Here is a 288,358-nt window from a genome sequence, read left to right as displayed (position 1 = left end):
GGTTGCTTTGGGGAATCGGGAAGTGGTATTGAGAAGTGGTATTGGGAAGTGGGAAGGTGCAAGTGGTATTAAGTTGTTTGCAGAAATTTCTTGAAAAGTAGAGTCTTTATTTCTTTTCTGAATGTTTTGAAGTCTGGGGTCATAATTAGTAGATTGGAGATTTGGTTGTCGAGTTTGATTTGGTTATCGAGGTTGTCAAGTAATGATGCAATTAGTAACTTCTTGGGTGCCTTGAACAAGGTGTTGAAATGTATGCAGAATAACTGCATTAAAATATTTGGAGTGTGAAAAATCCTTTCTCTAAAGCAGGGGTGCCCAATACATCGATCGCGATTGACCGGTAGATCGGGAAGGCAACGTGAGTCGATCGCGGAGCCCATCCCGTGATAGACTCGTATTGCCGTCCTGATCTACCAGCCGATCAGCCTTCCTCTCCCGGACGTCAACGAGGATGACGCCGGGCATCCAGTTTAGTCTGTTTTTTGTCATTTTGGTGGGGGGGGGGGCGGTGGCGGCGGGAGCAGCCTGAAAAAGAAATCATCCTGGCTGGGGTCGGTGTCATGCTCCGGAGCTTCTACAGCCTTCCTATCTGGCCCTCTCCCTTCTACTTGCATCCGGCCACACCCCCTGCTCCGCGGCTCTCTTCGGCAATTCAGCAGCAGCGATAGGCACAGGCTTCTGACGTCAGGGCCTACCCTCTGCAAGTCCTGCTTGTTTCAACTTCCTTTTTCTACAAAAGCGAGACTCGCAGAGGGAAGGCCTCGATGTTGGCAGCCTGTCTTGATCACCGTTGCTGACGAGTTGCTGAAGAGGATCGCAGGGCAGAGTGTGTGGCTGGATGCAGGTGGAAGGGAGAGGGCCAGATGCAGGACTCGTGGATGAGGGAGGAGAACGAGAGAGAGAAAGAGAGAGGGGAGGGAAACAAAAGGAAATATTTCATACCAGGCTGAGCCGGAGTGGAGGGAGGGTGGAAAAATCCTGGCTATAAGAAAAGGGCGGAAAGCTGAAAATGGAGATAGTGACACAAAGAAGAGAAAGGGTAAGCAGGACCTACTGAATAAGGATAGAGATACAGAGGGGACATGAAGAGGAGGTGAAATAGAGACATAGAAGTAATGCTGAAAAAGGGGGGGATGGGAGATAAAGACATTGAAAGGGCAAATGGTGAACATGGGGTAAAGACAAGGACATAGACAAATGAAGATTCTGAAAAAGTGGTGAAAAAGGGATATAGGTGAGATGGACACAAAGAAGGGTGATGCTGGAAAATAGGTGGAATGGTAATTCTGACAGACACAGAAGGAAAATGTTGGATCAAGGAGAGATGGGGCTCAGGCTGGATGGAATGGGGAGAAATGCCTGGTTGGCCCAGAACTTCCTCTCCTACGTCAGAATTGACGTCGGGGAGCAGAATGCTGTTCAGCACAATGCTTTTGCAGGAAGAGCTTTAGGCGGCGGTGGCTTGGGGGCTGTTCCCTGATGGCGGCAAACCAAGTGGCTTGGGGGGAGGGGAGGGAGAAGGAAAGAAAGGGGGCAGACAGGGAGACAGAAAGAAGGGGGAACAGGGAGACAGAAAGAAAGGGAGGCAAAGAAACAGAAAGAAAAGGTTGGGGGAGAGAATGAGGTCTGGAGGAGAGGAAACATACAGGAGGCTGAAAGAAGGGAAGAAAGATTGGATGCACAGTCAGAAGAAGAAAGTGCAACCAGAGACTCATGAAATCACCAAACAACAAAGGTAGGAAAAATGATTTTATTTTCAATTTAGTGATCAAAATGTGTCTGTTTTGAGAACTTATATCTGCTGTCTATATTTTGCACTATGGCTCCCTTTTACTAAACCACAATAGCGTTTTTAGCGCAGGGAGCCTATGAGCATTGAGAGCAGCGCGGGGCATTCAGCGCAACTCCCTGTGATAAAAACTGCTAGTGTGGTTCAGTAAAAAGGGAGGGAGTATATTTGTCTGTTTTTGTATGTTTGTTACTGAGGTGACATTGTATAGAGTCATCTGTGTGACCTCTTTGAAAAACCCCGGAATATGAATGATAATTAATATTTTCTCTGCCTTTCAGTATGCTTTGTGGGTTTTTAAAAAAAAATTTCATTATTGGTAGATCATTTTGACTTGGTCATTTTAAAAGTAGCTCGCAAGCCCAAAAAGTGTGGGCACCCCTGCTCTAAAGGATAAGAAGATAAGAACATATCTGTCCAGTGTGTTGCAGCAGCAGCCAAAAAAGCAAATAGAATGCTAGGAATTATTAGGAAAGAGATGGTATATAAGACCAAGAATATTACAAAGTCCATGGTGCAACTTCACCTTGAATATTGCATTCAACTCTGGTCACTCTATCTCAAAAAAGATTTAGTGGAATTAGAAAAGATTCAAAGAAAAGTGACCAAAATGATACAGGGATGGAACTCCTCTCCTATGAGGAAAGGCTAAAGAGTAGAGAATGGCCCTGGGGCAGGGACAGGGAGGGGAACAAAGCATGCAAGAATGAAGATACTCATAGAGCTCATGGGGACGGGGACAATCTTTGTCCCCTTGTCATTCTCTAGCAGGTTGTTCCAACTAGATTGAACAGCATCTATACACGGCTAGTATCAACATGAGAAAACTTAACATATCTTAGATAACTGGCAAATGAATTCAGTGATTAAAAGAAACTGCAGAAGCTGCTTTTGGATATAAATGAAGCACTGCTAAATGAAATCATTTGTGTCTTGCCTGCCTTTGATGTGGCAACAAGAGTCTTCTCCTACTACCTGCAACATCCTTCCATCATGTGCCCAGTTGCTAAAGCGTTGTCAAGTTTTATTTAAAATTTAATGTACACAAATTGTCTTTATTTCAAAGTGTATTACAAATCTAAAATTGGGAAAACGGTACTATACATAGACACAATTATGGACAAACTTGTGACTAACAAGACTGGTACAAAAGGAAAAGGGGAAGAACTGCAAATGTTATAGTAAAGCAAGAACAAGTAAGGATACGCACAACAGGGCAGGTTTGAAGGGAATAATAAAAAGATCAAGGGGCCTCTGCAAAGGGGCTTGATCATTGGAACTGGAAGTGGTATGAGCGAAGGAAAGCATCTTACTGTTACTGTAACAAATTCATCCATCATTGCTGGCATCAAGGAGCATTTCAATACTTAATAGACACATTCTGTTACACAAAGCATACGAGTGCTGACAAGTGGGTTAAGTCCTCCAAACCGTGAGCTGTTTCAGAAGAAATCAAATACTTTTTCTTCAGCTCCACCTCCTTCCTCAATGGGTTATCCTGCCTTCTCTTCAGTTTTTCCTTCTGCAAGTAAGCTGGAAGGTGTCTTTCTGATCTGCTCTGAGAAGTTTCCAGATGGATTCACATGGCGATATTGTCAGTGACATTGGCTGTAGTAAACAGCCACCATTTTCTTTGAGAGCTCATTCCATGAGAAGTGTAGCTTCTTCATGGGCACAGGCCTGGGCGAATCTGCCTGAGATGATTTGCAGAGCAGCTACATAGTCCACACTTCATACCTTTACAAAATTTTATACAGTGGACGAAGCAACAAAACAGGATGCCGCTTTTGGGTCCTCAGTGTTAAGGACAGGCTCATTTGGCCTGCCTTAGATTCCAGGGACGGCTTTGATATGTCCCACTTGTCAGGACTCGAATACTTTGTGCAACAAAAGGGAAGATTAGGTACTTACCTCGATAATCTTCTTTCTGTTAACACAGCATATGAGTCCTGACTCCCTGCCCTATTAGTATAAACATACCCCTCCATATTCACAGGTTCAGAACTCATGACTTCAGTTATTCACGGTTTTCATCTGCCTTCACCTCCCAGATCTCTCCACTTACTTACTTTTTAAAACCTAGTGGTCTAGCAGTGAAGCAGGGCAGAAGTGATCTTGCTACACTCCTGCCTTGTGCAGAACTGGGAACAAAAATGACTGCATGAGTTCCCATGGTCTCACGGGAACTCACAGCAGCCATTTTTGTTCCCAGCTCTGCACGGGGTAGGAGCGTAGGAAAATCACTCCTGCCCCAATTCACCGCTAGTCCACAAGGTTTTTAAAAGTAAGTAAGTGGAGAGGTGTGCACATGTAAGACTTTCCCTTGAAAAAATCACCTCGAGGTAGGAAAAAGCCTCAGAGCCCCTCCTCCACCAGCCAAACAACAAAAGTCATGAAAAAGTGGAAGTTATCACGGGGTAAAGTTAAGTCATTGGTATAAAAAACCTCCTCGATTGATATTTTACTAGAAAAAAGCCTTGTGCAATGCAAACCTCTAGGGTATCTGAATGAAACCACCATGAAAGTGATATTTATACAGATCAGTGCTCTTGTAACTACAATAGAGGAATTCTCATCTGAGGTTAGAAGTTGGAAACACACTACACTACACCCATGTCGGAAAAACAATCCAATATCTTCCCAGATGATGTAAAAACTCAGGCAACTGAATCTTTGGGAAGGTTGTACCAAAATCAGATTGAAATAGATGGCTCTATTTGTGATTTATAAACAACAGTTGTACAGAACATTGTCCTTTTTTATACTTTAATAGAAAGATTTAAAAATAAAATCATATCTGCTCGAGGTTTGTGCAGATGAGGACAGATTCTATGGAGACGGGGACTAACTTTGTCCCCATGTCATTCTCTACAAGAGATAGGCTCTTCAGCTTGGAAAAGAGATGACTGAGTGGGGATATTATTGAAGTATACAAAATCCTGAGTGGTGCAAAATGGGTAAAAGTGAATCAATTTTTTACTGTTTCAAAAAGTATCCAATGAAGTTACATGGAAATATCTTTAAAACAAATAGGAGGAAATATTTTTTCACCCAACAAATAGTTAACCTAAGGAATTTGTTGCCAGAGGATGTGATAACAGCAGTTAGCATATCTGGATTTAAAAAAGATTTGGCCAAATTCCTGGAGGAAAAGTCCATAGTCTGCTATTGAGACAGACATAGGAGAAGCTATTGCCTGCCTTGGAACTGGTAGCATGGAATGTTGCTACTATTTGGGTTTCTGCCAGGGACTTGTGACCTGGATTGACAACTGTTGGAAACAGGGGACTGGTCTAGATGGACCACTAGTCTGACCCAGTATGTCTATTGTAATGTTCTTATTACTATAAGCTGCAAATTCATTATAATATGCTGGGTGGTTCAACACCACATGTGTGATGAAACAGTAAGAACTCTGCAGAAAGCTGTGTTCTTATATCTACAATAAAACAGTAAGGACTTTGCAGAAGGGCTGAGTGTTCTTGTATCATTTCTGCCATAGGACGGAAAATACTCTGCAGAAGGCTGAGTGTTTGTGTATCATATCTGCCATGGAACAATAAGGACTTTGTAGAAGGGCTGAGTGTTCTTATATCATATCTGCCATAGAATAGTAAGGAGATGGACTGTGCAGAAGGCAGGAGTCAATATCTCTGCCATGTGCCTGTCACAGCACTCCAGGGACTCTGTAAGAGAGATTATTGAATTTGCAATGCAGCTTTCATCACATTGAAAAGGGATTTTGTTAGGTTGAATGTTGTAGTAAGTCTCTGTGGGCACCTTCTGTTTGCCATTTCAATAGAGGTAGGAGTTTATGGCAGGTCTTCCTGGCATGACAGCCTGTTCTATGTCTCTCCTTGAACCCCTTTGGGAATTATTATGATTCTCTGGTCTATGATGTAACAGTAATAATGTGCACTATTCATAGCTCAGTGATTGTTTGATACCTTTATTGCACACTCCAATAACTTCCTATGTAGCAAAATCTCAGTGTTAAATTGTGCTAATCAGAATGCATACAGTTATAATAATAAGAATAATAACTTTATTTTTATATACCGCCATACCACAAACAGTTCTAAGCGGTTTACAAGGGAAGAGACTGTATACAGACAGCGACTTTACAGAGAACTTTCAAAATTACATTGGCATGCTAAGTTTAGTCAGGTTTATCTGGAAGTGTTTTGGAAGTACATCAGGTTGAAGTGGGATCAGAGAAATCTGTCTAGTTTTTATTGACTTTCTAAACGTTTGGTACGAAAGTGCGTTTGAGATGAAGTTGGTTAAACGTTTGTTCCATTTGCCTGCTTGGAATGATAGTGTTCTATCGAGGTATCTCTTGTAGGTGCAGCCCTTTAGGGATGGAAAAGCGAACAAGTAGGTACTGCGTGTATTAGTTGTGCCTGGGAATTTGAATTGGTGAGACAGATAGGTTGGGGATGAACCTGTCATGGTTTTGAAGCAAAAGCAAGCAAACTTAAAAATGACCCTTGCTTCCACAGGCAACCAGTGTAGTTTTTTTGTAATGTGCTATGTTAATGTGCTATGGAGGGTCACATGATGACATTAAGCTGAGTGGAGGCTCTCTACCCATAATCTGATTCTCCTCTGAAGTTTATATCTCAAATCCCCAAATTGGGCTGAACTAGACAAGGCTAGTGTGGTGTATTCCAGGTTCTGAACCGTTCCAGCATCTGATGCAGTGGTCAGCCATGTGAGATGGGGAGCCAGTGCAGAGTTATGCCTGTTAAGACCTTGAGGCCTGCTAAAGAAAGGAAAAATGTAGATGTACCTAAGATGGCGGCAGAGACACCCTCCTCGCTGCCTATAATAACTCTATACAATGATGCAATTAAGGAGATCACCCGACATCTCGCTGCTCTCAATAACAACACATTCACCAAATTCCAAGCAGTGGTGGACAAAATGAAGGACTGTGTTGAGAGACACGGTCAGCAGATCTCTCGGCTGGAGCAGATGGTGTCCCAACAAGAAGTCTAACATTATATTTATCATCAATTTTAATGTACCCTTCACTATTCATAGGACCCCTGAAGAAGACTGTCGAAACACGGACCGTGTTACATAGAAACATAGAAACATAGAAAGATGACGGCAGAAAAGGGCCACAGCCCATCAAGTCTGCCCACTCCACTGACCCACCCCATTGAGTGCTAGTGACCCAGTTCCTTAACTTGGCCCTCGTAGGGATCCCACGTGTATGTCCCATTTATTCTTAAAATCAAGCACGCTGGTGGCCTTGATCACCTGCACCGGAAGTGTTGGGTCCCTCAGTGGACTAGGTCCCTTAGGTTTTTATGTGGATGATCTTATTTTATGTGGATGTTTTTATTGTACCTTTGGAACTTTTATATTCTCAATAAAGTCCATTTAAGGAACATCGTCACTCCACAGTGCTCTTTTGGTTTCATCCCAACAAAAAGACCACACAGACTATGCGGCCATAAGGCTTTATGAGCTGATACCGCACCCTTGCCACCTGACTGGAGGACAAGGAGAACCTTGGTCACAGAAACAATCTACGTATTATTGGAGTCCCTAAATCAGTGAGAGAAGTGAACCTGTGGTCTTTGGTAGAGTGCTGAATCCCAGCGCAAGTGGGCCTGGAACCCGCAGGTACGCCACATTGTGGCAGAGCGTGTCCACAGACTGGATGTGCTGAGAGAGAGAGTGTCTCGGCCTCAGCCTGTGATTGTATGCATTTTGAACATGGCAGAGAAGGATAAATTACTAGCACTCTGTCAGAAAGTGTGCACCTTGGAGTATGAAGGGGCGAAACTCCTTCTATTCAGTGACTATTCTCAATCGGTTACAGCCAGCAGGAGAGCGCTGGCCCCTTATTATTCAAAGCTGTGAAACAAGGGTATATGCTTTACAGTGCTTTTCCCGGCAAAAGTGCAAGTCCAAGCGCCTGATGGCTCAAGAGTCTGTGAGTCCTTGGAGGAACTTAAAACCTGCATTAATGTCTTCCAGCCTCATCATTGATTCCTCGATGTGTTTTTTTTCTTCAAAAATCCTATGTGAAATGGCTTTCCCGCATACTGGGTATATATTATCCAGCTAATAGAGAGGGTGCCATGGGTCCCCTGCAGGGCTATGGCGGGGACCCTCCATCACACTGCCATTTGAGGGATCAGACTCAGCGTGAATCACCTTCATAAAACCGAATGTGATATACATGAGACTTAGTTAATGAGTCTGACTGCCAGCAGTGCCCAACTGCTGATATTCATAAATTGATGGGCCTTAGTGAGGAGGACCACAGATTATCTATCCTAATGCAGGCTTCCAGGTGGTTTGTGCTTCAGTCAGCTTGAATGGGACAGTAATATCAGTTTTCACATTTTCTTTAGGATCACCCTTCAAGCACATTTGAGGCTATTCCCATCCCAACTGCCATCCAGCTGATTGTGGACTGACTTAAATTGTGCCTTCGGGGTTAATTTTGTTCTTTTATTTATTAGAGGTGGGGGAGGGGGTGGCAGGGTTTTCCAGTTTAATGTGTTGGGTTGTGCTTTGGGGGTTTTGGATGTGTGGGTAGTGTGGATAATGGGATTTGAGGGGAGGGAGAAAGTAGAAAAGGTTGTATGTTGTTTGAAATGGAATGGGCTATGATTGAGAGACAGTATGTGAGTTCTGGGGGGGGGGGGGAAGGTTGTTTTGGAGGGATTGGGAGAAAGTTGAAGTGATCCACTCTCCTCACTTATTACAATGCCCTGGGGGGCCTAGCGGGGGGCACCTGGGGCATTCATTGCATGCTCTTGCTATCCTTATACTTGTATAATAGAGGCTGTTTTGCTTGATCCTGGCTGATTTAAAATTTCTCACCTTAAATGTGGTGGGGATAAATTCCTCCATTAAAAGAACAAAGGTCCTTACCTACTTGAAAAAGGAAAGAGTGGATGTGGCTTTCTTGCAGGAAATGCATCTTTCCGCTAGGGAGCCTCCGGCTGTATCTTGGGTTCTGCATTTTTTAATTCCTTGGTAGTTGTCATGCCATTAGTTTACTGCTTTGGGAATAAAATTCAGGTTTAGAGTTTATGTACTTGGTCTGGCCTCCAAGTGTACAGAGTGCAGGTCCCTGTGGCACTGGTGGAACACCCTAGAAAACATTTGCATTGTACTTAACGAGAGCTGCTGGAAAAGGGCCCAAGACCTCCCATAATGATGAGCTTCGTTGAGGCTCTAGTTTTCCCCTCCAGGGAACACATTCCAGCTGCTGATTCTTATCAGCGCAGAAAACCAATTACCCAGGAAAGAGGTGAAAGAGAAATTTAGCCCCAAATTGGTTTCTAAAGAGATATGCCTCTGAAATCGCCTTTTATACTAAGGGCAGTGTTCTGTTAGATTGAGGAGTTTTACAGATGATAGGAATTCATTACAGCAGAGACACATGTTTTTTTATAACGGCACCAGTTTAGCAAAAATTTTGTGCTGTGAAGTACTTACATTAGCACACACACCTGAAACTGCAGCGCTATGGTAGAGTGCTCAAAATAGCAGATTCCCTTGTTTCTTTGCTTTTTCACTTCCTTGGTCAGTCTTATTCTAAGGTCTCCTTCTTTTCTGCATCTAGGGCTTATGCTTGGGCATTAGGTACACTAGCAGCCTTTAGTCTTGCATTCTTCACAGTTAATTTTCAGGCCCACAGCACATCCCTCCTCACTCAACACATCTGATAAGGGTTACCATATGGCTCCAGAAAAAGGAGAGCGGATTGAGACATCCGGGTTTTACTTCCATTCTTTCAATTAGAAGGCACTCTCTAAAGTTGAAAGGGGATAGATTCCGTACAAACGTAAGAAAGTCCTTCTTCACCCAGAGAGTGGTAGAAAACTGGAATACTCTTCCGGAGTCTGTTATAGGGAAAAACACCCTCCAGGGATTCAAGACAAAGTTGGACAAGTTCCTGCTAAACTGGAACGTACGCAGGTAAGGCGAGACTCATTTAGAGCACTGGTCTTTGACCTGGGGGCCGCCACTTGAGCAGACTGCTGGGCATGATGGACCACTGATCTGACCCAGCAGTGGCAATTCTTATGTTCTTCTATCTCAATCCATCCTCCTTTTTCTGGAGCCATTCAGTAAACTTAATTTTGACAGTTAAACCCTAATTTTGACAGTTAAACTCAGTCATGATCTCTTCAACATCACTGTTTTTAGAGTCAATCCTGTATCCCTCTAATTCTGTGTACCAAAGGCTCCATGCTACAATAACAGATGTGTTATGCAGCAAAAGGGTAGTGAAATAGTAGCGAAAGTGCATAAGTGCACTGAGGGTCAAGCGACGTGCACTGACATTTCTAGCAGGGGATTCAGTAGATGAGCTAAACCAGGGGCGACCAACCTTGCCTCTCGCCAAGTCAAGTTTTCAGGATTTCTGTCAAAACTTCACTGGCTTCCGGTGATTTCTTGGATTCACTTTAAATCTACCTGCCTAATTTTGAAGATCCTACATGGCATTCTTCCTCCCCTAATCCCACTATCCTGGAATTCTTCGATACCTGACACGACCAGATCTGCCCACATACTCAAACTATCTTTCCCCTCGTTAAAAGGCGTCATGTATGCAGGTAAATTAGGGAAATCCCTTTTCTTCAAATTCACTGAGCTTTGGAATAACCTCCCTGCCCCGCAGCGGAACCTAGGTTCATTCCAATTATTCCGAAAGCATCTGAAAACCTGGCTTTTCTCCAAAACATAAAGCTATCTATTTAAAATGTAAAGCTAGCTATCCTCTTCTTAACTTCTATTTCTTATTATGTCCTTCCCTCATTTATTGAATTTACCTGTAAACCGTGCCGAGCTCTTTATGGAGATGATGCGGTATACAAACTTAAGGTTTAGTTTAGTTTCTCTTCCTCTCTCTCTTTTTTTATCTCTCTTCCTCTTTTCTCCCTCTCTCTCTCCTTTTTTCTCTCTCTCTTCCTCTCTTTCTTTTTTTTTCACTTCCTCTCTCTCTCCTTTTTTTTTCTCTCTCTCTTTCTCTCTCTCTTCTTTTTTTCTTTCTTTCTCTTTCTCATTAAAAGGCGTCATGTATGCAGATAAATTAGGGAAATCCCTTTTCTTCAAATTCACTGAGCTTTGGAATAACCTCCCTGCCCTGCTGCAGAACCTAGACTCATTCCAATTATTCCATAAGCATCTGAAAACCTGGCTTTTCTCCAAAACTTAAGCTATCTATTTAAAATGTAAAGCTAGCTATCCTCTTCATAACCTCTAATTTCTTATTATGTCCTTCCCTCCTTTGCTGAACTACCTGTAAACTGTGTCGAGCTCTATCTTTATGGAGATGATGTGGTATACATAATGCATGTACATAATCTCATGCATAGTCATTGGAGAAATCCTGAAAATCCGACTAGATTGAGGCTCTCGAGAACCAAAGTTGGACACTTCTGTGCTAAATATTAGTGCGATATGTACCCTTAACCAAGGTTAATGTGCTCACTGTTTGTGCTGAATGATGCCATATCTTGGTGTCTTTCTGAAAGTCACCAATAACATTTGCTACTTCTGCTTTTGACTTCACTATTGCTACCACCTTTTCAAAATCTATCCTTCAGAGTTATGCACAGACTCAGTGGTGTAGAGAGGGTGTTAGGCAACCGAGACAGTGGCGCCTGGCATCGCCATGCCGAGCACCCCCTCCCCCCCCCACACACACACACTCTCTTCCCCACCACTTGAGCACTCCCCCTCCCCCCTCCGTACCTCTTGAAATGTTCACCTGCATGAGGAACATCTTCCACCTCTTACTCGCGCCGGCCTTGGCTTCCTTCTGATGTCACGTTCTGGTCCCCTGGCGTGAGCAGCAGGTGGAAGGTGGTGCGCGTGCTGGCAAACATTTCAAGAGGTAAGCTGGGGGCAGAGAGGAGGAGATACACCAGTGTCCCCCGCCAACATGGAACCTGGGGTGGTCCGTACTCCCCGCCCTCCCCATTCTACACCACTGCAGACTGAAATTATGTGGTATAGAATTGTGCCTTTCTGCCTTCCCTCCCGCCCCCCTGCAGGTCTAGCACATCTTTCACAGCACCCCCCCCCCCTCCAAGCAAACCAGCACTTCTCTATCCGTTTCCCTTACTCAGTTCAACATGGTGTTTGCAGTTAAAATTATGGGTGGCAGCAATTCACACAGGCCTGGCACCCATAATTTAAAATACAATCATTGTAGCAGCAGGTTGAGGGACTGAAAGGACAGAGAGGTGCTAGATGGTGGGTACTTGGGTTGCACTGCTTCTGGTGGAAAGGGGATGAGACTTAATATACTGCCTTTCTGTGGTTATAGTCAAAGTGGTGTACATATATGAAGATTAGTATTTTGTATCTGGGGCAATAGAAGGTTAAGTGACTGCCAATACAATCCACAAAAACAGGAAAAACAACCCCACGTCAAATAAACCAAAACAAAGGAACAAGTGGGGGAATGGACCATATACATCAGCTTTAGGATCAATAAGGTTTATTAAATATGATTATGTACTAAAACATATCACATGTATGAATACAAAGTCCGTTTCCTTTGCTGCTGGACCCAATACGGTCTGTGTTACGGCTTCAGACAAAAAGCCTAAAACATATCACACCTGAGGACGGCTTTTTGTCTGAAAATGCAGCTATTTGTAGACGCCTTTTTATACGCGTAATTTCAGTGAATTTTCAATTTTAAGGGCAGATTATGGCTAAGGAGGGAAGATTTAAAGATTGAGATAACAGTTTAGATTTTTGTATTGCTCTGTTATTGTGTTGTCTATATGAAATTATGTATGTTTGTTATGTACACCGCTTAGATCTAAGCGGCTTATAAATTGTACAAATAAATAAATAACATTGGTTATACCCACATAACTTCAGGGTGCTGCCAAAGTCTCTGCAAGGCAGGAGAGAAACTGATGGCTCCTGATTATAACAGGATGGAAGTGTGGAAAGAGCAAGGCTATGATGGTTCCCTGATGTGAGCAAGATAGGGAGGAGAAAGGCTGTGCAAGAAAGATAAAAATTAAAAGTGAGCTGAACAGAGAACAGGCAGCACATTTCTGAATTATATGTCAGGGCTTGGATCTTGACATTGAGGGCAGGAGAGAATGGACAAAATCGATTCCTCTGAGTGAGGGAATCAGTGTCAGAGGGTTTTTTTTTAATTGCCTCTTAATGACAGCCTTTGAACAAAACCATAAATAGATACCAGAACACCACTCTGTGGAATGGGGCCATTTTCAGAAAGGAAGGAAAACACCTGACACCTATGTTGTTTGTTTTGATTTTTTTTATTTTGGGGATTGGGTGGCAGAAGGTTGCTGTACATTTTGATGTTTCATTATAGCAGATTATACACCTCTCTAACACATGGTCTGGATCCTTGGCTTTTGATTTTTCTGGGACAAGCTTTTTGAATAAAATGCAACTTTATATATAAATACTAGTCTTTAAGCCCATTACATTAATAGGTGCTAGAATATATGTCTGTCTGTCTTTTTTTCTTTCTGTTTCTTTCCCTCCCGTGCCCCCTTTCTTTGTCTATCTTTCTGTCCCTCTCCTTGCCCCTGTGTCTTTCTTTTTTTTCTGTCTCTCTCCCTCCCATTGTCTGTCTGTCATTCTTTCCCTCAATTTCCCTGTACAACAGCATTTCTCCCCCACTCCACTTCCCTGTGCAGCAGCAGCATTCCCTCCCCCTCCATTTCCCTGTGCAGAAGCATTTCCCTTTCCCCACCTCACTTTCCTGTGCAGCAGCAACAGCATTTCCCTCCCCCCCACACTTCCCTGTGCAGCAGCCGCAGCAGCATTCCCTCCATCTTCAGTTCCCTATGCATCAGCATTTCCCTCCCCCCACTTCCCTGTGCAGCAACAGCAGTGGTATTTCCCTCCCCCTCCACTTCTCTGTGCAGCAGCAGCAACGGTATTTCCCTTCCCCTCCGGGTCCCTGTGCAGTAGTGGCAGCATTTCCCCCCCCCCCCCTTCCCTTCTTTTCTCATGGTCTGGCCTGCTCCGTTCGGTCCCTTTCCCTTCCCTGCCTGTGGTCTGGCCTGCTCAGCTTTTTAAAAGGATTTCTGTCCAATGTGCCTGCTCTATTCGGCTCCTCCCCTTCCCTTCCCTGCCCGCGTTCTGGCCTGCTCAGCTTTTTTTAAAATGATTTTCGTTGAACGTGCCTGCTATTATTGGGGAGTTATTTTTAAGTTCCAAGTAGAGAGTTGCATGGGGACAGAAATCCCACCCATCCCCGCTCGTCCCCGCCAGGATCCTCTCCATCCCCACTGTCCCCATCAGGATCCTCTCCGTCCCCACCCGTCCCCGTCAGGATCCTCCCCACCCATCCCCACAAGGAATTACCTCCATCCCCGCCCGTCCCCATAAAAAGCAGCAATTACTTCTGACAGGATCTTCAATTCCACAGTTTCTTTTGTGTTTGCACTGCTGTTTTCTTTGTGGAATCTCTTTGGTGGAACCCTTTTTTTGTTTTCTGTTCAGGTAATTAACTTATAAACCCCCTCTTTTACTAAGGCTGACATGTCCATTATATTATATGGACGAACCCTGCTTCCAAAGCCTTCCATCCCCGTGGGAGTTCCGTGGGCCAGAGGGGCGTCCCCATGGGAATCCCGTGGGTTAGGGGGGGATTTCCGCAGGACCCCCGCGGGACCCATGGGATTCCCGTGATCCCCGTTCCTGTGCAGACCTCTAGTTCCAAGTGGCGGCGGCGGCTCCTCTCTTGATTCCCGTCTGTATCAGAAGCTTTCTCCGACGCAGGTGCTGCTCGAGAGAGGAGCCGCAGCGGCGATTTGAACTTAAAAATAAACTTCGCTGGTGAAGTGTAAGGGAGCCGGAGCTTGAATGTAGAAATAACCTTCGCCTGTGAAGGGTAAGGGAGCCAGAGCCAGGGACCTACGGATCAGGGATCACGGATCACGCAGGTAAGAGTGCGCATGCGCGCTTAGCGTTTTATTATAGTAGATGCTTTAATTATACCCACAACCTGCAGCAGGATATCAGGGGACTTTGACTTGATGTATTTTCTTTTCTTGCTGTAACCACTCAAATCATGCTTATTAAAAAAAAAAAAAGAATGTTTTTTTGTAAGCATTAGCTACAGTATTTAAGAAGGAATTACGCACCTGCTCATTTTCTTTCCTTCACTCTAAGGGTGTGGCTTTTGCATCCCCTACCAGCAGATGGAGGCAAAGAGCACTGTGCCATAGGAGCCAACTTTTCAGAATTATTGGGGATGCTAAACCCAATGGAAATCACATCTTGTTGGACACTGTGAAGGGGAAGTCACAGCAGTCATTTTGCCAGCAGCTTTGCGCAGAGCAGGAGTGCCGGAAGATCGCTCCTGCTTGGTTCACCACTGGACAACCAGGGAATTGAATGGTACACAGGGGAGGCCGGAGGGAGTTAAAAATTGTCACAGTCGACCGGGACAGAAGGCGGGAGGGATCCCTCTCGTCTTGTTCCAGCCTACCATGAGACCGCCAGGGAATTCAAAAGACTGAGAGGGGACATGATAGAGACTTATAAAATCATGAGAGGCATGGAGAAGGTGGAGAGGGACAGATTCTTTAGACTAGCAGGGACAACTAAAACAAGAGGTCATTCAGAAAAACTGAGAGGAGACAGATTCATAACAAATGCAAGGAAGTTCTTTTTCACTCAACGGGTGGTGGACACCTGGAACGCGCTTCCCGGAGAGGTGATAAGACAGAGTACAATTCTGGGGTTCAAAAAGGGACTGGATGACTTCCTGGAAGCGAAGGGGATAACAGGGTACAGATAGAGGTTTACCTTACAGGACTTTGAGCGAATAGGGTATGGACATTTTAGGTTAGATAGGGAAAACTTTCAGGTCATGGACCTGGAGGGCCGCCGCGGGAGCGGACTGCCGGGCACGATAGGCCCCTGGTCTGACCCGGAGGAGGCAATGCTTATGTTCTTATACATGGGGGAGGTGGGAGGGAAGTAAAACTTTTTAGAATTGGCTGGGCAGGAGGCAGGAGGGATCTCTCCTGTCTTGGGCCACTGCTGGACAACCAAGTCTTACGGCAGGCATGGTGGAGGCCTACAACAGATCCGGGAGGGAGCAGGTGTGCACTGACCCAAATATAAGCAGAGACCCTGATTTTGGGGCCATTTTTTATATTCAAATCTATATGGTACATCTTGGGTCTTTCACAGGTGCTAAGGCTAGTTTTACCACAGCAGTAAAATGTCCAATATTCTATTTTTTGTATTATTTGCCATATACTAATTTTGCCAATAGCGTGCAGCCATTAAAATATATTACTGTGTGAGCAATTACCGCTAGGGTTACCAGATGTCCAGATTTCCCCGGACATGCTCTCCTTTTGAGGACAAGTCCAGGGGTCCAGATGGCTTTTCAAAACCCAGCACTTTGTCCTCTGACGTCAGCCGCACAGGTGGAAACAGAAAGTTGAATCAGATGAGAAGCGTCAGGGCTGTCGCATAAGGGGCCCTCTGAGAGCAAAACTTTGGTTTTGAAAAGTGCCGCGAAGGTGAGGGCCCGACAAGGGGAAAAAGATGCCTGGACCAAGGAGCTCCCTGGATCTGCCCTGTTTGCCCTCCCCTAACAACAACCTTTCCACCAGGGCTGTAATCTTCAATAGGACGATGCCCCCATGTGATGAATCTCGAAACTGCTATCCTCCGTGCACACAAACCCCCACTGCCACCACAACCTTCCTTCGTCTATGCCCTACTCCCTGACATCATGTTTATCATTAGTACTGGAAACTTGATACTGCCGTCAATGCTGTATTCTGATCCAGTGTGGGCCTTGAGCATCTGCGCATGCTCAAGGCCTGCCTGCTCCCGTCTTCTCTGAGAATCTCGGAAAGGACAGGAGCTGGCAGGCTTTGAGCATGCACAGATGCTCAAAGCTCCACACCGGATCAGAATACAGCATTGAATGTGGCAGCAGGTTTCCAGTACTAATGGTAAGCGCAATGTCGGGGAGTGGGGTGTGTATGGAGGAGGGTGACGACAGCAAAGATTTCTGTGCATGGAGAATAGCAGCTTCGAGATTCATCATAGGGGAGCATGTATTCAGTGGGGAGAGTGGTGGGGATCGTTCTATTGAAGATTACAGCCCTGGTGGTCATCGGGAGTTGAATGGGGGACAGCTGCACCACCGGCCGTGTAGTGGCTCAAATATAAACCAAGACCCCCATTTTTGGGCCCAAAATTCTCAGTTTATATTCGAATATATATGGTAAATAGATTAAACAATGTTATCACTGTACAATTTCTGATTAATTGTGCAACGTATGACATTGCAGAAGTTAGATTACTGCAATGCATTATACCTAGGAATGAACTGTTCATGGTATAGGGAGTTGCAAATCATTCAGAACGCTTCAGCTTAATTGATTTCTGGTTCTGTTAGATGGGAGCATGTAACTCCACTATTGAGGCAACTACATTGGTTGCCTGTGAAGTCATATGTTATATTTAAAGTTTTGATTTTCCAGGCAATCAATTGTAGCATACTTTGGTTTCTGTCAAAAGTGTTAACTGTTTGCTGTCCTCAACGCTCTTTGAGATCAGAATCAGCAATGCGTCTTTTCACAGATGAAACACAATGTGTAAAATACAAGTATGCAGTGATAAGGCAACAGCAATCTCAGTGACAGGAGTATTTGGAATGGTCTCCCAGGATATCTGAGACTAGCTGATAATCTAAAGAAGTTCAAGAAACTTTTGAAAACTCATCTGTTTGCTCAGTTTTTCTATTTAGGTGAGTGAAGAGGGGGCCTAATATTGTGCAACAAATGTAGATTTTATTATAAGTGATTATTTATTTAAGTGATTTTATTATAAGTTGTAATTTGTTTTCTAAAGTTGTTGTTTTGATGATTGTTTATGTCTGTGTTTCTTTGGAACCCGCTTAAGTATAAATGGGCTATGAGTCTTTTAAATAAATAAATATTCAGGAATACCTGTATACACCAGCTTATGGGTCATCATTAAAATCAAACTGTACTCTAAAATATGATTAAAAACATACAGCGGTGTGACATGATCAAATTTACATGCACTGCATAACAATCTAATTGCTGAATTCAGCAATGTCTGAAGCTTATGCATATCCGCAGTCACCAGTCCAGCCCAAATTGTATTAGCATAATCCAAACAAGCTACAAATAGGGCATACAGGAGAGTCACTAATGATTTACGATCAACTAGCCCCTTCCCAACTCACAACTTCCAAAGTATAGCATTTCCCCATCAAACTAAAGTATCCACCAGAGCAGAAAATGACAACTTCTCATCAATCATTACCCCAAATAACAAAATAATTTCACAACAGGAAAGTCTTTTAAGCTGCATTAGGTGCACGTTAGTGCCTAATGCAACTTAATAAAAAGGCACCTTACATACTGAAGGGACATACATATATCTTATAAGTTTTCTGGCTCTATTTGTGCTGGAAATTTGTGTTGATTCTGCTTTAATGTTCTGAGACAAGTTAATTTAATCTTGTTATGAAGTTAATTTAATTTTGTTAATGAAGTTAGCTGCTTGGGACAATGGAGGTTCGACCCCCCCCCCCCCCCCAGCTATGTTCTGGTTGAGAAAGATAAGGGAAGCTTTAGATAAGACACTGTTGCTAAGACAGCACCTTTAGATTTAGACAATGAAGCACATATGCTGTTTACCCACCCTACCCCCCTTTCTTGTGTTGATTACTTCTTTGAAGTTTATGTATCCTGTCACCAGATATGGTTTGTATTCACGTCATCTGCTAATACCACTGACCCATGTAAAAAAGGTATAAAAATGGATGTACATCTAATAATAAAACAGGCAATTTCTTTGGGACAAGTCTGAGTATCCTTCCTTCCTAAGGAGATTGCCTCCAGATATCTGAAAAGGCGACAGGGTGTGTGCAGGGCGGTTTTGGGACCAAGAAACGGACCCCGTTTGTTTCAATTTGGGCACATCATCCAGGATGAACTGGACATCACCAGCACCTTGTGAGTATTTCTGAATTTTGAATTCTGTTCTTTAATGCTCACTGGGTGTTGGCTTTTGGGAAGCCTATTTCTATTGCGGAGTTTTTGGGAAGCTCCCGCTGAGTTTTTGGGAAGCTCCTGCCGTGAAAATAAGCAGTTGCCGTTCTTTCGGGAAGAACGAGATTATTTATAGAAACGCCTGACCACTCTGTCGTCTGTGTCTTTGCATGCGCTTTTCTTTTCTATCGCTTAGATAAGATTTATAGAGTATAAGATCATATTGTATATTATTACTGTAACTCGCTTATAAGGTAAGGTAAGCGAAAATTTCTGCATTGCTATATTGTTTTTGTTATGGGTCATAAAGGCACTTAGGATTCTCCCCTTCCTAGACAGATGAGACTTGTAAGGCTTATGTTGCCCGTGTGTGTGACACTCTCCCTCCAGCTCACATCTCTCTGTGTCACCAGTCCTTCCCCGTATACGTTTGCACTGCTTATAGGTTTAACACTGAGGTAGGACATGCTGTTATGTAGAATGAATTGCAAGCAGAGTTTGATGGCTGTCTTCAGTCTAAGATCTTTCCTTCGCAGCTTGTACACAAAAACTGTTTCTTGTCTCCCTCTCGAATGTACAATAGTTTGACTCTGACTCATATTTTTAGTTCCTTCTTCGGCTGCTACCCTTTGCTTTGAAGGAAACTTCTGCCGTTTCTTGTGCTGTGTTTCTGTGTCTTTTGATTGCCCACCCTATGATTTCTGTTGCTCCAGTGATCTGTTCTGTGCTGGCTCATAGAAAGAAAAAATTCCGTTTTTAGAGGCTTTCTTTCTTGTGTGGAGCAAAGCTAATGTTTTATTTACTGACCATCTGGCTGTCTGCCAAAGACAGATTTGCATGTTATAAATTCTCTCTGTGACAATTCTCTCTGTGCTTATTTGGATACCTAGTTACTGACCTTAAGGAATGCGATGCTGTTTTACTCTTTCTGACTTAAAGCAACATTTCTCTAATTGGCAGTCTGAATTAAATAAAGCACAAATGCACTTTTGGTTACCAGACCAGTTCCTGTTAGAACTTACTTACACTATCAGGGTCCACGCATGAATGCTGAACCTTCCATGGGAATTAATGGGGTTTTGACTAAATCCTATCGTACCACAACCCTGTCTGTAGCCCATCCAGATAAAGGCTTCATTCTTTTTCAGCACTCCTTCCTTATTATTCCCCATTGCCATGTCAGTCTTCTAGGCTGTGATCTTTTTTTCCCTCTTCTCATCCAGCTCACTACAGATGATACAGGAGGTTTGCATGTCCTTTCCTCCATCATTCCCATTCACCCTCCATCCACCCTTTACCTTTCCACTTGCCCCTTCCCCCAGACTCCCCGGTTTGGGCTTCCGCTGACAATGATGTAGGCTCTATTTCATGCACCCCCTATCGTGCTTCTCTGAAATCACTCACTCCCGTTTTCATTAAGCAGTACTCAATCTCCCGGGAAAAGGAGAGAGTCATGATTCCACTGATTGCTTCTTTACTTTCCTCCGGTATTATTAAAACCACCATCTCTTCCTACAATCCGCCCATCAATCCTGTTGTCAAAGCTGATGGCACTCCCCATTTCGTCCAAGACCTTAGGGCTGTTAATGCTTTGGTGATTCCCATTGCACCCATTGTCCCTGATGTTCCTTCCCTCCTCTCTTCCATTCCACCTGGAGCCACTGTTTTTTCTGTCATTGACCTGAAGAATGCTTTTTTACAGTCCCTGTTGATGAGGCTACTCAGCCCATTTTTGCATTTACATTTAAGCAACAGCAATACACTTGGTGTAGAATGCCCCAGGGCTATGTTGACTCCCCTGTGGTGTTCTCCATTGTCCTTCGGGCTACTCTGCAGCCAAGGACCGCCCCTCATGGTTCTGTTCTCATCCAGTATGTGAATGACCTCCTTCTATGTTCCATAACTCAGGAGACCTGTCAGGCTGATAGTTTAGACCTTTTACAATGGTTGTCTGTGTGTGGTCACAAGGTGTCATGAAAGAAATTACAATGGTGTAAATCTGAGGTGAAATACCTGGGTTTTGTCCTGTCTCATGGTCAGAAGAAAATTAGCACCTCCCGCATTGCTGCTGTTCTGGGTCTGCCCCGCCCAGCTAACAAGAAGGACATGCTTACTTTTCTTGGTATGATTGGTTACTGCCGCCAATGGATCCCTGATTGTTCCTTCTATGACCAGATTCTGAGACAGACCCTGGGATCTGAAATGACTGATCTTATCAGATGGACTAAAGAAATGTTGGATGCTTTTGGACATTTGAAATGTGCTTTGGTTTCTAGCCCAGGCCTGGGTCTTCCTGATTATGACCAAATGTTTCATCTCTTTGCTCGAGATAATTGTGAAACCATGATGGGAGTCCTGGCACATGATCATGGCAGTAAATTACGCCCTATTGCCTTTTTTTTCCTAAAGTCACTCCTGTTCAAGTTCAAGGCATGCCTGCCTGCTTGAGAGCCCTGACTGCATGTGCTATGGTGGTAGAGATGGCTACTCCTCTGACCCTTGGTCACCCCACTACCCTTCACACTTCTCACGATGTCCAAGCCCTCCTTCGCAACATTCATACCCAGCATATGTCTGCTCAGTGCCTTAGTGGTTATGAGGTTATCCTTCTTTCTAATCCCAATCTCACCATCAGATATTCTGCCCCGACTTACGGCCCCACCCTCCTTTTAAATGGGCTTCTGGGTTTCAAGGGTGAACAGGATTCCCTTCCTCTCTTTTTTCCTCAGCTTCAGTCCTTTGTTACCCCCTCTGAACCTGATGCTTGGCGTCTGGCAGGACGGATGGACGGACTTTGGTGCAAAAAGGGGAAACCCTGTATACCAGCCGCTAGCTCCCCCTTATTCATTGCCCAATATCAAGGCATTGGTCACTGCAGTGCTCACTCGACATTTCAATTTCTTGCCAGTGATTTTTTTCATTCTTGACCTTCGCTCCCTGATACAGACATATATAGCTCGATGTCTAACCTGTCTCCATGCTAATCCTAACATACCCAATAAAGCACCACACCAGCACCTTACTTACCCCACTTCTCCTTTTACACACTTACAGATTGACTTTACTCATATTCCTCATGCCACCGGGACCCGCCAGGATTACGCCCTTGTTATTGTTGACATGTTCTCCCGATGGCCTGAAGTTTTTCCCACTACAAATGAAACTGCTCACACTGTGGTGAACATTTTACTTTGTGAAATCATCCCTAGGTGGGGATGTACCACACACATCAACTCAGATAATGGTCCTGCTTTCACTGCCAGAGTATGCAAAGATTTAGCTACTGCACTCCGCATTCATCTCCCATATCACCCACAGAGTTCCGGTATTGTCGAACGCATGAACAGGACTATTAAAGACAAAATCAGGAAAGCCACAGCTGGCACGTTTGTGAATTGGAAAAAATTCCTTTCTATTGTTTTAGCTGAAATTAGGATGCTGCCAATTTAAAATGTTTTTTTTTCTTTATCTTAGCAGCAGTTCGGATATATAGCCATCCCAGACCAGTTTTGGCACAAAGATATTTCTAATGTATTCCAAGGATCCTCTTTATCACTGCAGAGATATAGACGCTCCAAAGAGCCATTAGCTTTGTGCCTTTTCTGAATATGATATAGTTATGATATGCATTATTTGTATGACTCATGTGTTCATCTTTGTTTTGTTTTCTATAACAATATATTTATTTGCAGAGTTAAATTCAGCCCTGAACACTTGACAGATGGAAGATTAGCTTCACACCTAAAACTTTGTGTTTTATGTTTTGTCTGTGCCATGTGGTCTGTGTTTTGTCTACTTGTTTTAAGTTTAGTGGGTAGAGCTCTTTTCCCACTTTTTACTAGCCCATTGCGCAATGTTCTTTTTACCTATAGTTTGCATACCCTAAATGTATATATTTTTAAGAAAAGGTTTTACTCTATACAGTGTTTATTCCGTGGTGCTCACTACATATGATCCATTCAGTATACATTTCCGAATACATTCAGTACATAATTATGGTCTCTCTGAAGTGGCATAATAGTTATATGCCCTCTAAATTGTATGGCAAACACCTTAATGGTTGTCTTCTACCAGTCCCAAATATTCATATAACAAATATGTACTAGTGGACCGGATCATAAAAGTTAATAGCGTTTATGAGTAAGCCTCAGCCCCACCACTCCACCGCTATACTATCTTATGACTGCGGGAAGAATTATAGAAACATAGAAACATAGAAAGGTGACGGCAGAAAAGGGCCACAGCCCATCAAGTCTGCCCACTCTACTGACCCACCCCATTAAGTCTGAGTGCTGATGACTTAGTTCCTTAGCTCGACCCTCGTAGGGATCCCACGTGGATATCCCATCTATTCTTAAAGTCGAGCACGTTGGTGGCCTTGACCACCTGCATCGGAAGTTTGTTCCAATGATCCACCACCCTTTCCGTGAAGAAGTACTTCCTGGCGTCACCACTAAATTTCCCTCCTCTGAGTTTAAGCGGGTGCCCCCTTGTGACCGAGGGTCCCATGGGAAAGAATATGTCGTTTTCCATCTCGACACGACCTGTGACGTATTTAAATGTCTCAATCATGTCACCCCTTTCCCTGCGCTCCTCTAGAGTATAGAGCTGCAATTTGCCCAGTCTTTCTTCGTATGAGAGACCCTTGAGTCCGGAGACCATTCTAGTGGCCATACGCTGGACCGACTCGGCTCGAAGCACATCTTTACGGTAATGCGGCCTCCAGAATTGCACACAGTATTCCAGATGAGGTCTCACCAATGATCTGTAAAGTGGCATGATGACTTCAGGTTTGCGGCTGACGAAGCTTCTCTTGATACATCCCATCATTTGCCTTGCCTTGGATGAGGCCTTCTCTACTTGTTTGGCAGCCTTCATGTCTGCACTGATGATAACTCCCAAGTCCCGTTCTTCTGAAGTCCTAGCTAGTGCTTCTCCATTCAAGGTGTATGTTCTGCATGGATTTCTACTGCCAAGATGCATGACCTTACACTTCTTAGCGTTGAAACCCAGCTGCCATGTCGAGGACCAGATTTCTAACGTGATCAGATCTTGCGTCATACTATCCACGAGATTGCTTTCACTTACTATATTACACAGTTTGGCGTCATCAGCGAACAGTGTTACTTTACCCTGAAGCCCCCGGGTCAAGTCCCCTATGAATATGTTGAAAAGGGATGGTCCCAGGACTGATCCCTGCGGCACTCCGCTAGTCACCTCCGATGTCTCAGAGAGGGTGCCGTTGACCACCACTCTCTGAAGTCTTCCACTCAGCCAATCAGTGACCCATGCAGTTAGTTTCTCACCCAACCCCATCGATTTCATCTTGTTTAATAATCTGCGGTGCGGTACACTGTCAAAAGCTTTACTGAAATCCAAGTACACTATGTCTAGAGACTCTCCCGAGTCTAGCTTTCCTGTCACCCAGTTAAAGAAGCTGATAAGATTGGATTGGCATGACCTGCCCCTAGTGAATCCATGTTGACAGGGATCCCTCAGATTTCCCTCATCCAATATTGTGTCTAATTTACCTTTAAGCAGGGTTTCCATGAGTTTACACACTATTGATGTGAGACTCACTGGCCTGTAATTCACAGCCTCTGCTTTGCAGCCCTTTTTGTGCAGAGGAACAACGTTGGCTGTTTTCCAGTCTAGGGGGACTCTTCCCGTACCTAGGGAGAGATTGAAGAGCGTGGCTAACGGTTTCGCCAGAACATCGCATAGCTCTCTGAGCACTCTTGGGTGCAAATTATCCGGTCCCATAGCTTTGTTCACCTTAAGTCTTGACAGTTCTCTGTAAACATCAGTTGGTGTGAACTCAAAATTCTGAAATGGGTCTTCCATGCTTTGCTTTGCTTCCAGACGTGGCCCTTGCCCTGATGCCTCGCAGGTGAAGACTGAACAGAAGTAATCATTCAGTAGTTTGGCCTTATCAGAATCTGTATCCACATAGTTTCCTTCTGGCGTTCTAAGGCGTACTATCCCGTTTGTGTTCTTTTTACTGTCGCTAATGTACCTGAAGAAGGATTTGTCCCCTTTTTTAATGTTCTTCGCTAGAGTTTCTTCCATTCGAAGTTTGGCCTCTCTGACTGCTGTTTTGACCGCTGCAGACCTTGTCCTATATTCAATGTTTGCTTCTTTTTTCCCCGTTCGTTTGTATGAGAGAAATGCTTTTTTCTTTTCTTTGACGAGGTAAGAGACCTCTTTAGTGAACCATTGGGGTTTCTTTTTTCTTTGCTGTTTGGTTACCGATTTTATGTAGCGTTCAGTTGCCTCATGAAGGGTCAACTTCAAGGTTGACCACATAGCTTCCACATTATCAGTTACTTCTTGAACCTGCAACGTCTGATGGACGAAATCACCCATGCGTGTGAAGTCGGTGCCTCGGAAATTGAGTACCCTTGTTTTTGTTTGTGACCTGGGGAAGCCTTTCTTAAGGTTAAACCATACCATGTTATGGTCACTGGTGGCTAGCGTTTCTCCCACCGAGACCTCCGAGACGCTTTCCCCGTTCGTAAGTACCAGGTCCAGGATGGCCTGGGCTCTAGTGGGCTCTAGTACCATTTGTTTGAGCCGTGCTCCCTTCATGGATGTTAATATCCTCCTGCTATCACAAGTTTTCGTTGAGAGTGTGTTCCAGTCTACATCAGGCATGTTAAAGTCTCCCATCAGAACGACGTCCCCCCGTAAGGTGATATTCTCAATGTCTTCGATTAATTCTGCATCCTTGTCCTCCGATTGTCTTGGGGGTCTGTATACCACACCAAGGTACAGGCATTTTTCTCTGCCTCTGGCCAAGTTCACCCAGATGGATTCCCCAGTATACTTGACATCCGTGATCCTTGTTGTCTTGATGTTCTCTTTGATGTAAAGTGCAACCCCTCCTCCTGACTTACTTTTCGAAGCAGGTTGTATCCTGGCATAGTTATATCCCACCCATGAAGTTTTCTCCACGCGCTTCGGCGCTCCTAGCGCCTTACTCTGCCTCCCCGCCTGTTCGCCTCTCTCCTCCTCTCCTAGCAGCGATCAGTGCTGCGCCCGTTGGCTCGCCTCCTTTAAAGGAGGAGCCCGGTCGCGAGCTGCTGACGCTGTGGGGGTGGGCGGAGTTACTCTCGCCGCTGCCCCGAAGTTTTCTCCACGCGCTTCGGCGCTCCTAGCGCCTTACTCTGCCTCCCCGCCTGTTCGCCTCTCTCCTCCTCTCCTAGCAGCGATTATGTGGCACTTCATCACTGGCTGCCCATATACAATTTGATAGTCGATGCTTTTTAATCAATTTATAAATATTTTCTATAGTAAAAAAGTGTAGTCTCCAATTCTAATTTAATATAAGTAGTAAGTATGTGTACTTAGCTTATATCAAACACCGCCTGGGAGTCTGACCCGACATGACATGTTTCGCACCCTCTGGTGCTGTATCAAGGGCCTCCCGAGGTCGCGCGTGTCATCCGACTCAAGTTTATATCATGAGAAAGCTGAGGCTTACTCATAAATGCTATTAACCTTTATGATCCGGTCCACTAGTACATACTTGTTATATAATAGTTATATGCAGCACACAAAAACATATCTTTTTGGAATGTCTGATTAAGAACCTTAAGTAACTGAATATTGTCTCTCTTTTGCCATAACTATACCAAGTAAATGTATTCATATTGTCACATGTTGCCACATTCAGTACAGGCAACATGGTTTCTCTCTTGTTTTCTATCTCTTATTTGGATCACACTGGAGTACAGCTGCTGAGTGATATCTGGACTCTTTTCAAGCCGGTGTATCCCTCCCTGAATGCACAGACATCATTTAATCCCAAGGGTGAACACCACCAGTTTCCAGTGATTAACAGATCCTTTGCAGACATCATTTCATCCCAAGTGTGCATCTCACCAGTTTAGGGAGACTGTCAGTTCCTGCTGGACTGTTTCATCTTCCTGCACCACTGGCTACTCTCCCTTTGAAATTCTCATGGGACGACCTTTCCCCGCCCCGAGGGTAGACAAACCCTCAATAGTTGAGAGTAGTGACCTCCCCTTGATACAGGAAGAATACGTCCGAAAGCTTATCGAAACTTTAGGGCATGTTGAAAGAAACGTGTCTTGCACTTCTCCTTTCTCTCCAGATTCCTACCCATTCCTTTCAGCCTGGTGACAAAGTCATCGTCCAGAAGCTTTCCAAGGATAGAAAGCAGACGGATTTCCCCTTTGGCCCTCCCACCACTGTGATCGCTGCGACCAGGACCGCTGTACTCACTGAGGAATCTCCTGTTTGGATCCACGAAAGTCGCTTGAAGAGGGTTAACCTAAAACCCCAGAAGCAAGTCGTCCCTGCGCAGATTTCACCTCCTCCAGTGGAACAACATGATGATCTCATTGCAGCATTCTACCAATTTATCATTCTCCTACTGGCAGCATTGCTGCTAGTTTTTCTTCCTGTATGGATCCTTTCCAACTGTGTCTACAGGGATGATGTATCCTGGGTCCACGACACTTTCTGCCCATACCCATTTCTAAATGACACCCCTGCTGTAAACCACACCCCGGGCACTTCTTTGCGAACACGACGTCAAGCTGGACTTCCTCCCAAGGGCTGCTCTTCAATTGGAATCCAGAAAGATAGACAGTATACTACCCTTTGGTATAATTCCAGCAGTGTGCACGTGGCCACCTTCACTTTTGAGTATTGTGACATTGTGGACTGTTCATCAATTAATGTCAAATGGCTGTGCCATTGGTCCTCTGAGATTCCTAAAACTAAAGACATACACATATGTGTTACTGACTCACGCTGGGGGGATAAATGTGCATCCTGGGGAGCGGTAGGGTGGAACACTAGCACTGACTGGGCTTATAAACCAGAAAGTGCTCAGAAAAGAGTGGACCAAAATGGTAAATCTCTGCTTAGCCGTATGACCCTTCGTAAGGTCGGAAACTATTATAGGAAAAGTGCTCCTGAACAAATTATTAAGCTTTCTCTTACCATTGAAAACCCTAGACCTACTGATGAAGGTATGTACGTTATGGGCATGTGGTTTAAGGGTGGGTCTAGCTATCTGCCCCGCCAGTTTTTCTTACGGTATCTATCTACCTCCACTCATCCTCTCCCGCCATTTTGTGGGGCTCCCCAAAATACTAATCCACTAGCCCCCAAATTAAATAAACTTACTGACATGATGGCTATTGCCAACCCTACCTTTGAAGATACTATGGCTGTTGAGATAGGTTTTTCAGAACGTAACCTTTGGTTAGAATGGATGAAATTCACTGCTGATCAACATAAGAAGAGTAATTGTTGCATATGTGCTCAAGCTAGCCCCCATTTAGGAACTGTACCTCTGGACCTCCCTCCTGGTATCCAACCATGCTTTTTGGGGTTATTTACCAATACCTCCTCTAATTTTACCGATCCCCTTTGTGCGCTGTGGCGTTCCAAATACCCTTTGCTGCCTGGACAGAAAAAGCTTGACATAGCCATTACCATCTATAAGGGTAATTACACATGGGTAGTTTTTTAGGTAATTTTCCCCCTGGTTATTGTTCTGTCTTGGATTATAGGTATGCCTCACTGTTGCAGCATCAGATTTTCACCCTAGGTGATACTTACTGGCTCTGTGGAGACCTTTGGCTCCGTGTTAAACTGCCCAGCCAGTGGATAGGCCAGTGCGCTTTAGCTAAGGTTATCATGCCCCTGCATATCCTCTCTGAAGGACATCCTTCCTATTCACATGGTTCCCCCTCTCCTTTGCCTCGACATAAACGTGATCTCCTTGGTAGTTTTGATCCGCCTGTATACATAGATGCTATAGGGGTCCCAAGAGGGGTCTCAGATGAATTCAAGGCCCGAGACCAGGTTAAGGCTGGGTTTGAGTCCCTTATTCCAATTATTACTATCAATAAGAATGTTAATTGGATTAATTACATTTATTATAGTCAGCAACGCTTTTATAATAAATGTGGGACGCCTTGCAAGGTATTGCTGATCAGTTAGGCCCCACTTTTCAGATGGCTTTCCAAAATCGTATGGCCCTGGATATGTTCCTTGCTGAGAAGGGGGGTGTCTGTAAAATTCTCCCCAGTACTTTATCCTGTTGCACCTTTATTCCTGACAATACAGTTCCCACAGGTAAAGTTACTATGGCCATTAAAAAATTAGAAGACCTCTCTGCTGAACTTAAATGTAATTCTGGTTTATCTAATCCTTGGGATCAGTATTTTAGTTGGATACAGGGATGGATAAAAGACCTTCTTCTTGTTATCTTTATTATTATCTGCATTCTTGTCGCTTATGTAATTTTTAGACTTTTTCTGTGTTGTTTGACTCATATTACAGCTCCTAAACCCCCTCGAGACATATCTAGAATATCTCTCCCTCCACGCTCATGCTGTACATTTATGACATCATTTTCATGACGTAAGAGGGGATTGAAGGGACATACATATATCTTATAAGTTTTCTGGCTCTATTTGTGCTGGGAAACAGAGACACAGTTTGTGTTGATTCTGCTTTAATGTTCTAAAACAAGTTAATTTAATCTTGTTATGAAGTTAATTTAATTTTGTTAATGAAGTTAGCTGCTTGGGACAATGGAGGTTCGACCCCCCCACAGCTATGTTCTGATTGAGAAAGATAAGGGAAGCTTTAGATAAGACACTGTTGCTAAGACAGCACCTTTAGATTTAGACAATGAAGCACATATGCTGTTTACCCACCCTACCCCCTTTCTTGTGTTGATTACTTCTTTGAAGTTTATGTATCCTGTCACCAGATATGGTTTGTACTCACGTCATCTGCTAATACCACTGACCCATGTAAAAAAGGTATAAAACTGGATGTACGACTAATAATAAAACAGGCAATTTCTTTGGGACAAGTCTGAGTATCCTTCCTTCCTAAGGGGATTGCCTCCAGATATCTGAAAAGGCGACAGGGTGTGTGCAGGGCGGTTTTGGGACCAAGAAACAGACCCCGTTCGTTTCACATACCAAGAATAGTTTGGTGATATTTCTTATTAGCTACCTTGAGACATGGAAGGATTTGGGTACAAATTCCTAAACTGTATACTCAAGATGGATAAGCAGCCCATAGCAGCAGTGAACTTGAAGGGGGGGGGGGGGGGAGAGAGAGAGAGCATTGTCTGTCTTTTAAATATTTGGAATAAAAGCCAACCAAGGCTGTCCCTTCTTGCTTCTCCTCTTCGCTTTGGTAATGGATCTTTTACTGAAATAAGAATGAAGAGACATATAGGACCTTTGAGGAGAGGTAAAGGATTATAAATTTAATTTGTTTGCTGCTGATAGCCTACTTACAAGCACTAAGCCTATTTCACATCTTGTGAGGGGTATGGATAAGTGCCTGGTTTTACAGTAATCTTTTCTAAAATGGAGGCATTAAATATAACTTTCCCAAAAAGAGGAGGAGAAAAGCAAGTTTTATTATTAAAAGTTTGAAGTTTTCAAATTTTATTAAAATTTGATAAAACACTAATCATACATTCTAAGCGTTTGACAATTAAAAAGTTACAATGTGGAACAATTAACAAACTTATTAGTGACATGACATAACTTACATGAAAAACAACAGGATGGTATGGAGAAATACAATTTTAAAAGAAAAGAGTACAATTAAGGTTAAAAACAAGAGGGAAATGGGAGGAATCATATCAGTGTTCAATATAAGTAAAAACAGAATTTGGAAAGGATTGACCCAGAGATCATTTAGCAATCATAAGCATCTTTAAATAAGCTTTTAAGGTTGCCCTTAAATTTATCTACATTTTTCTCAGACCTTAAATGTGATGGTAACGAATTCCATATTGTAGGGGCTATAGTTGCAAATGAAGTAGCCCTACGTGTACTAATGATTTTTAAGGATGGGACATGAAGAAGGTGCTGAGAGGCAGATCTTAAAGTTCTCGAAGGATCATGAGGAATAAGGAACTTATGAATAAAAGCAGGTTCCTTGGAGTTCATAGTTTTAAAGGAGATTAAAGCAATTTTATAAGTAATGCATTGGTGGATTGGTAACCAATGTGCACTTTTTAGCAATGGAGTGACGTGGTCAAATTTTTTCGTTAGTTATAATTTTTATGGCAGTGTTTTGTATTAATTGTAAACATCAGATGTCTTTTTGACAGACACCTTTGAATAAGGAATTACAATAGCTGTCATTCCAATGGTACAAAAAACTATGTAGTACATAGGTGCATCACTTACCAACTCTGACCAAACTCTTCATGAGAGTAATTTTATAACAGGTCACCTAGGTTGGAGAACCAATTTGTTTTGAGGCTATTTTATAAAGGCATATAAGCACTTTCACAATGACAGTGATCAGTCTTTGTTTGATGGTGACTGAGACGTCCTTGCAGTTCCATATTCTCGCTTTCTTCTTTCAGCTTCAGGATCAACTTCTTGAGGTCCTTCTCACTTTCTGCTAGCAGGGTAGTATCATTTGTGTATCTCAGATTACTGATGGTTCTTCTGCCTATTTTCACCCCAACATTCCAATCATCTAAGTCCAGCTTCCTCATGATTACTTCTGCATAGAGGTTGAAAAGGAGTGGATGCATCCTTTTTGTTCCCAATCGTGACATGGCTGTGAGACATGGACTCTCATGAAAGCAGATAGAAGAAAAATCAATACCTTTGAGCTGTGGTGCTGGAGAAGACTTCTACAAATCCCATGGACAGCTAGGATCACCAGCAAAGATGTTCTTGATCTCATAAATTCAGAGTTGGCACTGGAAGGCAAGATTACCAGACAGAAACTGACCTATTTTGGACATGTGATGAGGGTGAATTCACTAGAAAAGGAGGTTCTACTTGGAATGGTCAGTGGTAAAATGAAGCAGGGGAGACCATAGGCCCATTGGCTGGATACCACCAAGAATGATCACTCTTGTCCCATAAGTGTTTGAGGCTTGTGCGGTTAAGGCAAAGCTTACAGGAATGGGGCAGGGACAGGGACAAAACTCATGGGGACGGGACAGGGAAATTGAGTTCCTGCAAGGACAGGAAACAAGTTGTCCCTGTGTCATTCTCTAATGAGGACCACAATGCTCATGAGGGTATATGAGCAATGAGCAGGTTGGCCACAATGACTAGCAGATGTGAGTAAAGATTTGCTGAGTTTTAGTGACTGTAGAATCTTAAATAGAATTCTGAATTACACCAATAGCCAGTACTCTTCCCTGAACAGCAGGGTTTTGTTTTTTAAGCTCCCATGAGTAACTTAATTGCCATATTCTGAACAATCTTCTAATTTCAAGCCCCGATAGTTACAATAGTGTAAACCAATGGTTCTTATACCTGTCCTGGAGGACCCCCCCAGCCAGTCGGGTTTTCAAGATGTCCCTAATGAACATGCATAGGGCAGATTTGCATATAATTGAGGTGACAGGCATGCAAATCTACCTCATGCATATTCATTAGGGATATCTTGAAAACCCAACTGGCTGGTTTAGGTGATTCATAACAAGGGCATGATGCCTTTTTGTTTGGCATATCAAGCAGAACAAACTTGTTTCGGCGCTTAAAAAGATTTACAAATCAAATTCAGTTGTCTATCAGAAATGACACTCAAAATTTTAACTGAGATCTTCAGATGAGCTTGCATACCTGCATTACAGAGGGCACATTGAACTGGTGGGCATCGGAGCCAGCTTTTCAAAATGATTAAATGTGCTAAACCCAATGGAAACTACGTCTTTCTGGACACTGTCAAGGGTTTTGCCCCCCTCCCCCAATATTAGGGGTGCTCAAGCACCCACAGATCTGGTTTTTATGGTGACGGGGTACTGTTCCAGAGAGATATAGCATCTGTTTTCCCTGGGTTTAATTTAAGCTCATTGTTGATCAACCTTGCTTCAATTTTTTCCAATTTAAATGTCAAAAATCAGCAGGGGCAGATGAATCTAGGGCAATCAGTAGCTGAATGTCATCAGCATACTGTACATAAAAAGCATAAATCCTAAAGACCGGATCGATAATGCCAATGGAGCTAAAAATATATTGTACAGGATGGTATTTACAGAGCATTCAAGCATCTGCATTCCAGGTGCATGCTGGCAAATTAATTGAGCCCTGGGGAAAACCATAGGGGAGACTTCTCAAGATTAAAAAAAAGCAAAAAACAATTGCTGTGAACACAAAGGATTCTGGCTTCTAGAAAGCTCTAGAACCAAATACAGTTGCAGAAATTCCAAGACCTTGTAGTCTTTGAAACAGCAAAGAATATTTCACCAAATTAAAAGGTGTTGATAAATCAGGTGAAAGGACTTCTTCCCTGTGTACAAATTAACTCTACCACTACTACTATTTATCATTTCTATAGCGATGAAAGGCATACGTAGCACTGTACATTTAACATACATTTAACAGTCCTTGCTCAGAAGAGCTAACTCTGATATAAAGTCTAGTAGCTCAGCCAAAATATGCTCATTGAAGTACTAAGAGCAGAACCTTAATTGTTCAGGGGGTAAAGCATTGTCCATTCCCCCCCTCCCCCCCGTCAATGGAAGGTTATAACTAACTTGGTAACCTTTGAGTGTCTGATGGCAGTAATTTGATGCATTGGAAGATCAGCTTTGAAATCCTTAAAAAGCAGATGAATAACAGCTTTCTTCCATTCTGATTGTACATTTAAAACTAGTGGTGATCACAGCATGAAGAAATGGCAAAATACTGCTTAAGCAGGTGAACGATCAGCATTAGCTGTGGCAGTTTTCATGGCACTCACTGTTTTTGCAACACCTAAGGATGAAGGCAGACAAGCTTGGAAAAGAAACTGCAGTCATTAGGACCTACATTAAATATCACTGGAGGTCAGCATAGTCAGTGGCTTACAAGACTTCTAAGTGTTCCCAAGTGGGCTCTTTGGTAGCAAGTATATAAGTGGGTGCTGCCTTTTAAGCACACCGGTGCAGTATGAGGGAGCACCTATTCTGTAGTGGCATCTGGGCATCCAGATGCCTTTATAGAACAATAAGTGGTATGCTGGTAAATGATTACGTAAATGATATTGCTGAAGGGCTTTCTGATAAGATTTGCCTCTTTGCGAATACCAAAATCTGTAATACAGTAGACACCCCTGATGGTGTGGAAAACACGAAGGATCTAGTAAAGCTTGAGGAATTGAGGAGAGCAAGATGGAGATTTTGGATGGGGGGAAAGGGGGAGAAAAGGAAATTTATTTATTTAAAAATGCTTATAACCTCCCTATCCACAAATCTAGGCGAGGAACAGTAACAACGTATATAATAGCAAAAGATTTCCAGCAGTGGGGAAGAAGAGGCTGTGCTGAGGGAAGACAACTGGACTCAAGATTACAGAACCCTGCAAGATTGGTACTGTGACTCCACCCACCATTGAACTGAAGAAATGGTTAGACACCCTGAAAGTGGAGATGAGAGCATCCCAGGGACCAAAGCTTGAAATCCCAAAAATTACTGGATCCGTGACCACTAGGAGGCGTAAGGTAGTAGTGGTTGGCAATTCCCTTCTGAGGGGTACAGAAGCATCCATCTGCAGACCAGACATGACATCCAGGGAGGTATGCTGTCTGCTTGGTGCCAAAATCCAAGATGTTAGAGATCTTGTAAAGACTCATCAAACCTGATGACTATTATCCGATGCTGTTCATCCATGCTGGTTCTGATACTGCCAGGTACCCCTGCGAACGTATCAAAAGTGACTTTGTGGCTCTGGGAGAGAAGGTGAGGAGTCGGCTGCACAGGTGGTATTATCGTCCATCCTCCCTGTCGAGGGTAAAGGCCAGGGCAGAGAAGCTCAAATCCTGGAGATGAATGCGTGGCTACGTGGTTGGTGTCAATTCCTGAACCATGGGATGATTTTCCAAGTACTGCTGAGCAGGGATGGTATCCATCTATCAAAGAGGGGAAGAAGAGTTTTCAGAAACAGGCTGGCTAATCTACTGAAGAGGGCTTTAAACTAGAAGCAATGGGGTAGGGTGATCAAAGCCCCCAGGTGAGTATAAGCCCTAAGGTAAGTAAATCACTGAATTCCTACACGGATGGGATAGGGGGCCAATGTCTGGAAAGCAGTACATCCTACAGCCACTTCATTCCACACCTCTGGAACCAACTCCCCCCCAACTTAGACAACAGAACTCATTATTAACATTCCGTAAATCGGTAAAGACCCTCCTCTTCAACTAAAGATCTCCTCTGTCTTCTCCCCCCCTTACGCCCCGCCCCCCCCACTCTCCTATCACCTTCCCGAACTCCAGTATAACCCTCTCTTACTCTACCAACTAACAAATTGTACCTAAACGCATATAACTTCCTTAAACTAAACTACTGTATTTCCCCCTTCTCTCTTTCTGCTATACTCTCCCTGTATTTAATTCTCTCCAAAATCTATAAATCCAATCACTAAACCGGTTGTACTACTTATATGTCTAGTTACTCCCCACTATGTATGTTCATTTGTAAACCGTTCTGAGCTACTGGGAGGACGGGATAAAAATCCAAATAAATAAATAAATAAATAAATAAATATACTAATGCTCAAGTATGAGAAACAAGATTCTGTATCTAGAAGCTGTAATGGATGGATATGAGTTGAATATAGTGGCGATCAGAAAGACATGGTTCATGGAGAACCATGACTGGGATGTACAGTAGTTATTCGGGGCTATAATCTGTTCAGGAAAGACAGGGTAGGGAGGGGGAGTTGCGTTATATGCTAAAGATCATGTTAAAGCCACATAATTGCAGGATCTGCAGGGCAAGGAAGAGGCACTGTGGATCAGTTTAGAAAGAGGGAATGTTAAATATATTTACATTGCTGTGATATACAGGCCTCCTTCACAGACAGAAGTGTACAGAGATTTAATAGTAGACATTCAAAATATATCTAAAAAAAGGGAAGTTTTACTAATAAGTGATTTGAACTTTCAACCAAAATACATTCCAGGAAGATGGCTGCTTCAAGCTAGATGCGCTGAGCTGTTCACGTCGGGTTTGTTCTTCAACTTAAGAAATTTTCTTCGTGTCGAGCCCTGAGCGGGCTTTTGTGGATACTTACAAGTATACAAGATACTTACAAGAGAAGAGGCCGGAGCGCTGCTGCTGCCTCGCAGCGCCCTGAAGTTCCCCCTCTTGGCAACATAGAGCAACTTCTGAGGCGAATGCAGGTCTCTCGGGTGTCGGATGGCGGCCTGCTGAGGACACAGGGAGGTGAACCCGTAGTTGTTCCTCTAGGGCAGTGATTCCCAACCCTGTCCTGGAGGAACACCAGGCCAATCGGGTTTTCAGGCTAGCCCTAATGAATATGCATGAGAGAGATTTGCATATGATGGAAGTGATAGGCATGCAAATTTGCTTCATGCATATTCATTAGGGCTAGCCTGAAAACCCAATTGGCCTGGTGTTCCTCCAGGACAGGGTTGGGAACCACTGCTCTAGGGCATGATGTTACGCTTAGCCCCGATGCAAGGGCGCCGCCCCCTCAACCTCAGGTCACCAGCTCTCCCAGGGGTGGGGAAACCCCGGAGTCTGTGGTGTTTTCTCCCTCAGAGGCAAGATTGAATCCGGGAGAAGGTTTGGAGGTAGGGGCTCATAGTCAAGAGGCTTGCCCTGAAGAATACCCACAGAACGGTGAGTACTCTACTATCTTACAAACTTAAATTTCTCTGGTTAAACCTGCAGTGGTAACCTTAGACTCCTTATGGGACCTAATTGCTGGTTTTGCAAAGTCTATTATCCCTAAATTTGAATACTTGGAAGGGAAAATTACAAAACATACCAAAGAACTGAATGATTTAAGAAAAGAATTGACTAATTCAAATGCATCTATACAGAAAATTGAAAAGGAAATCTTCACATCTAAACAACTTCAAGAAACTCTGATTAAAGATAATACCAACTTGAGAAGGAAAGTTGAAATGCTTGAGAACAATTCTTGTAGTAATAATTTAAGGTTAATTAATTTTCCTAAACTTGAGATGGTAAATCCCAGAGAAATGCTTAAGAGATATCTAGTGGAAATTTTAGAAGTATCAGAGGAAATGTTACCACCATTTTCACGTGTTTATTATTTACCGATGAAAGCTTCTGTAGACCAGCAAAAAGATCTAGTTCACCAAACTTTAAATATTTCAGAATTATTAGAGACTTCTGATAAAGACTTAGCATTACCAGCAACTTTGATTATAACTGTGGCACTTCCGCTAGATAAAACATGGTTATTAAGACTTTACTTTAAAAATAGACAAAAAGTTTTTCTTGGTTGTAAAGTACAGATGTTTCCTGATCTTACAAGGGAGACACAGAAGCGTCGCCGTGAATTTCTTCTTCTGAAATCTGGGGTTACATCTTTGGGGGCTACCTTTTATTTGAGACATCCATGTAAATGTATAGCACAGTTACTTACCGTAACAGGTGTTATCCAGGGACAGCAGGCATATATTCTCACATGTGGGTGACGTCATCTACGGAGCCCCAGCGCGGACAGCTTTTCAAGCAAACTTGATTGAAGTTTCAAGTTTGCTACACTGCACCACGCATGTGCATGCCTTCCTGCCCACTAGAGGGCGCATCCCCACCTCGTGGTCCTCGGTTCCATAACCAAGGCCAGCCGAAGGGAGACTGTAGGAGCTGTGCCTAGTCCTGAGCACATGGTAGCAGAGTTCTGAGCACATGGCAGAACAGTGAGCGGAGAGTGTGCTAGCAGGAAGAAGCAGAGTGAGGAGCAGAGAAGGCGGTGCTAGCAGGGGAAGAGGCGCGAGCTAACTCCGCCCACCCCTGACATCACCAGCCAAACTCCCCCCATAAAAGGGGACGAGCCAACAGCAGAGAGTTCACAGTGCAAGGCCAGCCGAAGGGAGACTGTAGGAGCTGTGCCTAGTCCTGAGCACATGGTAGCACAGTTCTGAGCACATGGCAGAACAGTGAGCGGAGAGTGTGCTAGCAGGAAGAAGCAGAGTGAGGAGCAGAGAAGGCGGTGCTAGCAGGGGAAGAGGCGAGAGCTAACTCCGCCCACCCCTGACATCACCAGCCAAACTCCCCCCATAAAAGGGGAGGAGCCAACAGCAGAGAGTTCACAGTGCAAGGCCAGCCGAAGGGAGACTGTAGGAGCTGTGCCTAGTCCTGAGCACATGGTAGCAGAGTTCTGAGCACATGGCAGAACAGTGAGCGGAGAGTGTGCTAGCAGGAAGAAGCAGAGAGAGGAGCAGAGAAGGCGGTGCTAGCAGGGGAAGACGCGAGAGCTAACTCCGCCCACCCCTGACATCACCAGCCAAACTCCCCCCATAAAAGGGGACGAGCCAACAGCAGAGAGTTCACAGTGCAAGGCCAGCCGAAGGGAGACTGTAGGAGCTGTGCCTAGTCCTGAGCATATGGTAGCAGAGTTCTGAGCACATGGCAGAACAGTGAGCGGAGAGTGTGCTAGCAGGAAGAAGCAGAGAGAGGAGCAGAGAAGGCGGTGCTAGCAGGGGAAGACGCGAGAGCTAACTCCGCCCACCCCTGACATCACCAGCCAAACTCCCCCCATAAAAGGGGACGAGCCAACGGCGCACAGCCGTTCGGCGCGCGGCAAAGGCGAGCGGCAAAGGCGCTCGCCTTAGCGAGAGCGCCTTTGCGAAGGGCCTCAAGAAGGGCATCAAGAAAGGGCTATCAACTATAGCCGGACTCCCAACTTATAAGACTAGCTAACTAATCAATTGTCTTCAGTCTTTCTTTAGCGTTCTACCAAGTCTTTTACTATCAATCTACAACTTTCTACCAAGTCTTTAACTCTCAATCTTACAACTTTCTATCTCACCAACAAGCTACTAAATCTTTCTCACTAAACAGGCACACTAACAAACAGACGTTCTTAACTGACAATTAACTAACTGTTAACTAACTAACTACTACAACTAACTAACTAACTACTCCATCCCTCAGACCAAGAACTAACTAACTACCTCTATCCCTCCCTCAACACTTACTGACCAACACTTAACAGCCCCCACCCTAACAAACATCCTTAAAAAAAAAAAAAAATTAAAATTAAGAAATAATAACAATAAACCTTTGTAATGGCAGGTAGGACTAGAAGCAGCAAGACTTCAATCAAAACAGGCAGTTCAGTCACCGAGAGCACCCAGGGGATGGCTATGGTCCGAGTACAGATGGAAGGAGAACCAGGACGGAGGGCAGAGGTCTCTGTACAGACCGAGGCCATCCCCTCAAAGATGTCTACAGTCTCAACGCAGACAGAAGTAATGGTTCAACCGGACGAAAGCCTTTTGATGGAGCTAAAGAGCCTGAGAGAGGAGGTTCAGCGCTTAAGGAGCATCCGAGATGACGAGACCTTCATCGATGGAGTCATCCAGGAGCTGTCTCAGATCGCTGAACAGGAACCTGACAAGACCACCCTGGGAACACCCATAGCATCCAAAACGGCCACCTTGAGACAAACTACCGGAATGCAGGAAGTGGTTGGAGACGCTGACTCCTGGCAGTTGGTGACTTCCTCCACAAGAAAATGCAGAGGACCTAACTCTGTCTCTTTTTCCCCCATACAGGACAGCTCAACATCGACACCTCATATCGCCCTGAGGAACAGATATCAGCTGCTACAGGAAGGTCCGGAGAAAGAGCTACAAGTAGTTGTTCAGCAGACGGTTCCAACTCCGGAATCAACAGTACAGCCCACCCCTAAGAAGCGCAGAGTGGTGGTCATCGGAGATTCGCTGCTGAGGGGCACCGAGGGACCAATCTGCAGACCAGACCTACAATCAAGAGAGGTCTGCTGTTTGCCAGGGGCCAGGATCCGGGATGTCACTGCTTGCATTGACAGACTCATCAAGCCCCGAGTCCACTTCCCCATGGTTCTAATCCACGTCGGAACCAACGACACCGCAAGGAGCAGCCCGGACAGCATACCTGAAGACTTCAGGGCCCTGGGGGAGAAGCTGAGGAGGATGGATGCGCAGGTAGTCTTCTCCTCGATTCTCCCAGTGAGGGGCAAGGGCAGAGCCAGAGAGGATCGAATACAAAGGGCGAACAACTGGCTGCGAGGATGGTGCAAGGAGATGAACTTCGGGTTTCTGCACCATGGAGAAGCATTGCAAGGACTACAGGGACACGACGGGCTACACCTAACCAGAAGAGGGAAGAATGTCCTTGGACACCGCCTAGCCCGCCTACTCCACAGGGCTTTAAACTAGGTAAGTCGGGGGAGGGTACAGGCACAAACAACATACCAGGCGAACTAAAATGCCAATACATTTATGAGGCTGAGGAAAGTAGACACCGAAATTCTGGGTCAGGGGTGAGTGCATACACTTTTGAGTCGGGAGTAGGGTCACATCATATTTATGGGTCACATTGTAATTCCGGGTCTAGGGGGAGTACACACTGTAGTTCTGGGTATATGGGGAGTACACATTGTGGTTCTGAGCCTCAGGAAAGCACAAATAACACAAACAATGCTAAAGGTGTTCAAATAGCTCAAACAGGAATATCCCCACTGAGACATAACAAAAATATAACATGGAGGGCTATGTATGTCAACGCACACAGTTTAGGAAACAAGATCCTGGAATTGGAAACAGAAATAAGGAATGCCGACCTGGATGTGGTGGCGATATCCGAAACCTGGCTCACAGACTCCCACGGGTGGGACATGGTCATACCGGGTTACAACTTGCTTCGCCGGGACAGAGAGGGTAGGAAGGGAGGGGGTGTAGCATTATATACTAAAGATGACATTAAGGTCACGAGAATCTCAGATGTCCAGTATACTGGGGAATCCCTTTGGGTTAATTTGGCCAGAGGGAAGGACAAATGCTTGTATCTTGGCGTAATTTACAGACCCCCAAGACAACAGGATGACCTGGATATGGAAATAATCGAAGATATAGAAAATATCACCTTGCGTGGGGACACAGTATTGCTAGGTGACTTCAACATGCCTGATGTGGATTGGGTTACACTTACCTCTGCTTCCGGCAGCAGCAGGAGGCTATTAAACTCTATGAAAGGAGCAAGCCTCAGGCAACTGGTGTTGGAACCGACAAGGGATCAGGCAATACTGGACCTGATACTTACCAATGGAGAAAGTGTCACAGAGGTCTCGGTGGGCGACACATTGGCCTCCAGTGACCACAACATGGTATGGTTCAATATCAGGAAAGGTTTCACTAAATCTACTACACTAACCAAAGTCCTCAAATTCAAGGACACACATTTCAAAGAAATGGGAGACTTCGTTCACCAGGCGCTACAAAGCCAAGAAGAAACCGATAACGTGGAAGACATGTGGTCGACTTTGAAAGCAACCATACAAGAAGCAACAAACCGCTATGTAAAATCAGTAAGTAAACGGCGAAGGAACAATAAGCCACAGTGGTTTACTGTGGAGATCTCAGACCTGATCAAGGAGAAGAAAAAAGCATTCATCTCTTACAAACAATCAGGGAAGCAGGACTCTAGAGCAGACTACCTGGCCAAATCAAAAGCCGTCAAAACAGCAGTCAGGGAGGCTAAATTCCTCATGGAGGAGTCTCTAGCAAAGAACATCCAGAAGGGAGATAAATCCTTCTTCAGGTATATCAGTGATAGAAGAAAAAACTCAGGCGGGATTGTACGTCTTAGGAAACCAGACGGAGACTATGTGGAAAAGGATTCGGAAAAAGCCCAACTATTAAATGAATACTTCTGCTCAGTCTTCACCCGAGAAGCGCCAGGGCTCGGCCCTCAGCTACAGACAAGGGTTGGCTCAGTTGACCCGTTTAGTAACTTTGAGTTTACGCCCAGCAGTGTCTACGGTGAGCTGTCAAAGCTCAAGGTTAACAAAGCAATGGGGCCGGACAACCTGCACCCCAGGGTGCTTAGGGAGCTGAGTGATGTCTTGGCGGAGCCACTGTCCGCGCTCTTCATCCTCTCCCTTAGTACAGGCAGCGTCCCGTTGGACTGGAGGATGGCTAACGTCATTCCACTCCACAAGAAAGGCTCAAAGATGGAGACAGCAAACTACAGACCAGTGAGTCTAACATCGATAGTGAGCAAACTAATGGAAACTCTAATCAAACACCAATTAGATAAGATCCTGGATGAGGAGAATCTACGGGATCCCCGACAACATGGATTTACTAAGGGGAGATCCTGCCAATCCAACCTGATCAGCTTCTTTGACTATGTAACGGGGAAGCTGGATATAGGGGAGTCCCTGGACATCGTGTACCTGGACTTTAGCAAAGCATTTGATAGCGTACCACACCGCAGGTTACTGAGCAAGATGAGTTCTATAGGATTAGGTAACACATTGACGAAATGGGTTGGGAGCTGGCTTGGAGGTAGGCTCCAAAGGGTGGTGGTGAAAGGCACCCCCTCCGAAATGACGGAGGTGATTAGTGGAGTACCACAGGGCTCAGTCTTGGGCCAAATCCTATTCAACATCTTTATAAGAGACTTGGCAGAAGGGCTTCGAGGTAAAATAACATTATTTGCCGATGACGCCAAACTGAGTAATGTAGTGGGCAAATGCACAACAGACGAAGATTCAGTGCCCGACAACATGATGCACGACCTACTCCTACTGGAGCGATGGTCTAGGACATGGCAACTCAACTTCAATGCCAAAAAATGCAAAGTTATGCACCTGGGCAGCCAGAATCCATGCAAGTCTTATACCCTTAATGGCGAGATCCTAGCAAAAACGGTAGCAGAACGAGACTTGGGGGTAATCGTCAGTGAGGACATGAAGTCTGCCAATCAAGTGGAGCAGGCTTCGTCCAAGGCAAGACAAATCATGGGCTGCATACGAAGGGGTTTCGTCAGTCGTAAGGCGGAAGTCATTATGCCATTGTATAGATCCATGGTGAGGCCCCACCTGGAATACTGTGTGCAATTCTGGAGGCCGCATTATCGCAAGGATGTGCTGAGACTGGAGTCGGTGCAAAGAATGGCCACCCGGATGGTCTCGGGACTCAAGGATCTACCATACGAAAAACGGCTTGACAAATTACAGCTATACTCGCTCGAGGAGCGCAGAGAGAGGGGGGACATGATCGAGACGTTCAAGTATCTTACGGGCCGCATCGAGGCGGAGGAAGATATCTTCTTTTTCAAGGGTCCCACGACAACAAGAGGGCATCCGTTGAAAATCAGGGGCGGGAAACTACGAGGTGACACCAGGAAATTCTTTTTCACTGAATGAGTGGTTGATCGCTGGAATAGTCTTCCACTACAGGTGATTGAGGCCAGCAGCGTGCCTGATTTTAAGGCCAAATGGGATCGGCACATGGGATCTATTCACAGGGCAAAGGTAGGAGAGGGACATTAAGGTGGGCAGACTAGATGGGCCGTGGGTCCTTATCTGCCGTCTATTTCTATGTTTCTATGTTTCTATGTATCCCCGGGGAGGAGGGCGGGTTGTGAGAATATATGCCTGCTGTCCCTGGATAACACCTGTTACGGTAAGTAACTGTGCTTTATCCCAGGACAAGCAGGCATGATATTCTCACATGTGGGTGACCTCCAAGCTAACCAAAAAAGGGCAGGTGGGAGGATGGCAATTTAGGAAAACAGGTTACGTAACACCGACTGGCCAAAGCGGCCGTCGCTTCTGGACAAAGTGTCCAGGCAATAGTGGGAGGTGAATGTATGAACCGAAGACCAAGTGGCAGCTTTACATATGTCCTCCACAGGAGTAGACCGGAGGAAAGCAACAGAAGCTGCCTTAGCCCTGACCTTATGCCCCGTGACTCGACCATGGAGCGTGAGACCAGCCTGAGCGTAGCAAAAAGAAATACAAGCAGCCAACCAGTTGGACAAGGTGCGCTTGGAAACAGGATGTCCCAACCGATTAGGATCAAAGGACAAAAACAATTGAGGAACCTTCCGATGAGACTTGGTATGTTGGAGATAAAAGGCCAACGCCCTCTTACAGTCAAGCATGTGAAGCGCCGCCTCACCAGGATGAGAGTGGGGCTTCGGGAAGAACACCGGAAGTACAATGGACTGATTGAGGTGGAAATCAGACACAACCTTAGGCAAAAATTTCGGATGGGTGCGAAGAACTACCTTGTCATGATGAAACACAGTAAAAGGTGGATCCGCAACCAAAGCCTGCAGCTCACTAATCCGACGAGCGGACGTGAGCGCAAGCAAAAAGACAACCTTCCAAGTGAGAAACTTAAGGTGAGATTTGTCGATAGGCTCAAAAGGAGGCTTCATGAGTTGAGCTAAGACCACATTAAGATCCCAAACTACAGGAGGAGGTTTCAGAGGAGGGTGAACATTCACGAGACCCCTCATGAAACGCGTTACCAGAGGATGAAGAGAGAGAGACCGACCCTCGAGATGCCAATGGAACGCCGCAATGGCACTGAGATGCACCCGAACGGAAGTCGTCTTCAGTCCAGACTTAGACAGATGCAGCAAATATTCCAACACCGAAGACACTGGAACTGAACTCGGGTCCAGATGGTTAGAGGAACACCAGGATGAAAATCTGGTCCACTTCTGGGAATAACAAAGCCTAGTCGAGACCTTGCGCGAGGCTTCCAAAATCTCCCTCACCGACTGAGAAACAGGAACCGAAGTCAAGGGGAAAGGAACCAAGCGGTCAGATGCAAAGACTGCAGATTGGGATGTAACAGCGAACCCCGACTCTGAGACAGCAGAGAGGGAAAAACTGGCAGAAGCAGAAGTTCCCTGACACTGAGTTGAAGGAGCAGGGAGAACCAGTGCTGTCTGGGCCAACGAGGTGCAATGAGAATCATAGTGGCTCTGGTCAATTTGAGATACACCAACGTTCTCAAGATTAGAGGAAAAGGAGGGAACGCATAAAGGAACCTCCCTCCCCAGTCGAGAAGAAAGGCGTCGGCCTCGAGACGGTCCGGGGAGTACATCCGAGAACAATAGAGACGCAGTTTGCGAGTCTCTGGGGAGGCAAACAGGTCCACCTGAGGAGTCCCCCAGCGGTCGAAGACCTCGCGCAGAACCCGGGAGTTCAACGACCACTCGTGTGGCTGGAGAAGACGACTGAGTTTGTCTGCCAAACAGTTCCTCTCTCCCTGAATGTAAACCGCCCGTAGGAAGATGTTCTGGGAGACCGCCCACTCCCAAAGGCGCAGGGCTTCCTGGCACAGGGCTCAAGACCCCGTTCCCCCTTGTTTGTTTACATAATACATCGCCACCTGGTTGTCCGTCCGCACGAGGACCACCTGGTCGCGAAGCAGGTGGCAGAATGCTCGAGCCGCCATAAAGATGGCACGAAGCTCCAACACATTGATGTGACAAAGACGGTCCTCCGCCGACCATAGACCCTGGGTCCGCAGACCGTCGACATGAGCCCCCCACGCGTATTCCGAGGAATCCGTTGTGAGGACCTTGCGATGCGGAGGAACGAGAAAGAGCAAACCCCCTGAAAGATTGGAAGAGTTTGTCCACCAACGGAGCGAGCATCTCAAAGGAGTCACCGTTATCTGGCGAGAGACTGGATCGCAATCCTGACGCCATTGAGAGGCCAAGGTCCACTGAGGGAGCCTCAGATGCAACCGGGCGAACGGAGTGACATGGACCGTCGACGCCATGTGGCCCAGGAGTACCATCATGCGCTGAGCCAAAACTGCGGGCATCAGCGAAACCTGGCGACTCAATCGAAGCAGGGCCTCCAACCGAGAAAGAGGGAGGAAGGAACGGAGGCGAACCGTGTCCAGCACAGCTCCAATAAACTGCAGGGATTGAGTCGGACCCAACTGAGACTTGGGGAAGTTCACTTCGAACCCGAGACGTTGAAGGAAGATGATAGTCTGTTGGGTCGCTGAGATAACCCCCTCCCTGGATGGGGCCTTGATCAGCCAATCGTCCAGGTAGGGAAAGACCTGCAGCCCCCGAGATCTCAGGGCTGCCGCGACCACCACCATACATTTTGTGAAGACTCAAGGGGACGAAGCCAGACCAAAGGGTAGGACCCGATACTGAAGGTGCAAATCCCCCACCTGGAACCGTAAAAACTTGCGGAAAGCGGGATGCACCGGAACATGAGTATAGGCTTCCTTCAAGTCCAGGGAGCACATCCAATCCCCTTCCTCCAACAGAGGGTATAGAACCGGAAGTGACAACATACGGAACTTCTCCCGGACCAGGAATTTGTTGAGCTTCCGGAGGTCCAAAATGGGACGCAAGTCCCCTGTCTTCTTTGGGACCAAGAAGTAACGGGAGTAAAACCCCCGTCCCCGTTGTTCTGGGGGTACCGGTTCCACCGCCCGTAGGCTCAACAAGGCCCTGGCCTCGACAAGGAGAAGGGGAAGTTGGCTCCGGTTGCACGGACAAGTTCCGGGCGGACGGTCCGGCGGCGTGGCTGAGAAATTGAGCGAGTAGCCCTCGGAGACAATCCGGAGCACCCATGCATCGGATGTAATCTCGGTCCAAGCCACATAAAAGGACCTGAGTCGACCCCCGATTGGAAGGGGGTCAGGCGATATTGCGGAGGGGGCCCGCCCCCATCCGCACAGTCCGTCAAAAGGACGGTGCCGGCTTGGACGCTCCCTGCGCTGGAGGTTTCGGTTGTCCCCCTCTACCCTGTTGGGGTGGGCGCCGAGCCAGAGATCTAGAAAAGGCCGGCGTAGACTTCTGCGGGTATCTTCTCGGGGGCCGCCGGAATGCTTTTTGCGGCGGGGCCCGAGGTTTCGTACGGACCAAAGAGGCCAAGGAGCGCTCCTGCTCCGACAAACGTTTGGTCGCCGCCTCCAGGGATTCGTCAAATAATTCCGAACCCACGCATGGTAAATTGGCCAGGCGTTCCTGCAGGTTAGGATCCATATCGAGGGTACGGAGCCACGCCAGGCGGCGCATAGCCACCGCAAAGGCCGACACCCTCGAAGCGAGCTCGAACGCATCATACACCGCGTGGAACAGGTAGAGCCGCAATTGAGACAAGTTGGACATGAAGGTGGTAAACCCCTCTCTATGGGAATCAGGCATGACCTCCCGATACTGAGGCAAGTCCTTAACCATGCTACGCAGATAGGATGAGAACGTAAATGCGTAATTGAGTACCCTGGTCGCCATGAGGGAATTAGAATAGAGGCGACGACCAAACTTGTCTAGAGTCCGACCCTCCCTACCGGGCGGGACCGCTGCCAAAACTCTGGAGGGCTGCGTTTTTTTAAGCGCCGACTCCACGAGCAACGACTGGTGCGAGAGTTGCGGTTTATCGAACCCTTTAGATGGAATGGTCCGGTACTTGGACTCCATCTTAGACGGCACCGCAGTGACTGTAAGAGGGGAGTCCAAGTTTTTGAGGAAGGTTTGTTGTAGGACCTTATTCAAAGGAAGGCGAGGGGTTTCCCTCGGAGGAGTGGGAAGGTCCTTCTCCTCAAGGAACTCCTTAGTATAATGAGAACCTGCCATTAAGTCGAGGCCCAACGCTCGTGCCATATCGTGCACGAACCTGGAGAAGGAGGATGTTCTGGCGGGCGGTGAGGGGGTTCGTGACCTCCCCGCCGAACAGAAGGGGGAATCCTCGCGGGAATACTGCGGTTCCCTGCCAGACCCCGATCCCCGGGAGGCTACATCTAGCGACCTCGAAGGGGTCGGGGAGCGCCTACGCCCCAAAGAGGCTTTGGGGGAAGCCCCCGGGGTCCGAGGCACGCCCCATCCATCTCGGAGTCTCTCGAACCCCCTCCCGCGGGGGAACAAAAAAGCCGTGGGTTGTCGAGGCGGAGCTCCGATACACGCAACGCCTCACCCCCGAGCGGCAAAGAGCGACCACGTCGCCGAGGAGAACCCTGAGAACGTTTGGGCCCCGGGAGGACCTCGAGGAAGAGGACGACGATATTCTCCTCACCCGGCGCACCTTGTCCCGAGGTCGAACGCTCCTCTCAGGCTGGGTCCCCGAGGTCGAAGTCGAGGGCAAGGTCGGGGTCGAGGTCGGGGCTGTCCCAGCACCCGAAGTCGAGGGCACCGAGACCGAGGCCGCCGAGGCCCGGGCCGTCGAGACCGGTGCAGTCGAGGCTGAAGCCTGATGCAACTGCTCGATGGCTCCGGACAGCTCCGAGGTAATCAACGCTCGGAGCAAGTCTTGGAAAGCCGGGATCCCCATCATGGCCGGTAGATCCGAGGCCGGGGGGTGCTCCCTGGAGGGCGACCTCGGTCTCGAGTATTCCCTCGGGGCACTAGGTTTGGCTACTTTGGCCTGGGCCGAGGACGACCCACCCGCTGTCGAGGAGCCCGAGGATGGCTTCTTCATAGATCCTGGGGCTGAGGACGGAAGCAGGGACTTACCCGAGGCAGGCTTGGTCGAGGCAGCAGGCTTCGATGAAGTCGAGGGATGTGGCGAGATCGAGGATCCCGAGGCCGAGGTCAAGGCCGGGGCCGAAGCCAAGGCCGACGTCGAGGCCTTCCCCGCCGCAGAGTCGACCGCGAAAAGCTCCGCCATCCTGGCACGGCGTCGGCGGAACGCTCTGGCCTGGAAGGTCGAGCACCTGTCACAAGAGTCTGTCGGATGCTCGGGCCCTAAACAGAGCAAGCACCACCGGTGAGGATCGGTAATAGAAAGCAACTGATCACACCGGATACACTTCTTAAAACCCGTCAAGGGACGGGACATGAAAGCCAAAAAGGCCGGACCAACAACGGCCCGCGGCCGCGGCTCACGGGAGCCCCCGGAGCCGTAGAAAAAGTTCTTTTTTTTTTTTTTACCAAAAAACGATTGAAAAACGATAGAAAAAAATAACCAAAGCACAGCGACCGAGCGATATCACCCAGACGCGGTGACAGAAGGCAATGCTATCAGAGCTCAATTTCCACAGGGATTCTGGCTCCGCGGAAAAAACTGAACTAAGGACCACGAGGTGGGGATGCGCCCTCTAGTGGGCAGGAAGGCATGCACATGCGTGGTGCAGTGTAGCAAACTTGAAACTTCAATCAAGTTTGCTTGAAAAGCTGTCCGCGCTGGGGCTCCGTAGATGACGTCACCCACATGTGAGAATATCATGCCTGCTTGTCCTGGGATAAAGTGTGTTACTGCTCTGTCAAGTATGTATTCTTTGAACCATCTCAATTGACAACTTTTGTGGCAATGTCTCGTCTGGATAGAGGAATATCTTGATCCCTATATAATTATGAGATCTCATTTTCAGTGTTATAGCTTTTAGCATCTTGCTATAAATTTTATTTTTTCTTTTCTTTTTTCGCTATTTCTAAAACTTGGATCTAGAATGAGGACTTGAGCATAAAGTTAATGTTTTCTTTATTGGATGTAAAATTAATTTTATGATTTTATGTTATTATAATTATTGCTTTCTGAACAAGTGTTATGCTTGAATTTAAATTGAAAATCAATAAAGATTTATTAATATTAATAAGTGATTTTAACATGCTGGATGTTGATTGGGGTATTCCTATTGCAGGGTCTTCAAGAAGTAGGGAGATCCTGGATTCTCTACAAGTACTGTTCCAGCCGTTGGTAATGGAACCCACGTCAGATGGGATCATATTGTACTTAGTGCTTACAAATGGGGAAATTGTTTCTGATATTAGTGGGTGATCATCTGGCATCCAGATCACTGCATGGTACTGTTTAATATTGACAGGTATAGAGAGAGCTCATTCAAAAGTAAAGATTCTAGACTTTTAAAAAACTAACTTTGTTTAAGGAATTGTCTGGATGGGAATGTCTGGAAGGAGTAGAAATGCACTGGGCAAAACTGAAAGGAGTTACTGTAAGGGCGACAAACCTTTTTGTGAGACAAGTAAGTAAAAGAGGAAAAGAAGGCCACTTTGGTTCTCAAAAGTAGTAGCTGAGAAGGTAAGTGCCGAGCACCGAAGAAAGCAGAAGGAAGTAGGAGGACAGTAGGCTCGGGGTAGCGGCGAGAGTTCGCTCCACCCCCCCCCCCATGCGTCACAGGCAGCGCCGGACTCCCCCTTGAAAAGGGGAGGAGCCAGCGCGGCACACGCGGTGCCGAAGAGAGAGGAGAGAAGGGGAGCAGGAAGCAGAGGAGACAGGCAGCGTTGGTGCCGAGCACCGAAGAAAGCAGAAGGAAGTAGGACAGTAGGCTCGGGGTAGCGGCGAGAGTTCGCTCCGCCCCCCCCCACGCGTCACAGGCAGCGCCGGACTCCCCCTTGAAAAGGGGAGGAGCCAACGGCGCCCAGCCGTTCGGCGCGCGGTAAAGGCGCTCACCTTAGCGAGAGCGCCTTTGCGAAGGGCCTTGCAAGGGACGAGCGCTACTCTCAAGAACACCAGAGGAGAACAGACCGGTAAGGAACCGACAAGCACAGAAGATAAGGAAGAGACAGACACAAAAGAAACCAACCCGCACATACAATCAAGGTGAGGTAGAGCAGAGACAGCACACACGAGAGAGACAACAAGGCAAGCAACACAAGGAAGCAGCAGGCAAGGGACACAAGCACACAAAGGCACAGGCACTGTAACACAAACAGACTCACTCAAATAGGAAGACTGCAGTCAGGAAGTCAGAAGGTAAGGGGGAGGTAGGATCAGTAGGAAAAAGAGCAGCAGTAGGTCACAACAAATCACTCAGACAACCCACGAGTGAAGCACGAAATGGAAGCTCAAGGAAGTCAGAAGATGAGCTTTCCTGTCTTCTGTATCGACTGCAATATGTATGACTACCTCCCTTCGGGGATCCAGGCATACATTTGCGATCGATGCATGGAGATGGATAGCTTGAAATGTCAGGTAAGACTATTGGAGGGAACAGTGATGGAACTCGAAGACAGAATCCGAGCACAGGAGAAGATTCTAGTGGAGTACAGCCCAAACGACGAGGTCAAGGATCTAGAAATGTTCATAGAGGAAGCCCATCAGCACCACGTAGAGATCCCAGGGCTGGAAAACTGTACTCAGGAAACCCATGTGAGGAGAGAAGACACCCATGCAAACACAGAAGAAAACGAAGACGAGGTGGGAGACAACCGCACACCAGGAGGAATAGTGAGAGCACAGGAAGATGTCCCCCCACCCAAAGAACAGGAAACAATTTCAAGAGTATCATTGGAGGAAGATGACTGGCCCTACTCCAAGGACGTGGACCTACGCCCCCCAAGGAACTCCCGAATAAAGAAGATGGGGACCATCATAGGCGACTCCATTATACGACACGTGGACAGCCACACCGCAGGAGGAAGAGAGGACAGAGTCGTCACCTGTCTGCCTGGAGCAAGAGTAAAGGATGTGACCAACAGGATCTCCAGGATCATAGATGGCACACGGGGAGTGCTTATCCACGTGGGAACAAATGATGTGAGCGGGCGGAAGTATGACAGGGAAGAGATGAAGGGCCAGCTCCGCTCACTCGGAAGACAACTGAAGATCAGGGAGGTGAAGGTGACCTTCTCTGAAATCCTCCCTGTACCAAGAGCAGATGGAAAGAGACAAGGGGAATCGCAAGTGATCAACGCCTGGATGAGACGATGGTGCGAAGAAGAAGGCTTCGACTTCGTGCGCAACTGGACGGCGTTCTGGGGAAAAAGCAAGTACTACAGAAGGGATGGACTACACCTCAACAAGGAAGGAGCAAGAGTTTTGGCAGGCAACATGAAGAAAGCAATAGAGAAGGCTTTAAACTGAAGGACAGGGGAAAGCCGACAGTCGACCACTGGTCGATGGCACGGACAACAGGATGCCCCGACGTAGGAACAAAGGACTACTACTCATACACAAGAGAGGTCGACCTCACAGCCAACAAAGGAGAACAAGCAGGAAGGGACAACTCAGACACAGGAGGGGATGACCACACAGCAAACATGGGAGATAACACAGGAGCAGTAAAGGATACCGTAAATGAAACTGTAAGGACAGCCAAGAGTAGAAGGTCCAAAAAGGTAACACGAAGGGAACTTAGATGTATGTATACAAATGCTAGAAGTCTAGGAAACAAAATGGGAGAACTAGAGACGATAGCAAGACATGAGAACATGGATATCATTGGCATAACAGAAACATGGTGGAATGAAGAAAACAAATGGGACACAGTACTACAGGGATACAAACTATATAGAAGGGATCGAGAAGGGCAGAAAGGTGGAGGTATTGCCCTATATGTTAAGGAAGGAATAGATTCTGTTGGAATGATTACAACAGACAGGAAAGAGAAGCTGGAGTCCCTCTGGATCAAAATTCCTGGTCACAATGGCGCAGATACAAAAATTGGCCTTTACTATTGTCCCCCAGGACAGGCGGAGGTCACTGACTCAGAAATGATGGAGGAAATCAAACAAGTATGCAAGACAGGCAATGTAGTTATATTGGGAGACTTCAATTTCCCAGGAATAGACTGGAAACTAGGAGCCTCCAACTGCGGCAAGGAGGCCAAGTTCCTGGAGGTGCTAGGGGATTGCTTCCTGGAGCAAATGGTAAAAGAGCCGACAAGAGGCGACGCCACCTTGGACTTGGTCCTAAATGGTCTCACCGGACCGATAACAGAAGTAGAAGTCATGGTTCCACTGGGAACGAGTGATCACAATGTAATCAACTTTAAACTTGACATCGGGAAAGGGAAACATGCCAAAACCTTAACCACCACCTTAAACTTTAAAAAGGGTAAATACGATTGCATGAGAGCCATGGTAACAAAACGACTCGAGAAGATGGTGGACAAACTTGAAACAGTAGATCAGGCATGGTGCCTATTGAAAAATACTATTGCAGAAGCACAAGATCTCTACATTCCGAGGATTTCCAAAGATCGGAGAACTAAAGGCAAAGGAGAACCGGCATGGCTTACCATACAGGTGAAGGAAGCCATAAAAGAAAAGAAGGACTCTTTCAAAAAATGGAAATGCACGAAGACAACCGAAGCCTGGAACAAACATAAAGATGAACAGAAGAAATGTCACAAGGCGGTGAGGGATGCAAAACAGGACTATGAGGAAAAAATAGCCCGGGAGGCCAAAAACTTCAAGCCCTTCTTTAGATATGTGAAAGGGAAAAAACCTGCAAAAGAGGCAGTGGGACCCCTGGACGACAAGGGAAGAAAAGGGTACATCAAGGAAGATAAACAAATCGCAGACAAACTAAATTCCTTCTTTGCGTCCGTCTTTACGAAGGAGGACACCTCAACAATACCTGAAGCATAGAAACTGTTTACAGGAGAAATAGAGGACAGCCTCACCACAGTTGAAGTGAACTTAGATCAGATATACTACCAGATCGACAAACTTAAAAGTGACAAATCCCCTGGACCGGATGAAATTCACCCGAGAGTCTTGAAGGAATTGAAGGTTGAAATCGGAGAGTTATTGCAAAAACTTGCAAACCTGTCAATCAGAACTGGTCAGATACCAGACGACTGGAGGAAAGCGAACGTCACGCCAATTTTCAAAAAAGGATCGAGAGGAGAACCGGGCAACTATAGACCTGTGAGTCTTAAGTCTGTCCCCGGCAAGATGATTGAATTAGAGAATGACACGGTGGCGGTTTACCCGCGGCCACCGCATTTTAGCCGCGGGTCACCCGCCGAAAACGGGGAAGAAAACTAGCAGTCGCTGCGGTGACGGGGACAAGGCCATTCACCGCCCGCGGGGCAGTGAATGGTCTTGTCTCCGCAGTGAGGTATCAAGGATCGTGCGGTCCCCGCAGCCACCGCCCGCCCGCCCGTAGCATTTAGCCAGCTCCCTCCCTCCACCTCACCTTAAATTTCGAGTTTTCCGGCTTCCTTTTTTCCGAGCCGCACGTGTTCAAAAATCCGTGCACGCGCGGTTGCGCGAGTCAATCAATCTTCTCCTCTGACGCAACCGGAAACAGGAAGTTGCAGGAGAGGAGAAGTTTGATTGACTCGCGCAGCCGCGCGTGCACGGATTTTTGAACACGTGCGGCTCGGAAAAAAGGAAGCCGGAAAACTCGAAATTTAAGGTGAGGTGGAGGGAGGGAGGGAGCTGGCTAAATGCACGGCTTTTTGAACGCGTGCGGCTAGGGAAAAAGGAAGCCGGCAAACTCGGAACGAATATAAGGTGAGGTGGAGGGAGGGTGGGGGTTGCTGGACCATTCTTCATTACTTTGCCATACTAATTCCATTCTATGTTAGGTGCCACGGACTCAGATTCGAGTCCTAGCGATGATGAGTTAAAGATCCCAAAAGAAGCCAACTTCTAAATCCAGTGGTTAGAGCTACACTACACTCCTTGTGACCCTGGGCAAGTCACTTAATCCCTATTGCTTCTGACACAATGGGCAGTTCCAAAGACCAAGACTGGCCAGTGTCAAAGACAGGATGCTGAGCTTGATAGACCCTTAGTCTCCACTGTTTTTAGTGATCAACAAAGTTCTATGTTTCTATAATCACCCTAATTCTGTTATCATTGAACTAGATATTCAAAATGATTTAAATGGCCAGGACAGGCTCCTGGCTGTTCAAATCATCTGTCCAGGGCTAACCAGGCATTTTCAATCTTCATGTTCAGCCCAAATGGTGTCACACAATTCAGCAAAAATACCCAATGTTGTTCCTCATAATTTAAATATTGCTCATAGAAGGAACAACATTGGGTATTTTTGCAAATGGAAGTTGGAGGGTTAATTCCCTTGAAACAGCCAATTGAGTGAAACATGAATTCATGCTGGGACACAAGATAGGTTGAATTTGTTTTGAATTTAAAAAGAAAAATGATCAATGAAGAATACTATAATGGCAAGAAAATATAATGATAAAACAGCAACTAATTTTGCCTATTTTTATATATTAAAAAAGTACTACATAAGGTGAATGTCCATATTGCTGTCTGTTGTTCTGCTGAGCACTGGCATTGAAACAGCAAAATGCATTTATTGCATACTTGTCCTCTGTCGGAAACATTATGGTGGTATATTAGTTGTGTTAATAAAAATTTATAAACAAAGCCCTGCCAGCTGAACATCTCTTTCTCTAGTTCAGCAGCAGGAACTTTGATTTATAAGAATGGAATACGCTAAATATTAGAGTACTAAGGCTTATATGGATGCTGCGGGGACGGTGACGGGGCGGTGAATGGGATGGCAGTGGCGGTGACGGGGCGGTGAAAGGGATGGCAGTGACGGTGACGGGGCGGTGAATGGAATGGCGGTGACGGGGCGGTGCAGAGGATGGTGGGCCGGGGACGGGGCGGTGACGGGGACAGATTTTTTTTCCCCGTGTCATTCTCTAGATTGAATCACTGATCAAGGATAGCATAGTTCAGCACTTGGACACACACAACTTGATGAAACCCAGGGAAAGGGAAATCGTGTTTGACGAATTTACTCCAATTCTTTGAGACCGTGAACAAGCAAATTGATAGTGGAAAGCCGGTGGACATAATATACTTGGACTTCCAGAAAGCATTTGACAAAGTTCCACACGAAAGACTTCTCAGGAAACTACAAAGCCATGGCATAGAGGGAGATATACAAAGATGGATAGGCAAATGGCTGGATAACAGGAAGCAGAGAGTGGGCATAAATGGGAAGTTCTCAGACTGGGAGAAAGTGACTAGTGGTGTACCCCAGGGCTCGGTACTTGGGCCGATCCTTTTTAATATTTATATCAATGACCTGGAAAACGGAACATCCAGTGAGATCATCAAGTTTGCAGACGACACAAAACTCTGCCGGGCAATCAGATCGCAGGAGGACAGTGAGGAACTCCAGAGCGATTTGTGTCGGTTAGAAAAATGGGTGGAGAAATGGCAGATGAAGTTCAACGTGGAGAAATGCAAGGTAATGCATTTAGGCAGTAAAAATAAGGAATACGAGTACAGAATGTCAGGTGCAACTCTGGGAAAAAATGAACAAGAAAGGGATCTGGGTATACTGATAGATAGGACCCTGAAGCCGTCGGCACAATGCGCGGCAGCGGCAAATAGAATGTTGGGCATGATAAAAAAAGGAATCTCAAGTAGATTGGAGAAAGTTATAATGCCGCTTTATAGGGCAATGGTCAGACCCCACTTGGAATACTGCGTCCAACATTGGTCTCCCTACCTAAAGAAGGATATAAAACTGCTGGAGAGGGTGCAGAGACGAGCAACTAAACTAGTGAAGGGTATGGAGAAACTGGAATATGAGGATCGACTTAAAACACTGGGATTGTTCTCCCTTGAGAAAAGGAGACTGCGTGGGGATATGATTGAGACCTTCAAAATACTGAAAGGAATCGACAAAATAGAGCAGAGAAGATTATTTACATTGTCCAATTTGACACGGACAAGAGGACATGAAATGAAGCTAAGGGGGGGCAAGTTCAGGACTAATATCAGGAAGTTCTGCTTCACCCAGAGAGTGGTTGACATCTGGAATACTCTCCCAGGGGAGATTATTGCAGAATCGACAGTCCTAGGCTTCAAAAGCAAACTAGATGCATATCTCCTTGAGAGAGGCATATAAAGATATGGTTGACTATAAAATAAGCCAGGTGTATACCTAGCAGGGCCTCCGCATGTGCGGATCGCCGGACTTGATGGACCGAAGGTCTGATCCGGAGATGGCGCTTCTTATGTTCTTATGTAAGGAATAAGAGGCTAGCTTTCATAAACTACAAAAGATTGCAGAAAGAGGAAGACAGGCAAAAATATCTGGATAAGTTAAGAAGCTGGTCGAGTAGTCAGAAAATCAAAGATGCAAATGGAAAAAAAAAAATAGCTGACACGGTAAAACGAGGAGACTTTTTTTTTTTTTTTTTAGATATTTCAGTGATAGGAAGAATCCCCCTTATTCATTGCCCAATATCAAGGCATTGGTCACTGCAGTGCTCACTCGACATTTCAATTTCTTGCCAGTGATTTTTTTCATTCTTGACCTTCGCTCCCTGATACAGACAGACAGAGAAAAATGCTTGAGTACCTGAATAAATTCATGTAATCCATTCTGCGCTCCCTTAGAATGGTATAGAAAATTTAATAAATTACATGGATGTAGGTGTACTTTCATTTTTATGTACAAATGCATACATAGAATATACCATATAAGAGCATTAGAAACTGCTCTTGTTCTTAACCCAGTGGCCAGTCTGGAGCACTTGGAAAAACTCAGCATGATTGGACAAGTTTTAGGTTATAGACATTGGAAGGTGTTTGGAATGATTCAGTGATTAGATAGCTTTTTACCTTTGTTATTATTTGTGAGTAAGTGATCTGTTGGTGATTGTTTTACATTCTTGGAAATGTTTTATGCACACTTAGAACCATTCCATAAATGGCATCCAAATTTGGGCTCACCTTACATATGAAGCTCTATAAATTCTAAATATTTACTCAAAATATTTATATTTTTTATCATATCAAACTTACATATACAGATTTTTATAAACATTAATCTCCCCTATGCCTCCTCTGTAATTTATACATATACAGTATTTTTCACAAAACTTGTTTCCTTCTGCTTGTACTAAATAGAACTGTACCAAATCCCTTCAAAAATTTATGTGAAACACACTAAAACACCTAATACTAACACGCTATTGTTAAAGAGTAATAACAGTAATATTCCCTTCAATGAGACAGAAGATCTCAAGTGTCTGCGGTTATAACCTTAGAGCTAATCATAAGGAATAACCTACATGCAGACTATCATCAGTCCTATTCGTCTCAGTGGGGAAAATTGTTTTTAACGATTTTATAGATTTTTATATAGATATAAAAAAATTTTAAGAGTTTCTTTAGAGTTTTGATTACAAAAATATTCAATATAGTTATTGCTCTATATTGGTTCAGTTTTCTTTATCAATCAATCTTCATTTAAAGCAATACTTAGCTTGGGCGGAAGTTCTCAACCCAGCCATATCCATCAGAAGATGATGCTACGACGGAAGATCTCCGTTTCGCCCTAAGATCATTAATGAGCTTCTTCAGGGAATTGCTTTATAGTTGAAAACTGCTGCAAATATAGAAAAAATTAACTAAATTTGAAACCCCATTAAATATTATTGTTACATTATTTTTTTATTTTTAAAAGAAACATTTTTCTATTTTATTGTTCTCTTTAAACAAACTATGATGGCTCAACACGGCCACCCCTGTCTACACTACTTAGCAATGGAAAAATCTTCTGTCTCATTGAAGGGAATATTACTGTTATTACTCTTTAACAATAGCGTGTTAGTATTAGGTGTTTTAGTGTGTTTCATATAGATAGAACTGTTCCATTCAGTCCAATGCGCAAAATAATGAAAACTTTCAAATGACATTAATCTTCAACAAAACTGATGTAAATGAACCACAGTCCACTTTCTTCCTCTACAATCTCCATTGTCTCATCATAACCTTCAACATTCCCACCAATGGGAAGGAAGCGCGATAGGTGGTTGCTAGGAGAGAGCGCCTTGCCACCCAAACAGCCCGGTTGCTGAGGGGAACGGACGGCCATGATGGCGCGGGAAAGCGGGGAGCCGGGCCCGCTGAAGGCCGAGGTGGCCGTGCTACGATCCCGCATAAACGAACAGTCGCAGCTCATCTGCGCGCTGAAGCGACGGGCTGACCAGAGCACGGGACGATGCCAGGCGCTGGAGGCCGTGAACGAGGAGCGCGAGACGTTGAGGCACGCGGCCGAGGTGGCGCGAGAGGCCGAGGTGCGGCGGGCCCGCCAGCTGGAGGAGCGCTTCGATGACCTGGCCAACAACCACCAGATGATGATCCGCTTCAAGGATGAGTACAAGCAGCAGAACGCCGAGCTGCGCGAGGAGTGCAGCCGGCTGCGGCGGAACATGGAGGGCGAGTCTTCGCGCGAGCGGGAGGAGATGTTCCATCGGCTGCAGCAGGAGAGCAAGGAACGGGCCCGAGCCCTGCGGGAGGTCGACAACCTCTTCGGGCAGCTGAAAGACGTGAGCGAGGACCGGGACGCGGTCCTGCGCGAGCGGGAAGAACGCATCGGGAAGCTGGAGGAGGAACTGCGACGGCTCTCGACAGAAGGCGAGAAACAGCGGGCCCGCATCGGGGAGCTCGAACAGCAACAGCGGCGGGCCGAAGAGCGACGGCGGGAGGAGACGGAGGAACTGGGCGGCCAGCTGGAGCGGCTGAGCCGGGAGAAGGACGAGCTGCTGGACCTCTCCATGTCTCGGGGCCGGTTGATCCAGGAAAGGCAGCAGCAGGTGGTGCTTCTGCAGGACGAGCTGCGGGCGGTCATCGAGGAGCGACGCCGCGAGGAGCAGCAGGCGGGGGAGGGCGGAGCCATGGTGCTCGTGCTGCAGCGGCGCTTGCGCGAGGCCGAGCAGACCCAGGCCCGCCTGCAGCGCGAGTTCAACGCTTACAAACAGCACAGCGCCGAGCTACTGGCCAAGGAGCGCGCGCTCAACGCCAAGCTGCGCCACGTGATTAGTTGAAAACTCTTCTGCGGCGCTTCTTCTGCCCCTCACCCCCCCCCCTCTCTTCGACAAGCCTGGGGTTTGGGCTGCAATCCTAACAGCAGCCCTCGGTAAATTTCTGGGTTTTTGTAGTTTAAGGGCCCCTTTTACAAAGCCGCGGCTTTGTAATAGGGGCCCCTAGCAAACACGAGCTGCTTTAGGCCAAATGTCCTTACTTGAACAGCATCAGTTACTGTTTATTGTGTGATCAGAAATAACATGCAAAAACCAAAATCGAGCTTGAATAACTTAACTAGTACTGAAAAAAAGTTGGTCGTTTTTTAGTAAAATCTAAATATAGACATTTTAAGAGAAACATTGAAGTCTGTATTTTCTAACTAATACACACTTTCTGTATAGAAGGGTAACATCCAAAAATTAAAACAAATGAACTGTACAGTACATCTAAATCAGTGGTCTCAAACCCTTTGCAGGGCCACATTTTGGATTTATTTGGAGGGCCTCAGAAAAAAATAGTTAATGTTTTATTAAAGAAATGACAATTTTGCATGAGGTTCTCTTTATAGTTTATAAATCTTTCCTTTTGGCTAAGTCTTAATAATAATAATTTATAGCTAAAGAGACATATGATCAAGAAACTTGTATTTTACTTTTGTGATTATGATAAACATACAGAGGGCCTCAAAATAATACCTGGCGGGCTGCATTTGGCCCCCGGGCCGCGATTTTAAGACCACTGTTCTAAATGGACCTTATAAAAGACGATGGAACACACTGTAAAATACCCCCCCCCCCTTAAATTGAACATCACAATTGCTAAGAAAAATAATTCACCTAAAACAGTTCATCCAATAGAGCTACCTACTGAAAGATATGCCAAGTTACCCAGTTCCAGACTGGAGACTTTTTGTTAGCCCTGGTTAAAGCTTTGAACTTCATCATAAAGCATTTGCTCATTATAAAATCAGTGCTGCAAGTTCCTTAATACAACCAGGATTGGGTAATCAGAAATCCAGGAATATCTTAAAATCTCCAGCCTGGAACTGGATAACTTGACATCTCTGCCACTGATTGAACTACCTTTCACTCAGCAGGTTACTGGTTCAGACCCCAGCTGAGACCTTTTCTTACTATTTATTGCTATCAGTCTTCCATTTTTTGTTGCATTTGTTCCCAGTGATTTTTGCCAATGCAGTAAAGTGCTAGTCTTTTCCCACTAGCTTGCTAGGCTTTAACCAACAATTTTGTGTGCAAATATGTAAAAAGCACGAGCAAACCATGCACAAAGCTTAGTGCATACACCAGAACATTTAAATAAGGTTATTGGCTATTCTACACAGATGCACAGAAGTACAAAGAAGACCAAAATGCTGCACACATCAGCTTAGAATTTTGTGTTAGCTATAATGAGGATATCATGCCTATTTATTTGTATTGTGAGCATAAGGATCTGCTACTTTTTAGAGAAGGGGTGCTCAAAGGGGCCCACATGCCACTCAGGTTACCTTTCAGGATATCTCTAATGAAAATGCATACAAGAGATTTGCATGTCTGTCACCTCCATTGTATGCAAATTTCTCTCATGCATTTTCATTAGGCATGCAAAATCTCTCATGCATATTCATTATGAATATCCTGAAAACCTAACTAGCCTGTGGTCCAAGGGACAGGTTTGGGTAGCCCTGTTTTAGAGTAGGTGGGAGGTGTGCTAGTTACAAGCATAAAGTGCTGGACTATGGGAAGACATGGATCTGTGCTCAAAAAAATTGTAGCGGTACACCGTCAAAAGTACGCCGAACATTGGCATGCCTGGGACAGGTTTGAGTAGCCCTGTTTTAGAGCAGGTGGGAGGTGTGCTAGTTACAAGCAAAAAGTTCTGGACTATGGGAAGACATGGGTCTGTGCACAAAAAAAATTGTAGCAGCTCTCGAGCTACATGTTCATACACCTGTGCATCTGCTAGGAAGCCATTCTGCACATTAATAGTGCATAGACTAGCATTCCAGCACTTGCGCAGATATGTGCACATGCCACTCCAAGTAACAATTTGTGTGTAAGATGGTGACCCATCAAAAGCGTGCCAGACTTTGGCATGCCAAATATTCCACGATAGTGAAGCGCCAAAGTCCGGCTCACTTTTGACGGTGAACTGTTTGAGATATAGCAAACACTAATACAGCCCTTATGCACATTCATCCGGTGCACTCACCCAGGTTAGCACATGTTTTTTGTGCAGGGTCAATTTGCAAATTATTTGTTTACTTCAATGGGGAGCAAAATTTTTATGTTCCTCTTGTGTAAGGAAGCCATGTACAAAATTGTAACCTAAGTTTATCCCAGGACAAGCAGGCAGCATTTTCTCTACATGTGGGTGACGTCATCCACTGAGCCCCGTCTTGGACAGCTTTTCAAGCAAACTTGATTGAAGATCTTAAAGTTTGCTAGTGCCCGCGCATGCTAGGGAGCGCGTCTCCTCAGCGTGACCACGGTTCTTAGTTTTCCGCGGAGCTAGAAAGCCCTGTTTCTCTTCTCCGCGTTCGATTCTATGTGCCTTCCTGCACCGCGGCTTCTTTTGTTGTTTTTCTTCGATCGGAGTCGCTGTGCAATGCGTCTACAGTCTTTTTGTTATTTTTCCTTTGACCGATTTCGACCGGGGGACCCCGGTTTTCGTCTGGCCGCAGCCACATCTTCTCTCTATATCCCGGCCTGTTACCGGGTTTAAAAAGTGCACGCAGTGTGGTCGGATGATCTCGATTACTGACCCGCACCGTTGGTGTATCATCTGCTTGGGTTTCGACCACCCTACCGACTCTTGTCTGCGTTGTGCCACTCTCCAACCTTGGGCTTTACGACGAAGGCGGGCCAAGATTGCTGAGATCTTCAGTGCCATGGATCAGCCGGCTGACAAGACCTCGGTCTCGACCTCGAAGGCCTCGGCCTCGAGCAAGTCCCCCTTGGCTTCGAAAGCCTTGGCTGCTAAGGCCTCGTCTTCGGGTAAGTCTCCTCTTCCTCCTTCAGGTTCAGCTCCGCTAACGAAGAAGCCTTCCACGGAGTCTCTGGCATCCCAGGCAGTGAGTGCAGTCCTGCCAGCCTCTACAAGACCTCCGCCAAAGCGTGCCTCCAAGTTAAGGGAATACTCTACCTCGAGGTCGCCCTCGTTGGAGTGCACTGCTGCACCAATCCGACCACATCTATTGGTCTCGGTGCCAATGTTCGAGGACATGCTTAAGGCTATCTTGACCACGCAGATATCCTCTGTTTTGGCCCAGCTTGCCCCGGCCTCGACTCCGTTCCCTGTAAACCAGCCTGAGCGTCGTGCCGTGGGGCCCCAAGACAAGCCTCGTCGGTCTCGCCAATTGTCCTCAAGTGATTCTTCACTTGCTCTCTCAAGGCAGACTTCTCCGGCTGCCCAACCTCGATCGAGGCATCGTTCCAAGTGTGCCTCGCCTTCGAAGCGGCTCACCTTGACGGTCTACGTACTCAGGGTCTCTGGTCCAGCGCCGATCGTTGCTGTCACATCAATCTGCTGGAGTGTAGATGTTTTGTGAACAATATTTAGATATTGCTGCTGGCTTGTGAATTATATTTTTTTATTTTTATAATAAAAGTATTTCTAATTAGCCTTGGTCTTGTGTCATGTAAATAGGCAAAGAGAGTTGAACCTGGATGAGATTATGGTCTTCCCTAGAAACTAACAGGCACGTATTTGTTTATGTACCTGATTAGTGGACCGTAAATCTTTCTACAGGAGCTACGGGCCATTTTCAATGCTCTGAAGGACTTTTGTCATTTGCTTCAAGATTGCGTGGTTCTGGTTTGGACAGACAACCAGGTGGCGATGTATTATGTCAACAAACAAGGGGGTACAGGTTCCCTGTCCCTTTGCCGAGAAGCTCTTCGGATCTGAGATTGGGCGATACAACACAATATCTTCCTCTGAGCGGTCTACATCCAGGGGCCGCAGAAATTGGCAGACAAATTGAGCCGCCTTCTCCAGCCACACGAATGGGCGCTAAACTCCTCCACTCTGTGGCAGGTGTTTGCTCATTGGAGGACTCCGCAGATAGACCTGTTCACCTCCCCCCTGAACCACAAGTTGCCTCATTTCTGATCCAGGATTTACTCCCCGGATCATCTCGAGGCAGATGCTTTCCTTCTCGATTGGACAGACCTGTTCCTCTATGCGTTCCCTCCATTTCCTCTGATTCTGAAGACTCTCGTCCAGCTCAAGTCTGTGTGCGCCACCATGATTTTGATAGCTCCTCGGTGGCCCAGACAGCTGTGGTTCTCCCTTCTGCTTCAACTCAGTGTCAGGGAGCCTCTGCTTCTGCCTGTGTTTCCTTCTCTGCTGTCTCAGAATCAAGGTTCGCTGCTGCATCCCAGTCTGCAGCTTGGTTCCTCTCGACATGATTCCCTCCTTCCGTTTCTCTCAGTCTGTTCAGGATATTCTCAAGTCCTCTCGGAAGAGTTCCACTCACCAGTGCTACACTCAGAAATGGACTAGATTTGCTACATGGTGTGCTACGCATCGCATGGAGCCACTGTCTGCCTCCTTGTCTTCCGTGCTGGATTATCTGCTGCACTTGTCTCGGTCTGGTTTCAAATCGACATCTATTCGAGTCCACCTCAGTGCGATTGCTGCTTTTCATCAGCCGCTTGATGGGAAACCGCTTTCACTGCAATCGGTTTCCCGATTTATGAAGGGTCTTTTCAATGTCCATCCTCCACTCAAGCCTCCTCCCGTGTTTTGGGAACTGAATGTGGTTCAGGCTCAGTTAATGAAACCTCCCTTTGAGCCCATCGATAAGTCTCTTTTGAAATATCTCACTTGGAAAGTGGTGTCCCTGATTGCCCTCACGTCTGCTCGCAGAGTCAGTGAGCTGCAAGCTCTGGTTGCGGACCCGCCTTTTACTGTTTTTCATCTTGACAAGGTGGTCCTTCGTACTCATCCTAAGTTCTTGCCTAAAGTGGTTTCGGATTTCCACCTCAACCAATCCATTGTTTTTCCTGTGTTTTATCCTAAGACTTATTCTCATCCTGGAGAAGTGGCGCTACACACTCTTGACTGTAAGAGGACGTTGGCTTTCTACCTGCAACTCACTCAGTCTCATCGGACAGCTCTTCAACTCTTCATATCATTTGATCCGAATCGGTTGGGGCGTCCTGTCTCCAAGCGCACCTTGTCCAACTGGTTAGCTGCTTGTATTTCCTTCTGCTACGCTCAGGCTGGTCTCCCACTGCAGGGTCGGATCACGGGGCATAAAGTCAGAGCGATGGCGGCATCTGTCGCTTTCCTCAGGTCCATGCCTATTGAGAGAACTGCAAGGCTGCCACTTGGTTCTCAGTTCATACCTTCACCTCACACTACTGCCTGGATACTTTTTCCAGATGCGATGGCCAGTTCGGCCAGTCAGTTTTTGCGTAATCTGTTCTCCTAAATTGCCAACTCTCCCACCGTCCCATTCTGGTTAGCTTGGAGGTCACCCACATGTAGAGAATATGCTGCCTGCTTGTCCTGGGATAAAGCACAGGTACTTACCGTAACAGGTGTTATCCAGGGACAGCAGGCAGATATTCTCATAACCCGCCCACTTCCCCAGGTTGGCTTCTTTGTTACCTATCTGAACTGAGGCCACGCTGAGGAGACTGTGGCCATCAGTATTACCCAGAGCAGGGCTCTGTAGAAACTTGATGGCTACAAACAATAATGCAATCGCGTGTGACCCGGCCTGGAGTCACCCTGCAGGACTGGAGTTTATAGTAGCAATAAAAAAAATTCAATCAAACACAAATAAAGTTCCAACAAATGTGGCTTGTCAGGATAAAGTTCTTTTTACTTAATTCCTTAAGGCAGGTAAGTACTTTCTCAGACTTTATAATCTCAGTCAGGATTCCACACAGCCTTAATAACCAAAAACAAAAAAAACAAACTGCCAACAGAGAAAAAGGCAGAAAAATAAAGCCGCTCACAATACAGTGCAACTTTCTTTCAGTGTTTCTTAAGTCTCACTTATCCCTGAGACCTCAGCTCAATACCGAGCTTACTCTGCCTGCTGAAAAGCAGGTATTTCACTTCAACAAAAATACAGTTCAGCATTCAAGTTTTCCTTAATTTATAGTCTTTGCAGCAAATGAAGGAAAGCCTCTGGCAATCAGAATATGGTTGCCAGGAAAAGGAGAGAGTCATAGGTTTTGCCAAAAACAAAGGCCTTCAGAAAAGGCTTTCAAATTCCCTCCCAGAATGGAAGCAAAACCTCTCCCCACTCTCTCAAAGCTTTCTCACAAAAACAAGCATTCAAAAACGAAAAACACAGCACACAAACAGTTCCAAAACACACTCACTGTTTGTGGCTCAAAGTCAGGTTCAGCTGCATAGGTTCAGGCAAATTACTCTCACAGCCAGCACAAGACTCTTGGAAGTCCATAGGTTCTTCAAACAGGTAAGACAAATCCTCTGGCTGTTCAACCTCCATTGGTTCCATAGATTGGGGTTTGTTGTCCCTGTTTGGCTCGGCAGGGTTCCTAGGGAGGCAAGGCCCAAACTTCCTCCCTAACCGGCTTGCTGGTCTGAATGCCACTGCTGGCTTAACTACCTTTGGGGCATGCCCTGCTCTAGGTGAGTCAGCAGTAGCCCAGGGTCCTCTAGAGCTCCCCTGGTGGTGAGTTGTACATAATTCACCTATCTCATCCCCAGATAAGTCAGGCTCCACCTGGTGGTCACTGACCCTATTTCTCCCAATAAATTCCTGAGAGATCCTGGAACTTTTCTTCCGGGGTTTTATTGGTACTTTATCTTTTACCTTAGCCGGGACCTTGACAGGCCTTGTGTCTGTTTGGTCACAAGACGCACACCCTAGCTGAGCGGGAAGGCACATTTGCATGCGCGGTGCAGCACTAGCATACTTTAAGATCTTCAATCAAGTTTGCTTGAAAAGCTGTCCGCGAAGGGGTTCCGTGGATGACGTCATCCACATGTAGAGAATATCTGCCTGCTGTCCCTGGATAACACCTGTTACGGTAAGTAACTGTGCTTTTTTCTACATCAGCCCCTCAGTTTTAACTGATTCAGACAGTCCCTACAGAAACATGTGCATGCTTTCTAAAGTATGGATTTCTGTAGAGGGTCATTGTGAAATGGGATCTCTTGTTAATAGTGTTTCCACAGGGAGCTTACAGAGAAAGAGACAATAGCATTTGTTGCAATAATAATTGGCAATTGACTGGATCAAAACTGAACCCAAACTTCTAATATAGTTGTCATTTAATTTGATCTAGTGAGCTTGAAATGCATTTGACTTGCATTTAAAATAAATTTGGTTAGCTTTGTTGGATACCCTTCTGCAATGCATAGAAAACTAATTGGATTAAGAGTGAACAAAAGCAATGCGCAATTAACTTATTAACAGTTTTTGCAACTTCTGTTTGGAATAGGTTACCTCCTATCAGGTTGGATTCAGGTTATTTGAGTTTTCATCAAATATTGAAAACCTTTTTATTTGATAGATTTCATTGATATTTTATATTATTTAAAACCCCAATTTGTTGTGCTAGGTCTCTTTTTAACTGTAAATCGCCTTGAACCAAATATGGTGTAGTGTGATAAAAAATTGAAAGATTAGATTATATTAGAAACAATGGATCACGTCCTCTTATTATTTATTTATGAGCCAGCATTGATTTGATACTTAAAAGCCATGTGTCTGTGCTTGTAATTGATTCTTGTACTTTGCTTTGTAACCAGAAAATAGCCACTTCCACCTTACTGGAAGGGGGGGATAATAGTTGTTTATCATCTCTTCACTGATGTATTTAAAGATTTGGGGAAAAAATTCAGCCAAAGTAAGGAAATATTAAAAACAGGTGAAAGGGGATAGATTCAGAAGTAACCTCAGAAAATTATTTTTCACAGAAAGGGTGGTAAATGCATGGAACGGCTTTTCAGTGGAGACACAGGGGCTAATTCTACAAGTAGCACCTAGAAAAATGATATCTGCCATCCTATTGGTGCCTAATGACAAACTTAGGTGCTGGTAATGTAGGTCAGGGTTTTAAAGGCCTACATTTCCGGCCTTTAGGTTCGTCATAGAGAATCGCATCTAGCGATGCTTAGTGACATCTAAGGCAAACTCTGCCCCTAAACATGCCTACTTAAAATCATTAAGCACCTCTAGGCACTCGGGTGTTAGCCGGTGGTCCCAAATTGGTTTTTAATGGCATGATCAATTATGACACTTAAAACTGATTAAAACAATTAAGTTAGGTGACGACAGGTGCAATCTAGGCACCTGCCGACACTTAACTTTAGGCAGCCCTTACAGAATTTCCCTCAAAAAATGTATCTGAATTCAAGAAAGCATGAGATAAGTATATTGAATCTCTAAGAGAGAGGATAGTGGATAGCATGGTGATTTTCTTTTGACCCGATTCACTAACCTCTGTGCCGATCCGATTCCGATCAGTGCATGCAAATGAGGGGAAACGGCATGCAAAGTAGGAAGTGATTAACAATTTCAGGCACACTGACTGGGCTGGCCGATCCAAAAACAAGCAACCACTGAGGACCAGTAGCTTGTGCAAAAACCCTGCTCTCAGCCCTGATTCTCCTGCCTTTTTGCCGCCCTGCTCAGCCCCGACTCTCCTGCTCTGCCTCCCTTCCCTGCAGCGCGAGTCCATGGTTTTAACCCGCTTTAAACACACAGGTTAAAACCACGGGCTCACGAGTAAAAGTAAAGTAAAAAAATAAAACAGACAGCAAACGCATGCGCAGACCATCTACAAGCAAAGAAGATGGTCTGCGCATGCATCGGGATCGCTCAGTAGCGATCCGTGTGGTTGGTGGGAGGCGTTCCTCCAATCACCCCCATTTGAATATTGTCCCATTGTGAATTGGTTGGCCTGCCACGGATCAGTCACGATCGGGTAGGTTAGTGAATCGGGCCTTATGTGACTTGCCCACCCTCACAAGGAGCAGTGTGGGTTTGAACCCACAACCTCAGGGGGCTGAGGATGTAGTTTAACCACCGTGCCACACTGGCCCCCTAAAATCAGTGCTGCTAGCATTTTGTGTCAAGCACTATTCTATAAATGGCACTTAGAATTGGGCGCTATTTATAGAATAACACTTGGTTCCGGGATCTATGCCCACTTTTAAGTGTGAGGATTTACACTAATTCTCATGCTTAAATTATGCATGGATCTTCCATATTTTATAAAAACGTGTGGATCTTCCATATTCTATAAAAACGTGTGTAAATTCCAGGAACACTCCTGATCCACCCATGGCCACACTCTATCATTCTTCCAATATCTTACAGAATTCCTTTCAAGTATAACATTCTTTCCTTCCAAATCCAGTCTTCAGGCCTTCCTTCTTTTCCTGTCTAGCATTCAGCTGTGTTTGAATGATATTACAAACTGAGCACTCACAATTTTCTCTTAGGAACATCTCACTGAAGTCCCCTCATAAAAGGAGTTACAGTAATCCAGCTGTCTAGTAGCTCTCAGCTGCCTCAAAAGATAAAATACTCTCAAAGATTTTATTGTTTAAATTTATAACATGCCTTATGAAACTATTTTTAATACTTTTAAATGACACAAGGGAATCTCAGAATGCCACTTGTCCGCTGTCAATTCGTGCAGTACAGTGTGGCAGGAGTCGTCACTGGCTCACCCAAATGTGTCCTTTATTCTATTTTATTCTCTTTTTTTCTTATTTGTGAAATTTCTATCCTTAAATATTTATTCTTTATACTGTTTCTATACTATTAAATAAATATTCTAATACCATCTTCAAAATCACTTCCAGGATATCAATTAATTGTATTTTATCTTTATGGTCTGCGAGGGGGACGAGGTTTGCACGGATGCGTTGACTTCTACCTCCGGGGAGGTCCTTCAGTGAAACACATGCACTGATCTTGTGAAAAACTTCACAAGTTTTCCAAGCATTCCAAATTTGAGACGCAGAAGTCAGCTCCCGTCGTGGGGGAACTTTTTCCCCCTGGATTTTGTGAATATGCTTTATCAGACATCCTATCGACATGTGCAAGTCTCAAGGGCTGGGGAACAGTGTGCATATCTGTTCTGGTTGAGAGCCAGTGGGCGCCCTCGGAGTGCCTGGAACTGTGGGTGATTCGGCTGGACCCTCTGCATTTCCAGGATCATCTCTGTCATTGAGCAATACGGGTGTTCTCGGACCACACCACGGCGGTGGTTATATTAATCATCAGGGGGGCACAAAGAGTCCCTCTCTGAGCGTGGAGGCTCAGCTGCTCTTTTGGTGGGCACAGAGGCACTATCCACGACACATGTTCAAGCAGACTTTCTCAATTGTCAGACGCTGGACCCCAGAGAGTAGTGTCTCTCTCGAAGAGCGTTCGATTGCATAGTTCACCGGTGGGGGTACCCCATGTTCGATCTCATGGCGACTGCAGCAAACAAGAAGGCCGATCGATTCTACTGTCGTCAAGAGGCAGGCAGCGAATGTCTGGATGCTGTGGTTAAGCCCTGGCCTCGGGAAGCTCTTTTTTTATGTCTTCCCTCTGTGGCCCATGATAGGGCATCTGTTGAGACGGATAGCAGATCACGAGGGGCTGGTGATCCTGGTGGCTCCTGATTGGCTGAGGCAGCCTTGGTATGTTGACCTGGTTCGGCTCCATCAGGATCGGGGGCTCCAGTTGCCTGTCACTCGCTTCCTCATGCAGAGTCCAATCGCACTGCAGGATCCAGACTGCTTTGGTCTTACATCAAGGCTCTTGAGCGCGTGACCTTGATGGGCTGGGGCTATTCATCAGCTATGATTGCCACATTGCTTCACGGTAAACGGAAATCCACGATAGCGGCCTACATGAAGGCTTGGCAGTGCTACCAAGCATGGTGTGCACTCCGACAGAAGTTACCCTTCTCTTTCTTCAATTCCTTGGGTCTTGGAGTTTCTACAGGATGGCCTGAAGACGGGCCTTGCGGTGGCTTCGCTCCGGGTTCAGATGGCAGGTCTTTCATGTATGGGCCCTCTTGCTTTGAGGCTCATTGGCTGTACATCCGGATGGGGTAAGGTTCGGCTGCGACCTCTGTTGCGCCTTCCCTGTTTGACGTGGAATCTAAATCTGGTTCTGCGCTCTATGGCTCATCCGCCATATGAGCCTTTGGAGCAGGCATCGTTGATGGCTCTCACGGTCCAGACAGTCTTCCTTGTGGCTATTACTTCAACCTGTAGAGTTTTGAAGCTTCAAGCTCTTTCCTGCAGGGATCCCCTTGCTGTGTATTACACATTCCATGGTGTTGCTGTGTACTATTCCTTCCTTTTTTTTGAAGGTGGTTTCTGTTTTCCATGCGACTGGAAGACTGGCTTCCTGCATTTGATTCCTCTGGTTCGAAGGACCAGGTGCTACGGTCCCTAGATGTGCGCAGGCTTTTGTTGTATTTGGAAGTTACCAGCGAGTTTTGTCTCTCTGACCACCTGTTTATTCTGGTGGGTCCTGCTTGCAAAGATAGGCCAGTCTCTAAGGCTATCATTGCCAAGTGGATTTGCTTGGCCATTTCAGTGGCTTACGTGGTGGCTGGGAAGAAGCCTCCCCAGATGGGTGTGGGCTCATTCGACCAGAGGAGTGTCCTCCTCTTGGGCAGAGTTGTCTGCTGTATCGCTGGATGAGATTTGTAGGGCTGCTACGTGGTCCTCCTCACACATCTTCAAGTTTTACAGGATCAATGTGGCGGCCAAGCAGGATGCCTCTTTTGGGTCCTCTGTGTTGGCACCAGGCTCATCAGTCCCACCCTGACTTTTCGGTACTGCTCTGCTATGTCCCACTGGTCCTAGAATTAAGTGGGATTGTGCAAGAACAAAAGATTAGGTTCTTACCTTTGCTAATTTTCTTTATTGTAAATCTTCATTTTATTTTGGGAACACATCCTGTGTCTTCTGATTCGCTGATTGTCTGCCTTACAGGTACTGGTAAGCTGGATTTCTGTTTCTGACCAGCCTTTATAAGAGTGCCATCTGACTGATTTTGGCACTTAAATTGGGGGGGGGGGGGATGTTCCATAGTTCAGGAGCCCCCTTCTGACAGTATAGGCTTTGTCTCCTCTTAGCACTGTTTTGTCATTTAGGTTTTCAGTGTTTCATAATCTGTTTTTTTGTTTTGCATTGTTGTTGTATTTGTTTATATAAACAGCATTGAGTTCCCCTTTCCTCTCTCTCTCTTGTTTGTTATCTTCTACAGATGTTCCTGGCTGCTTAAAGGCTGACTGGAGTCCAGAGGATCATGCTCAGTGGTAAGGTGTGAGAGGGAGGGGGTAAAAGTTTCAAATGTTTGAGGCTTCCTACAGATCTCTGGCGAGAGGAGGTAAACAACCCACTGGTCCCGGAATAAAGTGAAGATTTACAAGAAAGAAGATTAGCAAAGAAAACCAGTTAAAAATTAATTAGCTTGTAGGTGCCTAACTCAGTAGGCGCCTACCACTTCGATGTAAGTGTCTACACAGAAGCACCTACTGGTAAGTAGGCATGATTAGTGGCGGAGTTTGGGCATGGATTCAGTTAGGTGCTGGTATATTAGACCAAGAAACCCCTTGGTTAATATATCAGCACCTAAGTTGTTCACACCTACTGGTGCTTAAGTCAGTTTAGGCGCCGCTAGGTGCAATTCTACAAACAGCACCTAACTGATTGACATGTGGTAGATGCTGTTTTCTTAGGGGCCTGCAAGTTAGACACCATTTATAGAAACTGGTCCAAAGTGCAGCTGGTGCAGCAGTTAGCTACCATTCAGTAAAACTCCTAGGAGACAAGTTTAAATCCTTTCTATTATGTGTGTGACCTTGGGATAAGTCACTTTTATCTCTGTGTCTCAGTTGTAATTGCCACCAATTTTTTTATATCACTGTCAGCAAGTTACATATTTCCCTATGCTTGGTTTGTGCACTATGCCTGGCTTTGTCGCTGAGAGGAGTCATGCAGATTACACATTATACATGGTAACTAAGGGCCCCTTTTATCAAATCATGGTAGAGCTTTCTGTGGTTACAATTAAAGTAGTTTACACATTATATACAGGTAATTATTTTATTCATGGAGCAATGGAGGGTTAAGTGACTTGTCCAGGGTCACAAGTAGCTGTAGTAGAAATTGAATCCAGTTCCACAGGCTCTTGGGCCACTGCATTAACCATTAGATTACTCCAATGCATGCAAGCTCTCATTAATATTTATTGTGATTATACTGAAAACCAGACTGGCTCGGGGCTGCTCCAGGATCAGTTTTAAAAAACACTGCTCTCACTTGCTCATGCATGTCTTGAGTCATGGCAGCTCTTGAATGTACATGCTCTGAACTCATCAGTCTGCTTGTGGTCAATTCTTCCACTGTGCTGTCACTATGAAAGAAGCATGATGTAGCAACAGGACAATGCGCATAAAAATGTTTAAGAACTGTTTTTTTTTAATCACATATATTAATATTTTACCAATTAAAAATGATAAAACCACATGCTGATTGGCCAAGCTCTTCAAATATAACCATGGGCTTGACAGACCATTAGGCAAAAAAATGTCAGAATTCCAGAGTTTATGTGGATGAAATCTGTAGATAACAAACATGAGCTAGATGGAGTTCTGTTCTTCTATCTCACTTGAGCTGATGTGTTTGACTTCTGGCTGAACCCATGGAGGGAATAATAACCATGTACTCAGATTTTGCACTGGACCCATTGAATTTAACATGTGGTTTTTTTGGCAATAAGTCTCATCCAGTCAGAGCTTCTTCTTCCCCCCTTTTGTCCACATAATTCCTCTCAAGCAATGGGAGTGCTTTGAGCAGATAATTATTGAACAGCAAAGGACAGCCCTCAAGCCCTTTTGGCCTCACCAATGTACCACAGACTTTTTACTAGATAACTACATCCATCTTGCGGCTCCCTTTCTTCTTGCAGATGGGTGCACTCCCATTTTTGGAGGATGACTCCACAATCTTCACAGCCACCTCATCGTGCTTGAACTTCACATTGAACCTGCACAGTGAGAAAAGCAAGCAGCTCAGAACAAAGGAATGGTGTTTAGAAGAAACATCTGAAAATGGGCTGGGGAAACTCAAAAGATGTTCTGCATTCTCTGAAATCTCAGACTGAAAAGTTACATGTTTTCTAAAAACATACCTACTTAAGTAGGAGGAGAAAGGTAGATATTACTTTCTCTGTTATCTTTCCTCAACACATATCCCTACGTTAATAGTGATAACCATCAACCTGATCTCCCTATCCATAACATACCGTACCATATAGTTTCTTATATCCCACAGTTTCCAACAAGGAATCATTATGGCTTATAGTTATTACATTGACAATTAGATTCTAGAGAGCATATTGGATAGCGATCAGTCATAAGGAGAAAAGATAAGTCTTTAAAATTATCCTGAAGCTGTGATAGAAGGGAACCTGATGCAAGTATAGAGATAGTCTGTTCCAGACTCAAGCTCAGGGATTTGAAGGTAGTCTCGAATAATATTTTGTGTTGAGCATGAGGGGAGGGGAAAGTTAGCTTAAGACATTGCGTCTTTCTTGCATTCTGAAAGGAATGAGAATCTTGAAGCCTGATACTAGTCCACCGGAGTTTTCTCCATAAATCGCTTTATAGACCATGCAGGTGATCTTGAATCCTTTTTTTCATTGGTAGCCAGTGCAATTCTCCCAACAGTGGGCTAGCCGCCTCAAATTTGTCTACTCTGAAAATTAGCTGCGGTATTCTTGAATAGTTGCAATCTCCTGTGTTCTTTCTCAATGATGCTTCAGTATAAGGAATTACAGTAGTCTAGGTATGGGAGCAAGACCACAGTTCTAAAATTAGCCTGGCTTAAAAGGGATTGTATTGGTCATAGTTGCCTTAGTCTGAAGAATAATTTTTTGACCAAGGAGTTGATCTGATCTTCAAAGGTTAGCTGGGAATCAAGGGTAATGCCTAGTATTTGTGAAGTTTTTTCACCTTTGAGAATCTCACCAGTGGCCAGTACCAGATCCGTGCATGGTAGCGAGTTATAGTCCCCATTCCAAAGCATTTTGGTTTTCTGTTTATTAAGTTTAAGGATGTTAGTTTGTGTCTATGTGCTCAGGTCCTCTATGGTCTTCGTTAGGTGTTGTAAGGTGACCTCAATAGAGTCTCTGTAGGAAGTAGGAAAGTAGGAACATATCATCCACGTAAGAAAATGTGTGGATTTGAGAGGTGGAGAATCTTTTTGCCAGGGCTTTTAAGTAGATGTTGAATAAGGAAGGAGACAGCAGAGATCTTGTGGCACTCCGCAAAAAGCAGTTCATTTTTGGGACTTCTTATTTCCCTTTCCAGTACAATAGATGAGACATTATAGATAAGTGGGTTGTATCCCAATGGCAGCGTGCCATATGCAGTAGGAATCCAGTCTTGGATTTTTTCTGTGGCTCTGCTTTACATCACTGGGAGATCTAACTCCACCTGCAGTTTTTCCCTTCTGCATGTGTGTCTGAAGGAGTGTTTCTGTTCTGCTCTCCCTTTTTATTTTATTTAAATGTTTTCGTCCCTTTTCAGGATTTCTTTGTGCTCAGAGCGTTTCTTCAGCTCTGCTTGTGTAGAGAAGACGCAGACTCCGGTCTGCAGCTGACTGGCCGATTCCTAGTGGTACCTGTTAGCCAGCATGCATTAGTTTCTGTGGAGCTCATGGCCATCCCTGCTTTTCTCTCACCCTCTGTTAAGCAGGGGTTCAAACACAGGCTGTTAGGTGTCCTTTGTGGTCTCAGTGGTGTTTTGCAGGGTGCTGGCTGCGTTTTTGCCTCCACCCATCCAAGTTGCACGTCTATCAGTCCGCAGAGGTGGAGGTAAGGTCAGGCACCATGTCTGACTGACAGACCGAAGATCAGCATAGAGGAGGCATTCCCAGCATGAGGCAGTGATTTCTTCTCAACCAGATATTTTGAGAGAGCTGAGGCAGGCTGCAGCACAGGTCACAATGAGTAAGGCTGTCACAGCCTGTGAGGTGATTCAGGAGGAGGGTGGGTAGGGTCTGAATTTCACTGTTTTGGAGGTTTCTGCATGTCCCTCTGTGTTCCTCCATTTTTAGACTTTGCTTATTATGAAAAATATCACAATTTTGGCATGAATTTTTTAGCCAAAAACACAAAGGGAGGAAAAATATATACACTCCTTCTAATGAGGAATTGTGAGATAATCAAATAAAAATAATAAAAACCAACATGCTAATATCAGAAATAGAAAATATTTTTAACTAGTATACTTAATTTTTACAAAGGAAGGTAGGCTCAGAGACATGGAGGAAAAAAGGGAACAAATTCCTACCCCCCCCCCCACCTCACCACCCAATCATTGCAGTACTTTCCAATTCACAACAGATGGTATCTTTTAGTGTACTGTAACGAAATAAAGTTGAAAAAACTTATCTTTGGTTATAATATTTTGGCCTCGACGTGTCACATTTCAAATCTTCATCAGGAAGCCAAATGGAAAAGATTAATAAGACAAAAAGTCTCACATACAGGGTGTCAGTCTCTCAAGAGCTTTACAAAACAGGCTTTAAAGAAAAACTTCTATATATAAAGTCTATATATATTTTTCTGATGCATGCAGGAGTCTTTCCTGAGTTCCTTTGCTGCTTTGGTTCACTGTTTCAGCTGGAATTTCCATTTTGCTTCTTTGAGCAGAATAGTTGTTTGGGATTTTTCCCAGTGATGTCCCTACTTCACGTTGTCTGTGGGAACTTTCAGTGCTTGGGTACTAACTGCAGGTGGAGCCAGATCTCCAAATGAAGTAGAGCAGTCACAGAAAAAAAATCTGGAATGGATTCCTTCTGCATATGGCACACGGCCATTGAGTTACAACCCACTTGTCTAGAATGTCTCTACTGGAAAAGATATTATTAAGGTAAGGACATAATCTCTTTTCCTTACTTCATAAGTCCTATTTCCTAAGAATTCTGTAAACCATTTTAGGACTAATCCATGACTATACCCTATACCTACTGTAGTACTCATCATCCTGTCCTTACCTATCATTCCTCACTTTGGGGTCCTTTTTCCAAGCTGTGATAAGCACTAGTACATACCATGAAGCATGCTTAGATATCCTATGGTAAATTCTGGAGTAATGCAGGCACACCATGCAGTAAAAACAAATATTTTAATCAGCACAGCTACATTGCCGCATGTTAACTAATTAGCATGTGATCAGTGTGTAAGCCCTTACCATCTGCAAAATTGTAACTTTTGTAATAGACACTTGTTTAAACTGTGTGTGCCAGTTGGCTGAGTTTTACTCTATTTTGTATGAATTGTTATTGGGGAAGGGGGTCCTTGAAGTTTTGGGATTTGAATGCTGAGGATACTCCCCCCCCCCTTAAAGTTATAGCTGATTGTTTCAACCAATGTGTAATGTATTCAGCTAGTTATGTGCCTTAAGCAAAACATTTTGTTTTTGAAATAGTTCTGCTTCCTTTCTCCTTGTTAATTGATTTCAATTACCCCAATATAGACTGGATAAAAGTTATGTCAGGAAATACTAAGGAGGTAAAATTCGTAGAAAAAAAATAAATGACTGCTTCTTGGAGCAACTGGTCCAGGAACCAACAAGAGGGAAACTATTTCAGATCTAGTCCTTAGTGGAATGTAGAACAATGTAAGAGGTAGCAATGTTGAGTCTGCTGGGAAAAAGTGATCATAACATAATCAAATCTGAGTTACTAACTGAAATTAAGACTAAAGAAATCTACTATAGAAGCATTTAACTGAAGGGTGATTATGATAAAATGAGGAAAATGGTTAAAAAAAGGCAGCAACTGCAAAGGTTAGGGCTTTAAATCAGGAATGGGTGTTGATTAAAAATGCCATCTTGCAAGCCCAAACCATTTGTATTCCATGTATTGAAAAAGGTGGAAAGAAGAGCAAATGACACACAGCATGGTTAAAAGATGAAGTGAAAGAGGGTACTAGACCCCAAAACAACATCTTTCAAAAAAAAAAATGGAAAAAGGATCAAATGAAGAAAACAAGAAACAGCCTAAGCTTTGGCAAGTTAGATGCAAAGTATTGATAAAGAAGGCTAAAGCAAATTTGACGAGAAACCTACATACTGCTCTAATAGGACTGGCTGTCATACAAGCAGGTATATACTGTTTCATTCTAATCTTTGGGGTAGGAGTGAGTCAGTGACCACTGGGGGAGTGTGTCAGGGAAGGTAATGCCTTCATCCCTCCAGTGGTCATTTTGGGCACCTTTTTTTTGGCACTTATTCATTATTAAAACATGTCTAGCCCCTAACATCCAAATTGTGTCCTGGACTTATTAAATGTGTGATTATGGCAGAAAATGTGCAAGTGAGACCACCCTAGTCCTGTCCACACCATGCCTCTAACATGCCCCCTTGAAATTTAGATGAACTGCTGACAAACTACATAGAAAACCATTTAGACAATAGGCTTCTAAAATGCCAAACTGGAAGGGTTTGAAGAGAAAAATATTCATTTGCCCCTTTATGCCATTTTTTGGTCATTTTTCTCTTTTAAAAATGAGCACCACAGTGGAATTAGAAAAGGTTCAAAGAGGGGTGACCAAATGATTAAGGGGATGGAACTCCTCTCATATTAAATATTGAATTAAGGTCAGTACTGGGCAGACTTGCACGGTCTGTATATGGCTGTTTGGGAGAGGATGGGCTAGAGAGGGCTTCAATGGCTGGAAGGGTGTAGATGGGCTGGAGTAGGTTTTGACGGAGATTTCGGAATTGAACCCAAGCACAGTACCGGGTAGAGCTTTGGATTCTTGCCCAGAAATAGCTAAGAAGAAAAAATTTAAAATTTAAATTGAATCAGGTTGGGCAGACTGGATGGACCATTCGGGTCTTTATCTGTCATCACTATGTTACTATGAGGAAAAGCTTAAGAGGATAGGACTCTTCAGCTTGGAGAAGGCTGAGGTGGGATGTGATAGAGGTTTACAAAATCCTGAGTGGAGCAGAGAGAATGGACCTGAATCTGTTTACTTGTTCAAAAAGTACAATGATGATGGGACACACCATGAAGGTACAGAGCAGTACTTTTAAAATGAATAAGAGAAAATATATATTTTGTCAATCAATGAATAGATGAGGATGTAGTAAGTGCAGTTAGCATGTCTAGGTTAAAAAAAAGGTGCGGAGACATCAAAGAGGAGACATCTATAAATTGCTATTAAGGCAGAGAAGGGGGAAAGCAACTACTTATCCCTGAGGTCAATTGCATGAAATCATGTTAAGAACATAAGAATTGCCATGCTGGGACAGACCACAGGTCCATCAAGCCCAGTATACTGTTTCCAACAGTGGCAGATTTTATGCTGCTTATCCTAGGAATAAGCAGTGGATTTTCCCAAGCCATTTCAATAATGGCCTATGGACTTCTCTTTTAGGAAATTATCCAAGCTTTTTTAAAACCCCATTAAGCTAACTGATTTCACCACATTATCCAGCAACAAATTCCAGAGTTTAATTACACTTTGTGTGAAGAAATATTTTCTCCAGTCTATTTTAGAAACATGATGGCAGATAAAGGCCAAATGGCCCATCTAGTCTTCACATCCACAGTAACCATTATCTCTCCAAGAGATCCCATGTGCCTATCCCAGGCCCTTTTGAATTCAGACACAGTCTCTGTCTGCACTACCTCTTCCAGGAGACTGTTCCATGCATCTACCATCCTTTCTGTAAAAAAGTATTATCCCAGGACAAGCAGGCAGCATATTCTTGACTGATGGGTGACGGCACCGACGGAGCCCCGGTACGGACACTTTTAGAGTGATTGCACTCTAAGAACTTGGAAAGTTCTAGAGGCCGCACCGCGCATGCGCGAGTGCCTTCCCGCCCGAAACAGGCGCGCGGTCCCCAGTTTCTTAGTTTCTGCGGAGCTAAGAAGACGCGTTTTTCAACGGCCGTTGAAAATTTTTCTCCACGCCTTCCCGCTCGCGAAAACCCCCTTGGCTCTATTGCCTCTTTTCTTTTATTTTTGTTAAAAAAAAAAAAAAAAACTTGTACTGAGAAAGTTTGTGGTAAGATCTATTTACGATACTTTTGAACTTACCTCTCGAGCAACAGCTATGTCTGTGGCCATGCGCCGCCTTGCCTGGCTGAGGGTATCCGAGCTTGATGTCAACCATCAAGACCGGTTAGCTAATGCACCGTGCTTAGGGGATGAGCTGTTTGGAGAGTCTATGGACTCAACTACTCAAAAGCTCTCCGCCCATGAAACACGTTGGGATACTCTCCTCAAGACAAAAAAGAAACCTCCACCGGCACGGCCTTTCAGACAACAATCGGCCTACCAACGCCGTTATGTGGCTCGTCCTCTGCAGTCAGCTCCACAACAACCTAGAAGGCAGCGTCAGCAGCAACAGCAGACACCTAGACCACAACAGCAACAGCCTGCCAAGCCGCCTCCTCAACAGAAATCCACGCAGCCCTTTTGACTTACTTCTCCAGGGCATAGCCAGCGTCCAACCATCTTCCCTGCAACCTCAACCTATAGGAGGTCATCTTTCTTTTTTCCTCAGCCGGTGGGAAGTTATCACTTCGGACCAATGGGTCCTCAACATCATCCACCACGGCTACTCTCTCAACTTTCAGAACCTCCCGGTCCCAAGTCTACCAAAAGAGTCTGCTTTGAACTCTCCTCAATCTTCCCTCCTTCTTCAGGAGGTTCAATCCCTCCTCCTTCTGAACGCTATAGAGGAAGTTCCTCCAGATCAAAAGGGGCAGGGATTCTACTCCCGTTACTTTCTGGTCCCCAAAAAGACAGGAGACCTCAGACCGATTCTAGATCTTCGCGATCTCAACAAATGCTTGGTCAAAGAGAAATTCAAGATGCTATCTTTAGCCACGCTTTACCCTCTTCTCAATCAAAACGAATGGCTATGCTCCCTAGATCTCAAAGAGGCATATACTCACATACCGATCAATCTTACCTCCAGACAGTACCTCCGCTTCATGATCAACCGCTGTCATTACCAATACAAGGTACTACCCTTCGGTCTTGCCTCCTCTCCAAGAGTGTTCACCAAATGTCTGATTGTGGTAGCTGCCTTTCTATGCTCTCACCACCTTCAAGTCTTTCCTTACTTGGACGATTGGTTAATCAAGGCCGATTCATCTCAGACAGTGCTCCTGGCCACCAACCAAACCATCCTGTTTCTACAACTTCTGGGGTTCGAGATCAATCTTCCCAAATCTCATCTCATCCCCACTCAGAGACTTCAATTCATTGGAGCAGTGCTAGACACAGTCCTCATGAGAGCATTTCTACCGGCCAACCGTCTTCAGACTATCTAATTTCTCTGTCAGCAGGTACTTCTTCAGAGTTCCATATCTGCCAAACAGATGATGATACTCTTAGGTCACATGGCTTCCACAGTTCATGTAACACCTTTAGCACGTCTTCACCTGCGCACTCCTCAATGGACCCTTGCTACCCAGTGGTCCCAAGCGACGGATCCTTGCTCACGACACATATCTGTGACATCATCTCTTCGTCAGTCTCTACAATGGTGGTTGATATCCTCAAATCTCTCCAGAGGTCTTCTGCTCCATCTACCGCCTCATCAACTAGTCATCACCACCGACGCATCCCCTTATGCCTGGGGAGCTCATTTGAATGAATTCCAAACTCAAGGCCTTTGGACGGCCCAGGAAAAGAAGCATCACATCAATTTCCTGGAACTCAGAGCGATGTTTTACGCCCTCAAGGCCTTCCAACACCTCTTTCCTCAAGTCCTCCTGCTGTGCACAGACAATCAGGTTGCGATGTACTACATCAACAAACAGGGTGGAACAGGCTCTCGCCTTTTGTGTCAGGAATCCCAGAAAATCTGGACTTGGGCCACAGCTCGCAGCCTATTCCTGAAGGCAATCTACATCCAAGGAGAGCAGAATTCATTAGCGGACAAGCTCAGCAGAATTCTCCAACCTCACGAATGGACTCTCGATCCTTCAACCCTACAGTCCACCTTCGATCAATGGGGCACTCCTCAAGTGGACCTCTTTGCAGCTCCTCACAATCACCAACTGCCCCAATTCTGCTCCAGAATCTATACTCCTCACCGTATGGCAGCGGATGCATTCCTTCTGGATTGGTCCAATCGGTTCCTGTATGCTTTTCCTCCTCTACCACTCATGCTGCGGACCTTGTTCAAACTCAAGAAGGAACGAGCCACCATGATTCTGATTGCTCCTCGATGGCCCAGGCAACATTGGTTCTCTCTTCTTCTTCAACTCAGTTCCAGAGAACCTTTGCTACTTCCTCTGTTTCCTTCTCTGCTTTCGCAGCATCAGGAGACCCTCCTGCATCCCAACCTTCAGTCTCTACACCTGACAGCTTGGTATCTCTCGGGCTGACTTCAAACAACTCTCTTCTCTCTCAGCCCGTTCGGTCTATTCTGGATGCTTCCAGGAAACCCGCCACTCTGCAGTGTTATCATCAGAAGTGGACAAGGTTTTCTTCTTGGTGTCTTCTTCATCATCATGATCCTACGTCTCTTCCAGTGGAGACCTTATTGGATTATCTGCTTTCTCTGTCTGACTCTGGCCTCAAATCTACTTCCATCAGAGTCCATCTCAGTGCTATTGCTGCGTTTCATGAGCCAGTCCATGGAAAACTCCTTACAGCTCATCCCCTGGTCTCCAGATTCATGCGAGGTCTTTTCAATGTTAAACCACCCCTTAAAGCACCTCCTGTTATCTGGGATCTGAATGTGGTTCTCTCCGCTTTGATGAAGCCCCCGTTTGAACCTTTGGCGACAGCCACTTTCAAGTTTCTCACTTGGAAGGTACTTTTCCTTATCGCTCTTACCTCTGCCAGGAGGGTCAGTGAGCTACATGCACTAGTTGCAGATCCACCTTTTACGGTCTTTCATCATGACAAGGTGGTTCTGCGTACACATCCAAAGTTTCTCCCTAAGGTTGTCTCTGAATTCCATCTCAACCAATCCATTGTTCTGCCTGTCTTCTTTCCGAAACCTCATTCTCATTCTGGGGAACAGGCTTTACATACTTTGGATTGTAAGCGAGCTTTAGCTTACTATTTGGATCGTACTAAGCTCCACAGATCATTGCCACAACTTTTTTTGTCCTTTGATCCTAATAGATTGGGTCATCCTGTTTCTAAGCGTACGCTGTCGAATTGGTTAGCAGCGTGCATTTCTTTCTGCTCTGCTCAGTCCGGACTGACACTGGGAGGTTCCGTCACGGCCCATAGAGTTAGAGCTATGGCAGCGTCTGTAGCTTTCCTCCGTTCTACGCCTATTGAGGAAATCTGCAAGGCTGCCACTTGGTCCTCAGTTCACACTTTTACATCACATTATTGTCTGGATACATTTTCCAGACGGGATGGTCACTTCGGCCAATCTGTTTTACAAAATTTGTTTTCATAATGGCCAACCTTCCCTCCATCCCTCTTTTTGTTAGCTTGGAGGTCACCCATCAGTCAAGAATATGCTGCCTGCTTGTCCTGGGATAAAGCACAGTTACTTACCGTAACAGGTGTTATCCAGGGACAGCAGGCAGATATTCTTGCGTCCCACCCACCTCCCTGGGTTGGCTTCTTAGCTGGCTTATCATAACTGGGGACCGCGCGCCTGTGTCGGGCGGGAAGGCACTCGCGCATGCGCGGTGCGGCCTCTAGAACTTTCCAAGTTCTTAGAGTGCAATCACTCTAAAAGTGTCCGTACCGGGGCTCCGTCGGTGCCGTCACCCATCAGTCAAGAATATCTGCCTGCTGTCCCTGGATAACACCTGTTACGGTAAGTAACTGTGCTTTTCCTTAGATTACTCTGGAGCCTATTACCTCTTCATCCTATGCCCTCTCACTGCAGAATTTCCTTTCAAATGAAAAAGACTCGACTCAAGCGCATTTACATTACATAGGTATTTAAACGTCTCTAATATATCTCCCCTCTCCCGCCATTCTTCCAAAGTATACAGATTGAGATCTTTAAGTCTCCCATACCATTTTAATAGCCTTCCTTTGGGCCGACTCCATCCTTTTAATATCTTTTTGAAGGTGCGGCCTCCAGAATTGTACACAATATTATAAATGAGCTCTCACCAAAGTCTTATACAGAGGCATCAATACCTCCTTTTTCCTATTGGCCATACCTCTCCCTATACAACCTAGCATCCTTCTAGCTTTCGCTGTCGTCTTTTCAACCTTAAGATCATCACATACAATCACACCTAAGTCCCACTCTTCTGTCGTGCACATAAGTTCTTCACCCCCTAAACTGTACCGTTCCCTTGGGTTTTTGCAGCCCAAATGCACGACCTTGCATTTCTTAGCATTAAATTTTAGCTGCCAAATTTCAGACCATTCTTCAAGCTTCATTTTATTCACACCACACACTCTATTGTAGATTTTGGTATCATCCACAAAAGGCAAATCTTGCTCGACAACACTTCAGCAATATCATTTATAAAATGTTAAAAAGAACAGGACCAAGAACAGAACCTTGAGGCACACTTAGTAGCTTCATCGCATTCCTCCTAGTTCTAATAGTTTTGGAAAGAGTGAGCAAGCGATTCACATCTACCCTTTCCATTCCACTCAGTATTTATAGACCTCTATCATATCACCCCTGAACCATCTCTTCTCCAAGCTGAAGAGCCCTAGCTGCTTTAGCCTCTCCTCATAGGGAAATTGCCCCAAACATTTTATCATTTTCATTGCCCTTCTCTTTAAGATTCTGCCAGGAACTTGTGATATGGATTGGCCACAGTTGGAAGCAGGATACTGGGCTGGATGAACCATTGGTCTGACCTAGTATGGCTATTCTTACGCTCTTATGACCCACGAGTATAAATGCCTGAACCCATTCCTAGCTATAGAAAGCTGCTGGCAGAGAGTTAAAACTAGACTATGGGAAGGGATTACTAGAGAACTCTTCCATTTGTTAGAAAATGTGAAAACTTAATTTTAGAGAGCTATTTGTTAGAGATCATGGAAGGAAGGATCTGTGAAGAAAATCCTTCCATGATTACAGACTGTGGAAAAGAGTCTGAGAAAGTTCTTCCACTGGTTAGAAACCACAGAAGGAGGTCACTGAGAGATCTTCTATCAGCTAGAGATGGTAGAAGTCAGTTTCCAGGAGAACTCTTCTATTTTGTCACTGTCAGTTATAAGGGAACATAATTTTCAAATACAAAAATATTTGCTTTTTTGCCAGCCCTCAAAAGTGTTCCATTGTACTGGCTTTTAAACTTTCTAGAACAAGTCCTTCTTTATTCCTACTGCAGGCTCTGCTTGAACCCGAAATCAGTCATTATGAACCACATCCAATAATAGCTCTCCACATACTCATCACTTATGGAGATAGGCAGCGTCTGCTGAGTTGCCTCCAGCACCGTCTTGTAGAGTTTGGTGAGGACTTCAATCACATGGTCACTGATGAGCACAAAGTCACCCTTCGTTCCAGCTGTAACTGTCTGTTGGGAGAAGGACATGTTATGAAACCTCAAACAGAACAGATGAGCTCCATGTTTCCGTGGCTCATGTCCTCTTATAATACGATATTACTATTATTATTATTTGGGTCAATATTCAAAGTTATTTAACTAGTCAGAAATCGGTCCTGACCAGATAAATCACTTGTGTGGGGCTATCTACTGGTATTTAGTGACACTTAACCGATTAGTGTCGGCGAATATTACCACTGACCAAACTCAAAGTCGGTCCCAGGGCGGAGTCAACACTTATGTGGTTAAGGTATGATATTCAGCACTTAACTGCCTTAATTAAGTGTATGGTCAAACTGGATTGCATAAAAGTAAGTCTCTTAATGCAGTGTCACTTATGAGGTGAAGAGCTGAATATTGTAGTTAACTGATTAAAAGATAGCCAGCCGCTTAAACCCGGATATTCAATGGGCTTGGCTTTGAATATCTGGGAATAAAGCTGTCACTGGCAAAATAATATTTAGTCACTGCTATCAGATGATTATCGATCCTATTATTGTAATTATACATAACAATCTAAGGTTTGACTGGTATCGCCAGAGTATTTCAGCTTCACCCAAAAGCTTAGGAAATGTCCAGATATCACTCAAAACATAGCCTGAATCCAATAAAACTGGGTTTTTTTGTAAGTTCACTGTTGTCAAATCTGAAAAGTCAAGATTTTGTAGATATTTGCATTAGTGTAATTCTGCCCAAAGCCTCCTATAACATAAGTGTATGACCCAACTTTGTTTTCTCCAGTCTTGCTGTTTCTATCATCACCTTGGTATTTTGTTAATTTTTCTAATTCTTTAGCTTTAATCTTTGTATCTCCTATTATTATTTGTGACTCTCACTCTAAATGATCATGCTTGTAATAATGATCAGCTTATGATACTGCTGATTATGTTCTGTGTTTCTCTAAGACTCAGGTAGACAGTACCTGCTTTAGGTGGATAGCGAAGAGTCCATCATTGTGTTTGCTGACAGAAACACCTGTAATATCACTGAGGTTGATGACTGTCTTTTTGTGCACAGACTTGGCATCAGCAAGGACAAAATGGGTTTTTGTTAGCACAAAAAGCCAGGAGCATGACTGTAAAGCAAGAGAGAGAAAAAGACCAGTTGCAGGTAACCACAGACAATCCAACAGTGAAATCTACCCACCTTGTTTTACCAATACATCTCACTGGTGACCTGTAGCACCCCCTGCCAATGGCGTAGCTGGGGAGGTTGGCACTCAGGGTGGTGGCGCCCGGCATTTCCACACTGTACACCCCCCCCCCCCCCCCACACACACACACACTCCCCTGCTCTTCCCCACTCCGTCGTGTGTCCCTGCCCCTCACCGCTTGAGTGCGTCCCCCGCCCTTTCCCCGCATACCTCTTGAAATGTTCACTGGCACGAGAAGCATCTTCCATCTGCTGCTTGCGCTGGCCTCGTCTCCCTTCTGATGTCACATCCTGGTCCCATGACCAGAAAATGACATCAAAAGAGTCGAGGCTGATGCAAGTAGCAGGTGGAAGATGCTGGTCATGCCGGCGAACAATTCAAGAGGTACGCAGGAGAGGGCAGAGAGCGCCCGGAGCAGTCTGCCTCCTCTTCCCCTACTACGCCACTGCCCCCTGCTGTTCCAGTATGGGGACCTATTTATTTATTTATTTTAACTTCTATACTATTTAAACCTAAACGGATTACATAATTTTACATTTACTGTAAAACAAATAAGATCAGACAAACATAAATAAATAATCCTCAGAAAATCAAATATAGAAAATGAGAGCCATAAAGGCTTATACAAAGAATCAGGAAAATTCTTCAACAAGCAGCAATCATAAAGGATCAGTATCTAGAAAAAGGCATTTACAAATAACTATGTTTTAAGTCATTTTCTAAAACTGCCCTTCTTCAACCTGTAGTTCCCTCTGCTACTCTAGGTCAGAGATCCCAAAAACACTTTTGTCAATATACCTTAATCCTAGTGTCCTCTATTTCACTACTGTGACTCTTACACAAACTGAACACACACAAAATAAATGACTAAATAACGGAGATTAGCAAATATGCACCTTGCCACTTTTCCTGTTCACTTTTGAAACACTGTCTGCCATCACAATCTGGCCCTGTATGGCACTGCCCAGCTTCTGAAACTTGGGGTTCTTCTGTACTTGCAGGTATTCTCCCCGGAATGGCTGAGGCACACTAAAAAAAAAAAAAAAGAGGCATCAGACCCTTTAATTCCCCAAGGGAGTCATGCACTGTTCCCAAATCTATCAAAGAATGAATGCACATCTAGAATCCTAGATAAGGCACCTCAAGAGCCCAGGATACAAAATGAGGATGTCTTTGCTAAATTTAACATTACTTTCTGACCATTCATGGAGATTCCCCTATCCCCCTTCTGTTTCAAACTGCACAGCTCTTATCTGAGTCAGACATGGCAGACTCCCAGGAAAATAGTTTGCTGAAGGGACATGTCAGCTTAGATTTGAAAAAGCTGTGGATTGGAAGATGCACCGTTTCAAGTGGATGTAGGTGGTGGACCTGGGAGTTAAGTGGCTAAAATTACAGCAGAAAAATTGTTGTCCTACCTTAAACCATAGACAGATAGCATCTGAATATCGGTGCTGCATAAAAGGTAGCACCAGTGGTATACTTGCACTGGTTGCTACCCAGGGTGGGGCAAGGTAGAGCACACACACTCCTCCATAAAGGAGGGAGTGCATGGAGTGGTTGCGGGGCCGGGGTCTGGTGTGAGCGGCTGTCGGCACGGCTATTCTCCTGCGCTGGAACAGGAAGTTGATGGCAGAGGGGGTAGGGGCTGGAAAAGTCAATGGCCACACACACCAGACCACAGCTCCATGGATTTTCCCTGTACCCCCTTACAGATTTCCCCCACTGCTCAACCCTTGGTACACCTCTGGGTGACACTTCTATAAGAGGGTGCCTCCTTTTAGGCAACCTGATGCAGTGCCGTGAGATCTTATTCTATACCTGCATCTGGGCACCCAGATTCCATAGAACGCTAATATAGTCTGGTATCGATGTACCTTATGTTTAGATGCACGCAGTTACACCTACTATATACCTGGCGAAATTATGGGTGCATAAAAAAGTAAGGGCATGTGTACATTACAAGATTCTGTAAATTACATGTGTAACTTAAATCCTCGCCTTTGTTCCACCCACACATATGCCCCTTTGCAGCTGCATGCTATACGAGGACAGGCTGCACAGATTGCAGCTATACTCTCTCGAAGAGCGTAGGGAGAGGGGAGACATGATTGAGACATTTAAGTACATCACTGGCCGCGTAGAGGTGGAAGACAACATTTTCTTTCTCAAGGGTCCCTCGACCACAAGAGGACATCCGCTAAGAATCAGGGGCGGGAAATTTCATGGGAAGTACTTCTTCACAGAAAGAGTGGTGGACCATTGGAACGAACTCCCGGAGAAAGTGATCACGGCCAGCAGCATACAAGATTTAAGAAAAAATGGGATGTCCACGTCGGATCTCTACGAGGGCAGTGTAGAGGTGATGCCACCTGTGAGTGACCCCTTGGGGGGTAGTTTGGGGAGGGTTAATAGAGTGGGCAGACTTGATGGGCTATGGCCCTTTTCTGCCGTCATCTTCTATGTTTCTATGTCTACTTTCTGCACACCCTTATAGAATAGTTCTGAGGGTCCTTGCATAAATGCTATTTTTTTTCTGCCCTTAGACACAAAAAGGAGCATATATTTGTGAGTGTATAAAAGGATGGTTGCTCTTACATTGGCCGCAGTGCATACTGTCTACATATATTCTAGCAACAAATATCGACTGGAGAGTCTTAAATAATTTTTTCACAGTTTACACTTTTTCTACTCACAGACCTCAGTGGTACCATCTTTGTGCCACTAAACTTTTAGATCATACAGAGTACTGGCACCCCTTAATCATCATCGGTCTCTTATAATAATTGATTTATCTTATATTATAAATATTTTTAAATGTTTTAAATATACTCATCTTAAGCTACGCGGGCGGGGGTAAGCACTCCGACATAGGCCTACGTTTCGCCCATATGGGCTGTATCAAGGAAATCCCCCTTACATTCACCAGCTCATGCTCCCCGCGTTATAGATTTAAATCCTAACTTTTGGACATCTTGTGGGAGACATCCAAAGTCGGACATAGACGTCCTATTGAAAATGGCTCTCTATGCTTAGAAAGTTGGTGGGTGAAAATTTGTTGCTGGTTTGATTCAGTGGAGGTCTGAAAATTAACTTGAGCCGATCATTGGACTTGTATATACATATATTCTAGTCAGAAATAACAGCATTCAATATATTTGGTATATTTAAATGCTTTGGGCTGCATTTTAAATAAATACTGTCCATGGTATTAGAGAATGACATGAAGACAAAATTTTTCCCCATCCTCACGGGAACTCATTTTCCCATCCCGTCCTAGTGAGTTTTTTTCCTGTCCCTGCCCCGTTCCTGCAAGCTCTGTCCTCATCTGCACAAACTCAAACACTTTAAAATCATAAGTGTTCGAGGCTTGTGCAGTTAAGGTAGAGCTTACAGGAGTAAATTTGTGGGGATGAGGCGGGGAAATTGAGTTCCTGCGGGGATGGTGAAAAAATTGTCCCCATTTCATTCTCTACATAGTATTTAAAAATATCAATCCAAGTGTTTCCAGAGCAAAGATTTTCCTGCTGATTCACCTAACGGAGTTGGGCAGATCTCTTTTTCAGCTGGGCTCTGCTCACTCACAATGTGAGCTCCACACAATATCCTATCTGTGAGATTCCCAAGAGGCCTCATTCCTTGCATCCAGTCCCACTGCTTTAACTCAAAGACCCTGCCCTGACATGATTTTTCTGTGTTTCTTTCCTCTTTGTTTTTGTTAGACTGTAAGCATCAAGAAACAGGGACTTATATTTGTATAGTGACAATTTTATAAGTTGGTACCTTCCTTTAGTTGCCCAGATGCAGCTCCATGAGTGCCTATTCCAAAATGACAGCTAGGCATCAAGATGCCATTATAGAAGGCCTTAATAATCTGGTATTGGCATGTCTTACATATAAGTGTGAGCAGTTAAACCAGCCAAAGACCTGACATAACTATGGTTGCAAGTGGCATGGCTAGGACTGAATGGGCTTCAGTCAAAAATAATTGAGATGGGCCCCCTATACCCACCATTGCTTCTAAGGTAGTGGGGAACAAGGGGGGTGGGTGGCGGCATGATGATGCAAATTTCCTAAAGCTGACATATTACAATTAATAAATTTAGAAAAATATACTTTTTGTCTACCTATATTGTCAAACATTGATTTTGTCTCTTTTGCTTTTGTTTTTTCTTAATTCTCTCCAAATGCCTCCTGTCCTTTTGAAGTTTCTTCTCTCTATATATCCAGCATTCATCTTTTCTGTTTGTCCCTATCTGTCTTGTCCAGCATCTGCTTTTAGTGCTCCCTGTTCCCCATGCTCCCCCCATGTTCAGCATCTCTCCTCTGTGTCCCTTTCGCTCCAGTTTTGTCCCTCTGTGTCACTGTCCCTGCTTCACAGCATGTGTCCCTATCCCTCCCCATGTCCAGCTTCTCTCCTCTCTTCCTCCTGCATCCCATCCTGACACCTCCCTCCTTCCCCATCATCTGTCCTCTCTCCACTGATCCAGTCTCTATGTCTTCTCTCTGCTCTTCCAGCATTTGCCCCCCCCTTTCTTCCCCCTCCCAATGTTCCATATCTTTCTCTCTCTCTCTTTCCCTCTGCCTCCCTCGCCCCCAGCCAGTTCCTCAGATAAGCCTCTGTTAACGTTAACATTCTCCTCTACTACCAATTCCAGACTTTGTTCCTTTCATCTAGTTGCCCCCTATGCCTGGAATAAATTACCCGAATTTGTCCATCAAGCCCCTTCTCTTCCCTTGTTTAAAAGCAGACTGAAAACCCACCTTTTTAATATAGCTTTCAATCCTTAACCTTACTCCTCTGCCCTCCAACCCAGTCCGCTGATTAACCATACCCCTTAACTTTATCCATGACATCCTGTTTGTCTGTCTTGCCTGTTTAGATAGTAAGCTCTTTCAAGCAGGGATTGTCTTCTTTGTGACTGTACAGCGCTGCGTGCATCTGATAGCGCTATAGAAACAATTCATAGTAGTAATAGTAATGTGAAGAGTTTCAGTCTTTGGGAAACAGAGTTGAGATTGTGATGTCATAATGCCTCATTCCACCAATAAGAGCCAACCACATCAGTGATGTCACGATGGCTTGATTGTTCTGTACTCCCCTCTGCCCTCCAACCCAGCCAGCTGATTAACCGTTCCCCTTAACTGTATCCATGACATCCTGTTTGTCTGTCTTGCCTGTTTAGATTGTAAGCTCTTTTGAGCAGGGACTGTTTTCTTACTCTTACTGCGTGCGTCTGGTGCGTCTATAAAAATAATAGTAGTAGTATGTCTGTCATACTAAGCTTCCATCCTATGTTTGTCGTGCAATGTTCATCATGCTGTGTCACACTGTGCCGTGTTGGTCATGTTATATTATACTAGGCTTTGTTATATATGTAAACTTGTAACCCATTCTTAGCTCTCCTGGGAGGACGGGATATAAAATCAAATACCCCCACCTGCTATGCCAGTTTATTTTTCTAAGATGCACTAACTGCAAAGCTAACACATTTGTTTTTAAGGGTTGCCAAAAAAAAAAAAAGAAAAGAAAAATGAAAAAGTCTTAAATACCAATGTACTAAATTTACAATTAGCGTGTCTTAGTCAAAATACAACCATATAGTGTGCCCGTGTATATAGCATGCAGGGGGTGCAAGTGGTTTGTAAAAAATACATAGGTAATATGTAGAAAAAAAACAAAAACAAGAAAAAAAAATACCGCACTTTTTTTCCCCCCTAAAAGTGGGTGGAAATGTCTGTGCATCTTATGGAGTGAATATTGCGTTACAGACCATGTTCTCCCTAGCATCTTTTAGCCAGATGCTCTGCCCGGACAATTTAGGTGAGCACCCGGCTATCAGCCAGGGAAATTTACAGTATATATGGTACCTTTTTTTTGCCTTTTTAAATCCTGGTGGTCCAGTGGTGTATCGGCAGGAACGAGCTTTCCGCACTCCTGCCCCACGCTGAGCCCCTTCCTCGCTGGACGGCTGCCTCAGATCCAGTGGTGTATTGGCAGGAGCGAGCTTTTTGCACTCCAGCCTGGGCCCACACTGCTCCCTGAACGGCTGCCTTCAGTTCTCGTGGGACTTACGAGATCTGAGGCAGCCATCCAGCCAGGGAGGAGCTCAGCAAGGGGCAGGAGTGCTGAAAGCTCGATCCTGCCGATACACCACTGGACCACCAGGATTTTAAAAGATGAAAAAAGGTATGGGGGGGATGTGTGTAAAAATTTGTTCGTCGGCTGGGACAGATCCCTCTTGTCCCGGCCTACCACTAGACCACCAGAGACGGGACAGGATACAGGGCAGGGAGGTGGGACAGGGTACAGAGCCTGGCAGGAAGGGGGACAGGGTGCAAAGCCTAGAAAACTAGAAGCATGCTTGATCCTTAAAGTCTCTCCTCATTTGTTAATGACAGTGATGATGGTTCTTAATATCGCTGTTGACTTTACATGGTTGAAATTTTATTATGCTACATTTTATTAAATATATTAGTACACCATTTGGTTCAGAATATTTTTTTTCTTGTTTTCCTCCTCTAAACCTAAGTGTGTCTTATGGGCAGGTGCGTCTTATAGCGCAAAAAATACGGTAATATCTTTTAAATGTCTTGCAGGTTTCTGATCTGAGGAAGAAGGGGTTACCTTCGAAAGCTAATCATAAACTACATTAAGTTAGTCCAATAAAAAAACTATTCGTATATTTTTTTCCTTTATGTTTTTGTTTATTTCTACATATTACCTTGAAGAGTGGACTAACACAGCCACTACACCTTTTCACTAAAAATACATATAATGCATGCCTCATGTGCACGAAAATACTGTAATTGTCCATCCCATTTTACACTGAACTAATCCTTTGAAAAGAAAGAGCTGAAAATGTCTTGAGCATTGCTCGGTGGGGGTACTTACCTCTTGGCATATAGGGTCTTTTTGTTTTTGAAGAGCTCACTGGCACAGAGTTTCTCTTCAAACATGGCTTTCCTCACGGGGGTGAGCTGCTCCCGGTATTTCTTACACTGTCAACAGGAGGGGAGGAAGCGCCATAAGCATGAGCCTTCAATATATTTCACACTACACTTTCTCTGCCCTTTTAGTCCTCTCACTCTGACGGGACTTAAAGAGGAGGCCAAAGCCTGTAAATATCTGTCTGTGCCTGGGGCTCACAGCTGCATATTTCAGCATGGTGTCATCCCAGCGTCTGATGCAGCCATTGCCTGTTATTCTGACACAATAACAATCCCATGTAGCATGTGTGAAGTACTTCAGATAAAAGTGCAGGGCAGGCAAATTAATGTTATTCTTCTTTTTATTGCTAGTGACAGATCCTGAGGGGAAAAGGGGGGGGGGGGGATTGCATCACTTTCTCTTTGTTCTCTGTTTTCATGGCCAGTTGGACCCAACAACAGGTTTGGATTCTGCATTGCTGAATCCTTCATCCCATGTTCTGTTACATCAACAAATACACAGCTCAGATAGCGTAGCTGGTTTTAAGAAAGGTTTGGACAATTTCTTGGAGGAAAAGTCCATAGTCTGTTATTGAGAAAGACATGGGGGAAGCTACTGCTTGCCCTGGATCGGTAGCATGGAAAGCAATGTTACTTACCGTAACAGTTGTTATCCAGGGACAGCAGGCATCTATTCTCACTAGTGGGTGATGTCATCCGACAGAGCCCCGATACGGACGTCTCACAAGCATATTTTGCTTGAAGAAACTCAGAAGTTTCGAGATGCCCGCACCGCGCATGCGCCAGTGCCTTCCCGCCCGATGGTCCGGGTGTGTCTCCTCAGTTCAGGTAGCTAGCAGAGAAGCCAACCAAGGGGAGGTGGGTGGGATGTGAGAATAGCTGCCTGCTGTCCCTGGATAACAACTGTAATGGTAAGTAACATTGCTTTATCCCAGGACAAGCAGGCAGGTATTCTCACTAGTGGGTGACCTCCAAGCTAACCTCAATGGGATGGTGGGAGAGTTGGCAACTTAGAAGAATAAATTTTGTAACACTGTTTGGCCAAACTGTCCATCCCTTCTGGAGAAAGTATCTAGACAATAATGAGAGGTGAAAGTATGAACCGAGGACCAAGTGGCAGCCTTACAAATCTCCTCATTCGGTGTCGATCTAAGGCTACAGAGGCTGCCATTGCTCTGACTTTATGGGCTGTGACCTTATAGGGAAGGGGTAATCCAGCCTGGGCATAACAGAAAGAGATACAAGCCGCCATCCAGTTGGAGATGGTGCGCTTCGATACAGGTCATCCCAATTTGTTCGGATCAAAGGAGACAAAAAGTTGAGGAACAGTTCTGTGTGGTTTGGTGCGATCCAAGTAGAAAGCCAAAGCACGTTTACAGTCCAGAGTGTGAAGAGCTGATTCTCCAGGATGAGAATGAGGCTTTGGAAAAAAACACAGGAAGCACAATGGATTGGTTGAGATGAAATTCAGAGACCACTTTAGGCAGGAATTTCGGATGAGTGCGGAGGACAACCTTGTCATGATGGAACACTGTGAAAGGTGAATCCGCCACCAAGGCCTGAAGCTCACTGACCCTGCGAGCAGACGTGAGGGCCACCAGAAAAATCACTTTCCATGTGAGAAACTTTAGTGGAGCCTTATTGAGAGGCTCAAAAGGAGATTTCATAAGTTGAGAAAGGACCACATTAAGATCTCAAACCACTGGAGGAGGTTTGAGAGGAGGATTGACATGGAAAAGTCCTTTCATAAATCTGGAAACCACAGGATGAGCAGAGAGAGGTTTCCCTTGTAGAGGCTGATGGAAAGCCGCAATAGCACTCAGGTGGACTCGTATAGATGTAGACTTGAGGCCAGACTGAGACAGGTGTAGAAGATAGTCCAATACAGAAGAGAGGGAGGCTCGCTGAGGCTCCTTAGAATTAGACACACACCAGGAAGAAAATCTAGTCCATTTTTGGGAGTAGCATTGTCGAGTAGCAGGCTTCCGGGAAGCCTCCAAGACATCCCTCACCGCCTGGAAAAACTGGTGAGGAGTTACATTGAGAGGAACCAAGCTGTCAGGTGGAGATACTGCAGGTTGGGATGAAGTAGAGATCCTTGATGCTGAGTAAGCAGTGAAGGAAACACTGGAAGAAGGATTGGCTCCCTGCTGCTGAGTCAAAGTAGAAGGGAGTACCAAGGTTGTCTGGGCCACCGGGGAGCTATTAGAATCATGGTGGCATGGTCGGACTTCAGCTTGACCAGAGTCTTTTGAATGAGAGGAAATGGAGGAAACGCATACAGAAAGCGAGTTCCCCAATCCAGTAGAAAGGCATCTGCCTCGAGACGATGAGGAGTGTAGATCCTGGAGCAAAACTGAGGCAGTTTGAAGTTGTGGGGAGCAGCAAAGAGGTCTATCTGAGGCGTCCCCCACTGTGCAAAGATCTGATGAAGGGGGCTGGAATGGAGTGACCATTCGTGAGGCTGGAGGAGATGACTTAAGTTGTCTGCCAATACATTGTCCTTCCCCTGAATGTAGACAGCTTTGAGGAAGGCGTTGTGGCGAACCGCCCAATCCCAGACTCTGAGAGCTTCCTGACAGAGGGAGGCCGAGCCCGTGCCCCCCTGCTTGTTGACATAATACATGGCAACCTGATTGTCTGTGCGAATGAGAACCACCATGTCGTGAAGCAGATGTTGAAAAGCTTGAAGAGCATTGAAAATGGCTCTGAGCTCCAGAAGATTGATTTGATGGAGTCGGTCTGCACTGTTCCAGAATCCCTGAGTGCGAAGACCATCCAGATGAGCTCCCCACGCATAGGTCGATGAATCGGTTGTGAGCACCTTCTGGTGGGGAGGGGTGTGAAAGAGCAAACCTCTGGATAGATTCGAAGAGGTCATCCACCAAAGCAGAAACTGTCGAAGAGCAGGAGTGACTATGATATGTCGAGTCAACGGGTCTGACACCTGAGTCCATTGAGAAGCCAGGGTCCACTAAGGGATTCTGAGGTGAAGTCTGGCAAAAGGCGTCACATGAACTGTAGAGGCCATGTGGCCCAGGAGAACCATCATGTGTCTCGCTGAGATGGACTGGCGAGAAGACACCGACTGGCAGAGATGAAGAAGAGCATCCATGCACTGAGGAGGAAGGATGCTCTGAGTCGCATGGTATCCAGGACCGCCCCAATGAAGGGGAGAGACTGGGTAGGCTGTAGATGAGATTTGGGAAAGTTGATCTCGAAGCCCAAACTCTGCAGGAACCGAATCGTGGACAGGGTCACTGAGATGACCCCCGGGGCTGAGGGGGCCTTGATGGGCCAGTCGTCGAGGTAGGGAAATACCTGAAGACCTTGGTTCTGGAGTGCAGCGGCCACTACCACCAGACACTTCGTGAAGACTCTGGGAGACGAGGACAGGCCGAATGGAAGCACTCGATACTGCAGATGTAGATGTCCCACCCGAAATCTGAGGAACTTGCGAGAGGCCGGATGAATGGGAATGTGAGTGTAGGCCTCCTTGAGATCCAGAGAGCATAACGAATCGTTCTGCTCGAGGAGGGGGTAGAGAGAAGCAAGAGTCAGCATGCGAAATCTCTCCTTGACCAGAAACTTGTTGAGGACCCTGAGGTCTAGAATAGGCTGCAGGTCGCCCGTCTTCTTCGGAACAAGGAAGTACCGGGAGTAAAACCCCCGGTTGCTTTGGACCACAGGGACCGGCTCGACGGCTCGAAGCCGGAGCAAAGCCTGAGCTTCCTGAAGAAGAAGGGCGGTCTGTGTCAAGTTGGAAGGATACTCTCTTGGAGGGTGGTCCGGGGGGACCCAAAGGAATTGAAGAGAGTACCCTTCCCTGACGATGGTAAGGACCCATAGGTTGGTGGTGATAGCCTCCCATCGATGATAGAAGTGATGTAGGCAACCCCCAATGGGAAAAACAGGAGGAGGCAGAACGAGGTTGGTTATGCTCTCTATGAAAGAGTCAAAAAGGCTGAGGAGCCTTGGGGACAGTAGAAGGCTGAGGCTTTTGTTGAGCCTTCTGAGGGGGCTGTCTCTTCGCTGGTTGTCGCGCAGCCGGAGCCTGCCTCGGAGTATAACGCCGCTGATAGAAACATAGAAACATAGAAAATGACGGCAGAAAAGGGCCATAGCCCACCTAGTCTGCCCTTTCCAATTATCCGCCCCCCAGAGTTCACTCCCCTAGAGATCCCACGTGAATATCCCATTTCCTCTTAAAATCCGTCACGCTGCTGGCCTCAATCACCTGCAATGGGAGTTCATTCCAATGATCCACCACTCTCTCGGTGAAGAAGTACTTTCTGGAGTTGCTACGAAATTTCCCTCCCCTGATTTTCAGCGGATGCCCTCTGGTGGTTGAGGGTCCCATGAGACAGAATAGATCATCTTCCGACTCGATACGTCCCATGATGTACTTATACGTTTCAATCATGTCTCCCCGTTCTCTTCTTTCCTCAAGTGAGTAAAGCCGCAACTTTTTTAGTCTTTCTTCATACGTGAGATCCTTGAGCCCCAAGACCAACCTTGTCGCCATTCGTTGAACCGACTCGATCCTCAGTATGTCTTTACGTAGTGTGGTCTCCAGAACTGAACACAGTACTCCAAGTGAGGCCTCACCATGGATCTGTATAACGGCATCATTACTTCAGGTCTCCTGCTGACAAAACCTCTGCGGATGCAACCCATCATCTGTCTTGCCCTGGAGGAAGCCTTCTCCACTTGATTGGCAGCCTTCATATCCTCACTAATAATCACCCCTAGATCGCGTTCTGCACTGGTCTTGACCAATGTTTCTCCATTCAGTACATAAGTTCTACGCGGATTACTCTTGCCTAGGTGCATTATCTTGCATTTTTTAGCATTGAAGTCTAGCTGCCAAGTAATTGACCATCTTTCCAGCAGCAGTAGATCATGTGTCATATTGTCAGGTAATACGCTTTTGCCTACTATGTTGCAAAGTTTGGCGTCGTCAGCGAACAGTGCTATCAGCCAACAGGCCACAGCTGGAAGCAAAGCCAAGCAAGGAAGACCCATTTCAGAATTTTGGGTTCTCACCAGCTGATGTTTACAGCGAACTGTCAAGACTCAAGGTGAGCAAAGCCATGGGACCAGACAAATTGCACCCACGAGTGCTCAGGGAGCTGTGCGATGTCCTGGCGGAACCGTTAACCATGCTCTTCAATCTCTCCCTAAGTACGGGGAGAGTCCCCCTGGACTGGAAAACAGCTAACGTCGTTCCTCTGCACAAAAAGGGTTGCAGAGCGGAGGCTGCGAATTACAGACCAGTGAGTCTCACATCAATAGTGTGTAAACTCATGGAAACATTACTTAAATGTAAATTAGATACGATTTTGGATGAGGGGAATCTAAGGGATCCTAGTCAACATGGATTCACTAGGGGTAGGTCATGCCAATCCAATCTTATCAGCTTCTTTGATTGGGTAACAGGAAAGCTAGACTCGGGAGAGTCTCTGGACATAGTGTACTTGGATTTCAGTAAGGCTTTCGACAGCGTCGCACACCGTAGACTATTAAACAAGATGAAATCGATGGGGTTAGGTGAGACACTAATTGCATGGGTCAATGATTGGCTGAGTGGAAGACGTCAGAGGGTGGTGGTCAACGGCACCCTCTCTGAGACATCGGAGGTGACCAGCGGAGTGCCACAGGGCTCGGTCCTGGGTCCACTCCTTTTTAACATATTCATAAGGGACTTGACCCAAGGGCTTCAGGGTAAAGTAACTCTATTCGCTGATGACGCCAAACTATGTAATATAGTAAGTGAAAGCAATCTGCAGGATAGTATGACGCAGGATCTGCTTACGTTGGAAAACTGGTCCTCGACATGGCAGCTGGGCTTCAACGCTAAGAAATGTAAGGTTATGCATCTCGGTAGCAGAAATCCTTGCAAACCTTACACCTTAAATGGAGAAACACTAGCTAGGACTTCAGAAGAAAGAGACTTGGGAGTAATCATCAGTGCAGACATGAAGGCCGCCAAACAAGTAGAGAAGGCCTCATCCAAAGCAAGGCAACTTATGGGATGTATCAACAGAAGCTTCGTTAGCCGCAAATCTGAAGTCATAATGCCACTGTACAGAACCATGGTGAGACCTCATCTGGAGTACTGTGTGCAATTCTGGAGGCCACATTACCGTAAAGACGTGCTTAGAGTTGAGTCGGTTCAGCGGATGGCCACTAGGATGATCTCGGGGCTCAAGGGTCTCTCGTACGAAGAAAGACTAAACAAATTGCAGCTCTACACTCTAGAGGAGCGCAGGGAGAGGGGGGACATGATTGAGACATTTAAATACATCACGGGACGTGTCGAGGTGGAAGAAGACATCTTCTTTCTCAAGGGACCCTCGGTCACAAGGGGGCATCCGTTCAAACTCAGAGGAGGGAAATTCGATAGTGATATAAGGAAGTATTTCTTCACAGAAAGGGTTGTAGATCACTGGAACAAGCTTCCAGAGCAGGTGATCAAGGCCACCAGCATTATTGACTTTAAGAATAAATGGGATGCCCTAGTAGGATCCTTACGAGGGTCGAGTTAAGGAACTAGGTCATTAGTACTCAGACTTAATGGGGTGGGTCAATAGAGTGGGCAGACTTGATGGGCTATAGCCCTTTTCTGCCGTCATGTTTCTATGTTTCTTTGTTTCTACCCTTCCTTTTAGTCCATGCGTCTTATCTCTTATGAATAAATTGAATAGAATCGGGCCCAGGACTGAGCCCTGCGGCACCCCACTGATCATGTCCGACTCCTTGGATGGGGTACCGTTCACCACCACCCTCTGAAGTCTACCGCTCAGCCAATCCCCAACTCATGTAGTTAGAGTGTCTCCCAACCCCATCGTTTTCAACTTGTTCAATAGCCTTCTGTGTGGGACGCTATCAAATGCTTTACTGAAATCCAAATATACCACATCCAGTGATTCTCCGGCATCCAGTTGTCTAGATTAAGGGCGGTCTAGAAGGTCGAGACTGTTGTGGCTTAGGCTTGGGCCGAAGAATGGACTGAAAAGATTTTTCATGGTCAGACAGTTTCTTCGTCATGGTCTCGATGGACTTGTCAAACAAATCCGCCCCTGCACAAGGAACGTTGGCAAGTCTGTCCTGGAGATTCGGGTCCATGTCAATGGTCCGAAGCCAGGCCAATCAACACATAGCCACAGAACAGGTGGCAGCTCGGGCCGAAAGCTCGAAGGCATCGTAGGACGATTGCATCAACTGGAGGCGAAGCTGGGATAGCGAGGCCACCACTTCCTCAAATTCGAAGCGAGCCTGCGACTCAATGTATGGTGTAAACTTCCGAAGCACAGGCAGGAAGAACTCCAAATAAGTTGCAAAAAGAAAAGTATAATTGAGAACTCTAGATGCCATCATAGAGTTCTGGTATATGCGCCGTCCAAATTTATCCATAGTCCTGCTCTCGCAGCCCGGAGGTACCGAGGCATACACCTGGGACGGATGAGACCTCTTGAGGGAGGATTCGACCAGGAGGGACTGATGAGAGAGTTGAGGGCCCTCGAATCCCTTGTGATGCTCCGTGCGGTACCGAGCATCCAATTTGCCAGGAACAGCAGGAATAGAGTACGGTATTTCAAAACACCTCATGAATGTCTGGTCGAGGAGCTTGTGCAGAGGCAGACGCAGAGACTCGGCTGGAGGATGAGGTAAATGCATAGTGTCGAGGTACTCCTTGGAGTACCGGGAACCGGAATCCAGGGTAATGTCCAGGTCATCCGCCATTTGCCGGAGGAAAGACGAAAAGGACAGCTGGTCTGCCAGCACAGGCCTGCGAGACGGACTGGAGGAAGTTGAGGCCTCGGGATCCACAGAGACCTGTGATCGACAGGGTGAATATGAGACACAGGGATCCTCGAACTCCGGTCCCAGAGGAGAAGACACATCCGACGAGGAATACCCCATATGAGGCAGCTTCTTCTGCGGGGAGATCATAGAGTGTCGAGAGGAGTGTCTCGAAGAATGCCTGGATCGATGCCCCTCCCGGTGCCTGGAAGGGGGATCTAGATCGACGATGTTTAGAATGGTCCCCAGATGCCTCTAACGAGTAGATGGGACTCGAGGCCGTAGAGCGCAGAGGCGGGAGATTCGACGCCTCTCGAGATGCAGTCCAGGCTTGGTAAGGAGTGCGGAAGAACTCTTCCTGTGATTTGCGATGCCCAGGGCTTCGATTACCCGAAAAGGGATTCCACACCTCTTCGTCCGGAGGCGTTATGGGCTCTAAAGGGGGCATGTCACTAAAGGAGGCCCGCCTCGAGGGACCGGCCACCAATCGCCGCTCCTCCTCACCAAGCAGCGAGAGACAAACTGAGCCTCCAAAAGGGACCGCAATGAAGCCGACAAGGAGGGATCCGCACCAAAAGGGGGGCCTCCTGCACGGTCTTCGCGCTCCTTCGTGGTTAAGTGCTTTTGCTTGGAAGTCTTCGGCACTTTGAGAACCACAGGTGGAATGGGACGAGGCGGTACCAGCTCCGAGGAGACGGAGGAAGGCACCGGCGCCGAAGGTGGAGTCGAAACCAGGACAAACGAAGCCGGCTTCAGTAGACCCAGTGCAGCAGGAGTGGTGGAGGGCTTCGTAGATGCAGGTGAAGCGCCAGTCGAAGTTGAAGCTGAAGGTTCCTTCGCAGCTTCCATCTTGAACATCGACGCCCACAAAAAACAGCGATGCTTAAACACCCACGCTGTGAGAGTGGAACAAGGCCGGCACGATTTCGGGAAATGTTCCGGACCAAGACACTGCAGGCAGCGTCGATGCGGGTCCGTTAGCGAAATCGCGCGCTGGCACTTGCTACACTTTTTAAAACCAGTAATTGGCCGGGACATAGGCCGAAAATCTCCGCCGCGAGATCGAAGGAGTGGGGCCTGAGCCACGCGGCCGACCCGGTCGAATCGCCGGAAGAAATTTTTTTTTTTTTTTCCTAAAAAGAAACCAAAGAAATAAAACACACGATAAAGAGTAAAATAAACTCAAAACCGCGGCAATAGAAGGCAAAAGAACGGGAATTCAGTCAGCGCAGAATTGAAGTAAAACTTCTCAGCTCCGCGGAAAGAAAAGAACTGAGGAGACACTCCCGGACCATCGGGCGGGAAGGCACTGGCGCATGCGCGGTGCGGGCATCTCGAAACTTCTGAGTTTCTTCAAGCAAAATATGCTTGTGAGACGTCCGTATCGGGGCTCTGTCGGATGACATCACCCACTAGTGAGAATACCTGCCTGCTTGTCCTGGGATAATGTTGCTACTCCTTGGGTTTTGGCCAGATACTAGTGACCTGGATTAGCCACCGTGAGAATGAGCTACTGGGCTTGATGGACTTTTGGTCTGGCCCAGTAAGGCTATTCTTATGACACATATAGTCATATTGTACCATGTTTTCCTGCCCTGGTCTTTTGCAAGGGTCAGTGATGTAGCCATGGGATAGGGCCTTGTGTGGCTGAGCCCTTTCACCTATGGCTTGGAACACCTCCATTTTAATGGCTGAAGGGGATGCCAAGCTCCACGAGCCAAAGACATCTCCTACATTAGTCATGCCTTCAGTGGCACTTAATACAGCAGACACACTCCGACTGCTAATGCCAACTCTTATGCATGCTCAGTTCAGATCTGAGCATGTCCGGGAGAGCGGGCATTAGCAGTCAAAGTGCGCCTGAGTGAATTAAGTGCTGCTTCAAGTGCAACCCAGACAATAGAAGTCTTCACCTTGCAGGGCATGGCATTCCTGCCAGCAAAGGTAATATTTTAATATGGTGGGCAACTGTGACTGTGGGAGTGGGAGGAAGGAATGGGGAAAGAATATCAGGACCCCCCAGTCCATTTTTTTGGTAACCCCACAAAATGAACTTTGGCTATGCCCCTGGTAAGGGCAAGCTAAATATTGAAATAAATGTTTTGATCGCACGTTGTACTGTGATTCAATTTTAAATAGAAGAATCTTGTTGCACCTCTGAAGAATGGGCCTGTATGGTCTCAAAGCAATGCACATCATCTCTGGATAAGTTTCATGCTTGGTCAATTAAGCTTATCATCAAAATTCAGAGAGTTCAGCTTGCCTCAAACAAATGAAATGGGCAGTGTAATACAGAGCTGCCCTCCTGGACTATGAGAAAATAATGGCACAAGAATGTTTATACAAGATGAGATGGGATGAGAAATTAAAAAAGGGGATACCAGAAGCTCAGGATGTGCTCCTAAAGGTGACTTTAGGCTGAACTATCAGACAAAATCCAGAATGCTCACTGATGCTTTCTTAAGCAAAGGCTAACAGTTGCTGATAACTTATTAACCTTCCACTGCTGGAAAATCCTCTTCAGCTCCTCATTCATCGGCCACATGAACTGGTAGCGAGGAGGTTGCCAGACTGTGTCTAGTGGAGACAGGGAAGGAAGGTTCTTCTTAAGCCCCAGGAAGTGTATTTGCAACTGTGAGAAAAAAGGAAGACAAATAGCATTGGAATGAAATGACGCTACAAGAGAACTGGAGCGTTCAGATTTCTTAGGTCAGTGATGGTTTTCAGCATCTAGACTCTGGAGCTGGAGTGGGCCAGATCTTCTGGTAAAATAAATAAAACGATAAAAACAAAAAACTGTGGAGGATGATGTTCTAAAACACAGGTGTCAAATTCAAGGCCCGTGGGCCATATCCGGCCCGCCTGGTCATTTTATGCGGTCCGCGTCCAATGCCCCCAGTTTTACCTTGTGGTCGGCTCCCTCCTCCTAACAGCCATAATGTGCACGGAGCTGCACATTTGTCTCCCTCCCTCCATGCTGTGCCTCTCTATGGCGAGTGTTTAACCTTCTGGCTGACTCCAACCTGGCCGTTGGATATAATGGTCTCAGAAAACAAATGTAGACTAAAATCAGTATGAGTGTCTTTAAACAACACTCAAAATGACTGTAATGCAAACAGAGTGGCGCCAAAAAACATGTGGACTATTATATTTGTATTTATTTGTTTTTATTCTTTTGTGAAAAGTGATTCATAAATCATCTTTTAAAACATCATCATCCACAGTTTTTTGTTTTTATCGTTTGGATTGTTTCTACTGTGGAACACTGGGTCTTCCTTTTTTGTTGCTTTTTGCTGCTCTGGGTAAAATAAATAACGCATAAGGTACCAAGAGCAAGGCCTGAGTAATGTTACACATGCCTGTATGGAGAACCATAGCAACTCATATGAAAAGAACAGCTGAATCTATTCATATAGAAGAAAAATCTAGACCAGGTTTAAAACCCTCCCCTCCGCCACCCCATTACACACACACACACACACACACTCACACATACTACCTAGAACAATGAAATGCATGTAAGGCCTTTACCTAAGGTGCCACAATTTGGGGGAAGCACCAACAATGGCGTAGTAAGGGTAGGAGATGCCCAGGGTGCCCACCGTGCCCTCCTCTCTGTGCCCCCACTCCTTCCACACACCCCGCTCTTTCCTGCCCCCCCCATTCAACACTTGTGTTCTCTCTTCACCTCCCCCAACCCATACAATAAATCTTGAATGGCTTCGACAGCATGCTCCTCACACCAGCGTTGGATTTCCCTCTGATGTCACTTCCTGGCCCCAGAGGGAAACCAGGCTGTCGCGAGCAATAGGCAGAAGTTACTTGCACTAGTGAAGATAATACAGCGGTACGGGGTGGAGGGAGGGATGGCGCAAGTGGGACAGGGCAGAGAGGTGTCAGAGCTCCCATCGACTCAGCGCCCGAGGTGGTTCACATTCCCCATACACCCCTTACTACATAACGGCACCAATGTGCCAGTTGTATTGGCTACAGAAGACTAATTGTGGCTGGTGAAGGGCCTAAAGTACAATAAAGTTTCAAGTTTATTCATGGCTTGATATACCGACCATCACAAGTATCTGGGCGGTTTACAATTTTAAAAATTAAAAAGGTCTAATATTATTTATGATTTGGGTGGGGTAAAATAAAAAGAGGGTAAACCTAGAACTATAACAAATTAGGACTAATTAGAAATGAGAGGTTTTGGGGGATAGGGAAGTTTTAATTACAACGAGAAATAAAAATAAAAGGGAGGGTAGAGGGAAGGAGAGTAACAAGAGGGAAACAAGGATGTCGCTTCATCAAAACAGGAAGTTCAGAGGGGCAGGGCCTGGCAGGTCTTGAGTATCTATAGGCATGCTGACTGCCACACTTCTGCCACCCCAAGAGGGTAGAGATTGGAGGGAAACAACTGAACACCTTGTGTGGGAGTGGTGGAGGAAGGGAACAGGAATGAGAAGCTGAACACCTTGGGAAGGAAATAAAAGCCACTGAACACTTGGTACGTGGGAGGGAGGGAAGGGGAGAGATGCTGGACACCACTGGGGGAGTGAGGTAAGATAAAGAGAGAGATACTGGATTATAGAAAGGAAGGGAAGAGGAGATGCTGGATGTGGGGAAGGGCTTTGAGCTACCTCTTAATAGAGGGCACATGGCTGAATTTTGCCTAGGACAGGGGTCCTCAAATCCAGTTCTCAAAGTTCATAACTCAAGCTGGTTTTCAGGATTTCCACAATAAACATGTATGAGATATATTTGCATGCAATGGAAGCAGTAAAAGCAAATAGATGTCATACATATTCATTGAGGAAATCCTGTAAACTAGGCTGAGTTGTGGACCTCAAGGATTGGATTTGAGGATCCCTGACCTAGGGTGTCAGAGACCCTCATGCCAGTCTTGAATGTATAAACCTCCCAAACCCCAAGAAAGAAAATGGATAAGGGGGAGAGACAAAGACTAAACAAAGTATCAACAAGGTATCAACTAGCTTAAACAGAGAATTATTATGACGGGAGAGCCCTCAGTCACACAGCCACCTACTGGGAAATCCCAGAGGAAAGGCTGTCACTGGCTTACACCCAGATGAGTGTTAACTGTGAAACATCCCCGGGCTCTCTCCGTACAAGTGAATAAATAAAGTGCACCCCAAAAGTGCAAAGTGTGTAAAAAATATATAAATGAATCAAAAAAACACACTCTTATAGCATAGTTTGAATTTGTCTCTACCCCTTGTCCAGGGGGCCAAAAGGAAAAACGAGTGTCCAAATCCAACAAAGCCAGTAGATGGTGATTTCGTCCAACGGGACTCCGTGTGCACCCCCGAAATAAGGGGTAGAGACAAATTCAAACTATGCTATAAGAGTGTGGACGAAATCACCATCTACTGGCTGTTTGTCACATGGAGAAGCTAAGTAGATGGTAACTTCGTGTGACTGAGGGCTCTCCCGTCATAATAATTCTCTGTTTAAGCTAGTTGATACCTTGTTGATACTTTGTTTAGTCTTTGTCTCTCCCCCTTATCCATTTTCTTTCTTGGGGTTTGGGAAGTTTTTGCTTTTTTCGTGATTTTTTACCTCCCTTACACTAGGGTTTCATTTTTGTTCTTTAGTCTTGAATGTATGCCATGTTTACCCCACTCTCCCTCACTTCCCAGGGATGCACTCACAATTCATTCCCTACAGACACCAGAAGTCACAGAGAAAACCAGAAGCTGGATGAGAAATGCTGGACATGGTGACGGATGATGCACTTTCACAGATGATATCCTTCCCTGCAATAATACTGAGATAAGGACTTACAATTCTCAAGTAGATGAAGTTGGCAATTGTCACTGATGCTGATGCTTTGAAGTACTTCCTGTATTCTTTGCGCACCTGGAAACATGTAAAGAACAGGTAAGTGCCTATCCACAGCCCAGCCCTTAAGAATAGTTCAGTATAGCCTGTGTTTCAAGGTTTTCAGCAGAAGCTTTGGTCTTTTCTGGAGGTGGAACTGTCCTGACTTCACTCCTCCCTCCACCGCCCTCCACCAAGTGCAAATCACGTACGGCAAAGAGTTACCTTGAACCCTTTCCAATAAGCAGAAATTGTGGTAGATGCCTGCTCGTGGCACCTCAGGTGTTTCAGCTCCTGCAGTTGTTTATGCGCCTGCAGAGAAATTAAGGATAGCTGTGATGCTGACTGGAGGAAGAAGGAAGGGAGAGGAACAGAGACTCTGCCCCATCCAGCTTTCAACAGGAACTAGCACATATCACTTATCTCCTTATTCCTCTCTATTTGGCTCTCATCTGAGAACTATCATGCACATCCTTTGGTATTTTATTTTCCCTACTTAATCTCTCAAAACTGGTATTTTCTATCTTTGAGAAATCAAACTCTGTCCCACAGAATTTTCTTTTGACACCAGACCACTCCTGTGATGTCAGTGCAGCATTTTGCAGTAACAAACCACCACCAGAGAAAGGGCTGTGACATCATAGACTCTACACTAATACATCAACAGAGAAAGGGTTGAGACATCACACACTACACTGATATACCACAAGACAAAGGGCTGGATATTACAGACACTATACAAACTACCACCAAAGAAAGGGCTGTGACATCACACACTACATTGATATACCACAAGACAAAGGGCTGGATATTACAGACACTATACAAACTACCACCAAAGAAAGGGCTGTGACATCACACACTACACTGATATACCACAAGACAAAGGGCTGGATATTACAGACACTATACAAACTACCACCAAAGAAAGGGCTGTGACATCACACACTACACTGATCATCAGAAAAAGGGCTGTGACATCACACACTGATACATCACTAAACAACAGAGTAAAAACGTAGTTCTGAATCCCAAACAGATCTTTCTTCTTCAGCTGAAATGAGAAAGGAAACCCAAGAAAGTAGAGTTTCAGAAGGACACTTTGGTAAAGCTTTCATTTTTGGAGATTTTATTTGGCCTGCTTCCACTTGTCCCTTTGGACTTTCCGTTCAATTGGAACAAACCTCTGTTGATCTATGGCACCATTTGTCTTCATTCCCATCTACATGCTATTTTTCCCTTCATTTTTATAGCCCTAGCAACTGTCTTAGCCCAGTCCTTGGCCAAGATCCAGGCTCCAGGGTTCCCCTCTGGAATCCTATAGTCACAGGACCTAGATTCAGCCACTAGGAGGAAAGTTCTATAACAGGGCACATGGAGCCTATTGTATAAAGGAATGTAGGCGCCTAGTACCTTTATAGACTTTAAGGCTCATAATCAAAACTGAAATGTCCAAAAACCAGCCCAAGTTGGCACTTGGTCATCCTAATAGCAGAGACGTCCAAGTGCCAATCAAAACCAACTTTCTGGACATTCAGCAGCACTTCTAAGCTCAAAGGGGCATGTTGGGAGGTGTTATGGGCGGGCATCAGGCAGGTTTAAAACTGGACGTTCTGAAGCAATAATCAAAGCTTTCCCAGGATATCCTAGGCGGAACTTACACTCAATTCACACATTCATCCATGCATTAGTTATATCACAAATTGATTATTGTAATGCAGTCTATTGTGGCATATCAGCCACACTTCTGCGTCATTTGCAGACATTACAAAATTCAGCTGCTCGTCTTCTTTACCAGGCTAAATCTTATGACAATATCAGTCTTCTCCTGATAAAAACTACATTGGCTACCAATTCAATATCAGATTAAATATAAAATTCTCTGTTTGACGTTCAGGATTTTACACTCAGATACTCCAATTTATTCAGCATCTGTAATCAACCCCTATACTCTGTTCCATGCTCTGCGATCATTAGACGCTCAGAGATTGGTCCTTCATTATGAGTCAACTCGCAACGCAGCATTTCTTTTTGGCTCCTTTTCTTTGGAATAATTTGCCTTCAAGTATTTTGAAGACACATTACTTTGAACTAGCATTTAACATTCCATCACAAAATTAAATATTAATCAGGCATGGAGGATGAGAACTGTATCCAAATGACCACAGTATTCTTGATCAAATAAACCCAGAGTTGTCCCTGGAAGGCAAGATTACCAGACAGAAACTGACCTATTTTGACATGTGATGAGGGCGAATTCACTAGAAAAGGAGGTGCCACTTGGAATGGTCAGTGGTAAAAGGAAGTAGGGGAGACCATTGGCTGGATACCATCAAGAATGATATGAGAATGAACATCAAGCAATTGAAAGAAGCTGTGGAAAACAGGGAAGTATGGTGAGGACTGACCTACAGAGTAGCCAAGGCTCAGACACCACTGAATGGATAGAAGTAGTATTAGTAATTAGCTTGTTATATTTTTTTCTCTTAATTATGTTTCGATGAATGTTTGTACCTTTGCATGCATGTGTATGGTTTTCCCATGTTGTTATGGTGTTCCTTTCTATTCTGAGTTTGTTATGGTTTTGTAAGTCGCATTGACATTTTTATAATGCAGGATATCAAGTTTTGAATAAACACAGGGCTGGTTTTAGACATGCTGGGGCCCAGAGCAGAAATTAAGGAGGGGGCCCCTCATCTACCTGCCCCTCTCCCAATTTCCCCACCCACCATTACTACCTTATATAAAACAATTTTAAATGACTTCTTCACACACAAAACACAGACAGACCATCACCAAATATAGAACAATGGATCACAAATTAGAAATAGAAATATGAATACTAAAACTGAACTGGAAACCCCAAAACGTTAAACTCAGCAAGTACTTCATTTTGTACTAAACACAATCAGTGGCATAACCATGAGAGGGAGCTGGACTTCCCACTTTGAGCTTAGGTCCCCCTCAAAATGAACATCTCCCTTGCTGTAGCAGGTGGGGATCCCCAAGCCTCACCAGCTGATGACCACCTCCTCCTTCTCCTCAGGTCCAGCGACCAGAATTTTCCAAGTTCAACAGTTTGCAACAGTATTTCAGAGCTACTGCTTCTGCCTCTCCCCTCCTCCCTTTGGCTTTCATGCATGCATAAAAGCAGTGGCAGCTTGAGGATACAGCCACTAGCTGCAAAGCTTGGAGATTTCTGGTTGTCAGACTGGAGGAGTAGGTCTTCAATTGGCTGAGCTTGTGGATCTCCACCAGCTTTATATTTTGCATTCAGGCAGGGAGAAAATTTGGGGCCCATCCACCTATTTTGGGCTACAGCCCTACCCCCCAAATCAGCTGTGTGGCTATGCCACTGAATACAATACAAATATAATCATGGTGCGCATATCTCAAACCTATCATATTCCAGTTAATAAATTCAAAATAAAACACTTTTTCTATCTTGTTGTCTGGACATTTTGTTTTTTCATCATCTTGGTCCCAGTTTCTTTTTCTGTTGTTTGTTTATCTTCTACTAATTCTCTTTCCAGTGTCTGCTGTCCATTTTTTTTCTCCTCTTCTCTCTTGCTCCATTCCTTCACTATGCCGATCTCCAACATATTGATTTTTCCCTTTCAGCTTTCCTCTCTTTTTTATTTTCTGCTTCTGCCCATTCAAACCTCATCTTCTTTCTCATCCTTCTACTTCTTTTTAAATTTTCAGTTATCTATCAATTTTCTATCTCTCTTCAGTCCCTAGCTCTCCCATTTCCCATCTCACTCCTTTCTCAGCCTCCTCTTTCCTTCTATCTACTCCCCATTACCACATTTCTACCACTCTACTCACTGTTCTCTCACTCATCTTGTCATCCCCATTTTGACCTCTTCCACGTGGCTCACCACTTCCAGAATCCCCCTCACTCTTTTGTCAAGCTATATCTCCCTGACCTTTTCTCTCCATCCCCTAGAATCTTCTTATCTCACCTCTCTTCCATCCTGCCCTTCCATGGGTCCATCTTTCATCCTCTCTCCCCATGGTCCAACATCTCTCCCTCTTTTCTGTTGTTGTTGTTCTTCTTCTTCTTCTTCTTCTCTCCCCCCTTGATGCTGAACAATGGGAGGGAGGGAGGGGACAAAAGAGATGCTGCATCCCTCTCTCCCTTCCACCCCCAGACCTATCATTTCTTTCTCCCTTCCAACCCTTCTTCCATCCCCAAGTCCAATATCTCTTCCTTTCTCTTCCCAATTACCCTCCCTCTCTCCAGGTCCACCATCTCTCGATTTCTCTTTCCAACTACCCTATCCTCCCATCCTACATCTCACCCTACCTCTACACCATGCCCAGGTCTACCATATTTCCCGTTCTCTTCCCAACTGTCCTCCCTTAAAGTATCTCTTTTCCCTTTCCTCCACCCCACCCCACATCCAACTTCTCTCCCTCTAGCCCAGGGGTGTCAAAGTCCCTCCTCGAGGGCCGTAATCCAGTCGGGTTTTCAGGATTTCCCCAATGAACATGCATTGAAAGCAGTGCATGCACATAGATCTCATGCAGAGTCATTGGGGAAATCCTGAAAACCCGACTGGATTACGGCCCTCGAGGAGGGACTTTGACACCTGTGCTCTAGCCCATTGCTCACCATCTCTCGCTCTACCCTCTCTTTTTGGCCCTATAAGTTCTTCCCCTTCACCCTCACTTCTTTGAATCCTCTCCTTATTCTGCTTTAAAAAAAAACCAAAACAGTTGTTCCAGGGGGCTTCTTGTCCCGGCATATCTTCCCCCTTCTAACCCAGTGATTCCCAACCCTGTCCTGGAGGAACACCAGGCCAATCGGGTTTTCAGGCTAGCCCTAATGAATATGCATGAGAGAGATTTGCATATGATGGAAGTGATAGGCATGCAAATTTGCTTCATGCATATTCATTAGGGCTAGCCTGAAAACCCAATTGGCCTGGTGTTCCTCCAGGACAGGGTTGGGAACCACTGTTCTAACCATTCAGGTCTGACATCGCATTCATCTTTATTCTTGCTAACAAATCCACTTTTGTTGCAGGAGACTGCAGTCTGTGGCAGTGATTCTGAAGTGCTGCCTGCAACCCCTCTTCATGTATTTCTTCTGCCATGGTCCATCCCCAATGGCACAACAAGGTTGGAAGGGGCTGGAAAAAGGTTACAACCTCAAACTGATTAAAGGATAGTGCGAATAACTCTACAGAATCGGAAGGTAACTGACACTGACATCAATAAGTCACTGGTTGAAACTGGGGTGTTGGTGTCAGGCCAGTCAGTTCACCGGAGACTAATGAAAGTAGGCCTGCAAGCAAGAATTCCCAGGAAAAAGCCCAGTTCTTATGTTCTTATGTTTAGCAGTTAGCGCACACTAACGCGCTTAGCACCCTTTGATAAGTTTCCCCCCCTTAGGGCTCCTTTTACGAAGCCATGTTAGCGGCTTTTCATCACGCGCTAACCCCCGCGCTAGCCAAAAAACTACCGCCCGCTCAAGAGGAGGCAGTAGTGGCTAGCGCAGCTGGCAGTTTAGCGCGCGCTATTACACGCATTAAATCGCTACCGCGGCTTCGTAAAAGGAGCCTTTAGTGTGCACTTAATACAGTATAATACACTAGCAGAATCATACTCCATGCCCCATCAGACAAAAATTCAGAAAAAATAGAATAGCGCACAGTAACTGGAAGAGGTACGACACATTTAATTACACATTTTGGTGGGCAAATATTTGTTCCACTTATAAATATGAGAGAATGAATGCGGAGTGTTTGGGGTCTAGTGGAGCCCATTGACTGCATATGTTAAATTGCAATGAATGTCAGGCATCTCCCTTTATACAGATTCCTTACACATCCGGGGAGGGGGGAGGGGAAGGTATTTGGGTTTGCTATAGGTTTTTATCTATAATATTGTAATAATATATGCATGTGCAGTATAATAGTTATGTCAGGAAGGGAGGGAGAAAAGGATTGGTAATGTATTAATTTTGTGTATTTTAAGTGCATTATGTATAATGCTCATGTTTAATATATTTGTATTGCACTGTCAAAATTTGAAAATCAATAAAGAATAATAAAAAAAAAATAGCGCATAATTTAATGTGTGACAAAAAGTCAAACTACCGCACAGCTCCTTAACGTGTTTGTGCAGTAGCCTGTTACTGCTCGCTTACCACCCTTTACTAGAAGAGCCCCAAAATTATCAAATACAGAGACAAACAATCTTAAATAGAACAGAGTCAACATGGATTGTGCCAAGAGAAAAATCTTGCCTCACTAATCTGCTACATTTTTTGAAGGCACAATTATACTATCTCAGTTAGATTATTGTAATGCCATTTATCTCGGCATCACAGACTACAATTGATTCAGAATACCGCTTCAAAGCTGATTTACGAAAAGAATAAATTTGATCACGTGACTCCTTTGCTTTTGAGTCTCCATTGGCTCTCAGTTTATCTTAGAATCCAGTTTAAATGTTTATGAATTATTTTAAAAATTTTATATGGTATTTTTATTCCGCTTGTTCCTCTTCTATGGAATGTTTATAGCAGTGGTCTCAAACTCAAACCCTTTGCAGGGCCACATTTTGGATCTGACGGTACTTGGAGGGCCTCAGAAAAAATAGTTAGTGTCTTATTAAAGAAATGACAATTTTGCATGGGGTAAAACTCTTTATAGTTTATAAATCTTTCCTTTTGGCTAAGTCTTAATAATAATATTGTCATTTATAGCTAAAGAGACATATGATCAAGAAACTGTTTTATTTTACTTTTGTGATTATGATAAACATACCGAGGGCCTCAAAATAGGACCTGGCGGGCCGCATGTGGCCCCCAGGCCACAAGTTTGAGACCACTGGTTTATAGATTTTCTTATGCGAGAGGCTCTCATTGATTTAAACTTTCTCTCCCTTCTAGGAAAGGAATCCAAGGAGTTAAGAATTTTAGCATTTCTCTGGTGTTTAAATTTCCCCAATTATGGAATGAACTTCCTCTAATTTTGAGGTTTCCCAGTTCCTTCCAATCTTTTTGTGTATTCTTTAAAAACTTTTTTATTCACTAAACATTTTGAAAGCTTATTTTACCTTATCTTTTAACTTATTGTTAACTGCGTCGAGCTTCCTTTGGTTGAAGACCCGGTATATAAAGTTAGGTTTTTAGTTTAGTTTAGTTTATAAACATATGGATGAAGGGGAGCCAGTTCATTTAGGGGAGCCAGTTCAGATCAGTGGTTCCCAAACCTGTCCTGGAGGACCCCCAGGCCAGCCGGGTTTTCAAGATAGCCCTAATGAATATGCATGACAGAGATTTGCATATAATGGAGATGCCAGGAATGCAGATCTGCTCCATGCATATTCATTAGGGCTATCTTGAAAACCTGACTGGCCTGGGGGTCCTCCAGGACAGGTTTGGGAACCACTGAACTAGATTTTCAGAAAGCTTCTAACAAAGTCCCTTGTGAGATCCCCCTGAGGAAATTAAAAAGCCATAGGATAGGAGGCAATGTCATGTTATGGATTGGGAACTAGTTGAAAGATGGAAGACAGAGGGTAGAGCCAGTGACATACTAAAGGGGGGAGGGGGCGCAGACCACCCAGGCACTGTCTAGGCAGAGGCGTCAGTACCTCTCCTCCTGTCCACCCACCCCTACCTCTTGAAATCTTCACCAGCAGCAGCGAAAAGCATCTCCAACCTGCTGCTCATGCCAGCTCAGCTCTCTCTTTGATGTCACTTCCTGGTCATGGAGAAGGAGCAGGGGAGAGACAGGCATGGCGGGGAAAGAAAAGGGGGGGGCAACACAACTCGGTGATTCTGGGTGCTACCCTCTCAGGTTCCTTTTCCTTCGCTATGCCGCTGGATAGAGTTAAATGGAGGCGGGGGAATATAGGGAGGCACCAAGACCAGTGCTTTTTAATATATCTATAAAGGAAATGATCAGATTTGCAGATGGTATAAATTTATTCAAACCTACAAAGTCACACGTAGTCTGAGAGAAATTGCAGGAGGACCTTACAAGACTGGAAGAATAGCAGCTTAACCACTTAATTTTCACATCCTGGTGCAAATGTTAGTGCCGAAATGCTGGAGCTATGCTTGTAAATTGTAGTATTACCTAATTTACATGTGTAAGTGGAAGCCCCATCCAGGCTGTAGTGAGGTAAACACCCCCCTTGCAAACACGTGTTTAGCAGGTATTTGCAAAATGGTGCTTAGGCAGAATTTTGGCATGTACATGCAAACATACATGTGTAAGTGCCATTACGCTAAACATTACATGTGGAATAGGCATGTAAATGTTAACCTCTGTGATAAAGAATAGCCCTCAAAATGCACTGTTGTACTTACAGAAATTATTTTCAAAATTACCATCTTGGTGTGTCTGGAGGGGGAGGGGGGAATGCATTGAACATCTGACCCAATGGAAAATGAAACATCTCCCTGGCACGTTGAGATTTTTATTATCATTTGCATTTGAGGTACACTTTCCTCTGTCTTCTTACCTTCCAGCGTCGGATGTAGCACTGGATAATCAGTGCTGACTTCTGAAGATTTTTGTATTTTTGCTTTTGCTGCAAAAGAAAGCAAAAATTGTCTGCTGTGGGTTAACGGAAACACAAAGAGCTGTGTATTAAAGGGTTTATCCCCTGTTCCCCTCCTGCTCTAAGAAGTGATCAGTTAGCTTTGATAATTACAAGTGACTTTTCATACATGGTTACCCTACCCTGAAGGAAGAACTTAATTTGTGTCCTTCTCTTGCCTGAGACGGGAAAAGTCAGGTGGTACTTTTCCAGTTGGGTTTACTCTGTGCATCAAGAAAACGCAAAAAGCCATGCTAACGGCAGAAATCACGTGCAATTTAGTTATCCACACCATGGGCTCCTTTTACAAATATGCTTTGTACAAGAGCAACAACACTTATCTTGTACAAAGCATATTTTAAAACAATATATGATTAAGGTAGTTAAATTAAATAAAGTAATAGAAAATTGTACTCCCTATTTAGTAAGTTAAAGTTTTAAATAAATTGGTTCACAAATATTCAAATCAATAAATAATTAAATTTCAGGGTAGGAAGGAGGTTTGTGAAGTAAATGATTACATCACATGCATTCAGAATGAAGACTTGAAATAACATCTAAGTTATAAGAGGTCTCTTTACTGAGAATTATGCATATTTATGATACTTCAACCTCATTATTAATTACGGGGATTAGTTCTATGTTTAGGTGATAGTTTATATGTTTAGAATAAATGAATTTAAAAATTAAACCACTGAGAATTTAAAGCACTTTATGTGCAAAAGAAAGATCATTGAATAGAGGCATTTAGAAGTTATCCTTTAGACCCCCTGTTTGGTGAATTTGCAAATTTATAAATTTGGCATAAAGTTTCCCACCAAAAACTATAATTTATATTATCCCAGTTTTTCCTGATCAGCTGCATAGCAACTCCTGTCATGACAAGAAGCAGCCTTTTGAGCCCTATTTCTTACTTACTAGAGCTTTAGTACCGTGCACCCTTGATCCCTGCTTTCTTGAGATGAAAGCCTTAGAGAAGTAAACCAAGTGGTTCACTTTCCTGCCTATTGTGTCCCCTTGCTCTGTCTCTTTTTTTTCTTTACTTGCAAGGGCAAATGCTCTGAAAACAATGTACATACTTTTAATAAGGATGGAAGTCAATTTTCAGCTCAAAAAAATTACCCAAATTGCTCCCCACTCTGTCTGTATTCTTTTAGAGACTCCAAAGACAAGGCAATATAATTTAATGCTGCCTTGATTAATTTGCAAAGCAATACTACACTTAAATCATTCTAGATTTATTTAATTGATGTACCCTGTGAAAAATCTCGCTGTTTGGCCTTCAGTCTCACTCTGTCGCCCAGTAAATCTCACTCATTGGGATGTTTCACCCTTGGCATCTCTGTCATAATGCTAGAACTCTCATGTTCATAAACTGTGTGTCTCATACTTTCTGAGAGCTGGGCAATGCTGGAACAGATACATAAGCAATCAGCTATTACTCGGGCTTACAATATGCAGCTGGGAGGTGAGAAGGGGAGGGATGATCTCAGGATCATTTTTTGCTGGGGAGTAGGGAAGAATGATGAAAGTGAGATCATTACAGGGGGTGTGGGAGCAGCTGTGAGGAAAGCGTGAGAGAAAGATCAGTGGGGTATGAGAGGGGATTGAGTGAAGGACATTTGTCTGTTTGTGAAAGACAGAATAGGGGAGGAGTGGGTCTCCTCTTCCTTCTCCATATTCTGAACCTGCCACCCAAATCTTCCCTCATCTAAAGAATCTAATAGACAATCGGGTGACTGTTCTTTGGTGTGAGGTGACTGATGGGAAGTTGGAGGAGATAGTTTACTAGCCAGTCACTGAGTTGAGCGCTTCTTCCTTGCTTCAAGGGAAGAGGGCCCCTTTAAAGTCATTTTGTCCCCATGCCTCAAGATAGGTTAAGATAGCATAACTTATCAAATGCGAGGGAAAGCCTCCCTCTCCCCCCATCACATAATATTAGACAGTATTCATGGCTTACAGTATGTCCCCTGAACCAGGCTGAAATCATTATCTGGCTTTTCCGCATGAGCTGATAATGTGTGCGGCACTTCCAGCCTCGATAAATCTTCTTGATCAAGGTAGCGAGGTCCTGCATGCGCTGCCGGCGACTGTCCTCCAATTGGAACAACTGAAGAGAGAAGGGAAAATTGGTCTGCCTCTCCTTAGAATGCACATGGAATGTCCTGGATGACACTGTACTGATTAAGTAAACAGTAGGGCCGATATTGAGGCTGTGGGACGCAGCCCGCCTAAGTAGGGTTACCAGATGTCTGGATTTACCCTGTCATGTCCTCTTTTTAGAGGGTATGCCTGGGCATCTGGATGGCTTTTCAAATCCCAGTATTTTGAAATGGATGCAACATAGTGACGCCACATGCACATGTGCAGATGGCCTCCCTCCCGACGAGAACAGGTCGAGGGGGTGGTGCTGGGGGGGGGGCATGGTGTGGGTGTAACAGGGCAGGGCTGGGCAGAACTGGGCAGGCCTGGGGGCGGGGCTATGAGTCCAGATTTTAGTCAACTAAAATCTGGTAACCCTATGCTTAAGTCCCGTTGTCGGCGCTGAGCTTGGATATTCAATACTGGGCCATTTCCAGCAGCCGGCGTTGAATATCCAGTTTCACTTTTGGCCATGGCAACTTAGCTGGTTAAGCCAATATTCAGCACTCTCTGGCTGAGTGCTTAGCGGTCAAAGATAGGCCTGCTATTTAGATGGCCTATTTTGACCATATAAGTAAACTGATAAGTGCTGAATATTCATGTCTAACTGGCTAAGTCGCGCAACATAGCCGGTTAGCAGCTAGTCACTATGCACTAATATTCAGTGGGGATGGCTATCTCACATGAAATATTAGCCTTTGGCCAGCTACGCATTGTTTAACTGGCCAGAAGCCATTCCTGGCCAGTTCAATAGTGCTGGATATCAGGGAAGAGTGAAGTTAGTGGCATAATAAGTGTGAGCGGCGCCTGGGGCAGTGACACCCTTCCCTTACCCTCTTCCCCACCCCTCCTGCCATTCACACTCCCCCTTCGCTTTCCCCATACTTTTTAAACTTATCCAGTATGAGCAGCAGGCCCACGTCAGTGTCGGCTCGCCCTTTCATGTCATTTCCTAGGTGCGGGTCCCAGAAGAGAGCACCGATGCCAACATGGGCAGCAACCTCAAGCCAGGGAAGTCAAAAAGGTATGACAGGGAGAGGAGGAGGGTTGTTGCGCTCTTAGGAAGACCACCCCCTCACCGCACTCCCCTTACTATGCCACTATGTGAAGTTATTTTTTTGTACTAGGGATACTCTGTAGACCATCAGAAATGCTAAATCAGACACCCAAGTGCATGATGCCATCCCAATAGCACCAGCCTGAACTCTTAGGACTTCAGAAAAGACTAGAAACTTTTCTTGTTGTGACCCTAAACTCCTTTACAGCATATAGGACCCCTTTAACAAAGTTGCTGTAGCGATTCCTGGGTGGTAAATGTGACACAGCCCATTCAATTCCTATGGGCTGCGGCAGATTTGCCATGCTGGAACTCACTAAATAAACAAGTAAGGAGATGCGTATCCAAACTAGTATCATCCTCCTTCTACTACCTCCGCCAGCTAAAAACCATACGTGCCTACTTCTCAGAACCTGAATTTGCCCAACTACTCTACGCTTTTGTTCTATCCCGCGTAGACCATTGTAACACTCTACTAGTGGGCCTGCCAACCAAAACTCTCTCCTGCAATCCGCCTTCTGAAAAACCTAGGCATCCGCGACCATGTTACCCCTGCATCAGCTTCCATGCACTGGCTGCCCATTCAAAAACGCTGCACCTTCAAGGCCCTGCTCCTCGCTTTCAAAACCTTCCATGAAACGATTCCGTACTACATGAAAACTAAACTACAAATCTACTTACCAAAGCGACCACTGAGGTCCCAAGGAGAAAAACGACTGACCATACCTTCTGGCCGCTCCCTCAAAACTGAAACCGCCTACTCACATTTCATACCCAAACTTTGGCACACAATCCTTCCATCTGTCAGATCACTAGATGGACTCTGAAACTTCAGGAAGGCCGTGAAAACCTTCCTCTTTACTAACCCAGCGCCTTAAAGTCATTCACCCTGAAATGCCACCCAGTCAACACACCTATGCCACTTAATCTCACCAGATGCTACTTAGTGCATATGTTTTATTGTCATGTCTATATTGTAAATTATTGTCATGTCTATATTGTAATTTATGTAAACTATGTCATCTCTGCTCTGGATTATTATGGATGTACTTTGTAACCCATTCTGGGCTCCTTTGGGAGGATGGGCTAAAAAATCAAATAAATAAATTAATAAAATAAATAAATACAGACTCATACATCCTTTCACAAGAAGCAGTACTTGGGATGGGCAATATCCATTGTTTCTTGTATTAACCTATATACCAGGTGCACATAATGTGATAGCAGTAATTCTCAGTCACTTCTAAACTCATGTATATTCATTGTGGATATCCTGAAATCTGACTGGGAAGGGGGTATTCCAGGACCGACTTGGGAAACACTGCCCTAGAGAGTTTATTTATTTAAAATATTTATAGCCCACTCCATTTACCGTTCTAGGTGGGTAACAGGTATAGGTACATAATCTTCAGATAAGACAAACATAATGACAACAATAACAACACAAAAAGCACATTGAATAAAACTGAAAATAAGTTCAAAAGCCATAAACTCTCACAAATCATTTAAAAGCCAAATCAAATAAAAGAGCTTTCAATTGCTTTCTACACTGTAAAACTGAGGACATACAGGCAGTCCCCGAGTTACAGACGCCCAACTTAAGTACAACTCGTACTTAAGAACGCAGTTGCGGCTTCATTTGATTTCACTAAGCAGTATTTCCAGTGGCATAGACTCCAACACTTTTCCTGCAGCAGATTCAGGAATGATGCATGGCCACATTAAGAACAGTGTTTAGTTGTGCAATTCTGTACCTCAGAGGGAACACTGGCCCTTTTGTCAGCTGGGAGCAGAGGTAAGCAGCAAGAATCTTAAAATCTACAAATTCTAAGTTGCATACAAATCCGACTTAAGAACAGCTTTAAAAACGTAACTCATTCTTAACCCGGGAACTGGCTGTATTCCTTAAATCAAATGGTAAAGAGTTCAAAAAATAGGCACCACCAATTTGCATCATAGCACCACGAAAGATATCAAGATTATCTCTTTAAAAGACAGTACATTTATCAAAAGTTTATCCATAGAACGCAGAGTCGTGGGGACTGATATATTCTCAAAGATGCAGCTAAAGCTGGAGGAGCATCACCATTCAAAACCTTCTAAATCAATGCAGCAACCTTAAACCCAATTCTCCAATAGACTGAGAACCAATGTCATCGAAACCAGATTTGCCTTGCCCAAGTTGGGGCTATGAGGATTATCTTCACTTTGTCTTGGATAATTTTCTACAGAATCTTAGTAATGAATGGTTTTGATGGGAACCAAATAGTAGCCCTAAACAAAATGAATCTGAATTATATTTTTCACTAGCCAACAGATGCTGGGTCTTCTGGAACCAGACCTCAGGAGTTTATTGTTTTTCCTGGAGGTCAATGAGGGTATTTCCCATTGATGGAAAAGATCCTGTAGAATATTTTGATCTATGGATCATCCATGTGAGTTTAGAAATGACTGAGAATTTCTGTTATCACATTGTGTGTACCTGGTACCTAGGTTAATGGATATTGCCCATCCCAAGATAAGTACTGCTTCTTGGGAAAGGATGTAGGAGTCTGTACTTCCTTGTTTGTTTATATAGTACATACTGACTTAGCAGAACTGGTGCAAAGGTATTGGCCGCCCTAGGCAAATCTTCAGCCTTGCTTAACCCCCCCTCCCCTCCTTACCCCAATTAACTTCAAGGCCTCCAGGTACCATCCTTGAGATCTTGATAAACTCAATAATCATGATCACCTCAATGCCATGCTTATCCAAACAAGCCTCTAAAATGTATAACTGGACATCATATAGTTAAATATTACACTTTATTTAGTATCTAACTAATGAAGGCAACTTCCAAAAGCCATATTCTTGGGTAAATGGGCTATCTAGAAATTCTTTCTCTAGCTGTATGTAAAAGTGCAGGCTGATGGTTTTTTTGAGTTTGTGTGGTTGTCAGGACTATTACTTTGCTTTTATTTCAACTGCTGTCCTAGTTGACCACACAGTCTTGCCTAATGGTTGAGCAAGCCCTGAGACATAGTTGTTTGAATAAGAATGTTTTTTTCTGGTAAGTAAGTCTTGGAAGACTGTAAGAACATTGAAGATTGCTTTGAGTTCTCGGAGATCTACAATAGGAAACTGTCCTTAGGGACTAAAGATTCCTATGCATGTACCTCAACCTAGCTTGGATACATCTGTAGAACCTTATGCTGAGGTTGTCAAAATAGTTGAGTTTTCAGTAAATTACTCTAGTCTATCCACCATTGAAGTGAAATGGAACTAAGGCTGTAATTTGAACTTTCTTTCATTGATTGATTTCACTGAAAGGAAAGCATCCACCAGAGCAGATGCATGTTGAAGTGAGAAAATGGGGCAGCTATGTGACCCAAAGACCAGAAATGGCAAAGGCTATACAGTAGAATCCCGGTTAACTGGTATTCAACTAATCGGCACTTTCAACCAACTAGCAACAAAATCTCTCTCCCCACCCCCAAGGCCACCAGTGCTGCTCTCCTTCCTTCATGCTACTGTCCACCTCCTTCCCCTCCCCACTGATTGGCACTATGCTTACCGCATGACAGTGCTGAAACAGCTTGCCACTGAAGTTCTAAGCTGGGCCGCTGTGGGGCCTTGAGCATTTGCTTTTGACCCTCCTCTCAGGTGGTAACTTGAAAAATGAGAGCAGAAGTATGGCAACTAATGTACATGGAAAACAGCACCCTCAGAATTACATCACATGTTTCTGTGGTTGGCTTGTCCTTGGAGAGAGGGAATTATGGTACTTCAAACAAATGAGCCAAAGCTAAAATCTCCACTGAATTTTCTTGAAAACACCCAGTTTGTAGTTCTAGGGAGGCCACTGTTATCTGGTTGATGTCTGAACTAAGCCAAAGAGGATTCCGGGCCCCACCCTGTTCTGCCCCAGCCCTATTCTACCCCCCAGCCCTGCCCCATTCCGCATCCAGCCCCACCCCTAGCCAGACGCCCACGCATGTGCAGAGGGCCTCCAGACGCGGCTCCAAGCTTGGCGACTCCGAAAACCCAGGCAAACTGCCAGGTTTTGGAAATCCCTCTGGGCATCTGGACAGTCCTCTAAAAAAAGGACATGCCCGGGTTTTCCTAGACGTCTGGTAACCCTAGTAATAAGTCAATAGCTAGAAGGAAGCATGGGTACATAGGGAGAGGAATGGCTAGTTGGATAAAGAAGGTGCTAGTCTTTGGTGAGGACCTCATTTGGAGTACTATATTCAGTTTTGGACACTGCATCTTCTAAAAGATATAAACAGGCTGGAGATGTTCTAGAGTAGTGGTCCCTAACCCTGTCCCATAGGACCACCAGGCCAATCGGGTTTTCAGGCTAGCCCTAATGAATATGCATGAGAGAGATTTGCATATAATGGAAGTGACAGGCATGCAAATCTTCTCCATGCATATTCATGAAAACCCAATTGGTATGGTGGTCCTCCAGGACAGGGTTGGGGACCATTGTTCTAGAGAGCGACTACTACAATGATCAATGGTTTTTATCATAAATCATATGAGGACAGACTTAAAGACCTAAATAAATATACTGTGGAAGAAAGGTGGAATAGAGAAGATATGATAGAAACATTTCAATACAATCAGCAAAAAAATTGTTATTAGCCTAGTGGTGGAGATACCCCATGAAAGTACATTTATAATAGGTGGACAGAGCAGGAGAGAATGTGATTGCCCTGACGCAGCCGTTGTTCGGCGAAACAAGAGCCTTGTTGGTGACATCCAGTTCCTTGTCTTTTTTCAGCGTGAGAAGTGCTATAGCAGGAAGATCTACTCGCTGCTGTTGTTGCCATCGTCAGAAGATAAGTGAATTGTTTTGTTCTTTTTCTGGCTCCCTGTGCACAGTGGTGGCTTTGGTCCCGTTTTGAAAAGTTACATTTTGAAACGTGTGGAGTTTTTTTGCCTATGATACAGAGCATAAGAACTTAAGTAGAGAATGACACGATGGCGGTTACCCACGGCTAGCCGCGTTTAGCCACGGGTAACCCGCCAAAACAGGGAAGAAAAAATAGTGGCCTCTGCGGGACGGGGACAAGGCCATTCACCGCCCCGTGGAGCAGTGAATGGACTTGTCCCCGCAGTGAGGCAATCAAGATCACGCGGTCCCCGCCATCTCCCTCCCTCCACCTCACCTTTGAATTGGAAGAGCACCGCCGGTTGAATTTCTGCCAGTCCGCGCGAAGAAAAAAAAAAGCCTCTCCTTTTCTCCTGCTCCTACCGCCATGCTGCAGCTACTAAAGCCGACAGGAAGTCTATCCGACGTCAATTCTGACGTCGGAGAGGACGTTCTGGGCCAGCCAATCGCTGCCTGGCTGGCCCAGAACGTCCTCTCCGACTTCAGAATTGAGTCGGAAAGAAGACTTCCGGCTTTAGCAGCTGCAGCATGGTGGTAAGAGAAGGGGAAAAGGACGGAGGCTTTTTTTTTTTTTTTGAGCGGCAGGGAGGCAGCAGGCTGGCTTTGGCTAGAGAGGGAGAAAGGTAGACAGGCACAGGCAGGCAGGCAGGCTTCGGGGGTGGGAGTGGGACAATGTGTGGAAGGCAGTGAGAGGGACATAGGAAGGAGGCACTAGGGGCACTAAAGACAGGAAGGGGCACTAAGGACATGGGAAGGAGGCACTGGGGGCACTAAAGACAGGAAGGGGCACTAAGGACATGGGAAGGAGGCACTGGGGGCACTAAAGACAGGAAGGGGCACTAAGGATATGGGAAGGAGGCACTTAAGGTCATGGGAAGGAGGCACTGGGGGCACTAAAGACAGGAAGGGGCACTAAGGACATGGGAAGGAAGCACTGAGGCACTAAAGACATGGGAAGGAGGCACTAGGGGCACTAAAGACAGGAAGGGGCACTAAGGACATGGGAAGGAGGCACCGGGGGCACTAAAGACATGGGAAGAAGGCACCGGGGGCACTAAGGACATGGGAAGAAGGCACCGGGGGCACTAAGGACATAGGAAGGAAAGAGGGAGGGAATAGAAAGGGACAATTCTTGGGCCTGAGTGCAGAAAGAAAGAAATGAAAGAAAGGATACACAGACAGAAGGAAACGCAACCAGAGACTCATGAAATCAATCACCAGACAGCAAAGGTAGGAAAATTATTTTATTTTCAATTTAGTGATCAAAACGTGTCAGTTTTGAGAATTTATATCTGCTGTCTATATTTGACTATTTTTTCTATAGTTACTGAGGTGATTGAGCTTGCGGAGATGGGGCAGAAACAGTGTTTTAAAATTTTAGTCCTAGTAGTTTGCCGGTCCACAAAATAATTCTTTTATTTCTGCCAGTCCACAGGTGTAAAAAGGTTGAAAACCACTGATGTAGAGTATGCCGGCTTTCTTTTTCGCCAAGCCGCGCTCACATTGATCAATCTTCTCCTCTCTTGTAACTTCCTGTTTCCAGTTGCGTCAGAGGAGAATATTGAACAAATGAGCACCCGCACATGCGGCTGGGCAAAAAAGAAAGCCGGCATACTCTACATCTAAGGTGAGATGGAGGGAGGGAGATGGCGAAACACTGCAGTCGGTCGGGTGTCTGCTGTTTTTGTATCACTGCCTGCCTGCGCTCACGTTCCAGATCCTCCTGCATTTTTAGTGTGCACAATTGACCTGATTCGAGCTATAGGTGAACATGGGGGACACGTCATTGAAAGGGAGGACAAGTTAATTGATTTATTTTATGTTCGGTTTTTGCTACAGGGCAGAGGCACTGAAACAGATTCTCAGTGCAGTAGTAGTAGTGGCAGAACTCTCTTCTGTCTTCATGGTGTTTCGCAGAACTGAGGCTTATATGGATGCTGCGGGGACGGTGACGGGGCGGTGAATGGGATGGCAGTGGTGGTGACGGGGCGGTGAAAGGGATGGCGGTGACGGTGACGGGGTGGTGAAGGGAACGGCGGTGATGGGGCGGTGCAGAGGATGGTGGGCCGGGGACGGTGCAGTGACGGGGACAGATTTTTTCCCCGTGTCATTCTCTAAACTTAAGCTATGCCTCTGCTGGGTCAGACCAGAGGTCCATCGCACCCAGCAGTCCGCTCACGTGGCGGCCCATCAGGTCCAGGACCTGTATAGTAATCCTCTATCTATACCCTTCTATCCCCTTTTCCTTTAGGAAATCATCTAATCTCCTCTTGAACCCTAATACTGTACTCTGTCCTATCACACCCTCTGGAAGCGCATTCCAGGTGTCCACCACCCTTTGGATGAAGAAGAACTTCCCAGCATTGGTTCTGAATCTGTCCCCTCTTAATTTTTCCAAATGCCCTCTCGTTCTTGTAATTTTCAAACGTTTGAAGAATCTGTCCCTCTCCACTTTCTCTATGCCCTTCATGATCTTGTAAGTCTCTATCATGTCCCCTCTAAGCCTCCGCTTCTCCAGGGAAAATAACCCCAGTTTCTCCAATCTCTCAGCATAGGATAGGTTTTCCATACCTTTTATCAATCGTGTTGCTCTTTTCTGAACCCTCTTGAGTATCGCCATATCCTTCTTAAGGTATGGTGACCAATATTGGACGCAGTACTCCAGATGCGGGCGCACCATCACCTGATACAACGGCAGGATAACTTATTTCGTTCTGGTTGTAATACCTTTCTTGATAGTACCCAGTATTCGCCTTCTTAGAGGCCACTGCGCATTGTGCCGACGGCTTCATTGTGTTGTCCACTATTACCCCCCAGGACTGGCTTAAGAACTCATTAGGTTGCCGTCCGTATATTGTTGATAAGTTGAGGCTTTTTCTCCACCTATTATAAATGTTTCGTGGGGTATCTCCACCACTAGGCTAATAACAATTTTTTTGCTGATTGTATTTATCTTTTGTTATTGCAATTTGGATTCTTGTGAGAAACATTTAAATATCTCCAATGTATAGATTCACAGAAAATGGGATTCTTTCATTTGAAAGGAAGCTCTGGAATGATAGGACATAGGGTGAGGGTAAAACAGGGCTGATTTAGAAGTAATATAAAGACATTTATTTATGGAAAGGATTGTGGATACCAGTGGAGATGAGGGCAATATATGAATTTAAAAAGGCATGGGACAAGCAGAAGCAAACTTTGTGGGAGAAATAGTGCTTGTAAAACTTACTAGATAGAAACAGAAAAATGACAACAGATAAATCCCACACTAACTGAAAGACTGCAAAAGAAGTCTTCACATAGGATTAACATATCTTGCATCATTTACCACATACTTTATGGAAACTGCGGCCACACTCATCCAACTCTTCTCAATAGCATGGTCTACTTCCTGCAGAACCCTCAAACGGATGCTACTTAATCTCCCATCCACTAAAGATCTTCACTATAAACGAGTTTTCCACTCCATGCTTACCTTCCTAGGAGTCAAAACTTGGAATGGCCTTACAGAAAAGACTAGAACTGAACATTGCCACATCATCTTCTGAAGAAAACTGAAAACCCATCTGTTCGATACTTAATCTCCTTTTACCCTCTCTTCTCTCCCTTTCCCTTCCTCCCTTCTTCTTCTCTCCCCTCTTTTTCTCTCCCCTACCTCTCCCTCTTACCTATCCACCTCCTCTCTCTCCCTCCTCTTTCTCTCCCCTCTTACCTCTCTTTACAGTCGCCTTGAGTCTGTATAGGTATGAGCGATGCACAAATAGAAGATTAGATTAATCTACTAAATATGTGACTAGTTCTCAACTATCGGGAGCTGCCCCAACAGAAACTCGGCTTCCTGTGGCAGGGGAGAGAAAATGGGCCGGCGTGGGAGACCAGATCCACCTCCTGATGTCCCCCATGACTTCAAATTCACTTTCTTCTTCATGGCTGCTCCACTGCTATCGGGAGCTGCCCCAACAGAAACTCGGCTTCCCACGACAGGGGAGAGAGACCGGGCCGGTGTGGGAAACCAGCTCCGCCTCCTGATGCCCCTCACGGCTTCAAATTTACTTTCTTCTTCAGAGCAGCTCCACTGATATCGGGAGCTGCCCCAACAGAAACTTGGCTTCCCGTGGCAGGGGAGAGAGATTAGGTCAGCGTGGAAGACCAGCTCCGCCTCCTGATGCCCTCCACGGCTTCAAATTTTCTTTCTTCTTCAGGGCAGCTCCACTGCTATCGGTTGCTGCCCCAACAGAAACTCGGCTTCCCGCGGCAGGGGAGAGAGACCAGGTCAGTGTGGGAGACCAGCTCTGCCTCCCGACACCCCCCGCGGCTTTGAACTTCACTTTCACCTCTTCTGGGCAGCCCCACTGCTACCAGGAACCGCCCTACCAAAAAGGCAGCTTCCCACGGCTGGGGAGAGAGGCCGGATTGGCGTGGGAGATCAGCCCCACCTCCCAACGCCCCCTGCGGCTTTGAACTAAACTTGACACTGGAAGTAACAGGGAAATCAACATAACTATTGTTACAGGAAGGAATCATAATAATCTGCAAACATGAATCTCCTATTGATTCTATTGATCTATTTAATAAGCAATAACATTAAGGATGTCAACTCACTCTATCCACAACTTCACTCTGTATATTACCCTGATGTACCCATTAGGCTTCTAATTAACCAACAGGAAGAAAGAGTAAATCATATTAAAGTAATCACAAGTAACGGAAGACAACAACGTACCCTTAAAAAAAGGGTAAGGGAAGTAAAACCTATCAGAACCACCACACTTATCAGACCCATCAGACCCACTTCTGTTCCCTGCACTTAACTCAATACTAGACCGGTAAGTAAAAAAGCTTTCTTAATCAAAGATTGGATCATCAGTAAGCAAATAGCCTGTCTCTTTCTAATGGAAACATGGCTATTGTCTGAAGAGGATCCAATAATAAATGACCTTCTTCCAAATAACTTTAAAATTCACATGCTAAATCGCAAGGACAGAACAGGGGGAGGACTAGCAGTTATTCTTAAGGAAGAACTTGAACTTGACTTACTAGATTCCAAAATAACCAACCAGTTACAGTTAGAAATACTAGCCTGTAAAATTAGCAACAAGGAACTAGAAGAATCCCTCTCTTGTATTTTATTTTATGTCCCACTGAAATGCTGGTCAAAAGCCAGAGAGGACTACGAATTCATTCTACATAATTTAATTACTCCTTCATATAATATTATAGCAGGAGACATAAATCTACATTTAAAGGATGAGAACAACCCAGATGCAAAAGATTTAAAAAACTTCTTATTGTCGCTCAATTACAATCTCCCTTCACCCACATAAACACATGAAAAAGGCCATCATTTAGATGTGGTAGCTATGTCCACAAAGGAGATCCTAGATCCTTCCATCTCTCTATCTGATGGTACCTGGTGTCATGATATCTGGTCCGATCATTTCACTTACTACTTTAATCTAATCTGGACCCATCTAAAATCTAAAACATACTCAAAGATAAAAATAGAACATCTCACAAGGGGTCATATCAATCCAGAGGAATATTGGTCACAATACGAATTTCGAGAGGAAATAGGAGAAGGGGATGATTTTTGGGATCATTGGACGAAAACAAGCACATCCGTTTTAGATAAAATTGCCCCTAAATGAAACAAAAAAAACTGCTCAAATAAATATAATAAATGGTTCGACTCTGAGCTATTAAAAATGAAACAATTAGTAAGATGACTAGAAAGGATCTGGAAAAAAATGGGAAAAATATCAGACTGGAACAATTGGAGATCCAACATAAAGAGCTACAAACAATTGATAAAAGAAAAACTTAAAGCATTTTATTCATCCAAAATTAACACATCCAATACCAGCTCGAAAGGAATCAACACAAAAGAATCGTTTAACTTGGTCACAAATTTATTTGACACCACACACCACACTCAATCTATGCATAATATTAAGCTACCTTCAGCAAATGATCTAGCACAGCATTTTGATTCAAAAATTATAAACCTAAGAAACAACTGTTCAACAAACAACGTAGGTGCACAACAAATAGCCATCATACAAGGAAATGAAATACCAGCAGATATGATTTGGAACTCCTTTCAAGATCCAGAATGGAATAATTACATCAAACTATATAACAAGTACACTAAATCACACTGCATTCTGGATCCCTGTCCCCCTGACATTATGAAAGCAGCCCCATTAGACTTTAAACTAACATTGTGGAATTATCTGACCGATAATTTTAAAAATGAAAATTCCTAACTAACAACGCTCACATTATAATCACCCCAATTCCAAAAATCGTAAACAATCCTTAGCATCAGTAACCAACTATAGACCAGTAGCATCTATTCCACTCTTCGTAAAAATCATGGAAGGACTGGTACATACCCAATTGATGGATTACCTTGATCAGTTCTCTCTTTTACATGAAAACTAATCTGGTTTCAGACCTCTGTTCAGCACCGAGACAGTAATTGCGGCAATCCTGGATAATGTACGCTCCTTATTTAGCAAGGGCCATAACGCCCTGATCATGCAATTTGACATGAGTTCAGCCTTGACATGCAATTTGACATGAGTTCAGCCAGTGGATCATGAGAAATTGCTACAATGCTTAGATGCAATTGGCATCAGAGGAGAGGTATTCGACTGGTTCCGAGGTTTCCTTATGTCCCGCACCTATCAAGTACGTTTCAATTACAATCTCTCTAATACCTGGAGAAATCCATCTGGTGTTCCACAGGGGTCACCATTATCCCCACTGCTCTTCAATGTTTACATATCATCACTAGGCGCGCAGCTGGCCCAGCGGATATAAAATTATTTAGTTATGCAGACGACTTTAATCATTATATCCCATTCGCAACGTCTCTCTCTGAATCTACCCTTATGGCATAAGAAGTATTAAACTTGATGGAACAATAGATGACAGAATTTAGACTGAAGCTTAATTCAGAAAAAACTAAATTCTTTGTAGCCTCACCACACCCACTTGTCACTACAACACCACTATGCATCAACAAACTCAGCTACCCTATTCAACCTACAATGAAGGTTCTAGGAGTAATACTGGACCAAGGCCTAACCATGAAAGACCAAGTGAACTTCCTAGTCAGAAAGGGTTTTTTTACTCTCTGGAAGCTTAGGTTTATTAGAGCATACTTTGACGCATCATCATTCAGAATTCTGGTACAATCCCTAATACTAAGCCATCTCGATTACTGTAATATCGCCCATCTGGCAATCTCCCAGAAGAACATGCAGGGACTACAACTGATGCAGAATGCGGCAGTCAGGTTGATCTTTGGGTTGAAAAAGTCCGATCACATAACCCCTTCCTACCGACTCCTGCACTGGTTGCCGATGGAGGCACGTGCGAAGTTCAAGTTGGGATGTTTTTGATTTAAGGTACTATCCAGTTTAGCCCCTAAATATATAACTGACCTCTTCACCTTCTCAACCAATAGACATAAGATAAGCGCACACCTGAAGTTCATCTCCCCACCGGTTAGAGGATATAAATTTAAAAGACACCATCAACATCTTCTCTCTTATCAAGCAGCATTATGGGGCAAAGACCTGGAAAAACTAATTACGCACGCAAATAACTATGGTGAATTTAGGAAACACCTAAAAACATACCTGTTCTTGAAATACCTAGGTAGCTGATCTGCACAATTTCTCCCATCACAATCTCCCATCACAACTGATATCTTAAACTGTTAGCCACTAATCTCCAACTATGTAAGTTCCACTCAATCTGTAGCATCTTTCAAATCATTGTAAACCGCATAGAACTTCATGGTCCTGCGGTATATAAACTGTTATTATTATTATTAATAATAATAAATTCATTTCATTATGATGTGTTAGGGCAGTCTAACTTGCATGCTAACCTATATTTCTCTACTTCTATGGATTTAAATGTACTAACTTGGAGACAGCTTTCAATATAGATAGATGTTTTGTCAAGTGCTTGCTAGTTCAAGTTCAAGTTCAGTTTATTTAATATACCACAAATATAAAACCAGAAGGCAAATCTAAGAAGTTTACAATTAATAATTTAAAAAACAAACACAAAACAAATTAAATAGGGTAAGAACAGAAAGAAGACAAAACATAAAGGAAAACAATTGAGAACATGAGGAAGAAGGGAATCGGAGATCACAATAAAAAATCAAAAGGTTGGGGAAAGGGATGAACAATGAATTTGGGAAGGAACAAAGAATTTAAATGTTTTACTTTGGCAACATATGGAAAATTGTCATGCCATAAAGTTATATGAATCTATATAAAAATATTCATGTTAAACTGGTGACATCTTGTGGCTAAGGAGATAAGTTTTTAAGTCAAATATTCTTTTCACAATACTCTTCCCCCTCCAGATTTGCAGTTTCAGTATCTATGGATTCAAATATTTGCAGTTTTAAAACAAAAAATGCTTTTTCGTTTTTCAAGCTATTTTAAGCTCTGAAAGCCCCCCTTAAGCCTTACCTGGTGGTCTAGCGGGTTTTCGGGGCAGGAGCAATCTTCCTACGCGCCTGCCCTGTGCAGATCGCTCACAGGAAATGGCTCGAGAGACTACGGGAGCTCAAGGCAGCCATTTCCTGATCGCTCCTGCCCTGAAAACCCGCTAGACCACTAGGTAAGGCTTAAGGGGGGGGGGGGCTTTCAGGGCTTAAAATAGACGGGGGAAGCAGGGGTTAGGGGCAGAACCAGCCTGAATATTATTTGTGGGTTTTTAATATTCATGGGCCGGTTCTGCTGCAAGCCCCCACGAATACGGAGGAGGAAGTGTATATTAAACCTTTGTCCTCCTTCAACGTGGCTCCAATTTACTCTGTTTTCTCTCCAAAATGATTGTCAGCTGAAATCAGGCAAGATAGCACTGCCCTGCCCGGACACTCTTCATCCTCTTGTTTCACACATACACACATCCCCTTTCTTACTCTATCCATATGTAGTAGTAGGCTGCCAAAATGCTCTTTTCTTTGCATTTACAGGAAGATCGTGCTGGGCCTCTGCCCCAGAAAGATCCCAATCAAATACCTGGTGGGGATTCCCAAGCACCATCAGCCAAGATCCTCCTCCAAAGGTGACCAGAACTTCTCTCCATCAAGCGTAGCAGTCGGTGGCAGCATCTGTGACTCAGGAATGCTGCTGCTGTCTGCCAAGCTTGGCAAAAGGGACCCCTGATCACCTTCAGAGGAAGTCCTCAGCTGTCATAGCTTGAGGGTCCTCATCAGCTGGAGTATTTATGTATTATTAATAAGATTATATTGTGTGTGTATATATATGAAAAATGAATGGAAGAAATTGCATTACAATTAGTACTATTATTATGGGGGCTCCCTCAATCCTTCAGTGCCATGATGTTGACTGCAAGTTCTTTGGAGCAATGTCATCACAAGACTTCCTCTGTTCAGTGTAGACTGACTAGTCTACATAAATATGCATCCTCTCCCTCTGCTCTTGTTCTTGTCTGGCAATGATAGAACTGCTTACTGTTCGGGGGTTTCGGATGAAAATCTTGCTGCGTCCATAGGCCAGCTCCTCTGAAGGGATGTGCAGATCACTCAATAGGACCTCAACACCCTCCCTGTCACAAAAATAGTCATCATTATCAACTGGAAGGGGAAGAAAGAGAAGGACAGGTACAGATGGGACCTGCTGAATAAGATAAGGGGAACTATTCAAGGGCAATGTGACCACAATTAGCAAACACAAAGGAGCTCCTCGATGGAAGAGGCTGGAAATCAGGATACCACAGTACCACAACCCCAGCAGCTAAGATTCCCTTTAAAGAATTGCAAAACCAACCACTTAACAATAACATGTTCACTTTGTACAGGGTGCTTCATATATACCTCCCAACTCTGTAACTGGTGGCACAAGTTAGGCTCACAACTGGATGTGCAGTATGGAATAGGGTCAGTAACGCGTGCAATATAATTAGTTGGCAAATAGTTGATGGTAAATACCAATAATTTGTGTTAACAAGCAGTAATTGATGCTAATTTGCCATTGCAAGCATAACAGGCTTATGCCCCTATTTTATAGACAGAGCGCCTAAATTTTCCTTGCGTGCAAATTCAAAGAGGTCATTACATGGGAGGATCATGACAGCATCAGGGGTGTTCTGAGTATTCTTGCGTGCACTTTACGGAATAGCTCTATACAAAAAAACACTATTAGAAATCAACTTTATGGGGTTTTTTTAGACCTCAGCTTGCCCACCTCTGCTGAAGAGCCTTCGCGTCCACGTGCTCGGGAAGGTTTGTGTCAGAAGGACAGTACCAACAGGGCCTCATGAGCGATAGACTTGAAGGCTCTGTGTTAGTTAAGATAGCACCAGTACCGGGCTTTGTATAGACACCGGACTCCCTAACACGCAGCGGGAGGGAGGTAGAAGACAGAGAGCTCTTCACTGCTGGAGTTAGCTTGGTATTGCCCGGACAATGGGACCACACCAGCTGACCCGGAAGGCTTCCCTCCGCCTTATAAAAGAGCACCCAGTACTTCAAAGGTAGCTTATACAATGCTCCCATTTCTACTGTAGTATGAACTGCTTTAAAAATCAATTAAAAATATTTATTTAGGCTATAAGCATGAGGCTTTTCAACAGGTTTAGGATGAAATGGATTGAATACATTTAATTGGTCTTTGTCTGCTTCTATTAGGGTTACCAGATTTTATGTCAGTAAAATCCAGACCTTTAGATCCGCCCCCAGGCCTGCCCAGTTCCACCCATCCCCGACCTGCTATTCCCCAGCTCCACCCTCAGCGCCACCCCCAGCCTCGCCCCCCCTCCACGCTGCCTGTACATCGGGCAGGAAGGCATCCATCCAAGCACGGATGTGATGCAATGTTGTCAGGTGTATGCATGCGTGCACGTGACGTTCCCGCATTGCATCTGCGCGGGCGCAGATACCCCCCTCCCATTGTGATTTCTTTTTAAAACCTGGATTTGAAAAGCCGTCCAGACCCCCAGACATGTCCTCAAAAGGAAATCCGGACATCTGGTAACCCTAGCTTCTATATACTATAGAACAAGGGCTAGCACAACACACTACAATAAGCACTGCGGTGGGGGGGAGGGGGAACACAGGGGGGTGCTGGTGTTTTGGGGTGAAAAAAGCTGCCACAAGGCCTATACTGTACTGCATATCTGCTGTGCTGACCCTGCATTGCCAGGAGCAGAAGAAGGAGGGGCAGCAGAACCAGAAGTCTAGCTAGGTTTTCACATCAGGGGTCGCAGACCTTTCATAAAACAGATACCAGTGCAAGGCTGCAGACTCAATTCACGCGGGCCCAATTTCATCCAAAAATCTGTTTGACGGAGCACCTGCTTCCCTTGCACCCCACCTAGCTATACCTCTGATCAGAACACCACATTCCCCCTCCCTTCTGCTGCTGCCACTGTCCTAGGCCCGTAGCAGTGATCAAAACACTGGTATTAAGTGCTAGGGAGCCTTTAAGCCCATGGTCTCGCCAAGGCCTTGCTGGTCCCTCTCTCTTTGAAGTGCACTTCCTATTGTTTAAAAATCTTTAAGCCACTGACGGCAGTGGGCAGAATTAAGCCCAGATATTCAGTGCCGGGCTATGTCCAGTTACTGGTACTGACTATCTAGGGTCAGCTGCCAACCTGGAACGTATGTGGGTAGGATTACCAGACGTCCGGATTTCCCCGGACAGCTTTCCAAAACCTGGCACTTTGTCTGTGTTTTGAAAAGCTTCCCGACATAATCACGTCGGGAAGGGGCAACCGTGCATGCACCAACGCAATGTGGTGATGTCACATGCATGCATGCATGCACATGGCACCACTGCGTCATGTCTGCGCATGTGCAGATGCCGTCTGGGGGCAGGGCTGGGGGGGGGCGGAACAGGGCGAGAAAGAGCCAGAAATAGGTGGGCCTGGGGGCGTGGCCATGGGTCCGGATTTTTCCCGAAGGAAAATCTGATAACCCTATATGTGGGTATTCAGTGTCAGTACCCACGCTGCTAAATAGGCACAGACAGAACCACACAAAAGGCAGCCCTATTTTCCCACTTACCTGTGTGTGCGCTGACTAGAGAGCTGCACGGGAACGGGGACGATGGGAATCCTGCGGGACCCGTGGGTTCCCCCTTAAGCAAAGCCCTCCCTTCCTCCGACGTCAGCGCCGACATCGGGAAGACTTCCGGTCGGCTGTGTGCTGCGGCAGGGCAGGTAGGGAAAGGCAGTGGCGTACCAAGGGGGGGCGGGGAGGGAGGTCCGCCCCAGATGCAGCCTTAGGGGGGGGTGCATAGCCGGCCAGGTCCCCTTACCTTTGTGGCGCTTCCCCCGACGACCGACAACAGGCCCGGTCCGATAAACCTCCCTGCCCTGTAGCCGTGAATCTAAATTACTTTCTTACAGCAGCTTCAGACCGGGCCTGTTCTGTTGTCGGGCGGGCGGGGAAGCGCTACGAAGGTAAGGGGCAGGGAGAGAGAAAGGGAGGAAAGGTGGAGTGGAGAGGAAAAGACGCTTAAGGGAAATGGGTAAAACTGAGGGAGGAGAAGGACACTGAAAGCACTCGGGAAGACAAAGGGGTGGAGAAGGACGCTGAAAGGACATGGGGAAGACGGGGGGAGGAGAAGGACGCTGAAAGGACATGGGGAAGACAAAGGGGTGGAGAAGGACGCTGAAAGCACATGGGGAAGGCAAAGGGCTGGTGAAGGATGCTGAAAGCACATGGGGAAGGCGGGGAGGGAGAAGGACGCTGAAAAGACATGGGGAAGACAGAGGGGGAAAAGGACGCTGAAAGGACATGGGGAAGACGGGGTGAAGGACACTGAAAGGACATGGGGAAGACAGAGGGGGAGAAGGATGCTGAAAGGACATGGGGAAGACAGAGGGGGGAGAAGGACGCTGACAAGACATGGGGAAGATGGGGGGGAGAAGGATGCTGAAAGGAAATGGGGAAGAGAGAGTGGGGAGAAGACGCTGGCAGGGAAGAAGACAGAGATGCCAGACTATTGGGGGGAGGGGGGAAGAAGATGGGTGCCAGACCAATTTGGAAGGGGGGAGAAAGTGAGAGGCACAGTAACAGAGCAAATGAAAGATGCAGAGAGAAGAGATATAGTGGATGGAAGGAATTGAATGAGAACATGAGGAAAGCAGAAACCAGGCAACAAAAGTAGGAAAAAAAATTCTTTTTTTTTTTTTTTTTGCTTCAGGATAAAGTAGTACATTAGTTGTGTTGATAAAAATTTATAAACATTAGAGGCTCTGGTAGAGACCCGTTTACAAAGTATGTATTCTTCCCAATTAATATTTCCAAATTAATAAACTCTTTTTGCTTATTTGTAAATGGGTTTCTACCAGAGCTTTTAATTCAGTAGCATAATTAAATGAAATAACTATTTCTGAAGTTTATAGGGGTGGGCGGGGACGGAAGGGATTCCTCGTGGGGATGGGGATGGAGGGGATTCCTCGCGGGGACGGGTGGGGATGGAGGGATTCCTCGCGGGGACGGGTGGGGATGGGTGGGACTTTGGCGGGAACGGGTGGGGACAGGTGGGGACGAGTGGGATTTCTGTCCCCGCGCAACTCTCTAGTGCTGATGCCTGTATAATTGGCAGCTACTCCTTGACTCCACCCCTGGGCTGCCCTGGGCACTAATCAGGCAATGCCATGGCAGTCAGAGCTGATATTCAGCAGCCCTGCCCCGTTATCTGTCTTTGAATATTGGCAGCTGGGTGCCGACTATACTTTAAGTTGACAATATCTAGGAAATTATTTTTAAAGTGCTATTGAACAGCAGCAGTGCTGTACTTTGATTAAATAAGCTCTAATGAGTGGAGACTACCTCTTGAATGTTTTAAACTGTGTATGTCTAGCTGCCCTATAGCCATGATAAGTAGCAGTAATTGTAGTTGATATAAGCCTGCTGCCCTGGATCTTGCATCCTTTCCCTCCTTTCAATTACCTGGCATTCCCTTTCCAGCGGGGCCATGTCGCTTTGCTCAGCATCTTGTAACGCTCCAGACAGGGTTCATACAGCTGCCTGTAGGCATATCCAGCACGGCGCACTCGCACATTCTCCAACAGCCCCAGATACATCACCTGTGCCTGTACCAGGTTGTTCTCAAACAGTGATGGAGTCTTTGCGTTATTGGGCTTCAGACACCTGGCCAAAGGAAAAAAAAAAAAAAAAAAAAAGGAAGCACAGAACTGGAAACAGGATTTTTGCCTCACACCATGTACTCTACTAACCAGTAAGAAAGCTACTTTAAAAGCCATTTCTGCTCATAAAGCAGTGCTTTATATCAGTAGCATAGCCAGATGGCTCATTTTGTATGAGTCTATTGTAAAAACAGGTGGGCAAAAAAAGTTCTCTTACCTGCCCCCTGTGAACCCTGCCCGTTCTCTGTCCCACCGCCTGAACTTTAAAAAATATAAATACCTGAGCTAGTGAAGATCCCTAAGCTCCGCCAGCTGAAGAACTACCCAAAGGTGCCAGGAACAGGGTGATGGGACTAAAGCGTGCCGTACAATCGCGAGCGGACAAAAACCTATGATAAATGCATGCAGGACGTCAGCGCGCAGGATTAAAAGGTAACTTCAAAATGTTCCAAGGGGGTGTGCGTGGGGACCCCACACCCCCACCCCCCTTACAGAGGAAACTGTAATTTTTCACTAAAACACTGGGAAAAATAACTTTCCTCTCTAATGGGGGGATTTCCTCCCCCAAACCCCCCAACGGCAGCGCCAACACTTCTCCCTCAGAACGCTTTAAAGTTACCTTTTAGTCCGGCGCGCTGACATCCTGCGCGCATTTGTCTTGTAATTGTCTTGTGCGCTTTCATCTATGAACCCAGGAAGAGTGGTGTAGTAGGGGGTGAGGGAGCAGTTCTCCCAGGGCACCATGTTGGTGGAAGCGTCGGCACCCCTCCTCCTCTCCCCCTGCCTCTTCCCATTCCTCCTCTCCATGCATGCCCCCATCTTCTCTTCCCCCATGCATCTAGTTGAAGTTGTTGTTCACGGCGGTCAAGTAGGTGCTAGTCACAACCCCGTCGGCTCTCCCGCTGACATCACTTCTGGCTGCTGCGCATCGGAGGTGACATCAGAGGTAGAGCCGACGGGGTTGCAAAGAACACGTTGTTGACCGCCGTGAGCAACAACTTCAACAAGAGGTACAGGGGAAGGGAAGAGGGGGCCCACGCGGCAGGCAGATTCAGGAAAGAGCCGGGGGGGGGAGACGAGGGCAGGGGAGGGGCGCTACCACCTCAGTCGCCTCTCACCCTCACTGTGCTACTGGTCAGGAACTCTGCTTCCCAGCCCGGCAGTTAGCGACAGCTCCCTGAGCACTGGCGCCGGCACCTACACATGCACAGGTGCTGCCAATGACTGCCAAGCTGGGCAGCAGAGCCGCTGTCACCTTTGTGAAGATCTTCAGTTGGTGGGCTTAGGGAACCTGACTAGCTACTGCAATGGTGTGCTGCTTCTGGGTAGGCAAATGCAAAGCCGTCTCCCTTTCCTTCCTCATTCTGTCTCCCTCTCTCATCATCTTCCTTCCCCCATCAGCTACTTCTCATCCTCTCAGAGTTACCTGATGTAGCTGGGATTCTTAGCGTAGAGGTTTTTCATCAGTGTGCTAATGGAGGCCTTGAACTGGGAGCCCGCTGTGGGGGGCCGCTTCAGAGAGACTTTTTGAGGGTCTCCCTCAGGGAACAGTGAGCTCAGCATCTTGTGCTTTGCCTTCCACATGGCTTGAGACAGGTCCCTGAAGAGCAGGTCATTGTTTTTGTCCACAAAGCCTGTGGTGTTGTATGTAACCTGGAAGTGGAAAAGATGAGAGGTCATCTGTATCAGCCCATCTCAGTCCCCCTAAAGAAGAAAGACTACCTGAACTACCAACCTGCTAGGCTGGGTTTGTGGGCCATGCCTAGTGGCGTGTGGTCAGGGCCTTCAGGGGAATCACCGCCCCCCTAACCCCCCACAAAGGCCCTGAGGGCACTGCTCTGAATTTGATTGGTTGAGCAAACCTTTTTTAAGCCCTGAAAAGCTAACTGCTTTCACTACAATCTCCAGCAATGAATTCCAGAGTTTAATTGCACATTGAGTGAAGAAATATTTTCTCTGGTTTGTTTCAAATCTATTACTCGGTAGCCTCGTTACATGACCTCTAGTCCTAGTATTTATGAGAAAGAGGAAATAAGCAATTCACATCAACCAGTTCCACTCCACTCAGTATTTTACAGACCTTTATCATATCTCTCCTGAACCATTTGTCAGACAGACCCACCTAAAAAGCAGATCTATCTTTGGTCATTAGGCCTTAGCTGGCCAGCCAATGCATATCAACTTGGCCAGCTAAATCAACAGCGGCAAACTTTAATCCATAAATTCAATGTCGGTGGTCACATACGGCCCCAGCATTGAATTTTCAGGATTTCCATGGCCCACAGGAGGTAGTCGGGCTGCCTCCCATGGGCTGAATATCGGTGCCTATGAGGTTTTTTTCTCCCATGCAATATCTCTTTTCTGCATTTGATCATATAGATTGCATTCATAGAGAAGTGTGGGCTTGAGTCTTTTATTCTGGGCATCAAAATGGCAGATGACGTTTAATGTGAGCAAGTGCAAAGTGATGTATGTGGGAAAGAGGAACCTGAACTATAGCTATGTGATGCTGGATTCTTTGTTAGGAGTCACTGCCCAGGAAAGGGGTCTAGGTGTCATTGCTGAGGTTACACTGAAACCCTCAGCTCAATGTGCGGCAGCTACTAAGAAAGCAAGTAGAATGTTAGGAATTATCAGGAAAGGAATGGAAAACAAAGATGAAAGTATTATAATGCTTTTGTATTGCTCTATGGTATGGCCACACCTCAAACACTGTGTGCAGTTCTGGTCACCATATCTCAAAAAAGATATAGTGGAATTAGAAAAGGTTCAGAGAAGGACGACAAAAATGATAAGAGGGATGGGACAACTTCCCTATGAGGAAAGGCTAAAGTGGCTAGAGCTCTTCAGCTTGGAGAAGAGACGGCTCAGGGGTGATATGATAGAGGTCTATAAAATAATGAGTGGAGTGGAAAGGACAGATGTGAATTGCTTGTTCACTCTTTCCAAAAATACTAGGACTAGGGGACATACGATGAAGCTACTAAGTACAGTGGTGCCTCACACAACGAACTTAATTCGTTCCAGGAGCAAGTTTGTTATGCGAAAAGTTCGTTATGTGAAACGCGTTTTCCCATAACAATACATGTTAAAAAAAATAATTCGTTCTGCAGCATAAAATATGCTAAGATGACATAAAAAAAGATAAATTTGTCAAAATGGTGAAAATGGTGGTCTTGCTGAGGCCAAACTCTTTGACGAGGTCACACTGTTTTACCCCACATTCACTCCTTCTAATTATTTCCCGTTTCATTTCAACAGAAATCACCTTCCTGCTTCATGATATATAAAAAATATTGAGTTTATCTTAAAAGGATAGATGTATACAGTGAGAGAGGGCAGTTAAGCGCAGTGACTAACAACTGCCTGCAGTGCCTGCGCGGAAGGATGCAATACATCGGCAGCTCGGGCGACTTCGTTGTGTGAAACGAAGTTCGTTGTGTGAAACGAAGTTCGTTGTGTGAAACAAAGTTCGTTGTGTGAAGTTCGTTGTGTGAAACGAAGTTCGTTGTGTGAATCAAGACATGAAGTTCGTTGTGTGCAGCGTTCGTTGTGCGAGGTGTTCGTTATGCGAGGCACCACTGTAGTAGATTTAAAACAAACCAGAGAAAATATTTCTTAACACAATGTGTAATTAAACTTTGGAATTCATTGCCAGAGAATATGGTGAAATCAGTTAGCTTAGCAGAGATAATTTCCTAAAAGAGAAGTCCATAGGGCATTATTGAGATGGCTTGGGAAAATCCATTGCTTCTTCCTAGGATAAGCAGCATAGAATCTGTTTTGCTACTTGGGATCTAGCTAGGTTGGCCACTGTTGCAGTGGTGTACCTAGCATGACACCCAGGGCCCATCATTTTTTGAACACCTCCCCTCATCTATGTGAAAAACATGATTTTTGGTAATAATCCACATATCACACAAGAAGAGTGTACCTAAGAAAAGGCAACATCTTACATACGGCAGTGAGCAGCAGAACATCAATACACCCACTGTAAAACTAAACAAGCCAAATTAGTACAGATTGATCCTACACAGTCAATGCTAATAGAGAACTATGTCTTTTGTACACACAGAAAACACCTTCGCCCAGTATGGAATATGTAATCACAAACTCCCCTCCCCCTCCCTTCGCCCAGTATGTAATATGTAATCACAAACTCCCATCCCCCCACCCTTCGCCCAGTATGGAATATGTAATCACAAACTCCCCTCCCCCTCCCTTCGCCCAGTATGGAATATGTAATCACAAACTCCCCTCCCCCTCCCTTCGCCCAGTATGGAATATGTAATCACAAACTCCCCTCCCCCCCCCTTCGCCCAGTATGGAATATGTAATCACAAACTCCCCTCCCCCTCCCTTCGCCCAGTATGTAATATGTAATCACAAACTCCCATCCCCCCACCCTTCGCCCAGTATGGAATATGTAATCACAAACTCCCCTCCCCCTCCCTTCGCCCAGTATGGAATATGTAATCACAAACTCCCCTCCCCCTCCCTTCGCCCAGTATGGAATATGTAATCACAAACTCCCATCCCCCTCCCTTCGCCCAGTATGGAATATGTAATCACAAACTCCCATCCCCCCTCCCTTTTTACAAAATCGTAGCACAGTTTTTAGCACTGGCCACAGCGTAACAGCTTTGAAGCTCAGAATTCCTATGAGCGTCGGAGCTAATATTGCCATGGCTAGCAATAAAAAAGCCTGCCCAGTGGCGTACCTAGGGTATGTGGCACCCGGGGCCCATAATTTTTTGACACCCCCCCATGTAAAAAAATATTTTTTGTAATAACCATGAAACTGAATAAATGGTCATAATAGAAACAGGCAGTGAAAATTTTATTTTATTGAACCTCATATATGTAACCATTATTCCAAACATACCATAACATAACATAAATTATGTCTGAATTGTCATGACATCAGAAGTACATATGGAGTAGTTGCAGGTGATGCTTGGGACAGTTCTGATTGTTTTAGTTCGGTTTTATGTGTTTTTGAATAGAAGGTTTTTTATTTCTTTTTTTGAAGGTTTTGTAGTTTGTGGTCGAGGTCAATAGGTTGTAGAGTTGGGGGTCGAGTGTTGCAGCACAAATGGCTAGGAGGTTGTCGAACTGTTTTTTTCTTTTGACGTTTTTGGTTGGAGGGTGTGTGAATGGTACGTGAGTTCTCCTATGTCTGGTTGAGGTGGATTGGATTATTTAGCTGAATAAATTAGTTACCCCCCCCCCCCCCATTCCACACACATTAATTCTCTTCCATTTTTGTTCCCATTATAAAAAACACTGATAAGTTCTCAGAAAAAAAATACATTAAAATAAGAAGTGAAAACAAAGGCCCCTACAGATGAGAACATAACATAAGAATAGCCTAACTGGATCAGACCAATGGTCCATCATGCCCAGTAACCCATTCTCATGGAAGCCAATCCAGGTCACTAGTACCTGGTCAAAACCCAAAGAGTAGCAACATTCCATGCTACCGATCCAGGGCAAGCAGATGTTTCCCCCATGTCTTAATAACAGACTATGGACTTTTCCTCCAGGAATTTGTCCAAACCTTTCTTAAAACCAGCTACGCTTTCTGCTTTTACCATAACTTCTGGCCACTTCATTTTTAAGCTGAGATCTTTCCTTCCAAACAGAGACTTTGCTAGATGTCAAATACAGCACAAGGTAACTTCACACGGACTTAGTTGTGCAGGAAAAGTGAATCTCCTCATACACCCACCATATAGTGCAAAAATGTGCAAAGGTCTGTTTTTTTCTTTCGATCACTACATAGACTACTGCCACACAAGCAGCGCTGTTACAAACATATTCTGTAGGTCAGTGCTAAGGTTAACAAAGTTTCCTTCCTTGGACCAGAAGGAGATACTGACAAACCACTGGAACAGATCCCAAAACAACTACCCAGGAACAACACCCAAAGACCCACTCAGTGTGTGAACCAGTTGAGTGGAGTGGACTAACTGGGGGGTGGAAATGGGCCCGGAGTTTGCTTAGCAGAATTTCCCAGATCACCTCTTCCTCTCAACACATTGACACGCTGCCACCACCACCACTAGGAACACCTCTCTGGGTAGGCCAGCAATGCTATAAACTTTATAAAACACATTATTATATTTTATGTTTAATTTAATAATTGTAAGTATGTCTCCAACTATTTTACTTGTACATCGCCTTGAATTTTGAATTGGCGATTAAACAAAATACCTAATAAACTTGGAAAACTTGGTAAACTTATAAAGCACATATTTTAACTGAACTCTCTGACATCCTCAGCCTTTCCATTCACAAAAATAAAAGGAAGAAAAGTTCCCATTTCCTGCTGTCTCATGTCCCCGGCCTATACAATATTTTTCTTCTGCAGAGTGCAGACCCTTCAAAAATCTGACCAAATCCTCATTTCACTTGCATTATAAAGTACTGAGGATGCCATCTCTCCCCAATCCCAGGTCCTAAAGTCTAAGACAGTAGCGCAAACTAGTGCTGCCAGAGTCAGGAAAAAGAATTTCGATTCGATTCAGCCTATTGAATTGGTTTATTGATTCGATTTTCCTGCTCAATTGAGTGTTTTTTTCAAACATCCTGGTGGGTTTATTTTATAGCTTTTTCACCCCCCTTTGGCTTCTCCTAACCACACTGGCGCTGTGGTGTAAATAAAATAAAGAAACAAAAAGGACTTTTCCTCTCTCTGTTAAATCCTAGCTCACGTTTGCGGTCTAACACCAGCTCTGGCAGGATACACATTTCAAATCTGACATATTGTAATCACAAAACAGAAAATAAAATTAGTTTTTCTACCTTTTTGTTGTCTGGTTATTTTTCAAATCTTGTTGGTCCAAGGCTCTGGTTGTCTTCTGATAACTTGCTTGCCAGGGTCTCCTTCTTCCTTCTTTCTCCGTGCTAACCATCCATCTGCCATCTCTGTCCTTCCCTTCCGTTTCCCTTCCCTCCCCCGGATGTCTGGCATCTTTCCTTTTTTTGTCTCCCTCCACAGATCCACCTTTTCTTAACTACCCTTTCATCCAGCAGCTCTCCTTCCTTCCCGACCACCCCAGGGTCCACCATCTCTCCCTTTCTTTTCCCAACTACCCTCCTAACCAGTATCTCTATCCCTCCCTCCACACCATCCCTTGTGTCCAACTTCTCTCCCTTTCTGTTCCTTCCCTCCCTAAAGCCAATGTCCATCACCTCTCTCTCTCTCCTCTATTTTCAGACCCATTATTTCTTCCCACCCAAAGTCCGGCATATGCACGTCTCTTTGAACCCCTCCTCCTTCCCTCCGTGTACTTCTACACCAGGGCCCCCCCTCCCCTGAAGGCCTGTCCCCCCCTTAAAGGTCTGCATCCCACCCCTGAAGGCCTGTCACCCCCTTGAAGGCCTGCCTGCCTGCTCCTCTTGAAGGCCTGCCCCCGCTGAAGGCCTGTCCCCCCCCTTGAAGGCCTGCACCCCCCTGAAGGCCTGCACCCCCCCGAAGGCCTGCCTGCCTGTTCCCCTTGAAGGCCTGTCCCCCCCTTGAAGGCCTACACCCCCCCAAAGGCCTGCACCCCCCCGAATGCCTGCACCCCCCCGAAGGCCTGCACCCCCTCGAAGGCCTGTCCCCCCCTTGAAGGCCTGCCTGCCTATTCCCCTTGAAGGCCTGCCCCCCCCCGAAGGCCTGCACCCCCCCAAAGGCCTACACCCCCCTGAAGGCCTGTACCCCCCGAAGGCCTGCCTGCCTGTTCCCCTTGAAGGCCTGCCCCCCATGAAGGCCTGTCCCCCCTTGAAGGCCTGCACCCCCCCGAAGACCTACACCCCCTCGAAGGCCTGCACCCCTCCAAAGGCCTACACCCCCCTTGAAGGCCTGCCTACCTGTTCCCCTTGAAGGCCTGCCCCCCTGAAGGCCTTTTTCCCCCCGAAGGCCTGCACCCCCCAAAGGCCTGCCCCCCTCGGAGGCCTGCCCCCCCTGAAGGCCTGCCCCCCCTGAAGGCCTGCACCCCCCTAAGGCCTGCATCCCCCCCCAAAGACCTACACCCCCCTCGAAGGCCTGTCCCCCCCTTGAAGGCCTGCCTGCCTGTCCCCCCCTTGAAGGCCTGTCCCCCCCTTAAAGGCCTGTGCCCTCCCTTGAAAGCCTGTCCCCCCCGAAGGCTTGCACCCTTCCCCCCCCCAACGGCCTGTCACCCCCCCCCCCCCGAAGGCCTGCCTGTCCCTCTTGAAGGCCTGTCCCCCTGAAGGCCTGTCTCCCCCCCTCCACAAGGTCTGCCTGCCCGCCCCACCCTGAAGGCCTGCTTTCCCCCCCCCTACCTCGAAGGACCGCTCGGCCCCACCACCACCACCACGAAGCACTGCTCATTCCCCCGGCCTCCCCGCTTCATTTCCCTGGGGAAACAGCCTGCAGCAAGATCGCGCGATGTCAGCGATCTTTGCTTGCTTCGGCTGTTTCCTCCGCCGCGGTCCCGCCCCTCCTCTGACGTCAGAGGAGGGGCGGGACCGTGGCGGAGGAAACAGCCGAAGCAGGCAAAGATCGCTGGCATCGCGATCTTGCTGCAGGCTGTTTCCAGACGCGACACCCGGCGCAGGGGGGAGAGAACCGGACCGGACCGGGAGCACCCCCTCAGGGCTTGGCACCCAGGGCGGACCGCCCCCCACGCCCCCCCCTTGGTACGCCACTGAGCCTGCCTCTGCCCCCTCTCTCCTCTCCCCTTCCATAAAGTGAGGGCCGTTTTGTGTCCAAAAGGGGTGAAGGAGAGCCAACAAATATGTTCCTACTTTGGGCCATGACACCATTAGCGTTTCTCGTCATTTATTCCTACCAGAACATTTGGCCTTGATCACACATTCAGAACACAGATCAACCCTATGCAAATACTGGAACACAAATTAAAAGTCCTAATATGCACAAACAAAATCCTAATTCCAGACTCTGCATGCATATAGTACAACACCAGCAAAATAGAAACAAATGCATAGACAGCAGATGTAAATTCTCAAAACCAACATATTTCAATCATTAAGTTGAAAATAAAATCATTTTTCCTACCTTTGTTGTCCTTTTCTCCCGTTTTGTGGTCTGGTATCTCCTCTTCTCTCCTTCTCTTTCCTCCTCCTCCTCCTATTGCCTACCATGGTCTGGCATTTCTGTCCTCCCCTTCCCTTCCCTGCCCCAAAGGTCTGGAATCTTTCTTTTTTCCTGCTCCATCCCCTTGGTCCAGCATTTTGTTAATATCTGTCCTTCCCCCCCCCTCCCGATCCCCCTGCAATGCTTCCCTTCATGGAATCTGGTAAGGCAGCCGCTCTTTCATCCTTCAGGCAACCATCAGCGTGAGTGAACACGCTACCTTCGGCAGCACGTAAGCTTTCCCTCTGCTACTGCTTCCCGCCTATGAGGGAACAGGCTTCAGGAAGCAGTAGCAGTAGCAGAGAAAAAGCTTCTGGGCTGACAAATGTAGCATGTGTTCACTCATGCTGCCGGCTGCCTGAAGGATGAAAGAGCTGCAGCGATGGATCCCACGGGGGGGGAGGGAGATGGAACCCCGGACTGCAGTAAATTTAAACGTAGTCATCGCGGGACCTTGCTGTACTTCCCCATGGCTGCCGGCTCTGCTCCAGAACAAGGAAGTGACGTCGGAGGGGGGTAGACCGGCAGCCATGGGGAGGTGCAGAAAGGTCCTGTGATGACTCAATTTAAAGTTTACTGCCACTGCTGCTGGTTCAGGAACTGGTGGGCCAGCTGTGCACCCCCATAGGGCATGCACATGGGGCGGACCGCACCCCCCTTGGTACACCACTGCACTGTTAGAAACAGGGTACTGGGCTTGATGGACCTTCGGTCTGTCCCAGTATGGCAATTCATATGTTCTTATGTTCTCATGTGGGTAACTGTAGGGTCCTGTGAAGTGTCCTGGCATAACTTGCAGTGTGGTGTTTTGCAAAGTTTTGTGCCCTTTTGTTTGGAATTCTGTTTTGAGTTTACTTCTTATAATTATTTTTACAGGTTAGGTGTTTGACAGATTAGAATGGTGTTGGAGGGGGGGGGGGGGGTAGAGAGCAGGAAATGTTTTTTTTAGTAATTTATCCTCCAGAAATAGGAGTTGAAGATATTTTATAATTTTCTTTGATTTCTGGCTTAAATGTTACTACAAGTAGTGCATGCTCCATGGTTTTTCTTTCCAGCTGTTGTAGTATGTTTCCCTAGGTGTTTTGAGTAAGGATAAAATTTTCTTGGAGATGATTTTGGGGTGGTGGCCATTTTGTTTGGAGGATTCTGTTAGAACTTTAAGGTGTTTATATCTGTCTTGTGAGTCAGAACAAATGCAGTGGTATCTTGTGACTTGGCATACTTATATAATGGACTTTTTATGTGTGGAGAATGGAAAATGGAGCTATGAAAATAGTTGTATCTGTAAATTAGTTACTGATGTTTCTAAACGACCACTGCAAATTGAGAGTGCAGTGTCTAGTATTTTTTCATGAAGAAATCCATTTTGAGTTTCATTGTAGGATGACATGCATTGAAAGGAATTTTTGAAATGTTTGGATGAAGGAGTTAATTGAGCCATCGGTGAAGCATCTCTAAAGGACACTTAGGGACCTGGGCATGGATGATCTAAGGTCAGATCTATTACAGAAATGAGGAAAAGAAATAGCATTGCACACTACCGAGGAACACCTAGGGAGAAGTTGGCAAAGATCAAAAGCCTCACTTTTCATATCATCTTGTGAGAAATGTACTGTAAGAGAGTTCAGAGAGCTTAGCTTTCTCAACAGAGGGCATTTCTGTCTAAGTGCAAATTGCTGATTCTGCTAGATGTGGGGAGACATAGAAGTGCAGCCCTGCACATCCATATAATTATTCAAGAGAGGCTTTGTGTTTGGAAGAACTTTTGTAGAATATGGAGGGATGTACAAGTCCTGACCTGGACGTCTCAGTTCCCTTCTCCATGTCCTGTCTAAAACTGTCCTCCATCTGTCTAGCTGTGATGCCTAAAAAAAAAAATCAGGTAACATAGTAATGTAGTAAAGGCCTGCACGGTCCATCCAGTCTGCCCAGAAAGGTAGCCAGGGTTGTACCTGGGACTTCATGCTTAAAGTGACCATACGTCCCGTTTTTAGGTATCCTGTCCTATTTTCCCCAAGCACAGCTTCGGGATGCCGAAATGTCCCATTATCAGAAAGAGAGCAACTAGAGTCTAGTTGCTCTCTTTCTGAAAATGGGACATTTCGGCATCCCAAAGCAGTGTTTCGGGACAACGTGCAGGGGTACCCAAAAGGAGCCCGAGATTTCTCCCTGCTGACGTGAGCGGCTGGCTGTGAGGGCTGAGAGAGAATGCGCGGAGAGCGCTGAGCACCCAGGGGACCTTGGTTTGCGTGCTCTCCTCAGTCAGAGTTCCCCCTCCCTACCTCCCTATGGCCCTGACCTAGTGTGAGGAGGGCCCCTTTCCATCTGCGCGTTTAATGTGAACAGCCCAGCCCCCCCCCCTATCTGCACATTGGATGTGAGCAGCCCGGGCTTCAGCGGCAACGGCCCTTGCCATGCTCAAGTGCATTCCCCTCTGGCGCTGCAACTGGCATGTTGAGTCAGTGAATAAGTGGCACTGCTCCCTGCAGGCTGTGCTCGATGAGATCTACTGCTACAGCTGCAGCCTGGAGGAGCTGCTGCTCGACATCAACCAGCTGCGGGAGGTGCCCAAGCCCACTGCAAATAGGAAAGTTGGCCCTGAATGCCAGTGGTAGCCCTGCTCTGGGCTTAACGTTCTTCAAAGATGCAACAGGGAGAGAGATTTGTGGTTAGAAAGAAAGAGGGGGCAGGGAGAGAGAAAGAAAGACAGAAAGAAAGAAAGGGGAAGCAGGGAGAGAGAAAGAAAGAGAAAGAAAGAAATGGGAGGCAGGGAGAGAAAAAGAAAGAAAGAAAGAAAGGGGGCAGGGAGAGAGAAAAAAAGACAGAAAGAAAGGGGGCAGGGAGAGAGAAAGAAAGACAGAAAGAATGGATGCACAGTCAGAAGGAAGTGCAACCAGAGACTAACCAGACAACAAAAAGGTAGGAAAAATGATTTTATTTTCAATTTAGTGATCAAAATGTGTTAGTTTTGAGAATTTATATCTGCTGTCTATATTTTGTACTATATTTGTCTATTTTTCTATAGTTGTTACTGAGGTGACATTGCATATTTTAAAGTCATCTGTTTTGACCTCTTTGAAAACCCCCCAAATATAAATGATAATTAACATTGTCTCTGCATACAATGTGCTTTGTGTTTTTTTAAAAAAAATTATGGTTACCATTATGAATTAATAAGAAATCGTGTGTACATGAAAAATTAATGCATGAAATTGGGGGTGGGACTGAAAGTTAGTAGATGTCCCATTTTGAGGAAAAAAATAAATGGTCACGTTATCTATGCTCCATATGGGTAACCCCTCCCCCAACACGCACACTTGCATTTTTCACATACACACACTTGTGTTTTTTTACAGTGTGAAAGTCATTTAACTTTTGTTTTGCGTGGAAAAGATCTTTATTTCTATTCAATCCTGTTGTCATACAGGGATCTTCTGTGTTTATCACATGCCTTTTTGTATTCTTTCACTGTCCCTACCTCTTCTCATGGTAGAGCATTCCAGGCACCCATAAACTGGGTCACTTGGCAACACTGGCAACAACATCAGACTAATTAAAGTAAAAAACAGACTAATGTTGTGAACTGAGAGGTCAGGCCAGACCTGGTTTACTTCAGCATATACTTTCAATTGCCTTTAATAAGCAACAACTACAGGTCCAATGAGGCACAATCAGCAATAGGTCTGCCCATCCTGTTTGATGTAGTTGATACTGATGGCAAACAACTGAATAAGAGGCTGACACCGGCCCACAGCTGCCCCCACCCCCTTCCTTACCTGGCCTGCATAGTGCTGGATACTGAAGCATTGGCTGAGGGTCGGAATTGTCTTCTGCTTACTGGTAGTCTGGTTGACGTGCTTTTCAAAGTGCTTGTGGCTAGTGAATGCTAAGTTGAGTTTAGCCAGAAAGGTTGCATCTGATACCTGGCCAGGACGTAGGCATTCATCATCCAGCATGCTAAGGATCCCCTGTCTGCTCTGCAAAGCAACCGGAACAATCAAACTTAAGAGGCCAGATCATGCCATAGTCATAGCACACTGTATTATTGACTGGTCCCGCTTTCTTGAAATTGCCTCACAAGACTTTCATTCTTTGATTATTCTCCCTTAGCAGGGAGAATTTCTCTCATTTTCTGCCCCTTTATCATGTGCACATATATAAGAGCAATTCTATACAACAGTGCTCTCCAATGTGTGGCCCCAGGGCACCGGAAGTTCCTGAAGTCCTCTACTGTGACCTTCAGTTGGCTGAAATGCTCTCCAAATCCTGTAAATGCATTAATTTCAATCTTGCCTACTTGCCCACTGCAAACAGTTAAGTGTGCTACCCAAGTGTCTATTTATCAAATTTGTTGTTGACAATCCACAATGAAGTGAGGTTTTAAAATATATCCTTGAAGTGTTAGAATCAATATTAGTATTAATTTAATTTTTAATGTTTAATACCCAGCCTGAACAAGGAGGTTTCCAAAATTAGTCATATTTGGAAGCTTGAAATCTTTTGGTGGTCCTCGGAGCTTTCTCATACTCACACATGAAAAAGGTTTGAGGCTTCTTCTATACAATATAGTTACCTCAATGCTGTGCCCTGAGTGTTAATTCTACAACATGATCTGAGCACCAAGATGCCATTATAGAACATAGCATAAGTCAGCATTTTGTGCACCTAACATTTTGGCATGCTTCTTATGCCAGGTCAATAGCAGATGTAAATGGGCAACCTACCTGCAAAACCTAAAGTAGCCTGTAAGCTGCACATGTAAGTTGTAGACACGCTTATGCTCCTCCCAAGCGCCACTCACATATATGTCCCCCATGCAGTTATGAGCTAAGCAAGTTGCGTTCCTACTGTTCAGAATAGTACTAAGCACATGGCTCCCATGTGCACACATAAATATACACTTACCCTCTGATTCTATACAGGTCGTCCAAAGCTTGGACATGCAAACTGGGGCACAGATCCCAGATTCACATGCACACTAATTCGTTAATGAGCTGTTAACAATCAATAATTGGTGTTAATTGGCACTCATTATGGTTTATGTGTGCGGCTACCCTGCACTCTATTCTATAACATGTGTGCCTAAATTTTATGGCACACAACTCAGAAGTGGGCACAGTCATGGGAGGGGCATGAGTGGGTCTGGGAATAAGAACATAAGGATTGCCGTTGCTGGGTCAGACCCAGTGGTCCATCGTGCCCAGCAGTCTGCTCCCGCGGCGGCCCTTAGGTCAAAGACCAGTGCCCTAACTAAGGGCTCCTTTTACTAAGGTGAGCTAGCGTTTTTAGCGCATGCAGGATATTACCGCGCGCTACGCGGCTAGAACTAACGCCAGCTCAATGCTGGCGTTGAGGTCTAGCGCGCGCGGCAATGCCCTAACACACCTTAGTAAAAGGAGCCCTAAGTCTAGCCTTACCTGCGTACGTTCTGGTTCAGCAGGAACTTGTTTAACTTTGTCTTGAATCCCTGGAGGGTGTTTTCCCCTATGACAGACTCCGGAAGAGCGTTCCAGTTTTCTACCACTCTCTGGGTGAAGAAGAACTTCCTTATGTTTGTACGGAATCTACCCCCTTTTTTTATTTTAGATCAGAATTAGGCATGAGATTTGCACTGAGCTACTATTCTGAATTTTGCTAGCACCCGCATAACTGCTGGCTCCTTCCCAACAATGCCCCTGATCTGGCCACATTTTTTTTGGGGGGGGGAAGGGGGGCTGATCAGAGCCGATATTCAGCAGCATTGCCTGGTTACATGCTGCTGACTATATCAGTGGTTGGGCAGCCCAGGTGATTTAAGCCTCACCTGCACACTTAAATCACATTCAATATTGGCTGGATTGTAGTCAGAGGAATGATCCCACAACCACACCTCTAGGCGGGCATCTTAGATGAATTCAAAATAGAAATACTGGAGCATCGGTTGAATTTAGAGGGTTAAATTAAGAGGCATTTACAGTAGTTTATCAGCTGAGCTGTTACTATTCCCCAATCAGTCAGGCTGGGCGATCCCCAGAACAGTACCAGTACATTTCTCCTCTCAGGAGGAGCTTTGACTGCTATATAAGCCATAACACCCAGCTCTGACAGGTCAATAAATTAAGACTAAAATACCCCCCCCCCAAAAAAAAAAAAAAAATAAATAAAAGAGACAACTATTATTACTAAGACTAATAGTGATTTTAAAAAGGCACTTACATCTTCTATTAAATTACAGATGATTGCATTGTTGAAAAATGTCACTGGTGTCCACTTGATGCCCTGCAAAAAAGGAATCTCAAATTCAGAAACTGAAGGAAAGATGTAACCCCCCCACCCTATTTCTAGAGAGACTAGGTAGGCATGGGAGATGATTCAAGGGAAGCCTGGCACTTCACAGAACATCTAAATCTTACTGGAAAGTTTGAAAATCTTCTAGAAACCAGGAGTATGAGAGAGAGAGAGGCAAGAGGAAAAGAAAGGGAGGGGCACACTGGGATTGCACTTTGCTTTGCCCTCTAGAGCAGTGGTCCCCAACCCTGTTCTGGAGGACCACCAGGCCAATCGGGTTTTCAGGCTAGCCCTAATGAATATGCATGGAGCAGATTTGCATGCCTGTCACTTCCGTAATATGCAAATCTCTCTCATGCATATTCATTAGGGCTAGCCTGAAAACCCGATTGGCCTGGCGGTCCTCCAGGACAGGGTTGGGGACCACTGCTCTTGAGGACGAGTGGTAAGGGAAGGAGTGAATGGAAGTGGTACCTCCCGCACGTACTCCTCCTGCTCCTCTTTCAGGGTCATCTCAATGAATACTTGCTGCAACTTCTCATTACAGTAGTTAATAATGAACTGTTCAAAGCTGTTGTTCTGTGACAGTGAAACAAAAATAACAGTCTTAGTTGTGAGTCTTCTGCACGGTTCCTTGTAAGCTGCTGAAAATTTGCATAGATTTCAGACTGTAGTGGTTAAATAGGTCTTGGAGTCTTTGCACTGCAAACCTTTCATATCAACCATATGATACGGTGGGAAAAATATTGAACACTAGTATTTTAGCCCGTTATATTAACGGGTGTTAGAATATATGTCTGTCTGTCTTTATTTCTGTCTCTCTCTCTGTCCCGCTGTCTTTCTTTCTGTCTGTCTCTCTCCCTGGCCCCCTTTGTCTTTCTGTGTCTCTCCCTGTCCCTGTGTCTTTCTTCTTTTCTTTCTGTCTCCCTTCCTCCCGCTGGTGCTAGAATATATGTCTGTCTTTCTTTCTGTTTCTCTCCCTACCCCTGTCTTTTTCTTTCTGTCTCTCTTCCTCCCGCTGTCTTCTTTCTGTCTCTCTACTTTCCTGGCCCCCTTTGTCTGTTTGTCTTTCTGTCTCTCTCCCTGCCCCTGTCCCTGTGTCTTTCTTCCTATCTCCTTCCTACTTTTACTGACTGGCTATCCATTAAAATTCCCCATAGGCGTCTTTTAAGTTAAAAAGAAACTTCGGCCCGGCCTGTAGGTCAGGGGTTTCTCGGGCTGACCGCCACCCGCTGCTGGTGGCTCCGTGATCCTTGCTCGGCAACCGACAGCCACAGCGGCCTACAGCTGCCGCAGCCTGCAGCCGCCAACAACCGTCATGGTCTGCAGCTGCCAACAGCCGCCGCGGCCGACATCCGCCTCGGGGGAAGAGAGAGATTCGCGTGCATGCGCACTCCTACCTGCGGTGCCCTACAGCGCACGGAAAACGGGAGCACGCAGGTGGGAGTGCGCATGCGCGGCTTAGAATTTTATTATATTAGATACAAAAAAATCCTGCAATTTTTGTTTTTTGGGTCTATTATTCAAACTGTGGGAAGCAGGCCAGCTAACTCCCGTGGTTGGGGTTGACGGTGGATATTCATTGCTAAGTCAATATTCAGTGCTAAGTCAATAGTAAGTGCTGATCGGTTAAATTTATAGCAGCCTAAGCTAGAACTGCTATTTATACAGCCCGATTTGGCTACATACACCCACTAACACAAAATGCCTATAACATGTGAATTAGTGTGCCCTAATTGTACGAATAGCACAAAAGAAGTTATCAAATTTGTGAAGTAGCAGTTAACATGCACCAATTCACATTTTAAATCTATATATATAAAATCGGAGGTATGTATGTGTGTATGTATGTATGTATGTGCCACGATCACGCAAAAACGGCTTGACCGATTTGAACGAAACTTGGTATGCAGATCCCTCACTACCTGGGATGATATGTTCTGGGGGTCTCGCGGCCCACCTGCACATGTGGGCGGAGCTACAAACAGAAAATCAGATTTCACCCATTCATGTCAATGGAAAAAATGTAAAAAGCTGCCATTCTCACAGTAATTCAAAAACGGCTTGACCGATTTGAACGAAACTTGGTATGCAGATCCCTTACTACCTGGGGTGATATGTTCTGGGGGTCTCGCGGCCCACCTGCACACATGGGCGGAGCTACAAACAGAAAATCAGATTTCACCCATTCATGTCAATGGAAAAAATGTAAAAAGCTGCCATTCTCACTGTAATTCAAAAACGGCTTGACCGATTTGAACGAAACTTGGTATGCAGATCCCTCACTACCTGGGGTGATATGTTCTGGGGGTCTCGTGGCCCACCTGCACACATGGGCGGAGCTACAAACAGAAAATCAGATTTCACCCATTCATGTCAATGGAAAAAATGTAAAAAGCTGCCATTCTCACAGTAATTCAAAAACGGCTTGACCGATTTGAACGAAACTTGGTATGCAGATCCCTCACTACCTGGGGTGATATGTTCTGGGGGTCTCGCGGCCCACCTGCACACGTGGGCGGAGCTACAAACAGAAAATCAGATTTCACCCATTCATGTCAATGGAAAAAATGTAAAAAGCTGCCATTCTCACTGTAATTCAAAAACGGCTTGACCGATTTGAACGAAACTTGGTATGCAGATCCCTCACTACCTGGGGTGATATGTTCTGGGGGTCTCGTGGCCCACCTGCACACATGGGCGGAGCTACAAACAGAAAATCAGATTTCACCCATTCATGTCAATGGAAAAAATGTAAAAAGCTGCCATTCTCACAGTAATTCAAAAACGGCTTGACCGATTTGAACGAAACTTGGTATGCAGATCCCTCACTACCTGGGGTGATATGTTCTGGGGGTCTCACAGCCCACCTGCACACGTGGGCGGAGCTACAAACAGAAAATCAGATTTCACCCATTCATGTCAATGGAAAAAATGTAAAAAGCTGCCTTTCTCACTGTAATTCAAAAACGGCTTGACCGATTTGAACGAAACTTGGTATGCAGATCCCTCACTACCTGGGGTGATATGTTCTGGGGGTCTCACGGCCCACCTGCACACATGGGCGGAGCTACAAACAGAAAATCAGATTTCACCCATTCATGTCAATGGAAAAAATGTAAAAAGCTGCCATTCTCACAGTAATTCAAAAACGGCTTGACCGATTTGAACGAAACTTGGTATGCAGATCTCTCACTATCTGGGGTGATATGTTCTGGGGGTCTCGCGGCCCACAACTCTATGTTGCTTGCTCAAGGGTGGGTTCACCCAAGAATTTATATGTTCTTGCTCCAGGAGGTGAAACTAAAAATGTTGTTTATAATCACGTTTTGCGTTAGTTGTATTGTATTCCTTTTGTCAAATATTTCACATTATAATTTGAATATTGTACTTTTTATTAAGCTGTAAAAAAATAATTTCATTCACCACTATAAAGTATCTTTATTTGAATCCATTTACAGTGTTATTGCTATAATTAAATACCCGTGCAACGCCGGGGCATCAGCTATACCTAATATACTGTAGAGACCCCCTTAGGACCCACAATTTGTCCCTTATTTTCAGCCAAACTCGGTTGTAATTTATCAGCTGAAAATTCATCTAAATGTCAGTGTTTATCACGAGGGGTGCCATCATTTTCAGAGCCAAAGTCCCCCTAGATTTCAGAGATCTCCCCCAAGTAACTCAAGGGAGTGAAGAAGGGTTATGGAGGGGTGGGTTTTGGGTTGGGGGCAGGGCTTACACTATGGAAGGGGAACAGGAGAGTTCAGATCCAGGGGGGAATTCAGGGATCAGAGGGAGGAATGCTAAGGAGATGGGGGGGAGATCGGAACCTCAATGAGGTCGAGGGCAATCAGGTGTGGGGGGGAGGGGGAGAGATCAGGGGAATTGGAAAAGGGAAGGTGATCAGATGTGGTAAATATGAAGGTGATAGGAATGGTCTTATGTTTATGGGGCAGTTACTGATGAGTGTGGAGGGATTGGGGGAGCCCAGAAATGGAGGGAGCGATATCAGATCAGCAACCCAGAAGTTATGCTGTTGCTGGTCAATATTCCGTGCCAGCATCTGAATAGTTAAACATGCATAGTTAGGACTACTTTTTATATTTAAGCCAGAATAGGATTTTGGCACCCTTTATCACTGGCACCCTGAGACAGAGCTTAACCTCATCCATAGATTGAGCCTAGGGTTAACAGACATCCAGATTAACCAGGACATGGCCTCTTTTTAGAGCACTTTGTCCGGGATAATCACGCACCAGACGCCAGCGCGCCAACAATTCGGCAGAAGACAGAAGTGCGCGGGGGAAAAAAATAATTTTTAAAGAGCTCCAACTGGGGGTTTGGGGTGGCAACCCCCCCACACACACTTTATTGGTTAGTGTTCATGCTGCAGTTGCGGGGGGAGGGGTGGGGGGTAAAACCCCCCACATTATAGAGAAAACGGAACTTTTCCCGAAAAAAAAATCAGAAAAAGTTCCGTTTTCGCTATAATGGAGGTTTCTAACCCCCCCGAACCCCCCTCCAACAGCAGCGCGAACACTAACCAATAAAGCTTCTGTCTTGCGCTGAATTGTCGGCGCTGGATTGTCAGCGCGCTGACGTCTTGTGCTCCACTGTCTATGAACCCCCTGTGTAGAGGGTATCTGCCAGGAGTGTGCTTCCTGCAGCTTAAGTTCTCCATTTCCCCAGGTACATTAGATAGATTGTGAGCCCACTGGGACTGGGACAGATAGGGAAAATGTTTGAGTACCTGTATGTAAACCACTTAGATAACCTTGATAGGTGGTGTATAAATACCCGATAGAAAAAGAAAAACTCAGAAATTGACCTATTTTTACTCACGTGGTAAAAATGGTCTCAAGTATAAGGGTCCTTCAGTGTTTTGAGGAGAGGATCCCCATATATAATGGAGGCTCAGTTGGGTAAGTTTCCTGTATAAGGATGCCTTTGAAACATAGACTCGAGGATCATGAATTTTTATCGTCTACATTTCTTTTTTCGTGTCCTTGAAATTTAGTCTCAAAGACCAAGACTTTGTTATTGATTTTACTTCATTTTTCCGCATATATCTTCTGATTTCCTTTCTATGTATTCTCTATTTTTTATCTTCTTTCCCCTCCTGGTTGTGTTACTACTACTATTAATTATTTCTATAGCGCTACCAGATGCATGCAGCACTGTAGAGTCACAAAGAGTAAGAAAACAGTCCCTGCTCGAAAGAGCTTACAATCTAAACAGGCAAGACAGACAAACAGGATGTCATGGATACAGTTAAGGGGAACGGTTAATCATCTGGCTGGGTTGAAGGGCAGAGGAGTAGGGGTTAAGGATTGAAAGCTATATCAAAAAGGTGGGTTTTTAGTCTGCTTTTAAACAAGGGAAGGGAAGGGGCTTGACGGTCAAACTCGGGTAATTTATTCCAGGCATAGGGAGCAGCTAGATGAAAGGAATTGGCAGTGGAGGAGAAGGGTAATGTTAAGAGAGACTTATCTGAGGAACAGAGTTCTCTGGGAGGTGTATAAGGAGAGAGAAGCAAGGAGAGATATTGAGGGGCAGGGAACCTTATATGTTCTCTCTTCGCCATAATTTTTGTAGTTCTCCCCCTCTTCCCTCCTGTACCAGTTTGGTTAAGTATGTCTGTTTACAATTTGTCGAAGTATTATATTGTTCTCCCCATTGTAGAATTGTGATTTGCTTTGAAATATTTGACAATGCGTGTACATCAAATTTTAAATAAAACTTGAAACTTACCTCAAAAATCTCAAAACCGTAGATGTCCAGCACACCCATGACTTTTTTCTCCAGGATGTTTGTCACCTGCAAACCACACATAAAAAAACAAACCTTTAAATTGCTTCCTGTAGACTTTGGTATATAATTTATTTCATTTACTTCATTGCCTTTCCTTGCAAAGTACAAAATCAATAAGGAAAACTGAAAAAAATGTGAATTTTCAATAGCAAAGACAAAGAGTGTAGAAGAATAGCAAGACACATGCATCAACTCATAACAGTAAACACATATCCAGTTGTATCTCTATCTTACTTTAACCCATTTGTTGGTCTGTCCTGAGACCCTGCAGCCATTAGATCCTCGGCCTGTCACCAATGACTAAATTCAGTATATGGCGCCCAAATTTGGGCACTGAACAAAATGTGCACTGAACGCTATTCTATAAACAGTGCTCCGAGTTGGATGCCATTTACAGAATAGCATGTGGCTCTGGGATCTGAACCCAGCTTTTAGATGTGAGAACTTATACCACCTGAACCTGGGTGTAAATCCATGTGGGTCAGTAGTGTAGCCAGACCTGTTATTTTGGGTGGGCCTACAGTTATGTTGGGTGGGCCTTCCCAAACCATCCCACCCCCGGCCACATAATTTATTCTGCATCTTGCCCCTCTCCTTCTTCCCCTGGATCTGGCACCTTCCTCTCCAGGCACAAAAAAACAAAAAAGAACATTACAATCATGAAAGCACTTTATAAACTTGCTTGAGGAGCTCAGAACCGTAAGATGGTGTTAAGAATCACAAACAAATGTGTTTCAACGTGTCTATCATCTTACGGTTCTGAGCTCCTCAAGCAAGTTTATAAAGTGCTTTCATGATTGTAGTGTTCTTTTTTTGTTTTTTTTTGTGCTAAATGCTCACTTCGGGACACTAGTGTTTACTATACTATTACTCAGTAGCGGTTTAATGGGAACCTTCCTCTCCCGGCCAGGGCCTAACAACTGCCCCCCCCCCCCACCTGGTGTACCTCAGTTCCTGGGTTACAGCAGCGGCAATGATGTGCATCCGCTACTTGCACTGACCACGTAGGTTTCCCGCCGCCTTGTCCCACCAGACAAAAAAATCGATAAGTGGCATCAGTGAGGGCAGGGCATGGCAGAGGGAAGTGTGCGGGAACAGCACAGTAAGCGAATACGCGTCGCTGCTCTTGCCTGCAAAGGTGATGAGGTTCGGGAAGGGTAGGTTTAGAGAGAAGGGGGAGTTGCCGGGCTGTAGGCCAGCGAGTGGGGACAAATGCCAGATCCAGGTGTAGAAGAGAGGGGAGAAAGGCGGCAACTGCTGAATTGTCTTGGTTGGGCCTGAGCCAAATGGGTAGGCCTGAGCCCACCCAGGTCCACCCATTGTTACACCATTGTCACATGTAAATTAGGTGTGGATCCCCTAAATTCTATAATAGGGCACACATAATTAGTGAATGACCCTGACCCACCTATGCCCCCTTTTCAGTTGTATGCTACAATAGAACTTAGAAAGATGTGTACATAAATTCAAATTGTTGCAAATTAACCCCAATAATTGATTGTTAGCATCCAATTACTGGCATTAATAGACTCATCAATTAAAATGTACGTGCAAAATTGGGCACATTCCCAGATTTGCACACATAATTTTAAGTGCTGTTTAAAGAATTCCCCTGCAAATGCCTCTTGAACAAATGAGTTTTACGTGCGAACCCAGGGGCCAAGACCTGAGACCTGTTCTTAACTCAAAGCTTCCAGATTAATCACTCAGTGAGTACGCTCACCCGGATACTCTCATTGATGCGAGCGATAAGCCAGTTAAAGAGTCGGTCATAGATATTCTTAGCCAGGGCATCCCGAGCATAGTAACCCTGAAAGACAAAAAGATAGGACGTGTTTTCACTGCAGGGCTGCAGGATTCACCCGGCAGAGCATTATGGCCCTGATTTTGTACGCAGAGCCTAAAACATAGGCACTGAGGAACACAGTGAATACTCCATAGTGCATGTCAGGCACCATTTATAGTGAATTTAGATACCAGTAGGCATCCAAAGTCTTGGCACACCCTATTTACGCCAGGGTTTTGTCGGCCTAAATACCAGCACTTAAGTCTAAAACAGGTGCCTACATGTAAAACGTGCCCACAATCCACCCTTAACCATGCCTACTTTCTGGTAGGTGCTAGAGACAGACAGGAACCACTATGCTAATAATTGCCATGGTAGCAGGAATACCCTTGGAAAATCCTCTGGGAATGCCGCAGGAATGGAGCATAAAGGGTGAATGGGTGGCAACAGAGGTGGTTTTAGGGCAGGGAAAAGAAGTTAGGAGCTTGGCACTAATTTTCAGCACTAGGCTCAAAAATTAAACTCATATGTGGGCAAATGAATTTCTAAGCATAACTTTTAAGCTCCTAAATTAAAATTAATTTTTTGGCTGAAAAGTTATGCTCCTAAGTTTGGCTGAAAATAGGGCCCAGGTTTAGAAAACTAACTTAAGCCCAAATTTAGGAGCGCAGCTTTTTTGAATATTGGGCCCACAATGTTTTGACCCTACTTGAGCAGGCCTTTTCAACAGCAGGTGCAAAGTGCATGAGTGCTTTTACCATGTGAATTCTGCAACTGCTAATGTTCAAAGGAGAATCACATGCCTGGTTTTCCTTTGAAAGTTAAGTGCAGCAGATGAGTGCTTCAACTGCTAGCACGCATTGCAAGCAACATGGGTTATTCTCCCTTTGTGCCTTCTGCTATGCCAGCCCCAAACTCTGGATTGACCTTCTATAGCACTTCAGGAATTCACCAAGAATTTAAACTACTCCTCGACACATCTCGTCATACAGTCATGTGGCTCCTTTCTGAAACATTATTAGGGGTTTTTTTGTTTGCCTGGCTGGCCCAGAACTTCCTCTCCTTCATCAGAATTGACGTCAGGAAGAAGGCTTATGAGGTGGTGCCTGGACCTTCCTTTTCTTAGTGGCAAGCAGCGGCAGCGGCAGCAGACTGGGGGAGGGGGTGTTGAATCGGCGCTGGAGGGAGGGAAGGAGGGAGGCTGGCAAGCAGCGGAAGCAGACTGGGGGGGTTGAATCGGGCGCTGGAGGGAGGGAAGGAGGGAGGCACGGCAGGGAGGGAGGGGAAGCGATCGCCTGTCCCGTTGTCCCTGCGCACAGCTTCGGGACGCTGTCTCTGAAACGGGACATTTCAGCGTCCTGAAGCTGTGTGTAGGGACAATGGGACAGGGGATCTAAAAACAGGACAGTCCCATTCAAAATGGGACATATGGTCACATTATGTATGCTGCCTTGGATGAATCTCTTCAACAAGGTGCTTAATAAATCCCAATAAATAAATATGTATCCTTGGCCTTCCAACATTGAATAGAGCAGTTAAGCAGGTTGTGTTCCAGTTCTTCTCTTTGGAGATTCACAGAGAGAGATACCTGAGAAACGTTCAGACCCGTCACCACTTTCTCTTTCTTGGCCTCCACGGTGCGGAAGCAGAGCGCATTCTCCAGGATGCCAGCATCCAGACTGATCAGCTGACAGATCTCCTGCAGAACTGAGGGAAGAAAACTTGGTCCAGTGACTCCAGTTAACCCCACCAATGACCACAGTCCAGAACAACCTTCCTATCGTATTTTCAAAATACAAGAATGTACAAAACTCCTCTCTGACTGCAGCTGTGCTGTGCTAGTTAAAGAGGTCAGGCAGTAGATGGTCTGAATAGAATGGGGCTCCCCCCTATTCTCCTGCCTCTGATCCCTAAATTCTTAATAGGCTGGCTCCAGTCCCAGTGACATATGGCCTTCTTGCTCCCATACAAATGCACGGCACTGCAGGCATTACAGTGTCATGAGAGTTCTCGAGTCTACCCATCAGCACACAACCCTTGGCATTTGCACAGAAGGAGCAGGAGGCTCACAGCTGGGTAGTGGCGTACCAAGGGGAGGGCAGGGGGGGAGGTCCACCCTGGGTGCATGGCCCAAGGGGGTGCACAGCTGGCCACTCACCGGGGAATAGGCTGCGGCCGGGGAAAGGCTGCCATTGCCGTCATCAGAAAGAAGCCGGTGCCGAGTTCTCCCTCCCTGCTTCTCTTCCCCGCGAGCCGACCAACTCTAGCCGTCCGACGTCAATTCTGACGTCGGAGAAGACGTTCTGGGCCAGCCAATCACTGCCTGGCTGGCCCGGAATGTCCTCTCCAGCGTTAGAATTGACGTCGGGCAGCCAGAGTTGGTCAGCCCGTGGGAAAAGAAGCAGGGTGAATTCTGCACCGACCTGTTTCCAATGGCCAGTGGCAGCCTTTCCCCGGTGGTGGTGGCAGCAGTATGTTTCCCAATGGCAGTGGCATGGGGGAGGGCAGGGAGAAAGAAAGAAAGGGGGGGAGACAGGGAGCCAGAAAGAAAGAAAGAAAGGGGGCAGGGTGAAATAAAGAAAAAAATGGGGCATGGGGAGAGAGAGAGAAAGACAGACATAGAGAAAGAAAGAAGGGGGCATGGTGAAAGAAAGAAAGAAATTGGGCATGGAGAGAGAGAGAAAGACAGACATACAGAAATAAATGGGGCATAGAGAAAGAAAGAAGGGGGCAGGGTGAAAGAAAGAAATGGGGCACGGAGAGAGAGAAAGAGACAGAGAAAGAAAGGGGGCATGGAGAGAGAAAGAAAGAAAGGGGCAGGATGAAAGAAAGAAAAAGTTGGGGGAGGGAATGAGGTCTGGAGGAGAAGAAGCATACAGGAGGCTGAAAGAAGGGAAGAAATATTGGATGCACAGTCAGAAGAATAAAGTGCAACCAGAGACTCATGAAATTATCGAACAAAGGTAGGAAAAATGATTTTATTTTCAATTTAGTGATCAAAATGTGTCCGTTTTGAGAATTTATATATGCTGTCTATATTTTGCACTATGGGCCCCTTTTACTAAACTGCAATAGCAGTTTTTAGCGCAGGGAGCCTATGAGCATCGAGAGCAGTGTGGGGCATTCAGCGCAGCTCCCTGCGCTAAAAAACGCTATCGCGGTTTAGTGAAAAGGGAGGGGTTATATTTGTCTATTTTTGTATAGTTGTTACTGAGGTAACGTTGCATAAAGTCATCTGCCTTGACCTCTTTGAAAACCCACGGAATATAAATGATAATTAACATTTTCTTTGCGTACAGTGTGCTTTGTGTTTTTAAAATTTTATTGTTGGTAGATCATTTTGACTTAGCCACGAAGGTAAGGGGGAGGGAGTGAGGGGAGCTGCTGAAAGACATCTAGTAATCCTTGCAGGCTTGACTGTGCAGGGAATTATTTTTGTAAAATCATGTTTTGTTATGTGACTGGCATTAATTTCTATGAATGAATAGAATGAAAATGATATAAAATTACTTGCTTGTTTTTATGTGCGTGCACTGAAGGAAAGTGGAGAGAGAGTGGGCTGAGGACGCTGAAGGGAAATGGGGAAGAGAGAGTGGGGAGAAGACGCTGATTTATAAATTGACAATTGTACAGAATATTGTTTCTTTTTATACTTTAATATAATAAGTTCAATATAAAACAATTCAAGGCTTGTGTGGATGGAATCAGGTGGTTTGCGGGTATGGGGACCGAGCTTACGGGGATTAGTCCAATAAAATGGTATTTTCTTATTTCTCATTATTTGTTTTATTTTTATTTGTTAATTTGTAAAGTGGTGATTGTTATGTATCAGTTTTTTCAAATTTACATCTACTGTCTTTATATTTTGCACAGTATTAGAGGACATGTATTACTGTTTTTGTGGTGTTGTGGTGTTGCATTGTATGCAGAGTCTGGTTTCTTGGCAGTTCAGTATAACTTTTGTCTACATATTTCTATTTTTAGTTTGTGATTATTCTATATTGGGCAAGGGTGTATCTGTCTGTGTGTATGAAAGGGACATGGCTTTCTGATAGCATCGACTGTACAGGATCAATTGACTGTGCAGGATCTGGTTTGTTTAGTTTTACTATGTATGTGTTGGTGTTCTAGTGCTCACTGCAGCGTTTAAGATGCTGCCTTTTCCTAGGTACACTCTTGTTGTGCGATATGTAGATTGTTACTAAAAATCATATTTTTCATATAGATAGGGGGGGGGGGGTCTAAAAATGTTGGGCCCCGGGTGTCACTTATGCTAGGTACGCCACTGCAGCTGGGTCCTTCTATGTCCTCATTTGTTATATAAGAAATAAATAATTCTGATAAGGGCAGAAACCTGATTCAATTCTATATATGAACAGCTGGAAAAGAGTTCCTTAAATATACGTATTTAGATTTAAAAAGCACCTGTTATAAAAAGGGATACAGATTTGTACCCTATCGCGTCCCCATTTTTTTCTTCATACTGTTCACTCCCCCTCCCCGCACAGGGCCCACACACTTCCAGAGCAGGTGACCTGCTGACCTTTGGTCTCGGTGACATAGCAGGAATCCATTCCATTAGCCTGGGTCTGGTTGCTCAACTGGATGCTTCCAAGCTTGAGGACAACAGCTACAATCTGCAGGACAGAAGTCACTTCCACATCCGAGAAACCAATGATTTCCATGGCATTCTAGGAAGCACAAAATTTGAAGAAAGGCATTTACTGGGCAACATGTCAGGGCAAGTGCTTAGAGACATTCACAGACGTATTTGTCATACCAGACATGTCTAAGAGCACTGCTTATCTGTTCAGAAAACTTCACAAGTCCCATCACAAAATGAGCTACCATTTTCAAAACAAGTCAGCAGTTAGGGATAGAATTACCAGACGCCCAGGAAAACCCGGACCTGTCCTCTTTTCAGAGGACTGTCTGAGCTCCCAGACTGACTTTCCAAAACCTGGCGTTTGTCTGGGTTTTTGGAAAGCCCCTACAAGCTCCAGCCGCATCTGGAGGGCCTCTGAGCATGTGTGGATGACATCACACACATCCACGCATGCTCCAGGCTATCCAGAAGCAGCCGAAGCTCCTTGTAAAGAAAGAATGCTTTCTAGGAGGGGGGCTGGAGGGTGGAACTGGGGGGGAGGGGCTAGAGGCAGAACTGGGCAGGGCTGGAGGCAGAACCGGGTGGGGCTGGAGGTGGAATGGGGCGGGGTTATGTGTCAGGGGTTAAGGGGCCAGCAAGAGCCAATGTGATAACATCAAGACCTCCTTGCCCTGTATTTCTTCAAATCAAAAGCAATACTGCCCAGAAGATCTCATTATAGCTCACAGCTAATGGTTATTATCTTCTGTGGAGAGTCAATATTTTCCCTTAAGGTCCTCATTAGCCTTCCATATTTCCTGCAGATGTATGTGTATATATAAATATATGTTAAAAGACAGAGACTCAGAAAGTGAGAGAGAGAGACAAGAAGATGAACACATTCAGGGGGTACAATGACACGATCAGGAAGCAATGCTATAAAGGTCACCCAAATTGTGTAAATTCTATAATGGCATCTGGGTTCCCAGATTCTGTTATGGAATAGTACAATGGTCTTCAATGCAAGGCTCTGTGGCCAATGGCTGCTCCCAGAGACCACTTTGGCGGCCCTCATTGTCTTTCGGGGGGGGGGGGGGTTCCCATTTTTCTGCCTCTCTACTTAGGACAGAAAAGGAAAACTAGATGGGGAGGAGTGCATGCTTGAAGGAAAAGGCATATCTCAATAGACAAAACAGAATGCATTTGGAAATGCTCACAACTGTTGAGGGCACACCCCAATTAAGTTTGAAGATGGGCTGTGGAGATGGATGTCATTGACACACACTAGTCAGCAGTATTGTGATTCCACATGGGAAGATATTTGGAGGCTCTCCAGCTCATTAGAATCCATAGTGGTCCCAGCTTAAAAATTAATGAAGACCAAGGGAGCAGAGCATAAGTCAGCATTTGGTTGCCAACATTTGGGTGCTATCATGTACTCTAGGGCTACTAAGTTCCGGTCCTTCAGGTCCACAGGCAGGCCAGGTTTTCATGATACCCACAATGAACACGCACGAGAGAGATTTGCAGGCACCGCCTCTTTGGTATGCAAATCTGTCTTGTGCATGTTCATTGTGGATGCCCTGAAAACCTGGCCTGCCTGTGAACCTTCAGGATTGGAACAGAGTAGCCTTGATGTACTCCATGTAAAAGGTAGGTATCAATGTGAGTTCATGAATGTTGTATTTTAGCACATAACTTGTAGTAAATGTGGGACCTGCTCATACCTCACCCACATGCTTCCTCTTGTAAACACCCCTTTGCAGTTACAGAGACAGCTGAGGGGAGATATAATTGAAGTCTACAAAATCCTGAGTGGAGTAGAACGAGTACAAGTGGATCAATTTTTCACTCTTTCAAAAATTACAAAGACTAGGGGACACTCGATGAAGTTACAGGGAAATACTTTTAAAACCAATAGGAGGAAATATTTTTTCACTCAGTGAATAGTTGTGGTAAGAACGCATAGCGTAGCTGGTTTTAAGAAAGGTTTGGACAAGTTCCTGGAGGAAAAGTCCATAGTCTGTTATTGAGAAAGACATGGGGGAAGCCACTGCTTGCCCTGGATCAGTAGCATGGAATAGTGCTACTCCTTGGGTTTGGGCCAGTTACTGGTGACCAAGATTGGCCATTGTGAGGTCGGGCTACTGGGCTTGAAGGACCATTGATCTGACCCAGTAAGGCTATTCTTATGTTTTTATAAATGGCACTCAAAACTGTGTACGCAAATTTGGGCACATGCCCAATTTGCATGTGCAATTTAATTGCATAGCAAACCAATTAGCACTAAGAATTGGGCACTAGCAATCAATTAATCAGTGTTCTGAAGGTAAATTTGTAAGCACAGACCTGAAAAGGGTGCGTGACTATGGGAGGGGCATGGGTGGATCAAGGGCAGACCTAGAATTTGCCTGCAGCGTTATAGAATATACCTAAGAAAATAAAACAGATGAACTGCCGTAGATACTTAGGGCCAGATTCGCTGAAGATAGCGATTCAATTGCTGTTGGCCGATTTCTGGCCGATTTTGAAACAGCGATTGATTCACTATCTTTGCTGCATGCAAATGATTTGAACGGAAGTGCAAATCATTTGCATGTAAACTCCCCGGCTCAATCGGTGAGCGATTGAGTCGAGGCAGCCCTGACAGTAGTGACAGCAGAAGCAGCCTCCTGTCACTGCTGTCAGGGCTTCTGCAGTTTTGGTTTTTGTTTTTTTTAATGGCAGAGATATTTTGCAAAATATCTTGCCAATAAAATAAGGGGGGGCTGCCCTCCCCATCTGTGTGAATATGGGGGAGGGGGCAGGTTAAAACCATGGGCTGGCAATGCATTTTGCAGAATACATAAAAAAGGAAGAATTCTTTTTTTATGTATTCTGCAAAAGCGCATTGCCAGCCTGTGGTTTCAAAGGGCAGGAGAGTCGGTAAGAAGTGAAGCGACTGGTCCTCAGCAGTTGCTTCACTTCAGATCAGCACTCCCAATCAGTCTTCCTTCTTCTGTTTAGTGAATCGCTGCCTTCCTATTTTGCATGCCGTTTCCCCTCGTTTTCATGCGCAGATCGGATCGGGTCGGAGGTACACAGGTTAGTGAATCGGGTCAGAGGGAAATCAGGTCGCAAAGGGGTTGCAAACTGATTGGTACATGATTGGTTTGCTTAGTGAATCTAGCCCATAAAAAGAACAACAAGAAAAGGCAAGGGGGATGTCTTTTCAACCAATAATTAAGTCTTTATTTGAAACAAAAAGGTCTCAACAAGAGAAATTTGAATACGCTGCTGTATGTTGACCGGCAGGATTTGCACGTTGCACACTTGATAACTGGTGATGCTGATCATCTGATATGGGATGCGAACAGGCTGGATCCTCTAAATATTCTGCACAGATTAACATCAGCAATAATCTAGCTCTAATCGGCCCTAGTACTGGCATCAGCCTATAGGAAATTAATCAAAGGCCTGAAATACTCTGGCAGGACAGGTGTCCCCTGAATAAGGCGTCTTCTAAATGCCAAAACTGGGATCCTTGTTGGGACCTTTTTGTTTCAAATAAAGACTTAATTATTGGTTGAAAGGTTCATAGACGAAAAGACATCCCCCTTGCCTTTTCTTGTTGTTTTATTTGTACCCCAAGGCGAGGGGCTGTTCTGCCTGTCTGTAGATACTTAAAAGTCACAACGAAGAGGAGCAAATGCTAATGAGTACAGGGAGGAGTGAAGCAAAAAAAATTACAGTAAACTGTTACATTTTTTTTGTGTACATATAGTGTATCCTCAGTGAGAGGTGATAAACTCTGAGGGGCCAAGTTCACAGAACTCAGGCTCCAATGCTTTGTCAAACCAGGCTTTTGGGGCAGGAGTAACCGCTCACGTATTCAGCCACACACCATCATCAAGTTACACTTCGTGTGCTCAATAAGTGAAAAACAATCTTAACACATAAATATAATGTATTACAATAAATGGTGACAGTGGAATAATGCAACACTCCTCCCTGTACTTTCAACCAAAGAGTGGAATGAATGGAATAATGGAGTGAACCAAACTTAGTTTTGATAAAGTCTTGAGTCTGCCATCTTAGTTCAAAGTACAGCAACATCGCCGGGAGCAATATTTCTTTTATATCTCCTGCGGGCTGTTAGCGGTCCTACCTAGGGTTACCAGATCTTCCCGATGGAAAATCCAGACTAGAGGTCTGCATGGGAACGGGGACCGTGGGAATCCCCCCCTAACCCACGGGACACCCACGGGGACCCCTCTCTAGCCAACAGGACTCCCACGGGGATGGAAGGCTTTGGAAGCAGGGTTCGTCCATATAATATAATGGACAAGTCAGCCTTAGTAAAAGAGGGGGTTTATAAGTTAATTACCTAAACAGAAAACAAAAAAAGGGTTCCACCAAAGAGATTCCACAAAGGAAACAGCAGTGCAAACACAAAAGAAACTGTGGAATTGATGATCCTGTCAGAAGTAATTGCTGCTTTTTATAAGGATGGGTGAGGATGGAGGTAATTCCTTGTGGGGATGGGTGGGGACGGAGAGGATCCTGGCGGGGACAGGTGGGGATGGAGAGGATCCTAGCGGGGACAGGCGGGGATGGGTGGTATTTCTGTCCCCGTGCAACCCGTGCTGGGTTTTGGAAAAGCCATCTGGACCCCCAGACATGTCCTCGAAAAGGAGAACATGTTTGGGGGGAAATCCAGACGTCTGGTAGCCCTAGTTCTACCAGGCTTGGTTTCAAGGAACAAGACCCTTTCTCCAGGAACCGTTCTTGGCAGATCCACGTCTAATTCAGACATGAGGATTTACACCAGGTTTCAGTTGGTGTAAATCCTCATACCCAAAATTGGGCGAGGATCCCAGCATTAAGCACTGTTCTACAACTGGCATCCAACGCAGAGTGCTCTTTATAGAACAGCGCCTAGTGGACATTTTTTTTTTTTTTTCAGAACCCAAATTTGGGTACCACTTCCTGAATTTAGCCCTATGCAACCTGCACTGTTGTCGCGCCTTTGTCGTCGCGCGCTTTTGTCTATGAGCCGCACATTCATGTTCTAAAATAACGCTGGGTGCACACTCATGGGCATGAATGCAAGATTCACATGTGTAAATTATCATTTTCTATAATCTTAGGCCCGGATTCTATCACCTGCGCCATTGTCAGCGGCCGCCTTAAAAGCAGCCGCCAATTGCGTGTCAAACAAGTGATGGTGCCGGATACAAGTTTATTAAAAATCTGACATACCGCCTAATCAGGCTTCAAAGCGGTTTACATATTAAAAACAAAAGAGGGTAAAATGTATAAATAATCAAATTAACGAACCACAGATAAACACGAACTACAAAATAAAACAGACTGGAACTGGGACGAAAGGAAAAATGGGGAAGAACAACATTATTTGGATAGAAAAGAACACTCAGGGAAGAACATAAGGTAGGGAGAACTTAGAAACCGGCATTAATGCAGGTCTAAAATGCATGTAAAACATCCTTAAAAGGACGATCATAGGTCAAAGGCATCTTTGAACATGAATGTTTTAAAATTAGATTTGAAGGTGTTCAGTGAAATATTCTCACTTAAGTGATTAGGAGCTGAGTTCCACAGCACAGGGGCAGTTACAGAGAAAATATTTGCATAGTGTTAATATGTCTTAAGGATGGGATTGAAAACAAACATAGTAACATAGTAACATAGTAGATGACGGCAGATAAAGACCCGAATGGTCCATCCAGTCTGCCCAACCTGATTCAATTTAAAATTTTTTTTTTTTTTTCTTCTTAGCTATTTCTGGGCGAGAATCCAAAGCTTTACCCAGTACTATGCTTGGGTTCCAACTGCCGAAATCTCTGTTAAGACTTACTCCAGCCCATCTACACCCTCCCAGCCATTGAAGCCCTCCCCTGCCCATCCTCCACCAAACGGCCATACACAGACACAGACCGTACAAGTCTGCCCAGTAACTGGCCTAGTTCAATCTTTAATATTATTTTCTGATTCTAAATCTTCTGTGTTCATCCCATGCTTCTTTGAACTCAGTCACAGTTTTACTCTCCACCACCTCTCTCGGGAGCGCATTCCAGGCATCCACCACCCTCTCCGTAAAGTAGAATTTCCTAACATTGCCCCTGAATCTACCACCCCTCAACCTCAAATTATGTCCTCTGGTTTTACCATTTTCCTTTCTCTGGAAAAGATTTTGTTCTACGTTAATACCCTTTAAGTATTTGAACGTCTGAATCATATCTCCTCTGTCTCTCCTTTCCTCTAGGGTATACATATTCAGTTTTCATTAATTGAGCAGAGGGAACATTGCAAAGAATATGGAATCAAGAGTCTATTGATGAATTCTGGTTGTCCAGTAGCTCTAGTTTTAAAAGTCAATAACATAATCTTGTATATTATGGTAACCAGGGGGTATTAATCAATAGAGGGGTAACATGATCAAACTTTCTAGTGTTGGTTATAATTTTGATGGAAGTGTTCTGTACAATTTGTAAACATCTAATTTCTTTCTTGATTATTCCTTTATATAGAGCAGGAGTGCCCAAAAGGTCGATCGCAATCGACCAGTAGATCACAAGGGCAACGCGAGTCAATCGCGGAGCCCATCCCGGGCTCCGCAATAGACTTGCATTGCCTTCGCGTTCTTCTTGCTTCAGGCACTGCACAAGCACCAGGTCCACAAGCCTTCCCCCCGATGTCAATTCTGACTTCAGAGAGGAAGCTCCAGGCCAGCCAATCGCTGCCTGGCTGGCCCGGAACTTTCTCGCCGATGTCAGAATTGGCGTCGGGGGGGGGGGGGGGGAAGGCTTTTGGGCCCGGCGCTTGTGCAGTAGCTGCATGGGCCTGGTTTTGCAGCGTTGGGGAAGCAGGGAGAAATTGTCGGTGGTGGCTTGGGGAGGGGAGAGAAAGAAAGGGGAGTAGGGAGAGAGAAAGACAGACAGAAAGAAAGAAAGGGGAGGGGTCAGGGAGAGGAAGAAAAAGTTTGGGGAGGGAATGGAGTGTGTTGGGTGGCAGGGGGCAGGTAGGGAGAGAGGAAGAAAAAGTTGGACTCATGGAGGGACAGAGAGAGATGGTTGGGGAATGGAATGGGGTCTGGAGGAGAGGAAACATGCAGGAGGAAAAAAGAAGGGTAGAAATATTGGATGCACAGTCAGAAGGAAGTGCAGCCAGAGACTCATGAAATCACCAGACAACAAAGATAGGAAAAATGTTTTTATTTTCAATTTAATGATCAAAATGTGTATGTTTTGAGAATTTATATCTTCTGTCTATATTTTGTACTATGGTTCCCTTTTACTAAACCGCAGTAGTGGTTTTTAGCGCAGAGAGCCTATGAGCGTTGGAAGCAGCGTGGGGCATTCAGTGCAGCTCCCTGCGTTAAAAACTGCTATCATGGTTTAGTAAAAGGGGAGGGGGTATATTTGTCTATATTTGTATAGTTGTTACTGAGGTGACATTGCATATTTTAAAGGCCTCAGCCTTGACCTCTTTGACCCCCCCCCCCCCCCCGAATATAAATAATTAACATTTTCTCTATGTACAGTGTGTTTTGTGTTTTTTTACATTTTATTGTTGGTAGATCATTTTGACTTGGTCATTTTTTTTTTTATAATTCTTTATTCATTTTTATAACGTACATCAAGTGCGTCAAAAGGTATCAACCATTTTAACTTAAATATATCACTTGAGATTCTACAATTCTTCATATTAAATAGAATTATCCCTTTCCCTCCCATCCTTTCAACATCTCATAATGCTTATGCCATATAATAAAATTCCCCCTCCCCCACCCCATTCTTACATTTGTACAAATCAGGGAAAATAATACCTATTCATTGCAATAATTTGCTAATGGCCCCCACACATCTTAAAAGTTATTAAAATTTCCTTTCTGAATAGCTAATGTTCTTTCCATTTTATAAATATGACACACTGAATTCCACCAAAAACTGTAGTTTAATCTATTCCAATTTTTCCAATTGCATGTTATTTGTTGTATGGCAACTCCTGTTAAAATAAGTAAGAGTCAGTGGCGTACTAAGGAGGGGCGGGGGGGCTGGGGGGAGGTCCACCCCAGGTGCACGCCCCAAGGGGGTGCACTGCCGGCCACCTTCCCTATTCTGCCGCTGCTCGTCTCACCACCGCATCCCGGCACCGGCTCCCCCACAGAGTCATTCCTTAACCCGGCCGGCCGGCAACTGGTAAATAGAGACAAAAGGTGAGGCAGGCTGGTGGGTGGGGAAAAAGCGTCAATTCTAACGTCGGAGGGTAAGTTCTGGGCCAGTCAATCGCTGTCTGGCTGGCCGGTAACTTCCTCCCTGTTAGAACTGACACCGGAAGTGAAATCTTGTGGGCCCGATGCTTGTATGCGTCGGGCCTGGCTTGGGGAAGGAGCAAGGAGAAATCGGCTGCTGGCTTGGGGTTGGGGGTAAGGAAAGAATTGTGGAAGTGGAGAAATCGGCACGATGGCTTTGTGGGGGCTAGGGGGAGAGAGAAAGAAAGGCAGAAATAAAGAGGGGGGCCAGGGGGAGAGAGAAAGAAAGGCAAAAATAAAGAGGGGGACCAGGGGGAGAGAGAAAGAAAGGCAGAAATAAAGAGGGGGCCGGGGGAGAGAGAAAGAAAGGCAGAAATAAAGAGGGGGGCGGGGAGAGAGAAAGAAAGGCAGAAATAAAGAGGGGGGCCAGGGGGAGAGAGAAAGAAAGGTGGAAATAAAGAGGGGGCCAGGGGGAGAGAGAAAGAAAGAGGGGAGGGCCAGGAGGAGAAAGAAGAAGGACCAGAAGGACCAGAGACTTATGAAATCACCAGACAAAAAGGTAGGAAAAATGATTTTATTTTCAATTTAGTGATCAAAATGTGTCCGTTTTGAGAATTTATATCTGCTGTCTATATTTTGCACTATGGCCCCCTTTTACTAAACCGCAATAGCGGTTTTTAGCGCAGGGAGCCTATGAGCATCGAGAGCAGCGCGGGGCATTCAGCACAGCTCCCTACACTAAAAACCACTATCGCGGTTTAGTAAAAAAGGTGGGGGTATTTGTCTATTTTTGTATAGTTGTTGCACTGTTCCCTCTAAGCTGAGCAGGTGTCCTCCAGCTGCATTGCTACCACTAGGGGGTGGAATATTTTCAGTCGCTAAGAACAGGTATGTTCCCTGGAGTCCTGCAGAACTTGCCTGTCCCTCACAATTGAAAATGTGACAGTAAAACAACACCCTCTATTGGTGAGACTGTGGGTGGAGGACTCCTGCTCAGCTTAGAGGGAACAGTGGAACTTGTTACTGAAGTGACATTACATAGAGTCATCTGCCTTGACCTTTTTGAAAACCCCCCAAATATAAATGATAATTAACATTTTCTCTGCGTACAGTGTGCTTTGTGTTTTTTTAAAATTTTATTATTGGTAGATCATTTTGACTTGGTCATTTTAAAAGTAACTCGCATGCCCAAAAAGTGTGGGCATCCCTTCTGTAAACAGTGGTGTCCGTCCCAGCTTGTGCTCCCTCCGGTGGTTGTTTCACTTTTGGCCGGCTCCCCTGCTCAAAGCCGCGGGTATCGGCTCCTCACGCAATCCGCGGCTGCGTCAGAAGTGTTCCCTCTGACGTCACGTTGTCAGAGAGAAGGCTTCCAATGCAGCCGCGGATCGTGTGAGGTGTAGACGCCTGCTGCTTTGAGCAGGGGAACTGGCCAGACATGCTGGGCAGGGAAGAGATGTTCCTGCTGCACAGGGAAGGGGGGGAAAGAAATGTTGCACAGGGAAGGGGGGGAGAAATGCTGCTGCTGCACAGGGAAGGGGGGAGAAATGCTACTGCTGCACAGGGAAGGCAGTGAGAAAAATGCTGCTGCTGCTGCACTCAATTGGGGAGAGAGAGGGAAGAAGGGAGAAGGAATACAAGGGAGAGGAACCAGAGATGCCAAGTCCATGGGAGGGATGGAAAGGAAAGGAGATACCAGACCATGGAGGGGGAGGAAGAGATGCCATGGCATGGGGGGAGGGAAGGGAAGGAGATAGAGATAGAGATACCACACCATGGTGTGGAGTGGGAAGGAAGGAAGGAAAGGAGAAGAGAAAGAGAGAGATGCCAAAGCATAGGGGAGGGGGTGGAGACAGAAAAATGGAGAGGGGGTGAAGCTGAAATGAATCATGTGCAAAGGAGAGAAGGGATCCCGGATATACAGTTTATTGAAGGGACATAGAAAGAGGGAAGATGCCATATGGAAGAGAGAGAAGGTGGACGGTAGATGGAAGAGGCAGAGGGAGTGTGGGCAGTAGATGGAAGGGGTAGAGAGAGAGGGCAGAAGCTGGGTGGAAGGGGCAAAGAGAGGGCAGATGTTGCATGGAAGGGAGAGAGGACAAGCGCTGTATAGAAAGAAGAGAGAGAAGATGATTAAAGCAGAAACAACAAAAGGTAGAAAGATTTTTTTTGTTGCTTTACTTAGAATCAAGTAGTATTGTAACTGTATTGATAAAAGTTTATAAATAGGAAATGGAAATAAGGCAATTTATTGGACTACACCCCTTTCCTCAGGTCAGGACAGGATACCATAACAGCAGTATACTGTACTGTTCTGAAGAAAGATTTGGCCTCTGAAAGCTAATTGAAAAATGGATTAGTCCAATAAAATGATATTTTCTTATTTCTCATTATTTGTTTTATTTTTATTTGTTAATTTGTAAAGTGGTGATTGTTATGTATCAGTTTTTTCAAATTTACATCTACTGTCTTTATATTTTGCACAGTATTAGGGGACATGTGTCACTGTTTTTGTGGTGTTATGGTGTTGCATTGTATGCAGAGTTTGGTTTCTTGGAGTTTCAGTTTAACTTTTGTCTACATATTTCTATTTTTAGTTTGTGATTATTCCATATTGGGCGAGGGTGTATCTCTGTTCTGTGTGTATGAAAAGGACATAGTTTTCAGTTGGCATTGACAGCAGGATCAATTGACTGTGCGGGATCTGGCTTGTTTAAATTTATAATGTATGTGTTGGTGTTCTAGTGCTCACTGCAGCCTTTTCCTAGGTACACTCTTGTTGTGCGATATGTGGATTGTTACTAAAAAATATATTTTTCATATAGATGGGGGGGTGTCAAAAAATGATGGGCCCCGGGTGTCACATATGTTAGATATGCCACTGGTAAGAGTTTATAATTTTTGGAAGATTTTTGCCCTCATAGACATGCCAAATAATACTGTATCATACAATAATGCCACATTATTTCTAATACACTATTAATATGGCCCCAAATTGATTTCCAAAAATCCATAATAAATGAACAATAGAACAATAAATGGTCTAAAGTCCCTGCTTCAAGATGACAGTGCCAACATCTATCAGACTTAGAGCAATCTGGTCATTTTAAAAGTAGCTCGCCAAAGTGTGGGCAGCCCTGATATAGAGTATTACTGTAGTCAAGACAAGAGATTACTAGCGAGTGAATAAGAATGTTTAGTGAAGAAGAGTCTAGCAGTTTGGCAAGTGAACATATCATATGTAAACGATGAAAACATTTTTGAACAACTGAGCCAATTTGCTCATGATAAGATAATTTTCCGTCAAAGATAACCCCCAATAATTTAATAGTTGGTACTGTTTGTATTGGGGTAGATTTAAGTTCAATGGTACCGGACAAAGCTAGCCCATCCCTAGTGGGGAAAATCATAATCGTGCCTCAGACAAAAGTAAGATGTCAGAAATGTAGGCCAGGGTTTTCCAGGCCTACATTTCCAGCACCTATCTTTGATGTGAATCACACCTCCATAGGCGCTTTAGGAAACCTAATGCCACTTCTAGAGTTTGCCATGCCCACAGTGGAATTAAGCAGCCTATAGCGCCTACATAGGTGCAATTCTGGAGATGATTTTTAGGTGCTGGTAGGCGCCTTGAAACTCAGTTAAAACAGTGTTTTTTTTAGACTGATCTTGGGTACCTACTGGCACCTAAAAAATTGATGCCAGTTAGAGAATTCAGACCTTAGTGTGCAAATGGCACCTACATTTACACTTTAAGATGATAGAATCAGAGGGTTATTGTCCATCAGGACATGGCACAGTGATACAGTGGCTGTACCTTCACAGTCTGAAACTTGTCTGCATCTTCCATGCCCTCCAGGCTCTGGGGGTCCTTGTTGAGGTAGTCATATTTGCTGCAGCCCTGGACAAGCTTTAGGCTTTCTACAGAGAGCAGAAGAGGAGGGGACAAGAAACGGATACGTTGTCATTGATTTCAGAAGGTTAAAATTAGAGAATGGCATGGGGACAAATTTTTCTCCGTCCCTGCGGGAACTCATTTTCCTGTCCCATCCCAGTGAGTTCTTTTCCTGTCCCTGCCCCATTCCTGCAAGCTCTGTCCTCATCTGCACAAGCCTCAAACACTTTAAAATTATAAATGTTCGATGCTTATGTGGTTAAGGCAGAGCTTACAGGAAAGGGGCAGGAACAGGGACAGCGACAAAATTTGTGGGGACGGTGTGGGGAAATTGAGTTCCTGTGAGGATGGGGACAAATTTGTCCCCGTGTCATTCTTTAGTTAAAATAATCCAAATTCTACTTTGAAAAATGCAAAACATTTAACTCTGCTCATCGAAGAGCATTTTTTTGAAACAAGGTGGCCAAGGATCCTGCTTTATCAGGAAGGTCCTGATAGTTTAAACAACCACCCTATGGCCTGCCTAAGCAAGATCAGGCCACACAACTGTCCTATTTTTCAGTCTGCCCAAAAACAGAAAAAGAAATCTAACTGAATTTCATATAGGACAAATCAGAAAGAGAATGATTTTTAGAGGCATTTATATTAGTACAAGAGATGTGCGCTCATTAACATACTTAAAAAGTTTAGGAGCTCTTGTACTAAATCCTAAGAGCACAATAAGGCCCGGATTCTGTATAGGACGTCCAAAATAAACCCGATTCTGTAACCGACGACCATGTTACAGACGCCGATTACAGAACCGGGTTACTATAGATGCAGCTGCTATACTTATCACGGCAAGGGATCTCCCTGCCGCGATAAGTATAATGGCCTCCAGTCCCCCCCCCCGAATGACCGTGGCAGGCCTCCCACCCCCCCGAATGACCGCGGCATGAGGGAGCCCAACCCCTCCTACCGATAGGCCCCCCACCCCCCAACGATCGCCGGCAGGAGGGTGCCCATCCCCTCCTGACAGTAGGCCCCCACGACCACTAATACCCCCTCTTCAGACCCCCCCCCACAATAACCTTAAAAAGATGGTGGCCGGATGAGTCTTAGCGAGTGTTAGCGGGGGTGGGGGGCCTACCGGCAGGAGGGGTTGGGCATTCTCCTGTCAGCGATCGTCAAGGGTGTGTGTGGGGGTCTTCCGGCAGGAGGGATTGGGCATTCTTCCTGCCTCGTTCGTTCAGAGGGAGGTGGGGGAGACTGGCAGCCACAGCTGCAGCTGCGATATTAATCGCAGCAGGGAGATCCCTTACTGCGATAAGTATAGTGGCTGCGTCTACTTACAATGTAGGGCAGCATTTTGTAACAAGGTCCTGAATAAAATAGTGTCATATGACAACGGGAAAGAAGATTCCAGTATCCTATTAATTTTCCCCCCAATAGACTTCCAGAAGTTGAGTATCAAGGGACAATAGAACAACAAGTGATCCAGTGTCCCTACTTCAAGATGACAGTGCCAGTATCTATTAGACTTTGAACTATCTAACTTTTGCAAACTGTCACAAGCCCGACCGCCGTTCTGGCCTTGCTAGACAAGTTCCTGCTGAACAAGAACGTGCGCTAGTAGGGCTAGTCTCAGTTAGGGTGCTGGTCTTTTGACCAGAGGGCTGCCGCATGAGCAGACTGCTGGGCATGATAGACCACTGGTCTGACCCAGCAGTGGCAATTCTTATGTTCTTATGTTCTTAAGAGCCCCAGGAATCACCTGGTGAAACTGGTTAGAGCTGACCAGTATGTCCCTGCAGGGCAGGTACAGGACCAGAAAGCTCAGGCTGAGTTCAGGCAGGACTTAGTACATAGCCCTGGGAAAAACGGCTTGGTCCCTTTAAATCCTCCATCTTTGAAACTGCTGACCAAACAGGTTGGAAGGCAGCCTCAGCTGCAGAAAGCCCTTCCCCTGCATAGGGCTGGGTGTGGCACAGCAGCTCTTGAGCATTTAGAGAGCTGGTTGTCTCAGAGGAGAGGGCAGTCTAAGGAAGTTCTCATGCTGAAAGAGCCTCCACCTCTTCAAGAGCCAGCAGTCGTGGAAATGCTGAACCCAGAGATAGAGGAAACAGCCCAGATAAACCAGGAACCAGAGGCCATGGACTGGAGTGCTCCGCCAGAGCTTGCTCTTCCTGAGGAAATGGAAGTAAGCTGATTTGACTGTGGGTTTGCTTTTGAAAAGTTTTCTTTTTCTGTATTTTTTTTTTTTGGGGGGGGGGTTGGCTGTTTTGTTGCTGGGACAATTATTCAGCTGCTGAAATGTTTTGTAAAAGTGTCATTGCTTGAAGAAGTGAATTGACTGTGTTTGCTGAAGAAGGAAAGTTGCTAGTAATTTATTTTGGATTGTTTGCAAGTTGGGTTTTTTTGAGTCAAGATGGCCGCTGCAAGCAGAGGCTTGGCTGCAGTTAGGCAGCACTAGCAATGGCCTTCCCGGAGCTGTTATAACCCTGAAGTTTGGGGGCAGGATTTGCCCGACATCTTGTGGTGGGTTTTTGAGGGTCTATTTTTGTATTTTGCTTTGGCAAGATACTACTTTAGCAAATCCACCAACCTTCTGCTCCTTAATCCCTGCAAAGGAGAGAAGAACTACAGTTTGGCCCAAAGACTACTTGTGACTAAACTTGTGCTTTATTCTATTGAGGCCATTGTTTGATAGGACTTACCTGGGACATAAGCTGAACACTTAGGAGTTAACCAGACCAGGCTGGTGAGTACTGCGTTATTGTTTTGTTTGCTCGTGATTGCTGATACTTTTTGATTCTTTTTCCACATTTTGTTTTGCCAAGTTTGGATGATTAATAAATTTGATTTCTTTACTTGGACTACTTACCTGTGTGGTGCCATTCTGACTTATCCACAAGGTAAGCTCTCTACCACAGGTACTTCCTCCCTCTTGGGGAAGCACGACAGGGCTAGCTAGTAGTTGTATGCTGTTCCCTGCCTAGCCCTAAGGGACGGCCACGCTACAAAACGAACAGGGGTCCAAAAAGTTCTAAATAACAGAAAAAAACAAGTTTGTTCTATAATGCCGGCATTATAGAACAAACACTGAACAAACATTGATTGAGATAAGTAATCAACTGTCAAATGTTTTTCAAATCAATGGATCAGTGCATCTCTAGTAGTTTGAAATGCTGAATGATATTTTAAGATATAGTGTTTAAGTTATAAGAAATAAGAAAAAAATAAAAAAATTAAGACGTTAAGAATAAATATAGATTTCAGGATTTTTGGCCAATGACTGGAGCATGGAGCAATAAAAACTACGCTGACCTTTCAGTCGATGAAAGACTGTGCGTAGGCTCCAATTCTGAGGCCTTTTTCTGAATAGAGAACTAAGAGTAGGTGTCATATGTAATATGACTCTATAGATGCACCTCCAAAATTGAGTGGCCTAAATCAAAAGAATCAGAGAGGTTATCTATACTCAATAGCCAGATCACAAGGATCAGAGACCATCCGTAATCAAGAACCAGATTAAAATAATAAGAAAGGCTATCCATACTCAACAGCTCTTCGCTTCCACCGGCCAGCAGCTGGTAGAAAATGTGAAAGTTCCTCTCCCCTTTGACATGCTTCACCACACGGGACTTCTCCAGCAAATCTGCAAAGTGAAAAGAGAAAGATATGGAGTCCCCAAGGCATAAAGGAATCAAAGCTAAGAACACCAGGGATAAAGGATTCAGTACCAGTCACAGATCAATAGAGCGATGTGAGATAAGGGTGAGAGCTGGACATCATTCTACTTCCCCCATTCATATCTTTTCTGCTCTCCTGGATTCTTCTTCTACTCCTTATTTACCTTTCTTAAGCATAATAGCTATCATTCCATTATTATTACCATTGTTCATTTTCTTAAGTACAATGGCTGTCATTCTTTTATTATTCATTTTAAACAGGAAGCTACTTGTCCTATGAATGCACAGTTAGAGGCAGGAAGCAGCTGTTCCATGAGACAGAAATATTCCAAATCCATTTCCCCCCCCCCCCTCAATATGCAACTCACACCTCATAGCATGTCTCAGTGATGCCCGGGGACTCTGCCACTGCCCGTGATTTCCATCTGGGAGCATTGATTCATACAACTTTACAGATAGATGCCAACTATCACCTGGCTGTTCTCTACCAAAGACTACCTGGCATTCTTCAATCCAGAAGAGTCCGAAGGAGACCACCATCTTACTAAGCACTCTGTCATGTGAAAGATAACGCAAGTTACACACTTCCAGGTGCTGTCTGCACTGCTTGAAAGTTGAATTAGCAGCTTAGAAAATCCAGTGGCATTATCGTATGATACAATTCTATTTGGTACATTTATGAGAGCAAAGAGTCAACTATCTGTGAGAAATAATTATTTGCCATGCAGCTTATTTTTAAAAAATGGAAAAATTGGGATAGACTAAATCACAGTTCTTCAACCGCCGGTCCGCAAAAAAATCTTGCCGGTCCGCGAAGGATTCGGTCCCCGCTGCAACGAAAGGCCGGCGTCAGCTGACTTGCAACTTCCTGTTGCATTCGCTGTGCCGGGACTCCGGCCTTCCACCGCATTTGCCTCTTGCCTTGTCTCCGCACCTCCAGACCAGCAGCGGCAGCTCTGTATACTTTTAACTTCGGTACAGACCTGCCCCTAAGCAGTAGTTTAGCGCGGTTTCATAAGGCAGCCTCGGGGCCTTTGCTAGGCTGGCCCACATCGCATCATCGAAGCGGGCCGGCCTAGCAAAGGCCCCGAGGCTGCCTCATGAAACCGCGCTAAACTACTGCTTAGGGGCAGCTCTGTGCTGAAGTTAAAAGTACAATGAGCTGCCGCTAGTGGTCTGGACTCTTGGGCTGCTGAAGGAGGGCAAAGAGCAGCTTCCTGGAGGTCTCCCTTCCTCTCGCCTTTGCAGGTCCCTTTTTTTTTTTTTTCCTTCAAACGGCAACGGGCCCCAGCATCGACATCAATCAAGTTCCACTGTTTCTTGCAAGCGGTTCTGCTCAGCCAAAGCTTCCCCTCTGACATGAGCCACCCTCAGGGGAAAGAAAGTGACCCACAAAGGTGAGGGGAAGGGGGGCAGATGATGGAAGTTGGGGGGGGGAGAGAGAGAGAGAGAAGGGGCAGATGATGGAATGGAGGAGATGAGAGAGAGAAGGGGACAGATGATGGAAGTGAGAAGAAGGGAGAGAGAGCAGAAGGCAGATGGATGTCAGTTGAGAGGGGAGAGCAGATGCTGAATGGAAGTGGGGAAAGAACACATACTGGATGGAAGGAGGAGATAAATAAAGGGGGAAAAAATAGTAAGATAATGGAGGGGTGAGGGAAAGGGCGACAAGCTGTGGGTAGACACAGTGAAAAGAGGGAAACGGGACTAAATAGTAAGAAAGAATTTAATTTAGATGGAGGCAGAAAATAGAGAAGGAAGACCAGAGAAGAAAAGGGAAGAGAGAACAGAGAATGATATCAGATCTGAGTGGAGGAAATGAGAAGGAGAGATGCTAAAAACCACAGAGGGGAGGGAAGGACAGAGATGCCAGACCATGAGGGGAACAGAAGGAAGATGATGGATGCCAGACCAAATTGGGGGGGGGGGGCAGGAGGAGAGATAGCAGGGAAAGACAGACAGTGATTGGAAGGGGCAAATGCTGGACTGAAGAGACAGAAGGTTATCATGCCGCTATACCGGGCCATGGTAAGCCCTCACCTGGAGTACTGCGTCCAGCACTGGTCACTGTACATGAAGACGGACACAGTACTACTCAAAAGAGTCCAGAGAAGAGCGACTAAGATGGTTAAGGGGTTGGAGGAGCTGCCGTACAGCGAAAGATTAGAGAAACTGGGCCTCTTCTCCCTCGAACAGAGGAGATTAAGAGGGGACATGATCGAAACATTCAAGATACTGAAGGGAATAAACTTAGTAGAGAAAGACACTATTCACCCTCTCCAAGGTAGGGAGAATGAGAGGGCACCCTCTAAAGTTGAAAGGGGATAGATTCCGTACAAACATAAGGAAGTTCTGTGGTACAAAGCTGGAACGCTCTTCCAGAGGCTGTTATAGGGGAAAACTCCCTCCAAGGATTCAAGACAAAGTTAGACAAGTTCCTGCTGAACAAGAACGTGCGCTGGTAGGGCTAGTCTCAGTTAGGGTGCTGGTCTTAGACCAGAGGGCCGCCGCGTGAGCGGACTGCTGGTCATGATGGACCTCTGGTCTGACCCAGCAGTGGCAATTCTTATGTTCTTAGGGCAGACACTGGCTGGAAGAGAGTGAAAAGGCAATGAAAGCAGAAACTAGAGACGACAAAAGGTAGAAAAAAAAAATTTTATTTCTATCTTGTGATTCAAATATATCAGATTTGAAATATGTATCTTGCTAGACATAACTGGGGAGTGCAAAGCCCAGGCAGTGCTTCTTTAGCTTCCAGCTGGCTTAGGGCTCTCTCTGACCAGGGGGCAGTTGCCCTAGTTCCACTCCCCTAACACCATTCCTGTCATGTGTGACTGTGGTATTCTGTTACATGATATTTGTGTAGCATTCTGTAATAATTTCGCTTATTCAGTTTTCTTGATAGTAGAGGGAATATATGTTAAGGGGAGGGGAGACAGGGGTTTTGTTGATCTTTGCCCTGTATTATTTGTATTTATAAAAGACAATTGTATAGAATATTGTTTCTTCTTATACTTTAATAAAATATGTTCAATATAAAATCATAACTATTTGAGGTTTGTGCGGATGGGATCAGATAGTTTGTGGGACCGACCTTGCGGGGACAGGGCGGCGATGGTTTTTAAAAAAAAATTTCAGTCTTAGTAGTTTGCCGGTCCACGAAATAATTATTTTATTTCCGCCGGTCCATAGGTGTAAAAAGGTTGAAGAACACTGGACTAAATTACACATTCTGGTGGGAATCCCTCTGTTATATTTTTAAAATGGAGCGGTTCATGGCTATTCAGCAGGAGAGCTACAAGAAATTTATGGATGTTTAGGCACCATTAACTAAATACTGTAAGGATTGATTTCTTTAGATGTCCCTTTATTCATACACATCCAGGGCGGGAGGGTGGGGGAGGGGGGTATGTTTTGGAATTGGTTTAGGGGATATGTTTAGATTGTAGGTATTGATTGATTGATTGATTGATTAATAGGTGGATGGGTGGGGGGAAATAATTTTCTGTTATATAAATTCTTGTAAGAATATTGTGCTTTAATTTTAATATTCTATGTAAGTGTATTAATTATTGTGCACATTTGTAGTTAAAAATTGAATAAAGAATTAAAAAAAAAAAAAATTAGCAGCTCACGTTGTCTTTTTTACTTTATATAGTTCTGTCATTTCTTAGTGCTGAGGGGAAGGCAGTGTAAAGAAATGGAGGCAAATATTTGCCATTCTTCCTCCCAACTCATTTTTTAACCTTTCAAATCTAAGAATATGGATAGAAGGTAACAAATGCATACGCTGTACATAACTTCAGAGATAATATAAATACTGTTCCTATGGTAATATAGGATGATATTCTTCATTCTTGCTCTCCCCCCCCCACCAAATGACTGTAACTGCTCCTTGAACAAATACATGTAATACTTTTATATCCTATACTCCCCTCCCCCCACCCCCCTGCTACCTGTACTTGGGAATCCCTATCTACAATGTCAACTGCAACTCAGTCTGTCGACCTATTGGAGTTTCATATGAATTACCATGATTATATCAGACGCAGACCTCGTCTTGCTCCTAGACTGATTGTATTTGTACCCCCACTGACTATGTACAGTCTTTAGATAATTTTTGTTAACCGCATTGAACTTCACGGTGTATCACAGAATATGTCATAATTGTTTTTAATGTCCTGTTTGTTGGAAATTTTTTATTTTTTCTATTTTTAATTTTGTGAATCACATTGGATTTGGATACTGCGATTATATCGAATATTTTAAATAACTTGAAACTTGAAACAATGTGCCATGAGTGATGTCATTGACAGTTTATATAGATGCTAAAAGTGACACTTACAGTTACTGATGACGCCTCCCATTGGTTCCCCTTTAAAGTCAAACTCGATATCCATGTACTTTCCCTACAAGAGAGAAAAATCCTGGGTCACATTCACTTTTCCGTGCTGTCCAAAGGGATAGGGGAGAATTGGATAAGGGACTTGGACATGTGAAATCAAATTTTACACACTTATGTGGGTGCTTGGAAAATTGCCCCTGGGGTACATAGACACCCAGATCCTCCCTTAGCATGGTATACACATATGGATACCTAATAGGTGGAATAGAAGCAGGATGTGAATGCATCCATTCTTTATATGACTTGTAAGCACACACACAATTACATGTGCCTCTGTGCCTCTACATGCCATTAATAATACTATAAAAAAAGTCACAGTACTAAGCACTGTGCTCAAATATTACATTTTTTGAAGCAAGATCTTTAGCAGTGCTTCTCATGGCTACTCATTTATATTCCAAATGATAAATTTGCACTTAGATCGTCATTTGATCTTCAAGTTTCAATGTCTTAATTATTTTCATTTTAGCAATTTATCTCTGTATCATTTAGTTATTTCTTCCATGTATCTCATAGAAGAACTTGTGGTTGGAACTACAGAACATGCATAAAAGATTAATCAGAGAGGAGTTTTATGGCAGCACATTAGTGCAGCATTTGGAAAAAGTCGATGATCCCCAGGGGCCTCCAGATGTCAAAGGAACCTAAGATGTTTATGTCTGACAAATGATTTCTTGATAAATGGGTGGCTATCCTCAACCACTGTAGATCTAATGGTATTGATAGTTGAAACCACTATGTCTGTGGAAGTGGAACAGAAATCCAAAATAACAGCACTAGAGGAAGATCGGCATCAGAAATTCAATATGGAGGAGTACGATAAACAAATGCTGGAACCATCAAGAGAAACTAGAAACTTCTACTTATTTGCTTATCCAAAAATTAATGGGTGTAGATATAAGACCTTCTTAGACAGGACCCTAGCATTTCAAGCTGGTAGGCAACAACCTTGGTTAGGTAAATGTATTCAGCAAGCTATGTTATCCTATTGCTGTTTTTGGAAATTAATTAAGACCACTTTGTTCGATAAGTTTATTACTTAGTAAGTTTTATTATTGAAATTCTATTTTACAAATATTGGTATTTTTTTACTGTATTATTGTATTTCGCTGATTGTCCAGCTCTTTTTAGTGTAAACCACCTAGAACTTTTGGTTATGGCGGTATAAAAGAATAAAGTTTTTATTATAAAGATCAAAAAATTTAAACAAGACAAATGAGCAAATATATCCATGAACTAGAAAGGATTGACAGACAACACAAAGGAAGATACTGTTTGAAAATTCATCAGGAGACTCTGAATACAGTAGTGATGCAAGCACAGAAAGAAGTGATGATACAAATGCCAACAGAGATTTTTTTAATCAGAAATATAAATATGAGAGAATGAATGCGAAATGTTTGGGGTCTAGTAATTCATTTAATAAAGTTTGGAGTCCATTAACTGCATTTGTTACCTCACAATAAGGGTCATGTATCTTTCCTTTTCTTAGATTTCCTTACACATCCAGGATGGGAGGGTGGGGGGAGGGAAATGTATTTTGAAAATTTAAATTATTTAATTATAATACTGTAATCACATCATATGTCTTATTGTATTAATAATTGGGAGGAGGATGGGAGAAAATGATTGTTTTATGTATTACTTGTGTAGTTAATAGTGCGTTATATGCAGTATTTTATGTTCAATTAATTGTATTGCACTGTCAAAATTTGAAAATCAATAAAGATTTAAAAAAAAGAAAAAGGAAGATCAGATAGGAAAATTGAAAGGAGGACGACAAAGGAGAAAACATATCAGTAAAAACAACAGAGCAGATTAAGACATACAACAATTTACAGTAATAAATTTGTCTCATCGAGATTTAACTGTGAATCAGATTGAGATATTACAATTGGGATTGAGTTTTGTTCCAGCCATGTTAGATGGCTCTTTTCAGTTACATATTGCCTTTTTTTAATTCATAAGACAATTACAATTACATTTTTTTCTGACAACCGTCGTTGCTGGATATTTCTATTTTGAAACTACCGCGTAACTGGGTGCCACCAGGTGCCATCAATGCTACCATTTCTACATTTAGGGATTTGGTATTAAAGGATGTGAAGCAGAGTAAGGAAAGACGTTCAACAGGAGTCCCTCACAGAATATGACCAAGGACCAAAGAACAGTTTTACAACAGTTGATTGAAATGGACCATTTGGTCGTTTTAAAGCCGATAAGGGAGGAGTCACAATTATACAATCCAGGCTTCAATACAATAGAGAAGCACTGACACAATTGTCTGATTTGAATTCTTATACAAAGTTATCAGTGGATCCTGTAAAGAACCCCACAAATATCAAAAGCCCAAAGAAAATAAATAAGGAGGGGTCAGTCTCATAAACCGATCAATCCTATAGACCTGTTCCTGGTTCTTTATATTCTTTTTTTTGCATATGAAAGCCTACTCTTAAAATAGAGTGTAATTAACTTTAAATTTAAATATAGTATAAACAGGATGACTAATCAGTTCTTGGGAACTTCCTCGTAATTTTATAGGAGTTCACATGGGTATATCCTCAGTGAATGAGCGCTACAACGCCCTACAGGATTTTACCCACAAACATCACCTTCTGTCATCCTGAAAACTTTTTCAAGTGCTAAAGTGATTTAAAAAAAAAATATATTAAATAGTAGTGTCATGTGCAAATCCAGAATTAAAGAAATCATGTGTCCAATACAAATCATTGTGATGCAACAGTCCTGGTTTGATAGCAGTTTCCTCTACTGATTTAAAATATAAAGGAAAACTTAGCTTTCATATGTCCGCCTGGAGTCCAAGCCCTTTCTTTAGGGGGTGCCTCAGCCGAATGCCCTGTTTCATTCTCTTCCTCAGGGGCAAACGCAGGGGCACAACCCACTGCTCATAAATATTTCCTTGTCTTCTTTCCGCGGCTTGTGCAAGACTGAAGTCAAATGTGCATTTATAATCAGGAGACTGCCATAAAAAGCTCCACCTCCTGTCTCCAACGAATGGGTGCCTGACACTCAACTCTGCCCTCCTATCTGTAATTGGCTGCTGTTAGCTATTCAACGGCTTCATTCATGCCGTGCGGAACAAATGATCTTACTGTGTATATCCAAAACTGTTCCCTAGCTAAAAGAAAAGATTTTCTGTTGCCTTGGAAGGTAGATGATATCTGTTCCAGGATGCACCACTTCATACTTGCAAATGTGTGACCCGTTTCTAGACCTACAGTTACAAATTAAGAATGTGGTAAAATCAGCATTCAAATGGGGATGATTACTAACAATGAAGCTTTATTTTTGATGGAACAACATCCTAGGACACCGAGAATTTATTTTGTACCAAAGGTACATAAAGATATTCATAATCCATCAGGTAGGCCCATCATGTCCACTCAGGGATTAACCCTGTTGCAATTTGTAGATCATTTTTTGCAATCTGAAACATTGAAAGCTCATTCATATTTAAAAGATTCATCTAACTTATTATGACTTTTGGGAAAACTTGATAATTTATCGGAGACAGTATCACTTCCCTCTATACCAGTGGTCGGCAAACTGCGGTTCGCGAGTTGCATGCAGCTCTATAGCCACTTGAGTGTGGCTCGCAGCTTGTGCCCAACCTGCTTCCCTTCCTCCCTGCCCTCCCCCAAGCCACCACCACTGGGGAATAGGCTGCCACCGCCGCCATCCGGGAACAGACCGCCACCGAGTTCTCCCTGCTTCCCCGCTGAAGCACAGGGCTGAAAAACTCTCGCCACTCAACGTCAATTCTGACGTTGGAGAGGAGGTTCTGGGCCAGCCAATCGCTGCCTGGCTGGCCCGGAACTTCCTCTTCGACATTAGAATTGACATCGGGTGGCGAGAGTTGGTCGGCCCTGTGCTTCAGCGGGAAGCAGGGAGAGCTCAGTCAGAACTCGGCAGCGGCCTATTCCCCGATGGCGGCAGTGGCAGCCTATAGGCACTTGATCAGGAAACAAACAAAATCAAGAAATGCACATTTCCCAGTCATATTGAGGGTAACTTTTATAAAGAGGAGCTTTATTTTAAGTCAACTTTATATAAAGACAAACAGTTGCTTATGTGTGTTTATACTAGTGCAGGGAGGGAGGGAGAAAGAAAGAAAGTGGGGGACAGGGAGACAGAAAGAAAGAAAAGGGGAATGGAGAAAGAAAGAAAGAAATGGGGCATGGAGAAAGAAAGAAATGGGGCACAGAGAGAGAGAGAGAAATACAGACATACAGAAAGAAAGGGGGCATGGAGAGAGAAAGAAAGAAGGGGGCAGGGTGAAAGAAAGAAAAAGTTGGGGGAGGGAATGAGGTCTGGAAGAGAGGACACATACAGGAGTCTGAAAGAAGGGAAGAAATATTGGATGCACAGTCAGAAGAAGAAAGTGCAACCAGAGATTCATGACAACAAAGGTAGGAAAAATGATTTTATTTTCAGTTTTGTGATCAAAATGTGTCCGTTTTGAGAATTTATATTTGCTGTCTATATTTTGCACTATAGCCCCCTTTTACTAAACCATAATAGCGGTTTTTAGCGCAGGGAGCCTATGAGCATCAAGAGCAGCGCAGGGCATTCAGCGCAGTTCCCTGCGCTAAAAACCATTATCATGGTTTAGTAAAAAGGGAGGGGGTATATTTGTCTATTTTTGTATGGTTGTTACTGAGGTGAAATTGCATAAAGTCATCTGCCTTGACCTCTTTGAAAACCCACAGAATATAAATGATAATTAACATTTCTCTGTGTACAGTGTGCTCCAACTTTATGGAACGCCATGCCACCTCAACTCCGTCATGAAAATTTTCTCTACAAATTCAAGACTAAACTAGACATTCTTATTTCAAGATGCATACCACAATTTCTAAATATCCTCTCACTTACAGCTAGCAAAATCTCTCAACCGCTTCTATGAAGCAATCTCCTTTCCTGATGTCATATCCCCCTCCTTCCTTTTCTTTTAAATTTTGTTTTTAACAATGTACTTATTTACCCTCCCTCTCCCCTTATTACCTTCAAGTCCATGTAAGTATTTGTCAATTGTCTTTTTAATGTTCACACCTCCCCCCATAGTTATTTATTTTTACCTTTTATTTTATTTTTTTAGCATTGTAAACCGGCCAGATACACGCTGATGGTCGGTATATTAATAATAATAAAACTTGAAACTTGAAACTTGCTTTGTGTTTTTTTAAAATGTTATTGTTGGTAGATCATTTTGACTTGGCCACAAAGGTAAGGGGGAGGGAGGAAGGAGGGGAGCTGCTGAAAGACATCTAGTAATCCTTGCAGACTTGACTGTGCAGGGAATTATTTTTTAAAATCATGTTTTGTTATGTGACTGGCATTATTTAGGCTTTAATTTCTATGAATGAATAGAATGGAAATGATATAAAATTGCTTGCTTGTTTTTATGTGCGTGCACTGAAGGGAAGTGGAGAGAGAGTGGGCTGAGGATGCTGAAGGGAAATGGGGAAGAGAGAGTAGGGAGAAGAGGCTGATTTATAAATTGACATTTGTACAGAATATTGTTTCTTTTTATACTTTAATATAATAAGTTCAGTATAAAACTATTCGAGGCTTGTGTAGATGGGATCAGATGGTTTGCAGGGACGGGGACCGAGCTCATGGGGACAAATTTTTTCCCCGTGTCATTCTCTAGGCTCTGCCACAAATCGAGTTCAACTACGTGTGGGAGAGCGGGGTGTCAGTTGGGTTGACATAGCCGTCGTAGCGCAAGCGGGCACTGGATATGGCTCTCAAAAATAAATCTTAATCATTGTACTGCTGATTTTGGCTCTTTTGACTAATGAGTTTGCCTACCACTGCTCTATACCAATATCCTGCAGCATAGGGCTTTGAGAATTATTGAGCAGCATTTGCAAAGGAGAGAGGGGAATCCACATATTGCTAGAGGATTTTTGACCCATTTAATGGAATTGGCTATCACCCATAATTATTTTTGGTTTTCAGTGGATTTATATTTACAAGTTCTGGAGGGTAGTTATGGGTGTCACCTTGGCACCATCAGTGGCCACTTTATATGTGACTGAATTTGAAACATCATCATTGTATCCTTCAGGGGATTTCTCATCGGAAATATTATGGAAGAAATTTGTGGACGACGTGTTTTTCTTATGGGAAGGCACAGAAGATTCTTTGTTGGAGTTTAGCCGGTGGTTGAACACTTTAGACCCACATTTACACTTTGGTTATCTTATGATAAAGAGTAGATAGAATTTTTAGACTTGATCATTAAACTTCAGAATGGTTTCAAAACTAAGTTATATCAAAACCCAATGGAGAGAAACACTTTGCTACAATTTTGCAGTGCTAATGATCAGCGTGCACTAAATAATACACAGCCCGTTATATACCTATGAGCTCCAAGGCACTTGATTCGGACAAATTTGTTAATGCATGCTAAATCCATTAATGCGCCTTAGTAAAACAACCTGATAAGCAGTTATTTGATGAAGTCTTGGAACATAATGCTAATATCATTGCTTTCCACCCTAAGAATGCCTTCCCCTCCCCCACTGCTAACTAGCATCAACTTTATGATTCTACCCCTCCCCCTAATAGATATACAAGGCACCTGCAATCGTAACATATGCTTTGAATGTAATATGATATTCACATACTTACACTTCTCCCTCCGTATTCGCTGTGATAGGGGATTAATAAAACCGCATATACAGAAAAACTATTACAAACCATTGTGAATATGGTGAAACCGCGAATAACATAGTGGGAGACCTGGCCTGTTCCTGAAGGAGAAGCAAAACGCGGTGAAGAAAGTGCTGGGAATTAGCGATTTTCTCTGTAAAAGCTTGGAATCAGCGATTTCTCTATGCAAGCTGATGTAATTTGGTGGGAGGTAGCCAGCAAGCTAGAAACCATGAATGCTGAAACCACGAATATGGAGGGAGAAGTGTAATCTCTATATCTCCCTGCCAGTTTTGGGGCAGAGACCATAGAAGCGTGCCCAGCACTGGTCTTACTCCCCAACTACTGGAGCTGCTGTCAATCTTTCTCCAACTATGAGGTCATTTCAGTTTTGTTTTAATCATGGATATGTCTCTATTCCTGGAAAATGCTTTTATACTTGAAGGTGAATGTGTGTCCTTTGACCACCCTATAGATTACCTCTATTCCATCACTTGCTCCCAAGCCCCAAGGGGTACATTATTGCACAATTATACAGTGGCTTACATAAAAATATAAGCATTGCCATATAGGGCCTGACTGAAGATCCATCAAGCCCAGTATCCTGTTTCCAACAGTGGCCGGTCCAGGGCCAAGTATCTGGTTAGATCCTAAGTAAAACGCCAGGTGATTTTCAGCTAGCACCAGGCAGCATGCTGTCTACCCTATGCCGGAGCTCAGCTGGGATATTCAATGGTGGGCCAGAAACTAGCATTGAATATCCAGGATTTTTCTTGGCTGGCTCTAACTTAACCAGCTATGCAAATTCTCAGTGCTGGCCAGTTATGTTAATAGCGGGTAAAGATAGGACTGCTATGTATGCAATCTGATTTGCCCACTAACCATGAATTTTCAATAGAGATAATTGGCTATCTCCCACTGAATATTAGCGGTTAGTCAGCTAAACGCTATTTAACCGGCCAGGAGCTGTTCCTGGCAGTTCAATAGCACTGAATATAGGGGGGGGGGGGAGATTTTATGCTGCTCATCCTACAAATAAGCAGTGGATTTTCCCAAGTCCATTTAATAATGGCTATGGACTTTTCTTTAAGGAAACTATCTAAACCATTTTTAAACTCTACTAAGCTAACTGCTTTTACCACATTAGAATAGTGGGAACAAAATGGCTAATGGTGATCACATGGGTGTTTCATTAATATCTGTGAAAGGCAGGGGCAGAGTTTACAATCAGTAAGCTATTTTTATGGCTTTTGCATTTCAGTCATGGTTAAACTCTGTTAATCCTGAAAAGATTAAAGTCACTTACAAATCTGGAGGAGTTGTCATTACGGATTGTCTTGGCATTCCCAAAGGCTGCAGGATTTAAAGAGTCACAGTGAGAACAAATTACCAATACTAGCAGGTGCCATAAACAGGTAGCTCCAGTGAGACTGGAGGGAGCCCTAAACACTGATTGGATATGAGTTTTCCAATTAACTAACTCCAGTTTTTTGTGAAGTGCTGAACCAACTTAGATTTTGCCATCACAATGCATATGGTCTTGGGCATTTAGTATTTACTTAGTTATTTGGTTTACTGGCATTCTTTATATACATTATATAAAAATAAAATTGCACCTTTACTGGGAATCAAAACCAGAGCTGGATCAGCTGAAATGGAGTTAGTTGCCAGTCCTAACTGGATGGAAGAGAACAGCTCAATAACAGACCCGTCAGATTACCCGGATGTTCCTCCATGCTATAAAAATCTGCAATTGCAGTTCCTAGATCTGAGAGAGGTCAGCGGGAGGAGGGGAGAGCCTGGTACTTTATTTGTTTATTTAATTCAATACTTAGGCTTCTGTTACAGATGAGGTTCTCAACCCAGTCCTCAGGACAAACCAAGACAGTCTAATTTCCAAGATATCGACAAGGAACATGAATGAGATGTTTGCAGGCACTTCCTCCATTGGATGCATATCTTTCTCATGCATATTCATCCTGAAAACCTGACTGATTAAGAGTGTCTCCCTGCCCCGCTGCTGAACCTAGGCTCATTCCAATTATTCCCAAAGCATCTGAAAACCTGGCTTTTCTCCAAAACATAAAGCTATCTATTTAAAATGTAAAGCTAGCTATCCTCTTCATAACCTCTAATTTCTTATTATGTCCTTCCCTTATTTATTGAATTTACCTGTAAACTGTGCCGAGCTCTATCTTTATGGAGATGATGCAGTATACAAACTTAAGGTTTAGTTTAGTTTAGTCTCAAGGACTGAGTTTAGAACCCCTGTGTTACACTGATGTGGTGTGTTGACATGTGCTTACAAATTATCTCTGTGTACCACCAACCCCCAAATTCATGATCCACACCCTCCTTCCTGAATCTTTAGGATTTTATTTCACTTCTGCTCTTCTCACTTGCACCTTAATACAAAATATGGTTCCTTGCACTCCCTGAATATAGCAAAGACTAGAGGAATAAGTGGGCCTTACATGTTTGTATAATACAGTAATAGCAACAATTCTTCATTTATACAAGGTCTGACAATTAAGTTCACAAACTTATCCTAGAAAAAGTGCTACATACCTCAATGCTGAAAACACTACGGTCAACTTCAAAGTACTCCCCTTGGGAAGCTATGCACCAATGCCAGCGACTAGTTCACCCTTCAAAGCAATTTTGGAACTCTTTTTCTGGAATGCCTATCAGAGCTGTTGTCGTATTACCCTTGATGTCCTGAATATCATAAAAATGTCTTCTTTTCAATATTTACTTTATCTTCGGGTAAAGAAAAAAGTAATTAGAGGCCAGATCAGGTGAATAGGGAGGCTGCTCCAATATGGTTATTTGTTTTCTGGCTAAAAACTCCCTCACAGACAGTACATTGTCGTGATTCAAGAGCCATGAGTTGTTGGCGAAAGGTTCAGGTCATTTTCATCTAACTTTTTCATGTAGCCTTTTAAGCACTTCCAAATAGTAAACTTGGTTAACTGTCCAGTTGGTACAAATTCATAATGAACAATCCCTCTGATCTCAAAAAAGGTTAGCAACATCGATTTAACTCTTGATTTGGACTGACACAACTTTTTTGATCATGGAGAATTGGCTGACTTCCATTGTGCACTTTGACGCTTTGTTTCAGGGTTGTATTGGTACACCCATATTTCATCACCAGTGATAAAGCAGCCCAAAACATCATCTTGCCTTTCCAATAGGTCATGGCATACTCTGACTCTCCTTTGTTTTTGTTCATCAGTGAGCTCCTTTGGGACTATTTTTGCACACACCTTTCTCATGCCAAGATTTTCAGTTAAGATTTTACTTACTGTTTCTCTATTAATATATACTTGGTCTGTTATGCTTCTCACAGTCAGCCGACGATTTTGATGCACAATTCGATAAATTTATGCAATGTTTTCATCAGTTCTGCTCGTTATTGGCCGCCCTGACTTTTCTTCATCAGTGACGCTTTCTCTCCACTCAGAGAAACATTTAATCCATTTGTACACTGCCATTTTCTTCATGACATGATCCCCATAAACTTGGACTAACATGTCCCTGATTTCACTTCCACTTTTGCCAGGTTTTAACAAGAAATTTAATGTTTGTTCGTTGCTTTAATTCAAGCTCCAACGTTCTTGCAACAGCACACAAAAACACACAACAACAATAATGAATGCCACTCAGCAAGATACTGCCACATGAACACTGATATACCAAAGTTATGGAACCTTACCGAGTGCACATGGAGACAAGTTCATGAACTTAATTGACAGACATTGTATGGTGTTTTTTTTAATATATATACATGTATATATATAGTAATAAGAGCTCAGTGCATTTGCAGAGCTCCCTCTCAGCGGGAGATTCAGAGTCATCCCCCCAACCCTCCCATTGCTCTACCCTATCCATCACTTTTCCCCACCCTGCCCATTGCTCTTCCCAGCTCCACCCCATTGCTCGCCCCTGGCACAGCTGATTGGCGGCCAGAAGCAAAAGGAGTTGTCTCCCCATGCTGAAGGCCTTTCCTATTGCCACAGCACAGGGAGGCAACTCAGTGGGAAATTGTAGCTCATCAGTGGGAGGGCAGCAGAAGATCCACAAAAGCGGAAGCGATTTGAGCAGCCACTTCTAAAGTGAGTATAATGGCACCTGTTTCACTGCAAGGATGCCATACAATAGCTTCTGAGGGGGAGGTGGGAAAAAACAATGATGTGGTGATATTGCTAAATAAACCAGAAGTGTATTTCCTCAATGCTATAGAGCTACATATAGCCTGGCAACAGTATTTCCCTCCCCTACTCCCATACACACTTTTGTATTCTCAATCTTACCCTCCAGCACAGGGTTGGACTGCAGCAGTTGCTCTTTCACTTTGTTCACCTCCTTTCCTTTCCCACAAACGGCGGCCACATACGACATCACTAGCTTACTGGCTTCTGTGAACAAGAACCCACAGACAGCCATAGTCAAGGCCTGCTCCATCATCTCCCTACATTCTGCGGTACGCATTTATCCCCATCCATCCCACCTTGCCGTTAATGATGAGGAGTGACAGATCAAGGCCCTGATGCATCAAATGCTCACCTGTTTTTCCTGCGCCACTCTCTCCCGTGATAAGGATGCATTGGTCTCTATCCCGGTCTCGGAGAGACTGGTATGCCTCATCTGCAATTGCATAGCTACACATGAAGAGAAAAACAAAAAACAATGGAATTATTAGGGTATCTGGCCATGTGTCTTCATTTGTTTGGCTACTGCCTATTGGCAGGGTTTTTTGTTGGGTGTTTGTTTTTTTTTAGGGGGAGGGAAGCAAGCAGGGCAATGACCCAGGGCCTCAGTCTCACGAGGGTCACCTTGGTAAAGCTTCAGGTCACCAGGCACTGGCTGGGGCCATGCCTTGGCTTTTATCCTAGGCCTCAGTCTGTCCTATTTGTTGGAGAAATGAACACTGTTATAAAGAACTTTGCTTTATTAGAGGAAGAGTCAGTCCTTCAACAGCCTCTGCTTTTCATGGCAAATATTTCACAAGGGATAAAAGGACAAAGAAGAAAGGGCAGGACATGATCACACGCTACCTCAAAACTGTGTGAACAAAAAAAGATTTCTGTATGACTAATGAGATGCCCTCTTTTAAAATTATGTGAAAGTCAGAGCTCTGTTTTCTTTATCCAACACTGAAATGTTTTAACATTTGATAGTAATCTTTTAATCAAACCCCCCCTCCCCCCACTTTAACTACTACATAAGGAGAGAAATCAACATGAAAAACTTATAGCAATAAAATTTGCAAAGCTCACCCATAGGTTTCAACTATCATTTATTTCTCGGTCTGCCTCCACTGTAGGATCACACAATCTCGGATTCAGCTTCAATTCTCCATCTTTGATTTCATATCAGTACAAATGGGATGAGGTATATCATCAAATCACTTTAAAATATTCTTTTTTCCATATAAGCAATTTGTTTGAGTGATATTTTGGCCAACCCCAATTCCAGTGGGAGGGGACATATGATGATCTTATCATTTTAATAGTGAATTTATGGTATCGTCTTTTCAATTTTTTGGAACCAAAAAGAAACTGAGCTTTCTGGGGAGGAAGAGATATAAATCGAATTAAATAAATAAGTAACCCCCTCCTTTACATAGCCGCGCTAGCGTTTTTAGCGCCGGCCACGGCAGTAACAGCTTGGATGCTCATATGAGCATCAGAGCTGTTACCGCCACAGCCGGCACTAAAAACGATAGCTCGGGTTTGTAAAGGAGGGGGTAAATAAATAAGAGCTTGAATGGTGTAACAGCAAAGGCAAGAAACTAGATAGGTGACACCTACGGGGTCTACACATATCAAAAATCAAAGCAAAAAGCAGTAACAAGAAAAATAAATAACAGCGAAACAGACCCAGAAAATCCTTATGTTCATTCCTTTTATCAAGAATTCAAATTTATTTATTTAATTTAGGTATTTATATACTGCCTATCAAAGTTATCTAAGCGGTTTACAATCATTTTCCCTAACTGTCCTGGTGGGCTCACAATCTATCTAATGTGCCTAGAGCAATTGAGGATTGAGTGACTTGAGTGATAAATTATATCATCAAAGTGTCAACAATCATATACAAATAAAAAAAAGAAAAAAGACAATGAATTATAAAAACCACAATGGAGGCAAACGGGCAGAGAAATTGCCCCTGAGAAAGACTCTAGTTCCATGTGGGTTGATATGCACATTTTATTGTATAAAGTCTTCTGGGATTCTTTTTTTTTTTTTTTTGGCATTTTGTGGTAGTTTTGGGATTAACTGTTTAGCATCAGCTCAGTGTTGGGTAAAGAAAGCTGAGCTCTGATTTATCTTTTTGAGCTGGCACTTGCTTTGTCATACATCTGATTGATTGATTGATTGTCATAATATTTCTGCAACACAAACAAAAAAAGGAAGAACCAACAAAATCTGCAGTAAAAGGGTCAAAGACAAAACAAAGCAAGGAGAACTACAGTAACATGTACAATGATACAGGCAAAGTTTATTCAAATAATTGCGGTTAAAAACACCTTAAAATTAAACCACGGGACCCAACACGGTCCGTGTTTCGGTACACGCCTTCTTCAGGGGTCCTAGGTTGGAAAGGTGTCAAATTTTTCAAAATCTATCAGCCCACGTACAAGCTGCTCTTCGACATTCGTCTTCACACAGGCTTCAGCATGCTTTTTGCAGTTCAATTTGACTCCTTTCCAACCTAGGACCCCTGAAGAAGGCGCGTACCGAAACATAGACCGTGTTGGGTCCCATGGTTTAATTTTAAGGTGTTGTTTTTAACCGCAATTATTTTAACAAACTTTGCCTGTATCATTGTACATGTTACTGCAGTTCTCCTTGCTTTGTTTTATAATATTTCTGCACCACTTCCCTGACCAAAAGGCACTCCAGGTGGTTTAAAAGGATTAAAACAATTTCCATAACAGTAATACCAACAAAACAATATTTTTTCAACCATGGTAGTCTTAACTTATACAATACAGGAACACTCAGGGCTCCTTTTACTAAGGTGCGCTAGCGTTTTTAGCGCACGCACAAGATTAGCGCGTGCTATAGTGCACGCTAGCAGAAAAATTACCGCCTGCTTAAAAGGAGGCGGTAGTGGCTAGCGCATGCGGCATTTTCGCGCACGCTTTGTAAAAGGAGCCCTCAGTCTCTTTGGTACACAATAATATATCAAAGCACTGTTTCCCAACTCTGCCATGGAAGTACAGTATACTGATTTCATCAGGTTGTCAGGAGGGCCACAATGTATATGCATGAATTTTAAACTGCTGGGTTCCAGATACGGAACTCTCTCACTAAAAACATAAAGGGGTTCTTTTACTAAGGCATGCTAACCAATTTTATTTATTTAAAATGTTTCCATAGTGCTTAAGAACTAAATAGTTTACATGAGTTAAAACAAACATAATAATTATGACAAACTGACCTCCCCTTTTTACAAAACCGCAATAGCAATTTTTTAGCCCATGTCTGCACTCTGAATGCTCTGCGCTGCTCCCGATGCTCATAGAGTTCCTAGGAGCGTCGGGAGCAGCGTAGAGCACTCAGCGCACTGGCCTGTGCTAATGAAACGCTATTGCAGTTTTGTAAAAGGGATGGTAAAATCTTAAAATCAACAGGGGAGACTATCTTTTCTTTTCCAAAGAACTGTTAAGTCCTAAGAATGCAGTGACAAACAATTAGGTTTTTAGCTGTTTCTTGAATTGTCGCAGCTGACCCACCAAAGTATTCCACATCTTAACACCAGCTATGCAGAATGTCATTGCTCTGGTGTCTGCATAGTAACCTTCTAATTTAGTACATGCCAGCAATTAGCATGTGCTAAATGCTAAGATGCTCGTTATATTCCTATGGGCATGCACTAATCGTTAGCATGCACTAATTGTTAGCATGTGCTAAATTGGTTTGCACATCTTAGTAAAAGGATCTCAAAGTTGGAGAATGATTTGCTTGTATTATGGGAGAAGATTAAGTCCTGCCTTTTTCAGTAGTCATTTGTGCCCTGATATAGTCTTCATAGCATAGCTTGTGACTTTTTCCTGTATGTCTTGATATTATTGTTGATATCTGGAGTATCTTCTGTGTATATGTTTGATTTGTTTGTTAGGGTTCATTGTGATCTGCATAGAACCTTGGATGTACACAATGCAATACAGATAAATAAAGAGATATGTTCACATGCACTGGGTTCGATTGTATGTGATGATCTTAAGGTGACCAAACAGGTTGAAAAGGTGATGGCGAAAGCTAGAAGGATGCTAGGGTGCATAGGGAGAAGTATGGCCAGTAGGAAAAAGGAGGTATTTATGCCCCTGTATAAGACTCTGGTGAGACCTCATTTAGAATATTGTGTACAATTCTGGAGGCCGCACCTTCAAAAAGATATAAAAAGGATGGAGTCAGTACAGAGGAAGGCTACTAAAATGGCGTGGTCTTCGTCATAAAGAATATGAGGACTTAAAGATCTCAATCTGTATACTTTGGAGGAAAGGTGGGAGAGAGGAGATATGATAAAGACGTTTAAATACCTACATGATGTAAATGCGCATGAGTCGAGCCTCTTTCATTGGAAGCTCTGGAATGAGAGGCAATAGGTTGAAGTTAAGAGGTGATAGGCTCAGGAGTAATCTAATGAAATACTTTTATACAGAGAGGGTGGTAGATGCATGGAACAGTCTCCCGGAAGAGGTGGTGGAGACAGAGACTGTGTCTGAATTCAAGAAAGCCTGGGATAGGAACGTGGGATCTCTTATAGGAAGAGATAATGGTTACTACAGATGGGCAGACTGGATGGGCCATTTGGCCTTTATCTGCCATCATGTTTCTATGTTTCTGTGTAAGCACATTTGTCTTGTTCATATTCATTATGGATATCATGAAAATCAGACCAGTTAGGGTGTCGCTAGGAGAGGTTTAGGAAACACTGCTCTAACAGATCATAAGCCATATAACCACAATCACCCATGCTGTAGAATCAGCGTCCACTCTCCTAGCACACACCCCTAGTCTATATTAGAGCCAAGATTGCAGGAGGGTGAGCATGATGTTACAGTGCTCATTTGCATATTGTGAAGATTCTAACAGGACTATCCTTTTAATCCTGGTTCCTGATTGCAAAAAGGAAAGCGAGGAGTGCCAATAAACTGCAAATGTTTACTGGAAAGCCTCCGAGAAGCCAAATTGAACTTCTGATAAAAAGAGTGGTTGTGCATGAATTTCACCCTGAGCTCAATAATAAGGAGAACGAGAGACAACTGGCAGGAAGTCCATTGCTAACTAAAGCCATATTTTGAGGCCACCTAAGAAGATGCTGAACTGATCAATACCTAAAAAGGGTACCTAAAAGGGTCTCTGAAACTTTCATCCAACTGGGATTGGTAACTGATCCTGGTGAGGTCCTGAGACAAATTCACTACAGGTCACTAAAGGTTAGGTGCCAAAAAAGTGGGTGATAAGCTATTGTCTATAACAGCAGAGCTGCATGCAAAATCTGTTACAGAGTACTAATATAAGAAGATAAGAATTGCTGCTGCTGGGTCAAACCAATTATTAGGCCAAATGTCTTCGTTTCCCCTTCCTAATGTTTTTCCCTTGAATTTAATGTTTTTAATAGCGATTGTAACCATTAAATAATTTTCCTTTTGTTTCATTATAGTTTGTAGAAATTCCCTCTAAAATGTATTGTAATCTGTATACATAAGTTTATTATTTTTTAATTTAATTATTGTATGTACATTACCAAAAACTTTTATTTACTTGTATATCGCCTTGAATTCTGAATAGGCGATAAATCAAATATTTAATAAACTTGGAAACTTGGAAACTTGGTCCATCATGCCCAGCAGTCCACTCACGCGGTGGCCCTTAGGTTAAAGACCAGTGCCCTATTTGAGTCTAGCCTTACTTGCGTATGTTCTGTTCCAGTAGGAACTTATCCAACCTTGTCTTGAATCCCTGAAGGGTGTTTCCCCCTATAACAGCCTCCGGAAGAGCATTCCAGGTTTCTACCACTCTCTAGGTGAAGAAAAACTTCCTTACGTTTGTACGGAATCTTTTCCCTTCTAACTTCAGCGAGTGCCCTCTCGTTCTCTTCACCTTGGAGAGAATGAACAGTCTCTTTTCCTCTACTAAGTCAATTCCCTTCAAGCCTATAGTTATGCACCAAATTTTAGGTACAACTACTAATGCCATGTCTGTGGCTGCGTAAATGGTGGCACCTAAAATGCAACATTTGGGCATGTAAACGTAACTATTCCATAAAGTGTACTCAATCAGAACACCAATGCACCTCCCATGTTAGCACCCCCTTTGAATTTGCCCACGAGAAAATAGAATAGGGGTGTAAGTCCGACAAGTACCAATTAGTTAATTATGTTATGCAAGTAACCAACCCTATTCTATATCTGTGCGTCCAATTGTGCGCCTGGCTTCGAGCACTCTCGTGTTTCCATTGTTTACAGACTCTGAACGGCCGCGTGATTTGTGCAACTCGTTTGTTCTGATCTCCACAAGGGTGGTTCATGTTTCCAGCTGACTTACCCCTTTTCCACTCTAAGGATCGGTCTTCCGGAGGTAAGACCTTTAACTGACACAATCAGCAATTTCCTCTCAGCCTGAATCAAAAGGAAAGAAAAAACCCCCAAGCACTGGCATGTTTTAAAGAAAGGTGCATTAGCCTTTAATATGTATTGACTCATGCCTCTGCGTTTTTTAGAGTGCTATTAGGGCTGGAGCTCTTAAAGACATGAACAAGTTCTTCTGAAGGCTGGGCTGTCTGCATCGTTACAATACAACTAATAGCTCTGGCTGCCACCAAGAAAGCCGGACTCAGCCTTTAAGAGCCCCCAGAAGCACAGAAGATGCTGCCGTGGCTGCCTGTAATGCACAGCTATTGTCAGTTTGCAACTCAGAAAACAAAAACACTAAATAAACCACAAAGTGAAGAAATGCTTGGCAGAAGACTTGAAAGCCCACCTTTATGATATAGCCTTCAATCCTTAACCCTACTCTGCTCTCCAACCCGTTCCCCTTAACTGTATCCATGACATCCTGTTTGTCTTTGGGAAGCAGAGCTGAGATTGTGATGTCATAATGCCTCATTCCACCAATAAGAGCCAACCACATCAGTGATGTCTCAATGGCTTGATTGTTCTGTACACCCCTCTGCCCTCCAACCCAGCCAACTGATTAACCGTTCCCCTTAACTGTATCCATGACATCCTGTTTGTCTGTCTTGCCTATTTAGATTGTAAGCTCTTTTGAGCAGGGACTGTCTTCTTTGTGTCTGTACAGCGCTGCGTGCATCTGATAGCGCTATAGAAACATTCATGGTAGTAATAGTAGTGTGAAGAGTTTCAGTCTTTGGGAAACAGAGTTGAGATTGTGATGTCCTAATGCCTCATTCCACCAATAAGAGCCAACCACATCAGTGATGTCACAATGGCTTGATTGTTCTGTACACCCCTCTGCCCTCCAACCCAGCCAGCTGATTAACCGTTCCCCTTAACTGTATCCATGACATCCTGTTTGTCTGTCTTGCCTGTTTAGATTGTAAGCTCTTTCGAGCAGGGACTGTTTTCTTACTCTTTGTGACTCTGTGCAGCGCTGCATGCATCTGGTAGCACTATAGAAATAATTAAAAGTAGTAGTAATAGTAGAAGAAAGCCAACATGTAAACCTTCTCCTGAACAATTCAATGAGATGGTGTAGAGCAGTACTTCTTAACCCTGTCCTTGGGGTATTCCCAGCCAGTTGGGGTTTCAGGATATCCATCATGCATGAGATAGGTCTGCATGCACTGCCACCTTGGTATGCAAATCTACCTCATGCATATTCATTGTGGATATCATGAAACCCAAACTGTCTGGGTGTACCGCAAGGACTGGGTCGAGAACCACTGGATATTTCTGCTTGCTAAAATAACAGAGTAACAGAAAGAACTCTGGGGTCAGAGGTGCCAAGGAACAGCCTGCTACTTGCTTGCTATAAGTGGTTCAGAATCGAGATCCGTGAGCCTACCAGGCAGTGGTGTAGTGGGAGGAGGGCAACCACTGTCCTCAAGGTTCACAACTCAGTTGGGTTTTCAAGATTGGTTTGTACATCCTGCTTTCATTGTGTGCAGATGGATCTCATGCATATTCATTGTGGAAATCTTGATAACCCAACTGGATTGTGGCCCTCAAGGGCTGTGATTGCCCAACCCTGCTCTAGAGCAAGTCTTTTTATCACCCTATTAGGCGCATTTGCAAAAAAGATAGATATCCAAAAGACAGCGTAAACCAGCACCTGGACATCTTACCAGTTAAAAACATCCAAGTGGGCATTCTCAAAACAGACTTTCTAGAGTCGTCTATCTGGTTGATATGTCTCCAGTGCGTTCAAATCTTAAGGGGGCGTGTTAGAAATGTATTTGGAGCGGGCTTAGGACAGACACTCCTCAGGCATAATCAAACCTTTAACAAAAGGTCCTTGACTTTTTTTTTTAGACATTTGGAGATAGACCTGTTTTAAAAGCACCTAAATGTTAAAAAGGTGCCCAAACTGACCCAATGACCACTGGAGGGATTAAAGCATGACCCCCTTACTCCTCCAGTGGTCACTGACCCCCCTCCTACTACTCAAAGATGTTTAAAAAAAGTACATTCTAGCCTGTATTACGAGGGAATGCTGAAAAGTTCTCAGCCCAAACAGCTTCAGATGTAAACACAGACATTTGAATGGAGAGAGCACTCTAAGGGCTACTGCAGTGAAATTCACATTAAAAGTCCCAGGTACAGATGTCACTTTAACTTGCTTCTATTGTATGGTGAGCCCTCCAAAACCTACTGTACCTACATTAAGATGACACCTGCAAGCATAAAGGCTATTGTTGTGGTTTACAGGTAGGTACAGTAAGTTTTGGGTGGGTTTTGGAGGGTTCACCATACAATAGAAGCAAGTTAAAATGACATCTGTACCTGGGACTTTTAACATGACATTCTCTGCTGTAATCCTTCTCCTGGGCTGAGAAATGCTAGCTGCCGAAAAACTTGCTTTGTAAACAGATTCAGCGATACATCAAATATTAATAAATCTTGAACCTTCATGTGGACATCTTTATATTTGAGAATAGCCCAAAAAGAAAAACATACTAAGGACCAAAATATCTATGTAGGACATTCTAAAAAAAAAAAAAAAAAAAAAAGACATCTTGCTGTTTTGAGAAGGGACATTTTCTCTACTGGATTTCTGGACGTCTTTCCCCAAAAGTCCAAACTGAAACGTGGATGTCCTATCGAAAATGCTTCTCCATGGCTTTGTTCTAATCCCCAACTCTGTCATGGATTCTCCCCCGGATTCTATATATGGTGCCCCAAATTGGTTGTTGGTATCTGGGTGCTGATCCAAAATATGTGCCCAACTAAATTGGCCAATGAGCCAATTAGTGTCAATAATTGGGTGCTAATTGGCGCCCATTTTGATCTGGGTGCACATCTTACTATACGCTATTCTATACCAATGTGTGCTGAAATCCTATAGCGTGCAACCAAACAGAAGGTATGGCTATGGTATCTGCATGGGTGGGTCAGGGGAGCATTCCTAATATTTGCACGCAGTGTTATAGAATACCAGGGACATACACGTAAACTGAAATTGTCACTCAGTGCTGTTCTATAATAATGGGCGTTCATCTCTGAGAGCTTATTATAGAATTAGCACCGATATTTTTTGTTGACGATTTTTGAATGCCATTTACTGAATCTAGCCCTCTGTGTGTTAAATCTTGCACTAATCACTTATCACCCTGTGCCTACAGCTGAATAATGACTGTACCAATTGCAAAACCAAACTGTTCTTTCACTAGTGAATTGGACCTTACTGGACTCAGGTCTGGCTGCTGGTTCTGCTTCTTTCTCGGTAAACAACCGTAGGCAGAACCACAGGAAGGAAGGCTCCAGTGGTGTTTAGTAACTAGCCCTCAGCCTACATTCCCCATCCACAAAGATACAGCTACCACTATTAATTATCTCTATAGCGCTACCAGATGTATGCAGCGCTGTACAGAGTCACAAAGGAGACAGTCCCTGCACAAAGGAGCTTACAGTCGAAATAGACAAGACAGACAAACAGATGCCATGGATACAGTTAGGGGGAATGGTTAATCTGGTGGGCAGCGGAGAGTAAAGTTTATCAAGTTTATCAAGTTTATTATGTAATTTGATTAATCGCCTATTCTACATTCTAGGCGATATACAAACAATAATGAGTGAATAAAAACTTGGGGTAGTTATTACATAGACAAATAAAATTACATAATTACAAAAACTTACAATCATGAAACATTAGGAAAACTATATTTAAAGGGTTACATTCTGTATCAAATTTTATATTTCAGGATTACAACAATAGGGAGGGAATAAAGAATAAAGCTATTCTTATGTTCTTAAGAGATTCACCCGTAGTAATTTTTCTTTTTAGGATACACTTTTTCAGAGTTGCCAAGTTACCTAATCCTAGGAAGAAGACTTTTTGGTCAGTCCTGGTTTTGAATTTCTATCCCAGTGCAGTGTGACAGTTGTAATTCCTATTTTCATTAAATTCAGAGCTTCAAGTCCCATAGCACATCATTGTGGCATCGGAAATCCAGGATTGGCCTAAAATCTCCCTCCTGGAACTGGTCAACTTGGTAGCTCTGCATTTCACCAATAGCAATCTGCTTCAGAACCTGGTCTAGCAATGGCTACTGCCAGTTCCTTGCTGCAGAAGACCCTGAAGACTGATCAATATTTGGTCATTTATTTAGATTTAGCTCATGCCCTTCAGTGAAATACTATTCTAAGTGTGTAAGAGGATAGTTTATTTCCTGTCTAAGATATAGCCCTAAATTTTTCATCTTATTATAGATTAGGTTCTTACCTTGCTAATACCTTTTCTAGTAAATAGGTGTCATTTTAGAGTCAGACAGTGTCTCTCAAACTGTGCGCACAATGGTGTGCTCCAAGGAGATTCTGGGTGTGCCCCGAGAGATTCCAGAATTTTACTTTGTTTAAAAAAAAATTACGTTCGTATGTATACACTAGACTAGATGATATGTTTGTCGCGTACGCAAGAGTCTGTCAATGTTATGAGCGTCTGCATGCGTAAGGATACAACTGCCCAGACAAGCATCGCCATTTTTATTTTTTATACAGTAGTTATCCTAACATGAGCAACGAAGCAATCAAGGCTTTGTTGCCGTTTGAATCTTCTTATTTTTTGAGAACTTGGATTTTCAGCTCTGACAGAAATTAAATTGAAAAAAAGAGAATGACTGCAAAAAGGGGATGGTGAAATGCGTGTTTGCTTGTTGACTATCGAGTCACGTTTTGAGTTAATTTGTCCTCAAAAACAAGCACATCATCGCATTGATTAGCAATTCTATTCTATCTACTTTAGTTTCACCATTATTACAATTACCTATACATAGCTTAAAGAACTTTAAATAAATAACTCAAATGTTTTCAATTTTTTGTTGGTTTTGCAATTTTATAATTTCGGTTGTAATGTGCAGGGAAAAACATTTGCTCCGTATAGTGTGCCAAAGCTAAAAAAGTTTGAGACACTGTTCTGGACTCTAGGTTCTCTACCATTGTTCTGCTGATGTTGGTCCAGCTGTTTACCACTGCATTGAAGATACAGTGTTTGCAGTGAGTTGGCTGGGGGTGGAGAAGCCGCTGCTCTTTGAATGTCTCAGAGCGGTTCTGCTCTCTGCTTTCTCTGCTAATAAATACTCATGAACAGTGCTCATAGTTTGTGGGGTGCTTGTGCTGGCTCCTGCAGGTCAGCCTCTTATTACCCTGACAGGCTAAACTGAAGCTGTTTGTTGAATTCTCTTCGCTTCTTAAAACAAAATCAAACCAAAAAGGAAAAAAAAAAACCCATGCTACATTTGGATTGGAGAAGGAGTGTGGATGATATAATAGTACATTTTCTACATATATTGAATGAACAAATTGTATTTTTTTTATATCCAATGAATGAACAAATCGCACATTTGTGTTAAATCCAATTTGGGATCTAACTACACAGGACAAATGACATGACCAGTGACGGTGACTAGAAATAAATTGTGCACAACCATTTTTTATAAATGGACATAACTAAACACAGATTGAAAATGGCTTTGTCTAATATTCTAAGGGTCCTTCATTTTGCTTATATTTAAATTTGGTGCAGTGATAGTATAATGTTTTTCCACTCCTGCTTGGTAAAGATGTATGTGGAGGTTTTTCAATACTTGGTATATAGAAGTTTCTTTGGAGACAGCACTGGCAGGGAACCTCCTTTTGCACTTCTCTAGAAAAACATAGGGGCTCATAATACAACAATAAAAAAAATGTCCAAAATCTTTAATAATTCAGCACTTGGATGTCCTAATCGCTGGGAAGTCCAAGGGCCAATTTTCAAAGATGTTTTTCTGGACATCTAGCAAGGCGTTTTCCCTGCTGTGCGTCCAGAGTTCCAGGGGGCGTGTTGGGAGGTGTGTTATGGGTGTGTTTCTGGTGGGCTTTGGGCGCACTTAACATGGACGTCTTATGGCGATAATCCATGACAACCTGGACGGAACTTAAACATTCAGAGCTAGACATGTTTTAGAAACATCCAGGTGCCACAAAGCTACCCAAACTTACCAGATGACCACTGGATATATGAAGGTATGACACCCACACACCCACACACACTCCCCCATGCTCATTGACCCCCCTCCCACACCCAAACATCTGAATGAAAATGCACCTGTTGCTAGAACAGCGGCATCCAGTATAGGAAAGCCTTTTAAGTAGCCTAATGGGTGGGCAAGTGAACCAAAGAGAGGAGGATCCAGGCCCATAAGCCACTCTAACCACTTCATTTATGGTGAGGCCACCAAAACCCTACTATACTGCTATATAGACAGGTGGGTATAGGAGGTTTGGGGGGAGTTTTGGAAGGCTCACCATATACCCTGAAAATAAGCTCTAGCATGATTTTTAAAGAGGCTCCTAATATAAGCCCTACCCCAAAAATAAGCCCTAGTTAAGATTGACTCCCGAAGCCCCCTCCGAAGTCCCCGACACTTGCTGACTCCATCCCAGACACTAGTGCTGCCTGATTTGCTGAAAAAATCAGACTCATCAATTTAGCAGCTCCCATCCCTGCTACTTTAAGAGGTCTTGGAGCAGAGGTATGTCACTCTCACGGTGGGAGGGTCGGTGAGGTTCTGCTGCTCAAGGGGATAGGTGAGAGGGGAGGAATGATGCTGCACATGGTGAGGAGAAGAAAGAAAAGAGGAAGAATTGGGGTAGAGGAAAGGAAGGGAGAGATGATTGTTGTACATGAAAAAAAATAAGACATCCCCGAAAATAAGCCCTAGTGTGTTTTTTAGACCCAAAATTAATATGACACTGTCTTATTTTCAGGGAAACACGGTATTATAGGGGTTATAGTGAGATGTACTTCTGGTACTCTTTACATGAAGTTCACAGCAGTGCCCTCTAAGGTGTCCCACTGCTCTGTTGGCTTGTCTGTGTGGCCAGTCCATCACAATGATGGCCAGGCCCACAGCCAAATGGTCTGGATTTGGTCGTTTTCAATTTAGACATTTTTGTGGTCAAAAATGAGGTATAAAATTAGGTTTCCTAAGGGTTGGATGTGGTTTCAGTTATATCTCCATGGCATTTGTCACTCTCCTGTTTTGTCTCTGTTACTTCATTCCATTTGTCTTTTTCTGCTGCTCATTATACACAATTATGAAGGTTTTTTCTTGTTATTTATTATTCTTTCAAATTTTCATTGTTTCATTTTTTTGTAATATATACCTGTTAATCAATCAATCAAGATATATATATATATATTTGTAAGATCTATCTGTCAATCAATATTTGACTCATGTTTTTATGTAAACCTCTGACGCATGTTTTTATGTAGACCCCTGACGCAAGCAGATATGCTAAAACATAGCCCACATCAGGCCCAATAAAACTCAATTCCCACCCAAGACTTGAAGGCCCTTTGTGCTTAACACCAATAGGAGGAAATATTTCTTCACTCAAATAATATCTAAATTCTGGAATTCGTTGCCAGAGGATGTGGTAACAGTGGTTAACATAGATGAGTTTTAAAAGGTTTTGGACAAGTTCCTGGAGGAAAAGTCCATAGTCTGTTATTGAGACAGACATGGGGAAAGCTAGTGCTTGCCTCAGGATTGGTAGCATGGAATGTTGCTATTATTTGGGTTTCAGTCAGGTACTTGTGACCTGGATTGGCCACTGTGGAAACCGGATACTAGGCTAGATGGACCATTGCTCTGACCCAGTATAGTTAGGGTTACCAGACGTCCGGGAAAACCCAGACATGTCCTCTTTACAGAGGATTGTCTGAGTGCCCAGAGGGATTTCCAAAGCCTAGTGGTTTGTCCAGGTTCTGGAAGTCCTTGAGCTCGGGCCACGTCTGGAAGACTTCTGCGCATGGATGCGATGACATGCGCATAGGCCCTCCAGACCTCGGGGAAGGAGACAGGAGGTTTGGCTGGGGGCGAGGCTGCAGCAGAATGGGGCGGGAATGTGGGCGGGGCCAGGTGTCCTCTATTTTTTTTAAAGAGTAAATCTGGAAACCCTAAGTATGGCTGTTCCTTTGTTTTATTTTAATATGTGCCTAAGTTACTGAATAGCGCTCAATGCCCTGGAAGTGTTTAAGCTCATGTACATTCACATGTATAAGTGCTAATATTCTATCATTTAAGTATGCAAATAGCATTTCAAGTTAAGTGCTCTGTTGCAGAGTCAGTTAGTTATTTAGGTGTCATCAACTCGTTTTTAAGTCCTAGTGGCTTGATGAATTACAGATCTAAAAAGAGATCAGTTTTGTGCTAGTCCGTTAAGCTCCTCCAACATCATCCCCCATGGTTATTTTCAACATGTCCAGTCATCTGATTGCAGGTCACCCTCTTTGCCTGGTTCCTTCAAACTTCCCAAATCTAATATCCTTCTCCAATGATCTTTCTCTTCTGACAGTGTGACCAAAATAAGACAATTGTAACTTCATCATTTGGGCTTCCAGTGACATAGCCGGTTTGATCTCTTCCAGAATCGATTTGTCAGTATGCATAAAATCCTTCTCCAACACCAAAGCTCAAATGAGTCAATCTTCTTTCTGTCTTGTTTCTGTATTGTTACAGAATGAGATAGAAAATGTTTTAAGATGGGAGTCAACTAGGAAAGGTCTGAAGCTTTATCCTTTAAACTGAGAACCCAACCTGAAAGTGGTAATACCCTCTTCCTCGATACAGTGGCATTCCGAGGGGGGGGGAGCGGTCAGCCCTGGTGTAGACCATGAGGGAGTGTTCCCAGCTTTGTAGTCATGGTCCGTAAACTTTTCCTTCCTTTGTTCCAGCCAATTCTATATTTGGTGAAGGTCTGCCTGTTTTATATGTGAAGAAGTAATTTAAAGGTGGATGGGGAAAATGAGAGATGGGCAGGTAGAAGAGGGGCCCCCCTTCTCAATTTCTACCCTGGACCCCGGCATGTCTAATACCATCCCTGGAAGGGAGGGATGGAAAGCTGCTACCCAGGAGGAGAAGAGAGAGGAAGAATTGTTGCACATAGGCTGCAGAAGAGGAAGGGTAAAATGCAACAAAGGTAGAAAGGGGTAAGAGGAAGAAATCATGCATATGGTGGAGGGGAGGAAGACATGCATGGAGAAGAGAGAGGAAAAAATGTTGGACATAGGGTGGAGAGCAGGGAGAGATAGTGCATGGGGAGAGAGAAAAAAATGTTGTGCATAATAATGGAGGGGAGGAAGGGAGAGATGCTGCATGAAGGGGAATAGAAAGGTTTGACCCAGGGCACAAAGACAGAGAGAGAGGGGGATGGTAGACAGTGGGAAATAAACAGAAATGCTGGCTAATGCAGTGGAAGGGAAGGTACAGAGATGGAAGATGGATGGTGAGCTTGGAGCAAGAAGAAAAAGGTCAAATGGGTAGGAGACCCTGGCGAGCGAGTTAACAAGCAGAATCCAGAGCCTGGGACCAACATGATTTGAATAATAAAATGACCAGACAACAAAAGGTAGAAAAAAATAATTTTATTTTCTGTTTTGTGAGTATAATATGTCAGATTTGAAATGTGTATCCTGCCCGAGCTGATGTTAGACAGCAAGCGTGAGCTAGGACCTAACAGATAGGAAAAGTCTTTTTTGTTTATTTTGTTTACACCACAGCACCAGCATGGGGTTGGAGAGGTTATAACCCTATGTAATGTTATATTGTAACACTGTGAATGTTAAACTGTAACCCGTTCTGAGCTCTCTGGGGAGGACGGGCTATAAAAATTAATTAATTAATAAAATTACTAAAAATATGTTTTTATATTGGGGGGAGGGTATTAAAAAAATGATTGGACCCCGGGTGTCACATACCCTAAGTACGTCACTGCCTCAATACAATTAGTAAAAGGCTTCCTCCTTCTCCCTGCCCCAGAGGCAATTACAAAGCTTTCTTCCAGAGGGGGAAATGGTGCCTGCTACATCCTACTAATTTCTCTGGCTGCACATTTAAATGAATTATAAATACATATTCCTAATGGACAAGCTATCTGTGCCAAACCTCCTCCCTACCCTGCTCCACTACTGGGAGTAAACTCAGGGAGGCCTTGCTCACAGAAACTGCCTGCTCTTCTGAGAGGGCTGCAAATAGACCCTCAGGGGGTCACAGTGTAGAGTTGATAGATCTTATTAATGTTTGGTCCCCAAAGGGGGAGATTTAGATGGTTCAACAAGGCCTCTGGCTTTCAAATGAACCAGCAAAGACTGCTGAGAGCTATGCTATTCTATTGATCAAGAATTTTCATACTTCCCTAGCCGAGGAAGAAGCAATGAATAAATAGAAAGGTCTTCCGCATTTCCTGTGCAATCGGCTTGTTAACGTGGAAGAGAGTGAGATGCTCCGGTGGCTGACCTGAAGAGTAAGAATGAGAAACTCTTTGAGCTCTGACGCTTACTCCCCACTTCTGATTTTAGTTTTACCCCTTGAATTCAGGTGAGTCACCCTTCCTGTGCCTCCATTTTCCCAGCTGGAGCTGCAAGGCAATCCCACCAGATCTACAGTACCTCTTGTGAGGTTCCGGATGTGAACAGCACATTAACCACTAATTATTCGTATGAGGCCGTAATCAGGTTCCTCCTCTGCTTCTTTACTTGCAAAGGAAAAAAATTCCTTATAAATAAAATAATTAATAAGGAAATGACCCTTAACTAGGGTTACCAGATTTTCCATCTGACAAATCCGGAACCCCTAAACCTGCCCCTAGGCCCGCCCAGTCCCACCCATCCCTGCCCCGCCGTGCCCCGGTTCCGCCCTGTCACACCCCCAAGCCTGCCCCAAACCCCACTTCCAATCCTGTCCCACACTGCCTTCTCTTGTTGGGCAGGACATCCATGCGTGCGCAAATGTGATGCAATGACATCCCGCGAGCGTGCACGTGTGCGTGACATCATTGTGTCACATCCACGCATGCGCGGAGGCTCTCCTACACGAAGGGAAGCTTTAAAAAAATCCAGACAAAGTGCCGGGTTTTGAAAATCTGTCCGGACCCCCAGACATGTCCTCAAAATGAGGACATGTACAGGGAAATCAGGACATCTGGTAACCCTACCCTTAACATGTTTCAAGGTTATTTCGGATTTACTATCCCACCGACTGGATTAGCCTTCTAGGTGCTTACAGTCTAAATCAGGGTAGGGGAAAGAGGGATCGTGAGGAAGCAGATGTAAACATGATGGTGAAGGTAAGGAGGGTGGAACTACAAATGTGGGGTAAGCATAGGGTGGGAGTAAGCATAGGGTTACCAGATTTCATCTTTAAAAAATGAGGATACCTGGCCCTATCCCATTCTGCCTCCCAGCCCTGCCCCCACACGGACTTTGTTTCTCCTTTCCCGAGCTCCAGAATGCATTTTGAGGGCCTCTGTGCATGCGTGGACATCAACGCAATGACATCACGCTCATGAGTGTGATGTCATCATTTCAACAACCGCACATGCGCAGAGGCCCTCCAGACGCGGTTCCGAGCTTGGTGCCTTCCAAAACCCAGACAAACTGCCAACAAATATCTTCCTACTTGGACCTACACTTCACAAAATTAATTCCTACCAGAACACCTGGCCTTGGTCACACGTACAGAACATAGATAAACCCTATACAAATACAGGACCACAAACTAAACGTCCTAAAAGGACACAAACAAAACCCTAAGATGCCAGGCTCTTCCTGCAGTACAACACTAAAGAAATAGAAATAAATATATTTCTTCCTGAACAGTGCAAAATATAGTCAACAGATGTAAATTCTGAAAACTGACACATTTCAAACACTAAATTAAAAATAAAATCACTTCCCCTACCTTTGTTGTCTAGTGATTTTATTCTTCTACTCATATTTTCCTAGTCTCTGGTTGCACTTCCTTCTGTCTGAGCTCTTAACTCTGTTTCCAAGGCCTTGTTATCCATTTACTGTTTTCTCTCCTTCACTTTCTGCCCTACATCCATCTTTATGATATCACTGGGGTAATACTAGTTAGAAACTAGAGGAAGTCAGAAAAATGCTAGAGTCCAAACAAGTCAAACTGACCTCACATTCAGATTAGTGACCAAACCTCAGGATTGTAACCACCACATTTAAAGTCACTCAGAGGTATGAAACTCTTCAAGGAGGGAGCCGCGCCCCCCTAGTGGTGAACCAGAGTTTACTTTCCAGTCATTGCAACTCTGTTGGTGCTGGTTATGCTCCAAGGTTGATTACAAAAAATAAATAAATAAATATCGTTACAGTCTTTCAAACACTCGTGTGGAGATTCTTTGTTTCTTTTTTATCTTTTCAAACGAACATCGCTCTGTGAAAAGCTTGATAATTTAGCTTGTGACAGGTTCGGGGTCTCTACGTGGCCCCGTTTCGGTTTCTTCTTCAGGAGACCCTATCATAATCCTTTTCAATGCTGGTAGAATATTTTAAGTTCGCGATGTAGCAACATCGTCAAAAGAACGCTGCCGGTACTAGTTGCTACATCGCAAACTTAAAATATTCTACCAGCATTGAAAAGGATTTTCAGCACACTTATGATAGGGTCTCCTGAAAAAGAAACCGAAACGGGGCCACGTAGAGACCCCGAACCTGTCACAAGCTAAGTTATCAAGCTACACTGTACTTATTCACAGAGCGATGTTCGTTTGAAAAGATAAAAAAGAAACAAAGAATCTCCACACGAGTGTTTGAAAGACTTTAACGATATTTATTTATTTATTTTTTGTAATCAACCTTGGAGCGTAACCAGCATCAACAGAGTTGCAATGACTGGAAAGTAAACTCTGGTTCACCACTAGGGGGGCGCGGCTCCCTCCTTGAAGAGTTTCATACCTCTGAGTGACTTTAAATGTGGTGGTTACAATCCTGAGGTTTGGTCACTAATCTGAATGTGAGGTCAGTTTGACTTGTTTGGACACTACATCCATCTTTGGAATTAACTTTTAATATTCAACTTTCTTCCATTTTTCTGCTTCCTCCTCAGATCTATCTACTTTTCCATGTCTTCCCTTCCCATTTATCCATGCGCACTATCTCCTCCTTCTCTCTGCCCTTCCCCACCATTCATGTTTGCCATCTCCTCCCTCTTTCTTCTTCCCTGTTACCATCTATCCATAAACAGCATTTTTTTCATCTCTCTTCCCTTCCCCACCTCTCCCATCCCTGTGCACCATGCTCTCCCTCTCTCTCCCTTTCCCTTCCATCCCTGTGTACCATCTTCTCCCTCTCTTTCCCTATCCTATGGACTGACATCTATGTTCCCCCTTTCCCCCTCCTATGATCTAGGACAGTGGTGCCCACACTTTTTGGGCTTGCAAGCTACTTTTAAAATGACCAAGTCAAAATGATCTACAACAATAAAAATGCTAAACATATATTTATTTTATATATATATATATATATATATATATATATATATATATATATATATATATATATATATATATATATATATATATATTGTATTTATGTTCAAATCTGTTTTTTATTATACAGCAAATACAGAATACAAAAATACAAAGCCAACAATAACCAACAAACACAAGTAGCACAGAGAAAAAGACAACCTCCCCTACTCATACCAACCCACCCAATCCCCAGGACCCCCCCTTTCAAAAGATTAACAGTACCGTTGGCAACCCATGAAAAATGCAAAGATTCTCCCAGCCAAAGAAAACTGGAGAGATATCCCCCCCCCAAAGGCCTGCCCTCCCCACATCCATTTACCTAATTCCAGCAGGGAACAGTCTGCAGAGAGGATCGCTGGTACTTTAGCGATCCTTGCAGGTTGCCATAGGCCTCAGGAGCTGTCTTCCCTCTGCCCCAATCCTGTCTCTGACTCAGAGGAGGGGCAGGACCACGGCAGAGGGAAGACAGCTCCTGAGGCCTATGGCAACCTGCAAGAATTGCTAAAGTACCACCTGCCATCGGCCGTCTCCCATTTGTCCCCTTTGGAGATCCCCGCAGGAACAAGGAAGTTAAATACAGAAGAGACATAACTCCAAGAATTGCCCCATGTGTCACAATGCTCATTAGTGGAACCGAATAAAAGATACTTCAGTGTAGAGGGGAAGATGGGTCATAGTTCAAGGGGAAGGGGGACAAAAGGAAAAAAGTTCTCGTGGAACCTAGACAAGCACAATGGATTTAGAAGGGGGCGGCGGTCCACCCCGGGTGCATGGCTTGGAGGGGTGCACATCCGGCCAGGTCTGGGTCATCCTGCCCTTCCTTTCCCCTGGTCCGTGCTCGGGGCTCACGCCTGCCTGGTCCCGCGTCACTGCTCGAATGGTGCCATCAACTCCCGCGAGTCTCGCGATAACCAACAGGACCAGGCAGGCGTGAGCCCTGAGCGCGGACCGGGGGAAAGGAAGGGCAGGAGGACCCGGACGGCTGTGCACCCCTCCAAGCCGTGCACCCGGGGCGGACCCTCCCCCCCCCCGGTATGCCACTGATTGGGAGGCCGATTTTTGAGTTTTTTAAATTCTATTCTCTCTATTTTAGTTTCACCATTACCCATACATAGTTAAAATACTTAAAATAAATAACTCTCAAATTTAATTTTTTGTTGGCTTTGCAATTTTAGAATTTCTGTTATAATATGCCACGAAAAACATTTGCTCCGTTTAGTGTGCCGGAGCAAAAAAAAAGTCTGAGAGACACTTTCTTAGCCAGACAACCTTTCTCTATGTTCTTACTTCGTGTTCTTAGCTGACACCTATTTTGCTCTGTTCTTTCTATCTAGAGGTTTCACCAAGAAAAGCCCTGCAGGGGACTACAGAGTGGGTAGGGCTAAGCATAGGTGTGAAGACACCTGTCTCCATATAAGTGGGTTCTGGTTCTCCTCATGACATTTCCAGATCTATTTTCAGCCTTGCAGCTCTGATGCTAATTAAAGCCCTTGAGGTTTGTTAAGTGGCAGCTTTTGTTCCACTCACATGTGTGGCTTCAGCTCATAGAAGTTGCAGTTTCTGTACTCCTCCACCTTCTCCAGGGTATAGATCGGAAGCGGCTTGTATGGGTTGATGGAGATCACCACGTTGCCGATGTAGGTCTGGTAGGGAGAGCAGGAAGCAGGAGGAGAATCCAAACAAAGAAAAATGTTACTGCGGAGTCCCAGGTGGGGAAAGCATTGTTAGTCGCATCACAGACATCATGAACAAATTCTGTGCTGCTCAGGTCTAATATCACAGTACCAAACCCATCCCCCTCATCTGTCACCAGTTCAAAGAATAAATAACCTTAAGATTTTACAAAGCATAACTTTTGATAAACCAAACCCTACACAAAGTATAGTTTTTAAACCAGTTTTAATTGTCTGATGGTGCTAAAGTATTTGTTTTATTTACTGGGATTTATGAACTGTCTTTGAAGGGATTCACCCAAGGCAGTGTAAAGCCTGACAGAAAACTTAGTTGCTATTCATTAATATATATATATATATTTTTAATAAATATTTAATTACATTTTCCAAAAAACTTAACAATGCAATATACATTTTAACAATCAGAGAATAAAGCACAAAACACATTTTCATCTTATAAATATATACATACAATATCTTTATCCCACCCACCCTTCCATTAAGTAATCAATAAATCAATAATGAATATATTTTTATACTTTCAAAATTATTGTCTTATATAATACTAAAGTATTCCCTCCCTCCTCTCACCCACCCTGGATGTGAATAGAAGTAAACCAAATTAAAGAAACAATCCAATTATACTGCATTCATAAAAGATGTCAATGGTTCCCAAACCACTTTAATTATATGACCCTGTCCTAACAAATCTGCATTCATTTTCTCATTCTTATATGTGGAACATAAATTTGCCCACCAAAAAGAGAAATTAAGACAATCATGATTTTTCCAGTTATGTGCTATCCTAGTCATTACTAAAAAAAGATGACTTTTATAACAATCTTTGGGGGGGGGTTAACATGTAATAATATTCCACATATTACACTACATTACATTACATTAGGGATTTCTATTCCGCCATTACCTTGCAGTTCAAGGCGGATTACAAAAGAATTATCCAAGATGTATTACAGCAAGAACTTAAAAAAAATAAAAAAATTGGTCATTTTCAAAAGGAGTAAGAAATGGGTAAGGTTATTTGTTTGAGGTAGTTGGCTTTAGTGAGAGGTGGAGTTTGAGACTTGTGGTATTTCTTTTTTCAGAGTTTTCTTGAAGAGTATGGTCTTTATTTCTTTTCTAAAAGTCTTGTAGTCGAGGGATGCCGTCAGTAGATTGGCGATTTGTTTGTCTAGTTTGGCTACTTCAGTGGCCAGGAGGCCATCATATAGTTTTTTCCGTTTGACCTCCTTAATTGGGGGGTATGAGAATGGGATGTGAGTTTTCCTATGTCTGGTTGCGGTGTTGTGGATGAGGCGGTTATTCAGGTGGTTTGGACTGTCTCCGCATAAAGTCTTAAATAGTAGGCAGTAGAATTTAAATTGTATTCTTGCTGGGATCGGAAGCCAGTGCGATTGGAAATATGCTTCTGTAATGTGATCATGTTTCTTTAATGAGTAGATGAGTCTTAGTGCTGTGTTTTGGATAGTTTGTAGTTGTTTTGTTATGGTTGTAGGGCATGGGAGGTAGAGGATATTACAGTAGTCAAGTAGGCCTAGTATTAAGGACTGAACTATGAGCTGGAATTGAGTTTTCTCGAAGAATTTCCGAACTTGTCGTAAGTTTCTCATGACTAAGAATGACTTTTGTATTGTTTTATTGATTTGCGGTTGCATGGTGCAGCATCTGTCGATAGTTATTCCTAGCAGTTTTAGGGTGGTTTGTATGGGGTAGTTGATTGCGTTGATTTCAATGTTGGTTATGGTTGGTATTTTGTTGTTTTCTAGGAGGATGAATTTCATTTTATCTGGGTTCAATTTCAGTTTGTGATCTTTCATCCAGGTTGCTATTGATTTTAGTGTTTGGTATATTGTGTTCGTCATGGAGAGTTCAGGTTGATCGAAGGGTAAGAGAATGGTAATGTCATCGGCATAGCTGTAGGAGGTTATGCCTTGTTTGTCCAGGTGAGAGCTGAGGGAGGCTGTATAGAGATTGAAGTGAGCCAGGGATAGAGGGGATCCTTGGGGAACTCCGCATATATGTCCAGCTTATATGTTAATGGAAATGAAGATCCAAGAATTGCAATAATCTGTCCCCATATTGATTTCCAAAAACTGAGAATTGACGGGCAAAAGAACAACATATGATCCAGCGTCCTTATGTCTAAATGACAGTGTATTTTAACAAATACAAGCATACATATAATCCGTGCATTCGGTGTCGGTACTCAAATACCAGGCCATTCTGCGGGATCAGAGTGATCACTGATGGACCCACCCCACGGTAGCCAGGCCCAGTGGCGTAATGAGGGAAGTTGGCGCTCAATGCAGTGGCACCAGCATCGCCACGCCATACGCCCCCGCCCCTACTCTTCTTCCCCAGTCCAGGCCATGTCTGGAGGGCCTCCAAATATGCTCTCTGCTGTGATTTGCTCAGGTGGAAACAGGAAGATGTGTCAGAGGGGGGCAGATCACGGCAGAGGGAAAGCTTTGGGGCAGCCAGCAGCAGCTTGTAAGAATGGCTGCCAAGCCAGGGTCCCTCTGAAAAGGAACATTTGGATGTTAAAAAGAAGACCAGGAAGGTGAGGGGAAGTGAGGGAGATGGACTAAAGGGAAGAGGTGTCTAGACCACAGGGCTCCCAGGAGCTGTGGGGCCCAGGGCAGCCTCCCTGTTTTCCCTCCCCTAATGCCAGCCCTGGTTGAATGGGTGGGTGGGAGAGAGGAGGTGATGCTTAGTAGGTAGATGGGAGGGGAGGGAAGAGATAAGGCAATACTAAATGGTGGAGAGAAGAGAGAGGGAGTGATGCCGGATTGGGATGGGAAGAGAGAAAGGGTGATGCTGGGTGGGCTGGAGTGAGGGTAAGGAAGAGAGAAGGGGTGATGCTGGACCAGAAGGAAAGGCAAGAGAGGGAGTGATGCCAGATGGGTGGGTGGAAATAGTGGAGTGATGTTGTAGAAGGGGCAATGCTGAACAGATGGTTGGGAGGAGGAATGGTGATGCTGAAAGGGTGGAGAGGGGAAGAAAGAAAAAATATAAGGAGTGATAATGAACCAGTATGTAGGAGAGAGCGGGTGATGCTGGACAGGTGAGTGAGAGGGAGGGAGGAAATGGAGGGAAGAAAAAAAAGGGGCAATGTTTGACTGGGGGAAGGAGAGAGAGAGAAGGGTGATATTGGACTGGTAGGTGACAGGGAAAACAGAGATGGTGCTGGAAATGGGAGTAGTAGAAGGGCAGATTTGTACCTGGAGGTTGATGTAGAAGCTAAAACAGGTAAATTAAACTAAACTAAACCTTAAGTTTTTATACCACATCATCTCCATAAAGATAGAGCTCGGCACGGTTTACAGGTAATTCAATAAATGAGGGAAGGACATAATAAGAAATTAGAGGTTATAAAGAGGATAGCTAGCTTTACATTTTAAATAGATAGCTTTACGTTTTGGAGAAAAGCCAGGTTTTCAGATGCTTTTAGATAGCTTCAGCTCATCAGGGATAGATTAAACCAGTTGTGATTTTACCCCAATTGAATGTACTGTAAATAAATCCAGGATTGGCTCATCCTGCCTCTGTTGATCAGGAACTGCCTGGTAATTCCACTGGTGACCGCATCAGTTTCCTTTTTTGTACCAATGATGTTGTTTTCCCCTTCCTCACATTGCTGATCCTGATGTGATCCCAAGGCAGCACCGGGGCAGGAGCAAGTGGGAAATGTTTCTTTCCCTCTTGCCCGTGAAATCTCTGGGGTGAGTCAGGATATGCAAGCTTGGGAAGGAGTGGGGAATCAGAGCTGACTGGAAGGGGTCAGGTCAGTTAGAAGTTGGCTGGAAGGTAGATGTGGGCAGGTCAGGTGGAAGCTAGCTGGCTGGGTGCCAAGGTGTGCATGAAGGCTGGCTGGAAGGAAAACTGTGCAGGGTGGGGGGTGCCAAATCAAAAATTGGCCCAGGGCACTACAATCCTGTGAAGTAGCTCTACTGGTAGCCAGTGTAGCTTTGGCAGGAAGGGTGTGATATGATCACACTCACTGTTCCCTCTAAGCTGAGCAGGAGTCCTCCCACTGCATTGCTGCCAGTGGGGGCACTGCTTCAATATTGTGTTTTCAAGTGCTAGGGACAGGCAGGAACCCTAGAATCTTGTAGAGCTTGCCTGTGCCTAACTATTGAAAACGTGATAGTGAAACAGCACCACCCGCTGGCAGGACTAGGTGGAGGACTCCCACTCAGCTTACAGGGTACAGAAATCACACTTCTTCCAGCCTTCTATCAGTCGTGCTGCAGCATTCTGGATTAGTTGAAGCTGCTGCATACTCCTTTTTTGGCTTGACCGATATATGGGATATTACAGTAGTTCTGTCGTAATGTTATCATGGCATGGACCACTGTGGTCAGAGTTATGAGGTTACCAGACAGTCATCCACCTCAGGAATGGTTGCATACATGTTCTTCAAGTATCATAAGTGGACAGCTTGTATGGGTTTTGTGGAAAATTATATAATTTCCTAACTTATTACACTTCTCCCTCTGTATTCACGGGGGTTAGGGGATCAAAATGACTGCGAAAACTGGAAAACCGCAAATAACTTTTTCATATGTTATTCGCGGTTTTCTTTTAAAAACCCTCCCGCATTTGATGAAAATGTGAATAACAATCTCGCGTTCCGGTAGCTCAACCTTATTCCGACCTTACTTCATCCCCATTCCCCCTCTGATGCAACCACTTTCCCTGTGCCGCGTTCCGCCTCTCATCTTGACTCAACTTCCTGTTTCTGCCGCAGGCAACCCCATGTAAACTACCGCCGTTGCTGGCAACCTCAGACAAGTTTGAAGGTAGAACCAGTAGGGTTTGAGAATGAGCGAGAGATGCCAGATCTTGGTTGCAGTAGGAGCGTGGAGGGAAAGATACCAGACTGTGGATGGGGGGGAGGCATGCTGACTGGGCAGAGCGCAAATGCGTGTTTCTTGGTCTCTTTTGACTGATTCTTGAAAAGAGACTGGTAATCTGTGATTTTCTCTGTGCACCCTGCGAATCGGTGCTTGGAAAAACATGGCAAAATTTTTCTCTGCATCCATGAATGACCTAATTTGGGTGGGAGGAGCCAGAGGGCAAAAAACCCACGAATAATAGAAACCGCGAATGTGGAAACCGCAAATACAGAGGGAGAAGTGTATCACAATTAATAAGCTTATTAGTATTATTCCTCTAGAACTAATGAGTGTATTTATTGCTTCTCACTTACGTAAATTTCGTTTTGGTTGAATCTTGTCTTGAGATTTTTGATCATGGAGTCTTCAGACAGGGGGTCCAAGAGGACCATGTCACCGACCCCCACCATGGAGTCCAGCAGTGAAGCTGTAAAGTTCATGTCTGCAGAGGAGACTCAGGATGCTGAGGAGACATAGAGACCATTTGTATTATTACCAAACCAGGAGGAAAAATTCATTTCAACTGTTCCTTAACTCTTTCATGATAAAACCATCATCTAATGTATTCACACACACACACACATCCAAACACAGAAACAACCATACATACACAGAAACATATACAAGCTTGCACACACACATACGAGGAGGGGGGCCGCTGAAAAGTTCTCTGCTCAACCAAGAAAAGAATGATGTAGAGCCATGAAACTTACAAGTTATTCCACACTTTTCTTGACACTTTTTGTTTCATTTCATATCACTGAAATGAAAAATATTAAGTGTGCAATAACTTGTGAGTTTCATGGCTCCACATCATTCTCTTCTCGGTTGGACTGAAAACATTTCAACAGCCCCTCGTACTTCCTGGAAACTACAAGTTTAGGTTCTGGGCTGATATGATATAACGAGGTTACTAGCCGGCTCCAAGCCAACAGGAATAGGCTTGGCCAGTCCTCATTTTAAAACATAACATGGGGAAAGCCACTGCTTGCCTTCGATCAGTAGCATGGAATGTTGTTTCTATCTGGGTTTCAGCAAGGTACTGTGACTGGATTAGCTACTATTTGAAACAGGAGAAGGGGCTAGATGGACCATTGGTCTGAACCAGTATGAATGTTTTTAAAACTCCCATTCCACCATTCAGCCTGCCTTACTTAATAGAATCTGAACCATAAGTCTGTAGTTGCAATGGAGACAACACCTAGACTGACACCTGATAACCTGGAGTCACATGGAAACTTGGTCATATTTACATTCATTTAGAAATTCCAGCACTAAGACTTTCTTCCCCATTCAGGGATTGCTGTGCAAATTAGGCATTGGGACTGGTAGTTAGACCATTCACCTCAGCTGGAAGTGTTTCATATCTCCCCTCCTGCAACAGTGTGAGCTACTCCAGGTCATACTGGGACCTCAGTCAGGAATGGAGATTCTCAGGATTAGAGAAAAGATTGGTACAACATGAGACTGATATTGCAAAATTAAAACAAACTTTACAACAACTTTACAACTAAGCAGATTTCTATTATGCAAGACAGCTTCATTGGCTGCCATTGGAATCCAGAGTCTTATTTAAGTTCTCATGTATCTGCTACAAAGCACTATTTGGAATGCTACCAGGCTATCTTACCCCTCATTTTACCCTGAGTTACATTAATAAGAGCTCTCGAAGAGTACACTTGTTTGAATATCCCTCAATAAAATCCTGTCATTACAAAAGGTTCCTTTTCAGGCAGCCAAACTGAATAAATGGCTTGCCAAAATTGCGTTAGAAGCTTCCTTTTATCCTGATTTTAGAAATCAGATAAAAACCCAATTATTCAACAGACTTACGTAATAATTTTTATCTCATTTAAATTGTTTGTATCTTCCCACTGTAAGCTTTAACTTTGCCGAAATTTTAGATGATTTCAATTTTATATATCTATTTGTACTGTATGTATTATGATTGATTGATGTGAACCACCTAGAACTCCCAGGTATGGCGGTATATAAAAATAAACTATTATTATTATGGGGATTGATACAAGATTAGACAATATTGAAAACTGCCTAAGAACTATCAATTTGAAATTTGTGAACTTTCCCAGAGATAAAAGAACTTCTCCCAAAGGAAAAGGTTCAACAATATTTACTGGAAGTACTTCAGTTAGCTAAAGATGAAATAGCTCAGTTTCACACAGTTTATTATCTTCCATCTAAGAAGAGAAGCACGATTAAAATAGATGATATTACTGTAGCTTCTTTGGAGCCAACTCAAAAAAGCAGACTTATATTCTGCATAATTATGTGCTACAGTTGATATGACTTTGGGTAACAATTCAGGGCTAAAGCAATTCAGGGGAGTTTAAGGGCTCTTTTTATCAAGCTGCGGTAGGCGGTTAACGCGCGGAATACTGCGCGTTCAACCGCCTGCTGCATTAGTCGCTAATGCCTCCATTGATGAAGCGTTAGTTTTTTGGTGTGCCGCAGGGTTAGCGTGTGACGAAATGTCCGACGTATTAACCCCCTTAGTGCACCTTGATAAAAGGAGCCCTAAGTTGGTATACTTCCTAATAGACAGTAGTATATTGAGAAATTCGAAAACGATGTAGACAGTTTCATTTGTTAAGACCAGATTCTATACACAATGCCCAAATTTGGGTGCCAAAATTTCAACACAGATTGAAGATGTGTGCACTGATAAATTATTTAACAAGCCATTAACTCGCAATTAATTGATGCTAATGATTATTGCAGTTAATTTGCAATAATTGCAAATTGTGAACACATCTGAAGTTCTTAGACTCTTCTCTATCCTTCAACGAACATCTCCAATCCCTGGTGAAGAAATGCTTCTTCAGCCTTCACATGCTAAGGAAAGTCAGACCCTATTTTCACCAAAAACACTTCGCAGTCCTAGTACAATCCATCATCCTCTCCAGATTGGATTATTGCAATTCTATCTACCTCAGCCTAACCAAGAAAAGCCTCCACAGACTTCAGCGGATTCAGAACGCCGCAGCTAAGCTTGTTTTCGCGAAAAGCAAATTTGATCACGTCTCACCACTCCTGTCTAAGCTCCATTGGCTCCCAGTAATCCCCAGGATCCACTTCAAATGTGCGTGTCTGGCCTACAAGATCCTACATGGCATCCTTCCTGCCGTTATCCCTCTATCCTGGAACTCCCCAACCCCTACTTCCTCCAGATCCTCCCAAATTTTTAAACTATCCTTCCCTTCCATAAAAGGTATTTCCCATGTAGGCAAACTTGGGTCATCCCTCCCCTTTAGAATCACTGAGATCTGGAATAACCTCACCTCCCCTCTCCGAACTTCAAGCTCCCTCCAACTCTTCCGCAAACACCTAAAAACCTGGCTATTCTCAAAACTGTAATACTTCCCCCCTCTTAGGCCTCTCACCTTCCCCCTTTACACCTAACTCTTTAATCTCTCCACTGTAGTTCCTCTCTCATCTTTCTTCCTGTAAACCGTGCCGAGCTCCGCATTCGTGGAGATGGTGCGGTATATAAACCCAAAGTTTAGTTTAGTTTAGTTTATCTGACTGTACGCTATTCTATAAGACCGTGCACCTAAATCCCGTATCAAGGAAGTCTCTTCAGTGGCATACCAAGGGGGGCGGAGGAGGGGGCCACCCAGGGTGGTCCACCCCAGGCACAGCCCTTAAGGGAGTGCTCCGACAACTCCTCCGAGGGCCGGCACCAGCATCAAGAACTTCTTCCTGACAGCAGCAGCAGCATTCACAATTCACTGCTCTTGTTGTCAGGCCTTCCTCTCTGCTGGGTCCTGCCTATGTGGAAACAGGAAGTAGGCGGGACCTGGCAGAGAGGAATGCCCAACTCCAGCAATAGCAGCAAATTGTGAACATTGCGCCGTTGACTGGAGGGAGGGAAGGGAGGGGAGGGGAGAGAAATGCTGCACCCAATTTGGGAGAGGAGACAAAAGAGAGATGTCAGACTATGGGGAAGGAAAGGAGGAAGGGATAGGAAGGAAGGAAAGGAGATCCCAGGCCATGAAGGAAGAGGAAAAGATGCCAGGACATGAAGGGGAGGGAAGGAGACAAAGATGTCAAACCAGGGAGAAAGGAGGGAGGGAAGCAAAGGAGAGGAAAGAGAGAAGATACCAGAGCATGGAGGGGGAGGGAGAGATGGGAAGGGAGGAGAGGAGAGAGATGCCAGAGCATGGGGGGGAGGAAAGGGAATGAGACTGAGATGCTAGACCATCAGGCAGGGCAGGATTAATTCTGCACACAAGTATACTGGGGCCCCCTGGCCCTGCCCTGCCCCTTCCCCGCCCACACCCCGCCCATACTCCGCCCTCATTTATCTGTTTTCTTATTCACTTCTATTTCTTTTTTTAATTCAAAACAAACAAAGATTAGCATACCAGTGCACAGTTTTTCTTCTTTGCAACCTCCAAACATCTCTGAACAAATTCTCCTTCCTTCTTTCCCATCTACTTACCCAGGACTTTAACTCTGAACTCTTTCCATACGTATATAAAAGTGTTCAAATATATTGTAAAGCAGTAATACTATCTGAAATATAAGTCTATATTAATAACCAAGTTTACAGTGCCTCTCAACTGCCTCACTCTTCGTCAACCAACTGTAACTCATATGTATGTATAAAAAACCAAATCTGTAACTCCTTTAGTACGTTCCACACCGTGTATGTTAACTTGTAACGAAACAACAAGGCAAGCAGTTTACCAAAGAATCCAACATGAAAGAAAAGAAGATCGGCAGAAAATAAGGAGATTCAAATCAGGGTTATTAAAGGTGCTTCCAAAAACCATGCCCGATGCATTTCGCCAAACAAGGATAGTCAACACTAACAGAAAACCATGTCTTTCATACACACAGAACATAGATAAACCCTCACCCAGTATGGAATAAGTAATCACAAACTAAAAATAGAAATATGTTGCTAAAGGTTGAACTTAACCGCCAAGAAGCCAAACTGCATACAGTGAAACACCACAGAAACAATAACACATAGCCCCCTAATACTCTGCAAAATATAAATATAGCAGATGTAAACTTGTAGAAACTGACAAACAATCACCATTTTACAAATTAACAAATAGAAATAAAACAAAAATTGAAAATAAGAATATTCCATTTTATTGGACTAATCCATTTTTCAATTAACTTTCAGAGGCCATAGCCTCCTTCTTCAGGTCAATATAGTATACTGCTGTTACATTATACTGTCCTGACCTGAGAAACGGGGTTTTGGTCTCTAAAAGTTAGTAAAAAAATGTATTAAAATTAGTCCAATAAAAAGATTATCTTATTTTCTGCTTATAAAAGTTTTATCAATACAATTACAATACTGTTTTATTCTAAAGCAACAAAAAATATTTTTCTACTTTTTGTCGTTTCTGCTTTAATCATCTTGTCTTCACTCTCTTCTTTCTAGCCAGCATCTGTCCTCTCTCTGACTTTCATGCAGCATCAGCCCCTTCCATCCACTGTCTGCCCTCTCTCTCTCTCTCTCTGCCCCTTCCATCCAGTCGCCCTCTCCCCGTTCCATATGGCATCTTCCCTCTTTCTATGCTCCTTCCATAAACTGTCTATCCTATGCCCCTTCTCTCCTTTGTACATGATTGATTTCAGCTCTGCCACCTCTCCATTTTTCTCTCTCTGTCACCACCCCATCCCCTATGCTTTGGCATCTCTCCTCCTTTCTTTCCTTCCCACCACAAGGTCTGGTATCTCCCCTTCCCTGATTCTCTGGTATCTCTCTCCTTTCCTTTTCTTCCATCTCTCCATGCTCTGACATCTCCTCCCTCCTTTCCCTCGCTGCTGTTGTTGGCTTTGGGCCTTCTTCTCTGTCAGGTCCTGCCTTCATGGAAACAGGAAGTAGACAGGATCCGGCAGAGAGGAAGGCCTGAAGCCGGCAACAGCTGCGGGTTGTAAATGCTGTTGCTAGTCGAAGAAGTTCATGACACCAGGCCATGCACCCGGGGCAGACCGCAACTCTCCCTTGCCCCTGACCCGACCCTCCTATCTCTCCCTTCCTCCCATCGCAAGACTCTAAACAACACTCAAGTTTCAAGTTTTAATAATAATTTGATTAATCGCTTAATCTAAATTCTAAGCGATGTACGTTAATAAAATTACAATGTAAGGGGGATAATACAATAAATAAGACTAACAAGATTATTGACAAATTTGATAAGACTAGAAACATAAGGGAGGAGATGGGTAAGAATTATAATTTATATAAAAGTTAAAGAAACACTCTAAACAGCACCGCAGCACTCTAAGCAGGCTGCTTCGCGGCTTTCTCCTTTTGGTGATTCCCTCTGGTGCGTCACTGATGATGTCATCAGTGACGTGCCAGAGGAAATCACCGGCAGTAAAAAGCCGCGAAGCAGCCTGCTTAGAGTGCTGCGGTGCTGTTTAGAGTGTTTCTTTAACTTTTATATAAATTATAATTCTTACCCATCTCCTCCCTTATGTTTCTAGTCTTATCAAATTTGTCAATAATCTTGTTAGTCTTATTTATTGTGCTGCAGCTGTTTAGAGTCTCGCGATGTGAGGGAGGGAGAGATAGGAGGGTCGGGGGGGCCTGGGTCAGGTCGGGGGAGGCCCAGAACGATGACGATGCTGCTGCTGCCGCCGATGAATCTAGCAAGGGTGAGGCCCTAAAGCAGTGGTTCCCAACCCTGTCCTGGAGGACCACCAGGCCAGTGGGGTTTTCAGGATAGCCCTAATGAATATGCATGGAGCAGATTTGCATGCCTGGCACCTCCACTATATGCTGATCTCTGTGACCAAACCAGCACCAGTGCTGGCTTACTCCCAAGAAAAGGCAGCATTAGGAACTTACGGTCCCTTACCAAAAGAGCTGACCAGGTCAGTAGCCATAGTCAGGAGTTAGCTGGCTACTCCCCAGGCAGTGAAGCTGAGCACGTCAGGGACTGGTTACCTAGCCACACACAAAGGAGACCTCAGGAAAGGTTTATTTCTGAGCCAAGAAGGTTTACTGACTTTAAAAAGAAGTCTGTTATTTTGAGACAGTCCCTTAAAAAGCAGTATGGAGGAAGCCAGGCTCCACAGCTTAGACAATCAGTTCCCCTCCTCCGCTCCAGATGCAGTGGGCGACATCTCTCTCATGCATATTCATTAGGGCTATCCTGAAAACCCAACTGGCCTGGTGGTCCTCCAGGACAGGGTTGGGAACTACTGTCCTAAAGCATCGCACCAGCGGGCCCCCCCTGACCACTGACTACTGGGCCTCTCCTTTAATCCGGCCCTGCCATCAGGAAGTAAGGGAAAGGAAGAAAAGGAGATGCCAAAGCATGGAAGGAGAGGGAGGGATTTGTAGGTACTTGGAGGGCCTCAGAAAAAATAGTTAATGTCTTATTAAAGAAATGACAATTTTGCATGAGGTAAAACTCTTTATAGTTTATAAATCTTTCCTTTTGGCTAAGTCTTAATAATAATATTGTAATTTATAGCTAAAGAGACATATGATCAAGAAACTTTTATTTTACTTTTGCAATTATGATAAACATTCCGAGGGCCTCAAAATAGTACCTTGTGGGCACATGTGGCCCCCTGAGCCGCAAGTTTGAGACCACTGGGATAAGTGTTATAGCTTAAGGCTTTGTGCATATTTTATGCTAGCACTCATCCGATCGCAGTTCTAACACACTAGCAGGAAGTGATTTTATGGTCACTCCCGAGTACCTCTGTTAGACCCCCCTCCAGCTTAAGAAAGTAAGTCTGAAATGTAGTGTTTGACTCTGAGGAAGTTTTTTTTAATATAAAAACTTATTTTAAAATTAGATAGCATAACACTACATTACAGTACATTAGTGATTTCTATTCCGCCATTACCTTATATTGAAAGTTAATTCCTTTTAATTAGGGAACAAGTGAATATATCCCCTAGGTGTTTGGAGTATTAAATAGTGGGGTGCCCCAGGGATCTGTGCTGGGACTGCTGATTTTTAAAATATGAACTAGAGATGGGAATAACTGCTGAGATAATTAACTGCGGTAGAGGTTTCTGCTGCGGCCCAAAACATTAAATGCTCCAACGTTCATAGCGGGTGTCAGAGCAGCATCTTAGCATTTAGTGCACGGTAGAAACCTCTACTGCGGCTTAGGGCCAGATTCACCAACCTGCCCGAACGGGCCCGATCCGGGCAGGTCTGACGAATTCAGCAAACTAAAATATGCAGATGGGGGCAATTGGAGGATCGCTTTTAAGCGATTCCCACACATGCGCAGACCATCTGCAGATGGTCTGTGCATGCATTTTGTGTCCGTTTTTGGGGGGGTTTTCAGGCCCAATTTTCCTGCTCCTGTTATCCCCGGCGGTGGCAGCCTCCTCTTCCCTTTGCCGACACTCAGCTGGTCATGCCCTGCTCTCTGCGTCTTTCCTGCAGTGCGAGCCCACGAGTTTAAAGCGGGGCTGCACTGCGGCGTGCATCCCCGCTTTAAACCCACAGGCTCACACTGCAGGGAAGGCAGCAGAGATCAGTCTGGGCGGCGAGAGGAGCTACAGTTTCAAATTGGCGAAGATCTAATAGAACTTCAAAGGAAAACGAAAGGGGGGACAGCAGGCTCCTGACCCAAGGAGAAACATGAGATCAGATTCAGGATTTATTGCCCGTGAGCCTGGATATGAACAAAATAGGGGGTAGAAGAAATCTCAAGCTCGATCAAGGCTTCTCTCAAGAGCAGCACAGATTTTAAAGTAGAAGCGGAAAGTATCACCCTGATTTTAGATAGTAGCTCTCTATAGGCAGGAGACAAGATCGGGACAGAGCAGGGCGGCATTCAGGGCAAGCAGGCAGGAGACAGATCGGGATAGAGCAGGAGAGTCAAAAAGACGTTTTTGACTGGTCCCCAGCAGTCGCTTCTTGCGTTGATCAGCCAGCCCAGTCGGATCGTGAAATTTGTGTTGTGAATCGCGTCCCTGCCTACTTTGCATGCGTTTCTCCTCATTTGCATGCACGGATTCGAAGAGGATCGCAGGAGAGGTTATTGAATAGGACCCGAGGAAAATCTGGTTGCAAAGGGGTCGCAAACCGATCGGTACACGATCGGTTTGCTTTGTGAATCTAGCCTTTAGTAAAAGAGGGCCTAAATTTGCTGATAACACAAAGTGGTTAAGTCGCAAGAGAAAAAAAGCGTGGGCGCTGGTAATGCAGGCTGAGGTTTTAAAGGCCTACAATTCCAGCACCTAAGTTTTGGTGAGAATCACACCTAGTGGTGCCTAAGGTCATCTTCGCCCCTAACCTCGCCCACTTTGACCTTAGGTGCCTCTAGCCGCCATGCTGTTCTGGCACCTACTTTTTAGAAATGTTATTAATTGGTTTTAAATGATGCAATCAATTATCATGCCGATTAATGTCAATTAATGCAATTACCGTAAATGGTCCTTTTACTAAGGCACGCTAGCCGTTGTAGCGTGCGCTAAAACAGCTAGCGCACCTTAGTAAAAGGACCCCTCAGTCAGGCACCAATAGGCACGATCTAGGTGCCTACCAGCACCTTACGATGCCCTTTACGGAATATGGCCCTAAGGATTCCCATGTTACGGACGTGGCAATGTCAGTGCCATAGCTGATTAGCACGTTCACACCCATTCTCCACTCTTAACAAGCACCCTCCAAAAAAATAATAATAATAAGCACAGAAATCACTGGGGCAGGTCAACTTTCTTTTAAATCTATTTTTTGTGGGCTGGTATTGTGGCAATATTGTACTGTGTGTTGCCATTGGAGATATCTGAGATCATTTTCCTGATCCCAGCTTTGTCTCCTTGGGCTGGGGATCCTGTTGAGTGAATGTTTGGTCCTGGGGGGGGGTCTCAGTCAGCACCAAACAGCACCATGTAGCTATTGATAGCCAGACTAGATTGTAGAAAAATCCCATAATGGTAATGAAGAAAGGTTTGTGGCTGGCGCTTTGGCCATTTGATGAGCTGGTCGAACTGAACTGGAAGCCCAAAAATAGGGATGAAAAACTAATGGTTAGTGTAGTGAACGAGAGCCTGGGGAGCAGCTAGGCTCACTTCTCACTGCAGCTCCTTGTGACCCTGAGCAAGTCGCTTAACTCTGGTACAGAACCTAGATTGTGAGCTCACTAGAGATAGATTAACTGCTTAAAGAGGGGGTGGGGTAAAAGGTCATGGACTTGATATACTGCCTTTCTGTGAGATCAATCTCAGCGGTTTACATATACTCTATGCAGGTACTTTTTTCTAACTCAACTTTAGGAAAAGGACCTTAAAATGAGATACAAGCAAAAATGTGACTTTGGGTACTCCACAGAACCAGAAGTCAACAGAAAACAAAAACACTGTGGAGAAGATGATGTCCAAGATGCAGGCTTTATTGAAAATACAGTCAATTAATCCACATGACGAGATACCTAGGACCCAAGTGATTTGGGACTAAGGACCCTTTCTTACACGGTCCTTGTTTCGACAAACCTGCCTTCCTCAGGGGTCCTATGAATAATAAAATGATCAATGGAATGTGTGCTACAATAATATATAGTTTATTTGCAAAAAACGTGCGGTGATTTGTGATTAGAACAGCTAGTGAAAAGTGACTGGTGTCAAAAATGTGTGTGTGGGGGGGGGGGGTTATTAAAAACTGTAAATAACTGTGAATATACAAGTGTTAGGGAATATCTAGAAGTGACCGAATTGTAACTGTGAACTCCACATTTAAAAAATTGTGAACTTGCATAGTCCCCAATCATTTGGGTCCTAGATATCTCGCCATGTGGATTAATTGACTGTAAAAGCCTGCATCTTAGACATCGTCTTCTCCACAGTATTTTTGCTTCCCTTAAAATGAGATAACATGTAATCCAGGCTGGTCGATGGGCCTTCAAGTCCCAGATATGAGAAGCAACTCTGGGCTTCTGCTTTCACCAGACGAATGAAGCTAACAGTAAGTGCTGGAAGGACTCCAAGTGCTAAGGAACAGGAGTCTTAAATTACCCTCACTGTCACAGAGATGAGTACATGTGTGCTTCAAAAGTACTGTACCTGGAAAGCATTGCAGGCCCAAGGAAATGAAAATTATTAGTTCAACAGACAGTCAAGAAACATTTAATTATTTATACACCATTTACACACCATTTTTAGTATTTATACACCATTTATAACCATTTATAAGTGATTTATATTCAGGTACTCGAGCATTTCTCCCTATCTGTCCCAGTGGGTCCACAATCTGACTAACATACCTGAGGCAATAGAATATGAAGTGATTTTCCCAGGTCACAAGGAGCAGAGCTGGGCTTGAAGCTGCAACCTCAGTGCTGAGGCTCCAGCTCTAACTACTAGGCCACTCCTCCACTCCCATTTTATGGCTTTCATTTGGCATTTAAACATAACCCCCCCAAAAAAAAAACCCAATCCAACGGATCTGCAGTGAAGAATCAAACAAGCAAAACAAGGAGGAAAACTGCAGGTACGATGTACAAGGTGAAAGTCTTGTCTTTATTGGAAAAAAAAAATAATACCAGGAAGTGTGTTGAGTTGCAGCTTGATAGGAGCACCACGTTGCCAGTCTTTCAAGGATTACTTGTTTTTATAAGGTTTTCTGCATTTAAGCTCTATTACATCTTGGACCCTTGAAGAAGGAGTGTATTCTGAAATACGGACTGTGTTGGGACCTGTACACTTACACAAGAGAAATATATATATATATATAATTTTTATTTTTTATGATATGCTGCATTGTGCTATTATTATTTTTTTCCAATAAAGACAAGACTTTCACTTGTACATCGTAACTGCAGTTTTTCTCCTTGTTTTGCTTGTTTCATTTGAAATTTCACAGTTCTCGAAACACTGCAATCTGGTTCAGTGAGAGGTTAAGAGAGAAAGGGGGGGGGGGAGCGTACAGGGTAATGGGAATGGAATGGGGGGAGGAGGAGGAGGCCTTTCCCGAGTTCTATCCAGGACCAAAAGCATCCTTAACCCATCCTTCTTCTCAGCATGGAATTTCTGAAAAGTTGCAGGTACTAAAGTTTATAAGGGATGTTCATAAATGTCTCGTATAAAAGATATTCTGATGTCAATAAAATCATCTGTCTTACCTGCACCAATCACAGTAAGTTGGCAAATGCATCTGTGATATTTTCTAACAACAAGTAAACCATATACCCCCATCCCCCTTCTATTCAAGTGGTCTCAGCCACAAGCCAGGGCAGAAAATCAGTCCAGTTAGCAGAAGAAGCTGTCCATTCCCAGAATGGCAAAATGCACAGAGCATAATTATTTAGGTTTTTATTGCAGTAGTTAAAAGGCGTGGATGAAAAAACACAAGGCCTAAATACACACAGTGCAGGAGAAATATGAGTGCAATCAAGTAATTGCCTATCAATAAAAGTGAAACATTCACCAGGAGACTATGACTAGAGCTGAGATACTGAGAGAACTTTCAACCCACTCACAAGTGACAGGTTTCGAGTCAACTGCATTGCCAGGGAGAGCCAGAACCAGAACCAGAACCTGATGGAAGGAAGGTGCACCTAAGATGGTGCTGTCCAAGGACTGGGTACTAGGGTACCTCTGCCTGCCCTTCAGGCAAACCATAGCTGGGAGGGGGGGCACAGTTACCTGTTTTTAACAGAAAGAAAACATATCCTTTCACTTTTTTAGGGAAGTATGAGTTTCTTAGTTTCCACAACAAAAAAAGAAAGCATAACCCCACGCATAGCAAAGCAAGAATTCCCACACAGGCCCAAAAAAGCTTCTATCATCTGAACCCCAAGAGAACCCGTAGTAGTACTGTTAGGGTGATATCGTTCACTTATGTGACTTACTCATCTTGGTTGTCAATGAATGAAAAACGAAACCAGCGAGGTCTTAGTGCAGTCTTTTGCAAAATGACAAGTTGGGGAGACAGAAGAACTTACAAAGAAAATGATTTCAGAATAGCTCTAAGAGAACAGAATGCATAACAAAGAATTTGAGTTTAAGGAAGGCCAACTTAAATGGCTTCGGTGTCTATTCTTGTGCCCTGGGCAAGTCCACAAAGCAGGTCTGAAACACCACTGTGTGGAAATTGCCACAAAGAATCAGGTACTGTTGACCACTGTGTTTGGTTCTGCTCAGAGATCTTCACTCTGGGAGATTGCATTATATTACAGGTACCCAGTTCCACGTTGAGATTTGGTTGGCCTTGGTGTGTTCGCCAGTCTCTTTCAGCCTTCCTAAGTTTTCGTTTATGCTCTCGCAATTCATCGTTAAGCCATGGGGCTCTTTTTGTTTAATCGTAACTTTACGCTTAGGTGCAATTTCATTTAGTGGTAGGGAGAGGGATTCATTCCAGCGTTGGGGCGGTGGCGGGGGGTGGGGAGTTGGGCCAAAGGTTTGAGCTTCTCTTTTAATATGAATTCCAGGTTAGTTAGTTATTTTACTTATTTATTTCTTCAAAAAATTTATCAACCACCTATTCCTGAACGGCATTACAAAAGTAATTTAGCCAGAGGGAAGGACAAATGCTTGTATCTTGGTGTAATTTACAGACCCCCAAGACAACATGATGACCTGGATATGGAAATAATCAGTGATATAGAAAATATCACCTTGCGTGGGGACACAGTAGTGTTAGGTGACTTCAACATGCCTGATGTGGATTGGGATAAACTTACCTCTGCTTCCGGTAGCAACAGGAGGCTATTAAACTCTATGAAGGGAGCTGGTCTCAAGCAATTGGTGTTGGACCCAACAAGGGATCAGGCAATACTGGACCTATTACTTACCAATGGAGAAAGTGTCACAGAGGTCTCGGTGGGCGACACATTGGCCTCCAGTGACCACAACATGGTATGGTTCAATCTTAGGAAAGGTTTCACTAAATCTACCACACTGACCAAGGTCCTCAAATTCAAGGACACAAACTTCAAAGAAATGGGAGACTTCGTTCACCAGGCGCTACAAGGACAAGCAGAAACCGATAGCGTGGAAGAAATGTGGTCGACTTTGAAAACCACCATACAGGAAGCGACAAACCGCTATGTTAAATTAGTAAGTAAACGGCGAAGGAACAATAAGCCGAAGTGGTTCACTGCGGAGATCTCGGCCCTTATCAAGGAGAAGAAAAAAGCATTCATCTCTTACAAACAATCAGGGAAACAGGTCTCTAGAGCAGAATACTTGACCAAATCAAAAGCCCTCAAAATGGCAGTCAGGGAGGCTAAGTTTCACATGGAGGAGTCTCTGGTAAAAAACATCAAGAAGGGAGATAAATCCTTCTTTAGGTATATCAGTGACAGAAGTAAAAACTAGGCGGGATTGTACATCTTAGGAAACCAGACGGAGACTATGTGGAAAAGGATTCGGAAAAAGCCCAACTATTAAATGAATACTTCAGCTCATTATTCACCCGAGAAGCACCGGGGCTTGGCCCTCAGCTACAGACAAGGGTTGACTCAGTTGACCCATTTAGTAACTTCGAGTTTACGCCCAGCAGTGTCTACAGTGAGCTATCAAGGCTCAAGGTTAACAAGACAATGGGACCTGACAACCTACACCCCAGGGTGCTAAGGGAGCTGTGTGATGTCCTGGCGGAGCCACTGTCCAAGCTCTTCAACCTCTCCCTTAGGAAAGGCAGCGTCCCGTCGGACTGGAGGACGGCTAACGTCATTCCACTCCACAAGAAAGGCTCCAAGATGGAGACAGCAAACTACAGACCAGTGAGTCTAACATCGATAGTAAGCAAACTAATGGAAACTCTAATAAAACACCAATTGGATAAGATCCTGGATGAGGAGAATCTACGGGATCCCCGTCAACATGGATTTACAAAAGGGAGATCGTGCCAATCCAACCTGATCAGCTTCTTTGACTGGGTGACGGGGAAGCTAGATATTGGGGAGTCCCTGGACATCGTGTACCTGGACTTTAGCAAAGCATTCGATAGCGTACCACACCACAGGTTGCTGAGCAAGATGAGTTCTATAGGATTAGGTGACACATTGACGAAATGGGTTGGGAACTGGCTTGGAGGTAGGCTTCAAAGGGTGGTGGTGAAGGGCACACCCTCTGAAATGACGGAGGTGATCAGTGGAGTGCCACAGGGCTCGGTCTTGGGCCCAATCCTATTCAACATCTTTATAAGGGACTTGGCAGAAGGGCTTCGGGGTAAAATAACATTATTCGCTGATGACGCCAAACTAAGTAATGTAGTGGGCAAATGCACAATAGATGATGTTTCAATGCCCGACAACATGATGCACGACCTACTCCTACTGGAGCGCTGGTCTAGGTCCTGGCAACTCAGCTTCAATGCCAAAAAATGCAAAGTTATGCACCTGGGCAGCCAAAATCCATGTAAGACTTACACCCTAAATGGCGAGATCCTAACAAGAACTGAAGCAGAACGTGACCTAGGGGTGATCGTCAGTGAGGACATGAAGGCTGCCAATCAAGTGGAGCAAGCTTCATCCAAAGCAAGACAAGTCATAGGTTGCATATGCAGGGGTTTCGTCAGCCGAAAGCCGGAAGTCATTATGCCATTGTATAGATCCATGGTGAGGCCCCATCTGGAATACTGTGTGCAATTCTGGAGGCCGCATTATCGCAAGGATGTGCTGAGACTGGAGTCGGTTCAGAGAATGGCCATCCGGATGGTCTCAGGACTCAAGGATCTCCCATATGAGGAACGGCTAAACAAATTGCAGCGCAGAGAGAGGGGGGACATGATCGAGACGTTCAAGTATCTCTCGGGCCGCATAGAGACGGAGGAAGATATCTTCCTTTTCAAGGGTCCCACGACAACAAGAGGGCATCCGTGGAAAATTAGGGGAGGGAAACTACGAGCTGACACCAGGAAATTCTTTTTCACAGAAAGGGTGGTTGATCGCTGGAATAGTCTTCCACTGCATGTGATCGAGGCCAGCAGCGTGCCTGATTTTAAGGCCAAATGGGATCGTCACATGGGATCTATTCACAGGGCGAAGGTAGGGGAGGGATCTATTCACAGGGCGAAGGTAGGGGAGGGACATTAGGGTGGGCAGACTGGATGGGCCTTGGCCCTTATCTGCCGTCTATTTCTATGTTTCTATGTTTCTATGTTAAGTAACATACATAAAATAAAACATACAAGACTTATACAAATATCTTGAATTACAAATGAATAATTACATGCTTCTCTATGATCTTGAGTGCCTTGGAGTGCCCTGACCCACCCATGCCCCTTTTCAGTGAGTAGTAAGATGCACACAAATCCAAATTGTTGCCCATAAATGCCAATAATCGGTTGTTAGTGCCCAATTAGCTCATTACTCAATTAAATTAGACCCCCCCCAAAAAAAAAAAAAAATTTGTGCATGCAATTTTGATTTCCATTTATAGAATTTAGGGACTTGTGTTCTTGTGCAAGTCACCTAACTCTCCACTTTCCTCAAACTTGGGGCTTCCTTTACAAAGCCATGCTAGTGATTCCAGTGTGACAACGGCAATGAAGCCATTCAATTCCTAATCTAATCTAATCTAATCTTCCATTTGTGAGTCGCTCAAGGTGACAGATCAAAGAGGAAGGGGAAAGTAGTAGGGGAAGGGGGCATGGAGAAGCAAGAGGAGGGACCTAGAAGTAAGGGGTGCTATACAGAAGTTGAGACAGTTAATTGTCAAAGAGGTGAGTCTTCAGGTTTTTTCTGACTGTGGTGAAGTTTGTCTCTTTCCTGATAGCTTCTGGTAGGTCATTCCAGGTTTTTACACCCAGATAAGTTAGCATAGAGTGGAAGATTCGCTTGTAGTGGAGCGGAGGTATTTTGCGGATGGCAGGTTTAGTTGGATTCTGTTAAGGAGTCTTTTTGATGTCGACCAAACAGTAGAGAATAGTTGAATGAGAGGGGCTGCTGAGTTTCCGTATAGAATCTGGTATAGGATATATGACGATTTGAAAATTATTCGGGATGATATTGGGAGCCAATGTAGTTGTCAAAATCGCTAGTGTGGCTTTGTAAAAGGAGCCCTTAGATTGTAAACCCTCTGGGGATGGAAAATACCTACTGTACTTTAATGTAACTCCCCTTAAACTAAACCGAAAAAAGACACGAGCTAAATCCAAAATCCCTTTCCCTTCCCATTTGTTCAAATGCCTTAAATGGGGCTCCTACACCTGGTAGAACTGTGTAAGGAAAGGGGAAAATGTTGGATAACACTAATGCCTGAGTTTAAATTCTTAGGTCAGATTCATTTAAGAGTTTCATGATTTTGTCTTTCATTTAAAAATATAACTATTCATTATAAGAAAGAGTGATGCAGCTTATAAATGGTCATAAAATACTATTAAACTCAGATTCACAATTCTTTGCCAGTTTTCCTCATTAAATGCTAGGGCTGTGCATTGATGAGTGCACATTCAGTTCATTTGGGCAACTAAAAATTTAAAACAGGAACAAACCACTTGCGCGTGCAAATACTTATAAATTAGCATGTGTACAATCAATACAATTACAAACAATACAAAACACAGCCCTAAGACTTATCTATTCACTGAAAAAATACGACCACATCACAGAGGCATACCATGACTCACACTGGCTCCCAATACAAGCTAGAGTGCACTTCAAATTCCACTGCCTACTATTTAAAGCTATAAACGGAGACAGCCGAACCTACTGGAACAATCAACTAATTCAATCCACCTTAACCAGACACAGGAGAACCCACACACTATTCAAACACTCGCCAAACAAAAATGTCAAACGAAGAAAACTGTATGACAATCTTCTGGCCACCATAGCAGCGAAACAGGACAGACAAATCACTAATCTACTGATCTCGACTACAGACTACAAAACCTTCAAAAAAGAAACAAAAACCCTACTCTTCAAAAAAATACTTTAAACCAATATAACACAACCAAACATGTCCCAAACCTCACCTGAAATACTATCTACTCCTTAGCAAATTAGAAAATGTTCAGACTATTCCTTAAATTCTTCTTAATATCAAACAATTCTTATGTAATCCGCCTTGAACCGCAAGGTAATGGCGGAATAGAAATCTGTAATGTAATGTAATTTGCATGCTTAAAAAGTTCTAGCTCACATGCAATGCAAGCTCAAAGAATGAATATGTGAAACAAAACTCAAAAACTGCCTGAAAATCAAGGAAAGTTGATTTTAAAATATTTTATTGATTTATTTGTGATTGTAAGTGATATTGTTAACTGTAAAATATCCTTGATTTATTTTATTGATACATTTAGGGCTCCTTTTACAAAGCTGCGTCAGGGCATTAGCGTGCACTACATTGCCGCGTGCGCTAGACGCTAACACCAGCATTGAGCTGGCGCTAGTTAGCACGCAGTAATATCCTGCGTGCGCTAAAAACGCTAGCGCACCTTAGTAAAAGGAGCCCTTGTTATGTTAAAATCCAATCAAGGAAAATTTTTATTTAAAATGAGCATGATCTAAACTTTTTTTTTTTTTTACTCTGCACATCTATTACATACCCACCCCATCATCTCCCTTTATCTTACAGTATTTCCCCTTTGATTTTTTTTTTTTTACCGCTCACTTAAAGAGCTGCTCATTTTACTGACCAGCAATCCTTTTCCCTTGTTTGGGTTTTTGCTATTTTAACCTCTCTCGCTCTGTTCCCCTTTGCTTTTCATGATAATTTTGCTTGTCCTCTACTTGTATTTTTTTAATCTTAATCTGTGTGCTTTGACAATTTCTGCTGCCTCCCAAGTGAGCACATCGGTATCTGTCTTCTTTTCCTTTTGCTTTCCTAATGTCTCAATGCCCCTTTCATTGCCAAAAATTACTCCATGCCCATCAGCTGTTGGAGTGCCTTTAGGGTCTCCTCAGTATTATCAGCTCCCCAGATATGTAGGACTTCAGTTGAAGTAATAATAATAATAATAATAACTTTATTTTTATATACCGCCATACCACAAACAGTTCTAAGAGGTTTACAAGGGAAAAGACTGTATGCAGACAGCGACATTACAGAGAACTCTCAAATTACATTGGCATGTTAAGTTTAGTCAGGTTTATCTGGAAGTGTTTTGGAAGTACATCAAGGTTGAAATGGGGTCAGAGAGATTTGTCAAAGAGATAAGTTTTGATTGACTTCCTAAACGTTTGGTACAAAAAATGCGTTTGAGATGAAGTTGGTTAAACATTTGTACCGTTCAGTAGTAGTCAGAGTCTAATGTTGAACCACCCTGTAGCATGATCACAAAAGCCAAAATTTTACCATATCGTAAGATCAGTGACACTGTCTCCATGTGTTAGATCCGGGACATCCTGCTCTTGAGCAGTCTCTTCCATTAGCTACCTGAGAAACACACCTTGTTTCCTATTTTATAATGTACTTCTTTACCTTAATCCTATCGTTCCAGTAAGTTCTGTATGTTTTAATGTATGTTACCCTATGTTACTATTTTTATTATGTACAAACCGCTTAGAAGACTGATAGGTGGTATATCAAATTTTGATTAAACTTGAAGCTTGTAGGGCTACCAGTAGTTCACCACTGCTAGCTGACAGGCTCCAGTTCACATTTGGTAGACTGAAGTTTCCCCCATCAGGACCTTCTCTTTACAAACATCCAAATGATGCTTCTTACCATGCCAAACCCACTTTCTTCCCCTGTGCTGAAGCTCTATGTAACTTCTCCCTTCTATAGAGAATTTCTCTCAGGTTTTCCAGGACAACCCACTGTCTAGTAATAATTACTACTGGTACTCTCTAATTCTGTACTCATACTCTGCAAACTTTTATTTTATATTCTGAGGCCTATTAATTTATACATTTTAATATTATGCCATTCCAGTACTGAGCCACACTGAACTCTGAAAGTTCACCTTGGTCCTGTCCTGCAGTATCCTCTGCTATTCCAGTTATGAGACCCACCAACAAACACGCAGCTCAACCAATGTACTTCAAATTTGTCCTGCCATGCCTGTCCGAGATCCTCCAACCTATTACGACTACTATTATTTGTATAGCGCTACCAGCTGTATGCAGCGCTGTACAGAGTCACGAAGGAGATAGTTCCTGAACTAAGGAGCTTTCAATCTAAATAGATAAACAAGATGCCATGGATACAGTTAGGGGAATGGTTAATCTGCTGGTTAGGGCAGTGGAGAATAGAGTTATGGATTGCAGGCTATATCAAAAAAGATGAGTTTTCATTCTGCTATTAAACAAGGGAAGGGGCTTGGTGGACAAACTCAGATAATTTATTCCAGGCAAAGGGTGCAACTAGATGAAAGGAACAGAGTCTGGAATTGGCAGTGGAGGAGAAGGATACAGCTAAGAGCAGCTGATCTGAGGAACGGAGTTCTCTGGGAGGTGTATAAGGAGAGAGAAGACAGGAGAGATATTGAGGGGCAGCAGAATTAATGCACTTGTAGGTCAGCAATAGAAGAGTGAACTGTATGCAAATGTGAATAGGGAGCTAGTGAAGTGATTTAAGGAGAGGGGTAACATGAGTGTAGTGAGGTTGGTAGAAGATGAGTCATGCAACAGAGTTTTGTACAGATTTTAAGGGGGGGAATATGTGAAAGCAGGAGACCAGTTAGAAGTAGATTGTAGTAATCTAAGTGTGAGGTCACAAGAGTGTGGACAAGAGTCTGGGTAGTGTGCTCAGAGAGGAAAGGGCAAATTTTGGTGATGTTGTAGAAGTAGAAGTGACAGGCCTTAGCAGTTTGTTGGATATGTGTATAAAATGAGAGGTCAGAATCGAAGGTAAATCCAAGGTTGTGGGCAGAGGAGACTGGAACGATGGCAGTATTATTTACAGAGATGGAGAATGGAGGGAGAGGAGCTGAGGGTTTAGGACGAAAGAGAAGCAGCTCAGTCTTGGACATGTTTAGTTTCAGATGACAGCAGGATATCCAGGCAGCAATGTCAGTCAAACAGGCTGAGACTTTTTCTTGGACTTTAGGTAAAAGTTCAGATGTAGCGAGGTAGATCTGGGAGTCATCAGCATATAGGTGATACTGGAAGCAATGGGAGGAGATCAGAACACTAAGGGAGGAAGTGTAGAGAGAGAGAAAAGAAGAGGTCCTAAGACAAAGCCCTAGGTTAAGCTAGCGGGATAGCAGCAGAGGAGGACCCACCAACGCATACGCTAAATGTGTGATGGGAGAGGCAGGAGGCAAACCATGAGAGGAAAAATTTGCGAAATCCAAACGAGGACAGCGTATCAAGGAGTAAGCAATGATTAACAGTGTCAAAGGCAGCTCTTCCATTGCCCCTCAATCCTACCCTCAGTACCCCCTTTTATTCCAGTCATTAAGACCTACACACAGAACACTACCAATGAAACTCAGTCCCACCCTGTAGCTCTGCTTTCTATTCCAGTACCACGGTCCCCCGACATCACCAAGGTACCACAGAAGTGTTTCTATGCAGTGTATAATAAAACAGCTGCAAAGGGGAAAGGCGAGAAGGGAATAGGTTAAAGGAAAAGAGATAATAGGAGAATAATACAAAAGGAAAGAGAAAAAGAATTGGGGAAAGGCAAGTCTAAATTGATGGGATTTGAGGGCTTCATAAAAGCAGGGAGGGTAGTTTATGCGCAGAGCAGGATTAATTCATCGAGGGCCCCTAGGCACACAAGTACACTGGCCCCCCCCCCCCCGCCTCACCCCACCATGCCCTTCCCCCAGCTCCGCCCCATTTATTTACCCATTTTCTTATTGACTTCTTTATTTCCTTTTTTTTTTTTTAATTCAAAACAAACGACAAAGATTGCCATACCGATGCCAGTGTACAGTTTTTCTTCTATACAACCTCCAAATATCTCTGAACAAATCTTTGGAAAGTCCACCAATTTATATTTTGCATATGGGTAGGAGGCATGGGCCATGGCGGGAAGAAAATTTAGTGCCGTCATTTTTTTGGACTAATACATTTCTCAATTAGCTTTCAGAGTTTAAAACCTCTTTCTTCAGGACAGTAAACTATACTGCTGTTACAGTATCCCTGTCCTGACCTGAGGAAAAGAGTTATGGTCTATGAATTGGTAAAAAAAAAAAATGTATTAAAATTTGTCCAATAAACAGGATCACCTTATTTCCATTTTCTATTAATAAATGATTATCAATACAGCTACAATAATACTTTATCCTAAAGCAAAAAGAAATAAATAAAACAAATAGAAATTTTTTTTCTACCTTTGTTGTCTGGTTTCTGCTTTCCTCATCTTCTCATCATTCTCTTCCTTCCATCCATTGTCTACCCTCTCTCTGCCTCTTTCATATGGCATCTGCTCTCTTTCTATGCCTCTTCCAGAAATTGTCTGCCTCTCCCTTCCATCTCTTCTTCCTCCCCCTCCCCCCATTGGTCTGGCATCCATCTTCTTCCCTTCCCTTCTCCAATGGTCTAGCATCACTCTTTTCTCCTTCCCTTCCCCCCACTTCCATCAGCATCTGCCCCCTTTCTTTCCCTCCAACCCAATTCCATCCAGTATCCTTCCCACTTATGTCTCTCTCCCCTTTCCCTTCCCCCCCCCACTTCCATCAGCATCTTCCCCCTTTCTCTCCTTCCACCACCCTTCTATTTTCTTCTTTCTCTCCCTCCAAACTAACCAATGTCGTGAAGCAAGGTCCTGCGATGACTTCAGCTGCTGGCTCTGCTCAGGAAGTAAGTAACGTCGGAGGGGGTGGACCAGCAGTTGCGGGGAGTTGCTGTAAGGTCCCTCGATGACTGCGGCTGCCAGTCCATCCCTTCCGATGTCACTTACTTCTTCCCTGAGCAGAGCTGGCAGACGCAGTCATTGCAGGACCTTACAGCAACTCCCCGTGTCTGCCAGTCCACCCCCTTCTGACATCACTTATTCCGGACATTTTGCTATCAATGCCGAAGGGGGTGTTGTCGATCTCCCAGGGAGGGGCCTGGCATTGTCGATCTCTTGGGGGGGCCCTGGACCAGCACTGCTGATCTTTCCCGGGGGGGCCCGCGTTGCCAAAGGAAAAAAATCTCCTGAGTCCTCTGTTTCTTTTTTTTTTTAATTCTTTATTGATTTTCTAAACTTCAAAAGTGCAATACACAAATATATATCATATAAGTTAATAAAAGCACATTCAACTTACAAATATGCATAACCAACCATTTTCTCCCTTCCTTTTGTGTGCTTGGGAATTTTTGGTCTCTTGATCAACTTTACAAACTCTAAACCTTCAAGTTCTTTATTTGAATAAAGCTCAAAAGAATATAAAGCTTTATAAAAGATCAAAAATTGTTTTTAAAATATTTCCAATTTGAGAATGAGTTTCACCCTTCTCATCTTTAATCACAACAATTTTTACTTTCCTTTTTTTGAGCTTTAAGATAATTAGCTAATAATCTTCTCGCCTTATTAGAGTTTCCATAATACAGAGTCTGTTTCTTCAGCAGGCCTCCCTGACAACTTCAGGCCTTAGGCACGTGCCTACTGGGCCTATCAATTAATCCGGCCCTAGTTTTGTGGTGGAAATATATGGGAAAAGGACTGAACAGTTTTGGAAAAATATAACTGAAAGCTGATTCACATGTGATACCCAAACAGATTAGTGATGGGGGAGGGGGGGGGAGAAGAGAGCAAGCCTCTGGTCAATGAGTGAAGGGAGTAGGAAGGGAATCAGAAGCTGATGGAAATGAGATGGAGCATTGATTAGGTGGCTTTTAAAGGCAAGTATCAACAATGTAAATTGAATGTGGGAACTAAGAGGTAACCAGTTTTAAGAAGGGTGGTAATACGATCAAATGGATGAACCTAATGTAGAAGACGGACAGCAGTTGACTGAATTAACTGTAAACGTTTAAGCAAATAGAGTGGTAAACCAGCGTGCCAAGAATTACAGTAATCTAGTTGAGAAATCACTAGTGCCAAACCATCATTTTAACTGTTTGGACTCTCCCCCACCAAGACAGATGTAATGGGTTCCAATGCTCACATATTTTTGCGACCTTCAGCAGTAAAGATTTTTCATTTACTTTCATAGTTTCTTCCAGGGTATTTTTTATCCAAATACCTAAATATTTTATACCCTCTTCCTTCCAAAGAATAGGGAATGCATCAAATAATCCTTTTGTACAATATACAAAGAACCTTTGATTTTGAATCTTTCATTATTACAAATTCTAAACATTCTAGGAAATCTCATTCATTATTTTCATTTCCTTCCATAAAGGGATGTAATTATAAGATTTCAGGAACAATTGCTGTCTTTTCAGGCAGCCTTATGGACTAGGGATATGACTCACATATTCACACTTTCAAATTCGTATCAACAATTTCGATGTGCCTTAAAAATGCTTTTTAGGGAATCTTTCGAAAGTTAGATATTGGATGTTTATTCATTTGTATTACTAGTCTTTGTGAACCGCGTAGAACTTAATGGTATTTGCAGTATACCTGTGAGTTTTTATGTTTATGTTATGTTATATTTCTTGAAGGCACAGATTGAGGTTGTTAATGTCAGAATGCTTAGTAGAGATGTGTCAGCATAACAGAACCCCTGCAGTGGTTTACCCATCCAAAGCTTCTCATCCCCTGTTTTGTTAGTGGATCACAATAAGAGAGGCTGGCTTGTGAAGGTCATAATTCCATTCAGTACTCTTCATGTCCAATTACAGACAAAGAACTGAAGTTTTCCACAGTTTTTACAGACCTGCCAAGGATTTATATATTTACTAGTGTTTAAGCCCATTACATTAATGGGTGCTAGTAAAGTTTAAGCCCGTTACATTAACGGGTGCTAGTGCAGACCTGCCAAGGCTTTATATATTTACTAGTGTTTAAGCCTGTTACATTAACGGGTGCTAGTAAAGCCTCTTTCCCTCACATGAATCCTATTTTCAGCCCAAGCTCCAAACCCATTTTTACTCCCCCCCCCAGCCTCCTTCTCCCATCTTTTCCCTTTCAGCTTCCAACTCCAGCCCCCTTTTCTCACCAGCAGCATTTCACTCCCCCCCTTCCCTGTGCAGCAGCAGCAGCAGTATTTCCACCCCCTTCATTTCCCTGTGCAGTAGCAACATTTCCCTCCCTCCACCCCACTTCCCTGTGCAGCAGCATTCCCTCCCCCTCCACTTCCCTGTGCAGCAGCATTTCCCTCCCCCCACCCCACTTCCCTGTGCAGCAGCATTTCTGTTTGTTTCTGGCCGGCTCCCTTACATTCCCTTGCTGAAGTTATTTTTGAGTTTAAAGCTGCCGCGTCGGCTCCTCTCACAATCCGTGCCTGCGTTGGAAGCCTTCTCTCTGACGTGACGTCAGAGAGGCTTCTGACGCAGGTGCCAGACCGCTGTGTTAGATGGAGTAAGGGTGGGAGGGGGGAGTCGCCTCCGTACACCCCTGCTTAAGGTGCTTCCACATGCGCAGAAGAAACCACCGCTAACTCCTTCTACTGCACATGCGAAGCCATGGAGCTACAGAGCACGGATCATGCAGGTAGGAGTGCGCATGCGCACTTAGGGTTTTATTATTAGTGATTTTGGTTTGCATTTAGCACATATTTCTTCATTGTTAGCTCAAGGTGACTTGTCTTCTGGATGAGTAAATAACTCAACCAAGAAATCTGCAGCAAGTGTCAGAAATGAAATGTAGGTCAGTAAAGAGACAGGGATAGGATGGGGAAATATAAAAATGGAGAAAGAAAGAAGTTAAGTTTTAAGTTTAGTAGCATGTGATATACTGCCAATCAGTAACACTATCTAAGCAGTTTACAAATACCGTATTTCCCTGAAAATAAGACCTACCCCGATAATAAGCCCTAGCATGATTTTTGGGGCAGGGGGGTGGGGAGGTCTGCGCTCACGTGCCTCTGGACCCGCAGCAGGCAACTGCAAAAGGAGTCTTGTTTCAGTGCGCATGTGCAGAAGGTGATGAGATGGGAAGGGAGCAGCTGCACGAGATACGGGAAGGCGTTTTGGATCAGCAGAGGCTGTGCACATTCCAGGAAAATAAGGTTGCAAGAGGCCGGGGGTGGGGAAAGTGTGCCAGGGAAACAAGGTTGCTGGGGAAGGTGGTATTCGCATCTGCACGTGTGCGCATCAGTCAGTTGGCTGCTTGCGGCAGGTGTCACTTTCGGCATCAGTCCGGTCTGAAGGAGGAGAAGGGGAATGAGGGGTTAGGCTTGGAGATTGCCCTTCCCGTCCGTTAAAAAGGGGAGTGGGTGCTGTTTTCTGATGGGCTCCCTCCGTGGTATTGGAGGTTATCAGGTTTTATTGAGTGGTGTTTTTTACCTGGTTCTGGAATGCTTTTCTTTCAGATATCGGCCTATCCCCATAAATTTCCATATATAAGATTACGGCTGAGCTGAACTGAATTCACATTTTGATGGTTTAGAAGGGAAACTACCATTTCTCTTTTGCTCACATAACTACAGTGGTGCCTCACACAACGAACTTAATTGGTTCCAGGAGCAAGTTTGTTATGCGAAAAGTTCGTTATGCGAAAAGTTCGTTATGCGAAAAGTTTGTTATGTGAAAAGTTTGTTATGTGAAAAGTTTGTTATGCGAAAAGTTTGTTATGTGAAAAGTTTGTTATGTGAAAAGTTTGTTATGCGAAAAGTTTGTTATGTGAAACGCGTTTTCCCATAACAATACATGTTAAAAAAAATAATTCGTTCTGTAGCATAAAATATGCTAAGATGACATAAAAAAAGATAAATGTTTTGTTATTATTTTTATTTAGATACATCTAAAAACATAATTGTTTTTTAAAACAACACACATTTTTTAAATTTAAAGACAGACTAAGTAGAGTCTAATTTTACAGTGAGAGAGGGCAGAGTCTCAGCGGCAAAAACTGGGACTTAACTGTTCATTTACATCCTTTAATTTACATTTGGTGCACTGACTTGCTGCCCTTTCTATTGTCTCCCATTGGAAAAAAACAGTCATTCCTTTGCATTTCTTTTGTGTAGCATCTCAAAGGCTACCCTGACACCCCAGTGTATGTTTGAGAAAACATCATGTTTAGCTGCTGTTTGGCTCCTGGAGCCCAAAACAGAGAGACAGACTTGACTCCCTTGTAACCATATAGTATCTCAAGTACAGGGCAGCTTTAATGCAGAAGTGTAAGCATGCATCGGATACAAAAGAACGCAAGAGCAAAGCTTAACAAATTGCCAGATGCATGAAAGAAAAGTCAATTTAATAAGGTCAGTTGGTTTCTGTACAACAATGTTTGTTTTTTTTCTAGCATCGGGGAAGCGGCGAGAGTAGCTCCGCCCCCCCCCCCAACGCATCAGCAGTAGGCGCCGGGCCCCTGCGAGCCGACGGTCCGCCACTGCACAGGGAGCCAGGCGGAGAGAGGGCAGTTAAGCGCAGTGCCTGCGCGGAAGGATGCAGCTCGGGCGACTTCGTTGTGTGAAACGAAGTTCGTTGTAGGAAGCAAGACATGAAGTTCGTTGTGCGCAGCGTTCGCTGTGCGAGGCGTTCGTTATGCGAGGCACCACTGTACTATGTTTCCAAGAAAATAAGACCTAGTGCATTTTTGGGGCCCCAAATTAATATGGCAGTGCCTTATTTTCGGAGAAACATGGTACAGCAAAATAAAGGTAAAATAGAAAAAAAAAAGGAAAGATTACAATATATAAAAGTTATAATACAAAAATTAAAATGAGATAAAAAAGAGAGTTCACTGTGTACCTGCAGATCCCTCAGTAATCCACAGCCAGACACCAAACTGAAAAATGTTGGGTTAATTCTTACCTATATGTTTTTTTCAAAAAGATTACTTTTTAAGGACCCACTGATTTTCTCTGATGTACACTTATGTTGTGTGGATTATCCCATGGGATTCAGTTTTCAGAGGTATCCCCAGCATCTTCACTGGGAGGTGAAAAGAAAAACAGCCAGTAGGGGCTATGATAGGCTAGGCTAAGTTATATAAGACCATAAGCATCGCCATACTGGGACTGACTGCAGGCTCATCAAGCAAAGAATCCTGTTTTCAACAATAATAATAATAATAATAATAACTTTATTTTTATATACCGCCAGCTATCTTGCGACTTCTAGGCGGTTTACAATAAAGAATCTGTGAATACAGTGAAAGAAAATGTAAATACAATAAAGAGAAACTTTACGTACAATGAATTAAAGAGTATAGCAGTGTATATCTCAATACAATAAATGGAAACTTTACGTACATTGGATTAAAGAGTATAGCGGTATACATCTCGTGCAATGGATTAAAGAGTATGGTAGTATACATTTGATAATATTAATAATGTTGGCAACAGTTTGTGTGTTGCAAGGCTAGGAAGTGCCCAGCTATTTGCACAGAAGTAGAAATGTTCCGTAAATTGAGTAGAGTGTTCATAGTTAGTGGTTAGGGGTTGGGTCTGACAGTTCGCATGATCAGGTATGATCAGGTATGTGATGATGTTACGGGGGGGGGTTGATGTTCCGGTTCGTTGCCTAGGTATTTCAGGAATAGGTGGGTTTTTAGGTGTTTCCTGAATTCTTCATAGTTGTTTGTTTGTGCAATTAGTTTTTCTAGGTCTTTACCCCATATGGCTGCTTGATATGATAGCAGTTGTTGATGGTGTCTCTTATATTTGCACCCTCTAGCCGGTGGGGAGACAAATTTCATGTGTGTTTTTCTTTCGTGTCTGTTGGTTGGGAATGAGAAGAGATCTGTAATGTATTTTGGGGCTAGACCATTTAATACTTTGAAGCAGAGACATCCTAGCTTGAACTTTGTGCGTGCCTCCATCAGCAACCAGTGTAGGAGTCGGTAGGAAGGGGTTATGTGATCGGACTTCTTCAGCCCGAAAATCATCCTGACTGCTGCATTTTGTATCAGTTGTAGTGTTTGCATTTGCTTCTGAGGGATTGTCAGATGGGTGATGTTGCAGTAATCCAGGTGGTTTAGTATTAGGGATTGTACTAGCATTTTGAAAGCTGTAGTGTGGAAGTACGCCTTGATAGACTTAAGTTTCCAGAGAGTGAAGAACCCTCTTTTGATTAAGGAGTCTATGTGGTCTTTCATGGTTAGGCCTTGGTCTAGTATTACTCCTAGGATCTTCATCGTTGGTTGAATGGGGTAGTTTAGATTGTTAATGTGTAGTGATGTTGTCGTATTCTGTGCGTGTGGCGAGGCTATGAAGAATTTAGTTTTTTCTGAATTGAGCTTCAGTTTGAAATCTGTGGTCCATTGTTCCATCGTGTTTAGCGCTTCAGTTGCTGTGGGGATGGTTTCAGAGGGGGATGCCGTAAATGGGATTATGATTGTGAAATCGTCTGCGTAGCTGAATACTTTTATGCCTCGTTGGGTTAGCTGTGTGCCCAATGAAGCTGTGTAGACGTTGAAGAGTAGTGCGGATAGTGGGGACCCTTGTGGAACGCCTGATGGGTTTCTCCATGTTTTTGAGAGATTGCAATTGAAGCGGACTTGATAGGTGCGGTTCGTGAGGAAATCTCGGAACCAGTCCAGCACTTTGCCTCCGATGCCGATTGAATCTAGACATTGTAGTAGTTTTTTGTGATCCACCAAGTCAAAGGCTGAGCTCATGTCGAATTGCATCACTAAGGCTTTGTGGCCTTTGCTAAATAGGTTACGTAGGTAATCTAAGATTGCTGCTATCACCGTCTCAGTACTGAACAGTGGTCTGAAGCCTGACTGGGTTTCATGTAGCAGTGAGAACCGATCTAGGTAGTCCATCAGTTGGGTTTGTACCAAGCCTTCCATTATTTTTACGAAAAGTGGGATAGATGCTACTGGTCTATAGTTGGTTGCTGATGTTAGGAGTAGTTTACTATTTTTTGGGATTGGGGTGATTATAATGTGACCATTTTTTGATAGGAATTTTCCGTTTTTTAAATTGTTAGACATATGAGTCCATAGTGTTATTTTAAATTCTGAAGGGGCTGCTTTCATTATGTTGGGTGGACAGGGATCTAGGATGCAGTTTGATTTGGTGTATTTGTTATATAGTTTTATGAAGCTGTTCCATTCTGGGTCCTGAAAGGAGTTCCAATACATGTCTACTGGTGTTTCGTTTTTATGTATGTTGGTTATTTGCTGTTCATCTGTGTTGTTTGTTGGGCTGTTGTTCCTTAGGTTCACAATTTTTGAGTTAAAGTGTTGTGCTAGGTCGTCTGTTGATGGAAGTTTTATGTCGTGCGTTGATTGACTATGGCGTGTGGTGTCGAATAAATTTTTGACTAGATTGAACAATTCATGAGTGTTAATTCCTTTTGAACTTGTGTTGGATGTGTATATTTTGGATGAGTAGAATTTTTTCCTTTTTTCTTTTATCAGTTGTTTATATTCCTTTATGTTTGCTCTCCAATTGTTCCTGTCAGATTTTTCACCTGATTTGTTCCAGATTCTTTCTAGTCGTCGTGTTGATTGTTTCATTTTTTGTAGTTCGGAATCGAACCAGTTGTTATATTTATTTGAGCGGTTTGTTCTGTTTTGTTTGGGAGCTATTTTGTCTAAGATGGTTGTGCTTGTTTTTGACCACTGTTCCCAGAATTCGCCTTCTTCATGCATCTCCTCGCGCGCTTCATAGTGGGCCCAGTATTCCTCTGGGTTAATGTGGCCCCTTGTGAGATGTTATTTTTTTATTCTTGGGTGCGTTTTTTCTTTTGGTTGGTTCCAGATTAAATTAAAGTAATAGGTGTAATGGTCGGACCAGATGTCGTGGTTCCAGATGCCGTTTGATATGGAAATAGTGGGATTTAGGATTTCTTTTGAGGACATGGCTACCAAATCTAGCTGGTGGCCTTTTTCATGGGTTTGTGTGGATGAAGGTAGAAAGAAGTTGAGTGAGGATAGGAATTTTTTTAAGTCTTTTGTGTCGGGATTTTCCTCTTTTTCTAAATGTAGGTTCGTGTCTCCTGCTATTATATTGTAAGTCGGGGTGATTGAGTTGTGTAGGATGAATTCATAGAGTTCTTCTCTGGCTTTTGACCAGCATTTTGGCGGAACATAAAATAGAATGCAGGAGAGGTACTCTTCTAGGTCCTTATTGCTAATTTTGCATGCTAGTGTTTCTAGTTGATTGGTTTTCTTGGAATCAACTAATTCAAGTTTGAGTTCTTCCTTGAGGATGATTGCTAGTCCTCCCCCTCTTCGGTCTTCACGGTTTAGCATGTGAATTTTGTAGTTATCTGGTATTAGGTCATTTAGTATTGGATCCTCTTCTGATATTAACCATGTTTCTGTTAGAAAGAGGCAAGCTATCTTTTTGTAAGCGATCCAGTCTTTGATTAAGAATGGCCAACCAAGGTCACAAGTACCTGACAAGATCCCAAAAGGGTAAAACTGATTTTATGCTGTTTATCTTAGAAATAAGCACTGGATTTTCCCAAGTCCACTTTAATAAATGGTTTATAAACTTTTCTTTCAGGAACTTATTCAAACCTTTTTTAAATCTTGCGAAGCTAACTGATTTTACCACATTCTCTGGCAATGGGTATCCCCAGCATCTTCACTGTTTAATTACTGTGTGTTTTCTTATATGAACCCATCAGAATATAAACTGAGATAACAGCCCAGCTGGTGGCTGGATGTAGAGGACTTGTCAGGGAAGGGAGAGAAGGCAGGAATATGGATGCTATGGGGGAGGGAGGGAAGGAAGGAGAGAAATGATTACTGGTATTCCCCCCACACACCCCCCCCAAAAAAAAAAAAGCCCCCTCCTTTTTTTTAGGGAAAAATGTCAAATATAAACCAATGGTTTGTATTCAAATACCAGTAATCATTTCTCTCCTTCCGTCCCTCCCTCCCCCATAGCATCCGCATTCCTGCCTTCTCTCCCTTCCCTGACAGGTCCTCTACACCCAGCCACCAGCCCTGCTGGATCCACTAAGGGCCCCTCCCTGGTTCTACCTTATAGCCCTTGTGGTCCACTGGTGAGCTGTGGCAGAAGCATTCCTCTTTCACTCCTGCCCATATAGTGTCTATACCAAAAATGGCTGCCCCGAATTCCTGCAGCAACCTCATTAAAAAAAGGGTTTCTTTTATCTATAAATATACCTTCCTTTCCAGTTTCTTACAGTGCCTTGTTAGAGATGGATTTTGATTTTGCACAATAACATCATTTTCCTTACCAAAGCATTAGTTGAGGTTGTTTTTTTATATACTAGTATGCAACTTCATCTCTCAAATACCTTTGGAAATATGTCCTGTATTAGCCTCTTATTTTCCATCTTTTATATGCATACTCCATCTTATTTTATTTTGTTCCTGTCTCTACTGGTGTTTAAAACCCACCAAATGTGATCCCTACCTTACCTTAATCAAATCCTAATCCCCTACTTTCCATCACGGACCCTCTGATCTCTACAACAAAACTTACCTGTTATTCCTACTGCCAGAGAGATCACTCACGAATCCACCTAAAGTAGCATCTTCTCAGTCACTGGCCCCTCCCTATGGAATGCTCTCCCCCCCCCTCAGATTAGCTCAAGTTTTCTCTAGATAGATTTAAATCCACTCTTAATACTTTCCTCTTTAAAGACGCTTATGAACTATAAACGTCTCACTTCCTAACTTTCCTTCATCCTCCCTCCTCTTTCACCTACGGGATGCGTAAGATGGCACCCTGTACAAAAAAGAAACATTTATTTCCTTATTTATCCATCCCTGTTCTATCAATGATTGTAGTTCCTCTACATTTCATTCTCTTTCCTCTTCGTCTACTATCTTAGATAGATAGATTCTTTGTAAATCACATTGATACATTTGGAGCTAAACCTATTTTAAATGCTAAAAGTTGCTCAAACTGACCAGATGACTACTGGAGGGATTAAGGCCCACCTTACTCCCCCAGTGGTCACTGACCATCTCCCACCACTCAAAAATATTTTTAAAAACAGTGCATTCTAGTCTGTATTAGGAGGGGGTGCTGAAAAGTTCTCAGCCCAAACAGCTTCAGATGTAAACACAGACATTTGAGCCGAGAGAGCACTCTAAGGGCTACTGCAGTGAATTTCACATTAAAAGTTTAAAGTACAGATGTCACTTTTAAACTTGCTTTTATTGTATGGTGAGCCCTCCAAAACCTACTGTATGTACATTAAGATGACACCTGCAAGCATAAGAGCTATTAGTTTTGGGTGGGTTTTGGAGGGTTCATCATACAATAGAAGCAAGTTAAAGTGACATCTGTACCTGGGACTTTTAATATGACATTCTCTGCAGTAATCTTTCTCCTGTGTTGAGAAATGCTCAGCTATCTGTGACAGTTTGCTAAGAATGCTAGCTGCTGAAAAACTTGCTTTTGTGCATTTTCCTTGTGGATGCCTTTATATTTGAGAATGGCCAAAAAAGATAGATGTACTAAAGACCAAAATGTCTATATAGGTCATTCAAAAAAAAGAAAAAAAGAGATAGCCATCTTGCTGTTTTGAGAAGGGACATTTTCTCTATTGGATTTCTGGACATCTTTCCCAAAACGTCCAAACTCAGACTTAGACGTCCTATCGAAAATGCCCCTCCACCTGTTATGAATACTGCATTTTCGAGGCCAAACTTGCTGGGTAGATATCAGAGTTTGAGGAATTTTCTGTAGTAGTAGTAGTAGTAGTAGTAGTCTGGAACGCTTGTCTGAACAACTTGAGAAACAAATCCAAGGCTAAAGATCCTGGTTGGTTAAATCACCTGTTCGGGGCTAACCACTAATTTTCAGCAGCACTTAACCAGTTAGTGCCAAACTGAAAACTGGCTATTTTAGGGGGGCATTCTGAGACAGAGTCAGTACTTGGACAATTAAGTGCAAATATTCAACTGGCCAGGGTAACCACATAAATAAGACTGCATAAAAATCAGCCCTATCTTTATGCGGCAACCCATGGCCAATTAAATGCTTAATATCACACTTAAGCGTAGGGTTACCATATGGCTCCAGAAAAAAAGAGGACATATTGAGATATCTGGGTTTTACTTCCATTAAAAACAATAGGAGCAAAACCTGGGATTTCTCAATCCATCCTCCTTTTTCTGGAGCCATAAGATAACCCTAGCTATGCGTTAGCCAGCTCCATAAACCCGTAAATTCAATGCCTGCACCTAGACATGAATTTCCAGGTTTAACACCAGGAATGGTCATCAAAATACTGATCACCGCCAGCTGAATATCGGGCCCCAGGATGTTACGACCTGAGGATGTGGGAAGACGTTAATAGCTTTTCAGTGGAATTCTACACCCCATGCCATAACTCATTTTCTTAATAAAGACGCTTAATAAATTCCAATAAATATATAAATAGAGCCGCACTGCTTATTTCCTTTGTTCTTTGGATCTCGTGACTGTGGCATTCTCTCTGGTCAGCTTTCTGATCCTCACTGTTTTTAACACTGATAGAGTGGAACAAACACATTTAAGTACATATGAAAACTGAATTTGTAAAAGCAGTATATCAAGTCAGAATAAACTTGAAACTTGACCTTGTTCCATGCTGTGGAGGTTTATTCTAGCTACCTAAAGAAAAGAAACCTAGATGAACAGAGAGGGTTGGAGGATACAGGTATACTGCTGGGATGGAACATTATCCTTCCAAGCAGGCATCTGGAACAACACCCTAAGTGACCTCCTCTTAAATTCCCCTACATACCAAACTCTCAGAAAAGCACTGAAAACCCACTTATTCAACAAGTTTGTCTGATCCTTCAAGCCCCTGACTCATTCTTAACACCCCTTTGCCCTCACTTCCAGCTTCTCTTCCCCTTTCCTCCTCCCTTTCGCATCCACCTCTCTCTCCCTTTCCCTCTACTTCCTACTCCCTTACTTATATCGATATCTGTTCCCATAATCCCACTTTGTAACTATCCACTACTGCAGGCCTGCACAACTCCGGTCCTCGAAGGCCGAATCCAGTTGAGTTTTCGGGATTTCCCCATGAATATGCATTGAAAACAAATAGATCTCATGCATATTCATTGGGGAAATCCTGAAAACCTGGCCTGGCGAGGGCCGAAGTTGTGCAGGCCTGCACTACTGTATACTGTCTAGAACTGAAAAGGGTCAATATTCACTTTGTACTTATCCACTACTGTATATCGTCTTGAACTGAAAAGGTATGACGGGATATAAATAAAGCAATTATTATTATTATTTAAAAAGCATACAAACTGAGACTGCATCGGAGTGCTTCAGGTGGGCAAAATTGAAGTAGTATGCCATTTAAGAACACATTTGCTCTTTTGTGACTCCAGGCAGAGGAAGCCCAAATGGAGGGGTTAAATTTGCCATTATGGGCAAAATCCCATAACAGTTTGGGAAGTAGAGAAAAATATCTAGAAATGTCAACTGTTGGCCTCTCCCTTGTAATGCCACTAGCTAAGAATCCAAAGGTGTCTTGCTGCCCTTTCTCCGCTGACATCTGGAAGTGGCAACAGCACAGCATAAAATATAGATGAGAGCTGAGGAAGGATGGGGAATCTACTTCCTTCAGGGAGCCAGAGGACAAATTCAGGATCACATAAGATGCACATGTATTATCATTGCTTACAATTCAGAAGTGCACTGGGGAAGCTCATAGATAAGGAATGGATCCTCAGAATTCCTAATACACCTAGAGCAGGGGTGTCAAAGTCCCTCCTCGAGGGCCCCAATCCAGTTGGGTTTTCAGGATTTCCCCAATGAATATGCATGAGATCTATTAGCATACAATGAAAGCAGTGCATGCAAATAGATCTCATGCATATTCATTGGGGAAATCCTGAAAACCTGACTGGATTGGGGCCCTCTAGGAGGGATTTTGACACCCCTGACCCAGAAAGTTTTGATAGCAGTCTAAAACCACAAGGCACAATAATATCAGTGTCTATAAAAGCATCACAGATATTGAGCAAAGACAGGATTCAGTTTTGATACTGAACAGCAAATGGAACAATGAGCTGCACATATCCCTTGACCAAATGGGCAATTGCCCAAATGGGCAATTGCAGGATTGGCTCATCCTACCTCATGAAGGTCTATTACTCCTTTCCCTCTCCCCTGGGTTGCCTATGTGTACCAAAACTTCAAATCTGACCCTGGGTTGCCAAGTAATGTCCTAGTCCAGGGATAGGCAATTCCGGTCCTCGAGAACCAGAATCAGATCAGGTTTTCAGGATATCCACAATAAATATGCATGAGATAGATTTGCATCTCAAGGAGACAGTGCATGCAAATCCATCTCATACATATTCATTGTGGATATCCTGAAAACCTGACCTGGCTCCAGCTCTCGAGGACCAGAATTGCCTATCCCTGGACTAGGACATTACTTGGCAACCCAGGGTCAGATTTGAAGTTTTGGTACACATAGGCAACCCAGGGGAGAGGGAAAGGAGTAATAGACCTTCATGAGGTAGGATGAGCCAATCCTGCAATTGCCCTTACCTCTTCTACTTGTCCTAGACAAGAACCATACCAAAAAAGAGCTTTGGCTCAATGATGGCAGATCCATTTCTAAAATATTCCCAGAATGGAGTACATATCAACCTGGAATCCAAAAGAGGAGCAGAGTACACCTGGTCTTCAAACCAACTACACTTTAATAGCAACCATATGAATGGAACATACAACTCAGAAGATAATCAAATGACTTGACATGGGCCAGGCTTTGGCTAATAAGCCTGCCTCAGGAATCCTTAAAAATGGAATTCCAAGTCATAAATAGTATTAAAAGGCAATTGATAGCAAATGTTGGTGTACATACCAACTTAGACAATTCAGTTCTGATCTCTACACTTTAAACTAGATGTTTTAGCTCGTTACATTCACGGGTGTTAGAGACTCCTCTTCCTGTATAAAGTTTTTATTTTTTTTCGTTGTAGGCTTCCTCCCCCTCCCTTTCCCCTTCCCGTCCCACCTTTCGCTTTTTCAACCCCTTGCATTTCCCTTTGCACGTCTCCCTCGTGCTGTGATCTTGCTTCATCCGCTCCTTCTCCTGCGCGGGCCACCGGAGCAGAGAGGACGGGCGGACGGGGCTCCCGGCCGGGGCCAGCGGAGAGGAGCTAGGCGGTTGGAGGAGCAGCAGCAGCCGCCGCTAATCAAAGCCTCCTCGTAAGCTGGTTGCAAGCTCGGGTGCTAAAGAGACATACAGGGATTTGTGAGGTTGCAGCCGGAGAGCATCGAGATGTAATACTTCCCTGCGCCGTCCCGCCTTCGCCTACCTGGATTTGCTTTTATTTTTCTTTTAGTTTTCTTCGCCGATCCTTTTGTTTCTTGCATTGTGAATGGCATGATTTGGAGACGGTGTCTTCAGTAAGTGAGGGGGGAGCCGCGCCGGGCGTGAAGTGTAAGGGAGGCAGTAAGACCGCAGGGACCATTGTATGCGCGCATGCGCACTCCTACCGGCCACGGACCTACAGATCACGGATCACGCAGGTATGAGTGCGCATGCATGCTTAGCGTTTTATTATAGTAGATGGGGCGCTATTATGTGGTAGAAATATCCTGAGGTGCACAGTTTTGGGGAGAGACCAAAACAGATCAAATAGATTAGCTTGGAAAAGAGACGTCTGAGAGGGTCTATGATTGAGGTCTACAAAATCTTGAGTGGTGTAGAACGGGTAAAAGTGAATCGATTTTTCACCCGTTCAAAAAGTACAAAAACCAGGGGAACACTCAATGAAATTACAAGGGGAAAACTTTTAAAACAAATAGGAGGAAATATTTTTTCCGCCCAACCTAAGCTCTGGAACTCGTTGCCTGAGAATGTAGAAACAGCGGATAACATATCTAGTTTTTAAAAAGGTTTGGAAAAGGTCCTGGAGGGAAAATGTCCATAGTCTGCTATTGAGACAGACATGGGGGAAGGCACTGCTTGCCCTGGAACCAGTAGCATGGAATGTTGCTACTGTCTGAGTTTCTGTCAGCTATTTCTAAGCTGGATTGGCCAGGATACTGGGCTAGATGAACTATCACTAACACTCAGTATTTCTATTCTTATCTTCCTATGTTTTCCTTGCTGACTTACTCTTTGCTTACTGGGCTATTGGGAAGATGTTAACATCTACCGTATATCAGGGACATATGACTGGCAAGCATAATATAGCCTAGTTTTAGAAAGAGACCCCCAAGAATGGCACATTGGCAGAAGCAACTATATGAAGTTACAGTACAAAAAAATAAATGACACCCTCAATGGGAAGATAGATGAGAATGATAAAGTCTAGAAAAATAAAAAAAACATTGGATGAATACAAACTGCCCAGGAACTTTAGATAATAAGATAAATGTCAGAACGTTTATGAATTCTGTGAAGTCTGCTGGGTTAATGAGTTAAAAGAAAGATAGAAGTCTTAGAAATAACACAGCCATCCTTGTGGCTTGGTTGTCTCACAGATTGTGATGGTAGAATGGATTAATAGGGGGGGAAAGTGGATGCAAAAAGACCTAATGGTGGATCTTATATGCTCTTCTATCCAAAACTGTGTAGAGCAAAGGATAAAGACAAAAAAAAACCCCAAGATGTAAAAATATCTTTCTGTGCTGGGAAGCTGTGAGGTGCTCAAGAAAGCACTGTGGGCAGAATAACTGAGCAAGGCGGATAGGCTCAACAGGTTTATTTCTTTATCATCTGACACGTTACTGCATCTGAAAAGCGACCATGCAACTTTGCACAGAAAGGAAAAGATATTACGGATTTTACTCATGGTAGGGTTTCGATGGAAGTAAAATGCCCAATGTCTCAATCCGTCCTCCTTTCTCTGGAGCCATATGGTAACCCTAACTCATGGGCACAATAATAGGACCAACCCTTTATAGCACCTGGTCCAAAGTCTTTTGTTTACCTTCATACAGTGCATAGTTTCTGGGGGAACAGCCTCAGATACAGCTCCACCCCTTCTCTGTAGATCCAGGAAGTACAGAGTTATTGGGCTGCAGACCAGAACCAATCTATGGGTGAGCCCTGTGCCATGTTGCCCACTGGTGCTCCTATCCCCACCCCAATCAAATCAAAATCAGATTTTAGACTGAATGCAGAGATTACACCGATATACAGTACTATAGATAAACCACTATAAAAGACTATAGTAGATAGTACACAGGTACATCAGCTATCCCACTAAATGTTAACTAGAAGTTATATATTACTAATTCACATGTCTAGTTTTTCATTTAACCTTCACCTTTGATTTACAGACCCTGGATATGAATTTCAGCATTCTGGTCCCTGTAATAAACTCTGTAATCTTATCTTTCAGGTGATTAATGGATTCATCTCTAAAGACTTTTGAAACTCTAAATATGCCAGCTATCCACATGAAGCATTCCCAAGCTCATGGAACAGCTGACAAAGTAAAGGGAGGGACATAAAAAATATATCTTTTTTAATACAAGTATTCTTCCCAAGACTGATATTCAGCCTGCAATGGTCAGTGGTTTTTAAACTGCAGGCAGAAATAAGAGCATAAGAGTTGCTTCATTGGGACAGACTGAAGATTCATAGAGCCCAGCATCCTGTTTCCAACCGATAGATTTGCATCTCAAGGAGGCAGCGCATGCAAATCCATCTCGTACATTTTCATCGTGGATATCCTGAAAACCTGACCTGGCTCCGGCTCTCGAGGACTGGAATTGCCTACCACTGTCTTAATGGAACAAATTTCTTGGTAGTATAGCTATAACGTTTATGTTTTCACACTCTTGATAAAACAAAAATTATCCTAACAAAACTGAGAGAAAAAGTCAAGAACAAAAGAGAATTCAACAATAACTCATAAGTTCAAAATAAGGAATTCCTTACGAGAAAAGCAAACTTATTAAAACCAAATACAAGATTGGTGTAATACACTAGAATAATCTAATTTATAAATAATTTAAACACTTTATTAATTTCATTCTTAACATCAAAATTACATCAAAACTCTTGAGACACCTACATGTACACAAAATAAACAAATACAGTAATAAGCTAAAAGACATATATCAGTGCAAATACAAAAGACAGCCAAAGGGGTTCACTCTGTTCATAGGATAAATGTTCAAAAGATCACTTAGCATGAAAATCCGATGAAACCAATACAGCAGGTGAGCACCCTGGCTATCTCAAAGTTAAGTGAGGCAAATCCAAGTTCAAGGCAAAACAAAGTGCTGAAGTGCAGTTGTAAACCCACTAAAGGGTGACAATATTTCAGTATAGTGCAAAAACAGACTCAGAAGTGTTTCCAAATGCAGGATAGAGGCCTAAAAGGCAACCAGTCTTCTTATCCTTCCTCGACACAGGCCGTGTTTCGATACTATCTTTGTCAAGAGGAGGAACTAGGCAAGTATAGAATCGAAGCTGGAAATTCCAGAGGCAAAGCTTGGCTGGCCAACGTCATACAAACATTTAAATTATTTATAAATTAGATTATTCTAGTGTATTACACCAATCTTGTATTTGGTTTTAATAAGTTTGTTTTTCTCGTAAGGGATTCTTTATTTAAAACAAAAATTATGCCAAAAATATAGCACTATTTTATTGAATGAACCTTCAATATTTGCATTTCGTCAAGGAAAATAACAGAAATTTAACATACTTTGCTAATTGCTAAACACATACACTTTGATATAGTCATCTACCAATGGCGTTCTAAACACTCAAGCATTCTAAGTCTTCTTGAGATAGGATAAAGCCTGCAGTGCTCTTCATTTCCTTGAAGTTTCTTTACTGCCATTTTATTCAAACAGACCGCCATTAGTAAAGTGGATATTTGTTGCTTTTATATACAGTACTCCCCTGAAATTCGCAGGGGTTCCATTCAGGAACACCTGCAAATTTTGAAAAACTGCAAATACGGTTTAGGAGCTGATCGAAGGCAGGAGAAGCAGGAGAAGGCAACTGGGGTGCCGGGAGGTGCTGAAAATCATTGATTTTCCAACTGCCTCTTCCTGATACTAAAGTCAGGCTACACCAATCAGGAGCTGCTTTGGCATGCCAGATAGCATGTCAGAGCAGCTCCTGATTGGTGAAACCATGACTTTAGTACCAGGAAGAGGTGGTCAGAAAATACCGCAAATTACTGAGTCAGAGATTCGCGAACCGTGAATTCACGGGGTTTACTGTATGCAGTTTATTTATTTTTCAAAGTGTTTACAGGGGGTGCCTAAAAGTTCTCAGTCCAACCAAGAAGAGAATGATGTGGATATGGTTCAATCAATGATCTGAAACAATGTCAAAACGTAGAATTTCGTTTCTGCAAATTGGCACTTCACAAAATAAGATAACACTCTTTTCAGCTACAGTGGCAAAACAATGCTCAGAATTTAGGAAGTTGGTTGGTTGGACTGAGAACTTTCCAGCAACCCCTCGTATATAAGGATTCTGACTTCTGATGCAGGTTGGAAGGCCGAAAAATGACTTCTGTTGAGTCAAAAGACTGGTGCCGTATTAAAAGACTTTTGAAAATTCCACAATCGGTTCTGTAGTTGTCCCTTTGGACCATCGGAGTATTGTCTTCTCTGCTGTTTTGCATGGTTTTATCTGCTGTCATATACAATACTAAATCACTCTGAATATCAGAACCCCTGTTTTTTAGGGCATTTTGAGATCTGCTCTACTTGTCATATTGACAAAACAGTTAGAAATCAAGGAACATTATGCTGGTCCAGTGGCTTGGGGGTTTGGGTGTCTCACTATTGGAAAGTCCCTGGTTTGATTCCTGGGTTGGGAACGGACTAATGCAATGCAGAAAGTATAGCATGGGGAGCCAGCATTTGGGGGAATGCCAAAAGTTGCTGTGAGCATTGCTCTGTTGCAGTGGTCCTATCTGCACTGTCCATCACTGTTCTAAAGCTGTTAGCCATGCAAGGACTTCCAATGGATTCCCTTCCTGCACTGAGCAGCAGCAGAGGTAGGGTAGTGGTGGTGGCAGCCTGGGGTTAGAACATAAGAAATGCCGCTGCTGGGTCAGTGGTCCATCGTGCCCAGCAGTCCACTCACGTGGCGGCCCTCTGGTCAAAGACCAGCACCCTAACTGAGACTAGCCCTACCTGCGTACATTCTGGTTCAGCAGGAACTTGTCTAACTTTGTCTTGAATCCCTGGAGGGTGTTTTCCCCTATGACAGATTCCGGAAGAGCGTTCCAGTTTTCTACCACTCTCTGAGTGAAGAAGAATTTCAATTTTAGAGAGTGCCCTCTCATTTTCCCTACCTTGGAGGGGGTGAACAACTTGTCCTTATCTACTAAGTCTATTCCCTTCAGTACCTTGAATGTTTCGATCATGTCCCCTCTCAATCTCCTCTGCTCAAGGGAAAAGAGGCCCAGTTTCTCAAATTTTTTCACTGTATGGCAACTCCTCCAGCCCCTTAACCATCTTAGTCACTCTTCTCTGGATCTTTTCGAGTAGTACCGTGTCCTTCTTCATGTACGGCAACCAGTGCTGGACGCAGCACTCCAGGTGAGGGCGCACCATGGCCCAGTACAGCGGCATGATAACCTTTTCCGATCTGTTCCCTGATCCCCTTCTTTATCATTCCTTGCATTCTGTTTGCCATTTTCACCACCGCTGCCGCACATTGCGTGGATGGCTTCATCAACTTGTTAATCATAACTCCCAAGTCTCTTTCCTGGGAGGTCTCTTTCCTGGGAGGTCCCCTGGTTAGGGAAAGGATGCCAGAAACACTAGCTCTGTTTCTGGGCTATCCATTCCGTGGGCTGGCTAGAGCTGTAGATGCTGTGAGGACAGCAGTCTGAGCCCCTCAGGTGGGGGGAAAAGTTGTGGTCATTGTGTGAGAATGGCACCTCATGGCTGGAGTCAAGCCCCATGTTGCAAGATCTGAAGAGAGTCAGGCTACAAGATCTCTGGCTCACTGCTGTGATCAAAATGAGGATGTTGGAGGGGGGGAGGAAGAGAGAAGGTATATATAATAAGGGCAGGGGGAATCCACGGATATTAAAGAAGGAAGGCTCACAGTGCCTGGTTCTAAGGGTACTTGCCAGAAAAGGAACAAATAAAACCTTCCAGGTCAATACAAAAGCAACAAGAGCAAAACACCACAGAAATTGATTGGGGGGGGGGGAAAAAAAGTATTTTGCAGAAAAAGGATGATCTAATAAGCAACTCCTACCTACTTGATTGAGAAACACTATTACAGCATATCTTATCTACCTTAATCCTCAAAGGAGATTAGAAATGATATTACCTCACTGCAATTCTTGAAACAGCCTGTGCCTGCCGGGATGTTCTGCTCCCAGATGTTGGCTCTGTAACCATTTGCTTCTCCTTGGCGAGCAGTAAATGAGTTCCTGTTCCTGCTTTATAAAAACTCCTGCTCTTCCTTCCTCTTTTAAAACGAAGTGCTAAGGATTTAAAAATACCATCCTATATACAGCATCGGCTCAAACTCGGGACTCCTTTTACTAAGGTGCGCTAGCATTTCTAGCGCACGCAGCAGATTAGCGCGCGCTAACCTCCGCGCTACACGGCTAGAACTAACGCCAGCTGAATGCTGGCGTTAGCGTCTAGCGCCCGTTAAAGCCTTAACGGAGCTTAGTAAAAGGAGCCCTCACCGCATAGTTAAAATCATATTATTATGTTATTATTCTTTGTTCTGTTTTTGATGACATGTCATGGACCGCCTGTACTTACAATCTGTGAAAACTTCTTATGTATATGAGGTCTATGCTTGAATTTCTATGACAAAATGCTAATAAAACTGATTGAACTAAAAAAAAAAAAAAAAAATCATAACACAGTAAAAGCAACTGTCCCAATCCATAAGCTATGAAAGCGGACAAAATCTACCCTGTCCTCATAGGGCAAGATTTACAATTATATTTTAATTTGCCTTCGAGCACCGTAAAGAATTGAAAGAAGAAGGAGAAAAAAAACCCCAAACTATTTCATAGCCTCTGAGTACAACTGGAAACCGGTAACTGGTGGGCAAACGCAGTTTGCAAACTTACCTGACCGAGGGGAGCAGAAGGGGGGTCTTTGTGGGCAGGGTTTGGGCTCTGGCAGCAGCTGCCCTGGCTCCTGCTTGGCAGATGCCTCCCGGGAGCAGGGAGGGACGACTCGGGCTGTGCACGGGAGGAAGGAGCGTCCGAGCTCAGGGGGAGCTGTCCATGGTGTGCAGAGCCAACCAAACGCCGCAAGCTCTGCTATCCCTGCCTCGCCTTGGCCTTGAACCTTTCCACACCTACTTTCTCCCCACGTCTCCCTCGACGGTGTGAATGTGACCGAGTCTCCCTCTACCTCTCAGTCCGCACAACTGCTGGAGGATGGAAAGCGTTCAGCATCCTGTCTCCTTCTCTTCAGGAAAACATTGCCTGAGCTGAAATCATTTCATTCATTATATAGAACTATGTACAGAGTTGGAAAGAACTGGCTTCCACCTACAGTAAAAAAAAAAAAAAAAAAAAGATCAAGGTCTGATCATTTATATAGATTCAGATTCACTGGTTGTGAGCCAGTGCACACGCACACTCTGCCACAAAACTCCCCTTGCAGCACGGACTGGTGGCCAGGAGTAGTGAGAGTAACCGCAGGGCTGAGGTTTATGCCGTGGGACTCCCAAGGGTAGGCATAGGCAAGCTGGAAGGAAGCTGACAATAGCCCAGACCCGCTCACCTAGGAGGAGAACTAGCAGCCTAAACACAGGGGAATTTCCAATGGCTGGAAGGGGGAGGGGGAGTATCTAGAAAAAAGCCTCTGGGTAAAAGGGGGCGCCTCTGAAGAAATTTCCAGATTGCCAGGTTATACAGTATAAAATATATTTCAACAGTAAAACACAAGTGGCAATACTCAACCTGCCATATGTGAAAATGTGCAAAGCTAAAGCGTAACAAGAATCAATAGATGAGGGGCCAGCTGAAAAGTTGGGAAAGTCTCCATCAAGGGGTATACATTTAGTCCAATGATTTTTCACTTTTTTTTTTGTTCTGTTGGAAAACTATGGAAAATCACTGGACTAAGTATATAGCCCTCGATGGAGACTGCTCCAACTTTGTTGGTTGGGCTCAGAACTTTTCAGCAGCCCCTCCTGTGTATATTTTTATATTGAACTATTTTGTTAAACCATATTTCTTTGACCAATTTAGCAGCCGTACTATTTTGTTAAAAATGTTACTGTTGAATTATTATACTCCTAATAAGTTTAACTGCTCCCATGTGATTCAACAAGACAATGCAAGAAGAACCATAAATAACTTAGTACTGACTATGGTAGCAAATTGGTTCATTGGTAGATATGGGTATGGAGTATGCACTTGATATGCCACCTTTCTGTAGTGCAACCAACGCATTTCACATTACATCATAATCAATATTAATCAAGTCTGATCTATGACTCTTCCAATTATTATCTCCCTACACACACACGCTGATGTCCAGCATCTGCCCCTTTACTTCTTGCTATCAGGCTTACCTCCACTACTTGTCATTGCATTGCCAGTGCCATTGTAGCCCCCCCCCCCCCTGTGCAATGTTAAAGAATTAGGATGGTAGGCATAAGGCATCTGAGCACATACTTGTGGTACTGTGTACCAAAACAGGATGTTCAAAGGGGATGGGGCACAGTGGGCTGTGAGTATATGCATGTGCACAGAGGTTCTGCACCAGACGACCTTAGTACATTGTAGGGCTGACATATGCCACATGAGCACCTATGCCATCTCCACAACTGTGCTGCCCTAGGAGGCTGCCTAGTCCATTTAGTGGCAGAAGCAGCCCTGAGCATGGGTCTTGGTTTAAGATAAACACTGGTGTTTATCCTAATATATATATTCAGGGTCAGGCAGGAAGCGAATGAAAATCTTCGTGCAAATCTTCTCCATATGACTGTGTGAGCATTTTGAAAGTGGCTTATCACCCTAAGTTTTTGTGACAAGGATTACATTTTCAATGAGGGTTCCTTGAAAAAGATTTTTGAAACGCGGTCCGCGTCGGGACCCTTATGAAAGTTAAAGTTTGAGAGCTAAGTACATATTACTTGTTCTAATCAGATATTTTAACACTGTGAGTTTCACTGATTGAAATATTAAGAACATAAGAACATAAGAAGTTGCCTCCGCTGAGGCAGACCAGAGGTCCATCTTGCCCTGCAGTCCGCTCCCGTGGCGGCCCATCAGGCCCATTGCCTGAGCAATGGTCCCAGACTATCCCTATAACCTACCGCTACTCCTATCTGTACCCCTCAATTCCTTTATCCTCTAGGAACCTATCCAAACCTTCTTTGAAGCCTTGTAATGTGCTCCGGCCTATCACAGCCTCCAGAAGCGCGTTCCATGTATCCACCACCCTCTGGGTGAAAAAGAACTTTCTGGCATTTGTTTTAAACCTGTCCCCTTTTAATTTCTCCGAGTGCCCTCTTGTACTTGTGGTTCCCCATAATCTGAAAAATCTGTCCCTGTCTACATTTTCTATACCCTTCAGGATCTTGAAGGTTTCTATCATGTCTCCTCTATGTCTCCGCTTTTCCAGGGAGAACAGCCCCAGCTTTTTCAGTCTGTCAGTATATGAGAGGTTTTCCATACCCCTTATCAGTTTAGTTGCTCTTCTCTGGACTCCCTCAAGTACCGCCATGTCCTTTTTGAGGTACGGCGACCAGTACTGGACACAGTACTCCAGATGCGGTCGCACCATTGCACGATACAGTGGCAGGATGACCTCCTTTGTCCTGGTCGTGATACCCTTCTTAATGATACCCAACATTTTGTTTGCTCTTCTTGAGGCTGTGGCGCACTGTGCCGACGCCTTCAAAGATGTGTCTACCATCACTCCCAGGTCTCTTTCAAGGTTACTAATTAATTATTAATTAAATATTAATTAATTATTTTCATATACAATGATTGGGCGGTGGGTGGTGGGCTATAGGGACTTCGATCCTTGGCAAGATTACACATCTCTGAGCGTATGTTATTGCTTTAATTATAAAGTGTGTGAATACCTTATACTTTCAACAAGAGATCATTGCACTTTGTTCAATATATTCAACCTAACCTAATCTGAAATGTTTGAAATTGTTTTTTTTATTTTCTCTGTTAAATTGTGGATTGTGGTAATTATGTGTGTTTTTTAATTTCATTTTATGTTATGTATTGTAAGCTGCTTAGGTTTAAGTAGGTTATATGTAAATAAAAATAAATAATATCAAATTTTAAACCATCCAATGATGCCATCGGCAGAAGAAAAGCATGACAGGAGCAAAAGAGCACATTACAATGATTTAAGCCAGTATAAATGAGAAGTGAGAGATAAATGTAATAAATTATATATATTTCCCTAGGCACCAGCTTACTTTCTTTTTTTTCTTTTTTTTTTTAATTCTTTATTCATTTTCAAATTTACAATAAGTGTAACAATATATCCAAACAAATTAACAATAAATATAACACTTAATAATCATCAATGGTACAAATAAAATGCTCTTATCTCCCACCTTTCCCACCCTTTCTTATCATATAATCAATACCTTATACAATATGTAACAATAAATTTACCCTCCCCTCCCCCCCTCACAATCAAACTTGTAAATTTAAGGGAAAAATAAAATAAAATAAAATGTCATCTAATTGGTACAATACAGCTTACTTTCTTAACCTGGGGAAAATATCCTGATTTTGAGATGACGTAGGGCTCACGTTTACAATGGGCAAAGGCTGATCTGAGTCCGCTGTATATAAACCAGATGATTTTAAAGGCAGGATAGTGGTCTTCATGGTCCTTTCCCCATCAACTGTTGAATGTCTTTCATGAGGGCATTTTCTAAAGCATTTTCCAGGTGTAAAGCATGTTGCAGAAAAAGACTCTTAGAAAACTGCACAACTGAATACAATGGGCCCAATATTTAGGGCTATTTAGACAGCCATTTTTTGGCTGTCTAAATAGCATGTAGCCAGCTATCCATCAATATTCAGCAAGGGATAGTTGGCTAGCTCACACTGAATATCCCGATCTCTGGATTGGGTTGCACAACCTAGCCAATCACTGCCAATATTCAGCAGTTTGCTGGCTATGTTTGGCAGCCAAAGACAACTACTTGAAGGGTGGTATATATTTAGGCCTTGAGACTCAGCCGGCTATGTCCTGGCCAGTCAAAAATAAACTGGAAATTCAGTGCCGATGGCCAGATATGTTACTGGCCCTGAATTTCCTGTAGCGCCGCAAACCACGGGAGTTCGCCGGCTATCTCCCGTAGTCTGAATATGAGCCCGATTGTTAAGAACATAAACAACACAACACACTGTAAGGGTTATTTTAGAAGCCTTATTTATTCACAATTGCTATGTGGTAATTCTGGACATGTGGAGCCTTCTAATCCACCCTGTGTAGCCTGCCAGACACATTCAGCTACTATCTGTCTGTGAGACAACCAAGCACATGTGACAATTGCAAGGGGCATCTTTGGGCATGGCTTGGACGTGCCCTGAGCAAGTCAAAAATTGAAACATGTCCACTCCCTATTTCATAAAGAGAATGCATGTGTAGGGCTTAATATTTCCACATGGAGATTTACAAGTGCTCCCTGGCACCTATAGGTTTTTAAAAAGTGCTTGTTTCAGCCAGCTCTCTTCAAGGGGGGGGATTAAGGAAGGTATCCTCCTTAATCCACCCCTTGTTTATTTCCCCTTCCAAATTTCAAATAAATAAAGGCTATGGCTTTAGCATTTAATTAAAAGCATTCACACTTATAGGTTTGCAAAATGGCTGTTGGACACATATAAATGCTGACACTTACGCAAAGTCATGAACTACCAAAAATACCAGCTAGAAGATTGGCCTGTGATTATCTTAGGGAGTATTGTGGGAGGTAAGGAATAAGCAAAGAGTGGACATAAAGAGCCTGTCCACTATGCAAGGCCCAGTGGGCTAGCAATAAATTTTTACATTTTATAAGCCAGTGTTTTGCAACCAATAATGTAAGAGTTGCCATACTGCAACATATCAAAGGTCCATCAAAACCAGTATCCTGTTTCCAACAGTAGCCAACCCAGGTCAAAAGTACCTGGCAAGATCCCAAAGAGTAAAAAGATTTTTTTTTCTGCTTATCCTAGGAATAAGCAACGTATTTTCCAATCTTAATAATGGCAAATGGACTTTTCTTTTAGGAAGTTATCCAAACACTTTTTAAACCTGCTAAACTAAGGGATGATTAACAAGACTAAGATTGTTATAATGCCTCTCTATCACTCCATGATGCGACCTCAACTGGAGAATTGCGTTCAGTTCTGATCTCCTCAGTGACATTGGCAGTGGCTTGGGGGAGGGCAAGGAGAAAGAAAGTAAGAGGGCAGGAAGAGAAACAGAAAAAAAGAAAGGGGGCATGAAGAGAGAAAGAAAGAAAGGGCAGGAAGAGAGGAAGAAAAAGTTGGGAGGAGGGGAATGAGGTCAGGAGGAGAGGAAGCATACAGGCTGAAAGAAGGGAAGAAAGATTGGATGCACAGTCAGAAGAAGAAAGTGCAACCAGAGACTCATGAAATTACCAAAGGTAGGAAAAATGATTTTATTTTCAATTTAGTGATCAAAATGTGTCCGTTTTGAGAATTTATATATGCTGTCTATATTTTGCACTATGGCCACCTTTTACTAAACCGCAATAGCGTTTTTTAGCGCAGGGAGCCTATGAGCGTCGAGAGCAGCGTGGGGCATTCAGCGCAGCTCCCTGCGCTAAAACCGCTATCGCGGTTTAGTAAAAAGGGAGGGGGAATATTTGTCTATTTTTGTATAGTTGCTACTGAGGTGACATTGCATAAAGTCATCTGCCTTGACCTCTTTGAAAACCCGCGGAATATAAATGATAATTAACATTTTCTCTGCGTACAGCGTGCTTTGTGTTTTTAAAATTTTATTGTTGGTAGATCATTTTGACTTGGCCACAAAGGTAAGGGGGAGGGAGGGAGGGGAGCTGCTGAAAGACATCTAGTAATCCTTGCAGGCTTGACTGTGCAGGGAATTATTTTTGTAAAATCATGTTTTGTTATGTGACTGGCATTATTTAGACTTTAATTTCTATGAATGAATAGAATGAAATTGCTTGTTTTTATGTGCGTGCGCTGAAGGAAAGTGGAGAGAGAGTGGGCTGAGGACGCTGAAGGGAAATGGGGAAGAGAGAGTGGGGAGAAGACGCTGATTTATAATTTGACAATTGTACAGAATATTGTTTCTTTTTATACTTTAATATAAACAATTCAAAGCTTGTATGGGTGGAATCAGGTGGTTTGCGGGGATGGGAACCGAGCTTACAGGGATTAGTCCAATAAAATGGTATTTTTTTATTTCTCATTATTTGTTTTATTTTTATTTGTTAATTTGTAAAGTGGTGATTGTTATGTATCAGTTTTTTCAAATTTACATCTACTGTCTTTATATTTTGCACTGTATTAGAGGACATGTATTACTGTTTTTGTGGTGTTGCATTGTATCCAGGGTCTGGTTTCTTGGCGGTTCAGTTTAACTTTTGTCTATATATTTCTATTTTTAGATTGTGATTATTCCATATTGGGCGAGGGTGTATCTCTGTTCTGTGTGTATGAAAAGAACATAGTTTTCAGTTGGCATTGACTACAGGATCAATTGACTGTGCGGGATCTGGCTTGTTTAGTTTTACAATGTATGTGTTGGTGTTCTAGTGCTCACTGCAGTGTTTAAGATGCTGCCTTTTCCTAGGTACACTCTTGATGTGCAATATGTGGATTGTTACTAAAAGTCATATTTTTCATATAGATGGGGGGGGGGGGGTCAAAAAATGATGGGCCCCGGGTGCCACATACCCTAGGTACGCCACTGGATCTCCTTATCTCAAGAAAGATAGTGGCGCTAGAAAAGGTTCAAAGAAGAGTGACCAAGATGATAAAGGAGATGGAACTCCTCTCATATGAGGAAAGACGAAAAAGATTTTGGCTCTTTAGCTTGGAAAAGAAACAGCTGAGGGGAGATATGATTGAAGTCTACAAAATCTTGAGTGGAGTTGAACAGGTACAAGTGGATCAATTTTTCACTCCATCAAAAATTACAAAGACTAGGTGACACTTGAAGTTACAATTAAATACTTTTAAAACCATTTTAAAACCAATAGGAGGAAATATTTTTTCATTCAGACAATAGTTAAGCTCTGGAACGCATTGCCAGAGGTTGTGGTATGAGCAGATAATGTAGCTGGTTTTAAAAAAGGTTTGGACAAGTTCCTGGAGGAAAGGTCAATAGTCTGTTATTGAGAAAGACATTGGGGAAGCCACTGCTTGCCCTGGATTAGTAACATGGAATATTGCCACTCCATAAGTTTTGGCCAGGTACTAATGACCTGGATTGGCCACCGTGAGAACGGGCTACTGGCTTGATGGATCATTGGTCTGATCCAGTAAGGCTTTTCTTATGTTCTTAACTACTTTCACCTCATTTTTCAACAATGAATTACAGAGCTAATTATACAGTGTGGTACAATCAAACCATTTAGCATTCTACAATAATTTCACTGCCATGTTTTGCAACAATTGAACACACCAAAGTTTGTATAATGGAACACTGACTACGAGCAAGTTGCAACAATCAAGGTGGTTTAGAATTGGTGCATGGATTAGGGTTCTAAGTGCCCTAGAATCCAAATAAAGCCTAAGGAGCCTGATAATCCTGAGTGAATGAATAAAATGACTTCTTTACAAAAGGAGAAGATGTAAGAAGCAAAAGAAAGGTTAATATCCAATAAGATTCCCAATGAAAGAATAGCATTATTTATGGAGATCAAAGATCTTCCAATAGGAGGTTGAAAACAAGGAGGGGGTGCTCTATCTAGAGAACCACATCACCTTAGACCTTTTGGGGTTTTAAATCATCTTATGAGCAGTAATCCAAGCTGAATCCAGTTGAAAAAACTGTAATCCAATAATCATGAACTATGTGTATTTGAATATCTTCTGCATTCATATAAACATGTATTTGCAGACCCTTAACTAGAGTGGCCAAAGGCACAAGGAATAAGACAAACAAAGCAGGAACCAATATTGAGCAATGGCAAATCAAGATAGCAGATCCTAAAGATCTACAGGGCTGAGATGATGGCATTTTCTACCATTGGTGCTAGCCTCTCCTCTGCTTGTTCTGTGGGAAGAAGGAAGAGAAAGGCTCCCGAACCTTGTGCTCCATCACATAAAGCTGGAGGCTTACATGATTATCATTTCAGTGGGATCCAGGGTGAATACCTTAGCCTTAGCACTGATGGAGCTTTGCTAAGCCCTGAGGAGAGGATAGCTCCCCTACGACGTGGACTTCAAGAAGAGCCACCAATAGCTGTTTCTTCTCCCCTCAGACGGCTTGTGACGCAACAAAGATCTCCTCCTCCTCAGAGGCTAGTGGAAGTATTCTGCATGACAGTGAGGGGGTTAGTAGAGCTACGTATGCTTAATCTGAGTCCACAGTGTTTCAAACGCCTGCCCTGGTGACTTTGGAGTCACTTTTGGGATGCTATGCAGGACCTGAGTTCTTTCTTCCTTTCAGTGGCTGGTAAAGTTAAGGATATCTGAGACAGTTTCTAACCAGGCTCAAGGGCTGGAACAACATGATGCTAAACTGGTGAATGTTGAATCTAAACTTCCTGCTCTTCAAGATTCTAATATGACCCTGGTGAGAGATAAGGGCTTTAGAAGCCATAAGGCAGAAATTTTGGAGAACCAGATGAGAAGGAGAATAATTTAAGATTTCTGAAGTTCCCTTTTTAATATCCATAGTGGACATGTTACAGAAGTATATGATGGAAACAGGCTAGCTACACTGACGTGTTGGAGCAGAGCCTATGCCCAAACCCAGTATCCCGTTTAGATAGGGTGAGGTACAAAAAGCAGCATGCATCATGATCTCACCTGTTTCCCCAGGCTCAGCAGACGTGTCTTGGCTTCCTACCCCTTGGATGGATTCTTGAGGAATCTTGGTCAGCACCATCTGCCCCACAGTGGTCATCTGGACCAGATCTGCCTCCCTGTGCTCCTTTCCAGCTTTGACCTTGACATCCCACTTCAGCTGCTGCCACTTGCGCTTGCAGTCTCCTGCTTCTCTATTGACATGAAAGACTGCATTCAGTTTGTGGACTATTACTAACCACTCTTTTTTTTTAGATACAGGCCCCCATATCGCTAGCCTTTAGGGGCAAAGAGACTGTCAAGGTGTGCCACCACCTTCTTTGCAAGGAGTTTCTCTTCCCCTGCACTGAAGTTTTCATTCCTAATGAGGCTATCTCCTTAGTAGTATCCATGCTGGCTACCATACTGACAATAGGATGTACAGGTTTGAAAATACTTATTTGGATGTTTTTATAGGGTGTGGTGGGCCTGTCAGCTGTCAGCATTTTGATTTGAAATTTGATCATGCATGCCGGCAATTGTGGGAGAATGATGTCTATGTTGAGCATGCTAGATGCTATTTTCAAACATCAGTGCTGCCTCAGCATTGCAAAGGAGGATGTGGCTTGTCATTAGGCTGGAACCTTCAATACCTGTAATACCAACTTATATGCCCTTACACTTCTCCCCTACAGCACTAGCCAGCGGAACCCAGGAAGCCATGAAGCAGCAGGATGCCTCATTTGCAACTGTGTTCAGGTAAGCTGAGACCACACCGGCCCAATCTACCCTTTCTGATGGAGGCCTGGTCTGAATTCTGTTTCTTGTAACAAGGGAATCCTTCCATTTTGCAGGACCTCACTGTTGGACAGAAGGAGCAGCTGTGGAATTTAAGCAAGAATATTTTTAATGGACCACAATTCATTGTTTTAAAAGCCACTCGGTATTTATTGGTTTTTATGGATGGCGCTATTTATAGTTTTAATACTGTGATAATGTCACAGTGGGGATATATGCCTATTCACCCAGCCAGGACACAGCACTGTGCCTGGAACCAATGTTCCCTCCAAGGACTGAGCTAAGGTCAGCAAAAATATTTCACTGCGAGCAAAGGACCGCGTTGACATGAGCAAAATGACATTACTTGTGAGCACTTCTTATAGATACATACACTCACAGGGAGGTTGAATTGAGCCATTGAGCCGTACTCTGCATGCTTTCCCTATTGGTTCGCCTGTACTTTATAGCTACTCTGAATTTTACTCGGATACTGACATCCTACCTAAAACATTGCTAAGTAAATTAATTTATGGTGGCCAGTAACCTCAGAATTTCTGTTACAGCACAGCTTAAAAGAGAACACTGCTCCCCCTGAATGAGCACCACTCTTACAAAAAAAGGGAGGAACCAAAGGGACACTTTTGAACACAGCAAGGAAGAACCCTTTCACTTTCTAGCAGCTGCTTCCACTGATGGTATTATGCACCCTGTATGTCCTCCAGGGAATTATCTACCAAAAATCAAAATAATGCACAGCAAAATGATACAGAATAAAACAGGGGAAACAAACCACAAGCTCAAATGCACAGAATCAGAGTGGAATTGTCAGATGAGTTGAAGGACACTTTATTGGTGCGTACCATTCTGATTGGGACAATTCCACTCCAGTGGAATTCCACTGATTCTGTGCAGCAAAATGATGCGGCATATCAAACAGAATAGTATTTACAGTATTTTGGAAATATATGCATGTAGTTAACATTTGGCTCTCAGTCAGCTCCAGTTCTCCAGTCCAGCATCTTGCTGTTGGCGATGGCCCTATAATGTTAGGAGTACTGTAACAGAAATTCTGAGGTTGCCGGCAACCATAAAATAATTTACTTATCAGTTATCAATGTTTTAGGTAGGATGCGAAATGGCAACCAGACTTCAACTCTGCTAGCCTTTAATTTGCTGTTGAGTTACCGAACATTAGGTATCAGCTGTACCTAATAGTTAGAGCAGCAAGCTGAGAACCTGGGAGGCCAGGGTTCAAATCCCATTGATGCTCCTTGACATCTTGGACAAGTCACTTATCCATTCATGGCCTCAGACGTAAAACTTAAATTGTAAGCCTTCCAGGAACAGAAAAATATCTATTGCACCTGATTGTTACTTGCCTTGTGCTATTACTGAGAAAGGTTTGATGTAAATCCAGATCCAAAATCCAATACCAGGTGTAATGTGAAGTAATACAAAACACTACATAAGTCACTCAGGATCTAAAGAGCAATTGCAACATACAGTAGCATAATAGCAGTAACTTTCATGGGCCACACAACAAGGATCTACTTAGGAAAAAACAGTACTACAGTGGGTGCTAGAACATTAATACACTAATTGGAAAACTAAACAAACCAGATTAGTACTGATTAATCCTACAGTCAGTGCTAACAGAAAACCATGGCCTGGATTCACTAACCTGCCCGATCGGGCCTGATCCAGGTCCGATCCGGGCAGGTCCGATGAATTCAGGAACGAAAAATATGCAGATGGGGGCGATCGGAGGATCTATAGCGATCCCCGCGCATGTGCAGACCATCTGTAGATCTCTTTTTTTTTTTTTTTTTATAATTTTGAATACATTACAATATCCAATAATTCCAAAGGAAAAAAGGAAAATCACACAAAACAATACATAATCAAATCATACATACATAGATCTGTAGATCTCTTAAAGTTTGTCATAAAAGTATTATGATTAGTCCAATAAAAAGATAACACCTTATTTAAAAATTTTTATTTTAATTTATTAATGTTTATTAACACAGCTACCACATTACTTTTATCTTAAATGGAAAATAAAATTATTTTTTCTACCTTTGCAGTTTTTTTCCAATGTGGTCCCAGTCTCTGGTTTCTGCTTTCTTAGTTTTTGCTTAACTCTCTTGCTAGGATTTTCTGTCTGTTGTTTTTCTCTCCTTCTTTTCCTTTAAGCATTTGTCAATTTATTTTCTGCCTCTGTCTAAATTAAATTCTTTCTTACTATCCAGTCCTCAATTTCTTTTTTAGCTGAGTCTACCTGCAGCTAGCCACCTCTTTCCCTCGTCTCACTAGCTCTATCTTCTTCCCCATCCAGCAAGTGCCCTTGGATACTCTGTAGGTCAGTCCTCGCCATACTTCCCTGTTTTCCACAGCTTCTTTCAATTGCTTGACGTTCATTCCCATGTCATTCATGATGGTATCCTGCCAACGGGCCTTTGGTCTCCCCTGCTTCCTTTTACCATTTACCATTCCAAGTAGCACCTACTTTTCTAGTGAATTCGCCCTCGTCACATGTCCAAAATAGTTCAGTTTCTGTCTGGTAATCTTACCTCTGGGATTATATGATCATGAACATCTTTGTTGGTGATTCCTACTGTCTATGGGATTCGTAGAAGTCTTCTCCAGAATCACAGCTTGAAGGCATCGATTTTTCTTCTATCTGCTTTCGTGAGTGTCCATGTCTCACAGCCATATATCGCAATTGGGAACACAATGGCAGTGATCAGTCTTTGTTTGATGGTGATTGAGACATCCTTGCACTTCCATATTTGGTCCATGCTCAAAGACCTGGTGACCTGCCCCATAAAACCTTCAGCATGAAACTCTATGGACCACACCCTCACCCCCAGCCAATTCCTTGACTCTATCTAGTTTTATTCAGAAGAAAGTGCTCCAACTGCATGGGATCTCCAATAAAGCCTCAGCCAATAAGACCTTAGTACTTTCATGTAGCAGGGATATCAGGGCAGGAGGGATTCCCTTTCACTTCCGACCTCATTACACTGAAGCAAGGTAGCAGTGGCCTCTGGATTGCAATGATCAGATCCAGAGCAGGTTTCATGAAGCATGTGACCATTTATGCAGGGCTATCAAGGGATATTCAGCAACACTTAACTATATATATACTGATAAATATGCATCTAACCACCCATGCCGAAACCAGCTAGTTTGTGGGTGATCCGGGGCAGAGTTAGGGTTGGTTAGTAATGATTTGCAGTATGTTAACTGGTTACGTGGCTACATAACAGCTGTTCTAACTTTGTGTGACAAGTTAGCTGGGCACCAGTCCGAATAACTTCTGGATCTGCAGCCATACCCAGATATTTGACGTCAAGAGCCGCACAAACCTCAACATTGAATATTCAGGGTTAATTCAGCCTGCAGCTAGAAGCAGCTCACCAGCCACTTACTGCTGCAGGATGAATATCAATTCTTAAATTATCTGTTCAGATAGTTGTTGCTTTAAACTAATTCTTCTAAACAATTTCAAGAATGGGAAACACTTTAGGGAAGAAGACGCTGTTGTTTTGTTGCTCTTTTTTCTAATCTTTATTAATTTTCAAATATTAACAGCGCAACACACAGGTATAAGAACATATAACAAGTCAAGAAAAGCACATTCAACTTACAGATATTCAAAATCAATCATTTTATCCCACCCACCCATTGATTAATCAATAACACAAATGTATATAATCTTTCAATAACCTACACTTATGTAAAATAATACAATAGTACAATCCCTCCCACCCTGGATGTGTAATACAGCTTTCTCTTCAGCCTCTAATTAAATAATGACATCTGGCTGGGCAAGACATTTCCCAGCAATGCCCTGATCTAAGTGAGTCAGGATTTAGAAACAAGCTGCAGAGAGAGAAAGCCAGTAACCCAAGATCACAGAGAGTTGCTCACAGCTTCCCAGCTGACATCCCTAACTGGCAGAGAATGGTGTCTCCCAGAAATCATCTAGCTGCTGAGGATGAGCAATGAAGATCAAAAGGGATAAACAAAAAAAAATTTTTTAATTCTTTATTGATTTTCTAAACTTCAAAAGTGCAATACACAAATATATATCATATAATAAGTTAATAAAAGCACATTCAACTTACAAATATGCATAACCAACCATTTTCTCCCCCCCCCCTACACACACCCAATGATTATTCAATAAAACACCGAAACATAGACTATCCCAATAACCTTTTCTATTCAGATTAAAAATATCCTCCCATCCTCCCCAAGTGTAAATACTCAAAGGTCAAAATTAGGACAGAAATACCCCCCCTACCCTAGATGTGTACGAAAATATACAAAAACTGACTCATAATCAAAGACCTACTATAGTGAAGTAAAATATGATGTCAAAAGCACTCAAACTAGCTTAAATAAATTACTGTGGCCTAAACTATCGGCATTCATTTTTTCATATCTAGCTGGAGCACAAATTTGCCCACCAGAAAGGAAAATTTAGGTGGTCATAGTTCTTCCAATTTCGGGTTACCATCTGCATGGCTATCCCGGTCATGACAAGAAAAAGTCGGCATTTATAATGGTCCATAGGGGGTTAAACATGTAATAACGTTCCACTTATGACCGCCTCATATGTCAGAGGAATTGATGATTCCAATATGTTGTTAATTGTACCCCATATTGACCTCCAAAAGTTAGTATCAAAGGACAATAGAACAGCAGATAATCCAGTGTCCCTATGTCCGGATGACAAAAAATATTTTAATTTTGAAACATCTCTTTCTTTTTTTTTTGAAAATATTTTTATTGAAGGATCAATGCATACGAGAAGATACAAAGTGTGACCAAACGAGAAAAACATCAAGTACAAAATTCAAGGGTTCATGTAAAGAACAGACAAAAATAAACAAATCCCCAACATATCATCTCCCATGCAGATCCAATTTTTGAATGAAACCCTCCCCCCCAACCCCTCCCCCCCACCCCTGTGCACCCCTGATCTCTAACCAGCACTAAAAGGAACTCCAATAATCCAAATAGGTCCTAGATTTCCAGCTCGCAACCCCCCGGCGGTGCTGTCTCTCCCAACCAGCCATCAAAGACATATTGGCCCGCCACTGTTGGACTGTTGGCCGCGTGGTGCCAATCCAGTAGCGAAGAATTAGTTTCTTTGTGATTCCTAAGGCCACCAAAAGAAAGCGCCTCCCAGGTTCGCCAACACCCACCTCCACCAGGGGACTTGTGACACCCAACAGCAACGTCTTGTAAGACCAATCTATAGTCGGTCCTATAACTTTCTCCAACTCCCGAAGCACAAAGATCCACAAGGGCCCTACATATGAGCATTCCAGAAAGTGATGTACCAAGGTGTCCCGACGAGCTGGACATCGGGGACAGCAGTCATCAGGCCACAACCCCATCTTTCGACCCTTACATCTCGTTAAATAAGATTGGTGTAGAATCTGCAGATGTACTTCCCGCAAACTCACATTAGGGGAGGCAGAGGCACATTCCTGAAAACACAGAACTAATTCATCAGCAGTGACCTGCTCTCCCAAAGCTAAAGTCCAATCTATTGCCATATCATCAAGAAATCTACTAGACCGTCTTTCCCTCCCCACTTTATACCACTCCGAGAGCGTATTAAATTCAGATGGGGCGGACAAAAACTGATGATCCAAGGAAGTGAAAGTGGGCAAGCTGTTCTCCGGTGATCGGAGCGCCAAACAATAACTACGCAGCTGCAGGTATGCAAACATAGACCCTGCAGTCCAACCCCAGCGGTCTCGACATGCCAGAAAAGAGGGAACCGAACCTGACCCAACCTCAACAACCTGTCCCACAAAACGGCACCCAGACGTCCGAACTGAGACAAAAGAAGCATGTAACGATCCAGCAGGAAACTTAGGGTTTCCCACCAGTTCCGTAAAAGGCGAGGGACTCACCGCGCCCCCCAATGAAGACCGCTACCAGCACCAGGCCATTCGCAAGGGTCGAAGCATAGAAGGGCAGGGTCCCGCCCGCCCCATGCCACAGGAGGTTAAAAACTGACACCGGAGCTGACAAAAGGTGCCAGAATCCAACCGGGGCAAACCTGTCAACTCCCGTATATAATTCATGCACCCATCTCAACAAAGCAGCAGCATTATAAAGACGCAAATCTGTCAAGTTCACACCTCCGTGTTCGCGCCCCCTAATCAGTTTGTTATAGCCAATTTTCACCCGGCGAGAGCGCCATATAAAGGACGAAACGATCCCCCTATAGGCCTGCACATCTTTCTGTTTGATCCAAAGGGGCACCATTTGTAGTGGATACAGGAGCTTCGGCAAGAGGACCATTTTAATAAGGGCAACGCGCCCCAATAGCGAGAGGGGAAATTCCATCCACCTCTTACACAAAGCTCGAACTGCATCTAATTTATCAAGTACGTTCTTCCGATAAACTACCCCCGGATCTGCATGCAGATATATTCCCAGATATTTGAGCGTACCCTTAGACCATTGCAGCGGAAAGGAAGGATTGTACCACAGAGCGCACGGAGGGCGGACCGCCAAGGCCTCCGACTTATCAAAGTTAATTCGCAACCCAGAAAAGGCACCAAATCTCTGTATAAGGTCTATTAATCGAGGAACCCCATCTGCAGCATCCCCCAGAAAGATGAGCATATCATCCGCAAACAAATTAATTTTAAATTCCTGGGAACCCAAACGAATACCATGCATATCAGGGCTCTGACGAAGCTTAGCCGCAAGAGGCTCTAGAGCCAAGACAAAGAGCATCGGGGAGAGGGGACAGCCCTGGCGCGTCCCCCTCTCGAGTTCAAAAGAAGAGGTAAGCTCCTCGTTAATCAGGATCTGGGCCGTAGGATGAGCGTATAATGATCGAATCCCATTCAGAAAGCTTCCCATAATGCCGAACTGAGGAAGAATCCAAAAAAGATAGTCCCATAACACTTTATCGAATGCTTTTTCCGCGTCTAGACTAACTATAAGAGCGTTCTTCTGTCCCGGGTGTTGCCCAACTAGTCCAGGATTCTGAAGCACCGAAAGCGCCCTCAGCACGTTAGCAGAGGAATAACGGCCCGGCACAAAACCTGCCTGGTCCGAATGAACCAAGCTGGGCAAAACCCAACCCAGGCGTGCCGCCATAATAGCAGCAAACAACTTGATGTCTTGATTGAGCAGAGAGATAGGTCTATAGGAACCCAGCTGATCTTCCGCCCATCCCGGTTTCGGTAGAACCACAATATTAGCGTGAGTTAGTCTATGCGGAGGCAGGTCACCTCTACTAAGAGCCCCACATAGGGCTTGAAATGGGCCCACCACTCGTGCTCCCAACAACTTATAATATTCAGAGCCCAGTCCGTCAGGCCCAGGGGCTTTAGCCAATTTTAAGGCCCGAATAGCTTGTTGGATTTCCAACCCTCGCACCGGGGCATTTAACACCTCCCGCTGCTCATGTCCCAAGGACGGAAGCTGCAGGTTGAAAGAAAGCCGTCCTCTGTACTGTGTCACAAGTCCCCTTATCATAGAGAGCCCTATAGTAATTAACAAAACTCTGCTGTATCCCAGTTTGGGCAGTTATTTCTCTACCATCAGGCGCCCGAATTCTTGATATAATGCGCCTCGGAGCCCTTGAGGTAACCAATGATGCAAGCAGTTTTCCCGCTTTGTTTCCCCATCGATGTAGGCGGTATTTATACATTCTAATGTCCCTAAGGGCTCTGTCAGCCAATAAGTCATTAATTTGCCTACGTAGGTCAAAATATTGAGATCGAGCTGTCGTGGCACCCGGAGCATGTAAACTCCCACGTAGCGCGGCCAAACGTTGTGTCAAGTCCAACAGTGTCTTATCTTGGGCTCTGCGCTTGCGGGTAGTATACTCAATAATTTTACCACGCAAGACCGCCTTGCTTGCCTCCCAAAACACCACCTCTGATACATCAGAAGCAGGGTTTTCGTTCACAAAGAAATCCCATTGTTGTTCCAAGAAATCCTTAAACTCAGCATCTTCATATAACGTGGGATTCATACGCCAACTAGTGGTCAACCCCTGGGACCCCGACTTATCAATGAGCTCCAACCAAACCAAATGGTGATCTGACAAAACACCGTCTTCAATCACCACTCGTGGAATACCCGCCAGCAAAGAAGGAGCCACTAGCAGATAGTCCAAGCGACTGTGAACATCATGTACATGAGAGTGAAAAGTGAAGTCAGATTCAGTAGGATGCAGCGTGCGCCTCACATCAATCAGACCCAGTTGGTGCATCACAAAGTTCACCCCTTTATGTTCACCTCCTTTCAATCGAGGCTTAGGTGGCCTGCAATCAACAAGTGGGTCTGCAGTAATGTTAAAATCCCCACCTAATACCAATTGGTATTCAGAAAAAGGCATCAGAGCCGCTACTAGTACAGAAAAAAATCTATGAGAATATACATTAGGTGCATAAAGAGAACAAAACACATATTTTTTCCCCAGGAACACACCTGCCCAGATCACAAATCGCCCCTCAGGGTCCTGTATCACTTTGTGCATAGTACAGGGATGTTTTTTATGGAAGAGGAGCTGGAGTTATATGAAGCAAAAGCTACTTCCTCTACCCAATCCCTCTTCAATTTAACATGTTCTGACATGCTGAGGTGAGTCTCCTGAAGCATTAAAACATCCACGTTTAATTTCTTACAGTATTGAAATAATTTGCTGTGCTTCACTGGGGAGTGCAAGCCATCAATGTTGAAGCTGGCAATCTTAACAGAACTCACAAGAACAGTTGGTAAGAAGTAAGTCCCCCCTAAGACAACAGGCCTGTGGGGCAGCTGCGCCGGTCTCCCAGCCAAACCAGCCCGCCACCCACTGAATTATCATTACAGTACTGATCAGAGACCCCAGGTGCATCCCACCCCCCATCTTATCCCACCAAACCCTCCCCCCCTCCCACCTTAATCCCATCTTCTCTTATCCCCTCAACGCTACCCCCAGGTCCCCCACACATCTCAACCATTCTCACACCAACCAATCCCCACACACACAACCAAAACCCCAGCACTACCTCCATCCCACTCTCTCCCTCCTCACACGAACACTCTCGTCCCCCCATCCACCACCCAGCCCCCCAACAAAACTTCAAAGGGCATAAACGCCCAGGTATATGGAAAACACTTCAAAACATTGTAAAGAGAGCTGCATAAATAACAAAACTGCCAAATCTCTCAAACAAGCACTCATCAGAAATCTCAAACTAAGTGTCCAGAAGCCAGAAGTCCTTGCAGTGCAGGTCTTAATCTCCCAATGGAAGTCGAGGCATCTCGTCTGCTGATAGCTCAAGGAGACGGTCAGGGATCACGCCACGCAAGCATATCGCACTGGCGTAGGCCAAACATACGACCCCAGCAGCACCAGGCCGAAAAGGATCAACACCACACTGATGGATGCCCAAAGCAACGTGATAGAAGAAGAACCACCAGCAATCTCACGGCCGGCGCCCAGCAGCCCTCCTAAGGTGCCGGCAGCTTCTCAAGGAACTTTTTCAGTTCATCCGCCGTGCTCAGGGTGAAAGTCCGATTTTCATGAGTTAGTCTCACCTTAGCAGGGTAAAGAAATGCAAATCTTATTCCCCTCGTGACCAACTGCGAGCAATACGGCGTAAGGGCCCTGCGCTGCTCCGCAACTTTGGTGGAGAAATCTTGAAATAGCATAAGCTTAGCCCCTTCATAGGACAGAGATCTGGTTTTCTTGAACAGGTCCAACAGGCGCGCTTTGATTGCATAATTATGGAATCTGGCCAGTACCGGCCTCGGGCGGCCCGGTCCGTCTCCATCTCGACGTTGACCAACACGATGGACCCGCTCTACCACCACAGGGCCAGCTTGCTCCGCCAGGCCAAGCTCCTTCGGCAGCCATCTTTCCACCACATGGAGAAGATCAGAATCTTTCACCGACTCCGGGAGCCCTATCAGACGGAGGTTCTTTCTGCGTGCCCTATTCTCCTGGTCCTCCACCCTCTCGAGCAGTTGGCATACTCGGGTCTCCAAGGAATCTAGCCTGCCATCCGCGACCGCCGCTCTGTCTTCTTGTGCTGAAACACGTTCTTCCACCTGGTGTATTTGCGCTGCATGCCCCGCCATCACATCTTTAATCTCATCCATGGAAGCATGCAGCTTAGCCAGCTTGTCATCTAATAGTTGGGATAAGTGCCGCATAGATACCTGGAGCACTTCATCCAAAGTGCGTTCCACCGGCGCCTCCGTTTGAGTCCCGGCCATTTTGAAAGTCAGCACCACATTGCTTCTTGGGGCCTTCGGGGTTCGAGTCGGCATCCCCCGCGCCGCCACCGTGAGTCACACGTCGGGCGCTCCGTAACCAGCAGGAGCGAACCCGGAAGTGCGGGAGCCGCGAAAAACAAGAAATTACCGGTGGCAGCAGGCGTTAGGGGAGCCGGATGGTGTAGGGAGGACGGAGCTCCGCGTTCAGGCGTCCGCTCAGGTGCCGGCCATCACGTGACCCCCCTGAAACATCTCTTTCTATGGTTCTAATTTTCTCTGTTCACTCGGCCAGGCAACTGTGACAGAGAACATATGAGATCTTGGAAGAATAACAGAGTGTGGTTCTAGGTAGAGAAAGCATCTCAGTGGGGAATATATACAGTGGGATGATGTGCTTCAGTTAATAGCAGGACTACCACAGTATACCCCACAGATAGTCTTCTTGTGCTAAAGTCCTCGCCTATCTTATGAAACAATAGCTGCAAATCATTACAACTAGCAGGGCCTGAGCAAAGTTCCACTGCTGGACCCTAATGTTACAATACACAGCTGCATTATTGCAGTATAAGCTACAAGCTAAGCTAATAAATGCCAGACCTCTGACTCACAAACTGACATTTATGGCCCTTTTCATTCACATCTGAGCTAGCAGGTTTTTCTCTCTGTCATGTCTAAAATCTCAAATTGCAAACCACCAGGGGTAGGCAATTCCAGTCCTCGAGAGCCGGAGCCAGGATATCTACAATAAATATGCATGAGATAGATTTACATCTCAAGGAGGCAGCGCATGCAAATCCATCTCATACATATTCATTGTGGATATCCTGAAAACCTGACCTGGCTCCGGCTCTTGAGGACTGGAATTGCCTACCCCTGCACTAAGCAGTTAGCATATGAATTAGCAGGTGCTGTTAACACACAACCATAGTAACTTATTGCCTGCACTTACTTTCTTCACAAGAAGACATTCCTTTGCTTTAATGTTCCAGCTTCCAAGACTGCAACTCCTGGTATTCCAGTCCAGTGGTTACAGTTAATGGATGCCCTCTTGTTACCGTAGGTCCTCTAAGGAAACAAGAGAGCGTCCGTTAAAAATCAAGGGTGGGAGATTTCATGGCGATATTAGGAAGTATTTCTGATTTCAGCTTTTCTGATCTCAAGGCTGACTTCAAAAATTCTGCCTAAACTCCAAGTATGTTCCTTATTTGGTAACTTGATCCCAGTGGAAGTTCTGTCACACTACCACTAGGGGGTCATAGCCATCATTTTGAACCAGGTGGTAACAGGGTTGGGAGAGCAAAGGGGGGGGGGTCACTTCTGCTCTGAATCTAAACCAAAGATACTTCCAGCAAGTGCTAGGAAAGGATCAACTGTCTATTCAGTGAGGGGGGGTGGTATGCTGACACCAGGGGTGTGATACATTACCAAATTCTGATACCAAAGGGGATTGGAGATCAGGGGTAGGTCAAATGATGCAGAAGCCACAGCTACCTCTTAATTTAAAAAATTTCCCTGAGACAAAAATATCTAGAATGAAACGAATAATGAAAAGACCTGAAAATGATACAGGAAACTAAACAAAACCAATTTTTTTGACTGCATACCCCTAGTAACCAACTGAAAAGGGCAAACTGGGATAAGCAAATTAAATCTGAATAATAGCAATAATATGATACAGTGTCAGAAATATGAACATGAAAAGAGCACAGTAGAACATTCATTTATGATAAAAGTCAGCTTGGATATAAATGATACACTATAACAAGTAGCATGGTAAAATGTTCTTATATGTAACAGATATGATACTCATAGTGTTAGTACCATACAATGTAACTACTTAATGGACACTATGGGTAAGATAATGGTATTAGAACAAATAAGTGGGTGACTATCCTTTTTAAAATATATATATGTATGTATATATTTTTTTTTTTTTTTTTTTTAAAAGGATAGCGATTTGCCCTCAGGATAGTTACCCACTGTTTTGCATTCCCTCTACTGTTTCTACTTGTAATGAGTATTGCACCTATGTACTGTCGATTGCCTGTACAGTGGGTGACTATCCTGAAAGCAAATTATATGTACATTTGAATACCTGGTCTCAAAGGCTGTGCAGCAAGCTTGTCCAGATGCAGAGTGAGTGCATAGTCAGCCAGACAGTATGGATTTAGTTGGGCGAGAAGATGTGGAGGTTAAAGACCATGCTTCAGCGGTTGCAGGAGACAAATCAAGAAACACACATCCATTTCAAAGGTTAAATATGAATCAATGTGGAAGTGTTGATGTTCTTGGGGTAGTTGCACCAATACAAATGGAAAAAAGCTGTAGACCAGGGACAGTGGAATGCCGTTCTGTAGGTTACCATGGAGCCATTGTAAAAGTGTGCGCCTACGAGAACACTGGAGGTACAAACTTAACTTATAGCATATACATAAATGTGAGCCCTGCCTAGACTTGGCCTATATGCTAGGTAAGAGATACACATAATAGAATAGCACTTAAGCAGTTTTTCAGCATTTTTGCAT

General features: G+C 44.1%; 2 protein-coding genes across 4 annotated transcripts; one reads left to right on the top strand and one right to left on the bottom strand.

The window, feature by feature from the left end:
* Positions 1-58,104: 58,104 nt before the first annotated feature.
* On the top strand, positions 58,105-84,606 carry CCDC89 (coiled-coil domain containing 89). Its single transcript, XM_033938981.1, has 3 exons — positions 58,105-59,168; positions 71,277-71,328; positions 84,334-84,606. The coding sequence occupies exon 1, from the start codon at positions 58,123-58,125 to the stop codon at positions 59,074-59,076; it is 954 nt and encodes a 317-aa protein (XP_033794872.1). The 5' UTR covers positions 58,105-58,122; the 3' UTR covers positions 59,077-59,168; positions 71,277-71,328; positions 84,334-84,606.
* On the bottom strand, positions 72,474-266,078 carry MYO1A (myosin IA). Of its 3 annotated transcripts, XM_033938978.1 has the most exons (29): positions 265,932-266,078; positions 222,460-222,608; positions 217,084-217,199; positions 196,122-196,216; positions 195,869-195,973; positions 192,859-192,905; positions 184,812-184,875; positions 180,334-180,432; positions 176,718-176,821; positions 164,608-164,755; positions 161,653-161,771; positions 160,002-160,088; positions 158,219-158,284; positions 152,939-153,043; positions 152,393-152,455; positions 149,974-150,174; positions 138,521-138,747; positions 136,898-137,098; positions 132,450-132,543; positions 116,823-116,972; positions 114,785-114,853; positions 106,523-106,609; positions 106,262-106,336; positions 102,960-103,094; positions 92,601-92,707; positions 86,602-86,734; positions 85,475-85,627; positions 84,395-84,522; positions 72,474-73,061 (listed from the first exon to the last, which is right to left on the bottom strand). In XM_033938978.1, the coding sequence occupies exons 2-29, from the start codon at positions 222,583-222,585 to the stop codon at positions 72,941-72,943; spliced, it is 3,225 nt and encodes a 1,074-aa protein (XP_033794869.1). In that variant the 5' UTR covers positions 222,586-222,608; positions 265,932-266,078; the 3' UTR covers positions 72,474-72,940. The 3 variants fall into 3 exon arrangements, with proteins under 3 accessions (XP_033794869.1, XP_033794870.1, XP_033794871.1); XM_033938979.1 differs by lacking the exon at positions 106,523-106,609; XM_033938980.1 differs by lacking the exon at positions 160,002-160,088.
* Between the last annotated feature and the right edge of the window lie 22,280 nt (positions 266,079-288,358).

The sequence above is a fragment of the Geotrypetes seraphini genome, chromosome 3, assembly GCF_902459505.1.
Source record: "Geotrypetes seraphini chromosome 3, aGeoSer1.1, whole genome shotgun sequence".
NCBI lineage: Eukaryota > Metazoa > Chordata > Amphibia > Gymnophiona > Dermophiidae > Geotrypetes > Geotrypetes seraphini.
This window is presented reverse-complemented; position numbering and strand designations above follow the sequence as displayed.

What these genes read in the sequence shown, in the direction of transcription:
- CCDC89 (XM_033938981.1), top strand. Translation starts at nt 58,123, where the DNA reads ATGATGGCGCGGGAAAGCGGGGAGCCGGGCCCGCTGAAGGCCGAGGTG.
- MYO1A (XM_033938978.1), bottom strand. Translation starts at nt 222,585, where the DNA reads ATGAACTTTACAGCTTCACTGCTGGACTCCATGGTGGGGGTCGGTGAC. An exon ending in CTATGTCACCGAGACCAAAG is followed by an intron (nt 161,772 to 164,607) that starts GTCAGCAGGTCA and finishes TTCTTCCCTCAG; the next exon opens with TTCTGCAGGAGATCTGTCAG. An exon ending in ACTTCATCTACTTGAGAATT is followed by an intron (nt 103,095 to 106,261) that starts GTAAGTCCTTAT and finishes TTTTTCTCACAG; the next exon opens with TTGCAAATACACTTCCTGGG.